Raw genomic sequence first — 288,358 nt, forward strand, 5'->3', positions numbered from 1 at the left:
CGGAGAAAGAAGATACAACCAAACCAGGAATATGAACCAAATGTCTTACCTGTTGGAGATCATGCCACCCTTGGGAGAGCACTGAGATATTCTTGAGTATCCTTTCAACCTTGTGAATATTCACTTTGTTTAAAACAATTTTTTTGAAAAATTTGATTGTTTAAAACAATGACGTTTTATCAATTTAAAACATGCAAAACATTTGTTGAATTGAAACAAATAAGAGTGTAAATAATTGGATAAAAGCTCAAATTCATTTGATGGAATGGTAGCCTGCAAATGGCAAGACTCCATAGATCTATACAAATTTGAAATCAGTGATATATATTGGAAGAGGGCTACATTGAACATAATGATCCTTTCTCTACCAATTTGAATCTCGATGCATTCGAAGCTTCAGTTTGACGACGAATCGAGAATCCTCTGACGAGATGAAAGCTGGTGAAACAGAAAGTCTTGTCAGGATGCAGTTACTTGCCAAATCCTTAATTTTTGCCTAGATTGCCCCAGGGTGAGGTACTCAATCTAGCGGGATGCAAATATTCTTTTTTTTCAAGTCTCTAATTTTTGCCTGGATTACCCTTGCGGGTCCTCCACCGAGACGCTCATTTTTGCCTAAGCCGCCCTTTCGGGTTTTCAACTTAGCGAGCTATTCTGTTTTTTCATTTGCATATACTTTTTTTTTTAGGCAAAGTATTTCTTGACTGCATCTGAATTCACAGGACGAGTGAAATCCTCCCCATCCATTGTTGTAAGCATCAAAGCACCGCCTGAAAAGGCTCTTTTAACAACATATGAACCCTCGTAGTTTGGAGTCCACTTGCCCCTGGAATCGGGCGCGAAAGACAAGACTTTCTTGAGAACGAGGTCACCTTCTCGGAACATACGAGGCTTGACCTTCTTATCGAATGCTTTCTTCATTCTCTGCTGATATAACTGTCCATGGCACATGGCAGTTAATCGCTTCTCTTCAATCAAATTCAATTGGTCGTAACGACTCTGAATCCATTCAGCATCAATCAACTTGGCTTCCATCAAGACTCTCATTGATGGGATCTCCACCTCTACTGGGAGAACAACTTCCATGCCGTAAACAAGAGAGAAAGGGGTTGCCCCTGTTGAAGTGCGTACAGACGTACGATATCCATGCAAAGCAAATGGCAGCATCTCATGCCAATCTTTGTACGTGACAGTCATCTTCTGGATAATCTTCTTGATATTCTTATTAGCAGCTTCAACAGCCCCATTCATCTTAGGTCTGTAGGGAGAGGAATTATGGTGTGCAATCTTGAATTCAGCGCACAACTCATCCATCATCTTATTGTTCAGATTAGATCCATTATCAGTAATGATCCTTTCTGGCACACCATAACGGCAAATCAGCTGGTTCTTGATAAACTTCACAACCACCTGCCTGGTTACATTCGCGTACGAAGCAGCTTCAACCCATTTGGTGAAGTAATCAATTGCTACGAGAATAAACCGGTGTCCGTTGGACGCTTTCGGCTCAATCATGTCGATCATGTCGATTCCCCACATAGAGAAAGGCCATGGTGATGAAATCACATTCAGAAGTGTCGGAGGAATATGAATCTTATCCGCATAAATTTGACACTTGTGACATTTCTTCACATACTTGCAACAGTCAGACTCCATTGTCAGCCAATAGTAGCCTGCTCTCAACATCTTCTTAGCCATGGCATATCCATTGGAATGAGTACCAAATGAACCCTCATGGACCTCAGTCATCAACAGGTTTGCTTCGTGTCTATCCACGCATCTGAGCAAAACCATATCAAAATTTCTCTTATACAGCACTTCACCACTGAGGTAGAAACTGCCTGACAACCTTCTCAAAGTTTTCCTATCTTTCACAGATGCCCCAGGCGGGTAGACCTGGTTCTGGAGGAAATTCTTGATATCAAAATACCAAGGCTTGTCATCTTTCACTTCTTCGATTGAAAATATGTGAGCTGGTCTGTCCAAACGCATCACAGTAATATTGGGGACATCATTCCACCATCTGACCACAATCATGGAAGCAAGCGTACCAAGAGCATCTGCCATCCGATTATCCTCTCGAGGAATGTGATAAAATTCAACTTCTGTGAAGAATGTTGAAATTCTTCTTGCGTAATCTCTATATGGGATGAGACCAGGTTGATTCGTCTCCCATTCTCCCTTGATCTGATTAACAACCAGGGCCGAATCACCATACACATCAAGATACTTGATTCTCAAATCAATGCATTCTTCAAGTCCCATGATATAGGCTTCATACTCTGCCATATTATTCGTGCATTTGAAAGTTAGCCTTGCTGTAAACGAAATGTGTGAACCTTGAGGAGTAATGATCACTGCCCCAATTCCATTCTCATATTGATTAACAGCGCCATAAAACACCATCGTCCATCTGGAACCAGGTTCCGGACCTTCATCAAGTGTAGGCTCATCGCAATCTTTCATCTTCAAATACAGAATTTCCTCATCAGGGAAGTCATACTGAACAGACTGATGATCTTCGATCGGCTGGTGTGCTAGATGGTCAGCCAAGATACTACCTTTGATAGCTTTCTGAGCTCGATACTCAATATCATACTCAGACAACAACATCTGCCAACGGGCAATCCTCCCAGTTAAAGCAGGCTTCTCGAAGATATACTTAATCGGATCCATTCTGGATATCAACCAAGTTGTATGATTTATCATGTACTGGCGCAAACGCTTAGCAGCCCAAGCCAAAGCACAGCACGTCTTCTCAAGCATAGAGTACCGAGACTCACAATCAGTAAACTTCTTACTGAGGTAGTATATAGCAAATTCTTTCTTCCCTGATTCATCTTGTTGACCGAGTACACAACCCATCGAGTCTTCAAGAACTGTCAAATACATAATCAGAGGTCTTCCTTCCACAGGCGGAGACAAGATCGGAGGTTCAGACAGATATTCTTTGATACTGTCGAAAGCTTTCTGGCAATCCTCGGTCCAATCATGAGACTGATCTTTCCGGAGGAGCTTGAATATCGGCGCACATGTGGCAGTCATGTGGGATATAAATCTGGAAATGTAATTCAAGCGGCCAAGAAAACCTCGGACTTGCTTCTCAGTTTTGGGTGCAGGCATCTCTTGTATTGCTTTGACCTTTGCAGGATCAACCTCAATACCTCTTTCACTTACCACAAAACCCAACAATTTGCCAGAACGGACTCCAAATGTACATTTGTTCGGATTCAGGCGAAGTTTAAATTTCCTCAAACGCTGAAAAAGCTTCAACAAATGCTCAACATGTTCAACTTCCGTTCGGGACTTAGCAATCATATCATCAACATAGACTTCTATCTCCTTGTGCATCATATCATGAAACAAGGTAGTCATAGCTCGTTGATACGTGGCTCCGGCGTTCTTCAAACCGAAGGGCATCACTCGATAACAGAATGTTCCCCAAGGTGTGATGAATGTTGTCTTCTCCATATCCTCTGGTGCCATTTTGATTTGATTATATCCGGAAAATCCGTCCATAAACGAAAAAACTTTGAATTTAGCTGTATTGTCTACCAACATGTCAATGTGTGGTAGAGGAAAATCATCTTTCGGACTAGCTTTGTTCAAATCTCTATAATCAACGCACATACGGACTTTTCCGTCCTTCTTAGGAACAGGCACAATATTGGCCACCCATTGAGGATATGTAGAAGTCACCAGAAACCCCGCATCAATTTGCTTCTGAACTTCCTCTTTGATCTTCACTGCCATATCTGGATGAGTTCTTCTGAGCTTCTGCTTCACGGGCACGCACTCAGGCTTCAAAGGCAGGAAATGTTGCACAATATCTGTATCTAAACCCGGCATGTCTTCATAGGACCAAGCAAAGATATCTGAATATTCTCGTAGCAAACTGATCAAATCTTCCTTGACAGACCCTTCAAGAAGTGCCCCAATCTTCACCAGACGAACACAATCCTCAGACCCCAAGTTGACTGTTTCCAAGTCTTCGAGATGTGGCTGAATGACCTTCTCTTCGTGCTCAAGGAGACGGGTAATCTCATCAGGAATCTCCTCAACGTCATCTTCCTCTGCCTCAAATACAGGGGATTCAAAATTGGGAGATGGCGTTGGATCATTATGTTCAATGAGTTTTAGGATCAACCTGCATAATGATTTTGGTTAATGAAAAACTTCAGAATTTAGACAAACAAACCATTATGCAGATGAAAAAAGATTGCTTTTATTCTTGTTTTTATGGTTTTTTGTGATCACTGATTTCATGCAAAAAAGCAAAAAGTGAAAACAAAGGAAAAACAAATGTTTAACAATGCATTAATTGAATGAAAACATCATTGTATATATGCTTTGCCAACAATGTCATCACTTCTCCTTTTGGCATGGGAGAAGGGTTTTAAACAAAGTGAACAATTACTCTGATCTATGGATGACCGTAGGAACATCTACAGCGACCCAATTGTGGCAGACACCACCAGGAATAACAAAGTTGTTCACGTCTTCTGCATCCTCTTCCAAGATAGCAGCAACTTCCTCTTCAGGTTGATCATCATGGATGAATCCTCCACTTGTGAACAAACCTTGCTCATTACATGCCCCAGAACAGTAGCCAATGCCAGCCCGGGATCTATTGTCTTCAAGTTCAATCACCTTCCCTAATCCAGCAACTGCACCACATTCAATGGCCAGCTTCGCATCACGGTAGGAAGTGAATGATGGAGACTTCTTCTCGATCGGTTCATCAATAGATAAAGCTTGGAACTGAGTTCCAACTTCGTCCTCTGCGTCAATGTACGAGAAAGAAGACAGATGGCTAACCAGGAGAGCCTTTTCTCCCCCTACTACAACCAGTTTCTTATTTTTCACAAATTTCAACTTCTGGTGTAGGGTGGATGTCACGGCGCCAGCCTCGTGAATCCATGGTCTGCCTAAGAGACAGCTATAAGATGGGTGGATATCCATTACCTGGAAGGTAACTTGGAAATCACTTGGTCCAATTTTGATTGGGAGATCAACTTCCCCAATCACTGTCTTACGCGACCCATCGAATGCTTTCACAACAACACCACTCTGCCTCATAGGAGGACCTTGATATGACAATCTGGAGAGTGTGGTCTTTGGCAATACATTTAGAGAAGATCCAGTGTCCACCAGCACATTGGACATTGCATCGGATTTGCAATTCATGGAGATATGTAAAGCCATGTTGTGGTCTCTTCCCTCCTCAGGGAGATCAGCGTCACAAAAGCTCAAAGTGTTGCAAGCGGTAATGTTTGCAACAATACTATCAAATTGCTCAATGGTGACATCGTGATCAACATACGCCAGATCCAAGACTTTCTGCAGAGCCTCCCTATGGGGTTCTGAATTCAGCAGCAGAGATAGAATGGAAATCTTGGATGGCGTTTGTAGAAGCTGGTCTACAATGTTGTACTCACTCTTTCTGATGAGCCTCAGCATCTCATCAGATTCTTCATCTACAATGCCACTCGGGCCAACTGAAGAAACAGGAGTTTTTTGTACAGAGGAGGATGGTTTGGCAACATCACGTGCCTGATTCTGAATATTCACAGCGGTCCCAACCGGACGCTCAGCAGTATCAGAAGTAACAGGAGCTTTGGCAGGCGCAGAAAACACACGACCACTTCGGGTCAACCCACTTACATCAGCGACGTTGGTCACAGAAGTTGAAGGCAAAGGCACTTCTACCCCATCTTGCACAGCAACAGGGTTGTATCTGAATGGTACGGCCTTATCAGATGAATAGGGCACAGGGCCTGCAGGTTTAATGACCAAGGAAGGGGAAACCTTCGGCTTACTGCTATTGTAACGAATAACAACAGGCTCAGGCAACTTGAACACTGGAGATATAACATTAATCTCAGGCTCGTCTTCATCAACATTGCGATTCTGCAGAATCTCAATGGTACCCTCATTCAACAACTTTTGGAGTTCTCTTCGTACTTGATCGCAACCCAAGCGGTTAACCGAGCAGACACGGCACTTGTCGTGGTTATGCTCCAAGTAGCTGTACTGACACAGCAAACGATGTAATTCAACCAACGACTGCCTAATGTGGCTTATATATCTGACCTTGTACTTCCCAAGGCATTCCTGAACCATATTAACTGATTTCACATGCGCAGGCAATGGGTTCTTGGTGACATTCGGGCCTGAATCTTCAAAACTCAAGATTCCACATCTCATAAGGTCTTGGACCTTAGTCTTTAGTGGGTAGCAATTCTCGATGTTATGACCCGGAGCACCGGAATGGTAAACACAGTGTTGATCTGGTTTATACCACCATTGTGGATTTGCAGGAATGGCAGGGGAATCCCTGGGGGAGACCAATTTCCTTTCCAACAAGGAAGGATAAAGCTCTGCATATGTCATAGGAATTGGATTGAAGCTGATCTTTTTCCTATCATAACCCAAGTTAGCTTGATTGGTTGTACTGCCACGAGGCTGGTAAGCCTGTTGCTGTGGACGATGTTGTTGCTGATACTGAGGCTGTTGATATTATTGTTGATGCTGATATTGCTGATGTTGCTGAGCATTGTCTTTGAATACAGGTGCTATATGAGCCACCTGGTGCTGATGACCGGCACGACGTGCAGGCTTCCTCTGAACAGAGGGTCTTCTGTGCTTGGGATGGGATTGCACAGCATGTGCTTCCTCATCTTTCCTCTTAAACGCCCCATATCGTTTAGAGGAAGAGCTCTCATCCTTCGCCAATCGTCCTTCACGGACACCTTCCTCAAGACGCATCCCCATGTTCACCATCTCGGTGAAATCAGAGGGAGCGCTTGCTACCATCCACTCATAGTAGAATGAGCCAAGAGTCTTCAAAAAGATCTTGGTCATTTCTTTCTCCTCCAGCGGTGGAGTAATCCGAGCTGCCAGCTCTCGCCACCTCTGGGCGTACTCCTTGAAAGTTTCCTTGTCCTTCTGCGACATGGACCTGAGTTGATCTCGGTCAGGCGCCATATCGACGTTATACTTGTACTGCTTGACGAAGGCTTCGCCAAGGTCGTTGAAGGATCTGATATTGGCACTGTCTAAGCTCATGTACCATCTGAGCGCCGCACCAGACAAACTGTCTTGGAAATAATGAATCAGAAGCTGATCATTATCAGTCTGGGTAGACATCTTCCTGGCATACATGACCAGGTGAGCGAGTGGACAGGTGTTCCCTTTATACTTTTCAAAGTCAGGTACTTTGAATTTAATCGGTATCTTCACACCGGGAACAAGGCACAACTCGGCAGCAGACTTGCCGAATAAATCTTTACCTCGAAGAGTCTTCAATTCCTTTCTCAGCTCGAGGAATTGGTCGTTCATGGCGTCCATCTTTTCATAAACGTCCGGGCCCTCAGACGGCTCGGAGTGATAGATGGTGTCGTCTACCCTTGGCATGGTATGCACGACAGGAGGAGCAGTAACAGGGACCAGGCTAGATGCCGGCATATGAACAAAAGTCGGAGCAGGCCGATCAGGCATAAAACCTGGAGGCATTCCCCAAGGGAACCCGGCTGGAATAGCATTGGGCACATGAGCACTGACTGGCTCAGTCGAAGTGGAGACCTCTGAAATCACCGTCCTCTGGACAGGAGTTGCAGGCGGTTGAGCAGGTTGATTTTGAGCAGCGAGGAGTTGCTCCATCAAAGCGCCAAGTCTGGCGACCTCTTCTTTCAGTTCTCTGTTCTCTTGTTCTAGCTGCTCCATGACTCTCGCAGAATTGACTCGAGTATAATACCGGTGAGTCAGCTTGTCTTCAAAATAAATGAAGAGCAAAGAGTTAGGACAAGAAGACCAGAAACAAAGGGTACCTGCTTATGCAAAAATGATGCATGAAATGCTCGTGCAGATGCTTTGTTTATTTTCAAGGAACCCTTAGGGTATTATTTGCAATATTTTGAATAGTTAAAGCATTTTAATTTCTCACGGAAAATATTTCATTCAATATATCGAGACAAAGAAGTACATCATTTTTGATCATTACAAAGAGAAAAGGGAAATAAACATCCTATGGATCCCTAGAAGCTCGGGATGCTGGAAGACGAGAAGTACACAGCTTCTTGATCTCTCTCTCATAGGCCGCTTCCATGTCTGCTTTCTCCTTTGCAAGTCGATCATACCTCCTCTTCCAGAATTTGGAAGACTGAGGAAGCAGAGAGGTCCAAGTGTCGTTCGGATCATCGATCACTCGATGCTCGAGGAACTCAATCATAGCGTCCTTCTCCTTAAGCTGCTGAAGCAATTCTTCTCTTTCACGGATCCAAGCACGTGAAAGGTCTTCTTCTCTCAACTCCTCTACACGTTGGGTAGGGAGGGTTGAAGGCCCAGCCACATCCAACGGTGTAGGTCTCAGATGATCATATGGCATTAAGTACACGGTAGCTCTCTGTCTGACCCAAGAGGTGTATGGCTCCAAAGCAATGCAGTTCTTTGAACCCAACTCGTTCCTACTCTTCTTGTGAATACTGCGCCAAGCACGGACAAATCTGGCTTTCAGGCCTTGAGGATCTTTACCCTCCTGGAAGAACACACCTTCTAGCAGAATGTTATGAGGTTTATCCTTCAAGGGGAACCGAAGCTGACGTCGTGCGAGAATGGGATTGTAGCTGATCCCACCACATGTGCCAAGAAGAGGTACATTAGGGAATTCACCATAATAGTCAATGATCTGGACGGTATCATACACGCGATCATACCAAGTGATATCATCATTGGTGAGAGACATAGGTCTCTGAGACCACCGTAGACATCCCTTGTTCTCCTTAAAAGCAACTGTCTGCGGCAAGTGCGAAATAAACCACTTGTATAGCAGAGGTAGACAGCAGACAATAACTCCTCCACCCTTTGCGTTCCTCAAATGCAAAGAGACATAGGCATCGCCCAACAAAGTCGGAACGGGATTAAGAACTGAGAAGATCCTAATGGCGTTCATGTCCACGAACTTGTCGAAGTTGGGAAACAACACCAATCCATAGATGAGCAGCACAAACAGAGCCTCAAAGGCATCCTCACTCATGGCCTTCCCATAAAAGGTAGCTTGAGCAATGAGGAACTCGGAAGGAAAACCCTGAATTCCGCCTTTGGTAGTCAGATTAGCCCTAATCAAATCTTCATCTATGTGCAACAAGTTGGCAATCTCTCGAGCAGTCGGAATACTCTCTAGGCCACTGAACGACACTTGATCCAGAATCGGGATCCCAATGAGATGAGAATACTCCTCCAAAGTTGGCAACATCTGGAAGTCCGGAAATAAGAAGCAATGATACAGCGGATCATAAAACTGAGCCAGAGTACTCATCAGCCCTTCGTCAACCTGAGTAGTGAGCAGAGGCAGAAGCTTCCCATAGCGAGCTTTGAAACCCAAGGGATCTAATACATAAGATGTCAGATTCCTTAACTCTTTTACATCGGGCTGTCTAAAGCTGTACTTCTTTGTATGCCTTTTTGGTCTTTCCATGTCTGAAAATTTTGCAAATAAACCCTTTTAAGTTCCTTGAAAATTTTCTTTTTTCGGATGACATGAAGTGCAGATGAATGCATGAATGCATGAATGCAACAATCACACTCAAGGATCAAACAAGTCACACCAAACAAAGGTCATGGGAAAGCTCATTGTATCCCTAATATCAATCATCCATTTTGGTGGATTTAGGTTTTCACCTTATCGACACCCAAGTTCCATTGATATTAACGGTACATGAACCGGCTCGAACATCCTTAATATCAACCATCCGTTTTGGGGGATTTAGTTTTTACACCTGATCAACACCCAGGTTCCATTGATATTAAGGTTGTCTGAACGACTCAACCACGAATCACGGGTTTGCTGGGAGTCACGAGCATGGAGTCTCGGTTAAGAACCACCCAAAGGGAGTGTACTAGGGTTTAAACCTGCCAGACATGTTCTACCAGAGGTTCCCATAATCATCGTTCCATCTTTCGAATATTATCGGAGGAACGAATACTCGTATTCCAAAAATATTCTCAAGAGAAACTCTTATGAGTGTAGTATCGCGTGACAATCGCATCAGAACTTACATCTGAACGACCTCCGCACTACATCCTAAAAAAAATAGGCCAAGATGGGCTTGGTAAACTAAGGTCCTTGGCTTCTGCGGCACATGATTGAAAGAATAATGCCTAACCACAAATAACTTGTGTGACATTATTAATCCAACATGACCTCCACCAAGTGAATGGACTCGCAAGTCAACTGGCTAAGGAATACTCCACACCAGTCAACAGGACTATGCCATTCTCCTATCCTAGAGTGCACTCGAGTTCGGGTATAGAACTCATCTCACAGATCACCAAAGCGAACAACAATTGTATATCAAGCAATTCAAACATTACAATCAATACAGTTATCCCAAATTGTACAAAAATATGTCATATAACAAATAACAATATATCACACAACAAGGGCGAAAAGTAGGCAATACCACCAAGGATTATTCAATCCCCAGCAGAGTCACCATTTTTCTGTAGCGGTGTATTCGTCGCTATATGATTTATCGATTAAACCATAAGCAAAGCATACAATGAATTCGAGTCGCCACCGCACTTTTATTTATCCAAAGGATTGGCTAAAAAGCGAACAAGAGCCTAAGAAGTTTTACACATAGAAAACTAATGAAAAGATCAGAGAGTCTGGGTAAGGGGTAAATTACGCAATGGGAAGGTGTTAGGCACCCACTACGTCCTAGGTACTCCTAGGGAGCCCTTTTCACACTTGTTGTATAAAATTGTTATTTGTTATGAAATATTTATTGTGCAAACATGATTGGGATGATGAGAAAAGAATATACAAGTTAATTATTTTTGTGTTCAAACGGATGAACCCGTTGCCTACGTACCTTCCATTAAAGGTAAGGATCAAAACGCCGTAGTTCGGCTAAAAGATTTCCAAAAGTTAGTGGATTCAATTTTAAACACAAGCCCTAAGGTCTTACGTTATCCACGGGAGAAAACTCAACCTTATAAAACAACGAGTCCACCATGTGAGAAAAGCTTCAACTTGCTAGTGAGGGGTTAACCCTATAATAAGCAAGGAAGACTTAAAATTCAATCAACTAAGGACAAATAGGTGAGATTAACATCAACCAACTAGGATAAATCAAACCTACGGCTAATGTATGAAAACTTAACAAGAATGGACAAAGCCACAAAACAATTGAATGGGTGAAGTTAATTGATTATGATTATTCACAAAAGGAGGGTCAAAGTATGATTAAGATTGATTCAAAAGAAGTATTATGAAATGGAGTTTGAAAAGTCAAGGACTTAGGGTCCAGGTTTCTAATTTGAAAGCATGAAGATGTTTGCACAATATTTATCTCAAGTTTTGAAAGTAATGTGTGAAAAGGTTTAGGACAAAGAGGGATGGATGGATGAAGATGGAGTGTAAAACTTCCTAGAAGGTTCACCTCTTGAGATCATATAGAAGATGATTCAAGTGTGTCCTTTGGAATAGGCAATGAGCAATGATAAACAAGCAAAACAAAGGAAGAAAGTCAACAAAAGCGGATACCGGATGCCAATTACTGGACTTATACCAATCTCCTAAAACAGAACTGGATATCAGAGGCCACTCTATGGACTTATACTAATCTCCTCAATAAAGAAATAAAAAGTGGATACCGGATGCCAATCTATCTGGACTTATACCAATCTCCAACAACAAAGCAAACACTCGGATGTCAGATGCCAATCTATGTGGGCTTACTCTAACCTCCAACATATGATCATAGGAAAACAAATGCCAAATTACACGGACTTACAATTGCATCCTCACATACAACAAACAAATGCATCAAGCAGAGAAAAGATGAGTGGCCAATGAAATGGTCTTATACTCACTTCCATATCATAGGAACAATGGCCAATGAATGGTCTTACAATTATCCTCAATGGGCAAACAACAAAGATATGTCACTAAGACAAATGAAATGATCATGCACTAATGAGCAATTAATGATGATAAATGCACAAAGCATGCAAGCAGACATGTATAACTGAACTAAGTAATCAATCAACCAAATTCATTCAGCACACACTATAACCAAACAATTAGGCTCATACAAAGGGTTAGGCATTGAAGCCAACTGGAATAGGGTTAATGGTGCTCTTAACCTTGACATTGAGAGCCAAGGTGAAGCAGATGAAAGGATATGAGGGGTGTGTCTCATGCTCTTATCCCTGGTCAGGGAGAGCTTTGAATGATAGAAGGTGTGGGAGTTCAGAAAGTAGGAACTCTCTCCACAAGTTAGACTCGATAGATCTTGGGTTTTTACTCACTATGCATCAACACATGTGGTGTGAGCAAGGTGAGTGACACACAGAATAGTAGGAGATAGGTTACATATCTCTTGGATTCTACCAATTGCCTTATTTAAAGGACTTTTCCTGCTTGGGACAAAAGTAAACAAGCACAAACATCGCCTCTTAAGGAGGACTTCAGACAGTTGCCTGGCCAAGTAACAGGCCAGGTCTTCCAGACTACATGAAGAAAAAGGATTCTACCTCAATGCTAATGCAATCAAGCAAAGCAATGCAAGTTCTCAAAGAACTATTAGCAACTAATGGTACCTGAAATCAATCAAGTAAAATCAGTATACAACTCAAATTCAAAACCAATATAAGATAAGGGTCAACACAATCAGTCAGATGTGCAATGCACAAAGCTCAAAGCATATGAGCTAAGCATCCTACAAAATAAACAAGTTAGTTCATGATAATCAATCAAACTCAAGCAACTTGCATAAATCTCCTTAAGGCATTTGCTTCTTAACCTGAAAAACCAAACTCAAACATGAGCAACAAGACCACTAGGACAAGCCTAGGGTCAAAAGGAGATAAAAAATCCAAAACAGCAAGTGAAAGCTATCCAAAATCAAGTTCAAACAATTAAGGAACAAACCCAAGTGGTTTCACATTCATATCATTCATCATTATCATTTCACAAACAAATTAGGTCAAGGCATGTCATATAGAACCTCAAAGAAGTCAACAGAAAGATTCAACTCAAATCAAATCACAAACATTTCAATAAATCCTCAAATAATTCATGCTCAAACATCATCCATAGTATGATAAGCATACCAAATTTCAGCTCATTTGGATCAAAGGAAGTAGGTCAATGAAATTCAGAAAGTCAAAGCAAGTTCAAGCAAACTCATACAAAGCATCAAAACATGTACCAACTTCAATTAATCATAAAACAGTGACAACACATGATAAATGAATGGGACCAAAACCATGACAAACTTTAAGATGTCTATAATTCACATGTCAAATTTCAAGTCCATCCAATTAAGCATTAGAATTTCACAAATCAAATACAAACATGTATCACAAGGGGTCAACAATTTGGTCAAACAGGGGAGAAAATTCCAATCAAATAGGAAAGGCCATCAATAATTCTAGAAACATTCACATGTATTCTCAACATCCACAAGTATGTTCATCCAAAAATCCAGACCAATTTGAGTTCAATAAGCATGGTAACAAAAATCAAGAAGTTGGACATGAATGGTGTGACACAAATTGTCACACCTCTATTCAAAAAATCATATCTCATCAACCAGCAATGATAAATTCACAAACTCTACACCAAAATCACCATGAACATGTCTAGTTTAAGCACAAAAAATTTCAGAGGCATTGGATTAAGTATCATCATTTCACAAGCAAAATGGCATGGCATACACAAAATGGACACACATGAACAAACCCTAGCACATTTAAAAATCCACACGTGCAAAAAATCTGAAAAAATAACCATAATAAACTAGAGATCATGAGGAGCATTTCACAAAAAATCCCATCAAATTTGGACAAATATTGAAGAACTTATGAATTTTTGAAGATTGAAGATCAAAATGAAATAAATATTGAAAATGAAAATGATTTAAATGAATAATAAAACCGGCCGTGGCATTTTCGTAAATATTTGATCCCTTAAGTGAAACGCTGCGTTACACTTAAGGATGTGTCATCCAGGGATTCGTACATGGCAATGAAACAGTGGAAAATGCATGCAGACGCGAGTTTGGAAGATCAAATGAGTTCTGGGTTTAAACAAATTAGGGTTTAATGCAACAGTGACGTGTTCATCAACACGATGAACAAACTTCCCAGATTTTTGCAATGAGTATACCATTCAAATCATCTAATCGCGTACATCACAAATCCAACCATGATTTTCATTAATTCAAGCTAACAAAGAAGAACTAAGCACAAACATATTTGACCAACAAACTTTAAATCGATGTTTCTCTCTCAATAATCAATGGTTTTTCATGATTCGAAGCTCATTGTAATCAGCATGGTAAGATCTTTCTAAAGCATAGCATGATTTTGAAAATAAAGAGGTTCGAAAGTTTACTTGTTTTGAAGAGCAGTGATGAAATGATGGTTTTCTGGCCGTGGAAAGCTAAAACAGATGCACAATGAGGTTTGTTTTGATGAATGGAAACAGGACTTGAAGCTCAGCTGGCACGATTCAGCTCCAAATTCGAACTGCCATGTGAGAAGCTCAATGGAACAGTGGTGCTTTGATGCTTTACAGTTGTGAAACAAAGCTTGCAAATGCTTCCAAGATGATGGTAGGTGATGGCACAATCAACAAAGGCTCGAGCTCTTTTGAGATTTTCAGAAAAAAAGCAAGATGAAAAAAATGAGAGAGTTTGAGAGAAAATGAATTTTTAGATCTGGTTTGGTGAATAGTGGCTAGGGCTTTTTCTGTCTGAAATGTGAAATATATACCCTGATTAATGAAGCTTAAGTTTGGTTAATGAAGTGGTAATCACATTAGCTCAAATAGAAATGTTTTGGTTAATTGGTGAAGTTACTCAAATGTTGCATGTGCATGTGCTACAGTGCGAAATGGGCCCAAACCAATCTTCAAATGTGATTTCTAATCATTTGCAATTGGTAGAATGTATTGGAAATGGTTAATTTGAAAGTCCATTTTTCACCCCTCTCTTTTTTAATTCAATGCACTTGAAAAAAGGCCATTTTGATTGGATGAATTTTGGTGAAATGTGATGAAGGATTTGGATAGAGCATATCAAATTTGACTTGTAGCAAAAAACCTCACTCAATTTGGCCAAATGGTTTGAAAGTTATCTCACTTTGAAGTTCAAAATTTTTTGAGAATGATTTGATCATAACTTGCCAACCATAAATGAGAAATGAGTGTTCTTGGACTTTTTGGAAATGGGAGAACAAGATCTTCAACTTTTATGTTGGACAAAAATTCATTCGAAGCTTGTATGATGAAGTAATTTTGAGGAGAAGAACTTTCCATTTTTGGCAAATTCCAATTACAGGTCAACTTACTATTTTGGGAAATTTTTTGTCTGACCTCAAATTCTTCACTGTGGATGTTTGACATGTTATATGAGGCTTATATGGACATGAATGAGACCTCTCAAACCAATTCCAACCATCAAATCACTGATTAAATGCACAGTTGACCACAGTTGACTTTGCTAGGGTTTTGGTTGACTGAACCATGTTCTGATGAATCCCAAGCCCCTACCACTTGATATCTTGATCCAAAATGATGTCACAACTCATATGAACTCTTGATGAATGATCATGGTGCCCAAATTCTTCAAGAATGGCCACCACCTATTGCTCAATGACTGTTTTGACTGATTTGACCTAATTGGCTTCATCTGCAAGTAACATGGTTAGATGACAATATTTTTGTACTTTTGGTTAATAAACAGATGAAAAGCAATGATATACAAATGCAATACATGCTTGGTGATCAAGAACCACACTCACAAGATAACCCACCCACTAGAAGGGAAGCAAAGGTGCACAAAGATCCTTGAGGCAATGATATGGTATGATATGATGCCATGAGGGATCTTAGGGACAAAATTGGGGTCTCACAGTTCATCACCATTAATCCTTCCATTTTCATATTTCTTTTTCTTATTTAAAATATTTTCTTCGTCCATAAAATTACCCAAAAATATTTTTCACTTTTCTTAACGTTTTATTTAATTTTATATAATTTTTAATTAATTTATGTTTTAATTAATTTATGTACCAATTTTCGTTATTTTTAAAATCTTTTTGGGGGATGATGATGTCCTGACCCCACCTTATTTAGTTTAATTTTTCATAATTTTATTGATTAATTTACTATTTATTCTTGATTTATTTCTAACCTAGTCTCCTTAATTGACTTTTGGTTTGACCTCGGTTTTATTTTAAATAATTTATGTACCAATTTTCGTTATTTTTAAAATCTTTTTGGGGCATGATGATGTCCTGACCCCACCTTATTTAGTTTAATTTTTCATGATTTTCTTGATTAATTTTCTATTTATTTGTTATTTTTTAAGTTGACTTGAATTTTCAGTTGACTTCTTTCTGATCGATGTTTGACTTAGGGATTGCTTATGGAAATTGAAAGATCTTTTGATCCTCCCTTATTCATCTCATATGTCATGTATTAGAGGCCTTTTACCTTGATTTTATTTGGTCCTTACCTCATTTCCTGATTAAATTATTTAGTGGACCCTTCGTCTGTATATTTTCATCTGTTTGATTCATCTGTTATCTTTTATACTTGTTTCTCTCATTCATGCTTTCTATTGCTTGATTATTTAACATGTTCATACTCCCATGCATTGTTTAAATGCTCCATTATTTGATTCTTTGGTTTGATTATATATTGTTTATTTATCCGATCTGATTGATAATTGTTGCCTACTTGTATGATGTATGAGGCATATATTCTTATTGTTCGTTTGCCATGAACAATCCCCATTCACAACAAATGTACCCCTCTCCCATAAAGTGTATAATATTTATTTCTTTAGTCACCTGTTAATACAAGAATTAAAACGAACATCCGATAACCATTTCAAAATAAGATCAAAAGCTCGATCCAACGTCGAGTAATCATTTTCAAAACTTAACAAAACCACCACGCATTCATCCATCCTCTTGTAAGTCGATTTCCTCAGGCATCGCCATCTACCTGTAAGTCTATTTCCTCTGGCATCGCCATCTACCCTTATCCGTAACTCCTCTCCGCGCTCCATCCATCGACTCTTGTTCCGTTTAGGTAGCACCCATTAAGTAGAACACTTTGTATGATAACATAGGTAGAATTCCCTTATTCTTTGCATGCTAACATTAGGTAAATGTTCCCGTTTGTAAATCCTAACACATATGTCCATATTGCATGACAACTCTAGAGCAGAGCTTCCCCACTTTTAGACCTTCCGTGCGTCTCCGATCTTGTGGCATGTCAGTTCGTTCTATTGCAAAGAGGTAACTGCCTAAGACTCGATTCAGCGAGCTGCGACACCTACTGCTAGGACGTTGAACACACTGCCCACCCTCCTTTGACACAACTGGTGTCCTCTTTTGTAAGTCCATGTTCAGATGGCAATTCTTAACCCCTAGTTAGCCGAACTACGTTTTGCTCTGATTCTCATTCCAGATGAGATACATAGGCATAAGACGTGACGTCTTACTGAGCACACTTCTCTTTAACCCATAGGTAGCCGAGCTACGAAGACTCTGATTCTCATACTCATATGAGATACGTAGGCAGTGGATGTGACATCCTTGCGAGTCATTTTCTTTTAACCTTCCTTTTAGTAAATAGTACTTTAGATATACCTACATCCTTTAGACTAGAACAACACTTATGAAAAGGGCTCCCTAGGAGTACCTAGGATGTTTTGGGTGCTTAAAACCTTCCCATTGCATAACCAACCCTCTTACCCAGATCTCTGACATTTTTACTAGTTTTTGATTCGATAAAACTTTTAGGTTTTTATTCGCTCTCTAACCATTCCTTTGGATAAATAGAAGTGCGGTGGCGACTCGACTTGTATGGTTTACCTTGGATTTAGTCAATATCTCCAATGGTAACGAATACCCCGCTACATCAAGGACTTGTTATCCATCAGGATGTTGTTGATATTTCTTTCAATTCCTTTGGAAAATTCTTGCTTTTATATGTTTTTAAGAAATAGAGATTTTGATTAAAAAATTTAAATTTTCAAAAATGATCATAATAAAATTTAAACTATTGGCTGAAATAAATAAGAGTAGAAACAATTGGATAAAAGCTCAACTTTATTTGGTAGAATGCTGGTCTGTAAATGACAAGACCCCATAGATTTTTACAAAGCTGAAAATTTTAATTTACATGGAAAAGGGCTACATTGAATACAAATGATCCTTAATCCTTCTACCAACTCTTGATATCCACTGTACTCTCGACCGCTGTCGGGGTGATGAATTGATGTCAGCCCTTGTGCTCAATCAAGTTTTCAAAACACTGAAGATCAGCAGAATGCAGTTACTTGCCATAATCCTTAATTTTTTTGCATAAGGTTCCCTAGGGTGGGGTACTCAACTTATCGGGAAATTCTTTCTATTTTTATGTCTCTAATTTTTTCCTGGATCGCCCTTTCGGGTTTTCAATCCACCGAGACACTCATTTTTGCCTAAGCCGCCCTTTCGGGTTTTCAACTTAGCGAGCTGTTCTTTTCTTTTTATGCGAAGTATTTCTTGACTGCATCTGCGTTCACAGTACGAGTGAACTCTTCACCATCCATAGTTGTGAGTATCAAAGCACCGCCTGAAAAGGCTCTCTTAACAACATATGGGACTTAATAATTAGGATTCCATTTTCCTCTAGAATATGGTTTAAACGATAAAATCTTCTTAAGCACAATGTCACCTTCTCTGAACACACGAGGCCTGACCTTCTTATCAAAAGCTTTCTTCATCACTTGCTGATACAACTGACCATGACACATGGCAGTTAATCTTTTCTCTTCAATCAAACTCAACAGATCAAACCTGGCATGGAACCATTCATCTTCAGTCAACTTGGCTTTAATAACCACACGTAATGAAGGAATCTCAACCTCTACGGGGAGCACTGCTTCCATACAATACACAAGAGAGAAAGAGGTTGCCCCTGTTGAAGTGCGGACGGACGTACGATACCCATGCAAAGCAAACGGGAGCATCTTATGCCAATCTTTGTATGTAACAACCATCTTCTGAATGATCTTCTTGATGTTCTTGTTTGCATCTTCAACAACCCCATTCATCTTAGGCCTATAGGAAGAAGAATTATGATGTGCAATCTTGAAGTCTTTGCAAAGAGCTTCCACCATATTGTTATTCAAGTTCGACCCATTGTCAGTAATGATCTTGCTTGGCACACCATAACGGTATATAATCCGATTCTTGATAAACCTTACAACAACTTGCTTGGTCACATTTGCATACGATGCCGCTTCAACCCATTTTGTGAAGTAGTCAATTGCTACCAAAATGAAATGATGTCCATTCGAAGCTCTGGGTTCAATCATCCCAATCATATCAATTCCCCACATGGAGAAGGGCCATGGGGAGGAGATAACATTCAATAGTGTCGGAGGAACATGAATCTTATCAGCATATATTTGATACTTGTGGCACTTCTCCACAAATTTGCAACAATCATATTCCATTGTCAGCCAATAGTAACCTACTCGTAACATCTTCTTCGCCATTGCATGTCCATTGGAATGAGTACCAAAGGAACCTTCGTGCACTTCAGTCATCAACAAGTCTGCTTCGTGTCTATCCACGCATCTGAGCAAAACCATGTCGAAGTTTCTCTTGTACAGTATATCACCATTCAAGTAGAAATTACTGGCTAATCTTCTCAAAGTCTTCTTATCTTTCAAAGATGCCCCAGGCGGGTAAATCTGACTTTGGAGGAAACATTTGATGTCGTAATACCATGGCTTCTCGTCTTTGATCTCCTCAACAACAAACACATGAGCTGGCCTATCAATACACGTCACAGACAAATTGGGAACTTTATTCCAATACTTCACTATAATCATTGATGCCAACGTTGCAAGAGCATCTGCCATCCGGTTTTCATCTCGAGGGATATGATGAAATTCAACTTTTGTAAAGAAAGTTAAAATCCTCCTCGCATAATCTCTATATGGTATTAAACCGGGTTGATTCGTCTCCCATTCACCTTTGATTTGATTCACAACCAAAGCGGAATCACCGAAGACATCCAAATACTTGATTCTGAGATTCATGGCCTCTTCAAGCCCCGTAATGCAAGCTTCATATTCTGCCATGTTGTTTGTACACTTGAAAGTCAATCTAGCTGTAAATGGTAGATGCGTGCCTTCAGGAGTAATAATCACTGCCCCAATGCCATTTCCATATTGATTAATAACTCCATCAAATACCATGCCCCAACGGGAACCAGGTTCTGGCCCTTCTTGAAGCAATGGTTCATCACAATCTTTCATTTTCAAGTACAAAATCTCTTCATCAGGGAAGTCGTATTGCAATAACTGATAATATTCAATCGGTTAGTGAGCCAAATGGTCAGCCAAGATATTACCTTTGATCGCTTTCTGATATCGGTATTCGATATCATACTCTGATAACAACATCTGCCAACGGGCAATCCTCCCCGTTAAAGCAAGCTTCTCAAAAATATACTTGATTGGATCCATTTTGGATATCAACCAAGTGGTATGATTCAACCTATACTGACGTAGATGCTTAGCAGCCCAAGCCAATGCACAACAAGTTTTCTCAAGCATAGAATATCGAGTCTCACAGTCGGTGAACTTTTTACTGAGGTACTAGATTGCAAATCCTTTCTCTCCAGTATCATCTTGCTAACCAAGAACACAACCCATACTATCTTCGAGCACATTCAAATACATGATCAACGGTCTTCCTTCAACAGGTGGAGACAAAATCGGAGGCTCAAGCAGATATTCCTTGATATTGTCAAAAGCTTTATGGCAATTTTCGGTCCAATCACAAGACTGATCTTTTTGAAGAAGCTTGAATATAGGTGCACACGTGGCAGTCATGTGGGAAATGAATCTGGAAATATAATTCAAGCGGCCGAGAAAACCTTTGACTTTCTTATCAGTTTTGGGCGCAGGCATTTCTTGTATTGCTTTGACCTAGGCAGGATCAACTTCAATACCCTTCTCGCTGACAATAAAGCCCAATAACTTACCAGAACGAACACCAAAAGTACACTTACTGGGATTCAAGCGGAGTTTATATTTCCTCAAACGCTGGAATAGCTTCAACAAATTCTCAACATGTTCCTCTTCTTCAATAAATTTAGCAATCATGTCATCGACATATACTTCAACCTCTTTATGCATCATATCATGAAAAAGAGTAGTCATTGCTCTCTGGTACGTTACACCAACATTCTTTAAACCGAAAGGCATCACTCTATAACAGAATGTTCCCCAAGGTGTAATGAATATGGTCTTCTCCATATCTTCGGGTGCCACCTTGATCTGATTATATCCGGAAAGTCCATCCATAAACGAAAAGACTTTCAATTTAGCAGTATTTTCTACCAACATATCAATGTGTGGCAGAGAGAACTCATCTTTCGGACTGGCTTTATTCAAATCTCTATAGTCAACACAATGCGGACTTTTTCATATTTCTTCGGCATAGGCACAATATTGGCCACCCATTGCGGATACTTAGCAGTTAGAAGGAAACCGATATCAATCTACTTCTGAACTTCCTCTTTGATCTTTACAGCCATATCAGGATGCGTTCTTCTCAACTTCTGCTTGACTGGCGGGCATTCTGGCTTCAATGGCAATCTATGCTCCACAATCTCATAATCCAACCCAGGCATGTCTTGATAGGACCAAGCAAACACGTCTGAATACTCTCGAAGAAGATCAATCAACCCCTTCTTAACATCTGAACACAATCGAGATCCAATCTTGACTTCCTTCACATCATCCTCGGAACCCAAATTGACTAACTCGACTTGCTCTTCGAACAGTTGAATGGTCTTTTCATCTTGCTCAAGAAGAAGGGATAATTCATCACTTACTTCTACATCACTTTCCTCCTCGGCTTCAAACACAGGGAATTCAAAATTTGGAGAAGGAGAAGGATCATTGTATTCAATGGGGTTAGGAACCAACCTGCATAATGATTTGATATTTTGATTTTAGAGAAGTGAATTTGTGACAAAATATTATGCAGATGGACAATTGTATTATTTATTTATGTTTTTTTTGTGATTACCATTTTCAGAATAATGCAAAAAGTAAAAACAAACATCATAGATGTGGATGAATAGAATTAATTTTATTGATGATCAATTTTGAAAATGCCCAAACAATGTTCACTTTTCCCTTAGGCATAGGAGAAGGATTTTAAAACATATAAAAGCAAATTACTTAGATCGATGCAAAATAATAGCAATATCAATAGCAGTCCAATTGTCGCAAGCCTTTCCATGCGTCACAAAATTGGTGCAGTCTTTTTCTTCGTTATCCTCTAGCACAACAACTAAGTGTTGTTCATTGCCATGAATGAACCCTCCTCTACGGAAGCTAAGTTGCATATCTTCAGTCCTTGCAGTTGATGAACCTTTTTAGAACCCCAAACCGATTCTGCCTTTGTTGTCGGAGACCTCTACCATGCGCCCCCGCTGATCGACATTGCCTTCTTCCACAATCTTTTGAGCATCTTTCAACAAGGACATAGGTGCCCCAACTCTCCTCTCAGCAGCAATAGATAAGGCTTGTAATGGAGTTCCAATCTCATCCTCAGCTTCCACATAAGAGAAAGATGACAAATGGCTAACCAACATCGCCTTCTCCCCACCAACAATCACTAGCTTGCCATTCTTCACAAATTTGAGCTTCTGGTGCAAAGTTGAAGTAACAACTCCTGCCTCATGGATCCATGGCCTTCCCAACAAGCAACTGTAGGCCAGGTGGATAACCATTACTTGAAAAGTAATTTGAAAATCACTCGGACCTATCTTCACTCGAAGGTCCACTTCACCAATAACCGTTTTGCGCGAACCATTAAAGGCTTTAACGATTACGCCGCTATACCTCATAGGCGCTCCTTGGTAGGATAACTTTGACAAAGTTGACTTCGGAAGCATATTTAGTGACGAACCAGTGTCAACAAGCACATTTGACAAAGCATCTTCTTTGCAATTCATCGAGATGTGCAAAGACAAATTATGATTCCTTCCCTCCCTAGGGAGTTCTTCATCATAGAAGTTAAGATTATTGCAAGAAGTGATATTAGCCACAATATGATCTTATTGATTCACTGCAACATCATGTTCTACAAACTCTTGCTCTAGAACTCTCTACAGTGCTTCTTTGTATGCTTCGGAATTCATGAGCAGAGACAACACTGAGATCTTTGAGCGGGTTTGGAGCAACTGCTCTACCACATTAAACCCGCTTCTTTTAATTAACCGAAGTACCTCATCATCATTATTGGGTTTCAAGTTGCTGGATTCACCAGACTTATCTTTTGAACAGCCAACTGGGTCTTCAACAGGCACTTCCACCTTCTTACTCACAACTGATTCTTCTTTATCTTTTGGGAACACCGACCAAAATACTCGTCCATTGCGGGTCACCTTAGTAACATCAACAATGCTCACCACTGAATTAGTCATAGTGTAAGACCCTAATTTTGACCCTAAGATCCCTCATGGCATTATGTTATTGCACAAGTGCATTGCCTCAAGGATCATAGCATGTTTGGCTCCTTAACCCTAGGGTTGGGACTTGTTTGAGTGTTTTGAGATCACCAAGCATGCTTGTATTATATATTATTTATTTTCTTATTTGATTACTAACCAAAAGCACAAAAATATGTCACTAACTCTTTTTGTTTTGAAGCTCAAGTGATCATGTGCTCCACAATGCTCCTAAGAGGCTCCTAAGCCCAATGCAATGGCTAGATGAAGATGAGAAAAAGAATGAAAATGGTCCACAAAGTTCCTAATCATCATATATGTCTCCCAAGTATCTCAATTTTCCAATTTGATCAAGATAATCCAAAGGGCTTGAAGATTGTTTCCCAAGGAAACCCTAATTTCACTGTGCTTTGACTGTGCCTTACCCATGAAGCAATCTCAACCTCTGATCAAATTTAACCAAGTTAAGTTCTTTCATTCATCATTTTATGCATATATGAGCCTATTTTAGGCCCCTCAATCATTTATTCATCAAGATTGGAAGTCTGGCCTTGAAAAGTCGACCAGTCAAGTCATCTGACTAAGCTGAGATTCAATGAGCTACAATTTTTGATGTGTTTTTCAAATTAAGATGACCCCAAAAAAGAAAAAATGTTCCTAATAACCATATCAACAACTTTCATGTTCATAAAAAATCCATTTGAAGTTGGAAGGTCATCATTCATTTCAAAATATTATAAGTGATTTTGACTGAAACCCTAATTTTGGGTCAACTTACCAAGGGCATAACTTCCTTAATTTTTATTATTTTGAGGTGAGACCAAAGGCATTTGAAATATTGAGATGTCTACTTCAAATGTTATTATGGAAAAAACTTCATAATCCTAAAAGAAATACATGTGATAATGCAAAACATTATAGGTTATCTTGGACCTAATTCATTGAATTTGAAAAAGTACCCAACTTCCAATGCCCATAACTTTGTCATAGAAAATCCAAATGATGCAAACTTTGAGTCTAGATTGACCATATTGAAAATGTATACAACTTTTATGTTGAAGAGTTTTTCATTTGAATCTTTTATCATGAGGACATAAGGGCTTGATTAAGCTTACTTTTGAGTGACTTTTTCAAAATGATTTGAATATGTTTTATACTTGAATTTTCCAAGCCAATTTTGATCAATTTACACATGCCAAATGATTTTTTTGCCCAAAATGACTTTTGTTCCTTATTTCAAGAGCTTTCCAACCATTACTCACAATATTCCTTGGGGTCTACCATTTTTGAGTTTCGAATTTCTTTTCATTTATGTGCATTTTTTATATTTCATGTTATAACTTGGTATGCAAGCATTTCCCATCCAATGTGCACGACCAAATGCCTTTCATGTGAACTCAACAAGCTTCTGCAGTTATTCATTGGCCTCTCACATGCCCACAAAGTCCCATGCATTCAAATTCCAATTTCCATGCACATGAGAAAAGTGTGATGAGCAGATACATCCAGCTATAAATAAACACCTCATGAGCTTCATTTCACAACCTTTTGGAGATTCCATATGCTGCTGCACTGAAACCATAGCCCTCACTAAAGAAATCAATCATTTTCTTCAATATTTTCGAGCTTGAAATTCAACAACATTAACTGAGTTTTAAAGCCAGATTCCTTAGCCAATCAGTTCCACTACACTCATAGATCAAGAAGAAAAGATCTTGAAGAATTCGTGGCCAAAAACTCATCAATTTGAAGGTATCAACTCAAACTGTTTGGATCTAAATCTCTTAATTCAATGTAGTTTTCTTGTGTTTTTGTGGTTCTCTGAAGTCCTCATACTTGAGGCAAGCTTTTGATGCATTCAATTTTCCATTTCATGAACAATCCGTGTGGACACCATGATTTTCTCCTTCATCTTTCTCTCAATATAGGAAGGTTGAAAGAAATCCATTGGTACAATGATGATCTACATCACACGAGCTTCATTTCCATGTCATTGTTTTCCATTTTTATTGAGATTTATTTTTCTGCAACTCTGGCCGGAGTTTGTGTGGTTGGCCGGAGAAGACGATGGTTTCCACCACCACCACCACGTGTGCATACTTATGGCCCTTGGATCTCCCTTCCATGATCTAATCATGTGCGTTCATTTTAATTACCTATTTTAATGAATCATGTGGCGCGTTTGACTCAAGCCTAGCGTGAGTCTTCAGATCCAGACCATACATCCTTGCCACGTCAATTAATGAATTGCATCAGGTGGCTGAGTATTTTTCGCTTATTTCATTTTCTTTTTATTTTCTGATTAATTCATTTTATTTTCAAAAATTCATTAAAAATTCATATGAAGTCAGAAAAACATGAGACCAACTTTGAAGTTTTTCTTGAAAAATCTAGTTTCATATTATGATTTTTAATTATTTTTGTGACTTCATTTGATATTTTTTTATGAATTACTTGGTTTTTATTGATTTTAATTCATTTTAAAATACAAAAATATTTTCATAGCATCTATGGATCATGATAAGTCAATGAAAAATAGTGTCAACAATTTCTTGTTTGTTTTGAGATTATTTGAGATTTTAATTCTTATTATGCTATTTTTGATTGTTTTTTAATTGATTTTAATTACTTTCTGACTTTAAAATTTTGTGGGAAAATTAGTCAAAGTTTGTTTGACTATGTTGAACTTATGAGAATTTAATAGGACTTTTTGAAGTTGCTTTGAATTGAATTTGAGGTTCAACCTTATTTGTTTATTTTTTATTTGTATTTTATTTTAATTCAAAAAAATACCAAAAAAATATCATTGATTTCTTGACTTGTTATATTCATTTCTCTTCTTTGGTGTTGATTGAGGTTGAATTGACTCAACTTTATTCAAATTCATTGGATCTTGTGGTTTGAAAATCCTTAAGGATCATCACCTAGAAAGATGAATGAACTTGATCAAGGATGAGTTATCCATTGATCAATTGGGATTGGTTGTTGACTTCTTACCCCATACCTTTCATCTTCATCCCTTTCTTTCCCTCAATTGGCCAATGAGTTAAAGTCTTGAGGATGGTCTTGACAAATAGGAGTTTAACCTTCTTTGATCTAAACCAAACTCAACTTGATCCATGATCAAGTGAGTTATTTCGTGTCAAAAATAGGTTACTTCTTGGTCAAGCAAATAACTAAAAGTCAATACAAGGTCCTTCCCCTTTTATTTGGCATGGCAAGGTTATGGAGCTTGGCTTACTAGTCATGACCTCTAACTTGTGTTCTTTGCCTATATTCTTATTGACCGGCCTCAGATAAGTGTGGCTACTACACTAGTCCACTTACGATTGCTTAACATAGCGCTACATTGTCTTATGACAAGCTAACATAATTCTACTAATTACTATCTTTAATTTGAGCTTTTAAATTCTTGTCATTTACTTTCAATGTCATTTATTTCTTGCTCATTATTCATCTTGATTTTCATCTTTGCTCACTTGAGCATATATTTTATGTTTATGTCATTTTTCTTTTGCTCATTTGAGCCCATTATTGTATATAAATATATTGCTATTTTGTGATGTGATTGTTTTGATTTGAACCAAAGTGAAAAATGAAAAAGGGCTTAGAATTAGGATTTACCCATGCTTAAAGGAGTTCAAGAGCAACTAGGCCTCATGCCTTTAGAATGCAAAATATGCTGAAGAGCAACTAGGCCTCATGCCTTTAGAATGCTAAAACTCAAAGTTGACCTCAAAGGACTTCTCCTCAAACTTATTTCTTTGTCCATTCCCTTTTTTATACTGTGAGCTTTTTGATGTGTGCTTTTGTGTGATAGGGATCCCATCTTAAGATTGTGAAAAGAGGACCATTGTCATGAGTAGCCAAGTTAAATGCCAAGCCAAATGGAGATCCTAGGAGCTTGAATTAAAATTATTGATTACTTGTTTGTGTGCTAAGTCCAAAGGAAAGGAGCATCTTGAGTCATCTCTTTGACTCCAAGAAAAGGAACTCCAAGGGTTATCTTTCCCCTCTTATCTTTGTATGCTTTAGGAATAACCCTTCTCTCTTCTCCGCACTTTAACCAAGCCAAAAATCATTTTCAAAACTTTGACTTTATTTCAAATTAGAAACCTAGGCCTTAGGCCTTTGACTTTTTCAAAACCATTTTCATAAATACTCATTGTAAATAAACTTTAATCCAATTTTGGCCTCTTTTTGTTAATAAATCTAACTTGAAAATATAACCCATTTCAAGTTGTTTTGTGGTTCCAATGACCACTTGTTAAAATCTTTTCAAAAACATTAGTCATAGGTTTGAGTTATCATAGTGGTTGATGTAAATCTCACCTCATCCTTAGTGTTGGATTATAAGCCTTCCATGCTTATTATAGGGTTAACCCCTCACTAGCATGTTGAAGCCTTCCTCACATGGTGGATTGTTGGTTTAGGTTGAGTTTTCTCCCCTTGATAACAAAAGACCTTAAGGCTTTTGATTAAAATCAATTCACCAATCTTTGAGATTTTTACCCCGAACTACGAGGTTTTGATCCTCCTTTGTGATGGTACGTATGCAATGGGTTCATCCATTCAAACAACAAAATTTGTAAATATAATCTATTCTTTTCTCATCCCTCCAATATTTTGCACAAATCTTTTCACAAATACCAACCTACAACACATGTTTGCAAAAATGGTTCCCTTAGAGTACTAAGGATGTTTTGGGTGCGTAAAACCTTCCCATCTCATAACCAACCCCCTTACCTAGATCTCTGACATTTTTATTAGTTTTTAATTTGAAAAACTTCTTACTTGGCTTTTGTTCTCTTTTTAGCCTTTCAATTGGACAAATAAAAGTGCGGTGGCGACTCGAATTGTATGTTGACTTTTGGTTTAGTCAATAAACCTAAAGGTTACGAAAACCCCGCTACAGAAAAGTGGTGACTCTGCTGGGGATAACTAAGCCCCGTGAGTTTAGCCTGTTTTTTGCTTGTATGTGTTGTATGTTTATATTTATTTGTGGCATTATTTTTGTGCAAATTTGGGATGAATGTATTATTTTTAATGTATGAATTGCTTGATATATTAATTGCTTGTATGCTTGGTGGTTTCTTGTGAGATGAGTTCTATACCCGAACTCGAGTGCGCTTATGGTAGGAGAATGGCATAGTCTTGTTGACTTGTGTGGAGTTATTCCTTCACAATTTAACTTGCAAGTCCATTCACTTGGTGGAGGTTTTATTGGGATCACTAATGTCACACGAGTAGTCGTGGTTAGGCATTACTCTTTCCAATATAAACCCTAGAAACCAAGGACCTTAGATACCTAGCCCATCTTGGCCTATTTTAGGACGTAGTGCGAAGGTCGTTCAAGTGTAAGACTTGATGCGATTGTTACGTGATACTACACTCATAAGAGTCCTTCTTGAGAATATTTTTGGAGGACGAGTAGTCGTTTTATCCGATAATATCCGAAAGATGGGACGATGACTATGGGAACCTTTTAGAACATGATTTTCAGGTTTAACCATAGTACACTCCCGTTGGGTGGTTCTTAACCGAGACTCCATGCTCGTGACTCACAATAAACCCCTGATTCGTGGTTGATCCGCTCTCGTATATCCTCAAAATCAATGGAACTTGGGTGTTGATAAGGTGTAAATCATAATCCACCAAAATGGATGATTGATATTGAAGATGACTTGAGCCATCCCATGACCTTTGTGTGGTGTGACTTGCTTGATACTTGAGTGTGTTTGTTGCATCTATGCATCCATGCATTCATCTGCATTCACGACATCGACAATAAGATTTTTGCAAGGAACTTAAAAGGTCTATTTGGAAATTTTCAGACATGGATAAGCAAAGAAGGAATACGAAGAAGTACAATTTCAGACAACCTGACTTGAGAGAGTTAAGGCGTCTGACATCTTATGTATTAGATCCCTTGGAGTTCAAAGCTTGCCATGGGAAACTTCTAACTATTCTCTCTACCAAGGTGGATGAGGGTCTGATGAGTGTGTTGGTGCAGTTCTACGATCCTCTGTATCGGTGCTTCACTTTTCCGGATTTCCAGCTTTTGCCTACATTAGAGGAGTACGCTTATCATGTCGGTATACCTATTCTTGACCGATTGCCATTCAGTGGTTTAGAGAAGATTCCGTCTTCTCAAGAGATTGTTGACATGCTTCACGTGGAGGTATCTGACATTGTTGCCAATATGACTACCAAGGGTGGAATTCAAGGTCTCCCGTCTGATTTTCTGATTGCCAAAGCTGCCTTGTTTGGGAAGGCCATGAGTAAGGAAGCTTTTGAAGCCATATTTGTACTCCTTATCTATGGGCTAGTGTTATTTCCCAACATCGACAACTTCGTGGATGTGAACGCTATTAGGATTTTCTCTTCTCTTAATCCCGTTCCGACTCTGTTGAGTGAAACTTATTTCTCTTTGCATATGAGGAATGCAAAAGGTGGTGGTTCCATTGTATGTTGTTTGCCTCTGTTGTAAAAGTGGTTTATTTTGCACTTGCCTCAGACGATTGCCTTCAAGGAGAACAAGGGATGTCTACGGTGATCGACGAGACTTATGTCTCTCACTAATGATGATATCTCTTGGTATAATCGTGTTTATGATGGCGTTGAGATTATTGATTATTGTGGTGAGTTCTCCAATGTACCTCTTCTTGGTACATGTGGTGGAATTAACTACAACCCTGCTTTGGCTCGCCGTCAGCTTGGGTTCCCCTTAAAGGATAAACCTAACAACATTTCGTTGGAAGGCTTATTCTTTCAAGAGGGTAAAGATCCCCAAAACCTTAAGGATAGGATGGTCCGCGCCTGGTGCAAGGTTCATAAGAAAGGGAGGAATGAGCTTGGTCCGAAGAACTGTGTTGCTTTGGAGCCTTATACCTCTTGGGTAAGGAAGAGAGCCCTCGAGTACCACATGTCGTACGAGTATCCAAGACCTACCCCTATGGTTATGGTTGGGCCTTCAACCCTCCTTAATAAAGGAGTAGAGGAGTTGAGAGACGAAGACTATTCGCGTGCTTGGGTTCGTGAGCGTGAGGAGCTTCTTCAGCAACTCAAGGATAATGATGCATTGATCGAGTTTCTAGAGCATCAGGTTGTTGATGAGCCCGGTGATGTGGTTACTTCTCTCGTGCCTCACTCGTCTAGGTTTTGGAAGAAGAGATACGATCAGCTCGCCAAGGAGAAGGCTGACATGGAAACAGCTTATGAGAGAGATATGAAGAGGCTTCGTGCGACGTATCTTCCGATCTGGAAGGCTTTAGACGAATGCTTCTAGGGCTCCATAGGATGTTTATTCTCCTTTTCTCTTGTATTGTATTTGGTTACCGAGACTGTACTACTTCTTTGGTGTAAAAAGTTTCCAAATATTATATTGCTATGAGTATTCCACATATGTCTCAAAAAGTTCAAAATTTTCAAAACATTTGCAAATAGATCTTTATAAAGTTCCTCCGATAAAAAACAAATCATATGCACGAGCATTGCATGCATCATATGCATAAGCAGGTTTTGGTTCCGAGCTCTTGATACAGTGGTCTAACTCTTTGCTCTTCATTTATTTTGAAGACAAGCTGACGCACCGGTACAACACCCGAGCCAATCATTCAAAGATCATGGAACATCTTGAGCAAGAGAACCGAGATTTGAAAGAGGAGATTGCCTAACTGACTTCCATGATGGAGTCAGTTCTTGCTGCTCATAATCAAGCTTCTCCAACTCCTGCAACTCCTCCCGCGAGGACTGTCATTTCCGAAGTGGTAACTTCTACGGTGCCTGCTGCCACCGCCCACTTCGCTTCGAATCTTCCTGCTGGATTCCCTTGGGGAATGCCACCCAATTTTGTGCCAGAGGGCTTCGCTTCCACTTTTTCTTCTATGCCGGCATCTAGCCCGGTCATGTCTGTGCCACCTCCCGTTGTGCACACTTTTCCGCGTGTTGAAGACACCATCTATCACTCCGAGCCATCTGAAGGCCCGAGCGTTTATGAGAAGATGGATGAGATGAAGGACCAATTCCTTGAGCTGCGCAAGGAACTAAAAACGCTGAGAGGTAAAGATCTCTTTGGGAAGAGTGTTGTTGAACTGTGCTTAGTGCCCAATGTGAAAATCCTAGTCAAATTCAAAGTGCCTGACTTTGAGAAGTGTAGCGGGGTATTCGTTACCATTAGAGATATTGACTAAATCCAAGGTAAGCCATACAAGTCGAGTCGCCACCACACTTCTATTTATCCAAAGGAATGGTTAGAAAGCGAACAAAAACCTAAAAGTTTTATCGAATCAAAAACTAGTAAAAATGTCAGAGATCTGGGTAAGGGGGTTGGTTATGCAATGGGAAGGTTTTAAGCACCCAAAACATCCTAGGTACTCCTAGGGAGCCCTTTTCACATTTGTTGTAAGGTTGGTATTTTGTGAAAATTTGTTTGTGCAAACATGATTGAAGAGATGAGAAGAGAGTATACAAGTTATTTACATTTTGTATTTGGATGGATAAACCCATTGCCTACGTACCATCTTAAAAAAAGATTAGGATCAAAACCTCGTAGTTCGGGGTAAAAATATCAAAATGAGTTGGTGAATTGATTGGTCTAAAAGCCTTAAGGTCTTTTGTTATCCAAGGGAGAAAAACTTAACCTAAAACCACAAATCCATCATGTGAGGATAGCTTCAACATGCTAGTGAGGGGTTAACCCTATAATAAACATGGAAGACTCATTGTCCATCACTAAGGATATAGGTGAGTATTACATCTACCTCAAGGATAACTCAAACCTAATAGCTAAAGGTTATGGAAAATTTTGATTAAGAAAGTGGCCATTGAAACCACAAAATTATTTGAATGAGTTATATTTACCAATGAAAAGTATTTACAAAATATGGTCAAAGTTGACTTAGAATTTCAATTCAAAATAAGTGTTATGAAAAGAAAGTTTGAAAATCAAAAGCATAAGGCTTAGGTTTCTAATGTTTTAAAAGAAGTGTTAAATGTTTGTACAAAAAGTTTTGGCTTGGGTTAGAGTGGAGGGAAGAAGAAGAATGGCTAAAGTCTTAATCATACAAGAGATGAGGGATAAGAAACAAGACCACAAATGAGGTTCCTCTCTTGAGATCATATTGATGATCGAAGTAGCTTCCATCCTTTGGAATAAGCAAACAAAATAAGTAAGCTCAAGCAATCAACATAATCAAACAAGCTCTTAGGAGATCCCCAATGTATCTTGTATCTTTCACTTTGGATGAACATGGCAATGGTTCTTCAAGTTGAGTTCTCATAGCATTCCCTAGCACAAAAGCACACACACATCAAAGAGTCTTATGAAGCAAATCAAGAATGGACAAGAGTGAGTTTAGAGGTTTGGTCCTTCTAATCAATCTTCAACATTAAGGTCATTTTACTCCAATTTGCATAAGGAATGTCCTAGAAACTAAGTCCATTTGTCCATTTCTTTGCATTTGGTCCACAACAATCAAAAAAAAACACAAGCACAATAATATATACACAATTATATGCTCAAGTGAGCAAAAGGCAAATTGTATTAACATAAACATGTGCTCAAGTGAGAAAAGGGGGAAAAGCAAATGAATAATATGAACAAGAATAGTAAATTGCATAAATGTAGAGAGCAAGAATTAAATGTTAATGGTTAATGGTTAGTGTTAGTAGTTAGTGTGCCATAAGGAAAATTTAGCGCTATGTTAAGCAATCATAATTGGACTTATGTAGAAGTCACAACTATTTGAGGCCGGTCAATAATAATGTAGGCAACAACACAAGTTAGAGGTCTTGATTAGTGAATCAAACTCCAATAACTTGCCATGCCAAAAAGAAGATGAGAAATGATCTTGTATTGATTTAGGTCCTTTGCATGATTTAGAAAGCAATCTATCCTTAATGCAAAGCCATTCACTCGATCCATGATCAAGATGAATTAGATTTGAATCAAGGAAGATTAAACTTCCATAATCAATGCTAACCACCAATCTTTAACTCATTGATAAAAAAAAGAAAAAAAAGAAGAAGAAAAAGAAGAAGATGAAGAATTAAAGTGCATTAAATGAAATGGATTGAGATAATCAACAAGCAATGACCAAAGATAGAGAGGATCAAGGTCAAACAATAGAAAACAGAAGCAAAATGAGAATTAGAAGTCAAGAAACAAATAAAATATTTTTGGCATTTTTTTAAAATTTAAAATAAAACTTGAATTAAAATAATAAAGAAAGGTCAAACTTCAAATTCACTTCAAATCAACTTTGAAAAGTCCAAGTGAATCATCCCAAGTTCAACAAGGTCAAACAAAGTTTGACAAAAAATTTCAGCATTTTTAAAAGTCAGAAACTAATTTTAATCAATTAAAAATACATAAAAATAACCTAATTGAACTAAAATCTCAAATAAATATCAAATCAATTAATAAATTGATGAGAATATTTTTCATAGATCTATCATCATTCAAAGAGGTTGAGAAAATATTTTTGTATTTTTTGGATCTCAAAAACTATTTAAAATGAATTAAAAATAACGTGAAAAGAGAAAATTCATAAAAAAATATCAAATGATAAAATAAAATAAAAAATAAAAATTATTTTTAGAGACTAGAAATTAAAAGAGAAATAATGCAATTGGTCCCATAATTTTTGGACCAATAATGAGAGAGATATGAATTTTAGAAATAAAATGGAATTAATAAAATAAAATGGATTAATTCAGAAATAACAAAAATCCTCACGTGTTGGATTGAACTTCATTAAATGACGTGGAGGATCTAATGGCAATGGAATGAGCGTGCACCATGAACCTCAGTCAAATGAATAACACAAACAATAAAAAAAAGTCATAACATCCAAATGCAACCTTATGAGTAATGGTTGGAAATCTTGTTGCATAAGGAACAAATGTAATGTTGATCAAAACTTCATTTGGGCCTTGGAAATTAATGAAAATTGAGCTTGAAGTGTAAGGTGCAAAACATGCATATGTGAAATTTCCAAAATTGGCCAATGTTCAAGCCCTTCTGTCTCAATGATGCAAGCTCCAAATGACAAAATCTTCAATATGAAAGTCGTAGATCTTTTCAAGGTAATCAATTTGGACTTAAATTTTACATCATTTGGATTTTGATGAAGAAGTTATGGGTACTTGAAGTTGGACTTTTTCACATTTCAATGCATTTGGTCCAAAGTGACCTATAATGTTTTGCATTATCACATGTATTTATTTTGAGATTTTGCAATTTTGCTCAACATAACATTTGAAGTAGACACATTAATATTTCCAATAAATTTGATCCCACCTCAAAATCATAAAAGATGAATGAGTTATGTCCTTGGGAGGTTGACCTAAAATTAGGGTTTTAGTTAAAATGACCTATAATGTCTTTGAATGGATGATGACCTTCCAAGCTTAAAATCAATTTTTGATGAATATGAAAGTTGTTCATATTGTCCTTAAGAACATTTTTTCTCTTGGGGTTATCTCCATTTGACCAAAACATAAAACGTTAGGCCTTAGTGCATTTCAAAATAGTCAGATGAATTGACTGATCAACTTCTCAAGTCCAAAACTCATATCTTGATGAATTGATGATTGAGGACACTCAAATAAGTTCAAATATGCATGAAATGATGAAATAAGAACTTCCCTTGATTGTATTTGACCATGGGTTGAGGTTGCTTCATGAGCAAGGCATTTTTGATGAACATATGAATTAGGGTTTCCTTGGGAAACAAGCCTCAAACCCTTTGATTTGCTTGATCAAAATGATGAATTGAGACACTTGAAAGGCATATTTGATGGATGAGAGCTTTGGGAACCATTACCATGGTTGCTTTCATCTTCTCTTGACCATATCAATGCACATAGGGTTTCCTAGAAGCCTTTAGACCTTGTGACTGCTCAAGCTACAAACAAGAGATGTTAGTGACATATTTTTGTGCTTTTGGTTAGTGAATAAAAATGAGAAAAGCAATAATATACAATTCAAGCATGCTCGGTGATCTCAAATCAAATCTCACAAGAGATCCCACCCAAAAGACAAAGGGAACCAAGATGCTTATGATCCTTGAGGCAATGCAAATGCAATGTAATGATGCCATGAGGGATCTTAGGGTCAAAATTAGGGTCTTACAAGAAGTATAAGGGAAACTCGTGTCCACTCAGTCATCTTGTGATGTATTTTCGCAAGATGTCGACCCAGACAAATAATGATCAACTACTGATTCACTATTTCCAAGATAGCCGGACAGGTGTTGCGCTCCGTTGGTATATGGGGCTAGATAGTGCAAGCATCCGCACTTTCAATGATCTAGGAGAGGCTTTTGTGAAACAGTACAAATACAACATGGACATGGCTCCGGACAAAGATCAACTGAGGGCGATGTCCCAAAAAGATAAAGAAACCTTCAAGGAATATTTACAGAGGTGGAGGGAATTAGCAACTCAGATAGTGCCACCCTTGGAGGAGAAGGAGATGACAAAGATCTTTTTGAAGACTTTGAGCTCTTTCTATTATGAGTGCATGATTGCTAGTGCTCCCTTGGACTTTACCGAAATGGTAAATATGGGGATGAGGATAGAAGAGGGAGTTCGTGAAGGACGTCTGTCCCGTGATGATTCTTCGGCAAAGAAGTATGGAGGATTTGCCAGGAAGAAGGAAGGGGAGACTCATGTTGTTTCTTCCCACAGTAAAAGAAGGCCCTCTGTGAGGAGGAAGGAAGTGCGACAAGTCGTCAACCAACACTAGGTGGCTCGCATAGCACCTGCTTTCAGAGAAGCTCAACAACCACAACAACAATCTCGTCAACAACAACAGGCTTACCAGCCTCGCAACAACAACAACAACAACATCACCAACAATTATGAGAGGAAGAGGGTGACTTTTGACCCGATTCCTATGACCTACGCTAAACTTTATCCTTCCTTGATTGATAGGAAGTTGATAACTCCACGTTATCCTCCTACTGTGCCAGCCAATCCTCAATGGTTGTATAAGCCTGAACATCATTGTGTGTATCATTCCGGTGCTCCCGGACATGACGTAGAGAATTGCTTTCCGTTGAAGACCAAGGTGCAAGACCTTGTGAGGAGTGGGATACTACTCTTTGAGGATGTAGGCCCGAATGTTAAGAAGAACCCATTGCCCGAGCATGGGAAGGCAGCTGTCAACATGGTCCAAGGTTGTCCTGGCAAGTATAAGGTCCTTTATGTGAATGACATAAGGCAGTCCCTAGTAGAGATGCATAGGCTGTTGTGTGAGCATAGTCACTATGAGCATGATCATGATAGGATGCCGCAATATAAGAAGGGACGTCCAAGAGATGCTAGAACAAGGGATGATTGAGATACTTCAAAATCGTAATGAGGATGAAGTCGATGTTATCACTCATGTGTTCAATATTCCTGATTCGATTGTCATTAAATATGATGGCAGCAAAAAGAAGGTGGTGCCAACTCTTGTGATCAAGCCAGTGGGCCCTGTCCCGCATGTGTCAGATAGAGTAGTCCCATACCGTTACTATGATGTTATGCTGGAAAATGGGAAGGAGGTGTTGTTGCCCTTAACCTCTGTTGTAAGCATATCCGATGTTAGTGGAGTAACCCATAGTGGTCGTGTTTTCTCGGCTCAGCCGAAATCCCATGAAGATGTCGTGGAGAGAGATGTTGTTAGTCCTGCCGATCCCGTGGGGACTTCTTCTTCAAATCATTATATTCCTGTTGTGAAGGGTGTTGACCATGTTGTTGTCAAAGCTGATAAAGCTCCTATCCTAGTTGGCCAGTCTGGTATATTGAGAGAGGATAGTGATGAGATGCTGAGGTTCATCAAGAGGAGCGAGTACAACGTTGTGGAGCAGTTGCTTCAAACTCCATCAAAGATATTTGTCTTATCTTTGTTGATGAATTCAGAGCCACACCGTGAAGCGTTGCAAAGGGTGCTGGACGTGGCATATGTGGATCACGATGTCACGATTGAACAGTTTGATAACATTGTTGCAAATATAACCGCCTGCAACAATTTGAGCTTCTGCGATGATGATCTTCCCAAGGAGGGAAAAGACCACAATTTGGCCTTACATATCTCTATGAACTGTAAAGATGATGCCCTGTCCAATGTATTGGTGGACACAGGGTCATCACTTAATGTATTGTCAAAGTCCACTCTAGCTAAACTTTCATATCAGGGGCCTCCCATGAGGCAGAGTGGAGTGGTAGTAAAAGATTTTGATGGATCGCGCAAGACTGTGATCGGCGAATTAGACCTCCCGATCAAAATTGGACCTAGTGATTTCCAAATCACTTTCCAAGTTATGGACATACATCCGTCATACAACTATTTACTTGGTAGACCATGGATTCACGAGGCAGGTGCCGTGACATCCACCCTGCACCAAAAGTTAAAGTTCGTCAAGAACAAGAAGTTGGTGGTGATAGGGGGAGAGAAGGCTCTCTTGGTCAGCCATTTATCTTCCTTTTCCTACATTGATGCTGAGGATGAGGTTGGAACTCCATTCCAAGCCTTATCTATTGCTGAGCCTTCTAGGAAAGGACTTTCTTCATTTGTCTCCTACAATGACGCGAAGTTGGCCATTGAGCATGGTGTAACTAATGGTTTGGGGAAAATGATAAAGATGGGAGATAATAAATCCCAGGCTGGTATAGGGTATTCTTCTGGTGTTTCTAATGATCTTGGGTTGTTTTAGAGTGGAGGTTTCATTCACACTGAGGAGAATCAGGAGGCTGCTGCCATCATTGAAGAAGATGAAGAGGAAGACCTCGGCAACTTTGTCATACCTGGCGGGATCTGCAATAATTGGGTCACTATTGATGTTCCAACAGTTATCCATAAGTCAACGTAATATGTTCATTCCTGTTTAAAACCCTTCTCCCATCCCAAAAGGAGAAGTGAAGACATTGTTGGCATAATTTGTTAATACAATGATATTCATTCAATAATCACATGTTAAATGTTTCTTTTTCAAATTATTTCATTTTTGCTTTTTGCATCAAATTGGTGATCACTATAAAACCCTAAAAAGAGAATAAAATCAATTTTTCATCTGCATAATGATTTGCCTTGTTTGAATTCTGAAATCTCTTTTATACTCAAAATCATTATGCAGGTTAACCAAACCCATTGAACATAATGATCCAACACCATTTCCCAACTTTGAGATCCCTGTATTTGAGGCAAAAGAAGATGATGTTGAAGAGATTCCTGATGAGATTACCCGTCTGCTTGAGTACGAGGAGAAGATCATTCAGCCACATCTTAAGAATCTGGAAACAATCAACTTGGGGTTTGAAGACTGCATTCGTGAAGTGAAGATCGGGGCACTCCTTGAAGAGTCTGTTAAGAAGAGGTTGATTGAATTACTACGAGAATATGTCAACGTCTTTTCCTGGTCGTATGAAGACATGCCTGGTCTAGATACTGATATCGTGCAACATTTCTTGCCGTTGAAGCATGAGTGTGTACATGTGAAGCAAAAGCTCAAAAGAACTCATCCCGATATAACAGTGAAGATTAAAGAAGAAGTTCAGAAGAAAATTGATATGGGGTTTTTGGTGACTTCTACATATCCTCAATGGATGGCCAATATTGTTCATGTACCTAAAAAAGATGGAAAAGTCCGAATGTGCATGGATTACCGTGACTTGAATAAAGCTAGTTCAAAAGATGATTTTCCTCTACCTCACATTGATATGTTGGTAGACAATACGACTAAATTTAATGTCTTTTCATTTATGGACGGATTTTCCAATTATAATTAGATTAAAGTGGCACTCGAGGATATGGAGAAGACAACATTCATCACACCTTGGGGAACATTCTGTTATCGAGTGATGCCCTTCGGTTTGAAGAACGCCAGAGCCACGTATCAACGTGCTATGACTACCTGTTCCATGACATGATGCACAAGGAGATCGAGGTGTATGTCGACGATATGATTTCAAAGTCAAAAACGGAAGTTGAACATGTAGAACACTTGTTGAATAAAAGGGTTTACACATATTTATGTGCCAGGAACCCCATGTTTGGATCATAATCACTAACAGGTCACTCTGCTATGAAGCATGTACGAATAACGAGCTTAACGTGATTGCGCCTTAATGAAAATGACACAAAAAGAGATGAAGAGGCAAGCGTAGGTATTGTGCGATGATATGGGTTGGTTAATATAAGAATGGAGTTTATGTATGTGTTTACGGATAAGTGTCATCATGATACTCTTAGTTCACTCAGTTAGTACCTATCACTGCATCCCGACTTGAACTTAGAAACCTTTCTAGCCCAAATCACTCGTTGACACCAGTTTTTCTTCTATGAACTTTTTAGTGTCTTGCTTGAGGACAAGCAAGGGTTTAAGTGTGGGAGAATTTGATGACACTGAAATTCACCGTATTTTCGACTCCGATTTCGCATGTATTTTAGTGGTTTTATTATTATTTTGTTATGTTATTACTATGTTTCTCTTTGTTTTCAGGTTTTCAGTCTAACAGAGTCCCGATCGAGAAAATGAGTGAAAATGAGCTAAAAAGACTAAAATTCAGCATTTTGCCCTTCTGGCTCCCACTATGGCTGGCGCCATGGGTCCAGCCATGACGTGTCACAACTCAATTTCCCTCAACTGCCACGTCTCCCACTATCTCCACTTGGGCGCCACAATTTGCCCTAGTGGAGGGAGCCATGGGGTTGTGGCGGACGCCACAAGAAGAAAACTTTTCCCTCCCAATTTCAAACTGAAGGGCGTCCTTGTCATTTCCATTAATTTTCTTGCCTATAAATACAGACTCGTTTTCATTTATTTAAGCATCCAAACTTAGAGCAAACTTAGTTTCACTTAGGCATATATTCAGTATTTTAAAAGTGCTAATCGCTTCGCATTCGGGTGTTGCCACAATTGTGTAATCAAGTCTGTAATCGAGTTTGGAGAACTTTGGAAGGAAGTTAATCCTGCCGCCATTTTCATTTCTGTTTCGCATTTTATTCAACCCTCCGATTGGAGCAGGTTTTTATTGCTTTACCCTTATCTAATTTATTTCCCGCACTGTCTTTACTTTATTTATTTCCTGCACTCGTACTACTTTCATTTATTTCTCGCACTCGCACTACTTTCATTTATTTCTCGCACTGTCCTTACTTTTATTTATTTCCCGCACTCGTACTACTTTCATTTATTTCTCGCACTCGCACTACTTTCATTTATTTCTCGCACTCGCACTACTTTTATTTATTTTACGCACTCACACTACTTTTATTTAAATTTACGCACTCGCACTACTTTTATTTAAATTAAAATGCACCTTTACTTTACCATGTCTAACTAAATCTATAAAGGTTAGAATGTAAGGATTGTAATTGAACCGATAATCCGTACATTTGTTCGTAGAAACACTTAAGGGCTATTTTGACTTTCAACTTAAGGTTTCCTGTACTTAATTTCCGTTGGGTAAGATCGAAAGCCGTCCAACGTCTTTTTAAACTTAGTTGTTTTTAACTATTTCAAATACAACGAACGCGCTTTGTTTAGTTCATTAGGAGTTTTTAACTTAAGAAGAAAAATGATTTTAAAATTATTTTGGAACGCGTTTATAAGTTTAGAGTCTGGTTCGTGAGAACCTCTTTTGGTTAAAAAATCCAGGTTAAAATACTTTTCAACTTAGTCAAGATACTATATTTCTTAAAAATAGGTTTACTACTCTAACGCAATGCACGCCTTTTTATAAGTGACAATAAGAGGGTTTGATTAGGGAGTACAACTCGGTTCTAAATACGCGAAAGCGACAGTTCCCGTTAAATTGGTTCTTTTCAAAGTAGGAAACACTGTCCATAAGTAGTTCTATTAGCAAGTACTTGGATTATTAATTGATTATGTGAATTACATTCGAGTCTGTCTTTATTAATTGAATTTAATTTAATACTTTACTCTTCACTGCACACTCTAAAAAACCCCTATTTTGATTACCTTATATAAACATCGTAGCAATAGATAACGATAGATTGACACTTGGTCTCTGTGGATTCGACAATCTTTTATATTGCTCTGACGCGTTCGTATACTTGCGAAAAGCACGCATCACTCAACTTTGATCAAATTCATTGGATCTTGTGGTTTGAAAATCCTTAAGGTTCATCACCTAGAAAGATGAATGAACTTGATCAAGGATGAGTTATCTCTTGATCAATTGGGATTGGTTGTTGACTTCTTACCCCCTCCCTTTCATCTTCATCCCTTTCTTTCCCTCAAATGGCCAATGAGTTTAAGTCTTGAGGTTGGTCTTGACAAATATGAGTTTAACCTTCTTTGATCCAAACCAAACTCAACTTGATCCATGATCAAGTGAGTTATTTTGTGTCAAAGATAGGTTACTTCTTGGTCAAGAAAATAACTAAAAGTCAATACAAGGTCCTTCCCCTTTTATTTGGCATGGCAAGTTTATGGAGCTTGGCTTACTAGTCATGACCTCTAACTTGTGTTTTTTGCCTATATTCTTATTGACCGGTCTCAGATAGGTGTAGCTACTACATTCGTCCACTTACGATTGTTTAACATAGCGCTACATTGTCTTATGACAAGCTAACATAATTCTACTAATTACTAACTTTAATTTGAGCTTTTAAATTCTTGTCATTTACTTTCAATGTCATTTATTTCTTGCTCATTATTCATCTTGATTTTCATCTTTGCTCACTTGAGCACATATTTTATGTTTATGTCATTTTTCTTTTGCTCATTTGAGACCATTATTGTATATAAATATATTTCTATTTTGTGATGTGATTGTTTTGATTTGAACCAAAGTGCAAAATGAGAAAGGACTTAGAATTAGGATTTACCCATGCTTAAAGGAGTTCAAGAGCAACTATGCCTCACGCCCTTAGAATGCAAAATATGTTGAAGAGCAACTAGGCCTCATGCCTTTAGAATGCTAAAATTCAAAGTTGACCTCAAAGGACTTCTCCTCAAACTTATTTCTTTGTCCATTCCCTTTATTATGCTGTGAGCTTTTTGATGTGTGCTTTTGTGTGATAGGGATCCCATCTTAAGATTGTGAAAAGAGGACCATTGTCATGAGTAGCCAAGTTAAGAGCCAAGCCAAATGGAGATCCTAGGAGCTTGAATTCAAATTATTAATTGCTTATTTGTGTGCTAAGTCCAAAGGAAAGGAGCGTCTTGAGTCATCTCTATGACTCCAAGAAAAGGAACTCCAAGGTTTATCTTTCCCCTTTTATCTTTGTATGCTTTAGGAATAACCCTTCTCTCTTCTCCCCACTCTAACCAAGCCAAAAATCATTTTCAAAACTTTGACTTTATTTCAAATTAGAAACCTAGGCCTTAGGCCTTTGGCTTTTTCAAAACGATTTTCATAAATACTCATTGTAAATAAACTTTATTCCAATTTTGAACTCTTTTTGTAAATAAATCTAACTTATAAATATAACCAATTTCAAGTTGTTTTGTGGTTCCAATGACCACTTGTTAAAATCTTTTCAAAAATATTAGTCATAGGTTTAGTTATCATAGTGGTTGATGTAAATCTCACCTCATCCTTAGTGTTGGATTATAAGCCTTCCATGCTTATTATAGGGTTAACCCCTCACTAGCATGTTGAAGCCTTCCTCACATGATGGATTGTTGGTTTAGGTTCAGTTTTCTCCCTTTGATAACAAAAGACCTTAAGGCTTTTGATTAAAATCAATTCACCAATCTTTGAAATTTTTACCCCGAACTACATGGTTTTGATCCTCCTTTGTGATGGTACGTAGGCAATTGGTTCATCCATTCAAACAAAAAAATTTGTAAATATAATTTATTTTTTCTCATCCCTCCAATCTTTTGCACAAATCTTTTCACAAATACCAACCTACAACACATGTTTGCAAAAAGGGTGCCCTTAGAGTACTAAGGATGTTTTGGGTGCGTAAAACCTTCCCATCTCATAACCAACCCCCTTACCTAGATCTCGGACATTTTTATTAGTTTTTGATTTGAAAAACTTCTTACTTGGATTTTGTTTGCTTTTTAGCCTTTCCTTTGGACAAATAAAAGTGTGGTGGCGACTCGAATTGTATGTTGACTTTTGGTTTAGTCAATAAACCTAAAGGTAACGAAAACCCCGCTACACGTAGGTAACGGGACCTCTTGACCATCCTTCATCATTGTAGCATTATACTGTTATGACACAACTTTATCAGATGAATACGGGACTGGGCCCGCTAACCGTATTACCAACGGCGATACTGATCTTTGATTGTTGCTGTTACTGGAGTCATACTGAATCACCAACTTCTTGGGCTGCTTGAAAACAGGCACTATGACATTAACATCGTCATCTACATGACGGGATTGAACAATTTGGATCATGCCTTCATCCATCAGTCGTTGAATGTCCTTTTTCACAACTTCACAACCCCTCGGGTTAACACTACAAACAGCACAACCATCATGGTCGTGCTCACATTTTCTTACCCAACAAACATCCTTATGCATCTGCATTAAGGACCTCTAGATAAAACCACATCAAAAACTTTAAACTCGCAAGGACAACCATCCACCATATTCACAGAAGAGTTCCCATGAGCGGGCAATGGGTTTGCTTTTACATTCGGCGCACGGTCCTCGAAGGACACCATACCATTCTTCATCAATTTCTAAACCTCATACTTGAGCAGATAACAATTTTCAATATCATGTTCGGGTGCTCCTTGATGAAAAGCACAACGGAGCTCAGGTTTATACCACCAAGGAAGTGTTTCTGGAATCTGTGGCGGGTTTCTTGGTTGGATCAGGTTCTTGAGAACCAAGGATGGATAAAGCTCTGCGTAAGACATAAGAATCGGTCAAAAGAGACCTTCTTCCTTTCAAAGTTTTGTTGTTGGTATTGTTGTTGTTGTAGGTGTTCGTTCGTTGTTGGGGTTGTTGTTGTTGTTGACGTTGTTGTTATTGGACTAGTGTTGTTTGTTGATTAGAAAATACCGGGATAACAGAAGATACTTGATGATGATGATGTTGACGGGATGTTGGATTCCTTCTGATCCGAGGCCTCCTCTGCCTCCCACTGCTTATTGCATTCGTCTCACTGTCTTTCTTCTTACCGAAATTACTACCATACCTCTTGCTTGTTGATGCCTCATCTCTTGACAAACGTCCCTCTCGGACTCCTTCCTCAAGCCTCATCCCCATATTTACCATTTCAGTAAAGTCACTGGGGGCACTAGCAATCTTTTGTTCATAGTAAAATGAACTCAGAGTTTTCAAGAAGATATTTGTCATTTCTTTTTCCTCCAAAGGAGGAGTGATCTGGGCAGCCAACTCTCTCCATCGTTGCACATACTCTTTGAATGTCTCTTTATCCTTCTGAGACATAGACCTCAGCTGGTCTCTATCTGGCGCCATGTCCACATTATATTTATATTGCTTGACAAAAGCCTCCCCCAAGTCATTTAAAGTGTGAATGCTGGCACTGCCCAATCCCATGTACCAACGAAGCGCAACGCCGGCCAGACTATCTTGGAAGTAGTGAATAAGCAATTGATCATTGTCGATCTGAGTAGACATCTTGCGAGCATACATCACAAGATGATTGAGTGGACATGAGTTCCCCTTATACTTTTCAAATTTAGGCACTTTGAACTTCACCGGGATCTTGACGTTGGGCACTAAACATAACTCGACAACACTCTTCCCAAACAAATATTTACCTCTCAGCGTCTTCAATTCCTTACGCAACTCAAGAAACTGATCTTTCATTTCATCCATTTTCTCATAGACATCCGGACCCTCGGACAGCTCGGAGTGATAAATGGTGTCCTCTATGCGAGGCAAAGTGTGCACAACGGGAGGTGGCACAGACATGACTGGGCTAGATGTCGGCATGGAAGCAAAGGTAGGCACAAAGCCTTTGGGCACAAAGTTGGACGAAATTCCCCACGGGAATCCGGCATGCATAGTTGGCGCAAAGTGGGTGGCAACAGCAGGCACGGTAGAGGTAGCTACCTCTGAAATAATAGTTCTCGCGGGAGGAGTTGCAGGCGTTGGAGAAGATTGACTCTGAGCGGCAAGAACTGACTCCATCATGGCAGTCAGGCAGACGATTTTGTCCTTCAGCTCTCTGTTCTCTTGCTCTAGGTGCTCCATAATTCTCAGATGATTGACTCGGGTATTATACCGGTAAGTCAGCTTGGCTAAAGCACAGAAGAAACACCAATCAGACATCTGGCAAAAACCTGCTTATGAAAATGATGCATGAGATGCAATGCTTGATTGTTTTTATTTTCCAGGAACTTACTATATCATTTACAAATATATATATATTTAAATAGCAATTGCAACAATTTGATATGACCAAAAATCTCTTTTTATTTATATAAGTTGGAAGGATTACACTAAGTACAATTTCAGAAACCAAAATAAAAATACAAGAGAAAAGGAGACTAGTTATCCTAAGGATCCCTAACAACAATGTCAAAAGATCTGGCTGTAGGCGCATACTTCCTTCAAATGCGACGGATCTCGATCTCGAAAGAAGCCTTCATTTGAGTCTTCTCGAGGACAAGCTGATCAACAATCTTCTTCCAAGCAACAGAAGGTTGAGGCATGCTAGAAGATTAGACCTTTGGCTCTCTCTGTCTCTTCGTCACTCAGTCTTCAAGTAGCTCAATAAGTGCATCTTTGTCCTTAGACTCCAATTGCAACTCTTCATGCTTCTTGCTCAAAGCACAGAAATGCTCTTCCCACATGTCCTTCTCTTACTTCATCTTGATGAGCGCGTCTTCCAACTCCTCTACATCTTGGTTAGGGAGAGTTAATGGCTCAACCACAACCATAGACATAGGTCTTTCACAAGGATAAGGTATCTTCAACTCCGAAGCTCTCTTCTTCACCCAAAGAGTGTAAGCTTCCAAAGCTACACAATTGCGCAGGCCAAGCTCAGATCTTCCTTTCCTATGCACATTATGCCAAGCATGCATAATCTTCTGCTTCAAATGTTGGGGATTGTAAGACCCCAATTTTGGCCATAAGATCCCTCATGGCCCATATCATATCATATCATGGCCTCAAGGATCATTGCATGCCCTAGCTTCCCTCCTAGTGGGTAGGTTGCCTTGTGAGTGTGGTTCTTGATCACCAAGCATGTATTGCATTTGTATATCTTTGCTTTTCATATGTTTACTAACCAAAAAGTACAAAAATATTGTCATTCTAACCTTGTTGCTTGCAGTTGAAGCAATCATCAGCAATTAGGTCAAAGACAGTCAACAGTCAGTCAGAGCAATGGATGGTGGCCATTCTTGCAGAATTTGGGCACCATGATCAATAATCAAGAGTTCATATAACTTGGGACATCATTTGAAATCAAGTTCTCAAGCAATTAGGGTTTGAAATTCATCAGAAGTGGTTCAATCATGCAAAACCCTAGAAAAGTCAACAGAAAGTCAAACTTGGTCAACTGTGGATTTAATCAGTGATTTGATGGATGGAATTGATTTGAAGGAGCTCATTCATGTCCATATAAGCCTCATATATCATGTCAAATACCATCATGGAAGAATTTGGAGCAAAATCAGAAATTTCCCAAAATAGAAAGTGGACCTGTAATTTCAACTGCCAAAAATGGAAACTTCTTGATCTTAAACCTACATCATGATACAAGCTTCAAATGAATTTTTTCCCAACATGAAAGTTGAAGATCTTGTTCTCCCATTTTCAAAAAGTCCAAGAACTCCCAATTCCCATGTATGGTTGGCAAGATATGATCAATTCATTTTCACAAAATCATGAACTTCAAAAGGCCATATCTCATGAACCATTAGGCCAATTTTAGTGGGGTTTTTTCCTACAAACCACATTTCATCTCCTCTTTCCAAAAATATAAATTTCATGTACCAAAAATCTATGGATCAAAATGGCATTTTTGGACTTGACTTCATTAAATTCAAGTGGTGGAAAAAGTTGACTTTTTGATTTAACAATTTTTACTCAATTTGGCCATTTGGGAATTGTTTGGAAGGATATTTAAGACATGTTTGAGGCCCAAACTCGGGCAGACCACACCTCCATGTGCATATTGGTTCAAAATTAGCAAAGTGAGCAAAATGGTTCATTTAAGCTAATGTTGTTTAGCATTCTTACTTAGCTCATTAAACAGAAGTATAAAACCTTATTTTCTGTCAATTAAACCCTAGCTGCAGCCATCAAACAGACAGAAAAACCATATTCTCTCAAACACTTCTTTTCTTCATTTTGCATTTTTTCTGAAAAACTCCAAAGAAACACGATTGTTACTTGTTTACTTCATCATTCATCCTCATTTTGGAGCTGTTGCAAACCTCAAATCTCCACTGTAAGCAAATTTTCCAGCACTGCTATTCAAGAACACATCAATGGTGATTTTCGATTTGAGCATTTCCAAGCATCACTGAGCTAAAGTTATTCAACCATACATCTTTGGGAAGCTTGCTGGACATCTGTTTCACTTCAACACATCCAAATAACACTGTTTCATCGATTTCTTTAAATCAAGTGAGTTTTTCGACTTCTTTGTTTTTCCAAATCATGCTATACATCATGTAGGTCTGCCTTTGCTGATTGTTTTGAGCCCTGAGTTTTTGAAAATGGTTGGATATTTATGAAGATATGTCGATTTGAAAGTTTCATGTTCATGGATGTTTTTGCTTGTTGCTTCTTATTTAGTTTGTTTTAATGATAATGGATGTTGGATATATAATGCTTGTTGCTTGCTGTTTCGGATGCCATGGTTAATTTTAATTTCTGGGAAAAATTTTGAATCGATCTGGTGGAGAAGATGATAGTACTGTAGCGAACCCTAGCATCTTCCAGATTTTCATTTTCTCGCGCGTTTGGCTGCTGTTGTCGTGATGTGCATGAAATTTCACTACCTTGCCCAATAACCGAGCGCCACGCAGGATAACTAATACTCACCGTTTCATTTAAATGTCCAAAGAATTACCACTTTGCCATCGGTCACATTTATTTAAATCAATCCATTTTAATTGTTCAATATTTATTTCATTTTGGTTACACATCTTACAAAAATCATAACTCGTGCATTTCAAATCCAAAATTCATGAAAATTTTTGCATCATGTTCACATGAATGTCTACTTTTTTATCATGATTTTTGCTGATTTTTTGGATGGCTGGATTTTTAATGGCATTAGGGTTCTTGACATGTATGCATATTTTGTACATCTTGCCAATTCAATTGTGAAATGATGAGGATATATCCAATGCCCCTGAAATTTTTTGTGGTTAATCTACACTCATTCATGTTTGTTTTGATGTAGAGTTCTTGAATTTATCATATGTGGTTTGTGAGATATGAATTTTGGAAGTAGGGTGTGACAATTTGTGTCACACCATTGATATGCAATTTCATGATTTTTGTTGACATGCTTCCTGACCTCCAATTGATGTGAAATTTTGCATGAACCTTCTCTTATATGTCTAGTTGACTTGTGAATTTTCCTGGAATTAATTATGCCATTTCCTAATTGTTTGAGATTTTATCCCCTGTTTGACCAAAATGTTGACTTGTGTGATACATGTTGCCATTTCCTTTGTGAAATTCTCATACCTTATTGGATGATCATGAAATTTTACATGTGCATACTAGACATCTCAAGCTTTGCATTGGTATTGATCCCATTCATTTCTCATCTGTTTTCATTGAGTTATGATTTTTTGAAGTTGATACATGTTTGTTTGACTTCTTTGAGCATGCTTGAAATTGTTTTGACTTCCTGATTTTCATTGACTGCCTTCCACTTGTCCAATTGTGATGAAATTTTACATGCTTACCATGCTAGGTGTTAGGATTGATCATGAACTATTTGGTGATTTTTGAAAATGTTTGAGTTGACTTTTGATGCAAGTCTTTCTGTTGACTTTTATGTGCTCTCATTTGCCATGCTTTGATTTCTTTTGTCTATAAAATGATGATGGTGCATGATATGAACTTGAGACCAATTGAGTTTGCTTCTTGATTGTTTAAACTTGATTTTGGTTGACTATCCCTTGCTGTTTTGACTTTCTCATCTCATTTTGACCCTAGGCTTGTCCTAGTGGTCCTGTTGCTTATGTTTGAGCTCATTGTTTCAGGTTAAGCACAAATGCTTCAAAGAGAACAATCCAATTTGTTTGAGCTTGATTGTTTATCATGTGCTAACCTCTTTGTTTTGTAGGTTGCTTGGCTCATAAGCCTTGTGCCTTGTGCTTTGCACATTTGTCTATCTGTTTGACTGTTGACTTCTGTTTCCTTTTGCTTTGACTGTTGAACTGTGTACTGATTTGTTTGACTATTTCAGGTACCACTTAGTTGCTTAGTTCTTTGAACTTGCTTTGCTTTGCTATTTAGCAATTTGCTTTGAGGTAATCCCTCTTTCTTCATGTAGTCTGGAGACCCGGCCTGTTATTTGGCCGGGCAAACTGTCTGAAGTCCTCCTTAAGAGGCAATGCTTGTATGTGTTTAATTTTGTCCCAAGCAGGAAAAGTCCTTCAAGAAAGGCAATTGGTAGATCAAAGGGATAAGTAACCTATCCCCTACTATTCAGTGAGTCTTATCCTTGCTCCCATTACATGGTTGTAGCATTGAGATCAAAACCCAAGATCAATCGAGTCAATAATATGTGGAGAGAGTTCCTACTTTCTGAACTCCCACACTTTCTGATATGCTCTCCCTGATCAGGGATAAGAGCAATGAGGCACACCCCTCATCTCCTTTCATCTGCTTCACCTTAGCCTCTCAATGGCAAGGTTAAGAGCAAATCTTTGACCCTATTCCAGTTGGCCTCAGTGCCTAACCCTCTTGTATGAGCCTCCTTGTATGGTTATAGAGTGTGCTGTTTGATTCTCATTGATTGCTTGATTGCTTCATATGCACATGCTTGCTTGTATGCTCTATACATTTATCATCATTTATTGCTCATCAATGCATAATCATCTCATTTGTCTTTGTGACTTATCATTGCTGTTTACCCATTGAGGACAATTGTAAGACCATTCATTGGCCATTGCTCCTATGATATGGAAGTGAGTATAAGACCATCACCTTGGCCACTCATCTCATCTTTGCTTGATGCTTTGTTTGATTGTATGTGAGGATACAATTATAAGTCCCTGTAAGTTGGCATTTGTATTCCTAGGACCATACTGTGGAGGTTAGAGTAAGCCCAGATAGATTGGCATCTGACATCCATGTTTTGCTTTTCTTTGTTTATGTGAGGATGCAACTGTAAGTCCCTGCAAGTTGGCATTTGCTTTCCTATGATCATATGTTGGATATTGGTATAAGTCCAGACAGATTGGCATCCGGTATCCAAGTTTCATTTTGTTCCAAGTTTCATTTTGTTTTAGGAGATTAGTGTAAGTCCATTGAGTGGCATCTGATATCCATTTCTGTTTTAGGAGACTGGTGTAAATCCATCTATTGGTATCCGGTATCCACCTTTTATTTCTTTGTTTGAGGAGATTAGTGTAAGACCATTGAGTGGCATCTGATATCCAGTTTTATTTTAGGAGATTGGTATAAGACCAGTGATTGGCAGCCGATATCCGCTTTTGTTGACTTTCTTCTTTGTTTGTTATTATCCATTGCCCATTCCAAAGGACACACTTGAATCATCCCCTATATGATTTCAAGAAGTGAACCTTCTAAGAAGTTTTACAATCCATCTCCATCCATTCATCCTCATTATGTCCTAAACCTTTTCACACTTTGATTTCAAACTTGACATAGATATTGTGCAAACTTCTTCATGTTTTCAAACTAAAAACCTGGACCCAAGTCCTTGACTTTTTTTCAAACTCCATTTCATAACACTTCTTTCAAATCAATCTTAATCATACTTTGACTTCATTTTCATAATCACAATCAATTAACTTCACTCATTCACTTGTTTTGGCTTTGTCCATTGTTAATCTTTTCATGCATTAGCCATAGGTTTCAATTATCATTGTGGTTGATGTAAATCTTGCCTATCCTTAGTGAGTCGACAGTAAGACTTCCGTACTGAAAACAGGGCTAACCCCTCTAGTACGTCGAAGCTATCCTCGCATGGTGGATGTTGTTCCTTGGTCGAGTTTTCTCCCATTGATAATGAAAAGCCTCAGTGCTATTGTTTAAAATTGAATCCACCAACTTTTGGAAATCTTTTAGCCGAACTACGGCGTTTTGATCCTTACCTTTGATGGAAGGTACGTAGGCAGCGGGTTCATCCGTTCAAACCCAACAATAAAATGTACATTCTTTTCTCATCATCCCAATCATGTTTGCACAATCTTTATGTCATAACAAATAACAATTTTTTACAACAAGTGTGAAAAGGGCTCCCTAGGAGTACCTAGGACGTAGTGGGTGCCTAACACCTTCCCATTGCGTAATTTACCCCTTACCCAGACTCTCTGATCTTTTTATTAGTTTTCTACGTGTAAAACTTCTTAGGCTTTTGTTCGCTTTTTAGCCAGTCCTTTGGATAAATAAAAGTGCGGTGGCGACTCGAAAATTCATTGTATCCCTTGCTTATGGTTTAATCGATAGATCCCTTGGGTTTCAAAGCTCGCTATGGGAAGCTTCTGCCTCTGCTCACCACTCAGGTTGACGAAGGGTTGATGAGTACCTTAGCTCAGTTCTACGATCCGTTGCATCATTGCTTCTTATTTCCGGACTTCCAGCTATTGCCGACTTTGGAAGAATACTCTCATCTTATTGGGATTCCGATTCTGGATCAAGTGCCGTTCAGTGGCCTAGAGAGTATTCCATCTGCTCGAGAGATTTCCAGCCTGTTGCACATAGATGAAGATCTGATTAGAGCTAATCTGACTACCAAAGGCGGAATTCAGGGTTTTCCTTCCGAGTTCCTCATTGCCCAAGCTACGTTCTATGGGAAGGCCATGAGTGAGGATGCCTTTGAGGCTCTATTTGTGCTGCTCATCTATGGATTGGTGCTATTTCCCAACTTCGACAAGTTCGTGGACATGAACGCCATTAGGATCTTTTCAGTCCTTAATCCAGTTCCGACTTTGTTGGGCGATGCTTATGTCTCCTTGCACCTGAGGAATATGAAGAATGGAGGAGTTATTGTCTGCTGTCTACCCCTGCTGTACAAGTGGTTTATTTCGCACTTGCCGTAGACAGTTGCTTTCAAGGAGAACAAGGGATGTCTACGGTGGTCTCAGAGACTCATGTCTCTCACCAATGATGATATCACCTGGTATGATCGCGTGTATGATACCGTTCAGATCATCGACTATTGTGGTGAATTCCCTAATGTGCCTCTTCTTGGCACATGTGGTGGGATTACCTACAATCCTATTCTCGCACGACGTCAGCTTGGGTTCCCCCTAAAGGATAAACCTAATAGCATTCTGTTAGAAGGTGTGTTCTTTCAGGAGGGTAAAGATCCCCAAGGCCTGAAAGCCAGTTTTGTCCGTGCATGGCGCAGTATTCACAAGAAGAGTAGGAACGAGTTGGGTCCAAAGAACTGCATTGCTTTGGAGCCATACACCTTTTGGGTCAGACAGAGAGCTGCCACCTACTTGGTGCCGTACGATCATCCAAGACCTACACCGTTGGATGTGGCTGGGCCTTCAACCCTCCCTACCCAACGTGTAGAGGAGTTGAGAGAAGAAGACCTTTCGCGTGCCTGGATCCGTGAAAGGGAGGAATTGCTGCAGCAGCTCAAGGAGAAGGATGCTATGATTGAATTTCTCGAGCACCGAGTGATCGACGATCCGAACGACACTTGGACTTCTCTGCTTCCTCAGTCATCCAAATTCTGGAAGAGGAGGTACGATCGACTTGCTAAGGAGAAAGCTGATATGGAGGCTGCCTATGAGAAAGAGATCAAGAAGTTGTGCACTTCTCGTCTTCCAGCATCCCGAGCTAATAGGGATCCATAGGATGTCATTTACCTTTTCTCTTTGTAATAATTAAAAAATGCTGTACTCCTTTGTCTCAATATATTGAATGAAATATCTTCCATGAGCAATTAAAATGTTTAAATATTCAAAATATTGCAAATAAAAAACCTAAGGGTTCCTTGAAAACAAAGCATCTGCACAAGCATTTCATGCATCATTCTTGCATAAACAGGTACTCCTTTTCTGGTCTTCTTGTCCTAACCTCTGTTCTTCATTTATTTTGAAGACAAGCTGACTCACCGGTATTATACGCGGGTCAATTCAGCAAGGGTCATGGATGAACTTGAACAAGAGAACAGAGAACTAAAGGAAGAGGTCGCCAGACTTGGCGCTTTGATGGAGCAACTCCTTGCTGCTCAGAACCAGCCTGCTCAACAGCCAGCAACTCCTGTTCAGAGGACGGTTATTTCTGAAGTCTCTACTTCAACGGTGCCAGTCAGTGCCCATCAACCTAATGCCATGCCTCCCGGTTTTCCTTGGGGGATGCCTCCAGGCTTTATGCCTGATCTGCCAGCTCCAACATTTGTTCAAATGCCGGCATCTAGCCCGGTCCCTGTTCCCGCTCCTCCTGTCGTGCATACCATGCCTAGGGTAGACGACACCATCTATCACTCTGAGGCTTCTGAGGGCTCAGATGTTCATGAAAAGATGGATGCAATGAACGATCAATTCCTTGAGCTGAGAAAGGAATTGAGGACTCTTAGAGGCAAAGATCTCTTCGGCAAGTCTGCAGCCGAACTCTGCCTGGTTCCTGGTGTCAAGATACCGATCAAATTCAAGGTCCCAGACTTTGAAAAATACAAGGGGAACACCTGTCCACTTGCTCACCTGGTCATGTACGCCAGGAACATGTTAACACAGACTGATAATGATCAACTCTTGATTCATTATTTTCAAGATAGTCTGTCCGGTGCCGCGCTCAGATGGTACATGAGCCTGGACAGTGTCAACATCCGATCTTTCAATGACCTTGGCGAAGCTTTCGTCAAGCAATACAAGTACAATGTCGATATGGCGCCTGACCGAGATCAACTCATGTCCATGTCACAGAAAGATAAAGAGTCGTTCAAGGAGTACGCCCAGAGATGGCGTGAACTGGCAGCTCAGATCACTCCACCGCTGGAAGAGAAGGAAATGACCAAGATCTTTCTAAAGACTCTTGGCTCATTTTATTATGAGCGGATGGTAGCAAGCGCTCCCTCTGATTTCACCGAGATGGTGAACATGGGGATGCGTCTTGAAGAAGGTGTCCGTGAAGGACGGTTGGCCAAAGATGATGGTTCTTCCTCTAAACGATATGGAGCGTTTAAGAGGAAAGAAGGCGAAGCGCATGCGGTGCAGTCTCAGCCAAAACATAGAAGACCCTCTGTTTAGAGGAAGCCTGCACGACATACCAGTCATCAGCACCAGGTGGCTCACGTAGCGCCTGTTTTCAAGGACAATACTCCTCAACGTCAGCAATATCAACCTCAACAGTATCAGCATCAGCAGCAATATCAACAACCGAAATACCAACAACAACAATCTCGTCCACAGCAACAGGCTTACCAGCCTCGTGGGAGTACGAGTAATCAAGCAAACATGGGTTATGAAAGGAAGAAGATCAGTTTTGATCCGATTCCTATGTCGTATGCGGAGTTATATCCCTCTCTAATAGAGCGGAAGTTGGTTTCTCCGAGAGATCCTCCGGCTATACCGGTCAACCCTCAGTGGTGGTATAAGCCTGATCTGCACTGTGTCTATCACTCTGGTGCTCCGGGCCATGACATTGAAAATTGCCTCCAGCTGAAGACTAAGGTTCAAGACCTTATGAGAAGTGGAATCCTGAGTTTTGAGGACTCGAGCCCGAACGTCACCAAGAACCCATTGCCGCCGCATGGGAAATCTGTGAATATGATTCAGGAGTGCCTTGGGAAATATAAGGTTAGATACGTCAGCCACATCAGGCAGTCGTTGGTTGATTTACATAAGATGCTGTGTCAGTACAGCTATTTGGAGCATAACCACGACAAGTGCCGCGTCTGCTCAGTTAACCGCTTGGGTTGCGACCAGGTCCGCAGAGAGCTTCAGAAGATGTTGAATGAGGGTACCATTGAGATTCTGCAGAATCGCAATGTTGATGAAGTCGAACCTGAAGTGAATGTCATCTCACCAGTGTTCAAGCTGCCAGAACCCGTTGTTATTCGTTACAATAGCAACAAACCGAAGGCTTCCCCTTCTTTGGTCATTAAACCGGCAGGCCCTGTGCCTTATACATCTGATCGAGCTGTGCCATTCCGGTACAATCCTGTTGCTGTCCAGGATGGGATCGAGGTGCCTTTGCCTTCAACTTCTGTAACCACTGTTGCTGATGTCAGTGGGTTGACCCGAAGCGGTCGTGTATTTTCTGCGCCTCCAAAGGCTGCTGCTTCTGACACTGTTGAGCGCCCTGTGGGGACCGCTGTGAATGTTCAGAATCCGGCACTTGATGTTGCCAAACCCTCCTCATCCGTACAAAAGACTCCTGTTTCTTCAGTTGGCCCAAGTGGCATTGTTGATGAAGAATCTGATGAGATGCTGAGGCTCATCAGAAAGAGTGAGTACAACATTGTAGACCAGCTTCTACACACGCCATCCAAGATTTCCATTCTTTCTCTGCTGCTGAATTCAGAACCCCATAGGGAGTCTCTGCAGAAGGTCTTGGATCTGGCGTACGTTGATCACGACGTCACCCTGGAACAGTTTGACAGTATAGTTGCAAACATTACCGCTTGCAACACCTTGAGCTTTTGTGACGCTGATCTCCCTGAGGAGGGAAGAGACCACAACATGGCTTTACACATATCCATGAATTGCAAATCTGATGCAATGTCCAATGTGTTGGTGGACACTGGGTCGTCTCTTAATGTATTGCCAAAATCCACACTCTCTCGATTGTCATATCAAGGTCCTCCTATGAGGCAGAGTGGGGTTGTTGTGAAAGCATTTGATGGGTCGCGCAAGACCGTGATTGGGGAAGTTGATCTCCCAATCAAAATAGGACCAAGTGATTTCCAGGTTACTTTTCAAGTAATGGATATCCACCCATCTTACAGCTGTCTCTTAGGCAGACCATGGATTCACGAGGCTGGCGCCGTGACATCCACCCTACACCAGAAGCTGAAGTTTGTGAAAAACAAGAAATTGGTTGTAGTGGGGGGAGAAAAGGCTCTCCTGGTTAGCCATCTGTCTTCTTTCTCGTACATTGACGCAGAGGATGAAGTTGGAACCCAGTTTCAAGCTTTATCTATTGATGAACCAATCGAGAAGAAGTCTCCTTCATTCACTTCCTACCGAGATGCGAAGCTGGCCATTGAATGTGGTGCAGTTGCTGGATTAGGGAAAGTGCTTGAACTCGAAGATAATCGATCCCGGGCTGGCATTGGCTATGGTTCTGGGGCATGCAATGAGCAGGATTTGTTCACAAGTGGAGGATTCATCCATGCCGATCAACCTGCAGAAGAGGAAGCTGCTGCTATCATTGAAGAAGAAGATGCAGAAGACTTGAACAATTTTGTTATTCCTGGTGGTGTCTGCCACAATTGGGTCGCTGTGGATGTTCCTACAGTTATCCATAGATCAGAGTAAATTGTTCACTTTGTTTAAAACCCTTCTCCCATGCCAAAAGGAGAAGTGATGACATTGTTGGCAAAGCATATATACAATGATGTTTTCATTCAATTTTCGCATTGTTAAACATTTGTTTTTCCTTTGTTTTCACTTTTTGCTTTTCTGCATGAAATCAGTGATCACAAAAAACCATAAAAACAAAAACAAAAATAAAAGCAAACATTTTTCATCTGCATAATGATTTGCTTGTCTAAATTCTGAAGTTTTTCTTAACTAAAATCATTATGCAGGTTGATCCTAAAACCCATTGAACATAATGATCCAACGCCATCTCCCAATTTTGAATTCCCTGTATTTGAGGCAGAGGAAGATGACGTTGAAGAGATTCCTGATGAGATCACCCGTCTCCTTGAGCACGAAGAGAAGATCATTCAGCCGCATCTCGAAGACCTGGAAACAGTCAACTTGGGGTCTGAGGATTGTGTTCGTCTGGTGAAGATTGGGGCACTTCTTGAAGAGTCTGTCAAGGAAGATTTGATCAGTTTGCTACGAGAATATTCGGACATCTTTGCTTGGTCCTATGAAGACATGCCGGGTTTAGATACAGATATTGTGCAACATTTCCTGCCTTTGAAGCCTGAGTGCGTGCCTGTGAAGCAGAAGCTCAGAAGAACTCATCCAGATATGGCAGTGAAGATCAAAGAGGAAGTTCAGAAGCAAATTGATGCGGGGTTTCTGGTGACTTCGACATATCCTCAATGGGTGGCCAATATTGTGCCTGTTCCTAAGAAGGACGGAAAAGTCCGTATGTGCGTTGATTATAGAGATTTGAACAAAGCTAGTCCAAAAGACGATTTTCCTCTACCACACATTGACATGTTGGTAGACAATACAGCCAAATTCAAAGTCTTTTCCTTTATGGACGGATTTTCCGGATATAATCAAATCAAGATGGCACCAGAGGATATGGAGAAGACAACATTCATCATACCTTGGGGAATATTCTGTTATCGAGTGATGCCCTTCGGTTTGAAGAACGCCGGAGCCACGTATCAACGAGCTATGACTACCTTGTTTCATGATATGATGCACAAGGAGATAGAAGTCTATGTTGATGATATGATTGCTAAGTCCCGAACGGAAGTTGAGCATATCGAGCATTTGTTGAAGCTTTTTCAGCGTTTGAGGAAGTTCAAACTTCGCCTGAATCCGAACAAATGTACTTTTGGAGTCCGTTCCGGCAAATTGTTGGGTTTTGTGGTAAGTGAAAGAGGTATTGAGGTTGATCCTGCAAAGGTCAAAGCAATACAAGAGATGCCCGCACCCAAAACTGAGAAGCAAGTTCGAGGTTTTCTTGGCCGCTTGAACTACATTTCCAGATTCATATCCCACATGACTGCCACATGTGCGCCGATATTCAAGCTCCTCCGGAAAGATCAGTCTCATGATTGGACCGAGGATTGCCAGAAAGCTTTCGACAGTATCAAGGATTATCTGTCCGAACCTCCGATTTTGTCTCCGCCTGTGGAAGGAAGACCTCTGATTATGTACTTGACAGTTCTTGAAGACTCGATGGGTTGTGTACTCGGTCAACAAGATGAATCAGGGAAGAAGGAGTTTTCTATATACTACCTCAGTAAGAAGTTTACTGATTGTGAGTCTCGGTACTCTACGCTTGAGAAGACGTGATGTGCTTTAGCTTGGGCTGCTAAGCGTTTGCGCCAGTACATGATTAATCATACAACTTGGTTGATATCCAGAATGGATCCAATTAAGTATATCTTCGAGAAGCCTGCTTTAACTGGGAGGATTGCCCGTTGGCAGATGTTGTTGTCTGAGTATGATATTGAGTATCGAGCTCAGAAAGCTATCAAAGGTAGTATCTTGGCTGACTATTTAGCGCACCAGCCAATTGAAGATCATCAGTCTGTTCAGTATGACTTCCCTGACGAGGAAATTCTGTATTTGAAGATGAAAGATTGCGATGAGCCTACACTTGATGAAGGTCCAGAACCTGGTTCCAGATGGACGATGGTGTTTGATGGCGCTGTTAATCAATATGGAAATGGAATTGGGGCAGTGATCATTACTCCTCAAGGTTCACACATTCCGTTTACAGCAAGGCTAACTTTCAAATGCACGAACAATATGGCGGAGTACGAAGCCTGTATTATGGGACTTGAAGAATGCATTGATTTGAGAATCAAGTATCTTGATGTCTATGGTGATTCGGCCCTAGTTGTCAATCAGATCAAGGGTGAATGGGAGACGAATCAGCCAAGTCTCATTCCGTACAGAGATTATGCAAGGAGAATTTCAACTTTCTTTACAGAAGTTGAATTTTATCACATTCCTCGAGAGGATAATCGGATGGCAGATGCTCTTGCTACGCTCGCTTCCATGATCGTTGTCAAATGGTGGAATGATGTTCCCAACATTACTGTGATGCGCTTGGACAGACCCGCTCACATATTTGCAATCGAAGACGTGAAAGATGACAAGCCTTGGTATTTTGATATCAAGAATTTCCTCCAGAACCAGGTCTACCCGCCTGGGGCATCTGTGAAAGATAGGAAAACTTTGAGAAGGTTGTCAGGCAGTTTCTACCTCAGTGGTGAAGTGTTGTACAAGAGAAATTTTGATATGGTTTTGCTCAGATGCGTGGATAGACACGAAGCAAACCTGTTGATGACTGAGGTCCATGAGGGTTCATTTGGTACTCATTCCAATGGACATGCCATGGCTAAGAAAATGTTGAGAGCAGGCTACTATTGGCTGACAATGGAGTCTGACTGTTGCAAGTATGCGAAGAAATGTCACAAGTGTCAAGTTTATGCGGATAAGATTCATATTCCTCCGACACTCCTGAATGTGATTTCATCACCATGGCCTTTCTCTATGTGGGGAATCGACATGATCGGCATGATTGAGCCGAAAGCATCCAACGGACATCGGTTTATTCTCGTAGCAATTGATTACTTCACCAAATGGGTTGAAGCCGCGTCATACGCGAATGTAACCAGACAGGTGGTTGTGAAGTTTATCAAGAACCAGCTGATTTGCCATTATGGTGTGCCAGAGAGGATCATTACTGATAATGGATCCAATCTGAATAATAAGATGATGGATGAGTTGTGCGCTGAATTCAAGATTGCACACCATAACTCCTCTCCTTACAGACCTAAGATGAATGGGGTTGTTGAAGCTGCTAACAAAAATATCAAGAAGATTATCCAGAAGATGACTGTCACGTACAAAGATTGGCACGAGATGCTGCCATTCGCTTTGCATGGATATCGTACGTCTGTACGCACTTCAACAGGGGCAACCCCTTTCTCTCTTGTTTATGGCATGGAAGCCGTTCTCCCAGTAGAGGTGGAGATCCCATCAATGCGAGTCTTGATGGAAGCCAAGTTGACTGATGCTGAATGGATTCAGAGTCGTTATGACCAGTTGAATTTGATTGAAGAGAAGCGTTTAACTGCCATGTGCCATGGTCAGTTATATCAGCAGAGAATGAAGAAATCATTCGATAAGAAGGTCAAGCCTCGTGTGTTCCGAGAAGGTGACCTCGTGCTCAAGAAAGTGTCGTCTTTCGCGCCCGATTCTAGGGGCAAGTGGACTCCAAACTACGAGGGTCCATATGTTGTTAAGAGAGCCTTTTCAGGCGGTGCTTTGATGCTTACAACAATGGATGGGGAGGATTTCACTCGTCCTGTGAATTCAGATGCAGTCAAGAGATACTTTACCTAAAAAAAAAAGTATATGCAAATGAAAAACAGAATAGCTCGCTAAGTTGAAAACCCGAAAGGGCGGCTTAGGCAAAAATGAGCGTCTCGGTGGAGAACCCGCAAGGGTAATCCAGGCAAAAATTAGAGACTTGAAAAAAAGAGAATATTTGCATCCCGCTAGATTGAGTACCTCACCCTGGGGCAATCTAGGCAAAAATTAGGGATTTGGCAAGTAATTGCATCCTGACAAGACTTTCTGTTCGCCAGTCGTCATTTCGTCAGAAGATTCTCGATTCGTCGTCAACTGAAGCTTCGGATACATCGAGATTCAAATTGGTAGAGAAAGGATCATTATGTTCAATGTAGCCCTCTTCCGATATATATCACTGATTTCAAATTTGTACAGATCTATGGAGTCTTGCCATTTGCAGGCTACCATTCCATCAAATCAATTTGGGCTTTTTATCCAATTATTTGCACTCTTATTTGTTTCAATTCAACAAATGTTTTGCATGTTTTAAATTGACAAAATGTCATTGTTTTAAACAAATCAAATTTTTCAAAATCTTTGTTTTAAACAAAGGGAACATTCACAAGATTGAAAGGATACTCAAGAATATCTCAGTGCTCTCCCGAGGGTGGCATGATCTCCAACAGGTAAGACATTGGTTCATATTCCTGGTTTGGTTGTATCTTCTTTCTTCAGATCTTTGTTGGGGTTATTCCTCAAACAGAGTCGTTGTTGGGGTTGTTCCCCAGTATAGCCGCAAGCAGAGTGTTGTGGAAGACTTCGTTTTTTCTCCAGCAGCAATCTTCCCTAGCATGGGTGTTTTTCTTGTGAAGTTTCGGCGGTTGATGGCTTGTCATCTTAGTGCCCCGTCCCTTTCTCCAGTGGGTCGTATGCCCTAGACTTTATTTGTCTCCTCAGCACAGTCATGAGTAGAGCTGTTATTGATATCCCCATCGGATTCGCGAGTAGAGTTGTTGTCACTCTTCCCAGTGCAGTTGCCAGCGGAATTGTTTGTTTCCTCAGCACGATCGCTTTCTTTTTGAAGACTCGGTAAGTCAGTGGTTTGATATCCGGTACTTTACCTTTTCCCCGGCGAAGTCGTCTGTGGAATTGTTGCTATCTCTCCATCAGAGTTTCTCTCCTCAGCAGAGTAGGATTTATTTTCCTATTCAGTGGTTGATTGGGTTGACATCCCAGTATTTCAACCATCTTTTCCTCAGCATAGTCTGCAGAATGTTTGTTGCGGCAGTTTTTGCCTGTTGAATACTCCTTCAATCCCTAGTATGGTCGGATGATGGCTCTAGCATCCCGAGAATGGATTGATTTCCTGACTGTTTGTGATCCCCAGTAGAGTGGCTTATATTGCAGAATCTACCTGTTGCGATCAGTTTGCTATGTATACTCTCCCCAAGTGGAGTGGTTCGTTGCAGAATCTACTTGTTTGATCTGTCCTCCCTCAGTGGTTTGTTCCCTAAGAGAGTAGCCGACAGTTTTCCCCAATAGAGTTGCTTATGCAGTTAGATTCTATTTGGATGATATCATTCTCCCTCAGTGGGTTGTCCCCCAGCGGAGTTGTGTGGTTTTGCTTCTACAGCAGTTCGTGCTTGTGCAATGCACCTTTTGTTTCTCAATTAACACTGGGATCCCCTGCAGATATCTTGGGTTTTCTCTTGTTCCCCTACAGATTCGTCTTGGTGGCCGCTTTGCCCGTTGTGACTTTCTGTACCCTGATTGGGCTGTTTCCTGATATCTCTGATCCTCTGCTTCTTCAGCAGTACCTGCAGATCTTTGCTTTACAGCATGTAGATCTCCGCAGATTGGCTCTCCAGCTGGTTTTTCCCCTGGAAGTATAATACCGGACGTTTGGTTCCTGAACCTGTTTGTGTTAGAACTGTCTGTTTTGTCAGCATTCATCAAACATAAATCACGCATATTCATGCATATTCATAAACATTCAGATATTCATGTTGCATTTCTTGCCATGTATCCTTTGTTCGTCGTGTCTCCTGCTATGGTGATATAGATCTCTTTACAGATCTCCCAAAGCAGATGTCGGGTGTTTAAAATCTCTCCATATAGAGTCAACCCCATAAGCAGAAAATGATGTTTTTCCTTCTGCAGTTCCCCACCGAGATATATCCTCGTGGATGACGGTTTCTTCCGTTTCCTCCCAACACATATATTGGGATGGATGTTCCTATTTGAGTTACATCCTCATTAGGACATGTCTTGATTCAGTCCGTCTTTTCGGATCATTCCCGAATTGGCTATTTGTCGAATGTCTTGTGCTTCCCAGTGGGTTGTTCCCCCAGCGGAGTAGTTTTTGGGCCTCTACCCTCATACCGGTAGTTATAAGTCCTATTTCTCCTGGCCTTCTTGACAGAATTTGTGGTTATACACCTTTTATTCTCCAGCCAGAGTTTTGGTTTTCTACCTACTACCCGGTAGTTGTAAATCCTATTTTCCTGCTCTTCAGCAGTGTGTGGTTTGTTATAAACCCTATTTTGGTTTCCCGTGCGGATTTGTGATTTATTCTATCCCCACGCGGAGTTTTTGGTCTTCTACCCCGTATTCGGTAGATGTAAACCCTAATTTTGTGGTTACCCCCACCATCTTTTTGGCCCTCTGCCTACAAACCAGCAGACGTAAGTCCTATCTTTGCGGTTTTTTCTACTTACAAACCGGTAGTTATAAACCCCGTTCTCTCACTTGCAGAGTTAACTTTGTTGTTCATCCCAACCGATGACAATTCCCCCCTTGTGGTTATCTTCATCTAATTCTTGATGTTGATTTTCCTTTGCTTGGATAAGTTGCTCAGATCAACACTTATATCCCCAGCAAGTCTTTTGTGGATAATTGCCGTATGCTAGCAATTTTATCCCCAGCGGGTCCTTTCACCTTTTGTCAGTGATTGTGTTCCCCGGATCATTGATTTTCATCAATGAATCCTCAGCAGATCGCCTTTCATTTACCCTTTTGTCGGTAATGTCTGTTGCTCCTTTTGATTGGTCATCATTATATACCTATTCTGGTATCCCGATGCCTTTCTTTTCGGATTTTATCCTATAAACAACCTACAACCCGGTTAAGGATAATCTTCCATGCGAGGTTATTATTCACGTTTTGACGGCTATGAATAATATATCTCATGCGCTCTTTAGTTGGAATCCTTTGTTGATTTTCCCCAGCTGAGCAAGATTCGTATTCTCTGTAGAATCGAATATCCATCCTTTAACCAGTTTGTGTTTTGGATGATGAGTGTTTTGGAACACACACCAATTCACGTTTTTTGTCCATCCTTAAACAAGTCTGCTGTTCTAGCTTTCTTCAGGGTGATGAGTGTTTTGGAACACACACCAATTCACGTTTTTTCGGCCATCCTATAAACAAGTCTGCTGTTCTAGCTTTCTTCAGGGTGATGAGTGTTTTGGAACACACACCAATTCACGTTTTTTTTGTCCATCCTCTAAACAAGTCTGCTGTTCTAGCTTTCTTCAGGGTGATGAGTGTTTTGGAACACACACCAATTCACGCTTTTTTGTCCATCCTTTAAACAAGTCTGCTGTTCTAGCTTTCTTCAGGGTGATGAGTGTTTTGGAACACACACCAATTCACGTTTTTTTGTCCATCCTATAAACAAGTCTGTTGTTCTAGCTTTCTTCAGGGTGATGAGTGTTTTGGAACACACACCAATTCACGTTTTTTTCGTCCATCCTATAAACAAGTCTACTGTTCTAGCTTTCTTCAGGGTGATGAGTGTCTTGGAACACAAACCAATTCACGATTTCGGATCTTATCCTATAAACAACCTACAACCCGGTTCAGGATAACTTTCCATGCGAGTACATTATCTACGTTTTGACGGCTATAGATAATATATCTCATGCACTCTTTTGTCGAACACTTTGTTTGTTTCCCCAACTGAGTAAGATTTGCATTCTTTACAGAATCAAATATCCATCCTATAAACAAGTTTGCTTTCGCTCTCTTCAGGATGATGAGTGTCTTGGAACACACACCAATTCACTTCTTTGGTCGGTCACCTGTTACATACCTACAACCCGGTATCCTTGGTGTTCCTTCCTGTTTTTTTTGTTACCCTTATACCCGGTAACATCTCATTTCTTTGTTGCTTCCTTAGTGAAGTCTTTCCTGTTGCTTCTCACCAGGAGTCAGCTTGTGTCTCTCCAATGGATTTATTTTCCTTTGGAATTCTTTTTCCCAGTGTGAGTCTTTCACTCCCCAGTGAGTTCTCCAGTCTTTTTTCTGTATTCCCTAATCAGAGTCGTGTCTTGTTCACGCTGTGTCAGTTTTGTTTATCCCCAACTAGAGTCTTGTCAGAGTCTCTGTTCCTGGTGAGTGTACTACTCCGATGGATCGTTCTTTTCTTCTGTGTGAATCATATTCCCCACAGAATTTGTGTCTTTTGCATGCATACATTTGCATCATGAGGTCTCTTAGGGACCAAAATTTGTCTCATTACTGTTATTTAAGCCCATTCTACCGCGTCGAGATGAAGATTTCTAAACTTCACTTCTCCGGCTAGAATGACCTTAAATAGGGGCATCTGTAAGACCCCAATTTTGGCCCTAAGATCCCTCATGGCCCATATCATATCATATCATGGCCTTAAGGATCATTGCATGCCCTAGCTTCCCTCCTAGTGGGTAGGTTGCCTTGTGTGTGGTTCTTGATCACCAAGCATGTATTGCATTTGTATATCTTTGCTTTTCATATGTTTACTAACCAAAAAGTACAAAAATATTGTCATTCTAACCTTGTTGCTTGCAGTTGAAGCAATCATCAGCAATTAGGTCAAAGACAGTCAACAGTCAGTCAGAGCAATGGATGGTGGCCATTCTTGCAGAATTTGGGCACCATGATCAATAATCAAGAGTTCATATAACTTGGGACATCATTTGAAATCAAGTTCTCAAGCAATTAGGGTTTGAAATTCATCAGAAGTGGTTCAATCATGCAAAACCCTAGAAAAGTCAACAGAAAGTCAAACTTGGTCAACTGTGGATTTAATCAGTGATTTGATGGATGGAATTGATTTGAAGGAGCTCATTCATGTCCATATAAGCCTCATATATCATGTCAAATACCATCATGGAAGAATTTGGAGCAAAATCAGAAATTTCCCAAAATAGAAAGTGGACCTGTAATTTCAACTGCCAAAAATGGAAACTTCTTGATCTTAAACCTACATCATGATACAAGCTTCAAATGAATTTTTTCCCAACATGAAAGTTGAAGATCTTGTTCTCCCATTTTCAAAAAGTCCAAGAACTCCCAATTCCCATGTATGGTTGGCAAGATATGATCAATTCATTTTCACAAAATCATGAACTTCAAAAGGCCATATCTCATGAACCATTAGGCCAATTTTAGTGGGGTTTTTTCCTACAAACCACATTTCATCTCCTCTTTCCAAAAATATAAATTTCATGTACCAAAAATCTATGGATCAAAATGGCATTTTTGGACTTGACTTCATTAAATTCAAGTGGTGGAAAAAGTTGACTTTTTGATTTAACAATTTTTACTCAATTTGGCCATTTGGGAATTGTTTGGAAGGATATTTAAGACATGTTTGAGGCCCAAACTCGGGCAGACCACACCTCCATGTGCATATTGGTTCAAAATTAGCAAAGTGAGCAAAATGGTTCATTTAAGCTAATGTTGTTTAGCATTCTTACTTAGCTCATTAAACAGAAGTATAAAACCTTATTTTCTGTCAATTAAACCCTAGCTGCAGCCATCAAACAGACAGAAAAACCATATTCTCTCAAACACTTCTTTTCTTCATTTTGCATTTTTTCTGAAAAACTCCAAAGAAACACGATTGTTACTTGTTTACTTCATCATTCATCCTCATTTTGGAGCTGTTGCAAACCTCAAATCTCCACTGTAAGCAAATTTTCCAGCACTGCTATTCAAGAACACATCAATGGTGATTTTCGATTTGAGCATTTCCAAGCCTCACTGAGCTAAAGTTATTCAACCATACATCTTTGGGAAGCTTGCTGGACATCTGTTTCACTTCAACACATCCAAATAACACTGTTTCATCGATTTCTTTAAATCAAGTGAGTTTTTCGACTTCTTTGTTTTTCCAAATCATGCTATACATCATGTAGGTCTGCCTTTGCTGATTGTTTTGAGCCCTGAGTTTTTGAAAATGGTTGGATATTTATGAAGATATGTCGATTTGAAAGTTTCATGTTCATGGATGTTTTTGCTTGTTGCTTCTTATTTAGTTTGTTTTAATGATAATGGATGCTGGATATATAATGCTTGTTGCTTGCTGTTTCGGATGCCATGGTTAATTTTAATTTCTGGGAAAAATTTTGAATCGATCTGGTGGAGAAGATGATAGTACTGTAGCGAACCCTAGCATCTTCCAGATTTTCATTTTCTCGCGCGTTTGGCTGCTGTTGTCGTGATGTGCATGAAATTTCACTACCTTGCCCAATAACCGAGCGCCACGCAGGATAACTAATACTCACCGTTTCATTTAAATGTCCAAAGAATTACCACTTTGCCATCGGTCACATTTATTTAAATCAATCCATTTTAATTGTTCAATATTTATTTCATTTTGGTTACACATCTTACAAAAATCATAACTCGTGCATTTCAAATCCAAAATTCATGAAAATTTTTGCATCATGTTCACATGAATGTCTACTTTTTTATCATGATTTTTGCTGATTTTTTGGATGGCTGGATTTTTAATGGCATTAGGGTTCTTGACATGTATGCATATTTTGTACATCTTGCCAATTCAATTGTGAAATGATGAGGATATATCCAATGCCCCTGAAATTTTTTGTGGTTAATCTACACTCATTCATGTTTGTTTTGATGTAGAGTTCTTGAATTTATCATATGTGGTTTGTGAGATATGAATTTTGGAAGTAGGGTGTGACAATTTGTGTCACACCATTGATATGCAATTTCATGATTTTTGTTGACATGCTTCCTGACCTCCAATTGATGTGAAATTTTGCATGAACCTTCTCTTATATGTCTAGTTGACTTGTGAATTTTCCTGGAATTAATTATGCCATTTCCTAATTGTTTGAGATTTTATCCCCTGTTTGACCAAAATGTTGACTTGTGTGATACATGTTGCCATTTCCTTTGTGAAATTCTCATACCTTATTGGATGATCATGAAATTTTACATGTGCATACTAGACATCTCAAGCTTTGCATTGGTATTGATCCCATTCATTTCTCATCTGTTTTCATTGAGTTATGATTTTTTGAAGTTGATACATGTTTGTTTGACTTCTTTGAGCATGCTTGAAATTGTTTTGACTTCCTGATTTTCATTGACTGCCTTCCACTTGTCCAATTGTGATGAAATTTTACATGCTTACCATGCTAGGTGTTAGGATTGATCATGAACTATTTGGTGATTTTTGAAAATGTTTGAGTTGACTTTTGATGCAAGTCTTTCTGTTGACTTTTATGTGCTCTCATTTGCCATGCTTTGATTTCTTTTGTCTATAAAATGATGATGGTGCATGATATGAACTTGAGACCAATTGAGTTTGCTTCTTGATTGTTTAAACTTGATTTTGGTTGACTATCCCTTGCTGTTTTGACTTTCTCATCTCATTTTGACCCTAGGCTTGTCCTAGTGGTCCTGTTGCTTATGTTTGAGCTCATTGTTTCAGGTTAAGCACAAATGCTTCAAAGAGAACAATCCAATTTGTTTGAGCTTGATTGTTTATCATGTGCTAACCTCTTTGTTTTGTAGGTTGCTTGGCTCATAAGCCTTGTGCCTTGTGCTTTGCACATTTGTCTATCTGTTTGACTGTTGACTTCTGTTTCCTTTCGCTTTGACTGTTGAACTGTGTACTGATTTGTTTGACTATTTCAGGTACCACTTAGTTGCTTAGTTCTTTGAACTTGCTTTGCTTTGCTATTTAGCAATTTGCTTTGAGGTAATCCCTCTTTCTTCATGTAGTCTGGAGACCCGGCCTGTTATTTGGCCGGGCAAACTGTCTGAAGTCCTCCTTAAGAGGCAATGCTTGTATGTGTTTAATTTTGTCCCAAGCAGGAAAAGTCCTTCAAGAAAGGCAATTGGTAGATCAAAGGGATAAGTAACCTATCCCCTACTATTCAGTGAGTCTTATCCTTGCTCCCATTACATGGTTGTAGCATTGAGATCAAAACCCAAGATCAATCGAGTCAATAATATGTGGAGAGAGTTCCTACTTTCTGAACTCCCACACTTTCTGATATGCTCTCCCTGATCAGGGATAAGAGCAATGAGGCACACCCCTCATCTCCTTTCATCTGCTTCACCTTAGCCTCTCAATGGCAAGGTTAAGAGCAAATCTTTGACCCTATTCCAGTTGGCCTCAGTGCCTAACCCTCTTGTATGAGCCTCCTTGTATGGTTATAGAGTGTGCTGTTTGATTCTCATTGATTGCTTGATTGCTTCATATGCACATGCTTGCTTGTATGCTCTATACATTTATCATCATTTATTGCTCATCAATGCATAATCATCTCATTTGTCTTTGTGACTTATCATTGCTGTTTACCCATTGAGGACAATTGTAAGACCATTCATTGGCCATTGCTCCTATGATATGGAAGTGAGTATAAGACCATCACCTTGGCCACTCATCTCATCTTTGCTTGATGCTTTGTTTGATTGTATGTGAGGATACAATTATAAGTCCCTGTAAGTTGGCATTTGTATTCCTAGGACCATACTGTGGAGGTTAGAGTAAGCCCAGATAGATTGGCATCTGACATCCATGTTTTGCTTTTCTTTGTTTATGTGAGGATGCAACTGTAAGTCCCTGCAAGTTGGCATTTGCTTTCCTATGATCATATGTTGGATATTGGTATAAGTCCAGACAGATTGGCATCCGGTATCCAAGTTTCATTTTGTTCCAAGTTTCATTTTGTTTTAGGAGATTAGTGTAAGTCCATTGAGTGGCATCTGATATCCATTTCTGTTTTAGGAGACTGGTGTAAATCCATCTATTGGTATCCGGTATCCACCTTTTATTTCTTTGTTTGAGGAGATTAGTGTAAGACCATTGAGTGGCATCTGATATCCAGTTTTATTTTAGGAGATTGGTATAAGACCAGTGATTGGCAGCCGATATCCGCTTTTGTTGACTTTCTTCTTTGTTTGTTATTATCCATTGCCCATTCCAAAGGACACACTTGAATCATCCCCTATATGATTTCAAGAAGTGAACCTTCTAAGAAGTTTTACAATCCATCTCCATCCATTCATCCTCATTATGTCCTAAACCTTTTCACACTTTGATTTCAAACTTGACATAGATATTGTGCAAACTTCTTCATGTTTTCAAACTAAAAACCTGGACCCAAGTCCTTGACTTTTTTTCAAACTCCATTTCATAACACTTCTTTCAAATCAATCTTAATCATACTTTGACTTCATTTTCATAATCACAATCAATTAACTTCACTCATTCACTTGTTTTGGCTTTGTCCATTGTTAATCTTTTCATGCATTAGCCATAGGTTTCAATTATCATTGTGGTTGATGTAAATCTTGCCTATCCTTAGTGAGTCGACAGTAAGACTTCCGTACTGAAAACAGGGCTAACCCCTCTAGTACGTCGAAGCTATCCTCGCATGGTGGATGTTGTTCCTTGGTCGAGTTTTCTCCCATTGATAATGAAAAGCCTCAGTGCTATTGTTTAAAATTGAATCCACCAACTTTTGGAAATCTTTTAGCCGAACTACGGCGTTTTGATCCTTACCTTTGATGGAAGGTACGTAGGCAGCGGGTTCATCCGTTCAAACCCAACAATAAAATGTACATTCTTTTCTCATCATCCCAATCATGTTTGCACAATCTTTATGTCATAACAAATAACAATTTTTTACAACAAGTGTGAAAAGGGCTCCCTAGGAGTACCTAGGACGTAGTGGGTGCCTAACACCTTCCCATTACGTAATTTACCCCTTACCCAGACTCTCTGATCTTTTTATTAGTTTTCTACGTGTAAAAATTCTTAGGCTTTTGTTCGCTTTTTAGCCAGTCCTTTGGATAAATAAAAGTGCGGTGGCGACTCAAAAATTCATTGTATCCCTTGCTTATGGTTTAATCGATAAATCATATAGCGACGAATACACCGCTACAGGGATCTTTACCCTCTTGATAGAAAAGACCTTCTAACAAAGTGTTATTAGGTTTGTCTCTCAAGGGGAACCCAAGTTGACGACGAGCCAAAACAGGATTGTAGTTAATTCCTCCTTGTGTACCAATGAGAGGCACATTAGAGAATTCACCACAACTATCAATAATCTCCAAACTGCTCAAAGACGGATCATACCAAACTATATCATCATTGGTGAGAGACGTAAGTCTCTGAGACCACCTTAGACATTGCTTGTTCTCCATAAAAGCAGGTGTCTGGGACAAGTGCGAAATAAACCACTTGTACAAAAGAGGAATGCAACAGACAATAGTCCCACCACCCTTAGAATTCCTTAGATGCAAAGAGAAATACATATCACCCAACAAAGTAGGCACAGGATTCCCAATCAAGAAAAGTCTAATGGCGTTAACATCAACAAAACCGTCAATGTTAGGGAACAAATCTAATCTATAAATGAGCAACACAAAAATAGCTTCAAAAGCGTCCATACTACCGGTTTGAGCAAAAGCAGTAGCTTCCTTGATGAGGAACTCATAAGTCAACCCAAATAACCCTCCTTTCTTCACCCAATGAGCCTTTATCTCAGACTTCTTCAAGTGAAGAGCTTCAGCAATAATACTAGATCGGGAAATCTCCTCCAATCCACTAAAAGGCACTATACTAGAAATAGGTATCCCCAAAAGATGAGAATACTCCTCCAAGGTAGGCACAAGCTGAAAATCTAGGAAAGTGAAACAATGGTAGAGAGGATCATAGAACTGCACCAATACACTCAAGAGTCCTTCAACCATATTAGCAGACAAGATAGACAGAAGCTTCCCATGACGTTGTTTGAAGTCCAAGGGATCTAATACAAAAGATGCTAGCTTCTTTAACTCTTTCAACTCTGGACATCTGAAACTGTACTTCTTAGTGTTCTTTCGTCCATAGTCCATGGTCTAAAAATATTTGCAAATAATACCTCAGTTCCTTGAGATTTTCGTGTGATGAATGTTATGATGCGCATGAATGCATGAATGCAACAATTACAAATAAGGGATCACACACAAGGCACACAAACAAAGGTCAAGGGATGAATCAAGTCATTGTCAAGATCAATCATCCATTTTGGTGGATTATGGTTTACACCTTATCAACACCCCAGTTCCATTGATATTGACAAGACTTGATTGGATCAACTAAGAATCAAGGGTTTGTTGTAAGTCACGAGCATGAAGTCTGGGTAAGAGTCATCCCAAAGGAGTGAACTAAGGATGAAGACCTGTAGATCATGTTCTAAAAAGTTCCCAGAGTCATAATTCCATCTATCGGATATTACAGGTTAAGATGACTGACTCATCGACCCATAATATTCTCAAGAGAAACTCGTCTGAGTGTAGTATCGCGTAACAACCGTTATCAAGTCTACACTTGAACAGTTTCCGCACTACGTCCTAAATAGGTCAAGAGGGGGTAAATATTCTACGGTCCTCAGCTTCTTAGACCCAAATTAGATATAGTAATGCCTAACCACAAATACTTGTGTGACATTTCCAAATCTAAAAGAATCTCCACTGAGCGGATGGATCTCAAGCCTACTTGTTAAGGACTACTCCACACAAGTCGAACATGACTATACCATCTTCCATTCTTAATTGCACTCAAGTTCGGGTTAGAACTTATCTCACCACTCGGAGATCACCAAGTACAACAAGCACATTATATCACACATACATATATACAAACATCACATATATACAAATATATAGACACAAAAAGTAGGATAAACCCACTGGAGACTACTCCCCAGCAGAGTCCCCACTTAATTTCTATAGCAGTAAATTCATGATCATTAAGCTACAGATAAGTTAGAGATTAGATAACAAGAGTCGCCACCGCGCTTTTATTGTTTCCAAGGGAAAAGGGAAAAAGTACGAACAAAACCCAAAAGAGTAAGAAGTTTTAAAATCAAAACTAATAAAATGTCAGAGATTACAAGTAAGGGGGTTGGTTACACAGAGGGAAGGTGTTAGCACCCGAAGTGTCCTAGGTACTCCTAGGGAGCCCTTTTTGTGTGCATATGTACTTGGTATAAAGTGATGTTTACAAACAAAGAGAATGGGAGAATGAGAAAAGAATTCATTAATTATATTTTTGTGTTTGGAAATACCTACAGTCTTGTGCCTACGTACCAACATAAAAATGAGGGATCAAAACCTCGTAGTTCGTGAAACAAATTTTAAAGTGGATGCATTGTTTTTAACAAAAATTAAGTTTGAAAGGCACAAAGTCCTAAAAATGGTTTGAATGAGTTAGTTCTTTTTGGCTTTTTTGAAAGTTTAAGTTAAGTATAGTTAAGTTTATTTACAAGTTTGATTTAAGAAGAGAAGTTTGAAAATACAATGGCATAAGCCAACGTTTCTAATTTGCAAAGGGTCTAAGTTTTAAAAAAAGGACAAGCACAAACAAGGAAGTTTTTTAAAAGGAGGGAGAGATTTTGAAATTAAAGAGATGGGGAGGAGATGAAGAGATTAATCCTATGTACAAAATTAAAAGTTAAGAGTTGAAAAGATATGACCAAATGGGTAGCAATCCAAAAGACAAAAATGTCAATAAAAACCCAAAATTCCTTTGGACTTTTAGAATCAAGCAACACTCAAATGCACAATTATATTATCTTGAAGAGCAAGACATCAAATAAAGATGGCAACATCCAAGCTTATCCATTCCATGATCTTCTTCAAATTAACCCGGGTAACAGATGAATTCCACAAGTCATAGGTTCAAAATAACAGCTTCACAATGATCATGTTGCAGATGAACTTAGAGAGATCTTGAATGATGTATCAGATGAAGTTTCAAATTCTAAGCACTTGGTTTCTCAATAAGTTAGCATTGACCAAGTCCTTTAGTATAGGAATGTTGCCTAAATTCTAAGTCCATTTTTCTAATGTCAAGTCAATAGTCCACACAAAAGTTTTTTAGGGTTTTTATTGTTATTATGTACATTAATGGTCAAAGACCACACAAACAAGTAAAGTATACACAAACAAAATATATCACACAATATGGTCCAAGTGGACAAAGTGAAAATTGCAGTAACATAAACAATTAGAATGATATGAACAATGGAAAATGTATAAAGACAAGAATTAAATGACATTAAAGTAAATGGCTTGAAATTAAAAGTTAGTAGTTAATAGGTTAGAAGTTAGTATTGTTTTGTTTTTGCTTTTCATTCTTAGACATTCTTTGGAGAACACTCAACCCACTTATCACAAGCATGAATCCTTGAACCAAGACATCTTCCAAAGGAAGGAAAAAAGGCCAAGTTTCCACACAATACCATGAAAGAGGGGAGACTGACAATCTCACTAACTAGAATGCTATGCCTTTTATGTCACAAATTTAGCGCTATGTTAAGCAATCATAATTGGACTTATGTAGAAGTCACAACTATTTGAGGTCAGGCAATAGAATTTTGGTGTTAATGCATGTTAGAGACATAGTATAATGAACTATGCTCATGAAACATACCACACACAAAAAGAATATGCAAAAGGTGTAGCCTAGTCTCATCCATACTCAAATTGGTCAAAGGAGGACTTTATCAAATTAATATCATTCATTCATTTTGGGAGATGGAATGTACATTCCATCAATCCCCTAAATCCAATGATATTAATTTGACAAAGTCAAATCAACCTTGACCAAGACCCAACAACAATAGTCAAACCCCAACAAGTCATCACAATTGGTCAACAAAATTATTTGGCATTTATTCCAATTAAAAATACTAAAATAATACATTTAAATTAAATATGGTTTGTCAAATTCCTAAAACCTCATCAAAACTCCAAATAAATGGCCATGAGATTTATCATAGGTCAAACAAGGTCAAAGGATCTTGGGGAATTTTTTTCCAGATTTTTTATAGACTTAAAAGTATTTTTAAACAATTAAAAACAAATGAAAAATCAATTAAATCATGAAAAATATTAATAATGATTCAAAAAATAAATTTAATTCAGAATATGAAAGAGGAAAATATTTGAATTTTTTTGGTGAAACTCTCATATTTTTTGGATCAGTATTAAAATTAATATGATTAATGAAAATAAAGTAATTAAAATTAAATTAAAATAATCAGAAAAAACGTAGACCACTTGATCTCCCTCATTAATTGAGGTGGTAGATCAAGTGGCCACTAACGCGCGTTCCATGGTGCGCCTGAGTCAAAAGTCCACACGCTTGGTAATTAAAACGTACGCTCATGATTAAAACAATTTGAACTCATCTAATGGTTCAGGACCACGCCACATCATTGCCGTAGCCAAGCGCCGGTCGTCTTCTCAGGCGACCTTGGCCGGATTGGTCCATTCATCACCACATCATAAATGAAAAAGGAGGACATGATCTGAAAGGAAAAATGGTGTAGATCACGAATATCACCTCAATTTTAACTAACTCCTCACATATAGAAAGATATGAGGAGTTGAATTTTGAGGTATGTCAACTGAGTTGCTTCGATTTGACCTTTAAGCAACTCAATCTTCTTGCCTACATTGGTAGGACTTCAGACAACCAAAGAAACAAGAGAATTGAGCAAGATTGAGAGAGAATCGAAGAGATGAAATTTTCTGGAAAATACCTTCAATGCAGGTCTGGATTCAACTGTTCTTGCCTTGGCTCGTGCTTGATCTCACTCAGAATGCTTGCAGAAGTAGAATGAAATGCACAAAAGGTCTTGGGTCCCTGGAGTTTTGAATCTCAAAACAGTGAGATTCAAACTCAATTTCAAGATGAAATTCTCAGGTTTATCCTCTCAAATGGAAGGGTTAGGGGTTTAGGATCAAAGCTGGCGCGAATGTGTGTTGAATTCTGATGCTAGAGGGCTCTATTTATAGTTGCAACTCATGATATTTGCACCTTCAAATTCACTTTCCAAAATTGGCAATTGATGATGCATGGGTGCATGGGCGTGTACAGGCCCATGAGATCATTGCTTAAGGTCCACAAATGAGTGTGAGAGGGTCTGAAATCAACTTGGATTGCAAGGCAAGTGTGTGTGAAGATTTGAAGTTTGACCTTTGCCAAATGATGATACCATGTTCATGCCACGTGCAGCCCTAGCAATTCTTGTCCAAAATAGATGAACTTTGACTTTTTGGAAAGGTTAGATCAAGAGGAACAACTTTCATGTTCAACACTTTTCCATTTGAAGCTTGTATCATGATGACTTTTGAGGTGGAAATTTGGAAATTTCAACATGTTGAAAATGTTTCTAAGTGTTAAGCCATGTATCTCAATATTCCACCTTACTTAACTTTTTATGCAAGCTTCAAATGAGAAAAACGTCTTCATCAAAGTTGTAGATCTTTCAAATACCTTCAAAAAGGTCCCCAATTTCATGTCATTTGGATTTTAAATGATAGAGTTGTGCATTTTTGAAGTTTGGAAAATCACTTGTTCAATGGTATAGGTCCAAAGTTACCTATAATGTAGCCTCATATCACATGCTCATAAAAGTTGAATTAGCTCTCACTCCCAACATCAAAGTTGAAGTAGACATCTTGAACTTGATTGTGTAACTTGTAAATATTTCATCTCATAAAAATTGAGCAAGTTATGGCCTTGGAAAGTTGACTTTCAAATTAGGGTTTAGACAAAATGACCTATAATGTTTCAGCATAGAAAATGATTTTCCAAGAAAAACTATCTCTAGGTCTCAACTTGAAAGTTGTTTGGAATGTCATTTAGAGTAAGTTTTCTCTTGGAATAATTTTCATATGGTTAAAATTGTAGGAGATAGGGTCTAGGGATACCCAGTTTTGATCAGATGAATTCATTTGGCCAACCACCATCAACCAACTCGCTAACCTTCAATTCTCTTGACTTTCTAGGCTCATGGTAGATCGTATATGCATAAGATGATTAATTTTGAAGTGTCCCTTAAGAAATTTGATAAATTGGTAATATAGCTTGTTGGAGAAGTTACTTAAGATACCCAGTCAAACTAGGGTTTCCAAGGCAAATCATCCTCAAACTCTTGAAGAAAACTTGATTAATATAACATATAGTAATCATTTGGGAATCATATATGATGCTCATAACCATTCTTGTATTAATTCATGGTTGTTCTCTTTGTCATGAGGGTCTCAAACCCAAGATATGAACTTGATAGATCAATGGAGATCATGCCCTACCTACAAAAGAGTTAGGAAAATGCAAAGACATATTTTGGTATTTTGGTTAGTAAAAATGATAAAATACAAGTATGATACAATCACAAAGTGCTTGGTGATCTCCCCCAAAACAAACCCAATGAAAGAAGGGTTAAGAGGATGCCAAGGTATGATCCCAATGCTAATGCTTATGAAGAAATGACATGAGGGATCTTAGGGTCAAAATTGGGGTCTTACAGTCTGTAGGGAGAAGAATTATGATGTGCAATCTTAAAGTCTTTGCAAAGAGCTTCCATCATATTATTATTCAAGTTAGATCCATTATCAGTATTGATCTTACTTGGCACATCATACCGGCATATAATCTGATTCTTGATAAACCTCACAACAACCTGCTTGGTTACGTTCGCATACAATGTCGATTCAACCCACTTTGTGAAGTAGTCAATAGCTACTAGAATGAAACGATGTTCGTTCGAAACTTTGGGCTCAATCATACCAATCATATCAGTTCCCCACATGGAGAAAGGCCATGGAGAGGAAATTACATTCAACAATGTCGGAGGAACATGAATCTTATCTGCATGAATTTGACACTTATGGCATTTCTTCACACACTTGCAACAATGTGATTCCATTCTCAACCAATAGTAACCTGCTCTTAATACCTTCTTAGCCATAGCGTGTCCATTGGAATGAGTACCAAAGGAACCTTCATGGACTTCAATCATCAATAAGTCTGCTTCGTGTCTATCCACGCATTTGAGCAAAACCATATTAAAGTTTATCTTGTAAAGCACATCACCATTCAGGTAGAAGTTGTCAACTAATCTTCTCAAAGTTTTCTTATCTTTCAAAGATGCCCCAGGAGGGTAAATCTGACTTTGGAGAAAACACTTGATATCAAAATACCATGGATTTTCATCTTTGATCTATTTAACAGCAAACACATGAGTTGGCCTATCAAGACGCATCACAGTCAAATTGGGAACTTCATTCCAAAATTTCACCATAATCATTGAAGCCAATGTTGCAAGAGCATATGCAATCCGATTTTCATCTCGAGGGATATGATGAAACTCAACTTTTGTAAATAAAGTTGAAATCCTCCTCGCATAATCTCTATATGGTATCAAACCGGGTTGATTCGTCTCCCATTCACCTTTGATATGATTCACAACCAAAGCCGAATCTCCATAAATGTTAAGATACTTGATTCTGAGATCAATGGCCTCTTCAATCCCCATAATGCAAGCTTCATACTCATCCATATCATTCGTACACTTGAAAGTCAATCTAGCTGTAAATGGAAAATGAGTGCCTTGAGGAGTAATAATCACTGCCCTAATGCCATTACCATACTGATTAATAGCTCCATCAAATATCATGCCCCAACGGGAACCAGGTTCTGGTCCTTCTTTAAGCAATGGTTTATCACAATCTTTCATTTTCAAGTACAAGATCTCTTCATCAAGAAAATCATATTGCACTGACTGATATTATTCAATTCATTGGTGAGCAAAATGGTCAGCCAAGATACTATCTTTAATCGCTTTTTGAGGTCGGTATTCAATATCATACTCGGAAAACAACATCCGCCAACAGGAAAGCCTCCCAGTTAAAGCAGGCTTCTTAAAAATATACTTGATTGGATTCATTTTGCATATCAACCAAGAGGTATGATTCAACATATACTGACGCAGACGCTTAGCAACCCAAGCCAATGCGCACCAAGTTTTTTCAAGCATAGAAAACTGAGTTTCGCAGTTGGTGAATTTCTTATTGAGGTAGTAAATTGCATATTCTTTCTTTCTAGTTTCATCTTGCTGACCGAGAACACAACCCATACTCTCATCAAGCATAGCCAAATACATGATCAAAGGTCTTCCTTCAACAGGTGGAGACAGAATCGAAGGTTCAAGCAGATATTCCTTGATATTGTCAAAAGCTTTCTGACAATCCTCTGTCCAATCACAAGGCTGATCTTTCTGAAAAAGATTGAATATTGGCGCACATGTGGCAGTCATATGCGATATGAATCTTGAGATGTAATTCAAGCGTCCGAGAAAACCTCTGACTTGCTTCTCAATCTTGGGCGGAGGAATCTCGAGTATTGCTTTGACCTTGGCAGGATCAACTTCAATACCCTTCTCGCTGACAATAGAGCCCAACAACTTACCAGAACGAACACCAAATATACATTTATTAGGATTAAAGTGGAGTTTGTACTTCCTCAAACGCTGGAATAACTTCAACAAATGCTCAACATGTTCTTCTTCATCACTTGATTTGGCAATCATGTCATCAACATAAACTTCAATCTCTTTATGCATCATATCATGAAAAAGAGTGGTCATCGCTCTCTGGCATATTGCACCAGCATTCTTTAAACCGAAAGGCATCACTCTATAACAGAATATTCCCCAGGGTGTAATGAATCTGGTCTTCTCCATATCTTCGAGTACCATCTTGATCTGATTATAACCAGAAAATCTGTCCATAAATGAAAAGACTTTGAATTTAGTTGTATTGTCTACCAACATATCAATGTGTGGTAGAGGGAAATCATCTTTTGGACTAGCTTTGTTTCAAATCTCTATAATCAACACACATGCGGACATTTCCATCTTTCTCTGGAACAGGCACAATATTGGCCACCCACTGCAGATATTCAGCGATAATAAGAAAACCAACATCAATATGTGTTTGCACTTCCTCTTTGATCTTCACTGTCATATCAGGATAGGTTTTCCTTAACTTCTGCTTGACTGGCGGGCATTCTGGCTTCAATGACAATCTATGCTCCACAATCTCAGAATCCGAACCAGGCATGTCTTGATAGGACCAAGAAAACACATCTGAATACTCTCGGAGAAAATCAATAAACCCCTTCTTAACCTCTGGACACAGTTGAGACCCAATCTTGACTTCCTTCACATCATCTTCGGAACCCAAGTTGAGTAGCTCAATATGCTCTTCAAACGACTGAATAACTTTATCCTCATGCTCAAGTAGACGAGGTAATTCATCAGACACTTCTTCATCAATCTCTCTCTCAGCCTCAAACACAGGGAACTCAAAGTTTGGAGAGGGAGTAGGATCATTGTATTCAATGGGTTTAGAAACCAACCTGCATAATGATTATTTTGATTTTAGAAAGGTGAATTGTGACAAAATATTATGCAAATGGACAATTATTATTTATTTATTCATGTTTTTTGTGATTACCATTTTCAGAAAAGAAAAAAGTAAAAATAAAACATCATAGATGTGGATGAATATAATTGCATTTTATTGATGATATTTAAAAATGCCGAACAATGCCGACTTCTCCCTTAGGCATATGAGGGGGATTTTTTCTAAAAATAATGAAAAAGCAAATTACTTAGAACGATGGACAATAACAGGAACATCAACAGCAACCCAGTTATTGCAAGCCTTTCCATGCGTCACAAAATTGGTCCAGTCTTCAGCTTCATCACCCTCGACCACAGCAGCTGAATGTTGTTCATTACCTTGGATGAACCCTCCTCTACGGAAACTCAGTTGCACTTCTTCAACTTTGGCATTAAACGGCCCTTGCTGGAATCCCAATTTGGCTCTATTCTTGTTCTCGGAGACCTCTACCATACGGCCCCACTAATCTGTACTACCATCTTCAATAATTTTCTGAGCGTCTTTGAAAGAGGACATGGGTGCCCCAGTCTTTTTCTCTTCAGCAATAGATAGAGCTTGAAACGGAGTTCCAACCTCCTCCTCAGCTTCCACATATGAAAAAGACGACAGATGGCTCACCAACAACACTTTCTCTCACCAACAATGACAAGCTTGCCATTCTTCACAAATTTCAATTTATGATGTAGAGTAGATGTTATAACTCCAGCCTCATGGATCCATGGTCTTCCCAACAAGTAGCTATAGGTCGGTTGGATATCCATTACTTGAAAAGGAATATGAAAATCACTCAGACCTATCTTCACTGGAAGGTCCATTACTTGCGAGAACCATCAAATGCTTTGACGATCACACCATTGTATCTCATCGGGGCGCCTTGGTAGGATAATCTGGACAAAGTTGATTTGGGGAGTACATTCAAAGAAGAGCCGGAATCAACCAACACATTTGACAATGCATCCTCCTTGTAATTCATCGATATATGCAGTGCCAGATTGTGATTTTTGGCTTCCTCGGGAAATTCTTCATCATAAAAGCTCAAGTTGTTGCAGGAAGTAATATTAGCCACAATATGGTCAAACTGATCCACAGTTACATCGTGCTCCACATAGGCTTGCTCCATCATCTTTTGCAATGCTTTTCTGTGCGCTTCAGAATTCATCAGCAGAGACAACACTGAAATCTTCGAAGGAGTTTGGAGCAACTGCTCCACCATATTAAATTCACTTTTGTTAATTAATCTCAGTACCTCATCATCATCGTTAGGCTTCAATCTGTTGGATTCACCAGACTGACACATTCGAGCACTAACTGGGTTTACTGCAGGTACATTAACCTTCTTACCAACAGACACATCCTCTATTACATGTTTCAGAAAGACAAGTCCAAAAACACGACCGTTACGGGCCACCTTCGCTATATTGGCTATGTTCACAATAGAATTGGTCATAGGAAACGAATCCTCTTGATCATTCTCCACCATGGTAGCATTATACTGATAAGGAACAACTCTATCATATGCATACGGGACTGGGCCCTCTAACCATATTACTAACGATGATACCGATCTGTTGATATTGTTGCTGCTGTTTCTATAAAATTGAATCACTACCCGCTCCGAGGTCTTGAACACTGGAACAATCACATTGACATCGTCACCCAAGTGACGGGACTGGAAAATCTGAATCATACCCTCATCCATCAGCCTTTGAATATCTCTCTTGACGATGACACACCCTCGAGGGTTTATACTGCAAATTGCACAACCATTATGGTCATGCTCGCACTCACTAACCAAACAAATATCTCTATGAATTATCACCAAAGATTGTCTGATATGGCGCACGTCATAAACCTTATATTCTCCAGGACAACCATCTACCATATTAACAGAGGAATTACCATGAGTGAGCAACAAGTTAGCTTTCACATTCGGCGCACTGTCCTTAAAGGACACCATCCCACTTTTTACAAGCTTATGCACCTCATACTTCAACGGGTAACAGTTCTCAATATCGTGGTCGGGAGCTCCTTGATGGAAGGCACAACCGAGTTCGGGCTTATACCACCATGGAAGTGGTTCTGGAATTTGAGGTGGGTTTCTTGGCTGGAGTAGGTTCTTGAGAACCAAAGACGGGTAGAGTTCGGCATATGACATAGGAATAGGGTCAAAAGATACCTTCTTCCTCTCGAAGTTTTGTTGTTGTTGATTATTGCTAGTGTTGTTATAGTTGTTTGTTCTTTGTTGCGGCTATTGTTGACGTTGTTGTTGAACTGGGATTGACTGATTGTTTGAATTGTTTGAAAACACTGGAATAACTGACGAAACTTTATATTGATGCTGACGCAGTTGCGGATTTCTTCTGACATGAGGCCTCCTCTGCCTCCCTACCGACACTGCATTGGTTTCCCCTTCCTTCTTTCTGGCGAAACCACTTCCATATTTCTTAGATGACACCTCTTCTTTAGACAGACATCCCTCTCGGGCTCCTTCCTCTAACCTTATCCCTATGTTTACCATCTCGGTAAAGTCACTGGGGGCACTGACAATCATGTGTTCGTAATAAAACGAACTCAGGGTCTTAAGGAAAATCTTGGTCATCTCATTCTCTTCCAATGGAGGATTGATCTGAGCAACAAGCTCTCTCTATCTCTGGACATACTCTTTGAATGTCTCTTTGTCCTTCTGAGACATAGACCTCATATGGTCTCTATCATGCGCCATGTCCATATTATACTTATACTGCTTCACAAAAGCTTCACCCAAATCAGTAAATGTGCAAACACTTGCATTATCTAGTCTCATGTACAATCTCAAAGCGACACCAGTCAGACTGTCTTGAAAATAATGAATCAATAACTAATCATTATCAGTTTGAGTTGACATTCTCCTAGAATACATAACAAGGTGGCTAAGTGGATAAGTATTTCCCTTATAGTTTTCAAAATCAGAGACTTTTAACTTCATCGGGATCTTGACGTTGGGTACCAAGCAAAGTTCAGCAACACTCTTACCGAACATATCATTTCCTCTCAATGTTTTCAACTCCATGTGCAGTTCAAGGAACTGATCCTTCATCTCATCCATCTTCTCGTAAATATCAGGGCCCTCAGACGGCTCATAATGGTAGATAGTGTCCTTAACATGAGGGCGAGTGTGAACAACTGGAGGCGGCACAAGCATGATCGAACTAGATGCCAGCATAGAAGCAAATGTGGGTGCAAACCCTTCAGGCACAAAGTTCGATGGCATCCCCCACGGGAATCCAGCAGGCATAGTTGGACCAAATTGAGTGGCAGCAACAGGGATATTTGAGGTAGCAACCTCTGAGATGACAATCCTCTGAGGAGGAGGAGTTGCAGGAGTTGGAGAGGACTGATTCTGAGCAGCTCAAACAGACTCCATCATAGAAGTTAGACGAGCAATCTCATCCTTCAGTGCTCGTTTCTCTTACTCTAAGTGATCCATGATTCTCGGTTGATTGGCGCGAGTGTTGTATCGGTGAGTCAGCTTGGCTGAAGCATAGAAGAACAATCGATAAGACATCTGGCGAAAGAAAACCTGATATGCAAATGATGCATGAAATGCAATGTTTTACTTATTTTTAATTTCAAGGAACCTACTATTTTATTTTCAAATATAATAACAATAATAACAATTTGATTGACCATAAAAATCTCTTTTATTCATATAATTTAGATGAATTACACTGAGTACAATTTAAGAAACCAAAATACAAATCAAGAGAAAAGGAAACTAATCATCCTAAGGATCCTAAGGATCCCCTAACAACAGTGTCAGACGATCTGGCTGTAGGCGCATACTTCCTTCGAATGCGTCGAATCTCGGACTCAAAAGAAATCTTCATCTGAGCCTTCAGGAAGACAAGCTGATCAACAATCTTCTTCCAAGCACCGGAAGGCTAAGGCATACTAGAGGAAGATGGACCCCCTGGCTCTCTCTGTCTCTTCACTGCTCGGTCTTCCAGAAGTTCAATAAGTGCATCTTTATCCTTAAACTCAAGATGTAACACCTCATGCTTTTGGCTCAAAGCATGGAACCACTTTTCCCACACATCCTTCTCTTGCTTCATCTTGGAGAGTGCGTCTTCAAACTCCTCTATATCTTGGTTAGGGAGAGTTAATGGCTCAACAATAACCATAGACATAGGTCTTTCACAGGCGTATGACATCTTCAATTCCAAGGCTCTCTTCTTCACCCAATTAGTGTAAGCTTCCAAAGCTACACAGTTGCATGGACCAAGTTCAAATCTTCCTTTCCTATGCACATTATGCCAAGCATCTATCATCTTCTGCTTCAAATGTTAGGAATCTTTACCCTATTGATAGAAAAGACCTTCTAACTAAGTGTTATTAGGTTTGTCTCTCAAGGGGAACCCAAGTTGACGACGAGCCAAAGCGGGGTTGTATTTGATTCCTCCTTGTGTACCAATGACAAGCATATTAGAGAATTCACCACAACTATCAATAATCTCCAAGCTACTCATCATAGAATCATACCAAACAATATCATCATTAGTGAGGGACATAAGTCTCTGAGACCACCGTAGACATTGTTATTTCTCCACAAAAGCAGGCGTCTGAGGCAAGTGCGAAATAAACCACTTGTACAGGAGAGGAACACAACACACAATAGTTCCACCACCTTTAGAATTCATTAGGTGCAAAGAGAATTACATATCAGCTAACTGAGTCAGCACATGATTCTCGATCAAGAAGATTCTAATCGCGTTAACATCAACAAAACCGTCAATGTTAGGGAACAAAGTTAAACCATAGATGAGCAACACAAAGATGGCTTCAAAAGCATCCACACTATCGGCTTGAGCAAATGCAGTAGCTTTCCCTATGAAAAACTCAGAAGTCAACCCAAATATTCCTCCTTTCTTCACCCAATGAGCATCAATCTCAGACTTTTTCAGATGAAGAGCTTCAACTATGATATGAGATCTGGGAATCTCCTTCAATCCACTAAAAGAAATGGGCATACTCCTTCACTATAGGCACAAGCTGATAATCAGTAAAAGTGAAACAACGATAGAGAGGGTCATAAAAGTAAACCAACACACTCAAGAGTCCTTCAACCACATCAGTAGATAACATAGATAGAAGCTTCCCATGACGTTGCTTGAAGTCCAAGGGATCTAATACAAAAGATGATAGCTTCCTTAGCTCTTTCAAGTCGGGGAATCTGAAATTGTACTTCTTAGTATTCCTTCGTCCACAATCCATGGTCTAAAAAGATTTGCAAATAAAACCTCAGTTCCTTGAAGTTATTTTTCGTGTGATGAATGTCATGATGCGTATGAATGCATGAATGCAACAACCACAAAAAGGGATCACACACAAGGCAAACAAACAAAGGTCAAGGGATGAATCAAGTCATTGTCAAGATCAATCATCCATTTTGGGGGATTATGGTTTTCACCTTATCAACACCCAAGTTCCATTGATATTGACAAGACTTGATTGGATCAACCAAGAATCAAAGGGTTTGTTGTGAGTCACGAGCATGGAGTCAGGTTAAGAACCATCCCAAAGGAGTGTACTACGGATAAAAACTTGTAAATCATGTTCTAAAAAGTTCCCAGAGTCTTAATTCCATCTATCGGATATTATAGGTTAGGATGACTGACTCATCAACCCATAATATTCTCAAGAGAAACTCATCTGAGTGTAGTATCGCGTAACAACTATTATCAAGTCTACACTTGAACAGTATCTGCAATACGTCCTAAATAGGCCAAGTTGGGTTAAATGTTCTACGGTCCTCAGCTTCTCGGACCCCAAATAAGAGAAAGTAATGCCTAACCACAAATAACTTGTGTGACATTCATAACTCCAAAAGGGTCTCCACTGAGTAGATGGGTCTCAAGCCAACTTGTTAAGGACTACTCCACACAAGTAGAACATGACTATACCATCCTTCTATCTTAATTGCACTCAAGTTCGGGTTAGAACTTATCTCACCACTCAGAGATTACCAAGCACAAGAAGCTGATTATATGATATAAACAAGTCTACAAACATTAAATATACAATTACATACACACAAAAGTAGGTTAAACCCACTGAGGGCTACTCCCCAGCAGAGTCCCCACTTAATTTCTGTAGCGGTAAATTCATGACCATTAAGCTTTGGATAAACTTAACGTCAATAAAACCAGAGTCGCCACCGCGATTTTATTGTTTCCAAAGGAAAAGGGAAAAGTACAAACAAAATCCAAAGATAAGAAGTTTTCAAATCAAAACTAATAAAATGTCAGAGATTACAGGTAAGAGGTTGGTTACACAAAGGGAAGGTGTTAGCAGCCAAAGTATCCTAGATACTCCTAGGAAACCCTTTTTTATGTGTGTATGTGTTTTTTGTATAAAAGAAGTTTGCAATAAATAGAGTGTGGGGATAAGAAAAGAATTCATTAATTATATTTGTGTTTGATAAGACCTTCGGGCTTGTGCCTACGTACCAACATAAAAATGAGGGATCAAAACCTCGTAGTTTGTGGTATCAATTTCAAAATGAGTGGATTGCTTTAAACAAAAGTTTAAATTTAAAAGAGGAACAAAGGGTCTAAAAGAGTTTGAATGAGTGTTAGTTCTTTTTGTCTTTTGAAATTTCAAGTCAATATGGTTAAGTTCATTTACAAGTTTGATTTAAGAAAAGAGTTTAAAAATGCAATGGCATAAGGCCAAAGTTTCTAATTTGCAATAAGGTCTAAGTTTAGAAATCATAAGCAAAGAAGATTTTTAAAAGGGGGAGAGATTTTGAAATTAAAGAAGAAGTGGGAGGAGATAAAAAGACTAATCCTAAGCAAAAATTTAAAAGTTAAGAGTTGAAAAGATCTGACCAATGGGATGCAATCCAATACACAAGAATGTCATATAGAAACCCACTTTTTCTTTGGACTTTAGGATCAAGCAATATCAATAAGCAAGTAGCAAAATGAAGAGCAAGACATCAAATAAAGATATCCACATCCAAGCAACTTCACATTCTTCTTCTTAATCTTCCATGTATCAGATGACATACTCCTTGATTGGCTCAGAATAAGGCATTAGACACAGGTTCAAAGTAACATTTGCATCAAGGCCATGTAGCATATGAACTCAAATGGATCTCAAAATTTACATCAGATGAAAGCTTATATCATAATAACTCGGTTTCAAAAATGTTGGCATTGACCAAGTCCTTTTGCATAGGGAATGTTGCCTAATTTCTAAGTCCAAAGCTTAAATCAAATCCAACAGTCCACACAAACATTTTTTTAGGGTTTTTATTGTTTATTAAGTATTTTAAAGTCCTAAGACCACAAATACAAAAAAAATATACAAATAAATATATATACAATCACAATATATGGCTCAAGTGAGCAAAGTGAAAATGATATAAACATAAACAAGTTAAATGATGTGTATAATAACAAATGAAATGGTAAATGGCCTGAATTTAAATGACATAAAGTAAATGACTCGAAAATAAATACTAGAATAATAAAAGTTAGTCAAATGTTAGTTGATTAGATGTTAGTGATGTTTTGCTTTTCAGTTGATTTAAGTCATTCTTTGGAGAACACTTAACCCTCTACTCACAAGCATGGATCCTTGAACCAAGACATCTTCCAAAGGAAGGAAAAAATGCCAAGTTTCCACACAATACCGTGAAAGGGAGGAGACTTATAATCTCACTTATTAGAATGCTTTGCTTTTGGGTCAAAATTTAGCGTTATGTAAAGAAATCGTAATTGGACTTATGTAGAAGTCACAACTATCTGAGGTCGGGCAATAGAAATTTTGGTGTTAATGCATGTTTGAGATATGGTATAATGAACCATACTCCTAAAACATACCACACACAAAAAGAAAATTATCAAAAGATGGATCTAATCTCATCCATACTTGTATTGGTTCATCTAACATAAAGTTATTGATAAACCAATTAGCCTTAGGATATGGAGACTTCATTGGTCAATGAAAGGAATGGGATAGAATGGGATTGAAGATGAAGAGGGAGGGGAGGTGAGACAACACAAATTGGTCATGGGAGTACTTTTATCAAATTAAAATCATTCATTCATTTTGGGAGATGAAATGTACATTTCATCAATCCCCTAAATCCAATGATTTTAATCTTACAAAAGTCAAATCAACCTTAACCAATGCCCAAACACATAGTCAAACTTCACAAGTAAAAAAAAATGGCTTAACATAATTTCTACACAATTAATCAATTAAAAATCAAATTAAAATGCATTTAAATTAAATTATGTTTGATCAAAAACCTAAAACCTCTTTAAAACACCAAATAAATGGCCAAGAGATTTATCATAGGTCAAACAAGGTCAAAGGACCTTAGAAAAAAATTTCATTATTTTTGAAAAGTCAGGAGTATTTTTAAACAAATAAAAATATGCACAAAAACAATTAAATCATAAAAAATATCAAAATTAATCCAAAAAGTAATTTTAATTCAGAAAATGAAAGAGGAAAATATTAGAAATTTTTTGGTGAAAGTCCCATATTTTTTGGATTAAAAATGAAATTAAAATGAATTAATAAAAAATAAGGGAAAAATGAAATAAACAGAAAATCAAAAAAATAAGAGCCATCTGATCTCCCTCATTAATTGAGATGGCAAATCGGATGGCCAGAAACGCGCGTTCCACATGCACATGAGTCAAACGCGCTGCAGGCATCGTAATCAGTTTGGACGCATGAGATTAAAACATTTCAAATGGATCAGATGGCCTGGATTGATCCAGCGCATCACCAGAGCCCTAGCTCCGGTCATCTTCTCCGGTGAGGACCACCGGACTGGTCCAACCAAAACTCAATGGAAAATGAAAAGTGAATACACTAATTTGAAGGAAAAATGCTCAGGAGCACGAATCTGATTTCTTTTTTCTCCAATTCCAAGTATATAAAAAGATACATGAATTTGAATTTTGAGGATCATGAATTGAGTTTCTTCGATTTGACCTTAAAGCAACTCAATCTTCTTGCCTACACTGATAGGACTTCAGACACCCAAAAATCACCAAGAATGGTGAAGAATTGAGAGAGAATCTAAGAGATGAAGTTTATGAAAAATCACTTTCGAGTTGATCCAAATTCTCTTGATCTTGATCTGGATTTGATTGCTTTCTCTTCCTCTTGCTTGCAGAGACCAATTGAGATGAAAAGGGAAGTGAATTTCTGGAGTTTGAACTTCCAAACAGAAGATGAAGTTCAAGCTTTATTTCAAGAGAAATATTTATAAATTCTAAACGTAATGGAGGTTTGAATTAGTCTAGCAAAGCTTAGGCAAGGTGTTGATGATGATTCTGAAGCCTTGAGCTTATTTAAATAGGCAATGCATTTGATTTTTGCACCACTTGAATTTTGGCCAAATTTGGAAACCTTCCTGCATGGGTGAATGGACAATGGTTTGGACCTAAGGAATGATGTAATCCACTTCCAATTCATGTGCAACGTGTACTGAATTCATCATGTGGAAGCATGCAAAGAAGAATTATCATTTGAGTTCAAAACTTGCCAAAACATTTCCCACAATGGAGCCATGCGCAAGTCCCTCAAATTTGATCCAAATGATATGATTTTGAACTTCTTATAAAGGTGAGATCAAGGGGAACAACTTTAATGTTGAACACTTTTCCATCTGAAGCTTGGATCATGATGAATTTTGAGGTGGAAGTTTGGGAAATCAAACATATTTGAAAATTTTATAAGTCCCAACTCAAATGTTCACTTCTGCCACCTTAAATAACTTTTTCTATAGACTTCAAATGAGAAAAGTTCCTTCATAAAAGTTGTATTTCTTTCAAACCTATTAAATTTGGTCACAAATTGGACCTAATTTGGATTAGGCATGAAGGAGTTATGCATTTTAGAAGTTGAGGAAAATCACTTGTTCAATGGTAATGACCCAAAGTGACCTATAATGTTTCCTCTTTATCATATGCATTTGAATGTTGAATTTGAACTTAATACAAACATAAAAGTCTAAGTAGACATATTTAATTTTATAATTAAATTTGAATGGATTTCATCTCATAAAAATTGAGCAAGTTATGGTCTTGGGAAGTTGACCTCCAAACTAGGGTTCAAACAAAATGACCTATAATATTTCACCATAAAAAATGACTTTCCAAGCAAAATTAGTTCTTTACTTAAAAATTAAAGTTGTTTGGAATGGCATTTTGAGTAATTTTTCTCTTGGAATCATTTTCATATGACAAATATTGTAGGAGATAGGGTCTAGGGAACTCCCGTTTTGACCAGTTGAATTTCTCTGGTCAACCACCAGGAACCATCTTGCTAGCTTGACATTCTATTGACTTTTAGAACTCATGGAGGATCATATATGAATAAGATGATGAAATATGAAGTATCCCTTGAAATGTTTGATCAATTGTTGAAGAAACTTGTTGAAGAAGTCACACAAGATACCTAGATGAATTAGGGTTTCCAAGGAAAACAAACTCCAAACTCTTGATGATTTCTTGATCAAAATGACATGTAAAGATCATGGGAATCCATATATAATGCTTAGAGTCAATGTGAACTGCTTCTTGATTGTGCTCCTTGCACTGAGGGTCTTAAACCCTAGATATGAGCTTGATAAAGAATAGGTGAGCATGCACACTACCTACGAAAGTAACAAACTATACATTGACATTTTTTTGGTATTTTGGTTAGTAAATCAAGAAAAATGAAGTATGATACAATCAAATGTGCTTGGTGATCTCTCCCAATGCAAACCCAATGAATAATAGGTAAGGATGATGCCAAGGTGTGATCCCAATGCTAATGCATATGATGAGATAGCATGAGGGATCTTAGGGTCAAAATTGGGGTCTTACCCCCTCCACTGCGGAAAAATTCTTGCATAGCCTTGACATTAGCGTTGAATGGCCCTTTTTGAAATCCCAGTCCTGCTCTATTCTTGTTTTCAACGACTTCCACGACGCGACCCCATCTGTCAGTGCTACCAATTTGAACAATCTCTTTTGCATCCTTTAGGGAGGACATGGGTGTCCCAACCTTCTTCAATTCATAAGCAATGGACAAAGCTTGGAATGGAGTTCCAACTTTCTCCTTAGCATCAACATAATTAAAGGATGACAAATGGCTTACCAGTTATGCTTTCTCTCCATCCACGACGACAAGCTTGCCGTTCTTCACAAATTTCAGCTTTTGGTGTAGTGTAGACGTCACAACGCCCACTTCATGGATCCAAGGTCTTTCCAATAAATAACTGTAGGACGGGTGAATATCTATTACCTGAAAAATAATTTGAAAATCACTCGGACCTATCTTAATTGGAACGTCCACTTCTCCAATGACGGTTTTCTAAGAACCATCAAACGCCTTAACAATCACGCCACTGTACCTCATCGGGGCGCCTTGATAGGAAAGTCTTGATAGAGTTGACTATGGCAACACATTCAATGATGACCCAATGTCAACCAACACATTGGACATAACGTCCTCCTCACAATTCATTGAAATGTGAAGCGCCAAATTGTGATTCCTACCTACCTCGGGAAGTTCTTTGTCACAAAAACTCATATTGTTACAGGTGGTAATGTTGGCAACAATATGGTCAAATTGATCCACGGTCACATCATGTTACACATAATCTTGTTCAATACCCTCTGCAAGGCTTCTTGGCGTGCTTATGAATTCCTCAACAATGATAACACGAAAAATATTTGACGGCGTTTGAAGCAACTGCTCCACAATGTTGAACTCTCTCCTCTTAATCATATGTAACACCTCATCATCATCATTAGTCTTCAACTTGCTGGACTCACCAGACTGACAAGTTGAAGCACTAACTGGATTAACTGCATCAATCTCTTCCTTCTTTCCTACGGAAATATCTTCCACAATCTTAGGAAAAACCAGACTGAATACACGACCACTACGGGTCACCTTCACTACATCCACAATATTCACCACTGAATCTACAACTGGGAGAGGAACCTGTTGACCCTTTTCAATCATGGTGGAATTATATTGATATGGCATAGCTTTATCGGATGCATAGGGGACAAGGCCCACTAACCGTATAACCAACGACGATACTGATCTGTTGACATTATTGATGTTGCTGCTATCGAATTGAATGACTACCCGCTCAGGGATCTTGAATAATGGCAGAATGACGTTCACATCATCTCCCATATATCTTGACTGTTGAACCTGGATAACATTCTCATCCATCAACCTTTGAATATCCCTTTTGACAATTACCCAACCATGAGGATTCACACTACAAATAACACAACCATCATGGTCATGTTTACAATGGCTCACCATGCAAAAATCTTTGTAGATCTCCACCAAAGACCTACAGATACAACATACATCAAATACTCTGAAATTCCCTGGACAACCGTCTACCATATTTACATAAGCGTTGCCATGAGCAGGCAACGGGTTGGCTTTCACATTCGGCGTTGTGTCCTCAAAGGACACCATACCACTTTTACAAGCTTCTGAACTTCATACTTCAGGGGATAATAGTTCTAAATATCATGATCAGGGCTCCCTGGTGAAAAGCACAGTGTAAGTATGGTTTGAACCACTATGGCAGTGGCTCAGGAATTTGAGGAGGTTTCCTTGGTTGGATAATATTCTTAACGACCAAAGACGGGTACAGCTCTGCGTACGTCATAGGAATAGGGTCAAAAGATACCTTCTTCCTTTCAAAGTTTTGATGATGATTGTTGTTGTTGCTGTAGTTGGTACGCTGTTGTGGTTGTTGTTGATGTTGTTGTTGCTGAATAGGAACTGATTGCTTTGTTGAGTTATTGGAAAATACTGGAATTACTGATGAGACTTGATGTTGATGTTGACGTGACTAAGAATTCTTCCTTACATGAGGCCTCCTCATCCTCCCATCTGATACTGCATTAGTTTCTCCTTCCTTGTTTTTAGAGAAACTCCCACTATACTTCTTTCTTGTTGACGTCTCATCTTTTGATAGACGTCCCTCATGGACTCCTTCTTCCAATCTCATCCCCATATTCACCATTTCGGTGAAATCATTGGGGGCAATAGCAATCATACATTCATAGTAAACTGAACTCAACGTCTTCAAGAAAATCATAGTCATCTCTTTTTCCTCCAAAGGCGGACTAATCTGAGCGGCCAACTCCCTCAATCTCTAGGCATATTCTTTGAATGTTTGTTTGTCCTTCTGAGACATAAACCTCAATTGATCTATATCCGGTGCCATATCAACATTATACTTGTACTGCTTAACAAAGGCCTCACCCAAGTCATTGAAAGTACGAATGCTAGCACTGTCTAGGCCCATATACCATCTGAGGGCAGCTCCTGTCAGACTATCTTGGAAATAGTGAGTAAGCAGCTGGTCGTTATTAGTTCGAGTAGACATCTTCCTGGCGTACATGACAAAATGACTCAATGGACAAGTATTCCCTGTAAGACCCCAATTTTGGCCCTAAGATCCCTCATGGTATCATAAATTGCATTTGCAAAGCCTCAAGGATCATAAGCATCTTGGTTCCCCTTGCCTTTGGGTGGGACGTCTTGTGAGTGGTTTGAGATCACCAAGCATGCTTGAATTGTATTATTGCTTTTCTCATTTTTTTTACTAACCAAAAGCACAAAAAATATGTCACTAACATATTTTGTTTGTAGCTTGAGCAATCATAAGATCTAAAAGCTTCTAGGTGATCCTTTGTGCAATGATATGGCCAAGAGAAGATGAAGGCAAGCATGTCAATGGTTCCCAAAGCTCTCATCCATCAAATATGCCTCCATAGTATCTCAATTCATCATGTTTGATCAAAGAAAGTCAAAGGATTTTAGTTTGTCTCTCAAAGAAAACCTAATTCATCTGTGTACCAAGTGTGCCTTGCCAATGAAGCAACCTCAGCCCATGGTCAAATACAATCAAGGGAAGTTCTTTAATTCATCATTTCATGCATATTTGAGCTTATTTGAGTGTCCTTAATCATCAATTCATCAAGATATGAGTTGTGGACTTGAGAAGTTGATCAGTCAATTCATCTGACTATTTTGAAATGTACTAAGACCTAACTTTTTATGTGTTGGTCAAATGGAGATGATCTCAAAAGAAACAATGTTCTTAAGGACAATATGAACAACTTTTATGTTCATCACAAATTAATTTGAAGCTTGGAAGATCATCATTCATCTCAAGACATTATAGGTCATTTTGACTGAAACCCTAATTTTAGGTCAACTTCCCAAGAACATAACTCATTCATTTTTTATGATTTTGAGGTGGTATCAAATGCATTGGAAAGCTTAAAATGTCTAATTCAAATGTTATGTTGAACAAAATTTCAAAATCTCAAAAGAAATACATATGATAATGCAAAACATTATAGGTCACTTTGGACCAAATGCATTGAAAGGCAAAAAAGTCCAACTTCAAGTGCCCATAACTTCTTCATAAAAAATCCAAATGATGCAAAATATAAGTCCATTTTGATTGAATTGAAAATATATACAACTTTGATGTTGGAGATTTTCCATTTGAGGCTGGCATCATCAAAACAGAAGGGCTTGAATTTGGTTCAATTTGACAAAATTCTCAAAGGCATGTTTTACACTATGAACTTCATGGCCTGTTTTCATAAATTTCCACACTTCAAATGAGTTTTTTCTCAATATAGCATTTGTTCCCTATGTCAAGACCTTTCCAACCATTACCCACATGCTTATGTTTGGATTTTCTAATTGGTATTTTCGAAGAGGTGAAGTTTTAGGCACAATTATGGAATTCATGATGAAGCTTCATGCACAAGCAAATACCATTCAAAATGCACGTCCATTTCACTTCAGAATAAGCTCAGCTTGCATTTGCATTTGATCTTGAGCCTCACATGCGCCTGTACAGGCCCATGCATGGAGGTCCCAACTTCATGCACACACATTTGATCACCCTTGCCTTGCCTTTCCATCTATAAATAGAAGCACCATCTCATTCAATTGGCATCCTGGAATCAATCTGAAATGCTACAGAAATAATTCCAAACCATACTCTAAAGGAACTTTTCTTTTTCACTCGAAATTTTCAGATCCAATTCTCAACTTCTTTGGTTGATTATTGGACTCTAATTCCTTAGCCTTGCCTCATTTCCATCTCCAGAACAAGCTGCAAACAAGTGTGTTGAAGGATCGTGCTCCACAGATCTGTATTTAGAAGGTTGATGTTCAAACTTATTTGCTTTGAAACTCTTCATTTATAGCTTGTTTCTTATGTCCTTTTGCTTGGCTGAAGTCCTCTCAACAGAGGCAACGTGTTGGTGCTTTTAATTTTACAAATCCATGAAGTTCAGCATGAACACCATATTTTTCTCCTTCTGATTTCTCTTACTATGGGGATCTAGAAGAGAAACTAGTGGTACAGGGGTGATGTACATCACCCCAGCTTTCCAATGATATGAGGATCGCTCGTTTTCATTAAGTTTTTATGACCTGCAACTCTGGCCGGAATCTCCATGCTCGCCGGAGAAGACGGTGGTGTACACCACCGTCCGTTTGCCAATTTGAATCCTAGCCGTTGATGATGATTTCCAGATTGAATCATGGCTCTTGGATCTTATGACTTTTTTAATTCCACATGTTACTTAGTTGACTAAGGCCTACCATGAGCGCCCGCATGTGGGGCGTCTGATCAGCCACGTCAATTAATGAGGCTTGATCAGACGCCTCTCCTTTTTTCTGATTTTCTTATTTTCCATTTTATTTCCTTTAATTCCATTTTATTTCAAAAAATTCATAACTCTCTCATTTTTAATCCAAAAAATATGGGACCAATTGCATTATTTCTCTTTTTAATTCTAGTTTCTAAAAATGATTTTTATGTTTTTTTATTTTATCATTTGATATTTTTTGTGATTTTTCTCTTTTCTGGTTATTTTTAATTCATTTTAAATAGTTTTTGATATTCAATAAATACAAAAAAAAATTCTCAACCTAGTTGAATGATGATGGATCTATGAAAAATACTCTCATCAATTTATAAATTGATTTGAGATTTATTTGAGATTTTAGTTCAATTAGGTTATTTTTATTCATTTTTAATTGTTTAAAAATATTTTTTGACTTTTAAAAATGCTAAAAAAAATTGTCAAACTTTGTTTGACCTTGTTGAACTTAGGATAAATCACTTAGACTTTTTAAAGTTGATTTGAAGTGATTTTGAAGTTTGACCTTTCTTTAATATTTTAATTCAAGTTTATTTTAAATATTAAAAATGCCCAAAAATATTTTGTTCATTTCTTGACTTCCAATCTTCATCTCACTTCTGTTTTTGATTTGTTTGACCATGATCCTCAATGTCATTGGTCAACACTTGTTGATTGGTACATTCCATTTCATTTAATGCACTTTATTCTTCTCATTTCCATTATCCATCTTCTTCTTCTTCTTCTTCTTCTTTTCTTTTTGATCAATGAGTTAAAGGTTGATAAGTTAGTATTGATTAGGGAGGCTTAATCTTCCTTGATTCAAATCTAATTCATCTTGATCAAATGATCAAGTGAATGGCTTTGCATTAAGGATAGGTTGCTTCCTAAATCATGCAAAGGACTTAAACCAATACAAGATCAATTTTCTTCTTCTTTTTGGCATGGCAAGTTGTTGGAACTTGGTTCACTAATCAAGACTTCTAACTTGTGTTATTGCCAACATTATTATTGACCGGCCTCAGATAGTTGTGACTTCTACATAAGTCCAATTACGATTGCTTAACATAGCGCTAAATTTGCCTTATGGCACATAACCACTAACCACTAACCATTAACCATTAACATTTACTTTTTGCACTTTACATTTATGCAATTTACTATTCTTGTACATATTACTCATTTGCTTTTTCCTTTGCTCACTTGAGCACATGTTTATGTTAATGCAATTTGCCTTTTGCTCACTTGAGCACATAATTGTGTATATACTATTGTGCTTGTGTGGTGTTTTGATTGTTGTGGACCAAATACAAAGAATTGGACAAAAATGGACTTAGACTTTAGGACTTTCCCTATGCTAATTTGGAGTCAAAGAGCAACTAGGCCTCATGCCTTTAGAATGCTTAAAATGTCAAAGAGCAACTAGGCCTCATGCCTTTAGAATGCTTAAAGCTTGAAGATGACCTTGAAAGGACCAACTCCTAAACTCTTCTTGTCCATTCCTTGTTTGTTTTGCTAGAATCTTTTGATGTGTGTGTTCTTATGCTAAGGATTCCACCTTGATTCAAATTGAGGAACCATTGCCATGAGATTCTAAGAGAGAGAGATCCAAGATACATTTGGGAGCTTTTCAAGAGTTCTTTTGATTGATGATTGCTTGAGTTTATGCTTATGTGATTGCTTATTCCAAAGGATGGGAGCTACTTGGATCATCAATATGATCTCAAGAGAGGAACTCCATTTGTGGTCTTGTTCTCTTATCCCTTACCTCTTGTATGTTTAGGACTTTAGCCATTCTTCTTCTTCTCTCCACTCTAACCCAAGCCAAAACCTTTGTGCAAACATTTAACACTTGTTTTCAACATTAGAAACCTAAGCCTTATGCTTTTGATTTTCAAACTTCCTTTTCATAATACTTATTTTGAATTGAATCTTAAATCAACTTTGACCATATTTTGTAAATACTTTTCATTTGTAAATACCATTCATTCAAATACTTTTGTGGTTTCAATGGCCACTTTCTTAATCAATTTTTTCACAATCTTTTGAGTTATCCTTGAGGTAGATGTAATACTCACCTATGTCCTTAGTGATGGACAATGATTCTTCCATGCTTATTATAGGGTTAACCCCTCACTAGCATGTTGAAGCTATCCTCACATGGTGGATTTGTGGTTTTAAGTTGAGTTTTATCCCTTGGATAACAAAAGACCTTAAGGCTTTTGGACCAATCAATTCACCAACTCATTTTTGAGATTTTTACCCCGAACTACGAGGTTTTGATCCTAATCTTTTTTAAGATGGTACGTAGGCAATGAGTTTATCCATCCAAACACAAAGTAAATAAACTTGTACATTCTCTTCTCATCTCTTCAATCATGTTTGCACAAATAAATTTTCACAAAGTACCAACCTTACAACAAATGTGAAAAGGGCTCCCTAGGAGTACCTAGGATGTTTTGGGTGCTTAAAACCTTCCCATTGCATAACCAACCCCCTTACCCAGATCTCTGACATTTTTACTAGTTTTTGATTCGATAAAACTCTTAGGTTTTTGTTCGCTTTCTAACCATTCCTTTGGATAAATAGAAGTGCAATGGCGACTCGACTTGTATGATTTACCTTGGATTTAGTCAATATCTCTAATGGTAACGAATACCCCGCTACCGAAAAGTGGCGACTCTGCTGGGGAGTACATTTGCCTAGTGGGTTTTACCTACTTTTCATATTTGTTGTATTGTATTGAATTTTGTTTCGTGACATGTTTTTGTGCAATTTGGGATTACTGTATTGTATGTGATGATTGAATTGCTTGAAATATTAATTCCTTGTGTGCTTGGTGATCTTTGTGAGATGAGTTCTATACCCGAACTCGAGTGCACTTAGGATATGAGAATGGCATAGTCTTGTTGACTTGTGTGGAGTTATTCCTTAGCAAGTTGACTTGCAAGTCCATTCACTTGGTGGAGGTCATGTTGGGATCAATAATGTCACACAAGTAGTTGTGGTTAGACATTACTCTTTCCAATATAGGCCTTAGAAGCCAAGGACCTTAATTTACCAAGCCCATCTTGGCCTATTCTTAGGATGTAGTGTGAAAGTCGTTCAAGTGTAAGATTTGATACGATTGTTACGCGATACTACACTCATAAGAGTTTCTCTTGAGAATATTTTTGGAATACGAGTAGTCGTTTCTCCGATAATATCCGAAAGATGGGATGATGACTATGGGAACCTCTTGTAGAACATGTTTGGCAGGTTAAACCCTAGTACACTCCCTTTGGGTGGTTCTTAACCGAAACTCCATGCTCGTGACTAGCAACAAACCCTTGATTCGTGGTTGATCCGTCCATGTATCCTTAATATCAATGGAACTTGGGTGTTGATAAGGTGTAAACCATAATCCACCAAAATGGATGATTGATATTAAGGACAATGTGATCCATCCCATGACCTTTGTTTGGTGTGCTTTGCTTGATCCTTGAGTGTGATTGTTGCATCTATGCATTCATGCACCCATTTGCATCCATATCATCAAAACAATAAGAAATTTTCAAGGAACTTAAGAGATCTATTTGCAAATTTTCAGACATGGAAAGAAAAAGAAGGAATACAAAGAAGTACAGCTTCAGACAACCAGACTTGAAAGAGCTAAGGAATTTGACATCCTATGTATTAGATCCCTTGGGTTTCAAGGCTCGTTTTGGGAAGCTTCTTCCTCTTCTGACTACTCAGGTGGATGAAGGATAGATGAGCGTATTGGTGCAGTTTTATGATCCTTTGTATCATTGCTTCACATTTCCGGATTTTCAGCTTTTGCCCACGCTTGAGGAGTATGCCTACCTTGTGGGTATACCTATTCTAGACCAGTTGTCGTTCAGTGGCTTAGAGAATATTCCTACTTCTCGAGAGATAGCTGACATGTTGCATATAGATGAATCTCTGGTTGGTGCTCATATGACTACCAAAGGTGGAATTCAAGGTCTCCCTTCTGAGTTCCTCATTGCTTAAGCTACATCATATGGGAAGGCCATGAGTGAGGACGCCTTTGAGGCCATATTTGTACTTCTCATCTATGGGTTAGTGTTATTCCCCAACATCGACAAGTTTGTGGATGTAAACGCTATTAGGATTTTCTCTACTCTTAATCTCGTTCCGACTCTGTTGGGTGACACTTATTTTTCTTTGCATATGAGGAATGCAAAGGGTGGTGGTGCCATTGTGTGCTGTTTGCCTCTATTGTATAAGTGGTTTATTTCTCACTTACCGCAGACGGTCGCCTTCAAGGAGAACAAGGGATGTCTACGGTGGTCCACGAGACTTATGTCTCTCACTAATGATGAGATCTCCTGGTACAACCGTGTGTATGATGGCGTGCATATTATCGACTCTTGTGGTGAATTCTCCAATGTACCTCTTCTTGGTACATGTGGGGGGATTAACTACAACCCTGTTTTGGCACGTCGTCAGCTTGGGTTCCCCCTAAAGGATAAACCCAATAACATTCTGTTAGAGGGTGTGTTCTTTCAGGAGGGTAAAGATCCCCAAGGCTTGAAGGGCAGGATGGTCCGTGCTTGGCGCAAGATTCATAGGAAAGGAAGGAAGGAGCTAGGTCCAAAGAATTGTGTCGCTGTGGAGCCTTACATTACTTGGGTTAGGAAGAGAGCTTCTGAGTATCTCATGCCTTACGAGTATCCGAGACCTACACCTTTGGTTATGGTTGGGCCTTCAACCCTCTCTGACCAAGGAGTAGAGGAGTTGAGAGACAAAGACTGTTCACGTGCTTGGAAACAGCGAACGAGAAGAGTTGCTTCAGCAGATCAAGGAGAAGGATGCTTTGGTAGAGTTTCTCGAGCATCAGGTTATTGATGATCCTAATGACGCATGGACTTCTCTACTTCCTCAGTCTTCTAGGTTCTGGAAGTGGAAGTACGATCGAATCGCCAAGGAAAAGGAAGATATGGAGGCAGCCTATGAAGAGGCAGTGAAGAGGCTTCGTGCATCCTATCTTCCCGTATCCCGAGCTTTAGATGATTGTTTCTAGGGATCCATAGGATGATCATTTTCCTTTTCTCTTATATTGTAATTGGTTACCAATGTTGTACTCCTTTGGTGTAAAAAAAATATTTTTCAGATGTTATTGATGAGATGTTCCCATATGTGATAAAAATATAATATTTCCTAAAATTTGCAAGTAGAACTCTGAAGTTCCTCTGAAATAAAAAACAAATCATACGCACAAGCATCGCATGCATCATGTGCATAAGCAGGTTTTGCTCCGGGCTTCTTGTCCTATGGTCTAACTCTGTGTTCTTTATTTATTTTGAAGACAAGTTGATTCACCGGTACTACACCAGAGCCAATTCTTCAAGACTGATGGATCATTTGGAACAAGAAAACCGCGAGCTAAAAGAGGAAGTAGCCAGATTGACTGCCCTGATGGAGTCATTCTTGGCCGCTTAGAGCCAGTCTTCTCCAACACCCTCAACTCCTCCCCAGAGGACCGTCATTTCTGAGGTCGTAACTTCTACTGTGCCTGCTGCAACAGCTCACTTTGCGCCATCTATGCCAGCGGGGTTCCCTTGGGGAATGCCCGCCAACATTGTACCAGAAGGTTTTGCTCCAACTCTTGCTTCTTTGCCGGCACCTAGCCCGGTCCTTTCAGTGCCACCTCCCGTCGTGCACACACTACCAAGGGTTGAAGATACCATCTATCATTCTGAGCCATCTGAGGGCCCAAACGTTTATGAGAAGATGGATGACATGAAAGACCAATTCCTTGAGCTTCGCAAGGAACTGAAGACTTTGAGGGGGAAAGACCTCTTTGGTAAGAGTGCTGCTGAGTTGTGCCTTGTGCCCAACATGAAGATCCCTATTAAATTCAAAGTGCCTAACTTTGAGAAGTATAAGGGAAACACATGCCCTCTCAGCCATCTTGTGATGTATGCTCGCAAGATATCGACGCAAACTAATAATGATCAACTGCTCATCCACTATTTCCAGGACAGTCTCTCTGGTGCCGCTCTCCGGTGGTACACGGGTTTGGAAAGTTTGAACATCCGCTGTTTCAACGATCTTGGCGAGGCCTTCGTCAAGCAATACAAATATAATGTGGATATGGCTCCTGATAGGGACCAGTTGAGAGCAATGTCGCAGAAGGATAAAGAGACCTTCAAAGAGTACAGCCAGAGGTGGCACGAGTTGGCAGCTCAGATAGTGCCTCCCCTTGAGGAGAAAGAGATGACCAAGATCTTCTTGAAGACCTTGAGCTTATTCTATTACAAGAAGATGATAGCCAGTTCTCCCTCAGACTTCACCGAGATGGTGAATATGGGGATGAGATTGGAAGAGGGGGTCCGTGAAGGACGCTTAACTCGAGATGAAGGCTCGTCGGCAAAGAGATATGGAAGCTTTGCGAAGACGAAGGAGGGAGAGGCACATGTTGTGTCTTCCCATATCAAGAGAAGACCCTCTGAGAAGAGGAAGATTGCTTGCCCAGTCAGTAATCAGCATCAGGTGGCTCATATAGCACCTGTTTTCAGGGAAGCCCAACATTATCAACAACCACAAACTCAATAATATCAGCAACAATAACAACGTCCACAACAGCAGGCCTACCAGCCTCGAAATAACAACAACAATGCCAGCACCAGCTATGAGAGGAAGAGGGTCACCTTTGATCCAATTCCGATGACTTATGCTGAACTCTATCCATCTCTGATCGATAGAAAGTTAATCACTCCGCAAGACCCTCCCGCTGTACCTTCTAACCCCTAGTGGTGGTACAAGCCTGAACTTCATTGCGTATATCATTCCGGTGCTCCCGGACACGATGTGGAGAATTGTTATCCCTTGAAGACCAAGGTGAAAGACCTTGTGAGAAGTGGGATTCTGTTTTTCGAGGTTGTAGGTCCGAACGTGAAGAAAAACCCATTGCCCGAGCATGGGAAGTCTGTTAATATGGTCCAGGGCTGTCCTGGAAAATACAAAGTCAAATACGTCATCCATATCCGACAATCGCTGGTTGAGATGCATCGCTTGCTGTGTGATTATAGCCATTATGACCATGACCACGATAGATGCAGAATCTGTTCTGTTAATCAGAGAGGATGTCGCCAGGTGCGCAAAGATGTTCAAGAGATGTTGGACGAAGGAGTCATTGAGATCCTTCAAAACAGAAACGTTGACGAAGATGCTCTCGAAGTCAACGTAATTTCTCCAATATTCCGGATACCTGAGCCTATTGTCATCAAGTATGATGGTAGTAAGCAGAAAGTTTCTCCAACTCTGACTATCAAGCCAGCCGGACCTGTACCGTACTCCTCCGAGAAGGCGGTTCCTTATTGCTACAATGCTGTAGCAGTGGAAAATGGAAAAGAGGTGTCCCTGCCCTCTGCATCTGTCGTAAACATTGCTGACGTCAGCGGTTTGACCCGCAGCGGTCGTGTATTTTCAGCTCCGTTGAAGCCTCAAGTTGATTCTCGAGGGAGTGTTGATGCTGATTTTGTTGAACGCCCGATTGGGAATGCTGTGAGCGCTCCGAATCCGGCACTTGTTTCTAAGCCCTCTTCTACGTTGAGAACTCCTGCTTCTGCTGACCCAAGTGGCAATATGAAAGAAGATTGTGATGAGATGCTAAGGCTCACCAAGAGAAGCGAGTACAACGTTGTAGACCAGCTTCTACAAACGCCATCCAAAATATTTGTGTTATCACTACTATTGAATTCAGAACCACACCGAGAGGCTCTGCAAACGGTGTTGGATATGGCGTACGTAGATCACGATGTCACGATAGAACAGTTTGATAGCATTGTTGCAAACATCACCGCTTGTAACAACCTGAGTTTTTGTGACGTTGATCTCCCCGAGGAGGAAAGAGACCACAACTTGGCATTACATATATCTATGAGCTGCAAAGATGATGCCATGTCCAATGTGTTGGTAGACACTGGCTCATCATTGAATGTATTTTCGAAGACCACTCTCGCGAAGTTGTCATATCAAGGGCCTCCCATGAGGTAGAGTGGAGTAGTTGTGAAGGCTTTCGATGGGTCTCGCAAAACTGTGATTGGTGAAGTTGATCTCCCAGTCAAAATCGGACCAAGTGATTTCCGGATTACCTTCCAGGTTATGGACCAAGTGATTTCCGGATTAACTCCGTTCCATGCTTTATCTATTGCTAAACCTGTTGAGAAGAGAACTCCTTCATTTGCTTCCTACAAAGACGCAAAGTTGGCCATTGAGCATGGTGCAACTGCCGGATTGGGGCAAATGATCAGGTTAGAAGACAATAAGTCCCGGGCTGGCATAAGCTATTCTTCTGGGGTCTTCAACAAACAAGGTTTGTTCAAGAGTGGAGGATTCATCCACACCGGTCAAGACGAAGAGGCTGCTGCCATTTTGGAAGAAGACGAAGAGGATTCTGGCAATTTCATTATCCCTGGAGGAATCTGCAATAATTGGGTCGCCGTGGATATTCCAACAGTTATCCATAAATCAAAGTAATGTTCATTGTGTTTGAAAACCCTTCTCCCATGCCAAAAGGAGAAGTGATGACATTGTTGGCGCATAAATACAATGATACTTTCATTCAATAAATTCATGTTAAATGTTTGTTTTTCCAATTATTTTCCCTTTTCGCTTTTTGCATGAAATTGGTGATCACATAAAACCCTTTAAAGATAAAATAAAATCAATCTTCTCATCTACATAATGATTTGCCTTGTTTGAATTCTAAAAGCTCTTTATATCCAAAATTATTATGCAGGTTAATCAAACCCATTGAACATAATGATTCAACACTATCTCCCAACTTTGAATTCCCTGTATTTGAGGCGAAAGAAGATGATGTTGAAGAAATTCCTGATGAGATTACCCGTCTACTTAAGCATGAGAAGAAGATCATTCAGCCGCATCTTGAGAATCTGGAAACAGTCAACTTGGGGTCTGAAGATTGTGTGCGAGAAGTGAAGAATGGGGCACTCCTGGAAGAGTTTGTTAAGAAGGGGTTGATTGAGTTGCTACAAGAATATGACAACGTCTTTGCCTGGTCATATGAAGACATGCCTGGTCTAGATACTGATATCGTGCAACATTTCCTACCTTTGAAGCCTGAGTGTGTGCCTATGAAGCAAAAGCTCAGAAGAACTCATCCCGATATGGCAGTAAAAATCAAGGAAGAAGTACATAAGCAAATTGATGCAGGGTTTCTGGTGACTTCTACATATCCTCAATGGGTGGCCAATATTGTACCCGTGCCTAAGAAGGATGGAAAAGTCCGGATGTGTGTGGACTATAGAGACTTGAATAAAGCTAGTCCGAAAGATGATTTTCCTCTACCACATATTGATATGTTGGTAGATAATACAGCTAAATTCAATGTCTTCTCATTCATGGACGGATTTTCCGGATATAATCAGATTAAAATGGCACCCGAGGATATGGAGAAGATAACATTCATCACACCTTGGGGAACATTCTGTTATCGAGTGATGCCCTTCGGTTTGAAGAACGCCGGAGCCACGTATCAACGAGCTATGACTACTTTGTTTCATGATATGATGCATAAGGAGATCGAGGTATATGTTGATGATATGATTGCTAAGTCAAGAATGGAAGTCGAACATGTAGAGCACCTGTTGAAGCTTTTTCAGCGCTTGAGGAAGTACAAGCTTCGTCTGAATCCCAACAAGTGTACATTTAGAGTCCGTTCCGGCAAGCTTTTGGGCTTTATCGTTAGCGAAAGGGGTATTGAGGTTGATCCTGCAAAGGTCAAAGCAATACAAGAGATGCCTGCTCCCAAAACTGAGAAGCAAGTCCGGCGTTTTCTTGGCCGCTTGAATTACATTTCTAGATTTATATCCCACATGACTGCCACATTTGCGTCGATATTCAAGCTCCTCCGGAAAAATTAGTCCCATGATTGGACCGAGGATTGCCAGAAAGTTTTTGACAGTATTAAAATGTATTTGTCTAAGCCTCCAATCTTGTCTCCGCCTGTGGAAGGAAGACCATTGATTATGTATTTGACGGTTCTTAAAGACTCAATGGGTTGTGTCCTTGGTCAGCGGGACGAATCAGGAAAGAAAGAGCATGCCATCTACTATTTGAGTAAGAAGTTTACTGATGGTGAGTCTCGATACTCAATGCTTGAAAAAACATGTTGTGCTTTGGCTTGGGCGGCTAAGCGCTTACGCTAGTATATGTTGAATCATACGACTTGGTTGATATTCAAAATGGATCCAATCAAGTATATCTTTGAGAAGCCTGCTTTAACAGGGAGAATTGCCCGTTGGCAGATGTTGTTATCTGAGTATGATATTGAGTATCGAGCTCAGAAGGGTATTAAAGGTAGTATCTTGGCTAACCACTTGGCACATCATCCGATTAAGGATTATCAGTCAGTTCAGTATGAATTCCCAGACGAGGAGATTCTGTATTTGAAAATGAAAGATTGTGATGAGCCTACGCTCGATGAAAGGCCAGAGCCTGGTTCCAGATGGAGTCTGGTATTTGATGGCGCTGTAAATCAATATGGAAATGGTATTGGGGCAGTGATTATTACCCCTCAGGGCACACATTTTCCTTTTACAGCAAGCCTAACTTTCAAATGCACGAATAATATGGCTGAGTATGAAGCTTGTATTATGAGGTTGGAAGAATGCATCGATCTTAGGATCAAGCATCTTGATGTTTATGGTGATTCGACCCTCGTTGTTAATCAGATTAAGGGTGAATGGGAAACGAATCAGCCTGGCTTCATTCCATATAGGGATTATGCGAGGAGGATTTCAACATTCTTTACTAAGGTTGACTTCCATCATATTCCTCGAAATGAGAATCGGATGGCAGACGCTCTCGCTACGCTCGCTTCAATGATGGTGGTAATACTCTGAAATGAAGTTCCCAATATCACTGAGATGCGCTTGGATAAAGCAGCTCATGTATTTGCAGTAGAAAAAGTAAAAGATGATAAGCCATGGTATTATGACATCAAGTGTTTCCTTCAGAGCCAAATTTACCCGCCTAGAGCATCTGTGAAAGATAGAAAAACTCTAAGGAGATTATCAGGAAGTTTCTACCTCAATGGTGATGTGCTTTATAAGAGAAATTTTGACATGGTGCTGCTCAGATGCGTGGATAGACACGAAGCAGACCTGTTGATGACTGAGGTCCATGAGGGTTCATTTGGTACTCATTCTAATGGACATGCCATGGCTAGAAAGATGTTGAAAGCAGGCTAGTATTGGCTGACAATGGAGTCTGACTGCTGCAAATTGTAGCACCTCAAATTTGCACCTCCCATTTGTATATACATTTCATTTTTAGGTCATTAACATTGCATTTAACATTGCATAGTATCTTGCATTTCATCAGTCAAAACTGATCAGGAGAATCCATCAGTGCAAGAGAACAAGGGTTTTCCATGAGATAGAGGCCCTATGGTTGTTCTAGAGGGTTTGTTTGAATCAAGGTTCATTTTGATGCAATTTGGCCAAGTGTTGAAGGCTCAAAGTCATCAGTTCTTGTCCAAGTCATTAGAGGCCTTAAAAAGTCAACAGAAAGTCAACTGAGGGCTAGAAGGTGGAGAAATGGATTGAGACACTTCATTCATGTCCCAAAGAAGGTTATTCAACATGTCAAACATCTACCTTGAAGATCTTGAAGCCAGATCAAAAGTTTCCAAAAATGGAAAATGACCTGTAATTTGAAAGTTTCCAAAAATGGCAAGTTTTGGACCAACTTCAACTCAACTTTCCAACATCAAAGAAGCTTCAAATGAAATTTTGTCCAAAATGCAAGTTGAATATTTTTCTCTCCCATTTCCAAAAAGTCCAAGATCATGAATTTATGATGAATGGTTAAGGAGTTATGATCAAATCATGGCAAAGTGTGCTTGGAATTTCAAATGGCCATATCTTTTGAACCAAGACTCCAAATTTGGTGGTTCTTTTTGCACAATTCTCCTCATGACATGAAGTTTCCAAATCAACAATCACATTGCATAAAATTTGGACATATGATCACTTGCTTATTCATGAAGTTTTTTAAAGGAAAATTGCTAAAATCATTTTGGTTAAGCACATGCATGAAATTCCAATTCTGATTCGTGCATGGGCTTATTTTGGATGAATTTGGGCCAGCTTTGGGCACTGTTCACGCATGCATCTCATGCATGAGGTGAAAACACCAATTTGTGCACACACCTTGTAACTTGTTAATCCCAATTTGTTTTGGCTTAAGCATGATTTCAAATTGATTAACCAAGCATATATAAGGATAATCACAACTGCATTGGTCATTAACAAGCTTTTCAGATCTAGATCTAGAAACTTTTCAAAAAAAATTCTCTCACCAAGAACTTTCAATTTTCTCACACAAAGACCATTTCTCTGGTTGGAATCATGATCATGAAGTGTTTCTGAGGAAGATTGGACGTGGATTTGGAGGAATTCGTGCCATACTTGACCATACATGAAGCTTGAAGCATTAATGGAATTTTCAAAATCAACTGGATTCATGCGTGTTTGAGCTTCAATCTCTCCATCAATCATCTCAACAAGCATTATAGAAGAGTTTTGGACCATTGCTGAGCCTTGTAGCACGAGTTTCCACTTGCTGTTCTTCAAGAGGTCAAGTTTCGATCTCACTTATTCTCAAATTCATGGTTATATTTGTGTAGATCTTTTGTTGGTGATCATTCTGGTGAAAAAATCAATTGAAATGGTGCATTATTCATGAAGATATGTGTGTTTGAAATTTTGATGTAAATTTTTATTTTCTTCGATTTGAACGATGCATGAGGTTTTAGCATGATTTGTTGTTTGATCTTTAATGTGCATGAAATGAGGATTTGAATGGTATAGGTTTTAGTGAATTCTGGAAACTTCTGGGATTTCTGGAAATTTGAAGATGAATCTTCATCTTCTTCGTGATGAAGATGATGAATCTTCATAGTTAGCTACTAAATCTGCAAGATTAGCTACGAATTCTGGGGAATTTGCTACGACCTTCATCATTTGCTACGAATTTCTGGAATTCTTTTCCAGGCTTAGGGTTTTATCCAAAACGGCGCCGTTTTGGAAGCGCGCTCACATTCAAATTTGGCCAAGGTTCGATTCTGGCCGAGCGCGTTTTATTTGAATTGGTCATTATTTTCACATGTTCCCTCCATTTTGCCATGCTAGTTCATGTTTTAACTTCAAATTTTTTCCCAACTTCATAAAATCATAACAAATTGAAAAATCATCCAAATCAATCCCAATTTTTTGCAAAATGCTCCTTAGAATGCCTAGTTTTTTATTATCATGAATTGGAAAGTTGTGCATGGCTGGAAAATTAATTTGCTCTAGGATGATTGAACACATGTGCATTTATGACCTTGCTTTAGTCTTTCCTTTGTGAAATGCTTGTTTTTAATCCAATGAACTTGAAATTTTACATGCTGATTCTAGACACATTGATGGACATTTTGGCTTTGGTTTGACATTTTTCCCATGCTCCATTTCTGTTTTATGCTTATGTTTGCGTGGTATGACAATTTGTGTCACACCTTTGGTTGTCTAACTTGTACAATGTGATTTCCATGCCAAATGATCTCCAATGTTTCTGATTTTTTGTGTGATGGATGTTGTGGATGTCTTGATTGCTCATGAATTTTTCCAGAATTATTTGAATCATTTCTGTTTTGATTGAGAATTTTCATTCATGATGATCATTTGGATGCCTTGAATTGGTCTTTGACTTATCTTGCACATGAAATGGACTTGCTTATTGATTATGATTTGGTCCTTTTTAGGATTTGTTCTTGAGTGAATAAAAATGCTTTGTGTTGAGTTTGAGGTTCTGTTTTGGATTTTTGATCCTCTTTTGACCCTAGGCTTTGACCTAGTGGTTTGTTACTCACCATCTGAGTTGTGATTTCAGGTTCAAGTGTGCATCTCCATGATTGATGTTGCTCCTTCATTTGAGCTTGATTATTGGTTGTTGTTGGCTAACATTTGCTTGTTTTGTAGGCTTTGAGAACAATTCACTTGTGCTTATGGTTTATGTGTTGTATATTGGGTTGTTTGTCGGATTCTGAATGTTGACTGTTGGTCTGAACTGTGTACTGATTGGTTTAGCTGTTTCCACAGGTACCTAAGTTGCTTTAAGTTCATTTGAACTTGCTTGGCATTGCTTGTGGTTTGCATACCACTGAGGTATAATTCCTTGATCTTCATGTAGTCTGGAAGACCTACTGTTATTGGTAGGCACCTGTCTGAAGCCCTCCTTAAGAGGCAATGCTTGTGGATGTTTAATTTTGTGCCAAGCAGGTAAAGTCCTCTTAAGAGGCAATTGGCAGATAAAAGGGATGTGCAATCCATCCCCTGCTATTCAGTTGTGTCACTCACTTTGGTCACACCATGTGTTGATGCATTGTGAGTAAGAACCCAAAATCTTGTCCATAGAGTCAGTCACTTGTGGAAAAGAGTTCCTTCATTCTGAACTCCCACACTTTCTATTTGATTCAAGCTCTCCCAGGCCAGGGATATGAGTTGTGAGGTCTTACCCTCACTTCCCATTTCATCTGCTTCACCCTAACTCTCAATGTTAGGGTTAAGAGCTAAAAACACCCCATTCCAGTTGGCTTGTTTCTGCAGCCTAGCCTTGTATGAGCCCAATTGTTTGCATATAGTGTGTGTGCTTGCTTTATTGTGCTTGTTTGTTTGATTGCGCTATTTAGGATAGCTTGCTTCCTATGCAAGTTAGGATAGAAACCTCAACATAGGGATCCTATGCATGACAACTTCTAGGCTCGAGTCGTAGTCTCCCTAGTAGATTGTTATCCTCCCTTTGTCTCTGGTTAGGATAGAAGTTCTTTCCCTGTTTAGGGGAACTACGTCGCCCTGATCCTCATACCAGATGAGGTACGTAGGCAGGAGATGAGTTGATCTCTCCGGGCGCCCTTTTTCTTTATCAACCCTTTGTGTGTGTTTGGAGTCTGACGTAAGTCCAGCGATTGGCAGTCGATTTCCTGTGTGGGTTTTGTTTGGCGTGTGTTAGCCGAGCTACGAGTGCTCTGATTCTTCTCCGGTCAGAGAAGATACGTATGCATAGGATGCGACATCCTAGCGAGCACGTTTCCCCTGTCCCGAACTACGTCGACTCTGATGTCTGTGCTTGACAGACTACGTAGGCCCAGGATGCGATACCCTGCCGAGTCCCGTTTCTTCCGTCCTTCATCTGTCTTTGTTTCCAGCGTGTCACTACGCCAAATAAGGGAAAAGATGGCGCTTTTTTGGCCTATAACAGCGCTTTAAAGCGCCCTCTAATCTGGCGCTGGCATAGGTAAAGACAGCGTTTTTTTTCCTGGTGAAAGCGCTCTCTAAAGTGGCTCTTTAAGCCCTTTAAGGGCCACTTTAGAGGGCGCATTTTAAAGAAAGCACCCTCTAAAGTGGAAACTTTTAAGGGTTTAGAGGGCGCTTTCACTGAAAAGCGCCCTCTAAAGTGGAAACTTTTAAGGGTTTAGAGGGCGCTTTTACTAGAAAGCGCCCTCTAAAGTGGAAATTTAAAGGGTTTAGAGGGCGCTTATTTTGGAAAGCGCCCTCTAAAGTGGGTGGTTATTTAATTTTTTTTTTAAAAAGCGCTATATTTATTTATTTATTTTAGACAACTTGTATATTGAAGCAGTACACCTAAAACTGTATAATTTGAAGCCCTTTTTCACACATTGCATTCAACAAGCCTTATATACAACAATCCATACATATACAACAATCCACTGATATATAATCGTTTAACTTCTAAAGATTCTAAATATACAACCAATTCATAACTTAAAAAGAAATAAAACTAAGTAGCAAAAGCATCTCTGAGATGTATGTTTTTTTTAGTTCTTTATTGTTAACTATGAATAAAACTAAGTAGCAAAAGCATCTCTGAGAATATGCATGTCAATAGCAGTACTCAAAAGATCTTTAAAAACCCTAAGGATATATGTTCAAAGACTCCAAAAAATTACTTTGAAGTATGAGTTCTCTACCAAATCCAAAAATGGAGTTGATAGCCAGTGCAACAGCTAAAACGATGTCAAACGGGGTGGCTTCTGCGTAGTCTCGCCTTGATACATCAATCTGCGCTTCTTTGAAGCACCTTGATACTGGTAGATGATGCTGTAGAGGCACTGCCTAAGATTTATGATGTCAAACATCTCTATAAATGTTAAATCCGTTGTCCTGGATTTAGCACCAGCATAGCGCTGGTACTCCTCAAACACAGAAGACAGACACCAGTTCTGCATCTTTCTGAAGCAACCAACTACACAACCTGTTCTATGCTGCATTACAGAAGAAAAATCATCATTAGAACAAACAATTAGGAATTCAAAACAGAAATTCAAAATTGAGAAGATAAAGTTGCAAGTGATCAATCTTATACCTTTCCTCGTTTGCAATGAATCAAAACAGGGTGATTTCTCACATCTGAAACCAGACAAAATTAAGGAATTAGATATCTAACAAACAAGAGAAACACCAACAAAGATATACAAAAAATCTGCATTTCAAAGTTGAATAAGCTTGCTTCAAATACTAAGTAAAATTTTCAAAGCCTCCATAATAGAATCACTGAGAATAGGTAAAGAAACTTCCTGCAGAAAAAATACAAAGATTTATTAACTCTAAAATAAAAAAAAAGAGAGATAAAACCAAAAATGAATCACCAATCCACATAGGTCAAATTTCATGATTATTAGCAGCTAACACCAACCCATATTTATGATAAACCCCAAACCCCCTTTTTCCCCTAATTATACAATTAAACCTAAAACCCTAATCTAATAATCTGCAAAAATAACACAATCACAGAAAAAATTCAAACTTTGAGTAATACACATACATTTCATGATTTCAATGAAATTTCATTAACAAAATTCAGAATGATTCAAATAATCACAGACTTTTTAACAACAATCAAAACCCAATTCAAAACATCATACATTGAAATAACATGATTAAACACATTTGAACACATATATGATGAATACGAATATAAAAAATTACCGTTTTCCCCTCAATTCCAAATTGAAATAGACGAATATTCTGTGATTTAAGAAACTCCAAGTTCTCCTCTGGATAGGGTTCAGGACACAAGTATCTGCATCAATTCGAAAAAAGTTTCACCCTAACCATATATATATATATATATATATATATATATATATATATATATATATATATATATATATATATATATATATATATATATATATATATATATATATATATATTATATATATATATATATATATATATATATATATATATATATATATATATAACATCAATAAATCAATAAATAAAGAGTCATTTTAATCATAGTTAACAATAAAGAACTAAAAAAAATGGAACAGTTGGTGAAATTTAACCCATAATGCCTAGTCTCCATTGCTAGCATTGCAACACAATAATTATTGTTGAGAATACTCAATAAATGTATGAACCAAGAAAAATGAAACCAAAAATGAACGATAGCGAACGTCAGAAGAGAAACCAAGTAATATGAAGATTAGAAAAATACCTATGGTGTCAAAATCGAACAGCTAACAACGAATAAATAGAAGGAGGAAACGTCGTAGATCTAACAGAGGTGGAAGGAGAACGCCTTAGAAGTAGCGAAAATCGTAGCAGTGAGAACCCTAACGTGAAAAAGAACGAAAATAACAGAGAGTGAAATAACAAAACGCGCAGTATGTTATAATTTTAATGTTTACTAAAGGGGACCTTAGAGGGCGCTTGTGGAAAAAAAGCGCCCTCTAAAGGGGGCCTAAGAGGGCGCTTATGAAAGCGCTCTCTAAGGCTTTCCAAAAGCGCTTTATAAACTGGAAATGCACATGGACTTATAGAGCGCTTTTTTAAAAGCGCCCTCTAAGGGTAACCTTAGAGGGCGCTTTCTAAAAAGCGCCCTGTATTGTTGTCCCTCTATCTCCTCCTTATTTTTTCGCTTCACCTTAGAGGGCGCTTTATTACAAAAGTGCCCTCTAAAGTGCGTTGTCTATTCCAGTTGTTCGCTCCTTATTTTTTCGCTTCACTTTAGAGTGCGCTTTTGTAATAAAGCGCCCTCTAAGGTGCGCTGTCTATTCCAGTTTTTGGCGTAGTGTGTGTGCAGTGTTTGAGCAGTCTTTAGCAACCTTCTTTCTATTCTTTCTGAGCGTGGATCCCGTCGAGTACGACGGATGCGTAGGGGTGCTAATACCTTCCCTTCGCATAACCGACTCCCGATCCCATCAATCTCTGGTCGCGAGACCATGTCTTTTCTAGGTTTACTTCGAGCGTTTCCTTTCCCTCTTTTGGGATAAATAACGCACGGTGGCGGCTCTGTTGTTTCTTTTTCCCGCCGGTTTTTCGCGTAATGCGACACAAATATGTGAAGAGATGCCATAAGTGTCAGATTTATGCGGATAAGATTCACATTCCTCCGACACTTCTGAATGTGATTTCGTCGCCATGGCCCTTCTCCATGTGGGGAATCGACATGATTGGCATGATAGAGCCGAAAGCGTCCAATGGACACAGATTCATTCTTGTAGCAATTGATTACTTCACCAAATGGGTTGAAGCAGCGTCATATGCAAACGTGACCAGGCAGGTAGTGGTGAAGTTTATCAAGAATCAACTCATATGCCGATATGGTGTGCCAGATAAGATCATTACTTATAATGGATCTAACTTGAATAACAAAATGATGAAAGAGCTGTGTAGCGAGTAAAAGATCCCACATCATAATTCTTCTCCTTACAGACCCAAGATGAATGGGGCTGTTGAAGCTGTTAATAAGAATATCAAGAAAATTATACAGAAGATGGTTGTCACGTATAAAGATTGGCATGAGATGCTGCCATTTGCTTTACATGGATATTGTACATCCGTCCGTACTTCAACAGGGGCAACCCCTTTCTCTCTCGTTTATGGCATGGAGGTTGTGCTCCCAGTAGAAGTGGAGATCCCATCAATGAGAGTCTTGATGGAAGCTAAATTGACTGATGCTGAATGGGTACAGAGTCGTTATGACCAGCTGAATTTAATTGAAGAGAAGAGATTGACTGCCATGTGCCATGGACAGTTATATCAACAAAGGATGAAGAAAGCCTTTGATAAGAAGGTCAAGCCTCGTGTGTTCCGAGAAGGTGACCTTGTGCTCAAGAAAGTCTTGTCTTTCGCGCCCGATTCCAGGGGCAAGTGGACTCCAAACTATGAAGGTCCATATGTTGTTAAGAGAGCCTTTTCAGGCGGTGCATTGATACTTACAACCATGGATGGAGAGGATTTCCCTTGGCCTGTGAATTCAGATGCAGTCAAGAAATACTTCGCCTAAAAATAAAAACAGAATAGCTCGCTAAGTTGAAAACCCGAAAGGGCGGCTTAGGCAAAAATGAGCGTCTCGGTGGATTGAAAACCCGAAAGGGCGATCCAGGCAAAAATTAGAGACATGAAAAAAATGAATATATGTAACCCGCTAGATTGAGCACCTCACCCTGGGGCAATATAGGAAAAATAGGGATTTGGCAAGTAACTGCATCCTGACAAGACTTTGTTCTACAACTGTCATTCATCAGAGATTCTCGCTCATTCATCATCAACCAAAGCTTCGAATACATCGGACTCAAAATTGGTGGAGAAACGATCATTATGTTCAATGTAGCCCTTTTCCAATATATATCACCAATTTCAAATTTATAAATATCTATGGAGGCTTGCCATTTGCAGACTACCATTCCATCAAATAAAAATTTGAGCCTTTACCCAATTATTTGCACTCTTATTTGTTTCTATTCAACAAATGTTTTGCATGTTCTAATTGAAAAAATATCATTGTTTTAAATAATCAAAATTTTCATAATTTGTTTTTAAACAAAGTGAACATTCACAATGGCATAGGGATACTGGGAATGCCTGCAGTGCTCTCCCAAGGATGGTAAGATCCTCGACAGGGTAAGGTGTTTGTTCATATTCCTGGAATGCTCATGACCTATTTCTCCGGAGCCTCTTGCGGTCCTTTCTCTCGAGCAGCGTGTTCGGCGAGATTATTCATCTCTCCCTCCTCAGCAGATATGATCTCATTGGCAGGACAGTATCTGGTGATCTTGGGAAGCTTCTGGTTTTTGGTTGTTCCCCCCTGAGATCCATCCTCCTCTTTGATAACTTCCCCGGTAGAATTGCTTCTATGTCGGAGTTCATCTGTGCAACGACTTTGCCCCCAATTGGAATGACTGATGCTCATTCCCCGGCAGAGATCTAGGTGGTCATGGCTTTCTCTCTTGTGATGTAGTACCGGATGTTTGATCCTCTATCGTTGGACTTGTTTGTGTTAAAAATGTCTGTTTGTCAGCATTCATCATACATAAACCACACATGTGTGCATATAATTTTCAAACATTCAGATATTCATGTTGCATTCTTTGCCATATATGTAGAGTCAACCCCTTAAGTAGAAAGTGTTTATCCTTCCTTCCATATTCCCCACTGAGTTATGTCCTCATGGATAACAGTTGTTTCTTCTTCCTCCCAACACATATATTGGGATGGAATTCCCCATTGAGTTATATCCTCATAGGGACAAGTCTTGTTCCGTCGTGCCTATCTAGTTTGATCCTAGATTAGCCTCTTATGACTGTTTCTTGCACTCCCCTATGGTATAGATGAATAGTTGCTCAGTAACCAGTGGTTACCCATCTTTGCCCAGGCGGAGTCTGTGGTTTTCTACCTTTATACCGGTAGTTGTAAACCCTATTTCATCCCCTGGTAGAGTTAACTTTTTGTTCATCCTAAATCGATGACGGTTACTTTTCTACCCAGTATCCGGTAGATGTAATCCCCTCCTTGGCGGTTATCTTTATCCAATATTCGGTATTGATATTCCTTCACCCCTTTCCTTTTTGAGCATATCTCTCAATAACCAGTGATATATCTCTTGGATAATTGCTCTGATAAAGCAATTTATCCCCAGCGAGTCATCTCTCATTTACCATTTGTTGGTAATGATTGTTTCTCCCCTGGATTTGTCATCATTGTGTACCTAGTTCTCGGTATCCCGATGACCTCTTTGTTCGGTCGATTTATCCTTTATTAACCCAGTAACCGATTGTGGATAATCTTCCATGCGGGTATATTATCTACCTTCTGACGGTAATAGATAATATATCTCATGCACTCCCTAGTCGAAGTTCTTTGCTCTTCCCCACTCGAGTAAGATTCGTATCCCTTTTATTGGAAACGAATGTCCATCCTATAATCGAGTTTGCTTTTAAGCCCTCTTTTGGATGATGAGTGTCTTGGGAATATTCCCCAATTCATGCTTTGGTTGGTCACCTATTATATGCCCAGTAACCAGTATCCCTGGTGTTCCTTCCTCCCTGCTCCCTATCATGACTTTTTGTTCCCTCCCGGAGTCAGATTTTCCTGAGCTGAAGTTTACCTTTTTAGGTCTTCCTCAGATGATTTTGGATGTTTGATATCTCTCACCCTTTATACCAGTCTTAGATATTCATTCTCCCGAGCATGTTGTTCCCTCACCCTTATATCGGTGTTCGGATCACATGTCTCTTTGAGCCTATTACCTAGTAACCGGTAATACCTCATCATGTTGCTTCCCCATAGGAGTTTTGTTTGGGTGTTTTCCCAGTGGATTCTCCCAGCCCGAGTCTGGATTTTTATCTGAAGTATCCGTTATGGATAAGTTTTTGCTGTATTGGCATATTCCCCAATACATGCATCTTTGAGTCAGCTCGAGTCTTTCCATTGATTTATTACATGGATTTCCTTCGTGTGTCTCAGCAAGTTTCAAGTCGTGACCTGCTCACGCATTTTTATCCCTTTACTCCCCAGTAAAGTCCCTAGAGTCTCTATCTCATTGTTTCTGTTTTCTTTCTTTCTTTGTGGATACATCCCCCCACAGAGTATTACCGTTTGCATACATACATTCACATCATGAGGTCTCTTAGGGACCAAAATTCCTCTCTTTGTTATTATTTAAGCCCATTCTACCTCGTCGAGACGAAGATTTTAACCTTCACTTCTCCGGATAGAATGACCATAAATAGGGGCATCTGTAAGACCCCAATTTTGGCCCTAAGATCCCTCATGGCATCATAACATTGCATTTGCAAAGCCTCAAGGATCATAAGCATCTTGGTTCCCCTTGCCTTTGGGTGGGACCTCTTGTGAGTGGTTTGAGATCACCAAGCATGCTTGAATTGTATTATTGCTTTTCTCATTTTGTTTACTAACCAAAAGCACAAAACATATGTCACTAACATCTTTTGTTTGTAGCTTGAGCAATCACAAGATCTAAAAGCTTCTAGGTGATCCTTTGTGCAATGATATGGCCAAGAGAAGATGAAGGCAAGCATGGCAATGGTTACCAAAGCTCTCATCCATCAAATATGCCTCCCTAGTATCTCAATTCATCATGTTTGATCAAAGCAAGTCAAAGGATTTGAGGTTTGTCTCTCAAAGAAAACCTAATTCATCTGTGTACCAAGTGTGCCTTGCCAATGAAGCAACCTCAGCCCATGGTCAAATACAATCAAGGGAAGTTCTTTAATTCATAATTTCATGCATATTTGAGCTTATTTGAGTGTCCTCAGTCATCAATTCATCAAGATATGAGTTGTGGACTTGAGAAGTTGATCAGTCAATTCATCTGACTATTTTGAAATGCACTAAGACCTAACGTTTTATGTGTTGGTCAAATGGAGATGATCCCAAAAGAAATAATGTTATTAAGGACAATATGAACAACTTTCATGTTCATCAAAAATTGATTTGAAGCTTGGAAGATCATCTTTCATCTCAAGACATTATAGGTCATTTTGACTGAAACCCTAATTTTGGGTCAACTTCCCAAGCACATAACTCATTCATTTTTTATGATTTTGAGGTGGGATCAAATGAATTGGAAAGATTAAAATGTCTACTTCAAATATTATGTTGAACAAAATTTCAAAATCTCAAAAGAAATACATGTGATAATGCAAAACATTATAGGTCACTTTGGTTCAAATGCATTGAAAGGCAAAAAAGTCCAACTTCAAGTGCCCATAACTTCTTCATCAAAAATCCAAATGATGCAAAATTTAAGTCAATTTTGATTGTCGTGAAAAGATATACAAATTTGGTGTTGGAGGTTTTTTCATTTGAGGCTGGCATCATCAAAACATAAGGGCTTGAAGTTGGTTCAATTTGACAAAATTCTCAAAGGCATGTTTTACACTATGAACTTCATGGCCTGTTTTCATAAATTTCCACACTTCAAATGAGTTTTTGCTCAACATGACATTTGTTCCCTATGTCAAGACCTTTCCAAACATTACCCACATGCCTATGTTTGGATTTTCTAATTGGCATTTTCGAAGAGGTGAAGTTTTAGGCACAATTATGGAATTCATGATGAAGCTTCATGCACAAGCAAATACCATTCAAAATGCATGTCCATTTCACTTCAGAATGAGCTCAACTTGCATTTTCATTTGATCTTGGGCCTCACATGCGCCTGTACAGGCCCATGCATGGAGGACCCAACTTCATGCACACGCATTTGATCACCCTTGCCTTGCCTTTCTATCTATAAATAGAAGCACCATCTCATTCAATTGGCATCCTGGAATCAATCTGAAATACTGCAGAAATCATTCCAAACCATACTCTAAAGGAACTTTTCTTTTTCACTTGAAATTTTCAGATCCAATTCTCAACTTCCTTGGTTGATTATTGGACTCTAATTCCTTAGCCTTGCCTCATTTCCATCTCCTGAACAAGCTGCAAGCAAGTGTGTTGAAGGATCGTGCTCCACAGATCTGTATTTAAAAGGTTGATGTTCAAACTTATTTGCTTCGAAACTCTTCATTTATAGCTTGTTTCTTATGTCCTTTTGCTTGGCTGAAGTCCTCTCAACAGAGGCAACGTGTTGGTGCTTTTAATTTTACAAATCCATGAAGTTCAACATGAACACCATATTTTTCTCCTTCTGATTTCTCTTACTATGGGGATCTAGAAGAGAAACTAGTGGTACAGGGGTGATGTACATCACCCCAGCTTTCCAATGATATGAGAATCGCTCGTTTTCATTAAGTTTTTATGACCTGCAACTCTGGCCGGAATCTCCATGCTCGCCGGAGAAGACGGTGGCCGTTTGCCAGTTTGAATCCCAGTCGTTGATGATGATTTCCAGATTGAATCATGGCTCTTGGATCTTATGACTTTTTTTAATTCCACATGTTACTCAGTTGACTAAGGCCTACCATGAGCGCGCGGATGTGGAGCGTCTGATCAGCCATGTCAATTAATGAGGCTTGATCAGACGCCTCTCCTTTTTTCTGATTTTCTTATTTTCCATTTTATTTCCTTTAATTCCATTTTATTTCAAAAAATTCATAACTCTCTCATTTTTAATCCAAAAAATATGGGACCAATTGCATTATTTCTCTTTTTAATTCTAGTTTCTAAAAATGATTTTTAATTTTTTTTATTTTATCATTAGATATTTTTTGTGATTTTTCTCTTTTCTGGTTATTTTTAATTCATTTTAAATAGTTTTTAATATTCAAAAAATACAAAAATATTTTCTCAACCTAGTTGAATGATGATGGATCTATGAAAAATACTCTCATCAATTTATTAATTTATTTGAGATTTATTTGAGATTTTAGTTCAATTAGGTTATTTTTATTCATTTTTAATTGTTTAAAAATATTTTCTGACTTTTAAAAATGCTAAAAAAAATTGTCAAACTTTGTTTGACCTTGTTGAACTTAGGATAAATCACTTGGACTTTTCAAAGTTGATTTGAAGTGATTTTGAAGTTTTACCTTTCTTTAATATTTTAATTCAAGTTTATTTTAAATATTAAAAATGCCCAAAAATATTTTGTTCATTTCTTGACTTCCAATCTTCATCTCACTTGTATTTTTGATTTGTTTGACCATGATCCTCAATGTCATTGGTCAACACTTGTTGATTGGTACATTCCATTTCATTTAATGCACTTTATTCTTCTCATTTCCATTATCCATCTTCTTCTTCTTCTTCTTCTTTTCTTTTTGATCAATGAGTTAAAGGTTGATAAGTTAGTATTGATTTGGGAGGCTTAATCTTCCTTGATTCAAATCTAATTCATCTTGATCAAATGATCAAGTGAATGGCTTTGCATTAAGGATAGGTTGCTTCCTAAATCATGCAAAGGACTTAAACCAATACAAGATCAATTCTCTTCTTCTTTTTGGCATGGCAAGTTGTTGGAACTTGGTTCACTAATCAAGACTTCTAACTTGTGTTGTTGCCTACATTATTATTGACCGGCCTCAGATAGTTGTGACTTCTACATAAGTCCAATTACGATTGCTTAACATAGCGCTAAATTTGCCTTATGGCACACTAACCACTAACCACTAACCATTAACCATTAACATTTACTTTTTGCACTTTACATTTATGCAATTTACTATTCTTGTACATATTATTCATTTGCTTTTTCCTTTGCTCACTTGAGCACATGTTTATGTTAATGCAATTTGCCTTTTGCTCACTTAAGCACATAATTGTGTATATACTATTGTGCTTGTGTGGTGTTTTGATTGTTATGGACCAAATACAAAGAATTGGACAAAAATGGACTTAGACTTTAGGACTTTCCCTATGCTAATTTGGAGTCAAAGAGAAACTAGGCCTCATGCCTTTAGAATGCTTAAAATGTCAAAGAGCAACTAGGCCTCATGCCTTTAGAATGCTTAAAACTTGAAGATGACCTTGAAAGGACCAACTCCTAAACTCTTCTTGTCCATTCCTTGTTTGTTTTGCTAGAATCTTTTGATCTGTGTGCTCTTGTGCTAGGGATTCCACCTTGATTCAAATTGAGGAACCATTTCCATGAGATTCTAAGAGAGAGAGAGATCCAAGATACATTTGGGAGCTTTTCAAGAGTTCTTTTGATTGATGATTGCTTGAGTTTATGCTTATGTGATTGCTTATTCCAAAGGATGGGAGCTACTTGGATCATCAATATGATCTCAAGAGAGGAACTCCATTTGTGGTCTTGTTCTCTTATCCCTCACCTCTTGTATGTTTAGGACTTTAGCCATTCTTCTTCTTCTCTCCACTCTAACCCAAGCCAAAACCTTTGTGCAAACATTTAACACTTGTTTTCAACATTAGAAACCTAAGCCTTATGCTTTTGATTTTCAAACTTCCTTTTCATAATAATTATTTTGAATTGAATCTTAAATTAACTTTGACCATATTTTGTAAATACTTTTCATTGGTAAATACCATTCATTCAAATACTTTTGTGGTTTCAACGGCCACTCTCTTAATCAATTTTTTCACAACCTTTAGCTATTAGGTTTGAGTTATCCTTGAGGTAGATGTAATACTCACCTATGTCCTTAGTGATGGACAATGAGTCTTCCATGCTTATTATAGGGTTAACCCCTCCCTAGCATGTTGAAGCTAACCTCACATGGTGGATTTGTGGTTTTAAGTTGAGTTTTCTCCCTTGGATAACAAAAGACCTTAAGGCTTTTGGACCAATCAATTCACCAACTCATTTTTGAGATTTTTACCCCGAACTACGAGGTTTTGATCCTAATCTTTTTTAAGATGGTACGTAGGCAATGGGTTTATCCATCCAAACACAAAAAATGTAAATAAACTTGTACATTCTCTTCTCATCTCTTTAATCATGTTTGCACAAATAAATTTTCACAAAGTACCAACCTTACAACAAATGTGAAAAGGGCTCCCTAGGAGTACCTAAGATGTTTTGGGTGCTTAAAACCTTCCCATTGCATAACCAACCCCCTTACCCAGATCTCTGACATTTTTACTAGTTTTTGATTCGATAAAACTCTTAGGTTTTTGTTCGCTTTCTAACCATTCCTTTGGATAAATAGAAGTGTGGTGGCGGCTCAACTTGTATGATTTACCTTGGATTTAGTCAATATCTCTAATGGTAACGAATACCCCGCTACATTCCCCTTGTATTTTTCAAAGTCTAGGACCTTGAATTCCACCGGAATCTTGACATTGGGAACTAAACACAACTCGACATCACTCTTACCAAATAAATCCTTTCCTCTTAGAGTCTTAAATTCCTTGCGCAGCTCAAGGAACTGATCTTTCATTTCATCCATCTTCTCATAAACATTTGGACCTTTAGATGACTCAGAATGGTAAATGGTGTCCTCGACATTAGGCAGAGTATGAATAATAGGAGGAGGCACAATCAAGACCAAGCTAGATGTCGGCACATAAGCAAAAGTAGGCGCACACCCTTCAGGAATAAAATTTTGTGGATTCCCCATGGGAATCCAGCTGGCATGTCAAGAATAGACTGGCTAGCAACTGTAGCGGTAAATTCATGACCATTAAGCTATGGATAAACTTAACGTCAATAAAACCAGAGTCATCACCGCGCTTTTATTGTTTCCAAAGGGAAAGGGAAAAGTACAAACAAAACCCAAAGATAAGAAGTTTTCAAATCAAAACTAATAAAATGCCAGAGATTACAAGTAAGGGGGTTGGTTGCACAGAGGGAAGGTGTTAGCACCCAAAGTGTGCTAGGTACTCCTAGGGAGCCCTTTTTTATGTGTGTGTATGTTTTGGTATAAAAGATGTTTGCAATAAATAGAGTGTTGGGATGAGAAAAGAATTCATTAATTATATTTGTGTGTTTGACAAGACCTTCGGACTTGTGCCTACGTACCAACATAAAATGAGGGATCAAAACCTCGTAGTTCGTGGTATCAATTTCAAAGTGAGTGAATTGCTTTTAACAAAAATTGAAGTTTAAAAGAGGCACAAAGGGCCTAAAAGAGTTTGAATGAGTGTTAGTTCTTTTTGTCTTTTGAAATTTAAAGTCAAATATGGTTAAATTCATTTACAAGTTTGATTAAGAAAAGAATGTAAAAAATGCAATGACATAAGGCCAAAGTTACAAACTTGTAATAAAGTCTAAGTTTAGAAATCACAAGCAAAGAAAGTTTTTGAAAAGGGGGAGAGATTTGAAATTTAAGAAGTGGGAGGAGATGAAGAGACTAATCCTAAGCAAAAATTTAAAAGTTAAGAGTTGAAAAGATCTGACCAATGGGATGCAATCCAATAGACAAGAATGTCATATAGAAATTGACTTTTCCTTTGGACTTTAGAATCAAGTAAATACCAATAAACAATCAAGATAAAGAGTAAGGCATCAAATAAAGATAGCCACATCCAAGTGTAGCGGTGTATTCGTCGCTATATGATTTATTGATTAAACCATAAGCAAAGCATACAATGAAATTTTCGAGTCGCCACCGCACTTTTATTTATCCAAAGGACTGGCTAAAAAGCGAACAAAAGCCTAAGAAGTTTTACACGTAGAAAACTAATAAAAAGATCAGAGAGTCTGGGTAAGGGGTAAATTACGCAATGGGAAGGTGTTAGGCACCCACTACGTCCTAGGTACTCCTAGGGAGCCCTTTTCACACTTGTTGTAAAAAAATTGTTATTTGTTATGACATAAAGATTGTGCAAACATGATTGGGATGATGAGAAAAGAATATACATTTTTTTATTATTGGGTTATTGGGTTCGAACGGATGAACCCGTTGCCTACGTACCTTCCATCAAAGGTAAGGATCAGAACGCCGTAGTTCGGCTAAAAGATTTCCAAAAGTGGGTTAGGTTCAATTTTAAACACAAACCCTAGGTCTTACGTTATCCACGGGAGAAAACTCAACCTTATACAAACAACAACGTCCACCATGTGAGAAAAGCTTCAACTGGCCAGAGAGGGGTTAACCCTATAATAGGCGAGGAAGACTTACAATTCAATCACTAAAGACAGAAGGTGAGATTAACATCAACCACTAAGATAAATCAAACCTATAGCTCATGTATGAAAAGATTAATGGACAAAGCCAAAACAAGTGAATGAGTGGAGTTACTGATTATGATTATGAAAATGAAGTCAAAATATGATTAAGATCAATTCAAATAAGTATTATGAAATGAAGTTTGGAAAAAGGTCAAGGACTTGAGTCCAGGTTTTTAGTTAGAAAAACATGAAGATGTTTGCACAACACTTATGTCAAAGTTTAAAAGGTATAGTGTGAAAAGGTTCTAAGACGTAGTGAATGATGAATGGATGAGGGATGGATAGTAAAACTTCTTAGAAGGTTCACTTCTTGAGATCATATGGGAGATGATTCAAGTGTGTCCTTTGGAATAGCAATTAATAATAACAAACAAACAAAGCAAAGGCGGATATCGGATGCCAATCAATGGTCTTATACCAATCTCCTAAAACAAAATGGGATATCAGAAGCCACTCAATGGACTTACACCGATCTCCACAGGCAAAGAAATAAAAGCGGATACCGGATACCAATAGATGGATTTACACCAGTCTCCTAAAACAGAACAGGATATCAGATGCCACTCAATGGACTTACACCGATCTCCTCAAAAGAAAACAAAAATGAAACAGGGAAGTCAACTGCCAATCTATCTGGACTTAGGTTAACTCCACAGTATGCTCACAGGAAATCCAATGCCACATCACTGGGACTTATAATGGATCCTCACATACAAGAACAAAAGAAACAATATGATCACAGGTATGCAAATGCCAACTTACAGGGACTTATAATTGCAACCTCACATCAACAAAGAAAACAAACTTATGATCACAGGAAAGCAGATGCCAACTTACAGGGACTTATAACTGCAACCTCACATACAACATCAAACAGATCAAATTATGATCACAGGATAACAGATGCCAACTTACAGGGACTTATAACTGCAACCTCACATACAACATCAAACAGATCAAATTATGATCACAGGATAACAGATGCCAACTTACAGGGACTTATAACTGTATCCTCACATACACACAAATAAACAGAAGATATGAGTGACCAATGAGGTCTTACACTCTATCCTTCCATATCACAGGAACAAATGCCAAAGCAATGGACTTACAATTGTTCTCAATGGGTAAACAACCAAAGATAGCATCACAAAACAAATGAGATGATCATGCATTAATGGCAATTGATGATGATAAATGCATAGCATACAGGCAAGCAAGTGCACATGAAGCAATCAATCAATCAATGAATATCAACCAGCACACTCTATAGCCAAACAATGGGGGCTCACACAAGAGGGTTTGACTTTAAAAGTCCACTGTAATGGGTAAAAGTTGCTCTTAACCTGGCCATTGAGGGGGCTCAGGTGAAGCAGATGAATAGGAGATGAGGAGTATGCCTCATTGCTTCTATCTCATATCAGAGAGAGCATCAAAGAAAGTGTGGGAGTTCAGAAAGTAGGAACTCTCTCCACATTATTGACTCGATTAGATCTTGGGTTTTTATCTCATTGCTTCAACCAGGTACTGGGAGCAAAGAGAGGACACACTGAATAGTGGGGGATAGATTACTTATCCCTACCTTCCACCAATTGCCTTACTTGAAGGACTTTTCCTGCTTAGGACAAATATAAACAAACACAGGCATTGCCTCTTAAGGAGGGCTTCAGACAGTTTGCCCGGTCAAATAACAGACCGGGTCTCCAGACTACATGAAGAAGAAGTAATTATACCTCAAAGCAAATGCTAAAAAGCAAAGCAAGCAATCAAGTTCAAAGAACTTAGGCAACTAAAGTACCAATGATGAAGCAAGTTGATGATGCAGTGTTGTTTTGGATCCTTTAGCTCGAAACAGGTGCTCTTTTGGCCTTGGAATGGTAGATAGTGAAGTATGTGAGCTCAGCAAGGCATGAAAGTATTCCAACCACAAATTGCCATTGTTATTTGCTTGAAAATGCAGAATGAAAAAGAGTGGTTACAGCAGGGGAATGGAAGCTGAAAACTCTTCCAAATGTTGCTCAGATGAAGGATTAATGATGGAGGCTTAGGGTGTTTTGAGAGTTTTTGGCAAAAAGGTTGCTCGAGCCAAATTGCAATTGAGAGAGAGGAGAGTGTTCTGCTTGGTAGGCTGCAGTCTAGGGTTGTGGAATGAGCTGAGCAAATGCTTTTATGTGACTATTTAGAGTTAGTTAATCAAATGGTAATCTGGTTTTGACTTAATGAACCTATTTGCAAAAATTGCTAAGTGGAGCAAATGGAAATGGAGGTGTGTATTCTGCACAATTTTGGGCCTCAAACAGACTGCTAGTGACCTTTAACCCATCTGCTTTTGGTCTGCTCAAAGGATGGTTAACTTGTGTTCACTTAATGAAGCCAAATGCATTTTGCCAAGTTTTGTGCCTAAGTGGAAATGGAGGTGTATGCTTGGTCGAATTGGGCTTGGAATGAGCTGTATACAGACTTTGCCAATGCTGTTTGTTGTTGTACAAAAGCTGCTGTACCTTGCTTTTACTTAATGCTACCAATTGTACAATTTGCCAACATTGCTCTTTGGTCCAAAATGGTAGTAACATGGTGATATGATGATGGTTTTAAGCTTTGAGCAAGTTTCAAATATGGTTTAAAACATTTCCCAATTGGCAAAATGATGAAAAAGTCCATAAATCAAAAAGTCAACTTTGAGTCAAACTTTGATTTTAAATGCAAAAGGTCCAAAAATGCCATTTTGAATGGTAAGGTTTTAGGTCATGAAATTTATATTTTTGGAAAGAGGATGAAAAATGTGGTTTGTAGGAAAAAACCCCACCAAATTTGGCCTTATGGTTTGAGAGATATGGCCCTTTGAAGTTCAAAAATTGATGAAAATGATTTGATCATATCTTGACAACCACACATGGGATTTTGATGTTCTTGGACTTTTTGAAAATGGGAAGACAAGATCTTCAACTTTCATGTTGGACAAAAATTCATTTGAAGCTTGTATCATGATGTAAGTTTAAGATCAAGAAGTTTCCATTTTTGGCAGTTGAAATTACAGGTCCACTTGCTATTTCTGGAAAATTTCTGATTGGCTTGATTTTCTTCCATGATGAGGCTTGACATGATAGATGAGGCTTATACAAGCATGAATGAGCTTCTTCAAATCAATTCTATCCATCAAATCTTGATTAAATCCACAGTTGACCAAGTTTGACTGTCTGTTGACTTTTCTAGGGTTTTGAATGATTGAACCTCTTCTGATGAATTCCAAACCCTAATTCCTTGAGAACTTGATTTCAAATGATGTCTCAAGATGTATGAACCTTTGATTATTGATCATGATGCCCAAATTCCACAAGAATGACCATCATCCATTGCTTTGACTGATCAATGACTGAGTTTGACCTAATTGCTGATGATTGCTTCCACTGCAAGCAACAAGGTTAAACAGACAATATTTTTGTACTTTTTGAATGATAAACATATGAAAGCAAAGATATACAAATGCAAGGATGCTTGGTGATCAAGAAACAAACCTACAAGGCCAACTATCCACTAGGAGGGGACAAAGGCATGCAATGATCCTTGAGGTTATGATATGAATGATATGGGCCATGAGGGATCTTAGGGCCCAAAATTGGGGTCTTACAGATGCCCCTATTTAAGGTCATTCTAGCCGGAGAAGTGAAGTTTAGAAATCTTCATCTCGACGCGGTAGAATGGACTTAAATAACAGTAATGAGACAAATTTTGGTCCCTAAGAGACCTCATGATGCAAATGTATGTATGCAACAGACACAAATTCTGTGGGGAATATGATTCACACAGAAGAAAAGACGATCCATCAGAGTAGTACACTCACCAGGAACAGAGACTCCAACAAGACTCTATGGGGATAATAAAAGAAATGAGATGTGTACAATACACGACTCTAAACTGGGGGAGATAAAACTGACATAACGTGAACAAGACACGACTCTGATTAGAAAACAGAAAACAGACTGGAGAACCCATTAGGGAGTGAAGGACTCACACTGGGAAAAGAATTCCAAATGGAAAATAAATCCATTGGAGAGACACAAGCTGACTCCTGAGGAGAAGCAAAAGGAAAATTCCACTGGGGAAGTAACAAAGAAACGAGATGTTACCAGGCATACGGGTAACGAATTCAGGAAAAATCTGACTCCACAGGGGGACCGAGGTCATAATAGGGAGCAGAAAGGAGGGAACACCAAGGATACCGGTTACTGGGTATATAATAGGTGACCGACCAAAGCGTGAATTGGATTTCACTTCCAAAACACTCATCATCCTGAAGAGAGCTAGAAAAGCAAACTTGTTTATAGGATGGACATTCAATTCTACAAAGAAAATGAATCTTACTCTGAGGGGAAAACAATCAAAAGATTGACTCAAGAGCGCACGAGATATAATATCCATTACCGTCAGAACGTGGATAGAATACTCAGATGAGACATATTATTCATTACCGGCAGACCGTGAATAACATACTCGCGTGAGATATATTATCTATTACTGTCAGAACGTAGATAATAAACTCGCATGGTAAGAAAACACCAGAGATACCGGTTACTGGGTATATAATAGGTGACTACCGAAAACGTGAATTGGTTTTCACTTCCAAAACACTCATCATCCAAAACACAAACTGGTTAAAGGATGGCTATTCGATTCTACAAAGAATACGAATCTTGCTCAGTTGGGGAAAATCAACAAAGGATTCCAACTAAAGAGCGCATGAGAAATATTATTCATTACCGGCAGACCGTGAATAATACACTCGAAAGGAAAAGACACCAGAGATACCGGTTACTGGGTATATAATAGGTGACTAACCGAAAAAAAGAGAAACAATCGATACCAAGCATACGGGTAAACGAAAGACAACTCAAAGGGATAAATTGCAAGCATCCGGCAATTATCCAACAACAAGAAAATATTCGACTCCACAAAAGGGAAATAACGAATCTTACTCGACTGGGGAAACACAAAAGGCTTCGACTGAAGAGTGCATGAGATATATTATTCATTACCGGCAGACCGTGAATAATACCCTCGAACGGAAAAGACACCAGAGATACCGGTTACTGGGTATATAATAGGTGACTAACCAAAAAGAGAGACAATCGATACCAAGCATACGGGTAAACGAAAGACAACTCAAAGGGATAAATTGCAAGCATCCGGCAATTATCCAACAACAAGAAAATATTCGACTCCGCAAAGGGAAAAACGAATCTTACTCGACTGGGGAAACACAAAAGGTTTCGACTGAAGAGTGCATGAGATATACTATTCATTACCGGCAGACCGTGAATAATATACTCGCATGGAAGATTATCCACAACCGGTTACTGGGTTAAAAAAAAGGGATAAATCAACCGAACAGAAAGGCATCGGGGTACCAAATTAGGTATATAATGATGACCAATCAAAAAGGAGCAACAGACATTACCGAAAAAAGGGTAAATGAAAGGTGAACTGCTGAGGATAAATTGCAAGCATCCGGCAATTATCGACAGAAGACTAGCTGGGGATGCACTGGTAAACAACCAATGATCCCGGGAACAAATCACTAGCATACGGTGAAAAGACCCACTGGGGATAAAATTGCTAGCATACGGCAATTATCCACAAAAAAAAACTTGCTGAGGATATAAGTGCTAATCTGAGCAACTTATATAAGCAAAGGAAAATCATCATTAAATATTGAATGAAGATAACCACAAAATTAGGGTTTACATCTACCGAATACGGGGTAGAAGACCAACAACTCCGCGTGGGGATAGAACAAATCATAAATCCGCACGGGAAACAAAATAGGGTTTATAACAAACCACAAACTGCTGAAGAGCAGGAAAATAGGATTTACAACTACCGGTATACGGGTAGAAACCCAAAAACTCTGGCTGGAGAATAAAAGGTGTATAACCACAAATTCTGTTAAGAAAGCCAGGAAAGATAGGACTTACAAATACCGGTTACTGGGTAGAGGCCCAAAAACATTCCGCTGGGGAACGACCCACTGGGAAGCACAAGATATCTGACATATAGCCAATTCGGGAATGATCCGAAAAGCAGACTAAATAAGGACACGTCCTAATGAGGATATAACTCAAATAGGAAAATCCATCCCAATATATGTGTTGGGAGGAAACGGAAGAAACCGTCATCCACGAGGGTATATCTCAGTGGGGAACTGCAGAAGGAAAGACAACATATTCTGCTTATGGGGTTGACTCTATATGGAGAGATTTTAAACACCCGACATCTGCTTGGGGAGATCTGTAAAGAGATCTATATCACCATAGCAGGAGACATGACAAACAAAGGATATATGGCAAGAAATGCGACATGAATATCTGAATGTTTATGAATATGCATGAATATGCGTGATTTATGTTTGATGAATGCTGACAAAACAGACAATTCTAACACAAACAGGTTCAGGAACCGAAACGTCCGGTATTATACTTCCAGGGGAATAAACCAACTGGAGAGCCAATCTGCGGAGATCTACATGCTGTAAAGCAAAGATCTGCAGGTACTGCTGAAGAAGCAGAGAATCAGAGATATCGGGAAACAACCCAATCAGGGTACAGAAAGTCACAACGGGCAAAACAGCCACCAAGACAAATCTGTAGGGAACAAGAGAAGTCCCAAAGTATATCTGCAGGGGATCCCAGTGTCAACTGAGAAACAAAGGATGCATAAGCACGAACTGCTGTAGAAGCAAATTCACACAACTCCACTGGGGAACAACCCACTGAGGGAGAAAGATATCATCCAGGTAGAATCTAACTGCGTAAGCAACTCTACCGGGGAAAACTGTCGGCTACTCTCTTGGGAACAAACCACTGAGGGAGGACAGATCAAACAAGTATATCTGCAACAAACCAATCCACTTGGGGAGAATACACAGCAAATTGATCACAACAAGTAGATTCTGCGATATAAGCCACTCTACTGGGGATCACAAACGGTCAGGAAATAAATCCGTTCACTGGAGGCAAAAGCCATCATCCGACCATATCGGGATTGAAGGAGTATTCAACAGGCGAAACTGCCACAACAAACACTCTGCAGGCTAAGCTGAGGAAAAGATGGTTGCAATACGGGGATATCAACCCAAACCAACCACTGAGTAGGAAAATAAATCCTGCTCTGCTGAAGAGAAAAACTCTGATGGAGAGATAGCAACAAATCCACAGACGACTTTGCCGGGGAGAAGGTAAAGTACTGGGTATCAAACCGCTGACTTACCGAGTCTTCGAAAAGACAGCGATCATGCTGAGGAAACAGACAGTTCCGCTGGCACACTGCATGGGGAAAAGAGGTAACAAACTATACTTTCAACCCTGGTGGGGATATCAATAACAGCTCTACTCGCGACTCCGAGGGGAGTATCAGACAATCAGTTACACTTATGACTGTGCTGAGGAGACAAATAAAGTCTGGGGCAGATGACCCACTGGAGAAAGTGACGGGGCACCAAGGTGACAAACCATCAACCGCCGAAACTTCTACAAGAAAAACACCCATGCTAGGGGAAAACTGCTGCTGGAGAAAACAAAGTCTTCAACAACAAACCACTTGCGACTGTACTGGAGAACAACCCCAACAACAACTCTGTCTGAGGAACAACCTCAACAAAGATCTGAAGAAAGGAGATACCACCAAACCAGGAATATGAACAAATGTCTTACCTGTTGGGAATCATGCCACCCTCGGGAGAGCATTGAGACATTCTTGAGTATCCTTTCAATCTTGTGAATGTTCACTTTGTATAAAACAACAAATTTTGAAAAATTTGATTTGTTTAAAACAATGACATTTTATCAATTTAAAACATGCAAAACATTTGTTGAATTGAAACAAATAAGAGTGCAAATAATTGGATAAAAAGCTCAAATTGGTTTGATAGAATGGTAGTCTGCAAATGGCAAGACTCCATAGATCTGTACAAATTTGAAATCAGTGATATATATTGGAGAAGGGCTACATTGAACATAATGATCCTTTCTCCACCAATTTGAATCTCGATGTATCCGAAGCTTTAGTTGACGACGAATCGAGAATCTTCTGACGAAATGACGACTGATGAACAGAAAGTCTTGTCAGGATGCAGTTACTTGCCAAATCCCTAATTTTTGCCTAGATTGCCCCAGAGTGAGGTACTCAATCTAGCGGGATGCAAATATATCTCTTTTTTTTCAAGTCTCTAATTTTTGCCTGAATTACCCTTGCGGGTTCTCCACCGAGACGCTCATTTTTGCCTAAGCCGCCCTATCGGGTTTTCAACTTAGCGAGCTATTCTGTTTTTTTCATTTCATTTTTTTTCATTTTTTTTCATTTGCATATACTTTTTTTTTTTAGGCAAAGTATCTCTTAACTGCATCTGAATTCACAGGACGAGTGAAATCCTCCCCATCCATTGTTGTAAGCATCAAAGCTCCGCCTGAAAAGGCTCTCTTAACAACATATGGACCCTCGTAGTTTGGAGTCCACTTGCCCCTGGAATCGGGCGCGAAAGACAAAACTTTCTTGAGCACAAGGTCACCTTCTCGGAACACACGAGGCTTGACCTTCTTGTCGAATGCTTTCTTCATTCTCTGTTGATACAACTGACCATGGCACATGGCAGTTAATCTCTTCTCTTCAATCAAATTCAACTGGTCATAACGACTCTGAATCCATTCAGCATCAGTCAACTTGGCTTCCATCAAGACTCGCATTGATGGGATCTCCACCTCTACTGGGAGAACGGCTTCCATGCCATAAACAAGAGAGAAAGGGGTTGCCCCTGTTGAAGTGCGTACAGATGTACGATATCCATGCAAAGCAAATGGCAGCATCTCATGCCAATCTTTGTACGTGACAGTCATCTTCTGGATAATCCTCTTGATATTTTTGTTAGCAGCTTCAACAGCCCCATTCATCTTAGGTCTGTAAGGAGAGGAATTATGGTGTGCAATCTTAAATTCAGCGCACAACTCGTCCATCATCTTGTTATTCAGATTGGATCCATTATCAGTAATGATCCTCTCTGGCACACCATAACGGCAAATCAGCTGATTCTTGATAAACTTCACAACCACCTGCCTGGTTACATTCGCGTACGAAGCGGCTTCAACCCACTTGGTGAAGTAATCAATTGCTACGAGAATAAACCGATGTCCGTTGGACGCTTTCGGCTCAATCATGCCGATCATGTCGATTCCCCACATAGAGAAAGGCCACGGTGATGAAATCACATTCAGGAGTGTCGGAGGAATATGAATCTTATCCGCATAAATTTGACACTTGTGACATTTCTTCACATACTTGCAACAGTCAGACTCCATTGTCAGCCAATAGTAGCCTGCTCTCAACATTTTCTTAGCCATGGCATGTCCATTGGAATGAGTACCAAATGAACCCTCATGGACCTCAGTCATCAACAGGTTTGCTTCGTGTCTATCCACGCATCTGAGCAAAACCATATCAAAATTTCTCTTGTACAGCACTTCACCACTGAGGTAGAAACTGCCTGACAACCTTCTCAAAGTTTTCCTATCTTTCACAGATGCCCCAGGTGGGTAGACCTGGTTCTGGAGGAAATTCTTGATATCAAAATACCAAGGCTTGTCATCTTTCACGTCTTCAATTGCAAATATGTGAGCGGGTCTATCCAAGCGCATCACAGTAATATTGGGGACATCATTCCACCATCTGACAACAATCATAGAAGCAAGCGTTGCAAGGGCATCCGCCATCCGATTATCCTCTCGAGGAATATGATAAAATTCGACTTCTGTGAAGAAAGTTGAAATTCTCCTTGCATAATCTCTGTATGGGATGAGACCTGGTTGATTTGTCTCCCATTCACCTTTGATTTGATTGACAACCAAAGCTGAATCACCATAGACATCAAGATATTTGATCCTTAAGTCAATGCATTCTTCAAGTCCCATAATACAGGCTTCATACTCCGCCATGTTATTCGTGCATTTGAAGGTTAGCCTTGCTGTAAACGGAATGTGCGATCCCTGGGGATTAACAATTACTGCCCCAATTCCATTTCCATATTGATTAACAGCGCCATCAAACACCATCGTCCATCTGGAACCAGGTTCTGGACCTTCATCAAGTGTAGGCTCATCACAATCTTTCATCTTCAAATACAGAATCTCCTCGTCAGGGAAGTCATACTGAACAGACTGATGATCTTCAATTGGCTGGTGCGCTAGGTGGTCAGCCAAGATACTACCTTTGATAGCTTTCTGAGCTCGATACTCGATATCATACTCAGACAACAGCATCTGCCAACGGGCAATCCTCCCAGTTAAAGCAGGCTTCTCGAAGATATACTTGATCGGATCCATTCTGGATATCAACCAAGTTGTATGATTTATCATGTACTGGCGCAAACGCTTAGCTGCCCAAGCTAAAGCACAGCACGTCTTCTCAAGCATAGAGTACCGAGACTCACAATCAGTAAACTTCTTACTGAGGTAGTAGATAGCAAACTCCTTCTTCCCTGATTCGTCTTGTTGACCGAGTACACAACCCATTGAGTCTTCAAGAACTGTTAAGTACATAATCAGAGGTCTTCCTTCTACAGGCGGAGACAAAATCGGAGGTTCAGACAGATAATCTTTGATACTGTCGAAAGCTTTCTGGCAATCCTCGGTCCAATCATGAGACTGATCTTTCCGGAGGAGCTTGAATATCGGCGCACATGTGGCAGTCATGTGGGATATAAATCTGGAAATGTAGTTCAAGCGGCCAAGAAAACCTCGGACTTGCTTCTCAGTCTTGGGTGCGGGCATCTCTTGTATTGCTTTGACCTTTGCAGGATCAACCTCAATACCTCTTTCACTTACCACAAAACCCAACAACTTGCCGGAACGGACTCCAAAAGTACATTTGTTCGGATTCAGACGAAGCTGGAACTTCCTCAAACGCTGAAAAAGCTTCAACAAATGCTCAATATGTTCAACTTCCGTTCGGGACTTAGCAATCATATCATCAACATAGACTTCTATCTCCTTGTGCATCATATCATGAAACAAGGTAGTCATAGCTCGTTGATACGTGGCTCCGGCGTTCTTCAAACCGAAGGGCATCACTCGATAACAGAATGTTCCCCAAGGTGTGATGAATGTTGTCTTCTCCATATCCTCTGGTGCCATCTTGATTTGATTATATCCGGAAAATCCGTCCATAAAGGAAAAGACTTTGAATTTAGCTGTATTGTCTACCAACATGTCAATGTGTGGTAGAGGAAAATCATCTTTTGGGCTAGCTTTATTCAAATCTCTGTAGTCAACGCACATACGGACTTTTCCGTCCTTCTTAGGAACAGGCACAATATTGGCCACCCATAGAGGATATGTCGAAGTCACCAGAAACCCCGCATCAATTTGCTTCTGAACTTCCTCTTTGATCTTCACTGCCATATCTGGATGAGTTCTTCTGAGCTTCTGCTTTACAGGCACGCACTCAGGCTTCAAAGGCAGGAAATGTTGCACAATATCTGTATCTAAACCCGGCATGTCTTCATAGGACCAAGCAAAGATATCTGAATATTCTCGTAGCAAGCTGATCAAATCTTCTTTAACAGACCCTTCAAGAAGTGCCCCAATCTTCACCAGGCGCTCACAATCTTCAGATCCCAAGTTGACTGTTTCCAAGTCTTCGAGATGCGGCTGAATGATCTTCTCTTCGTGCTCAAGGAGACGGGTGATCTCATCAGGAATCTCTTCAACGTCATCTTCTTCTGCCTCAAATACAGGGAATTCAAAATTGGGAGATGGCGTTGGATCATTATGTTCAATGGGTTTTAGGATCAACCTGCATAATGATTTTGGTTAAGAAAAACTTCAGAATTTAAGCAAGCAAATCATTATGCAGATGAAAGAATGTTGCTTTTACAGCTTTTATTTTTGTTTTTATGGTTTTTTGTGATCACTGATTTCATAAAGAAAAGCAAAAAGTGAAAACAAAGGAAAAACAAATGTTTTGACAATGCAAAAATTGAATGAAAATATCATTGTATATATGCTTTGCCAACAATGTCATCACTTCTCCTTTTGGCATGGGAGAAGGGTTTTAAACAAAATGAACAATTACTCTGATCTATGGATAACTGTAGGAACATCCACAGCGACCCAATTGTGGCAGACACCACCAGGAATAACAAAATTGTCCAAGTCTTCTGCATCTTCTTCTTCAATGATAGCAGCAGCTTCCTCTTCTGCAGGTTGATCAGCATGGATGAATCCTCCACTGGTGAACAGACCTTGCTCATTGCATGCCCCAGAACCAAAGCCAATGCCAGCCCGGGATCGATTATCTTCGAGTTCAAGCACTTTCCCTAATCCAGCGACTGCACCACATTCAATGGCCAGCTTTGCATCACGGTAGGAAGTGAATGAAGGAGACTTCTTCTCGATTGGTTTATCAATAGATAAAGCTTGGAACTGAGTTCCAACTTCATCCTCTGCATCAATGTACGAGAAAGAAGACAGATTACTGACCAGGAGAGCCTTTTCTCCCCCTACTACAACCAATTTCTTGTTTTTCACAAACTTCAACTTTTGGTGTAGGGTGGATGTCACGGCGCCAGCCTCGTGAATCCATGGTCTGCCTAAGAGACAGCTGTATGATGGGTGAATATCCATTACTTGAAAAGTGATCTGGAAATCACTTGGTCCAATCTTAATTGGGAGGTCAACTTCCCCAATCACGGTCTTACGCGACCCATCAAAAGCTTTAACAACAACTCCACTCTGCCTCATAGGAGGACCTTGATATGACAAACGAGAGAGTGTGGATTTTGGCAATACGTTCAGAGATGATCCAGTGTCCACCAGTACATTGGACATTGCATCAGATTTGCAGTTCATAGATATGTGTAAAGCCATGTTGTGGTCTCTTCCCTCCTCAGGGAGATCAGCGTCACAAAAGCTCAGAGTGTTGCAAGCGGTGATGTTTGCAACAATGCTATCAAATTGTTCCAAGGTGACGTCGTGATCGACATATGCCAGGTCCAAGACTTTCTGCAGAGATTCCCGATGGGGCTCTGAATTCAGCAATAGAGAAAGAATGGAGATCTTGGAGGGCGTGTGTAGAAGCTGGTCTACAATGTTGTACTCGCTCTTTCTGATGAGCCTCAGCATCTCATCAGATTCTTCATCAACAATGCCACTCGGGCCATCTGAAGAAACAGGAGTCTTTTGTACAGACGAGGAGGGTTGGGCAACAGCAAGTGCCGGATTCTGAACATTCACAGCATTCCCTACGGGATGCACAACAGTGTCAGAAGGAACAGCCTTAGCAGGCGCAGAAAATACACGACCGCTTCGGGTCAACCCACTAACATCAGCGACAGTGGTCACGGAAGTAGACGGCAAAGGTACTTCAACCCCATCCTGGACAGCGACAGGATTGTACCGGAACGGTACAGCTCGATCAGATGAATACGGCACAGGGCCGGCTGGTTTGATAATCAAAGCAGGTGAAGCCTTAGGCTTGTTGCTATTATAACGAATAACAACGGGCTCTGGCAACTTGAACACCGGGGAGATGACACTCACTTCGGGCTCAACAATATCAACATTGCGATTCTGGAGAATCTCAATGGTACCTTCATTCAACATCATCTGCAGTTCCTTGCGAACTTGGTCACAACCCAAGCGGTTAACAGAACAGACACGGCACTTATCGTGGTTATGCTCCAAATAACTGTGCTGACACAGCATTTTATGTAAATCAACCAACGATTGCCGGATATGACTGATGTACTTAACCTTGTACTTCCCAAGGTCTTCCTGGATCATATTGACAGACTTCCCATGCGAAGGCAATGGGTTCCTGGTAACATTCGGGTTTGAGTCTTCAAAACTCAGAATTCCACTTCTCATAAGGTCTTGAACCTTATTCTTCAGCGGGAAACAGTTCTCTACATTGTGGCCCGGAGCACCGGAATGGTAGACACAATGCTGGTCTGGTTTGTACCACCATTGCGGATTGGCAGGAATTGCAGGAGGATCCCTGGGTGAAACCAACTTCCTCTCCAACAAGGAGGGATAAAGCTCTGTATATGTCATCGGAATCGGGTCGAAGCTGACCTTCTTCCTATCATAGTTCACATTTGCTTGGTTGGTTGTACTTCCACGAGGCTGGTAAGCCTGTTGCTGTGGACGCTGCTGTTGCTGTTGATATTGCGGTTGTGGATATTGCTGCTGATGCTGATACTGCTGAGCATTATCCTTGAATACAGGTGCTACATGAGCCACCTGATGCTGATGTCCGGCACGATGTGCAGGCTTCCTCTGAACAGAGGGTCTTCGATGTTTGGGCTGAGACTGCACAGCATGCGCTTCACCTTCTTTCCTCTTAAACGCTCCATATCGTTTAGAGGAAGAACCATCATCTTTTGTTAATCGTCCTTCGCGGACGCCTTCTTCAAGACGCATCCCCATGTTCACCATCTCGGTGAAATCAGAGGGAGCGCTGGCCACCATTCTCTCATAATAGAATGACCCAAGAGTCTTCAGAAAGATCTTGGTCATCTCCTTCTCTTCTAATGGTGGAGTGATTTGAGCTGCCAGCTCACGCCATCTCTGGGCGTACTCCTTGAACGTCTCTTTGTCCTTTTGTGACATAGACCTGAGTTGATCTCTGTCAGGTGCCATGTCAACGTTGTATTTATATTGCTTGACGAAAGCTTCGCCAAGATCATTGAAAGAGCGGATGTTGGCACTGTCCAGACTCATGTACCAACGGAGAGCAGCACCAGACAAACTGTCTTGAAAGTAGTGGATCAAGAGTTGATCGTTGTCTGTCTGCGTGGACATCTTTCTGGCATACATGACTAAGTGTGCCAAAGGACAAGTGTTCCCCTTATACTTCTCAAAGTCTGGGACTTTGAACTTAACAGGTATTTTAACACCGGGAACTAGACAAAGTTCGGCTGCTGACTTGCCGAAGAGATCTTTGCCTCTGAGAGTTCTCAATTCCTTCCTCAGCTCAAGGAATTGATCGTTCATTGCATCCATTTTCTCATGCACATCTGAGCCCTCAGACGCTTCAGAGTGATAGATGGTGTCGTCTACCCTCGGCATGGTATGCACGACAGGAGGAACGGGAATAGGGACCGGGCTAGATGCCGGCATTTGAGCAAATGTAGGAGCTGGCAGATCAGGCATGAAGCCAGGAGGCATCCCCCAAGGAAAACCGGGAGGCATGGCATTTGGCTGATGGGCACTAACAGGCACCGATGAAGTAGCTATCTCAGATATAACCGTCCGCTGAACGGGAGTTGCTGGTTGTTGGGGAGCAGGCTGATTCTGGGCAGCAAGAAGTTGTTCCATCAGAGCGCCAAGTCTGGCGACTTCATCCCTCAAACTCTGGTTCTCTTGTTCCAACTGCTCCATAATTCTCGCAGAGTTGACCCTTGTATAATACCGGTGAGTCAGCTTGTCTTCAAAATAAATGAAGAGCAGATGGTTAGAACCAGAAGACCAGAAAAAGGTACCTGTTTATGCAGGAATGATGCATGAAATGCTTGTGCAAATGCTTTGATTTTCAAGGAACCCTTAGGGTATTCATTTGCAATATTTCGAATTTTAAACCATTTTGATTGCTCATGGAAGATATTTCATTCAAAATATTAAGACAAAGAAATACAGCATTCTTTTAAATATTACAAAGAGAAAAGGTAAATAACATCCTATGGATCCCTATCAGCTCGGGACGCTGGAAGACGAGAAGTATACAACTTCTTGATCTCTCTCTCATAGGCAGCCTCCATATCGGCTTTCTCCTTTGCAAGTTGATCATACTTCCTTTTCCAGAATTTGGATGACTGAGGAAGCAGAGAAGTCCAAGCGTCGTTCGGATCGTCGATCACTCGGTGCTCGAGAAATTCAATCATATCATCCTTCTCCTTGAGCTGCTGCAGCAATTCCTCTCTCTCGCGGATCCAGGCACGCGAAAGGTCTTCTTCTCTCAACTCCTCTACACGTTGGGTAGGGAGGGTTGAAGGCCCAGCCACATCCAACAGTGTAGGTCTTGGATGATCATATGGCATCAGGTAGGTAGCAGCCCTCTGTCTGACCCAAGAGGTGTATGGTTCCAAAGCAATGCAGTTCTTTGGACCCAATTCATTCCTACTCTTCATGCGAATATTGCGCCAAGCGCGGACAAATCTGGCTTTCAGGCCTTGGGGATCTTTACCCTCCTGAAAGAACACACCTTCTAACAGAATGTTATGGGGTTTATCCTTTAGGGGGAACCCAAGCTGACGACGTGCAAGCGTAGGGTTGTAGGTAATCCCACCACATGTACCAAGAAGAGGCACATTAGGGAATTCACCACAAGAATTGATGATCTGGACGGTATCATACATACGATCATACCAGGTGATATCATCATTGGTGAGAGACATGAGTCTCTGAGACCACCGTAGACATCCCTTGTTCTCCTTGAAAGCAACTGTCTGCGGCAAGTGCGAAATAAACCACTTGTACAACAGGGGTAAACAGCAGACAATGACTCCTCCATTCTTCATATTCCTCAGATGCATGGAGACATACGCATCACCCAACAGGGTCGGAACCGGATTAAGAACTGAAAAGATCCTAATGGCATTCATGTCGACGAACTTGTCAAAGTTGGGAAACAACACCAATCCATAGATAAGCAATACAAATAGAGCCTCAAAGGCATCCTCACTCATGGCCTTCCCATAGAAAATGGCTTGAGCAATAAGGAACTCGGAGGGAAAACCCTGAATTCCGCCTTTGATAGTCAGATTAGCTCTAATCAGATCTTCATCTATGTGCAACAAGCTGGAAATCTCTCGAGCAGATAGAATACTCTCTAAGCCACTGAACGGCACTTGATCCAGAATAGGAATCCCAATAAGGTGAGAGTATTCTTCCAAAGTCGGCAGCAACTGGAAGTCCGGAAATAAGAAGCAATGATAGAGCGGATCATAGAACTGAGCAAGAGTGCTCATCAATCCCTCATCCACTTGAGTAGTCAGCAACGGCAGAAGCTTCCCATAGCGAGCTTTGAAACCCAAGGGATCTAATACATATGATGTCAGATTCCTTAACTCTTTTACATCAGGCTGCTTAAAGCTGTACTTCTTTGTATGCCTTTTTGGTCTTTCCATGTCTGAAAATTTTGCAAATAACCCTTTAAGTTCCTTGAAAATTTTCTCTTTCGATGACATGAATGCGGATGAATGCGTGAATGCATGAATGCAACAAACACACTCAAGGATCAAGCAAAGCACACCAAACAAAGGTCGTGGGAAAGCTCTATGTATCCCTAATATCAACCATCCATTTTGGTGGATTTAGGTTTTCACCTTATCGACACCCAAGTTCCATTGATATTAACGGTACATGAACCGGTTCAAACATTCCTAATATCAACCAGCCGCTTTGATGGATTTTAGGTTTTACACCTGATCCGGGATCCATTGATATTAACAATGCTTGAACGACTCAACCACGAATCACGGGTTTGTTGAGAGTCACGAGCATGGAGTCTCGGTTAAGAACCACCCAAAGGGAGTGTACTAGGGTTTAAACCTGCCAGACATGTTCTATCAGAGGTTCCCATAATCATCGTTCCATCTTTCGAATATTATCGGAGGAACGAATACTCGTATTCCAAGAATATTCTCAAGAGAAACTCTTATGAGTGTAGTATCGCGTAACAATCGTGTCAGAACTGACATCTGAACGACCTTCGCACTACGGTCCTAAAAATAGGCCAAGATGGGTTTGGTAAACTAAGGTCCTTGGCTTCTGCGGAACATGATCGAAAGAATAATGCCTAACCACAAATAACTTGTGTGACATTATTAGTTCAACATGACCTCCACCAAGTGAATGGTCTCGCAAGTCAACTGGCTAAGGACTACTCCACACCAGTCGACAAGACTATGCCATTCTCCTATCCTAGAGTGCACTCGAGTTCGGGTATAGAACTCATCTCACAGATCACCAAAGCACACAGCAAATGTATATCAAGCAATTCACACATTACAATCAATACATTCATCCCAAATTGTACAAAAATATGTCAGATAAAGAATAATAACATATCACAACAAGGGTGAAAAGTAGGCAATACAACCAGGGATTCTGGTGAGGTTTCCCCAGCAGAGTCGCCACTTTTCTGTAGCGGTGTATTCGTCGCTATATGATTTATTGATTAAACCATAAGCAAAGCATACAATGAAATTTTCGAGTCGCCACCGCACTTTTATTTATCCAAAGGACTGGCTAAAAAGCGAACAAAAGCCTAAGAAGTTTTACACGTAGAAAACTAATAAAAAGATCAGAGAGTCTGGGTAAGGGGTAAATTACGCAATGGGAAGGTGTTAGGCACCCACTACGTCCTAGGTACTCCTAGGGAGCCCTTTTCACACTTGTTGTAAAAAAATTGTTATTTGTTATGACATAAAGATTGTGCAAACATGATTGGGATGATGAGAAAAGAATATACATTTTTTATTATTGGGTTATTGGGTTCGAACGGATGAACCCGTTGCCTACGTACCTTCCATCAAAGGTAAGGATCAGAACGCCGTAGTTCGGCTAAAAGATTTCCAAAAGTGGGTTAGGTTCAATTTTAAACACAAACCCTAGGTCTTACGTTATCCACGGGAGAAAACTCAACCTTATACAAACAACAACGTCCACCATGTGAGAAAAGCTTCAACTGGCCAGAGAGGGGTTAACCCTATAATAGGCGAGGAAGACTTACAATTCAATCACTAAAGACAGAAGGTGAGATTAACATCAACCACTAAGATAAATCAAACCTATAGCTCATGTATGAAAAGATTAATGGACAAAGCCAAAACAAGTGAATGAGTGGAGTTACTGATTATGATTATGAAAATGAAGTCAAAATATGATTAAGATCAATTCAAATAAGTATTATGAAATGAAGTTTGGAAAAAGGTCAAGGACTTGAGTCCAGGTTTTTAGTTAGAAAAACATGAAGATGTTTGCACAACACTTATGTCAAAGTTTAAAAGGTATAGTGTGAAAAGGTTCTAAGACGTAGTGAATGATGAATGGATGAGGGATGGATAGTAAAACTTCTTAGAAGGTTCACTTCTTGAGATCATATGGGAGATGATTCAAGTGTGTCCTTTGGAATAGCAATTAATAATAACAAACAAACAAAGCAAAGGCGGATATCGGATGCCAATCAATGGTCTTATACCAATCTCCTAAAACAAAATGGGATATCAGAAGCCACTCAATGGACTTACACCGATCTCCACAGGCAAAGAAATAAAAGCGGATACCGGATACCAATAGATGGATTTACACCAGTCTCCTAAAACAGAACAGGATATCAGATGCCACTCAATGGACTTACACCGATCTCCTCAAAAGAAAACAAAAATGAAACAGGGAAGTCAACTGCCAATCTATCTGGACTTAGGTTAACTCCACAGTATGCTCACAGGAAATCCAATGCCACATCACTGGGACTTATAATGGATCCTCACATACAAGAACAAAAGAAACAATATGATCACAGGTATGCAAATGCCAACTTACAGGGACTTATAATTGCAACCTCACATCAACAAAGAAAACAAACTTATGATCACAGGAAAGCAGATGCCAACTTACAGGGACTTATAACTGCAACCTCACATACAACATCAAACAGATCAAATTATGATCACAGGATAACAGATGCCAACTTACAGGGACTTATAACTGCAACCTCACATACAACATCAAACAGATCAAATTATGATCACAGGATAACAGATGCCAACTTACAGGGACTTATAACTGTATCCTCACATACACACAAATAAACAGAAGATATGAGTGACCAATGAGGTCTTACACTCTATCCTTCCATATCACAGGAACAAATGCCAAAGCAATGGACTTACAATTGTTCTCAATGGGTAAACAACCAAAGATAGCATCACAAAACAAATGAGATGATCATGCATTAATGGCAATTGATGATGATAAATGCATAGCATACAGGCAAGCAAGTGCACATGAAGCAATCAATCAATCAATGAATATCAACCAGCACACTCTATAGCCAAACAATGGGGGCTCACACAAGAGGGTTTGACTTTAAAAGTCCACTGTAATGGGTAAAAGTTGCTCTTAACCTGGCCATTGAGGGGGCTCAGGTGAAGCAGATGAATAGGAGATGAGGAGTATGCCTCATTGCTTCTATCTCATATCAGAGAGAGCATCAAAGAAAGTGTGGGAGTTCAGAAAGTAGGAACTCTCTCCACATTATTGACTCGATTAGATCTTGGGTTTTTATCTCATTGCTTCAACCAGGTACTGGGAGCAAAGAGAGGACACACTGAATAGTGGGGGATAGATTACTTATCCCTACCTTCCACCAATTGCCTTACTTGAAGGACTTTTCCTGCTTAGGACAAATATAAACAAACACAGGCATTGCCTCTTAAGGAGGGCTTCAGACAGTTTGCCCGGTCAAATAACAGACCGGGTCTCCAGACTACATGAAGAAGAAGTAATTATACCTCAAAGCAAATGCTAAAAAGCAAAGCAAGCAATCAAGTTCAAAGAACTTAGGCAACTAAAGTACCAATGATGAAGCAAGTTGATGATGCAGTGTTGTTTTGGATCCTTTAGCTCGAAACAGGTGCTCTTTTGGCCTTGGAATGGTAGATAGTGAAGTATGTGAGCTCAGCAAGGCATGAAAGTATTCCAACCACAAATTGCCATTGTTATTTGCTTGAAAATGCAGAATGAAAAAGAGTGGTTACAGCAGGGGAATGGAAGCTGAAAACTCTTCCAAATGTTGCTCAGATGAAGGATTAATGATGGAGGCTTAGGGTGTTTTGAGAGTTTTTGGCAAAAAGGTTGCTCGAGCCAAATTGCAATTGAGAGAGAGGAGAGTGTTCTGCTTGGTAGGCTGCAGTCTAGGGTTGTGGAATGAGCTGAGCAAATGCTTTTATGTGACTATTTAGAGTTAGTTAATCAAATGGTAATCTGGTTTTGACTTAATGAACCTATTTGCAAAAATTGCTAAGTGGAGCAAATGGAAATGGAGGTGTGTATTCTGCACAATTTTGGGCCTCAAACAGACTGCTAGTGACCTTTAACCCATCTGCTTTTGGTCTGCTCAAAGGATGGTTAACTTGTGTTCACTTAATGAAGCCAAATGCATTTTGCCAAGTTTTGTGCCTAAGTGGAAATGGAGGTGTATGCTTGGTCGAATTGGGCTTGGAATGAGCTGTATACAGACTTTGCCAATGCTGTTTGTTGTTGTACAAAAGCTGCTGTACCTTGCTTTTACTTAATGCTACCAATTGTACAATTTGCCAACATTGCTCTTTGGTCCAAAATGGTAGTAACATGGTGATATGATGATGGTTTTAAGCTTTGAGCAAGTTTCAAATATGGTTTAAAACATTTCCCAATTGGCAAAATGATGAAAAAGTCCATAAATCAAAAAGTCAACTTTGAGTCAAACTTTGATTTTAAATGCAAAAGGTCCAAAAATGCCATTTTGAATGGTAAGGTTTTAGGTCATGAAATTTATATTTTTGGAAAGAGGATGAAAAATGTGGTTTGTAGGAAAAAACCCCACCAAATTTGGCCTTATGGTTTGAGAGATATGGCCCTTTGAAGTTCAAAAATTGATGAAAATGATTTGATCATATCTTGACAACCACACATGGGATTTTGATGTTCTTGGACTTTTTGAAAATGGGAAGACAAGATCTTCAACTTTCATGTTGGACAAAAATTCATTTGAAGCTTGTATCATGATGTAAGTTTAAGATCAAGAAGTTTCCATTTTTGGCAGTTGAAATTACAGGTCCACTTGCTATTTCTGGAAAATTTCTGATTGGCTTGATTTTCTTCCATGATGAGGCTTGACATGATAGATGAGGCTTATACAAGCATGAATGAGCTTCTTCAAATCAATTCTATCCATCAAATCTTGATTAAATCCACAGTTGACCAAGTTTGACTGTCTGTTGACTTTTCTAGGGTTTTGAATGATTGAACCTCTTCTGATGAATTCCAAACCCTAATTCCTTGAGAACTTGATTTCAAATGATGTCTCAAGATGTATGAACCTTTGATTATTGATCATGATGCCCAAATTCCACAAGAATGGCCATCATCCATTGCTTTGACTGATCAATGACTGAGTTTGACCTAATTGCTGATGATTGCTTCCACTGCAAGCAACAAGGTTAAACAGACAATATTTTTGTACTTTTTGAATGATAAACATATGAAAGCAAAGATATACAAATGCAAGGATGCTTGGTGATCAAGAAACAAACCTACAAGGCCAACTATCCACTAGGAGGGGACAAAGGCATGCAATGATCCTTGAGGTTATGATATGAATGATATGGGCCATGAGGGATCTTAGGGCCCAAAATTGGGGTCTTACACCAAGCTAGAAACTTCATAGTCTTCTTCATAAACTCCCATGTATCAGATGACATGCTCCTTGAATGGCTCAGAATAAGGCATTAGACACAAGTTCAAAGTAACATTTACATCAAGACTATGTAGCAGATGAACTGAAGTGGATCCAAATACTTGCATCAAATGAAAGTTCAATTTACAATGACTTGGTTTCAGAAATGTTGGCATTGGCCAAGTCCTTTTGCATAGGGAATGTTGCCTAATTCTAAGTCCAATGCTCAGATCAAATCCAACAGTCCACACAAACATTTTTAAGAGTTTTTGTTGTTTATTAAGTATTTTAAGGTCCTAAGACCACAGACATAAACAAGGTACACAAACAAATATATACAATCACAATATAGGGCTCAAGTGAGCAATGTAAAAATGGCATTAAAATAAACAAGTAAAATGATATGTATAATGACAAATGATAAATGGATTGAATTTAAAGTGCATAAAGGTAAATGACTTTGAAATTAAAAGTTAGTCAAATGTTAGTTGATTAGAAGTTAGTGGAATTTTGCTTTTCAATTATTTAAGTCATTCTTTGGAGAACACTCAACCCTCTATTCACAAGCATGGATCCTTGAACCAAGACTTCTTCCAAAGGAAGGAAAAAAGACCAAGTTTCCATACAATACCATGAAAGGGGGGAGACTTACAATCTCACTTACTAGAATGCTATGGTTTTGGGTCAAAATTTAGCGTTATGTTAAGCAATCGTAATTGGACTTATGTAGAAGTCACAACTATTGGAGGTCGGGCAATAGAAATTTTGGTGTTAATGCATGTTAGAGATATGGTATGATGAACCACACTCAAAAAGAAAGTGATCAAAGGATGGACCTAATCTCATCCATACTTGTATTGGTTCATCTAACACAAAGTTATTGATGAACCAATTAGCCTTATGACATTGAGATGTCATTGGTCAATAAAGGGATGGGATAGAAAGGGATTGAAGATGAAGAGGGAGGGAAAATGAGACAAACACAAATTGGTCATGGGAGGAGTTTTATCAAATTAAAATCATTCATTAATTTTGGGAGATGAAACGTACATTTCATCAATCCCCTAAATCCAATGATTTTAATCCAACAAAAGTCAAATCAATCCTGATCAAGGCCCAAGCACATAGTCAAACTTCACAAGTCAATAAAAATGGCTCAACATAATTTATTCACAATTAAACAATTAAAATGCATTTAAATTAAATTATGTTTGATCAAAAACCTAAAACCTCTTCAAAACACCAAATAAATGGCCAAGAGATTTATCATAGGTCAAACAAGGTCAAAGGACCTTGGAGAGAAAATTTCATTCTTTTTGAAAAGTCAGAAGTATTTTTAAGCAATTAAAAATATGCACAAAAACAATTATATCATGAAAAATATCAACATTAATCCAAAAAATAATTTTAATTCATAAAATGAAAGAGAAAAATATTTGAAATTTTTTGGTGAAAGTTCCATATTTTTTGGATCAATAATGAAATTAATATAAATTAATGAAAAATAAAGCAATTAAAAGGAATTTCAGAAATTCAAAAATACGTGGACCATCTGATCTCCCTCATTAATTGAGGTGGCAGATCAGATGGATCATAGTGCGTTATCTATGTGCTCCCTAGTCAATTGAAACACACGCCTGGTAATTACAGCCAAGGCTCAAGATTAAAACAATTTAAATGGATCCTATGGTTGATATGCTTCCAACACATCGCCGGAACCAGAGCTCCGGTCTTCTTCTTCGGTGGACCTCATCGGACTGGTCCACTTTCAACCATCACCAAAATGAAAAAGCAAGACATGGATTTAAAGAAAAAATGCTCAGGAGCTTGAATCTGGCCTCAATTTTGTCCAATTCCAAGTATATGAAAAGATACAGGGAGTTGAATTTTGAGGATCATGAATTGAGTTGCTTCGATTTGACCTCAAAGCAACTCAATCTTGTCGCCTACATTGATAGGACTTTAGGAAACCAAAAATCAACAAGAATAATGGAGAATTGAGAGAGAATCGAAGAGGAGAAGTTTCTGAAAAATCACCTTCGAGTTAATCCAATTTCACTTGATTTTGATTTGGACTTGATTTCTTTCTCCTCCTCTTGCTTGCAGAAACCAAATGGAATGGAAATGGAAGTGAATTTCTGGAGTTTGAACTTCCAAATAGAAGGTGAAGTTCAAGCTCGATTTCAAGAGAAATCTCAGAAAATTTTATGGCAGTGAGGGTTTGCAATGGTGTAGCAAAGCTTGGGTAGGGTGTTTATGATGAATCTGAAGCCTTAAGCTTGTTTAAATAGGCAATGCACTTGATATTAGCACCACTTGAAATTTGGATAAAATTGGAAACCTCCTTGCATGGGTGCATGGGCAATGATTTGGGCCTTGAGGATGATGCAATCCACTTCAAATTCGTGTACAAAGTATGCTGAAATCATCATGTGGAAGCATGCAAAAGGAAATGATCATGTGAAGTTCAATCTTGCCAAAACACTTCCCATAATGAAGCCATGCGCAAGTCCCTCAATTTTAATCCAAATGAGATGATCTTGGTTGTTTTGGAAAGGTGAGATCAAGGGGAACAACTTTCATGTTGAACACTTTTTCATTTGAAGCTTGGATCATGATGAATTTTGAGGTGGAAGTTTGGGAAATCAAACATATTTGAGAATTTTCTAAGTCCCAAGTCAAATGTTCACTTCTTCCACCTTGAATAACTTTTTCTATAGACGTCAAATGAGAAACTTTTCTGTAAGACCCCAATTTTAACCCTAAGATCCCTCATGCCATCTCCTCATACGCATTAGCATTGGGATCACACCTTGGCATCCTCCTTACCCCTCATCCATTGGGTTTGCATTGGGAGAGATCACCAAGCATCATGTGATTGTATCATACTTTGTATTTTTATCATTTTACTAACCAAAATACCAAAAATATGTTTTTTTATAAACTAACTCTTTTGTACGTAGGGCATGCGCTCACCTTTAATCTATCAAGCTCATATCTAGGGTTTAAGACCCTCAGTGCAAAAAGCTCAATCAAGATTGGTTTACTATGACTCTAAGAAACATATATGAATCCCTATGGTTTTCACATGTTATTTTGATCAAGAATTCATTAAGAGTTTGGAGTTGGTTTGCCTTGGAAACCCTAATTCATCTGGGTATCTTGTGTAACTTCTTCAACAAGCTTCTTCACCAATTGATCAGAGGAATTCATCTAATCAAAACTGGGGTTCCCTAGACCCTATCTCCTACAATTTGTATCATATGAAAATGATTCCAAGATGAAAGTTACTCTAAATGACATTCCAAACATCTTTCATGTTCAGGTCTAGATCTAGTTTTGCTTGGAAAGGAATTTTTTATAATGAAATATTATAGGTCATTTTGTCTAAACCCTAATTTGGAGGCCAACTTCCCAAGGCCATAACTTGCTCAATTTTTATGAGATGAAATATTTTAGAAGCTTCACAATCAAATTAAAGATGTCTACTTCAACGTTTACGTTTGGAGGAAGAGCTAATTCAACTTTTATGAGCATGTGATATGAGGATACATTGTAGGTCATTTTGGACCAATGCCATTGAATAAGTGAGTTTCCTCAAGTTCAAAAATGAATAACTCCTTCATATTAAATCCAAATGAGGTCAAATTTGTGATCATTTTTAAGTAATTTGAGAGGTTTACAACTTTGATGAAGATACTTTTCTCATTTGAAGCTCACATAAAAAGTTAGCCAAGGTGGAATAAGTGAACATATGGCTTGACACTTAGATTTTTTTTTGACATATTTGATTTTCCCAACTTCCGCCTCAAAATTCATCATGATCCAATCCTCAAATGAAAAAGTCTCCGAGATGAAAGTTGTTCTTCTTGATCTAACCTTTCCAAAAAGTCCAATTTCATCCATTTTGGACAAGATTTGAATGGGCTGCGCATGGCTTGAACATTGCATCATCATTTGGTAAGATTGAACTTAAAACTCCCACACACTAATGCATGGCATTCCAACATGATCTCAAACTTGTTTGTATTAATTTATGGACCAAATGACATGATTTAATGGGCCTGTACACGCACATGCACCCATGCATCACTCATTGCTATTTTTGGATTCCATGTTCAAGTGTGAAAATTTCAAATCAATTGGCTATAAATAGAGACCTCTAGGCTCAGAATTGAGGACCCTGCGCGCCAGCTTTGATCCCAAGCATTCAAACCCTCCCATTCCAAAGGATAATCTTGAGAATTTCCATTTGGAAATTGAGTTTGAATCTCACTGTTTTGAGATTCAAATCTCCAAGGATCCAAAGCCTTTTGATCATTCTATTCTACTCCTTCAAGCATCCTGAGCAAGATCAAGCACAAGCAAGAGCAAGAGCAATCGAATTCAGACAATTCAGACCTACATTGAAGGTATTTTCTAGAAATTTTCATCTCTTAGATTCTCACTCAATTCTTATAATTCTCTTGGATCTTTGGTTGTCTGAAGTCCTACCAATGTAGGCGACAAGATTAAGTTGCTTTGAGGTCAAATCGAAGCAACTCAGATGGTGCACCTCAAATTTCAACTCCTTGTATCTCTCAATATACTTTTAGTTAGGATAAATATAGGCCAGATTCGAGCTCAGTACCATTTTTACTTTAAAATCATGTCCTTCTTTTTAATTTTGGTGATGGTTGTGACTGAACCAGTCCGGTGAGGCTCTCTGGAGAAGGAGACCGGAGCTTTGGCTCCGGTGGTGAGTTGGCAGTCATCAGAACCACAAGATCCATTTGATTTAATCTAACCTCACGCGTTGGTTTGGATTACCACTTGTGTGCCGCGCTGACTCAAGACCATGGTGGAAAACGCCCTGATTGCCACTTGATCTGCCACCTCAATTAATGAGGGAGATCAAGTGGTCCACGTTTTTTCTCATTTTCTGATTTTCATTTTATTTGTTATATATTCATTAATTCATATTAATTTTAATATTGATCCAAAAAATATGAGAGTTTCACCAAAAAAATTTAAATAAATTCCTTTTTCATTTTCTGAATTAAAATTATTTTTTGGATCATTATTAATATCTTTTATGATTTAATTGATTTTGTAAATATTTTTAATTGTTTAAAAATAATTTTAAGTTACCAAAAATTATGAAATTTTTTCTCCAAGGTCCTTTGACCTTGTTTGACCTATGATAAATCTCATGGCTATTTATTTGGTGTTTTGATGAGCTTTTAGGAATTTGACCAACCATAATTTAATTTAATGCATTATTTAATTGATTTTAATTGTTTAATTGCAAAATAAATTGTGTTGAGCATTTGATATTGACTTGTTGAGTTTGACTTGTGTTGTTGGGCCTTGGTCAAGGTTGATTTGACTTTGTTGAGTTAAAATCATTGGATTTAGGGGATTGATGAAATGTACATTTCATCTCCCAAAATGAATGAATGATTTTAATTTGATAAAAGTCCTCCTTTGACCGATTTGTGTTGATTCCATTTCCCCTCCCTCTTCATCTCAATCCCATACTTTTCTCATTCATTTCATGGACCTATGATATCTCCATATCCTAAGGCTAGTTGATTGAAAAATCAACATAAGTGTGGATGAGATTAGGTCCACCCCTTTTGCATATTCTTTTTAAGAGTGGTATGTTTTAGGAGCATGGTTCATAATACCATGTCTCTAACATGTATTAACACTAAAATTCTTATTGCCCGACCTCAAATAGTTGTGACTTCTACATAAGTCCAATTACGATTGCTTAACATAACGCTAAATTGTTGACACAAAAGGCATAGCATTCTAGTAAGTGAGATTGTAAGTCTCCCATCTTTCATGGTATTGTGTGGAAACTTGGTCTTTTTTCCTTCCTTTGGAAGATGTCTTGGTTCAAGGATTCATGCTTGTGATAAGTGGGTTGAGTGTTCTCCAAAGAATGACTTAAACAAAACAAAAACAAAAGCAATACTAACTTCTAATCAATTAACAACTAACATTTATTTTCAAGCCATTTACATTTATGCACTTTAATTTTAAGTCTTTATTCATTTGCCATTATTCATACCATTCAATTTTTTTACTTTAATGCCATTTTTACTTTTCTCATTTGAGCCATATCTTGTGAATATATTGTGTTTTTTTATACTTGTTTATGTTGTAGTCTTTTGACCTTAATGTACATAATAACAACAAAAACCCTAAAAAACATTTTGTGTGGACTGTTGGATTTGATCTGAAACATTGGACTTAGAATTAGGCAACACTCCCTATGCAAAGGACTTGGCCAATGCCAACTTTCAAAGAAACCAAGTGCTTGTGAAGTGAACTTTCATCTGAAACAATATTGAAGATCCATTCGAGTTCATCTGCAACATGATCATATTGAAGCTGTTACTTTGAACTTGTGTCTAATGCCTATCTTTGAAGTCATCTGATACATGGAGAATTATGAAGAAGATCGTGGAATTGCTAATCTTGGATGTGGCTATCTTTATTTGATGCCTTGATCTTCATCTTTCTATTTGTGTATTGATATTGCTTGATTCTAAAGTCCAAGGGAAAATTGGGTTTCTATATGACATTCTTGTCTATTGGATTGCATCCCATTGGTCAGATCTTTTCAACTCTCAACTTTTAAATTTGTGCTTAAGATTAGTCTCTTCATCTCCTCCCCATTTCTTAAATTTCAAAATCTCTCCCTCCTTTTAAAATATTCTTTGCTTGTGTTTGTTTTTCTAAACTTAGACCATATTGCAAATTAGAAACTTTGGCCTTATGCCATTGCATTTTCAAACTCACTTTCTTAATCAAACTTGTAAATGAATTTAACTATACTTGACTTAAAATTTCAAAATCCAAAAATAACTAACACTCGTTCAAACCTTTTTAGGCCTCTTGTGCCTTTGTTAAATTCAAAATTTTGTTAAAGGCATCTCATTCACTTTGAAATTTATACCACGAACTACGAGGTTTTGATCCCTCATTTTTATGTTGGTACGTAGGCACGAGTCTGAAGGTCTTGTCAAACACAAAAAATAATTAATGAATTCTTTTCTCATCCCTCCATTCTATTTTATTGCAAACATCATCTTTTACAAAAACACATATGCACACAAAAAAAGGGCTCCCTAGGAGTACCTATGACACTTTGGATGCTAACACCTTCCCTCTGTACAACCAACCCCCTTACCTGTAATCTCTTGAATTTTATTAGTTTTGATTTGAAAACTTCTTATTTTTGGATTTTGTTCTTACTTTTCCCTTTTCCCTTGGAAACAATAAAAGTGCGGTGGCGACTCTGGTTTAATTGACGTCTAGCTTATCCATAGCTTGATGATCATGAATTTACCGCTACAGAAATTAAGTGGCGACTCTGTTGGGGAATAGTCTCCAGTGGGTTTAGCCTACTTTTTGTGTGTGTATAATTATATATTTGATGTATGTATATTTGTTTGTGTGATATAATCTGCTTGTTGTGCTTGGTGATCTCTGAGTGGTGAGATAAGTTCTAACCCAAACTTAAGTGCATTTAAGATAGGAGGATGGTATAGTCATGTTCGACTTGTGTGGAGTAGTCCTTAACAAGTTGGCTTGAGACCCATCTACTCATTGGAGACCCTTTTGGAGTTATGAATGTCACACAAGTCATTTTTGGTTAGGCATTACTATCTCTGATTTGGGGTCCAAGAAGCTGAGGACCGTAGAACATTTAACCCATCTTGGCCTATTTAGGACGTAGTGCGGAGGCTGTTCAAGTGTAGACTTGATAACAGTTGTTACGCGATACTACACTTAGAGGAAATTCTATTGAGAATATTATGGGTTGATGAGTCAGTCATCCTAACCTGTAATATCTGATAGATGGAATTATGACTCTGGGAACTTTTTAGAACATGATTTACAGGTTTTTTATCCTTAGTTCACTCCTTTGGGATGGTTCTTACCCAGACTCCATGCTCGTGACTCACAACAAACCCCTTGATTCTTGGTTGATCCAATCAAGTCTTGTCAATATCAATGGAACTTGGGTGTTGATAAGGTGTAAACCATAATCCACCAAAATGGATGATTGATCTTGACAATGACTTGATTCATCCCTTGACCTTTGTTTGTTTGCCTTGTGTATGATCCCTTATTTGTGATTGTTGCATTCATGAATTCATGTGCATCATAACATTCATCACATGAAAATTTCAAGGAACTAAGGTCTTATTTGCAAATATTTTCAGACAATGGATTATGGACGAAGGAACACTAAGAAGTACAGTTTCAGATGTCAAAACTTGAAAGAGTTAAGGAAGCTATCATCTTTTGTATTAGATCCCTTGGACTTCTAATAATATTATGGGAAGCTTTTGTCTATTCTGTCTGCTGATGTGGTTGAAGGACTCTTAAGTGTGTTGGTTCAGTTTTATGACCCTCTCTATCATTGTTTCACTTTTCCTGATTATCAGCTTGTGCCTACGTTGGAGGAGTATGCCCATCTCTTGTGAATACCTGTTTCTAGCAAAGTGCCCTTTAGTGGATTGGAAGAGATTCATAGATCTCATATTATAGCTGAATCCCTTCACTCGAAGAAGTCTGAGATTGAGGCTCATTGGGTGAAGAAAGGAGGATTGTTTGGATTGACTTCTGAGTTCCTCATCAAGGAAGCTACTCCATTGCTCAAGTCGGTAGTGTGGTTGCTTTTGAAGCTATCTTTGTATTGCTCATCTATGGTTTAGCCTTGTTCCCTAACATTGACGGTTTTGTTGATGTTAACGCCATTAGAATTTTCTTGATTGGGAATCATGTGTCTACTTTGTTAGGTGATATGTATTTCTCTTTGCATCTAAGGAATTCTAAAGGTAGTGGGATGATCATCTGTTGCGTTCCTCTTCTGTACAAGTGGTTTATTTTGCACTTGCCTTAGACGTCTGCTTTTGTAGAGAACAAACAATGTCTAAGGTGGTCTCACAGGCTCATGTCTCTCACTAATGATGATATAGTTTGGTATGACTCTTCATTGAGTAGCTTGGAGATTACTTATTGTTATGGTGAATTCTCTAATGTGCCCCTCATTGGTACACAAGGAGGAATCAACTACAACCCTGATTTGGCTCGTCGTCAACTTGGGTTCCCCTTGAGAGACAAACCTAATAACACTCAGTTAGAAGGTCTTTTCTATCAAGAGGGTAAAGATCCCCAACTTTTGAAGCGGAAGATGATTTACGCTTGGCATAATGTGCATAGGAAAGGAAGATGCAAGGTTGGTCCGTGCAATTGTGTAGCTTTGGAAGCTTGCACTCTTTGGGTGAAGAAGAGAGCTTTGGAATTGAAGTTGCCTTATGCTTGTGAGAGACTTATGTTTATGGTTGTGGTTGAGCCATTAACTCTCCCTAACCAAGATGTAGAGGAGTTGGAAGACGCACTCGCCAAGATGAAACAAGAGAAGGATATGTGGGAAGAGCGTTTCCATGCTTTAAGCAGAAAGCATGAGGAGTTGCAGCTTGAGTCTAAAGACAAAGATGCACTTATTGAGCTTCTTGAAGACCGAGTAATGAAGAGACAGAGAGAACCAGAGGTTTCATCTTCCTCTAGTATGCCTCAGCCTTCCATTGCTTGGAAGAAGATTGTTGATCAGCTTGTCCTCGAGAAGACTTAGATGAAGACTTCTTTTGAGTCTGAGATTCGACGCATCCGAAGGAAGTATGCGCCTGCGGTCAGATCTTCTGATATTATTGTTAGGGATTCTTAGGATGATTAGTCCCCTTTTCTCTTGTATTTTGTATTTTGGTTTCTGAAATTGTACTCAGTGTAATCCTTCCAATTATATATACAAAAGAGATTCTTTATGGTCATATCAAATTGTTACAATTATTATTATATATATTTGCAAATAAAATAGTAAGTTCATTGAATATAAAAGCAATCAAGAATTGCATTTCATGCATCATTTTCATCTAGGTTTCACTTTCGCCAGATGTCTTATTGGTATTTCTTTTGTGCTTCAGCCAAGCTGACTCATCGGTACAATACCCGCGCCAATCACTCAAGAATCATGGAACATCTAGAGCAAGAGAACATAGATTTGAAGGACGAGATTACCCATCTGACTGCCATGAAGGAGTCAGTATTAGCTGCTCAGAGCCAATCTTCTCTAATGCCTACAACTCCTCCTCCTCAGAGGACTATCATTTCAGAGGTTGTTACCTCTACCATTCCTGCCACTGCTGCTCACTTTACGCCTGCCATGCCTGCTGGATTCCTGTGGCGAATGCCACCCAACTTTGTGCCTGAGGGTGTCGCACCTACCTTTGCTTCCATGCCGGAATCTAGCGCGATCATGTCTGTGCCACCACCGGTTGTTCACACTTTACCCCGTGTTGAGCACACCATCTATCATTCTGAGCAGTCTGAGGGCCCTGATGTGTATGCGAAGATGGATGGAATGAAAGACCAATTCCTTGAGCTGCGAAAGGAGTTGAAGACTTTGAGGGGAAAGGATTTGTTTGGTAAGAGTGCTGCGAAACTTTTCTTAGTTACTAATGTGAAAATCTTGATGAAGTTCAAAGACCCTGACTTTGAAAAGTATAAGGGGAATACGTGTCCACTCAGTCATCTTGTCATGTATGCTAGAAAGATGTCGACCCAAACTGATAATGATCAGTTACTGATTCATTATTTCCAAGATAGTCTGACTGGTGCCGCTCTGAGGTGGTACATTGGTTTGTATGGTGCGAGTGTCCTCACATTCAATGATTTGGGTGAAGCATTTATGAAGCAGTACAAGTATAATGTGTATATGGCGCTGGATAGGGACCAGTTGAGATCATTGTCTCAGAAGGATAAGGAGACATTCAAAGAAAATGCTCAGCGATGGAGAGAGCTTGCCGCTCAGATTACCCCTCCTTTGGAAGAAAAGGAGATGACCAAGATTTTCCTCAAGACCCTTAGCTTATTTTACTATGAGCGCATGATTGCCAGTGCCCCTAGTGATTTTACCGAGATGGTAAACATGGGGATGAGACTAGAGGAAGGTGTCCGAGAGGGACGGTTATCTAGAGAGGAAGTTTCATCCAACTTTTCTATAATTCCGGTATTTTCTAACAATCGATCAACACCAATTCGACAACAACGTCAACAACCGCCACCACAATGAACAAACACCTACAACAATAACAATATCAACAATCATTAACAACCATAAAATTTTGAGAGGAAGAAGGTGTCTTTCGACCCGATTTCTATGACTTATGCTGAACTGTATCCATCATTGGTTCTCAAGAACCTTTTACAACCAAGAAATCTGCCTCAGATTCCTGAACCACTTTCATGGTGGTATAAACCGGAACTTCATTGTGCCTTTCACCAAGGAGCTTCCGGTCATGATATAGAGAATTGTTACCCCCTGAAGTATCAATTCCAAAAGCTGGTAAAGAGTGGAATGATGTCCTTTGAGGACCATGCGCCGAATGTCAAAGTTAATCCACTACCTGCTCATGGTAACCCTTCTTTCAATATGGTAGATGGCTGTCTTGGGGAGTTCAAGGTATTTGATGTCCGCTTTATTAGAAGGTCCTTGGTGACGATGCACAAGGATACCTATTTGGTAAGCGATTGTGAGCATGACCATAATGATTGTGCAATTTGCAGTTTCAATCCTCGAGGTTATGTGGTTTTGAAGAGAGACATCCAGAGGTTAATGGATGAAGGTATGATTCAGATTCTCCAGTCTCGTCACGTGGATGACGATGTGAATGTTATTGTTCCAGTATTCAAGACACCAGAGAGAGCGGTAATCCAATTTGATAGCAGCAAAAGTAGTAACAGTGTCAGCAAAAAATTGGTATCACTGTTGGTTATACGGTTAGCAGGCCCCATCCCGTATGCATCCAAAAAAACTATCCTGTATCAGTACAATGCGACTATGTTAGAGAATGGTCAAGACGTTCCTTTACCTACAACCAGTTCTGTCGTGAGCATTGCTGATGTTACGAAGGTGACCTGTAGCGGTCGTGTTTTTGGGTCGGTGTTCCCAAAAAGTGTAGAAGATATATTTGTCAGTAAGAAAGTTAAAGTGTTTGCAGTTGATCCAACTAGCACTCCAAAGTGTCAGTCTGGTGAATCCAGCGGTCTGAAGCCTAGTGATGATGATGAGGTACTCCGGTTGATTAAGAAGAGTGAGTTTAATGTGGTGGAGCAGTTGCTCCAGACTCCTTCCAAGATTTCAGTGTTGTCTCTGCTTATGAACTCTGAAGCGCACAGAGAAGCACTGTAGAAGGTATTAGAACAAGCTTATGTGGAGCATGATGTTACGGTGGATCATTTTGATTATATTGTGGCTAACATCACTTCCTACAACAATTTGAGATTCTGTGATGAGGAACTTCCTGAGGAGGGAAGAAATCACAATTTAGCGTTGCACATTTCAATAAGTTGCAAGGAGGATGCTCTGTCAAATGTATTGGTTGACACAGGTTCTTCTTTGAATGTACTCCCGAAATCAACCTTGTCAAGATTGTCGTATCAAGGAGCTCCGATGAGATATATTGGTGTGATCGTTAAAGTATTTGACGGTTCTTGCAAAACTGTGATTGGAGAGGTGGACCTTCTAGTGAAGTTAGGTCCGAGTGATTTCCAAATTACTTTCTAAGTGATGGTTATCCACCCGGCCTATAGCTGATTGCTAGGAAGGCCATGGATACATGAGGCAGGAGCCGTTACGTCCATATTACATCAGAAATTGAAGTTTGTCAAAAATGGAAAGTTGGTTATTATCGGTGGAGAGAAGGCTTTGTTGGTAAGCCACCTGTCGTCTTTCTCTTATGTAGAAGTCGGGGATGAGGTTGGAACTCCGTTCCAAGCCTTATCTATTGTTGAGGAAAAGAGAGTTGGGGCACCTATATCCTCCTTCAAAGATGCGCAGAAGATTGTTGAAGATGGTAATTCTAATCAGTGGGGCCAGATGGTAGAGGTCGCCGACAACAAGAACAAACTTGGTTTGGGTTTCCAATAAGGTTCGTCTATGATTAGAGCTGAAGATGTGCAACTCAGTTTCCGTAGCGGAGGGTTCATTCATGGTAATGAACAACACTTAGCTACTGTGATCGAGAGTGATGAAGATGAAGACTACACCAATTTTGTGACGCATGGAAAAGCTTGCAACAATTAGACTGCTGTTGATATTCCTATTATTGTGCATCGATCTAAGTAATTGCTTTTATCTGTTTTTGAAAATCCTTCTCCTATGCCTAAGGGAGAAGTGAACATTGTTTGGGCATTTTCAAATTTGATCATCAATAAAATATAATTCTATTCATCCACATCTATGATGTTTTCTTTTTACTTTTTATTTTATTCGGAAAAATGGTAATCACATAAAAACATAAATCAATAAATAATAATTGTCCATCTGCATAATATTTGGTCATAATTCACTTCCCTAAAATCAAAATATCAAATCATTATGCAGGTTGGTTTCTAAACCCATTGAATACAATGATCCTACTCCTTCTCCAAATTTTTAATTCCCCGTGTTTGAGACCGAGGACAAAAGTGATGATGAAGTGTCTGATGAATTATCTTGTCTACTTGAGCACGAGGAAAATGCCATTCAGCCATTCAAAGAGCAAATTGAGTTAGTCAACTTGGGTTCCGAGGATGATGTGAAGGAAGTCCATGTTGTGTCTCGACTGTGTCCAGAAGTGAAGAAGAGGTTGATTGATCTTCTCTGAGAGTATTCAGATGTGTTTGATTGGTCTTATCAAGACATGCCTGGTTTGGATTCTAAGATTTTAGAGCATAGATTACCGTTGAAGCCAGAATGCCCACCAGTCAAGCAGAAGTTGAGGAGAACTCATCCTGACATGGCAGTGAAGATCAAAGAAGAAGTGCAAAAGCAGATTGACGTCGGTTTCCTTGTTACTGATGAATATCCGCAGTGGGTGGACAACATTGTGCATGTTCCGAAGAAGGATGGAAAAGTCTGTATGTGTGTTGATTATAGAGATTTGATAAAGCCAGTCCAAAAGATTATTTTCCTTTGCCACACATTGATATGTTGGTAGACAACACAACTAAATTCAAAGTCTTTTCATTTATAGACGGATTTTCCAGATATAATCAAATCAAGATGGCACCTAAGGATATGGAGAAGACCACATTCATTACACCCTGGGGAACATTCTGTTATAGAGTGATGCCTTTCAGTCTAAAGAATGTTGGTGCAACTTACCAGAGAGCAATGACTACTCTTTTTCATGAAATATGATGCATAAAGAGATCGAAGTCTATGTTGATGATATGATTGCTAAATCCATTGATGAAGAGGAACATGTTGAGCATTTGTGGAAGCTATTCCAGTGTTTGAGAAAGTACAAACTCCGCTTGAATCCCAATAAGTGTACATTTGGTGTTCGTTCTGGTAAGTTGTTGGGCTTTATTGTCGGTGAGAAGGGTATTGAAGTTGATCCTGCCAAGGTGAAAGAAATACAAGATATGCATGCGCCCAAAACTGAGAAGCAAGTCAGAGGTTTTCTCGGTCGTTTGAATTATATCTCAAGATTCATTTCACAAATGACTGCCACATGTGCGCCTATATTCAAGCTTCTTCGGAAAGATCAGTCTTGTGATTGGACCGAAGATTTCCAAAAAGCTTTTGATAGTATCAAAGAGTATCTGATTGAGCCTCCGATTTTGTCTCCGCCTGTTGAAGGAAGACCCTTGATCAGTATTTGACTGTGCTTGAAGAGAGTATGCATTATGTTCTTGGTCAGCAAGATGAGACTGGAAAGAAAGAATATGCTATTTACTACCTCAGTAAGAAATTCACCGACTGTGAGACTCGGTATTCTATGCTTGAGAAGACTTGTTATGCATTGGCTTGGGCTGCTAAGCGTCTGCATCAGTATATGTTGAATCATACCACTTGGTTGATATCCAAAATGTATCTAATCAAGTATATTTTTGGGAAGCCTGATTTAACTGGGAGGATTGCTCGTTGGTAGATGTTGTTATCAGAGTATGATATTGAATACCGATCTCAGAAAGAAATTAAGGGTAGTATCTTGGCTGACCATTTGGCTCACCAACCGATTGAAGATTACTAATCAGTACAGTATGATTTTCCTGATTAAGAGATCTAGTACTTAAAAATGAAAGATTGTGGTGAACCATTGCTTGAAGAAGGGCCAGAACCTGGTTCCCATTGGGGCATGGTACTTGATGGAGCTTTTAATGAGTATGGTAATGGCATTGGGGGCAGTGATTATTACTCCTCAAGGCACGCATTTTCCATTTGTAGCTAGATTGACTTTCAAGTGTACAAACAATATGGCTGAGTATGAAGCTTGCATTATGGGGCTTAAAGAGGCCATTGATCTCAGAATCAAGTATTTGGACGTCTATGGAGATTTAGCTTTGGTTGTGAATCAAATCAAAGGTGAATGGGAGACGAATAAACCCGGTTTGATACCATATAAAGATTATGCGATGAGGATTTAAACTTTCTTTACGAAGGTTGAGTTTCATCATATCCCTTAAGACGAAAACCGGATGACAAATGCTCTTGCAACGTTGGCTTCAATGATTGTGGTGAAGTATTTGAATGAAGTTCCAAATCTGATGTGATGCGTCTTGATAGGCCAACTCATGTATTTACTGTTGAAGAAGTCCAAGATGAGAAGCCATGGTATTTTGATATTAAATGTTTCCTCCAAAGTCATAATTACCCGCCTAGGATATCTTTGAAAGATAAGAAGACTTTGAGAAGATTAACCGAATATTTCTACCTGAATGGTGATGTGCTTTACAAGATAAACTTCGATATGGTTTTGCTCAGATGCGTGGATAGACACGAAGAAGACCTATTGATGACTGAAGTCCATGAAGGTTCCTTTGGTACTCATTCCAATGGACATGCTATGGCTAAGAAGATGTTGCGAGCAGGTTACTATTGGCTGACAATGGAATCTGACTGTTGCAAGTTTGTGAAGAAATGCCACAAGTGTCAAATATATGCAGATAAGATTCACGTTCCTCCGACACCGTTGAACATCATTTCCTCCTCATGGCCCTTCTCCATGTGGGGAATCGATATGATTGGCATGATTGAGCCCAAAGCGTCGAATGGACATCGTTTCATTTTGGTGGCTATTGACTACTTCACAAAGTGGGTTGAAGCGGCATCGTATGCGAATGTAACAAAGCAATTTATTGTGAGGTTTATCAAGAATCAAATCATATGCCGTTATGGTGTGCCAAGTAAGACCATTATTGATAATGGTTCGAACTTGAATAACAATATGGTGGAAGCTCTTTGCAAAGACTTCAAGATTGCACATCATAATTCTTCTCCCTACAGGCCTAAGATGAATGAGGTTGTTGAAGCTGCAAACAAGAACATCAAGAAGATCATCTAGAAGATGGTTATAACATACAAGAATTGGCATGAGATGCTCCCATTTGCTTTGCATGGGCATCGAACATCCATCCGCACTTCAACAGGGGCAACCCCTTTCTCACTTGTTTATGGCATGGAAGTTGTGCTCCCGGTAGAGGTGGAGATCCCATTATTGCGTGTCTTGATGGAAGCCGAGTTGATTGAGGCTGAGTGGTGTCAGACCAGATTTGGTCAGCTGAATTTGATTGAAGAGAATAGGTTGACTGCCATGTGTCATGGTTAGTTGTACCGTCAGAGAATGAAGAAAGCTTTTGATAAGAAGGTTAGACCTCGTGTGTTCAGAGAAGGTGACCTTGTGCTCAAGAAGATTCTATCTTTCAAACCAGATTCTAGGGGAAAATGGACTCCTAATTATGAAGGACCGTGTGTTGTCAAGAGAGCCTTTTCAGGCGGTGATTTGATTCTTACAACTATGAATGGTGAAGAGTTCACTCGTCCTGTGAATGCAGATGCAGTCAAGAAATACTCTGTCGAAAAAAGAAAAGACTAACTCGCTAAGTCGAAAACCTGAAAGGGAGGCTTAGGCAAAAATGAGCGTCTCGGCGGATTCAACCCGAAAGGGCGATCCAGAAAAAAGTTAGAGACATAAAACAGAAAGAGTTATCGCGATAAATTGAGTACCCCACCTTGGGGAAATTTATGTAAAAATTAGGGATTATGGCAAGTAACTGCATCCTGCTGATCTCCAGTTTTGAAGACTTATCTTGAGCACATTGTCAGATTTTGGTTCATTATCTCCAGCAGTCGCCAAAAGCATAGTGGATATCGAGAGTTGGTAGAAGGATTAGTGATCATTGTATTCAATGTAGCCCTTTTCCATGTAAATTACCATTTTTCAACTTTTGTAAAGATCTATGGAGTCTTGTCATTTACAGACTACCATTCTATTAAATAAAGTTGAGCTTTTATCCAATTGTTTATACTCTTGTTTAATTCAGCCAAATAGATTTAAATTTTATTATGATCATTTTTTAAATTAAAAATTTTAAAACAAAAATCATGTTTTCTTAAATATATAAAAGCAATTATTTTAAGCAATCGATTTCATTCAAGAGGAATGTCAACATCGGTTTGAAAGCAGTAAGCCCTAAATGTGGAGCATTATTGGTTCTCCCCAGGCGGTTGGTGTGATCCCTGTTTCATTCCCAACATCTTTTTAGTATTCGATGTTTGTTGGTTTCCCCATCCGAGTTCCTCGTCATCCCCAGTTGTGTTTGTTGTCCTCCCTCGGGTTATAGGCATTTTATTGCAGCATGTTGCATGGTTTTGGCAGAATTTTGTTCCCCCCACAAGTTGCCATCAGATTCGTCCCCAGTCAAAGTTTCTGAGCAGCTATTTGTGTTAATCCCCTGCAGGGTTGTCCCCATGTGATATGGTGTTGACCTAAAATTCCCCGCAGAGTTGATAGTAGTTTCCTCAGCAGATCTTCCCTTTTCTTCCCTAGCCAGGGTCAAGCCTTCGAGGTGTTCGAGCTCTTCTCCATCAGTTGTTTCCCTCTTGTGTGGATTGGCCGAGAATTGTATTGATGATTCAAAACAGGGACAATTGTATCCTTTGTGATTGTTTTGTCAGCATAATCATCACATATACATATACATATACATATACATATACATATACATATACATATACATATACATATACATATACATATACATATACATGTGCACGATATAACTTCATTATTGCATTATTACACCTTGTGATTCATTGTTATTTTGACTCTCTACCATGGTGGTACTTTATCCCCATGCAGATTCGGTGTGTCTATCCTCCTTTAATTGTAGAGTGTCATCCCCTTAAGCAGAAATACTTTAACCTTTATCCTATTCCCCACTGAGTTATTTCCTCGTGGATGATTATTATTTCAGTTTCCTCCCTAGTCAATTACCTTGATGGAACCACTCCCCTTGAGTTATATCCTCATTGAGTTGAGTCTTAATTGACCTTTTCTTTCTAGATCTTCCCTAGAGATATGCCTTTGGACCTCTAAGAGTCTATTACCCAGTAACTGGTAATATTCTTCTTAGTTTGCAGTTTGTTACCTCTGTCAATACCTGGCAAGAGTAACCCCTTTTCACCCAAGCGGATTCGTTTTTTACGTTTCCCAGGAAGTATATACTTGATATGTTCATCTTAACTGATGACAGATATTTTCTTCCCCTGCTTCGAGTTTATCCTTGATATGATCATCTTAACCAATTGTAGCGGTAAATTCATGACCATCAAGCAATGGATAAGCTAGACGTCAATAAAACCAGAGTCGCCGCCGCACTTTTATTGTTTCCAAGGGAAAAAGGGAAAAGTACGAACAAAACCCAAAAGATAAGAAGTTTTCAAATCAAAACTAATAAAATGCCAAAGATTACAGGTAAGGGGGTTGGTTACACAGAGGGAAGGTGTTAGCACCCAAAGTGTCCTAGGTACTCCTAGGGAGCCCTTTCTTGTGTGCATATGTGGTTTTGTACAAAAGATGTTTGCAATAAATAGAGTGGAGGGATGATAAAAGAATTCATTAGTTATATTTTTGTGTTTGACAAGACCTTCAGACTTGTGCCTACGTACCAACATCAAAATGAGGGATCAAAACCTCGTAGTTCGTGGTAACAATTTTAAAGTGGATGCATTGCTTTTAACAAAAGTTTAAGTTTAACACAGGCACAAAAGGCCTAAAAAGGTTTGGATGAGTATTAGTTCTTTTTGTCTTTTAAAATTTTAAGTCAAGTGTAGTTAAGTTCATTTACAAATTTGATTAAGAAAAGGAGTTTAAAAATGCAATGACATAAGGCCAAAGTTTCTAATTTGCAATATGGTCAAAGTTTAGAAAAAAAGACACAAACAAAGAAGATTTGAAAAGGGGTGGGGGGGATTTTGAAATTAAAGAAGTGGGGATGAGATGAAGAGACTAATCCTAAACACAAATTTAAAAGTTAAGAGTTAAAAAGATCTGACCAATGAGCGCCAATCCACTAGACAAGAATGTCATGTAGAAACCCAAATTTCCCTTGGACTTTAGAATCAAGCAATATCAATACACAAATAGCAAGATGAAGAGCAAGGCATCAAATAAAGATACCCACATCCAAGCTTAGCAAATCCATGATCTTCTTCAAAATTCCCATGTTTCAGATGACTTCAAAGATGGCATTAAACACGTGTTCAGAATAACAACTTCAATGTGATCATGTTGCAGATGAACTCAAATGGATCTCCAATATTGTATCAGATGAAAGTTCACTTCACAAGCACTTGGTTTCATGAAAGTTGGCATTGGCCAAGTCCTTTGCATATGGAGTGTTGCCTAATTCTAAGTCCAAAGTCTCAGATCAATCCAACAGTCCACACAAAATGGTTTTTTAGGGTTTTTGTTCTTATTATGTTCATTAAGGTCAAAAGACCACAGATATAAACAAGTATATACAAACACAATATAATCACAAGATAAGGCTCAAATGAGCAAAGTGAAAATGACATTAAGTAAACAAATTGAATGGTATGAATAATGGAAAATGAATAAAGGCTTGAAATTAAATGTTAGTTGTTAGTTGATCAGAAGTTAGTATTGCTTTTGCTTTGTTTTTGTTTAAGTCATTCTTTGGAGAACACTCAACCCACGTATCACAAGCATGGATCCTTGAACCAAGACATCTTCCAAATGAAGGAAAAAAGGTCAAGTTTCCACACAAGACCATGAAAGAGGGGAGACTTACAATCTCACTTACTAGAATGTTATGCCTTTTGTGTCATAAATTTAACTCTATGTTAAGCAATCGTAATTGGACTTATGTAGAAGTCACAACTATTTGAGGCTGAACAATAGAATTTTGGTGTTAATGCATGTTAGAGACATAGTATGATGGACTATGCTCATGAAACATACCACACACAAAAAGAAGGTGCAAAATGGTGGACCTAATCTCATCCATACTCATGTTGATTTTTGCAATCAACTAACCTTAGGATATAGAGATATCATAGATCCATGACATGAAAGAATAAAGAAGGGGAATGAGATGAAGAGGGAGGGGGAATAGAATCAACACAAATTGGTCAAAGGAGGAATTTTACCAAATTAAGATCATTCATTCATTTTGGGAGATGAAATGTACATTTCATCAATCCCCTAAATCCAATGATCTTAACCTAACAAAGTCAAATCAACCTTGACCAAGGCCCAACAACACAAGTCAAAGTCAACAAGTCAATAAAACTGGCTCAACACAATTTATTTGGCATTTAATCAATTAAAAACAATTAAAATATGCATTAAATTAAATTATGGTTGGTAAAATTCCTAAAACCTCATAAAAACACCAAAGAAATAGCCATGAGATTTATCATAGGTCAATCAAGGTCAAAGGACCTTAGAGAAAAAATTTCATTATTTTTGGAAACTTAAAACTATTTTTAAACAATTAAAAATATTCACAAAATCGATTAAATCATGAAAAATATTAATAATGATCCAAAAAATAATTTTAATTCAGAATATGAAAGAGGAATTATTTAAATTTTTTTGGTGAAACTCTCACATTTTTTGGATCAATATTAAAATTAATATGAATTAATGAAAATAACACAAATAAAATGAAAATCAAATAATCAGAAAAAACGTGGCCGACTTGATCTCCCTCATTAATTGAGGTGGCAGATCAAGTGGCCACAAGCGCGCGTTCCATGGTGGACTTGAGTCAGCGCGCCACAAACCAGGTAATCAAAACCAACACTCGAGATTAAAACATTTTGAATAGATCATGTGGCTCTGGACCTCTTTAACTCACCACCCAAGCAAATCTCCGGTCACCTTCTCAGGCGAGCCTCGCTGGACTGGTCCAATCATAACCATCACTAAAATAAAAAAGAAGGACATGATTTTAAAGTAAAAATGGCAGTGAGCATGAATATGACCTCAATTTATCCTAACTCCAAATATATTGAGAGATACATGGAGTTGAAATTTGAGGTGCATGATCTGAGTTGCTTCAATTTGACCTCAAAGCAACTCAATCTTGTTGCCTATATTGGTAGGACTTCAGACAACCAAGTATCCAAGAGAATTATGGAGAATTGAGTGAGAATCAAAGAGATGAAAATTTCTGGAAAATTCCTTCAATGCAGGTCAAAATTCACTTGCTCTTGCTTTGGTTCGTGCTTTATCTCACTTAGGAAGCTTGCAGAAGTAGATTAGAATCAACCAAAGGTCTTGGATCCCTGGAGTTTTGAATCTCAAAACAGTGAGATTCAAACTCAATTTTCAAAGAAAATTCTCAGGATTATCCTCTCAAATGGAAGGGTTTGGGGTTTTGGATCAAAGCTGGCGTGAAGGGGTCCTCAATTCTGAACCTAGAGGCTTCTATTTATAGCTGTAGCAAGTGTTATTTGCACCTTCCAAGTATGTTTCCAAAATTGGCAATGAGTGATGCATGATTGCATGGGCGTGTACAGGCCCATGAGAAGATTCCTTTAGGTCCAAAATCAAGTGAGAACACGTCTGAAATCAACTTGAAGTGCAAGGAAAATGTGCATGGAAGCTTGAAGTTTGATCTTTGCCAAATGATGATGCCATGTTCAAGCCATGCGCAAATCATTTAAATCTTGTCCAAAATGGATAAAATTAGACTTTTTGGAAAGTTTAGATCAAGAGGAATAACTTTCATGTTGAACACTTTTGCATTTGAAGCTTGTATCATGACGAATTTTGAAGTGGAAGTTTGGAAATTTTTACATATAAATTTTTTTCCTAAGTGTTAAGCCATATGTTCACTTCTTCCACCTTGACTAACTTTTTGTGTGAGTTTCAAATGAGAAAAGTGTATTCATCAAAGTTGTAGATATTTCATAGTCCTTCAAAAGGGTCACAAAGTTTAACTCATTTGGATTTAATATGAATGAGTTATGCATTTTTGAAGTTAAGGAAAATCACTTGTTCAATGGTATTGGTCCAAAATGACCTATAATGTATCCTCATATCACATGATCATAAAAGTAGAATTAGCTCTTCCTCCAAACATAAAAGTTGAAGTAGACACCTTTAATTTGATTTTTCAACTTGTAAATATTTAATATCATAAAAATGGAGCAAGTTATTGCCTTGGGAAGTTGACCTCTAAATTAGGGTTTAGACAAAATGACCTACAATCTTTCACCATAAAAAATGACTTTCAAAGCAACACTAGCTCTAGACATCAACATGAAAGTTGTTTAGAATGTTATTTAGAGTAACTTTTATCTTGGAATAATTTTCATATGATAAAAATTGTAGGAGATATGGTCTAGGGGACCCCACTTTTGATTTGATGAATTCCTCTGGTCAACCACCACGAACCAACTTGGTAGCTTGAAAATGTCTTGACTTTTGGGACTCATGGGAGATCATATATGCATAAGATGATGAAATTTGAAGTATCCCTTGAAATATTTTATCAATTTTTGAAGAAGCTTGGTGAAGAAGTTACATAAGATACCTAGATGAACTAGGGTTTCCACTGCAAACCAATTCCAAACTCTTGATGAATTCTTGATCAAAATAACATGTGAAGTTCATGGGGATCCATATATGATGCCTAAATACATTATAGACCAATCTTGATTGTGCTCTTAGCATTAAGGGTTTTAAACCCTAGATATGAACTTGATAGATCAAAGGTGATCATGTGCCCTTCCTACAAAAGAGTTAGACAAATGCAAAGACATATTTTTGGTATTTTGGTTAGTAGATGATAAAGTACAAGATATGATACAATCACATGGTGCTTGGTAATCTCTCCCAATATAAACCCAATGAATGAAGGGTTAAGGAGGATGCCAAGGTATGATCCCAATGCTAATGCATATGATGAGGTAGCATGAGGAATCTTAGGGTCAAAATTGGGGTCTTATAGTTGCCCCTATTTAAGGATGTTCTGACTGAGGAGATGAAGATTAAAATCTTCGTATCGACTCAGTAGAATGGGCTTAAATAACAACATATAGAAACAAATTTTGGTCCCTCAGAGACCTCATGATGCATATGTTATGAATGTTAAAATAATTCTCTGTGGGGAAATGTTGCCACAAAGAAAAAGAATTCAGAGAGATTGAAAGTCCGCAGGAGCGTAATGCATTCTGTAAGGAAAGTTCACTGGGGAGATAGAGACTCTGGGGGGATAAAAGATTATGCGTAGGCCAGGCTACGACTTAAAACTGCTGGGGGACATGAGGGGTTTCCATGAAAAATAATGGAAAGACTCAGCTGAGGAGGTACAAATATCATCTGCAAGGGGATACGACTAGATCAAAGCAAAATTGAAATACTCGAACCAAGCAGGAACAGTGATTCCACTAAGGAAATACGCACTCAAAATCAACCGGGGAAGAAAAGATCTTCAACACAGGAGGAGCAGAAACTTATTATCTACTACTGGTTACTGGGTACGGAGATAACAAAATCTGACAGGGAGGACATCCGTTACCGGTTAGGGTAAACATATCAAGGATGACTCACTGAGGGCCACCAGGAGGTGTATTCATTACCGGTTACTGGGTAAGAATAGACTTGCTGGGGAAAAGCTGAAAATAGGATTTACAACTACCGTTTACTGGGCAGAAGACCACAAAGGAAGAGAATATCCGTCACTAATTAAAGTGAACATATTAAGGATAGACTCAAAGGAAAGTTAAATTCGTCTTCGGTTAAGATGAACATATCAAGGATAGACTTGCTTGGGGATGCTAAGGAGGATATTTGTCACCTGTTAGGATGGACATATCAAGGATAAACCATCTGAGCAAAAAGTAGGAATTACATCTATCGAATGCTGGATAGAATACCAAAAAGAGAATATTCGTCACTGGTTAGGATGAACATATCAAGGATAGACTCCGGGGGAATAATAAGGATTACATCTATCAGTTACTGGATAGAAAACCACAAAGAGAATATCCGTCACTGATTAAAGTGAACATATCAAGGATAAACTCTGCGAAGGGGAGAAAAGCAGGATTTACAACTACTGGTTACTGGGCAGAAGACCGCAAAGAGAAGGAAACTCGTCATCGGTTAGGATGAACATATCAAGGATTAACTCTCTTGGGAATAACAATAGGGATTACAACTACCTTTTTACTGGGTAGAATACCAAGAATAGAATATCTGTCACCGGTTAAGATGAACATATCAAGGATATTCTTCCTGGGAGACATGAAAACGAATCCGATGAGGATAAAAGGGGTTACTTTTGCCGGGTATTAGGCACGAAGTAACAAACTGCAGACTAAGAAGAATACTACCAGTTACTGGGTAATAAACTCTCAGGGGACCAAAAGCATCTATCTAGGTAAGATCTGGAAAGAAGCGGTCAATCAAGACTCAACCCAATGAGGATATAACTCAAGGGGAATGGTTCCATCCAGATAATCAACTGGGGAGGAAGCTGAAATAATAATGATCCACAAGGAAATAGCTCAGTGGGAAAAGGAGAAAGGTTAAAGTCTTTTTGCTTAGGGGGCTGACACTCTATAATTTAAGGAGGACAAACACACCGAACTTGTATAAAGTACCACCATATAAGGGGACAAAAATCACAAGAATGAATCACTAGGTGCAATGATGCAATAATGAAGTTATATGAGTGTATATGTATGTGTATATGTAATGATTATGCTGACAAAACGATCACAAAGGATACAAAAATGTCGCTGATTCGAATCATCGATATAATTCTCGGCTAATACACTAAAGAGGGAAACATCTGCTGGAGAAAAGATCATCATCTCAAAGGCTCCACCCTGGCTTTGGAAGGAAGGAGGAGATCTGCTGAGGAAACTGTTGCCAACTTGGCGGGGAATTTTATGTCAACACCATATCAAATGGGAGACAACCCTGCAGGGGATCATACACAAATAGTTGCTCAGAAACCAGGAGGAAACTTTGACTGGAAGCAAATCTGATGGCGCCTAGTGGGGAAACAAAGTTCTGCCAAAACCATGAAAATTGTTGTGATGAAATGCCTACAACCCGAGGGAGGATGATCACAAACTCAGCTGGTGAAGACGAACAACTCGGATGGGGAAATCAACAAACACCGGGTGCTAACACTGTTGGGGATGAAAGACAGGAAACATGCCAACTGCTCGGGGGGAACCAACAATGCTCCACATTTAGGGCTTACCTCTTTTCAAACCGCTGTTGATATTCCTTTTAATGAAATCGATTGCTTAAAATTAATGCTTTTATATGTTTAAGAAAATATGATTTTGATTAAAATTTAATTTCAAAAGAATCATCATATTAAAATTTAAATCTATTTGACTGAATTAAACAAGAGTAGAAACAATTGGATAAAAGCTCAACTTCATTTGATAGAATGATAGTCTGTAAATGACAAGACTCCATAGATCTTTACAAAATTTGAACAATGGTAATTTACATGGAAAAGGGTTACATTGAAAAGAATGATCACTAATACTTCTACCAACTCTTGATATCCACTGTGCTCTTGGCTGCTATTGGGGATCAGAATCCGATAATATGCTCAAGAAAGTTTTCAAGACTGAAGATCAGCAGGATGCAGTTACTTTCCATAATCCCTAATTTCTGCATAAATTGCCCCGAGGTGGGGTACTCAATTTATCGGGATAAATTTTTCTGTTTTAAGTCTCTAACATTTGCCTGGATCGCCCTTTCAGGTTTTCAATCCATCGAGACGCTCATTTTTGCCTAAGCCGCCCTTTCGGGTTTTCAACTTAGCAAGATGTTCTTTTCCTTTTAGGCAAAGTATCTCTTGACTGCATCTGCATTCACCAGACGCGTGAACTCTTCACCATCCATAGTTGTAAGAATCAAAGCACCGCCTGAAAAGGATCTCTTAACAATGTATGGGCCTTCATAATTAGGAGTCCATTTTCCCCTAGAATCTGGTTTGAAAGATAGAATCTTCTTGAGCACAAGGTCACCTTCTCCAAACACACAAGGCTTGACCTTCTTATCAAAAGATTTCTTCATTCTCTGCTGATATAATTGTCCATGACACATGGCAGTTAACCTCTTCTCTTCAATCAAATTCAGTTGGTCATACCTGGTTTGACACCATTCAGCCTCAGTCAACTTTGCTTCCATCAAGACACACAATGATGGGATCTCGACCTCTAGGGGAGCACAACTTCCATACCATAAACAAGTGAGAAAGGGGTTGCCCCTGTTGAAGTTCAGGTGGATGTTCAGTACCCATTCAAAGCAAATGGAAGCATCTCATGCCAATCCTTATATGTCACAACCATCTTCTGGATGATCCTCTTGATGTTCTTGTTTGCAGCTTCAACAACCCTGTAGCGGTAAATTCATGATCATCAAGCTATGGATAAGCAAGACATCAAATAACAAGAGTCGCCACCGCGCTTTTATTGTTTCCAAGGGAAAAGGGAAAAGTACGAACAAAACCCAAAAATAAGAAGTTTTCAAATCAAAACTAATAAAATGCCAGAGATTACAGGTAAGGGGGTTGGTTACACAGAGGAAAGGTGTTAGCACCCAAAATGTCCTAGGTACTCCTAGGGAGCCCTTTCTTGTGTGCATATGTATTTTGTACAAATGATGTTTGCAAGTAAGTAGAATGGGGGGATGAGAAAAGAATTCATTAATTATATTTTTGCGTTTGACAAGACCTTCGGACTTGTGCCTAGGTACCAACATAAAAATGAGGGATCAAAACCTCAAGTTCGTGATACAAATTTCAAAGTGGATGCTTTGCTTTTTAACAAAAATTAGGTTTGAAAGGAACAAAGGCCTAAAAAATGTTTATTTAAGAAAAGAAGTTTGAAATGCAATAGCATAAGGCCAAAGTTTCTAGTTTGCAAAATGGTCTAAGCTTAGAAAAACAAGTACAAACAAAGAAGTTTTTAAAAGGAGGGAGAGATTTTGAAATTAAAGAAGTGGGGAGGATATGAAGAGACTAATCCTAAGCATAAATTTAAAATTTAGGAGTTAAAAAGATCTGACCAATGGCCTGCAATCAAATAGACAAGAATGACATATAGAAACCCAAATTCCCTTGGACATTTGAATCAAGCAACAAACAATGCACACAATATTAACTTGAAGAGCAACGCATCAAATAAATATAGCCACATCCAAGCTTAGCAACTCTATGATCTTTTTCAAATTTGCCCATGTAGTAGATGAATTCTATAATGCCATAACTCACAGGTTCAAAATAACAGCTTCACAATGATCATGTTGCAGATGAACTCAAATGGATCTTCAATGATGTATCAGATGAAGTTTCAGATTACAAGCACTTGGTTACATGAAAGTTGGCATTGGCCAAATCCTTTGCATAGGGAGTGTTGCCTAAATTCTAAGTCCAATTGTCTCATATCAAACGAACAGTCCACACAAGATGTTTTTTATGGTTTTGGTTTTTATTATGTACATTAATGGTCAAAGACCACACAAACAAACACAATATACACAAGCAAAATATATCACAAAATATGGTCCAAATGGACAAAGTGAAAATGACATTAACATAAACAATTATAATGGTATGAATAATGGAAAATGAATAAAGACTTGAAATTAAATTGAATTAAAAGTAAATGACTTGAAATTAAATGTTAGTTGTTAATGAGTTAGAAGTTAGTATTGCTTTTTCCTTTTTGTTTAAGTCATTCTTTGGAGAACACTCAACCCACTTATCATAAACATGGATCCTTGAACCCAGACATCTTCCAAAGGAAGGAAAAAAGGCCAAGTTTCCACACAATACCATGAAAGAGGGGAGACTTACAATCTCACTAACTAGAATGTTATGCCTTTTTGTGTCCAAATTTAACGCTATGTTAAGTAATCGTAATTTGAGTTATGTAGAAGTCACAACTATTTGAGGTCGGGCAATAGAATTTTGGTGTTAATGCATGTTAGAGACATATTATAATGGACTATGCTCATGAAACATACCACACACAAAAAGAATATGCAAAAGTGGTGGCCTAATCTCATCCATACTTATGTTGATTTTGCAATCAACTAGCCTTAGGATGTAGAGATATCATAGGTGTAGCGGTGTATTCGTCACCATTAGAAATATTAATTAGATCCAAGGTAAATCATACAAAATCGAGTCGCCACCGCACTTCTATTTATCCAAAGGAAAGGTTAGAAAGCGAACAAAAACCTAAAAGTTTTACAAACGAAACTAGTAAAAGAAGGTCAGAGATCTGGGTAAGGGGGTTTGTTATGTCATGTGAAGGTGTTAGGCACCCACAACATCCTAGGTACTCCTAGGGAGCCCTTTTCACAACTTGTTGCAAAGGTTATTGTTTATGAAATTATTTATGTGCAAACATGATTGAAGAGATGAGAAAAGAATGTACAAGTTATTTACATTTTTGTGTTTGGATGGATGAACCCATTGCCTACGTACCTTCTCATGAAAGATAAGGATCAAAACCCCGTAGTTCGGGTAAAAGATTTCGAAAACAAATGAGTGGATTGATTTTAAACAAAATCCTTAAGGTCTTTCATTATCAAAGGGAGAAAACTCAACCTGAACAACCACAAGTCCACAATGTGAGAACAGCTTCAACATGCTAGTGAGGGGTTAACCCTATAATAAGCAGGGAAGTCTTACAATTCAATCACTAAGTACAAAGGTGAGATTCACATCAACCACTAAGATAATTCAGATCTATGGCTAATGCATGAAAATTTGATTAAGAAGTGGACAAGGGCCACAAAAGCAATTGAGTGGGTTGAATTAACCAATTAGAAGTATTCACAAAACGAGGTCAAAGTATGAATTAGAGTTCATTTACAATGAGTATTAGTGAAAAGAGAGTCTGAAAATCAAAAGCCTAAGGCTTAGGTTTCTAATGTTGAAAACAAGGTCAAATGTTTGCACAAAAGTTTTTCTGGTTTGGGTTAGGGATGAGAAAATATGGATCAAGGTTAAGCATGCAAGAGGTGGGTGATGAAGGATAAAGCCACAATAGGAATTCATTTCTCAAGATCATAGAGATGATCCAATTAAGTTCCTTTGGAATCAGGCAACATAAGGCAAAAGCAATAAGCAAGTTCAAGAGAAACAACAAAAACTGGAAACGGAATGACAATCAATGGTCTTACATCCAACTCCAAGAACAAATGGGAAACAGAAAGCCAATAGCTGGACTTACATCTAACTCCATAAAACAAAATAGGAAACAGATAGCCAATCAATGGTCTTACATCTAACTCCATCAAAAGAAAAAGGAAACAGATAGCCAATCAATGGTCTTACATCTGACTCCACAAAACAAACAAACATGCATGAAAAGCAAACATATGAAAGATGCACAATTAAGCAAACAAGCAATCAAGTATCACACTCTATACACAAACAAGAGGCTTCACACAAGGGTGGGCTTTAGTCAAGGGGTCATGTCAACCTCGACAAACAAGCCAGCTGTATAAGTGTAAACAGAAGTTCTTAACCACTAACATTGAGAGTTAGGGTGAAGCTGAAGAAAGGAAATGAGGATAAGACCTCATGCTCTTAACCCTGGCCTGGGTGAGCTTATGATAAAGAAGGTGTGGGGAACCAGAATGAGGGACCCTATTCCACATGACTGACTCTATACAAGATCTTGGGTGTTTATTCAAAAGCATCAGCACGTAGTGCGAGCATAATGAAAGACTCAACTGAATAGCAGGGGATTGATTGCAAATCCCTTCTATCTGCCAATTGCCTCTTCACTTAAGAGGTCTTAACATATAGCATGCCTCATTTAGAGGTCTTTAGCACAAAATTAAACAATCAAGAACATGGCCTCTTAAGGAGGGCTTCAGACAGGTGTCTGCCAAAAGGATGGCAGGACTTCCAGACTACATGGAGAAAAGAATGGTTACCTAGGTGGTATACCAACCACAAACCAAAGCAAAGCTCAAGCAAGAGATAAAAGCAACTAAAGTACCTGTACAAAAGGCTAGTCAATTAGTAACTCAGACAAACAATCAGAAAAACAGACAAAACCAATCAACAGTGTTACACAAAGCAAGGCATGAGTGCAAGCACTCAAATTGTTTCACCATATCAAATGACCTACAAAACAGCAAGGGTTAGTGATCAAAGCAATTGGCATCTCAAGTAATGAGGCCAAACCAACCATTAGTGCTAAATACCTGAAACATAAACACAATTGGTGAGAACAAACCACTAGTACAAAGACTAGGGTCAAAGGCAAGTCAAATAGTGAAAACAGCAATTGATCTCTTGCATAATGCACATTTAAACCATCAAGAAGATGTCCTAAAAAGGACCAAGTTCAACTCATGAAGCAAAGGCATCAAGTGATTCAAGTCATGTAGAGGCAAACAAAATACATACAATTGGATATTCACATGAGAAAAAATCAAAACAAAACAGAAAAGAATCAAATGATCATGAAATTTTTTATGCATATTTGACATGTTATGAACAAGCATCATACCAAAAATCAAGTCCAGAGGAGTTTAATTGATGCATGAATAGAATTGCACAAAAGCATGGTTCAAAATGTTACACCAAATGTCACAACATATGATCATGTACACAAAACAGTGACAACAAATGGTAAAAATGCCAAACTAATTCTCAAAAATCAAGCAACATGTTAGGATCAAGCATGTTAAATTTCAAGGCAATTGGAGAATCAATGAGCATTTCACAATCAATTGAATGAAGCATGGTAGATTTGCATACATGTTCAAACAAGCAAGCACATTTAAAATTCCAGAACCAATCAAATCACACAAATGACATCTAAAAATAAAAGACATTAATAGAATTAAGTGAAAAAAAATTGGAAGTAATTTGGATTAACATGCTATTTTTTATGATTTTTGGAATTTGATGAAAATAAAATGAATTAATATGAATAATGCATGAGAAAATATGGAGGGAAAAAAGAAATGGTGAATCAAATTTGAAAACATGCTGGAGGTGGGATTTGAACCCAGGACATGTAGGTCACCAAAGGCGCATGAAAATAAAATTCAGAAGTGCCAAATCCAAGTATTGAACACAGGTTTATGAGGTTAAATGAGCGCTGGCAAAAAATAATTCACAAGTGCTGTGGCAAGGATTCGAACCAGGGACCATGAAGTTGGAAGCACGCTTGGAAAAATAATATTCAAAAGTATTTTGGCCAAGGATCGAACCAAAGCACTCAAGGTTCAGGGCGCGTTTTGTACAAAACGCAGCCGTTTCATTAAATGAGTTGGCAAGCCAACTCACGATCAAGGTACATGTGGAACAGGTCAAAGAAGCGTGGCCAATCATTTTGCCATGAGGAAGCCACGCAAGCAGCCAGCTAGGAGCAAACCCTAGCGCCACACCATTAAAGGATGGACATTCGATTCCGAAAAAGGAATATGAATCTTACTCTGCTGGAGAAAAAATCAAAAGATTTTGACCAAAGAGTGCATGAGATATATTATCTATTACCGTCAGAACGTAGATAATACACTCGAAAGGAAGAATCACCAGGGATACCGGTTACTGGGTATATAATAGGTGACCAACCGAGGCGTGAATTGGTGTGTGTTCCAAAACACTCATCATCCTAGAAGAGAGCAAAACGCAAACTTGTTAAAGGATGGACATTCGATTCCGAAAAAAGGAATACGAATCTTACTCACTTGGGGAAGGACAGAAGGTTTCGACCAAAGAGCGCATGAGATATATTATCTATTACCGTCAGAACGCAGATAATATACTCGCATGGAAGGAACACCAGGGATACCGGTTACTAGGTATATAATAGGTGACCGACCGAGGCGTGAATTGGTTTTTACTTCCAAAACACTCATCATCCAAAAAGGAGGGTTGAAAAAGCAAACTCGATTTTTAGGATGGACATTCGATTCCACAAGGAATACGAATCTTACTCGACTGAAGAAGGACAAAACTTTGACTGAAGAGTGCATGAGATATATTATCTATTACCGTCAGAACGTAGATAATACACTTTCATGGAAGATTATCCACAACCGGTTACTGGGTTAATAAAGGATAAATCAACCGAAAAGAGAAACAATTGTTACCAACAACAACAGGGTAGACGAAAGATGACTCGCTGGGGATAAATTGCAAGGATACGGCAATTATCCAAGAGACATATCACCGGTTACTGGGAGATATGCTCAAAAAGGGGTAGAAATGAATATTCGATTCCGCAAGGGAACACGAATCTTACTCAACTGGGGAAACACAACAGGCTTCGACTGAAGAGTGCATGAGATATATTATCTATTACCGTCAGAACGTAGATAATATACTTGCACGAAAGATTATCCACAACTGGTTACTGGGTTAATAAAGGATAAATCATCTGAAAAGAAAGGCATCGGGATACCAAAACTAGGTATATAATGATGACCGATCAAAAGGAGCAACAGACATCACCTGGCAAACGGCAAATGAAAGAGGACCCGCTGAGGATAAAATTGCTAGCATACGGAAATTATCCACAAGAAGGAGGGAATATCAACATCGAATACTGGATGAAGATAACCACAAAGAGGGGATTACATCTACCGAATACTGGGTAGAAAACCACGGACGAGTAACCGCCATCGGTTAGGATGAACAACAAGGTTAACTCTGCAAAGGGAGAAAATAGGATTTACAACTACTGAATACTGGGTAGAAGACCAAAGACTCGGCTGAGGATAAGGCGAATGATTGCCGATTACTGAGCAATTATCCATCTATTCCACAGGGAAGCACAAACTCTGATGGGGAGAAGAAACAACAACATAGGATTTACAACTACCGAATACTGGGTAGAAAACCACAAAATCCGCCATCAACCAGGATGAACCACAAAGGTTACCTCTTCTAGGGGATGAAAATAGGATTTATAACTACCGGTTACTGGGTAGAAAACCACAAAGATAGGACTTACAACTACCAGTTACTGGGTAGAAGCCAAAAAAGTCCATCGGGGATAATATGAATGAATTATTCATTTATACCACGGGGAAGCACGAGAGACAGTTGCAAAAAAGAACCTATTTAGGATCAAACCAAAAAGGCAAACTGAATCAAGAATCATCCTAATGAGGATATAACTCAATAGGGAAATCCATCCCAATATGTGTGTTGGGAGGAAACGGAAACAACCGTCGTCCACGAGGATGTATCTCAGTGGGGAAATGGCAGGAAAGAACAGATACTTTCTGCTTATGGGGCTAACTCTAAATGGAGAGATCAGACACACACATCTGCTTGGGGAAAAGTGTATCACCAAAAGCAAGAGACAATAAACAAAAGATATATGGCAAAGAATGCAACGTGAATATCTGAATGTTTACGATTATGCATGAATATGCGTGATTTATGTTTGATGAATGCTGACAAACAAACATTTCTAACACAAACAGGCCCAGGGAACAAACGCCCGGTACTACACCACAGGAGAGAAAGCCAGGATCACCGGAGAATAGATCAATTCTAACGGGATCAAGGAACAGCAAGAATCTCTGCAAAGGATGAATCATCATAGATAAAAATCCACCACCAACAAATCTACTGGGGATTTATCTGAGGAAGAGAAGGAGAACTGGGGATCAACCACCAAATACCGAACCTTCCAAGAAACCACATATGCTGAGGAGGAAAGAATCACTGCTCTACTGAAGGGAGGGGAGGTGAAAACCTCAACAAGCACTCTGATGGGGAGGAGTCATAACAAAGACTCTGCTCAGGAGAAGTCCCAACAAACACCCTGCTTGGGGGAAATCTCAACAGAAGCTCTGCTTGGGGAGAAATCCCAACAACAATCTGGAGAAAGAGGATACAACCATGCCAGGAACATGAACAAAAGTCTTACCCCGTCGGAAATCATGCCACCCTTGGGAGAGCACTGTGGATTTCTTAAGTATCCTTTCATCATTGTGAATGTTCACTTTGTTTAAAACAATTTTATGAAAAATTTGTTTGTTTAAAAACAATGATATTTTATCAATTAAAACATGTAAAACATTTGTTGAATTGAAACAAATAAGAGTGCAAATAATTGGATAAAAGCTCAAATTGATTTGATGGAATGGTAGTCTGCAAATGGCAAGACTCCACAGATCTGTACAATTTTTGAAATCGGTGATATATATTGGAAGAGGGCTACATTGAACATAATGACCATTTCTCTACCAATTCGAATCCGATGTATTTGAAGCTTCAGTTGACGATGACTGAGCGAGAATTTCTGACGAAAAGACGGTTGTAAAACAGAAAGTCTTGTCAGGATGCAGTTACTTGCCAAATCCCTAATTTTTGCCTAGATTGCCCCAGGGTGAGGTACTCAATCTAGCGGGATGTAAAATTTCATTTTTTATGTCTCTAATTTTTGCCTGGATCGCCCTTTAGGGTTTTCAATCCACCGAGACGCTCATTTTTTCCTAAGCCTCCCTTTCGGGTTTTCAACTTAGCGAGTCATTCTGTTTTTATTTTTGTAGGCAAAGTATTTCTTGACTGCATCTGAATTCACAGGACGAGTGAAATCCTCCCCATCCATAGTTGTGAGCATCAAAGCTCCGCCTGAAAAGGCTCTCTTGACAACATATGGACCTTCATAGTTTGGAGTCCACTTGCCCCTGGAATCGGTCGCGAAAGACAAGACTTTCTTGAGCACAAGGTCACCTTCTTGGAACACTCGAGGCTTGACCTTCTTGTCGAAAGCTTTTTTCATTCTCTGTTGATATAACTGACCATGACACATGGCAGTTAGTCGCTTTTCTTCAATGAGATTCAACTGGTCATAACGACTCTGAATCCATTCAGCATCAGTCAACTTGGTCTGAGGGCACCATTTTTTCTTTCATTTTTTTTATTTTATTTTATTTTGATTTTATTTTTCGCCCCCTTTTTTTTTCTTTGTTTTTTTATTACATCTATAAGACCTCAATTTGACTGTTTGTTGATTCTCAAGATGCGGCTGAATGATCTTCTTTTCATGCTCAAGGAGACGAATAATCTCATCAGGAATCTCTTCAACATCATCTTCCTCCGCCTCAAATATAGGGAATTCAAGATTGGGAGATGGCGTTGGATCATTATGTTCAATGGGTTTAAAAATCAACCTGCATAATGATTTTGGATAATGAAAAGCTTTAGAATTTAAACAAACAAATCATTATGCAGATGAAAAGATTGTTTTTATTCTTGTTTTTAGGATTTTTTGTGATCACCAATTTCATACAAAAAGCAAAAAGGGAAAACAAATGGAAAAACAAACATTTAACATGAATTTATTGAATGAAAATATCATTGTATTTATGCTTTCCAACAATGTCATCACTTCTCCTTTTGGCATGGGAGAAGGGTTTTCAAACAAAGTGATTATTACTTTGACTTATGGATGACTGTAGGAACATCCACAGCGACCCAATTGTTGCAAATCCCGCCAAGGATGACAAAATTGTCAGAGTCCTCTGCATCCTCTTCCAAGACAGCAGCAGCTTCGTCACTCTGAGCAGTGTGGATGAAACCTCCACTCTTGAACATCCCTTTCTCATTGAAGACCCCAGAAGAAAAGCCAATGCCAGCCCGGGACTTGTTGTCTTCAAGCTCGATCATCTTTCCTAGACCAGCAACTGCACCACATTCGATGGCCAGTTTTGCATCTCGATAGGAAGCAAATGAAGGAGTTCTCTTCTCAACAGGCTCGGCTATAGATAAAGCTTGGAAAGGCGTTCCAACTTCATCCTCAGCATCTATGTATGAGAAGGAAGACAAGTGGCTAACCAGGAATAAATCCATCAAAAGCACGTAATCTGGCAAATTCCTCTTTGAGCTCACGGTTCTCTTGCTCTAGATGATCCATCAATCTGGAAGAGTTGGCTCTGGTGTAGCACCGGTGAGTTAGCTTGTCTTCAAAATAAATGAAGAGCAACAGAGTTAGACCACAGGACCAGAGGCTGAGAACAACACCTGCTTATGCAAATGATGCATGAAATGTTTGTGCATATGATTTGTTTTTATTTCAAAGGAACTCTAGGGTTTTATTTGCAAACTTTGAAATATTAAGCATTTTATCGCATATGGAAAATATCTCGTCGAATAATTCTTTGTCTTTCCATGTCTGAAAATTTTTGCAAAGAAACCCCATAAGTTCCTTAAAAAAATTTCTCATTTTTTGATGATATGGATGCAGATGAATGCATGAATGTATGAATGCAACAATCACACTCAAGGATCAAGCAAAGCACACCAGACAAAGGTCATGGGATGGCTCATATTATCCTTAATATCAATCATCCATTTTGGTGGATTATGGTTTTCACCTTATCGACACCCAAGTTCCATTGATATTAACGATATATGAGCGGTTCAACCCTCCTTAATATCAATCATCCATTTTGGTGGATTATGGTTTACACCTTATCAACACCCAAGTTCCATTGATATTAAGGATACCTGAACGGATCAACCATGAATCACGGGTTTGTTGTGAGTCACGAGCATGGAGTCTCGGTTAAGAACCACCCAAAGGGAGTGTACTAGGGTTTAAACCTGCCGAACATGTTCTACCAGAGGTTCCCATAGTCATCATCCCATCTTTCGAATATTATCATAGGAACGAATACTCGTATTCCAAAAATATTCTCAAGAGAGACTCTTATGAGTGTAGTATCGCGTAACAATCGCATCAAATTTTACATTTGAACGACCTCCGCACTACGTCCTAAAAATAGGCCAAGATGGGCTTGGTAAACTAAGGTCCTTGGCTTCTATGGTCTATATTGAAAGAATGATGTCTAACCACAAATGACTTGTGTGACATCATCGATCCAACATGACCTCCACCAAGTGAATGGACTCGTAGTCAACTTGCTAAGGAATAACTCCACACAAGTCGACGAGACAATGCCATTCTCCTATCATAAGTGCACTCGAGTTCGGGTATAGAACTCATCTCACAGAGATCACCAAGTAAGCAAGCAATTGATATATCAAACAATTCAAGCATTACAATCAATACAGTAATCTCAAATAGCACCAAAAATATGTCATAAACAATATAACACAACAAGTGTGAAAAGTTGGCAAAACCCACCAGGAAGACCTTATCCCCAGCATAGTTGCCACTTTTCTGTAGCGGTGTATTCGTCACCATTGGAAATATTAATTAGATCCAAGGTAAATCATACAAAGTCAAGTCGCCACCGCACTTCTATTTATCCAAAGGAAAGGTTAGAAAGCGAAGAAAAACCTAAAAGTTTTACAAACAAAACTAGTAAAAGAAGGTCAGAGATCTGGGTAAGGGGGTTGGTTATGTCATGGGAAGGTGTTAGGCACCCACAACATCCTAGGTACTTCTAGGGAGCCCTTTTCACAACTTGTTGCAAAGGTTATTGTTTATGAAATTATTTATGTGCAAACATGATTGAAGAGATGAGAAAAGAATGTACAAGTTATTTACATTTTTGTGTTTGGATGGATGAACCCATTGCCTACGTACCTTCTCATGAAAGATAAGGATCAAAACCCCGTAGTTCGGGTAAAAGATTTCGAAAACAAATGAGTGGATTGATTTTAAACAAAAGCCTTAAGGTCTTTCATTATCAAAGGGAGAAAACTCAACCTGAACAACCACAAGTCCACCATGTGAGAACAGCTTCAACGTGCTAGTGAGGGGTTAACCCTATAATAAGCAGGGAAGTCTTACAATTCAATCACTAAGGACAAAGGTGAGATTCACATCAACCACTAAGATAATTCAGATCTATGGCTAATGCATGAAAATTTGATTAAGAAGTGGACAAGGGCCACAAAAGCAATTGAGTGGGTTGAATTAACCAATTAGAAGTATTCACAAAATGAGGTCAAAGTATGAATTAGAGTTCATTTACAATGAGTATTAGTGAAAAGAGAGTCTGAAAATCAAAAGCCTAAGGCTTAGGTTTCTAATGTTGAAAACAAGGTCAAATGTTTGCACAAAAGTTTTTCTGGTTTGGGTTAGGGATGAGAAAATATGGATCAAGGTTAAGCATGCAAGAGGTGAGTGATAAAGGATAAAGCCACAATAGGAATTCCTTTCTCAAGATCATAGAGATGATCCAATTAAGTTCCTTTGGAATCAGGCAACATAAGGCAAAAGCAATAAGCAAGTTCAAGAGAAACAACAAAAACTGGAAATGGAGTGCCAATCAATGGTCTTACATCCAACTCCAAGAACAAATGGGAAACAGAAAGCCAATAGTTGGACTTACATCTAACTCCACAAAACAAAATAGGAAACAGATAGCCAATCAATGGTCTTACATCTAACTCCATCAAAAGAAAAAGGAAACAGATAGCCAATCAATGGTCTTACATCTGACTCCACAAAACAAACAAACATGCATGAAAAGCAAACATATGAAAGATGCACAATTAAGCAAACAAGCAATCAAGTATCACACTCTATACACCAACAAGAGGCTTCACACAAGGGTGGGCTTTAGTCAAGGGGTCATGTCAACCTCGACAAACAAGCCAGCTGTATAAGTGTAAACAAAAGCTCTTAACCACTAACATTGAGAGTTAGGGTGAAGCTGATGAAAGGAAATGAGGATAAGACCTCATGCTCTTAACCTTGGCCTGGGTGAGCTTATGATAAAGGTTGGGGATCCAGAATGAGGGACCCTATTCTACATGACTGACTCTATACAAGATCTTGGGTGTTTATTCAAAAGCATCAGCACGTAGTGCGAGCATAATGAAAGACTCAACTGAATAGCAGGGGATTGATTGCAAATCCCTTCTATCTGCCAATTGCCTCTTCACTTAGGAGGTCTTAACATATAACCATGCCTCATTTAGAGGTCTTTAGCACAAAATTAAACAATCAAGAACATGGCCTCTTAAAGAGGGCTTCAGACAGGTGCCTGCCAAAAGGATGGCAGGACTTCCAGACTACATGGAGAAAAGAATGGTTACCTAGGTGGTATACCAACCACAAACCAAAGCAAAGCTCAAGCAAGAGCTAAAAGCGACTAAAGTACCTGTACAAAAGGCTAGTCAATTAGTAACTCAGACAAACAATCAGAAAAACAGACAAAACCAATCAACAGTGTTACACAAAGCAAGGCATGAGTGCAAGCACTCAAATTGTTTCACCATATCAAATGACCTACAAAACAGCAAGGGTTAGTGATCAAAGCAATTGGCATCTCAAGTAATGAGGCCAAACCAACCATTAGTGCTAAATACCTGAAACATAAACACAATTGGTGAGAATAAACCACTAGTACAAAGACTAGGGTCAAAGGCAAGTCAAATGTTCAAAACAGCAATTGATCTCTTGCATAATGCACATTTAAACCATCAAGAAGATGTCCTAAAAAGGACCAAGTTCAACTCATGAAGCAAAGGCATCAAGTGATTCAAGTCATGTAGAGGCAAACAAAATGCATACAATTGGATATTCACATGAGAAAAAATCAAAACAAAACAGAAAAGAATCAAATGATCATGAAATTTTTTATGCATATTTGACATGTTATGAACAAGCATCATACCAAAAATCAAGTCCAGAGGAGTTTAATTGATGCATGAATAGAATTGCACAAAAGCATGGTTCAAAATGTTACACCAAATGTCATAACATATGATCATGTACACAAAACAGTGACAACAAATGGTAAAAATGCCAAACTAATTCTCAAAAATCAAGCAACATGTTAGGATCAAGCATGTTAAATTTCAAGGCAATTGGAGAATCAATGAGCATTTCACAATCAATTGAATGAAGCATGGTAGATTTGCATACATGTTCAAACAAGCAAGCACATTTAAAATTCCAGAACCAATCAAATCACACAAATGACATCTAAAAATAAAAGACATCAATACTACTAAGTGAAAAAAAATTGGAAGTAATTTGGATTAACATGCTATTTTTTATAATTTTTGGAATTTGATGAAAATAAAATGAATTAATATGAATAATGCATGAGAAAATATGGAGGGAAAAAAGAAATGGTGAATCAAATTTGAAAACATGCTGGAGGTGGGATTTGAACCCAGGACATGTAGGTCACCAAAGGCGCATGAAAATAAAATTCATAAGTGCCAAATCCAAGTATTGAACACAGGTTTATGAGGTTAAATGAGCGCTGGCAAAAAATAATTCACAAGTGATGTGGCAAGGTTTCGAACCAGGGACCATGAAGTTGGAAGCACGCTTGGAAAAATAATATTCAAAAGTGTTTTGGCCAAGGATCGAACCAAAGCACTCAAGGTTCAGGACGCGTTTTGTACAAAACGCAGCCGTTTCATTAAATGAATTGGCAAGCCAACTCACGGTCAAGGTACATGTGGAACAGGTCAAAGAAGCGTGGCCAATCATTTTGCCATGAGGAAGCCACGCAAGCAGCCAGCTAGGAGCAAAACCTAGCGCCACACCAGACGGTGGCTGGTGGATGTTTCCATCGTCTTCTCCGGCCAGCCAGGCGGAGAAGACCTAAAAAAATTTTCAGAAATTACAACCACGCATATCAAATGAAAGCTCTCATCATGTAGAATGCAAATATCATATTATCTAGGTCTAGATCATCATGTATTCATCAAATCGAAGCAAAACATATTTCATGCTCAAGAATTCAAATCCACATATCTCATTCAATATTCAGCCAAATTCAAAAATATTTACATCAGAATTATCAGCATCAAATGATCTATCTAATCATGGCAATGAATTGGAGAAATGTGAGATTCGAATTTTCACCAACCTGAACTTGCAGTGACCAAATCCTTGTGGTTAAGCCTTTTCCAGCTCCAGATCTCCTTCTTTACTCTTGTTATGAAGCTTTGGATATGAATTGACACTTGAATTGATCTGGACCTAGCTGAAATTCAAACTTCCATGTTCATGTTCATGTGTTGAAGGTGCACGAATCTTGATCAACTTCTTCAATCTAAGCCTTGATTCTTCATCAATCACACAAGATAAACCAGAATATGCAATAATATTGATGAGTTATGTGAAGAAAATTCAAGTTTCAATTGAGAGAATTTTTGGAGGGAAGTGAAATTTCTAGATCTAGAATGTGAAAACCTCCTCCAATTCTGTTATGGTTTAGGCTTTATACCACCTCCTAGTCACTCTGAAAATTTGATTAAGCTTGTGCTAATTAAGATTAAGAGAAAATGAGGTGCATGGCAAAATTGGTAAATGCACCCTTGCATGGCAAAAGTACACATGAACAGTGCCATGTGAGGGTTCAAAACCACTTAAAATCAACTCATGATCAAGATTGGATTGGAATTTAGCTCATGTGATCAACCAAATTTGAATTATGCATTTTCCCTCCAAAATGTACTTGAATGGACAAATGGTCATATGAGTAAATTTCATGCAATGCAATGTTTGATTTGGAAAATATTGGTCATAACAAGCATTTTGCAAAAAGAGTGACTCAATTTGGAGTTTTGGATCAAAAGTTATGCTATGTTGAACTTCCATGTCCACTTGGCAATCATTTGATCATAATTCTTCAACCATTCATCAGATGCTCATGATCTTGGACTTTTTGGAAATGGGAGAGAAAGATCTTCAACTTTCATGTTCAACAAAATTTCATTTGAAGCTTCCTTGATGTTTTAAAGTTAAGTTGAATGTGAACCAAAAACTTGCCATTTTTGGAAACTTGAAATTATAGGTCACTTTCCATTTTGGGAAACTTTTGATATGACCTCAAAAATCTTCAAGATAGATGTTTGACATGATGAATAGGCCTTGTTTGAACATGAATGAGGATGTTAAGATCAATTCCCCAACCTCAAAGCCTTCACTTGACTGTACAGTTATTTGTATTGGGCCTCAGATGACCTTGACATGCTTTGATGAATTTGAGCCTTTACCACTTGGGGAATTTGCTTCCAAATGGAACCATTGCTCATGTAAGCTCAACAAAATGATCATATGGTCTTCATCTCAAGAAAATACCATCTGCTCTTATACAAGGGATGCTCTTGAATTGCTTGACATGTGCTTGCTTAGACTGCAAAACAAGTGTTAGATGGCATATTTTTGGTGCTTTTGGTTAATGATTAAAACAAGAAAAGCAATGATATATAATGCAAACAGTGCCTGGTGATCTCAAACCACTCACAAGGAGATCCCACCCAAAGGGAAAGGAAGCAAGATGCTCAAAGATCCTTGAGGCTATGCAATGCAATGATATGATGCCATGAGGGATCTTAGGGACAAAATTGGGGTCTTACAATAGGTCCATGACATGAATGCATAAATAAGGGGAATGAGATGAAGAGGTAAGGGAGATAGATCAAACTCAAATTGGACAAAGGAGGACTTTTACCAAATTAAGATCATTCATTCATTTTGGGAGATGAAATGTATATTCCATCAATCCCCTAAATTCAATGATCTTATTCTAACAAAGTCAAATCAACCTTGACCAAGGCCCAAAAACACAAGTCAAACTTACGTAAATCAATCCAAATGGCTCAACACAATTTTTTGGAATTTATTCAATTTAAAAATACTAAAAATAATGCATTAAATTAAATATGGTTTATCAAATTCCTAAAACCTCATCAAAACACCAAAGAAATGGCCATGATATTTATCATAGGCCAAACAAGGTCAAAGGACCTTGGAGAAAAAAATTCAGAATTTTTAGAGACTTAAAAGTATATTTAAACAATTAAAAATAATCAAAAAATCAATTAAATCAGGAAAAATATTAATAATGATCTAAAAAATAATTTTAATTCAAAATATGAAAGATGATTTTATTTAAAAAAATTTGGTGAAACTCTCATATTTTTTGGATCAATATTAAAATTAATATGAATTAATGAAAATCAAAGGAATAAAATGAAAATCGGAAAATACAAAGAAATGTGAAATACTTGATCTCCCTCATTAATTGAGTTGGCAGATCAAGCGGTCACAAGCGCGCTTTCCACTATAGTCACTAGTTAACGCGTAACACAAGTGGTATTTACAAGCAACGCACGAGATTAAAACAATTTGAAAAGGATCAATGGCTCTGAACTATGCCAACACATCACCGACGTTAAAATTTTGGTCACCTTCTCAGGCGAACCTCGCCTGACTGGTTCAATCATCACCATCACATAAATGAAAAAGAAGGACATGATTTGAAAGAAAAAATGGCGTAGAGCACGAATCTGACCTCAATTTTAACTAACTCCAAATTATAAAAAGATATGAGGAGTTGAATGTTGAGGTGTGTCAACTGAGTTGCTTCGATTTGACCTCAAAGCAACTGAATCTTCTTGCCTACATTGTTAGTACTTCAGACAACCAAAGATCTAAGAGAATTGATGAGAATTGAGTGAGAATCGAGGAGAAGAAAATTTCTGGAAAATACCTTCAATATCGTGCAGAACTTGCTCTTCCTTGCTTCAATTCTTGTTTGATCTGGCTCCAATGATTTGCATAAGTGGATTAGGAATGAAAAGAAGCTTTGGATCCTGGAGTTTTTTAATCTCCAAACAGTGAGATTAAAACTCATTTTTCAAGTGAAAATTAATAGTTTTTCCTTTGAATTGTGAGGGTTTGAAGAGAGGGGGAAAAGCTGGCGCGCAAGGATCCTTTCAAAGGAGCTTAGAGGGTCCATATTTATAGCATTTGGAAGTGTTATTTGCACACTTGAATTTTCTTCCAAATTTGGCAATGTATGCACAAGCTTGCATGGGCATGTACAGGCCCATGAAGCAATCCAATTAGGTCCAAATGCATCTGAAATGAGGTTGGAATTAAGCTTGAATGGCAATGCAAAATTATGTGATCATTTGAACTTTGATTTCTACCAATGATGCAGGCCTGTTAAAACCATGTGCAGCCCTAGCAAACTTGATCCAAAATGAAAGAATTAGGACTCTTTGTAAATCTTAGGTCAAGAGGAAGAACTCTTATGTTGAACACTTTTCCATTTGGAACTTTGATCAAGGAAAATTTTGAGGTGGAAGTTTGGAAATTTCAACATGTTGAAAAATTTTCTAAGTGTCAAGCCATATACCTCAATGTTCCACCTTACTAAACTTTTTATGTGAGGTCAAAATGAGAAAAGTGTCTTCATCAAAGTTGTATCTATTTCAAATACCTTAAAAGTGGTCACCAATTTGACATCATTTGGATTTAGAATGAGAGAGTTATGCATTTTTGAAGTTGAGGAAAATCACTTGTTCAATGGCATTGGTCCAAAATGACCTATAATGCACCCTTATATCACATGCTCATAAAAGTTGATTTAGCTCTCACTCCAAACATCAAAGTTGAAGTAGACATATTGAATTTGATTTTTCAACTTATAAATCTTTCATCTCATAAAAATTGAGCAAGTTATGGCCTTGGGAAATTGACTTTCAAATTAGGGTTTAGACAAAATGACCTATAATGTTTCAGCATAGAAAATGACTTTCCAAGCAAAATTAGATCTAGACTTAAACATGAATGTTGTTTGGAATGTCATTTAGAGTATTGTTTCTCTTGGAATCATTTTCATATGATGAAAATTGTAGGAGATAGGGTCTAGGGAGACCCAGTTTTGATCAGATGAATTCATCTGGCCAACCACCATCAACCAACTTGGTAACTTGCAATTCTCTTGACTTTTTAGGCTCATGGTAGATCATATATGCATAATATGATGAATTTTGGAGTGTCCCTTGAGAAATTTGATCAATTGGTGAGGAAGCTTGTTGAAGAAGTTACTCAGGATACCTAGAAAAACTAGGGTTTCCAAGGCAAATCAACTCCAAACTCTTGAATAAAAATTGATCAAAATAACATGTAGAGATCATGGGGACTCATATATGATGCTTATAGAATTTTTGGATCAATCCTTGGTTGTTCTCTTAAATATGAGGGTCTTAAACCCTATATATGAACTTGATAGACCAATGAGGACCATGCCCTACCTACAAAAGAGTTAGGCAAATACAAAGACATATTTTTAGTATTTTTATTTGTAAAATGATAAATATACAAGTGTGATACAATCACATGGTGCTTGGTGATCTCTCCCAACAAACCCAATGAAAGAGGGGTAAGGAGGATGCCAAGGTATGATCCCAATGCTAATGCATATGATGAGATTGCATGAGGGATCTTAGGGTCAAAATTAGGGTCTTACAGCTGCCCCTATTTAAGAACATTCTAACTGAGGAGGTGAAAGTTAAAATCTTCGTATCGACTCAGTAGAATGGGCTTAAATAACAACATATAGAAACAAATTTTAGTCCCTAAGAGACCTCATGATGCGTATGATATGAATGTAAAAGAAAATTCTCTGTGGGGAAATGTTACCACAAAGAAAAAGAAATCAGGGAGACTGAATATCCACAGAAGTATAATGCATTCCGTAAGGAAAACTCACTAGGGAGACAGAGACTCTGGGGGATAAAAAGGGTTATGCGTAGGCCAAGCTACGACTTAAAAACTGTTGGGGGAATAGAGGAATTCCATAAAAAATGGAAAGACTCAGCTGGGAGGACAAAAACATCTACAGGGGAAACGAGTAGATCAGGATAAAATCGACATACTTGAATCATGTAGGAAAAGCGATTTCACTAAGGAAATACGCACTCAACTCAACTGGGGAAGAAATAAATTTCAACACAGGAGGAGCAGAAATCTATTATCCACTACCTGTTACTAGGTAAGGAGATAATAAAAATCTGACAAGGAGTTCATCCGTCACCGATTAGGATGAACATATCAAGGATGACTCGCTGGGAAATGCCAGGAGGGAATATTCATTACTGGTTACTGGGTAGGAATAACCTTGTTGAGGAGAACTACAGAAATAGGATTGACAACTACCAGTTATTGGGCAGAAGACCAAAGATGAGAATATCCGTCACTGATTAAAGTGAACATATCAAGGATAAACTCAAAGGAAAGAAAATCTGTCATCGGTGAAGATGAACATATCAAGGATAGACTTGCCTGGGGATGTTAAGGAGGATATCCGTCATCGATTAGGATGAACCTATCAAGGATATACTCACTAAACAAAAAGTAGGAATTACATCTATCGAATGCTGGATAAAATACCATCAAGGAGAAAATCCGTCATCGGTTAGGATGAACATATCAAGGACAGACTCTGCAAGGAAGAAATAGGAATTACTTCTATCAGTTACTGGATAGAATACCGAACAAGAGAGTATCTGTCATCGGTTAAAGTGAACATATCAAGGATAAACTCTACAAGGAGAAAGAAAAACAGGATTTACAACTACCGGTTACTGGGTAGAAGACCACAAAGAGAAGGAACATGTCATCGGTTAGGATGAACATATTAAGGAATAACTCTCTGGGGAACCAAAATAGGGATTACAACTACTTTTTTACTAAGGATGAGAATATCCGCCATCGGTTAGGATGAACATATCAAGGATAAACTCAAAACAGGGGAAGAAAATACCCGTCATCGGTTAGGATGAACATATCAAGGATATACTTCTTAGGGAATCATAAAAAATGAATCCATTGGGAACTCCACTGCAGAGAAAATAGGGGTACTTTTGTCGGGTATTGGGCATGAAGTAGCAAACTGCAAACTAAGAAGAATATTACCAATTACAGGGTAATAAACTCTTAGGGGACCTAAAGTATCTATTTAGGTAAGATCTAGAAAGAAAATGTCAATTAAGACTCAACCCAATTGGGGTATAACTCAAGGGGAGTGATTCCATCCAGATAATCAACTGGGGAGGAAATTGAAATAATAATTATCCACGAGGAAGTAACTCAGTGGGGAGAGGAGAAAGGTTAAAGTCTTTTTGCTTAAGGGGCTGACACTCTACAATGGAGGGAGGATAGACATCAAACTTGCATGGGGATAAAGTACCACCATAATGGAGAATAAGAATCTCATTAGTGAATCAACAAAATAGATGATGAAATATATGAGTATATATGTACATGTATATGTATATGTATATGTATATGTGATGATCATGCTGTCAAAATGATCGCAAAAGATACAAAGGTGATGCAAATTTGAATCATCGATACAATTTTCGGTCAATCCACAAAAGAGGGAGACATCTTGCTGGAGAAAAGAGAGATCATCATCCCAAAGGCTTAAACCTATCCGGGGAAAGAAGAGATCTGTTGAGAAAAACTGTTATCGAGTTTGCGGGGAATTTTAGGTTTACACCATATCAAATGGGAGACAACCACACGGAGGCTAAACATAAATAGCTGCTCAAAAACCAGGAGGAAACTCTGACTAGTAGCGAATCGGATGGCGATTGGTGAGGAAACCAAAGTTCTACCGCAACCATGCAAACTGTTGAGGAAACCGGTTTTCAGCTGGGGAATAAACACAAATTTTGCTGAGGAACAAACATTCCGCAGGGGACTGAATCAACCAACCCTGCTGGCTACCTTACTAGGGAATAGCGGACAACGATTTTTGAATGCTAAAAATGTTGTTCAGGATGAAAGAGAAATTGCGCCTACTGCTCGGGGATACCAATAATGCTCCATACTTAGGGCTTACTGCTTTCGAACCACTGATGATACTCCTTTTAAATGAAATTGATTGCTTAAAATTCATGCTTTTATATGTTTTAAAAAAATGATTTTGATTAAAAAATTTAATTTCAAAAATGATCATAATAAAATTTAAAACTATTTGCTGAAATAAACAAGAGTCGAAACAATTTGATAAAAGTTCAACTTTATTTAATAGAATGGTAGTCCATAAATGACAAGACTCCATAGATTTTTACAAAGTTGAAATGGTAATTTTCATGGAAAAGGATTACATTGAATATAATGATCACTAATCCTTCCACCAACTCTTGACGTCCACTGTAATTTTAGCCGCTACTGGGATGATGAATCATCGTCGACCGTTATGCTCAACAAAGTCTTCAAAATCTGAAGATTAGCAGGATGCAATTACTTGCCATAATCCTTAATTTTTGCATAAATTGCCCCAAGGCGGGGTATTCAATTTATCGGGATAATTTTTCTGTTTTATGTCTCTAACTTTTGCCTGGGTCGCCCTTTCGGCTTTTCAATCCATCGAGACGCTCAATTTTTCCTAAGCCGCCCTTTAAGGTTTTCAACTTAGCGAGCTGTTCTTTTCTTTTTAAGCAAATTATTTATTGACTGCATCTGCGTTCATAGGACGAGTGAACTCTTCACCATCCATAGTTGTAAGAATCAAAGCACTGCCTGAAAAGGCTCTCTTAACAACATATGGGCCTTCATAATTGGGAGTCCATTTGCCCCTAGAGTCTGGTTTGAACGATAAAATCTTCTTGAGCACAAGGTCACCTTCTCGGAACACACGAGGTCTGACCTTCTTATCAAAAGCTTTCTTCATTCTCTGTTGATATAACTGACCATGACACATGGCAGTCAATCTCTTCTCTTCGATCAAACTCAGCTGGTCAAACCTGGTCTGACACCATTCAGCCTCAGTCAACTTGGCTTCCATGAGCACACGCAATGAAGGAATCTCAACCTCTATGGGGAGCACTGCTTCCATACCATATACAAGAGAGAAAGGGGTTTCCTCTGTTGAAGTGCGGATGGATGTTCGATACCTGTGCAAAGCAAATGGGAGCATCTCATGCCAATCCTTATATGTCACAACCATCTTCTGGATAATCTTCTTAATGTTCTTGTTTGCAGCTTCAACAACCCCATTCATCTTGGGTCTGTAGGGGGAAGAATTATGGTATGCAATCTTGAAGTCTGTACAAAGAGCTTCCACCATATTATTATTCAAGTTCGATCCATTATCAGTAATGATCTTGCTTGGCACACCATAACGGCATATAATCTGATTCTTGATAAACCGCATAACAACTTGCTTGGTTACATTCGCGTACGATGCCGCTTCAACCCATTTTGTGAAGTAGTCAAATGCCACCAAAATGAAACGATGTACGTTCGAAGCTTTGGGCTCAATCATGCCAATCATATCAATTCCCCACATGGAGAAGGGCCATGGGGAGGAAATGACGTTCAACAATGTTGGAGGAACATGAATCTTATCCGCATATATTTGATATTTGTGGCACTTCTTCACAAACTTGCAACAGTCAGATTCCATTGTCAGCCAATAGTGACGTGCTCGCAACATCTTCTTCGCCATAGCATGTCCATTGGAATGGGTACCAAAGGAACCTTCATGGACTTCAGTCATCAACAGGTCTGCTTCGTGTCTATCCACGCATCTGAGCAAAACCATATCAAAGTTCCTCTTCTACAATACCTCACCATTCAGGTAGAAATTGCCGGATAATCTTCTCAAAGTCTTCTTATCTTTCAAAGATGCCCCATGCGGGTAAATCTGACTTTGGAGGAAACACTTAATATCATAATACCACGACTTTTCATCTTTGACCTCTATAACAGCAAACACATGAGCTAGCCTATCAAGACGGATCACTGTCAAATTGGGAACTTCATTCCAATACTTCACTACAATCATTGATTCCAACGTTGCAAGAGCATCTGCCATCCGGTTTTCATCTCGAGGGATATGATGAAACTCAACCTTTGTAAAGAAAGTTGAAATCATCCTCGCATAGTCTCTATATGGTATCAAACCGGGTTGATTCGTCTCCCATTTGTAACACCCTTCTAAAATACCCCAAATATATAATTAAAATAACACATATCAATCAGAGTAAATATGCAATCAAGGGTGTCACACAACATTTCACACCATAATAACTGTCATGCTCTTTATTTAATCAAAATAACATTTTCTTGCATAATTCGCAGCGGATAGAAATCAACTAACCATTCAAAACATATAACGTATTACAGGTAAAAAGGTTCAACAATCATCAACAACAATATTAAAAATGTTCCCTCCCGATGTTACATCTATCAGAGCATGACCCACTTAGGAGACTACACTAGACTCCAAGCATTAGCTTCCACTCAACTCATTTGTTCGTTACCTGAAAAATAGTTGTAAGGGTGAGTTCCTCAATCGATATAATAAGCATTATAAATCATCATGTAATGCTAAGTAAATTCACACATTTCATCACCCTAATCGTAACATACATCCAGTAACGGCACATCAACTCAAATATCATACTCAATAACAACGTAAAATGCAACTCAATAACAACATAAAATGCAACTCAAATGAGACTCGACTCGTCATGCATGTGGTACCAATCGGAGTAAAACTCCCAACTTAAAATCATTGCCATTTTATTGGGCATCAAGGCATAAGCCTTCAACTTTCAACTTAAAATTTGCCAATCCAGGCCAACGTGGTGTGAGCAAAGCTCCGACTTAATGCATATGAATGTACATGGCATACACGACTTTAAACTGTCGACAACATAATAATAATAGCAATACAACAATGTTTTCAACAACATCAACTTATAATCAACTTTGGCTCACCAAGCCTACAACTCAGTATTTTCAACAACTTTCCGTACACGGAACAACTCAGCAACATACTTGTACCAGCACTTCATAACATAAATCCAACAAAATTACTCATCACAATTAACTATAATAGGCCAATCACCAATTAGGTTCACAACATTAAAAATATCAATTTTTCAAATTTCCAACAGTGTTAACCGGTTAACGCCCTGGGTTAACCGGTTAACGCAGGACAAAACACACTTTCTGGCAAAACGCAACAATGTTAACCGGTTAACGCCCTGGGTTAACCGGTTAACGCAGGAAAAACAGCACCTTTTCACAAAATATAACAGTGTTAACCGGTTAACGCCCTGGGTTAACCGGTTAACGCAGATAAAACAGCAGTTCCTGCGCTAACACAAGGCAGAATGCAGAGTTCTCCGCATTTTCCGCCGTTGGAGGACTTCCGGACCTCCGATTCAATTTCCGTAAAAAACTATACGTTCGGGGGAACACGACTCACACAATTACGGACTCAATTTCAGCTTTAATACAACTTATTCATCACAATATTTCAGCATTCAACATCCCAATTAGGGTCACTTCAACGGTTTATCACTACCCATGACATGTTAATCTATAATACCCATTAAACGACGATAAACCCCCTTTACCTGAGATAATCCGGCAATCTCTAAGCTTCAAGCTTTTCCGTTCTTCAACCTTTGCTCTCTAGCTCTTCCTCTTTGCCCTTTCTCCACTTTCCACTTTTCAGCCGCTTCTCTGTTTCACGTGAAAACTCTTTACCAACAATGAAACCCTTTTCTCTTATTCCAACTTATATATTTTCCACTAATTATTATTCCAAATAATAATAATAATAAAAATAATCCAATAATTCAATTTATTTAATTAAATTAATAAATATATTATTAACTTAATTTAAATAATTCTCTTATTTTATTCGGGGTGTTACAACTCTCCCCCACTAAAAGAGTTTTCGCCCTCGAAAACATACCTCAAGCAAATAACTCTGGATAAGACTCTTTCATCTGACTCTCCAGTTCCCAAGTCACATTGCCACCTGCTGGTCCTCCCCAAGCTACTTTCACTAAGGCAATCTCTTTACCCCGCAACTGCTTCAACTCTCGATCCTCAATCCTCATAGGCGATATTTCAACAGTCAGGTTATCTCTCACCTGTACATCATCTACTTGGATCACATGCGACGGATCATGAATGTACCTCCTCAACTGAGACACATGAAAAACCTCATGCAAATTCGCAAGTGACGGCGGTAAAGCGATACGATAGGCTACCTCTCCTATCCTCTCCAAAATCTGATAAGGACCAATAAATCGAGGTGTCAACTTCTTTGACTTCAAAGCTCGACCAACCCCAGTTATCGGAGTAACACGAAGAAACACGTGATCTCCCTCTCGGAACTCAAGTGATTTCCTCCTCTTGTCATGATAACTCTTCTGACGACTCTGAGCAATTCTCATCTTCTCCTGAATCATCTTAATCTTTTCTGTAGTCTGTTGAACAATCTCCGGTCCAACCACAACACTCTCACCGGACTCATACCAACATAACGGTGTCCGACATCTCCTACCATACAAAGCTTCAAACGGCGCCATACCAATGCTCGAATGAAAACTATTGTTGTAGGTAAACTCAATCAAAGGTAAATAACAATCCCAAGCACCTCCCTTTTCCAAAACACAAGCCCTCAACAGATCCTCTAGTGACTGAATCGTCCTCTCAGTCTGACCATCAGTCTGCGGGTGATATGCAGAGCTCAATCTCAGCTTAGTTCCCAAAGCCCTCTACAAACCTTCCCAGAACTTCGATGTAAATCTAGGATCTCTGTCCGAAACAATGCTCGACGGAATACCATGCAAACTTACAATTTTCTCAATATACAGCTCAGCTAATTTCTCTAACGGATAGTCCATTCTGATCGGAATGAAATGAGCCGACTTTGTCAATCTGTCAACAATCACCCAAATAGCTTCAAAATTCTTACTTGTTCTCGGTAACCCAGAAACAAAATCCATACTGATACTATCCCACTTCCACTCTGGAATAGCCAACGGTTGCATTAGCCCAGACGGCTTCTGATGCTCAATCTTTGACTTCTGACAAGTCAAACAGGAATAAACAAAACTCGCAATTTCTCTTTTCATTCCCGGCCACCAAAATAACTTTTTCAAATCGTGATACATCTTCGTAGCTCCAGGATGAATACTCAACCCACTACGATGTCCTTCTTCAAGAATACTCTTCTTAAGTTCGGCAACATCCGGAATACACACCCGATTACCAAATTTCAGAATACCATTTTCATCAACTCTGAATTCACCACCTTGACCCTGATTCACCAGAGTCAACTTATCAACCAAAAGCACATCGGATTTCTGACCCTCTCTGATCTCATCCAGAATACCACTTGTTAACTTCAACATCCCCAATTTAACACTATTGTGAGTACTCTCACACACCAAACTCAAGTCTCTAAACTGCTCAATTAAATCCAATTCCTTAACCATTAGCATAGACATATGTAATGATTTCCGACTCAATGCATCAGCCACTACGTTTGCTTTACCCGGATGGTAATTCAAACCAAAGTCATAATCCTTCAGAAACTCTAACCACCTTCTCTGTCTCATATTCAGCTCTTTCTGATCAAACAAATACTTTAAACTTTTATGGTCACTGAAAACCTCAAATCTTGACCCGTACAAGTAATGCCTCCATAACTTCAGAACAAACACCACAGCCGCCAACTCTAAATCGTGCGTCGGATAGTTCCTCTCATGAACTCTCAGCTGTCTTGAAGCATAAGCTATAACCTGCTTATTCTGCATCAACACGCCACCCAAGCCCAACAATGAAGCATCACAGTAAACTTCAAATGATTCCGACGAACTCGGTAATATCAGAATAGGAGCAGTAGTTAACCTTCTCTTTAACTCTTGGAAACCTTCTTCACATTTTGAGTCCCAAACAAACGCTTGCCCCTTTCTAGTCAACATCGTCAATGGTAACGCCAACTTAGAAAATCCCTCAATGAACTTCCTATAATAACCAGCCAAACCAAGGAAACTTCGAATCTCAGCAATAGACTTCGGAGCTTCCCACTTAGATACCGCTTCTATCTTAGAAGGATCAACAGCAACGCCACCTCTTGAAATCACATGACCAAGAAAACTAACCTCTTCTAACCAAAATTCACACTTGGACAATTTAGCAAATAACTTCTTTTCTCGTAGAACTCCCAAAACCACTCTCAAATGTTCAGCATGCTCTTCTTCAGATTTCGAATACACCAAAATATCATCAATAAACACCACAACAAACTTGTCTAGGTACGGATGGAAAATCCTATTCATGTACTTCATAAATACTCCAGGCGCATTAGTCACACCAAAAGGCATTACAGAATACTCATAATGTCCATACCTTGTTCTGAAAGCAGTCTTCTGAATATCCTCAGTTTTCACACGGATCTGATGATACCCAGATCTCAAATCTATCTTACTGAACACACTTGCACCAACCAACTGATCCATCAAATCATCAATCCTCGGCAAAGGATACCGATTCTTTATCGTCACTTTATTCAGTTGCCTGTAGTCCACACACAACCTCATAGTACCTTCTTTCTTCTTAACTAATAGCACTGGTGCACCCCACGGTGACACACTCGGACGAATAAATTTCTTATCCAACAGATCTTCCAACTGACTCTTCAATTCAGTTAACTCAACAGCAGACATACGATACGGAGCCATCGATATCGGCCTAGTACCAGGTACCAAATCAATCGAGAACTCCACTTCCCGCTCTGGCGGTAATTCATTCACCTCTTCCGGAAACACATCAGGAAAATCACACACCACGGCTAGATCGCCAATCACCAGTTTATCTTTAGCCTCCAAAGTTGCTAACAACATAAACAACTCTGCCCCATCAGCTACTTCTTCATTCATTTGCCTTGCTGATAGAAACAAACTCTTTCCTTCCTCAATATCAGGAAAGACCACAGTCTTATCAAAACAATTGATAGAAACTCGGTTAAACACCAACCAGTTCATACCCAGAATAACATCAATCTGCACTAGTGGAAGACACACTAGGTCCATCCCAAAGTCTCTACCAAAAATACTCAAAGGACAATTTAAACAAACCGAAGTAGTAGTCACTGAACCCTTCGCAGGAGTATCAATTACCATACTACCAAACATCTCAGATATCTCTAACTTAAGTTTCACAGCACAATCCAAAGATATAAAGGAATGAGTCGCACCTGTGTCAATAATAGCTACAAGAGGAAAGCCATTAATATAACACGTACCTCGGATAAGTCTGTCCTCACTGGAGGTTTGAGTTCCGGTCAATGCGAACACCTTCCCAGTCTGAGATTTCTTTGGCTTCTGACACTGACTTCCAATATGCCCTTCTTCGCCACAATTAAAACAAATCATTTCCCTGTGCTTGCAATCAGCTATTGCATGACCAGTCTTACCACAACGAAAACATCTCTTTACTTCAGCAGTGCATACATTACTCTTATGACCAGCCTGACCACATTTGAAGCAAACTATACCAGCAGGAGCACCTCCCCTACTAGTCCTCTGAGCCGGAGCAGCTCCTTGTTTCCCTTTTCCCACTGGGGCATCATACGGCTTGCCACGATTTTGATGTTGCTTGCCCCTGCGGTCACTAACAATCTTGTAATGAGCATTATTGTCTTCTTCAAATATCCTGCAGCTATCAACCAATTCAGTAAAAATGCGTATCTTCTGATACCCAACAACCTTCTTAATTTCAGAGCGCAGTCCATTTTCAAACTTGATGCACTTTGAAAATTCAGCACCAGCACCAGTGTAATGAGGATAAAATTTGGACAGCTCCACAAATTTCGCAGCATAATCAGTGACAGACATGTTTCCTTGCTTCAGCTCAAGGAACTCAATTTCCTTCTTACCACGGACATCTTCCGGATAATACTTTCTCATGAATTCCCTACGGAATACATCCCAAGTAATGACTTCACCTGCTACGGTCAACCTCTCGTGAGTCTCTAGCCACCAGTCATCAGCTTCGACTGCTAGCATGTGAGTACCATACCGAACCTTCTGAGCTGGAGTGCAATCCATAACACGGAAGATTCTCTCAATCTCTTTCAACCATCCCAAGGCTGCATCTGGATCATGCTTCCCTTTAAACACCGGCGGATTCTCTCTCTGAAAAGTCGCCAAGCTACGTGATCCAGCATCACCACCAGCATTTGGCAAGTTCTGCACAGCTTGTGCCATCGCTTGCATTGCGGCAGCCATTGCAGCGTCATTCCTTCCAGCCATTTCAACTTATCAATACAACACAACTTAAAAGTTAGACTAGTAACAATACACAATTGTTAGACAGTAACGACACGACAACTGGCCGGACAGACCGACCTGCTCTGATACCACTAATGTAACACCCTTCTAAAATACCCCAAATATATAATTAAAATAACACATATCAATCAGAGTAAATATGCAATCAAGGGTGTCACACAACATTTCACACCATAATAACTGTCATGCTCTTTATTTAATCAAAATAACATTTTCTTGCATAATTCGCAGCGGATAGAAATCAACTAACCATTCAAAACATATAACGTATTACAGGTAAAAAGGTTCAACAATCATCAACAACAATATTAAAAATGTTCCCTCCCGATGTTACATCTATCAGAGCATGACCCACTTAGGAGACTACACTAGACTCCAAGCATTAGCTTCCACTCAACTCATTTGTTCGTTACCTGAAAAATAGTTGTAAGGGTGAGTTCCTCAATCGATATAATAAGCATTATAAATCATCATGTAATGCTAAGTAAATTCACACATTTCATCACCCTAATCGTAACATACATCCAGTAACGGCACATCAACTCAAATATCATACTCAATAACAACGTAAAATGCAACTCAATAACAACATAAAATGCAACTCAAATGAGACTCGACTCGTCATGCATGTGGTACCAATCGGAGTAAAACTCCCAACTTAAAATCATTGCCATTTTATTGGGCATCAAGGCATAAGCCTTCAACTTTCAACTTAAAATTTGCCAATCCAGGCCAACGTGGTGTGAGCAAAGCTCCGACTTAATGCATATGAATGTACATGGCATACACGACTTTAAACTGTCGACAACATAATAATAATAGCAATACAATAATGTTTTCAACAACATCAACTTATAATCAACTTTGGCTCACCAAGCCTACAACTCAGTATTTTCAACAACTTTCCGTACACGGAACAACTCAGCAACATACTTGTACCAGCACTTCATAACATAAATCCAACAAAATTACTCATCACAATTAACTATAATAGGCCAATCACCAATTAGGTTCACAACATTAAAAATATCAATTTTTCAAATTTCCAACAGTGTTAACCGGTTAACGCCCTGGGTTAACCGGTTAACGCAGGACAAAACACACTTTCTGGCAAAACGCAACAGTGTTAACCGGTTAACGCCCTGGGTTAACCGGTTAACGCAGGAAAAACAGCACCTTTTCACAAAATATAACAGTGTTAACCGGTTAACGCCCTGGGTTAACCGGTTAACGCAGATAAAACAGCAGTTCCTGCGCTAACACAAGGCAGAATGCAGAGTTCTCCGCATTTTCCGCCGTTGGAGGACTTCCGGACCTCCGATTCAATTTCCGTAAAAAACTATACGTTCGGGGGAACACGACTCACACAATTATGGACTCAATTTCAGCTTTAATACAACTTATTCATCACAATATTTCAGCATTCAACATCCCAATTAGGGTCACTTCAACGGTTTATCACTACCCATGACATGTTAATCTATAATACCCATTAAACGACGATAAACCCCCTTTACCTGAGATAATCCGGCAATCTCTAAGCTTCAAGCTTTTCCGTTCTTCAACCTTTGCTCTCTAGCTCTTCCTCTTTGCCCTTTCTCCACTTTCCACTTTTCAGCCGCTTCTCTGTTTCACGTGAAAACTCTTTACCAACAATGAAACCCTTTTCTCTTATTCCAACTTATATATTTTCCACTAATTATTATTCCAAATAATAATAATAATAAAAATAATCCAATAATTCAATTTATTTAATTAAATTAATAAATATATTATTAACTTAATTTAAATAATTCTCTTATTTTATTCGGGGTGTTACACCATTCACCTTTGATCTAATTCACAACCAAAGCTGAATCTCCAAAGACATCTAAATGCTTAGTTATGAGATCAATGGCCTCTTCGAGCCCCATAATGCAAGCTTCATATTCTGCCATATTGTTTGTACACTTGAAAGTCAATCTAGCTGTAAATTGAAAATGCGTGTCTTGAGGAGTAATAATCACTGCCCCAATGCCACTACCATACTGATTAACAGCTCCATCAAATACCATGCCCCAACGCGAACTAGGTTCTGGCCCTTCCTCAAGCAATGGTTCATCACAATCTTTCATTTTCAAGTATAAGATCTCTTCATCAGGAAAGTCATATTGTACTGACTGGTAATCTTCAATCGGTTGGTGAGCTAAATGGTCATCCAAGACACTACCTTTGACTGCTTTCTAAGATCGGTATTTAATATCATACTCTGATAACAACATCTGCCAACGGGAAATCCTCCCAATTAAAGTACGCTTCTCAAATATATACTTGATTGGATCCATTTTGGATATCAACTAAGTGGTATGATTCAACATATATTGACGCAGACGCTTAGCAGCCCAAGTCAATGCGCAACAAGTTTTCTCAAGCATAGAATACTGAGTCTCACAGTCGGTGAACTTCTTACTGAGGTAGTAAATTGCAAATTCTTTCTTTCCAGTCTCATGTTGCTGACCAAGAACACAACCCATACTATCTTCAAGCACGGTCAAATACATGATCAATGGTCTTCCTTCAACAGGTGGAGACAAAATCGGAGGTTCAAGCAGATATTCTTTGATACTATCAAATGCTTTCTGGCAGTCTTCGGCCCAATCACAAGACTGATCTTTCCGAAGAAGCTTGAATATATGCGCACATGTGGCACTCATGTGTGAAATGAATCTTGAGATATAATTCAAGCGGCCGAGAAAACCTATGACTTGCTTCTCAGTTTTGGGCGCATGCATCTCTTATATTGCTTTAACCTGGGCTGGATCAACTTCAATACCCTTCTCGCTGACAATAAATCCCAATAACTTACCAGAACGAACACCAAAAGTACACTTATTGGGATTCAGGCGGAGTTTATACTTCCTCAAACGCTGGAAAGGCTTCAACAAATGCTCAACATGTTCCTCTTCATCAATTGATTTAGCAATCAAGTCATCGACATAAACTTCAATCTCTTTATGCAGCATATCATGAAAAAGAGTAGTCATTGCTCTTTGGTAAGTTGCACCAGCATTCTTCAAACCAAAAGGCATCACTCTATAACAGAATGTTCCCCAAGGTGTAATGAATGTGGTCTTCTCCATATCTTTGGGTGCCATCTTGATCTGATTATATTCGGAAAATCCGTCCTTAAATGAAAAGACTTTGAATTTAGCAGTATTATCTACCAACATATCAATGTATGGTAGAGGGAAATCATCTTTCGGGCTGACATTATTCAAATCTCTATAATCAACGCACATGCGGACTTTTCCGTCTTTCTTCGGAACAGGCACAATATTGGTCACCCATTGCGGATACTCGACGGTAACAAGGAAACCATCATCAATTTGCTTTTGCACTTCTTCTTTGATCTTCACTTCCATATCAGGATGTGTTCTTCTCAACTTCTGTTTGACTGGCGGGCCCTCTGGCTTCAACGATAATTTATGCTCTACAATCTCAGAATCCAAACCAGACATATCTTGATAGGACCAAGCAAACACATCTGAATACTCTCGAAGAAGATCAATCAACCCCTTCTTAACATCTGGACACAATCGAGACCTAATCTTGACTCCCTTCACATCATCTTTGGACCCCAAGTTGACTAACTCAATCTGCTCTTCGAACGGCTGAATGGCTTTTCCTTCATGCTCAAGAAGACGAGATAATTCATCACTCACTTCTTCATCACTTTCCTCCTCGGACTCAAACACAGGGATTCAAAATTTGGAGAAGGAGAAGGATCATTGTATTCAATGGGGTTAGAAACCAACCTGCATAATGATTTGATATTTTGATTTTAGAGAAGTGAATTATGACCAAATATTATGCAAATGGACAAGTTTATTTATTTATTTATGTTTTTTGTGATTACCATTTTCAGAATAAAGCAAAAAACAAAAACAAAAACATCATAGATATGGATGAATAAAATTATATTTTACTGATGATCAAATTTGAAAATGCCCCACAATGTTCACTTCTCCCTTAGGCATAGGAGAAGGATTTTCAAAAAATAGAGAAAAGCAATTACTTAGATCGATGCATAATAACAGGAATATCAACAGTAGTGCAATTGTTGCAAGCTTTTCCATGCGTCACAAAATTGGTGCAGTCTTCCTCTTCGTCATCCTCTAGCACAACAGCTAAGTGTTCTTTATTGCCATGAATGAACCCTCCGCTATGGAAGCTAAGTTGCACATCCTCTGATCTAGCAGTTGACGAACCTTGCTGAAAACCCAAACCGGTTCTATTCTTGTTATCGGCGACCTCTACCATTTGCCTCCACTGGTTGACATTTCCTTCTTCAACAATCTTCTTTGCATATTTCAATGAGGACATAGGTGCCCCAACTCTCTTTTCAATAGAAATAGACAAGGCTTGGAACGGAGTTCCAACCTCATCCTCAGCTTCAACATAAGAGAAAGATGACAGGTGGCTAACCAACAACGCCTTCTCCCCACCAACAATGACAAGCTTGCCATTCTTCACAAATTTGAGCTTCCGATGCAATGTGGAGGTAACAGCTCCCGCCTCATGGATTCATGGCCTTCCAAACAGACAATTGTAGGCCGGATGGATATCCATTACTTGGAAAGTAATCTGGAAGCCACTCGGACCTATCATTACTGGAAGGTCCACTTCACCTATCACTGTTTTGCGTGAACCATCAAAAGCTTTGACGATTACACTACTGTACCTCATAGGCGCTCCATGATATGACAACTTTGATAATGTTGACTTTGGCAGCACATTCAATGAAGATCCGATGTCAACAAGCACATTGGATAAAGCGTCATCTTTGCAATTCATCGAGATATGCAAAGCCAAGTTATGATTCCTACCCTCCTCGAGGAGTTCCTCATCACAGAAACCGAGATTGTTACAGGAAGTGATATTAGCCACAATATGATCAAACTGATCCACTGTAACATCATATTCCACAAACGCTTTCTCTAGAACTCTTTGCAGTGCTTCTCTGTGCGCTTCTGAATTCATAAGCAGAGACAGTACTGAAATCTTCGAGGGGGTTTAGAGTAGCTGCTCCACCATATTAAACTCACTTTTATTTATTAACCTAAGTACCTCATTGTAAGACCCCAATTTTTACCCTAAGATCCCTCCTGCAACTTTATCATATGCATTAGCATTGGGATCATACCTTGCCATCCTCATCACCCCTCTTTCATTGGGTTTGTTTTGGGAGAGATAACCAAGCACCATTTGGTTGTATCATACTTGTATATTATCATTTTTACTAACCCAAATACCAAAAATATGTCTTTGTATTTGCCTAACTCTTTTATAGGTAGGGCATGATCCCAAGTGATCTAGCAAGCTCATATCTAGGGTTTAAGACCCTCATGGCTAAAAGCACAACCAAGGATGGATCCACAATGTCTCAAACTATCATATATGAGTCCCCATGATCTTCATATGTCACTTTAATCAAGTTTTCTTCAAGAATTTGGAGTTAGTTTGCCTTGGAAACCCTAATTTGTCTGGGTATCTTGAGTAACTTATTCAACAAGCTACCTCACCAATTGATCAAATTTTCTCAAGGGAACTTAAAATTTCATCATATTATGCATATATGATCTATCATGAGCCAAAAAAGTCAAGATAATTGGAGGTTAGCAAGATGGTTGATGGTGGTTGGCCAGATGAATTCATCTGATCAAAACTAGGTCTCCCTAGACCCTATCTCCTATAATTTTCACCATATGAAAATGATTCCAAGATCAAAGTTACTCTAAATGACATTCAAAACAACGTTCATGTTGAGACCTAGAGCTAGTTTTGCTTGAAAAATCATTTTCTATGTGGAAACATTATAGGTCATGTTGTCTAAACCCTAATTTGAAAGTCAACTTCCCAAGGCCATAACTTGCTCAATGTTTATGATATGAAAGATTTACAAGTTGCAAAATCAAATTCAAGGAGTCTAATTCAACTTTGATGTTTGTAGTGAGAGCTAATTCAACTTTTATGAGCATTTGATATGAGGATACATTATAGGTCATTTTGGACAAATACCATTGAACAAGTGATTTTCATCAACTTCAAAAATGCATAACTCTACCATTCTAAATCCAAATGACATGAAATTGGTGACCATTTTGACGGTATTTGAAAGGGCTACAACTTTTATGAAGAAATTGTTTTCATTTGGAGCTCACATGAAATGTTTAGTAAGGTGGAACATTGAGGTATATGACTTGACACTTAGAAAAAATTTCAACATGTTGAAATTTCCAAACTTCCACCTCAAATTTCACCATGATCCAAGTTCCAAATGAAAAAGTTTCAAACAACAAAGTTGATCCCCTTTATCTAAGCTTTCCAAAGAGTCCTATTTCATGTATTCTGGATGAGGTTTGTTAGGGTTGCGCATGGTCTTAACAGGTCTGCATCAAGTGGAAAGACCAAATGTCCAAAACACCATTTCACATTGCCTTGCTATTCAGGCTTCTTTGAGACTTCATAATAGTTGAATTTGGACCTAAATGGATTACTTCATGGGCCTGTACACGCCCATGCAAGCTTGTGTCATGCAATTGCCAAAATTGGAAACATCTTCAAGTGTGCAAATATCATTCCCAATTGCTATAAATATAAGGCCTCTGAGCTCATTTGAAAGATCCCTTGCGCGCCAGCTTTGCCCCCTCTTCTTAAACCCTCATAATTCAAAGGAAAAGCTGAGAGTTTTCAATCTGAAAATTGAGTTTGAATCTCACTGTTTGGAGATTCAAAAACTCTAGGATCCAAAGCTTTGTTCCATAGCCAAGCCACTTCTACAAGCTTCCTGAAGGTGATCAAGCAAAGTTTGAAGCAAGCAAGATCCAGTTTTGCACAACATTGAAGGTATTTTCTAGAAATTTTCTTCTCTTCGATTCTCACTCAATTCTCATCAATTCTCTTGGATCTTTGGTTGTCTGAAGTCCTACCAATGTAGGCAAGAAGATTAAGTTGCTTTGAAGTCAAGTCGAAGCAACTTAGTTGACACACCTCATAATTCAACTCCTCATATCTTTCTATATATGTGGAGTTAGTTAAAATTGAGGTCAGATTCGTGCTCTACACCAGGTTTTCTTTCAGATCATGTCCTCCTTTTTCATTTATGTGATGGTGATGACTGAACCATTCCGATGAACCTCTCTTGAGAAGGTGACCAGAGTTTCAGCGCCGGTGGTGTGCTGGATAGGTTCTGAGCCACACGATCAGTTCAAATCGTTTTAATCCTGAGTGTTGCTTTGGAATACCATTGGTGTGGCGCGCTGACTCGTGTGTTTGGAGGAACGCGTGTTTTAGACCACTTGATCTGCCACCTCAGTTAATGAGGGAGATCAAGTGGTCCACATTTTTTCTGATTATTTGACTTTCATTTAATTTGTTTTATTTTCATTAATTCATATTAATTTTAATATTGATCCAAAAAATATGAGAGTTTCACCAAAATTTTATAAATAAAATCCTCTTTCATATTTTGAATTAAAATTATTTTTTGGATCATTATTAATATTTTTCATGATTTAATTGATTTTGTGAATATTTTTAATTTTTTTTAAAATACTATTAAGTCTCCAAAAATTCTGAAAATTTTTCTCCAAGGTCCTTTGACCTTGTTTGACCTATGATAAATCTCATGGCCATTTCTTTGGTGTTTTGATGAGATTTTAGGAATTTGACAAACCATATTTAATTTAATGCATTATTTTTAGTATTTTTAAATTGAATAAATCCCAAATAATTGTGTTGGGCCATTTTGATTGTTTGTATAAGTTTGACTTGTGTTGTTAGGCCTTGGTCAATGTTGATTTGAATTTGTTAGGTTAAGATCATTGGATTTAGGGGATTGATGGAATGTACATTCCATCTCCCAAAATGAATGAATGATCTTAATTTGGTAAAAGTCCTCCTTTGTCCAATTTGAGTTTTGATCTATTCCCCTCCCTCTTCATCTTATTCCCCTTCTTTGTGCATTCATGTCATGGTCCTATGATATCTCAAGGTCCTAAGTCTAGTTGATTGAAAAATCAACATAAGTATGGATGAGATTAGGCCACCTCTTTTGCATATTCTTTTTGTGTGTGGTATGTTTCATGAGCATAGTCCATTATACTATGTCTCAAACACACATTAACACCAAAATTCTATTGCCCGACCTCAAATAGTTGTAACTTCTACATAAGTCCAATTACGATTGCTTAACATAGCGCTAAATTTTTGACAGAAAAGACATAGCATTCTAGTTAGTGAGATTGTAAGTCTCCCCTCTTTCATGGTATTGTGTGGAAACTTGACCTTTTTTCCTTCCTTTGGAAGATGTCTTGGTTCAAGGATCCATGCTTGTGATAAGTGGGTTGAGTGTTCTCCAAAGAATGACTTAAACAAAAAAGCAATAGCAATACTAACTTCTAACTCATTAACAACTAACATTTAATTTAAAGTATTTTACTTTTAATGCACTTTATCTTTAAGCTTTATTCATTTTGCCATTATTCATACCATTCTAGTTGTTTATGTTAATGTCATTTTCATTTTGTCCACTTGGACCATATTTTGTGATATATTTTGCTTGTGTATATTGTGTTTGTTTGTGTGGTCTTTGACCATTAATGTACATAATAAGAACAAAAAACCCTAAAAAAACTTCTTGTGTGGACTGTTGGTTTGATCTGAGATAATTGGATTTAGAATTTAGGCAACACTCCCTACGCAAAGGACTTGGCCAATGCCAACTTTCATGTAACCAAGTGCTTGTAATTTTAAACTTCATCTGATACATCATTGAAGATACCTTTGAGCTCATCTGCAATATGATCATTGTGAAGCTGTTATTTTGAACCTGTGACTTGTGGAATTCATCTGTTACATGGGCAAATTTAAAGAAGATCATAGAGTGGCTAAAGCTTGGATGTGGCTATCTTTATTTGATGCCTTGCTCTTCAAGTTAATATTGTGTGCATTGTATGTTGCTTGATTCTAATGTCCAAGGGAATTTGGGGTTTCTATATGACATTCTTGTCTATTGGATTGCAGCCCATTGGTCAGATCTTTTCAACTCTTAACTTTTAAATTTATGCTTAGGATTAGTCTCTTCATCTCCTCCCCATCTCTTTAATTTCAAAATCTCTCCCTCCTTTTAAAGACTTCTTTGCTTGTACTTGTCTTTTTTTAAACTTAGACCCTTTGCAAATTAGAAACTTTGGCCTTATGCCATTGAATTTTCAAGTTTTTTTTCTTAAATCAAACTTGTAAATAAACTTAATTATACTTGACTTAAAATTTTCAAAAGCCAAAAAGAACCAACTCATTCAAACCATTTTCTAGGGCCTTGTGCCTTTCAAACTTAATTTTTTATTAAAATTAATGCATCCACTTTGAAATTTGTATCACGAACTACGAGGTTTTGATCCCTCATTTTTATATTGGTACGTAGGCACAAGTCCTAAGGTCTTGTCAAACACAAAAATATAATTAATGAATTCTTTTCTCATCCCCCCATTCTATTTTTTTGTAAACATCATTTTGTACAAAATACATATGCACACAAGAAAGGGCTCCCTAGGAGTACCTATGACACTTCGGGTGCTAACACCTTCCCTCTGTGTAACCAACCCCCTTACCTGTAATCTCTGGCATTTTATTAGTTTTGATTTGAAAACTTCTTATTTTTTGGGTTTTGTTCGTACTTTTCCCTTTTCCCTTGGAAACAGTAAAAGCGCGGTGGCGACTCTTGTTATTTGATGTCTTTCTTATCCATAGCTTGATGATCATGAATTTACCGCTACACTCATCATCATCATTAGTCTTTAAACTGCTAGATTCACCAGATTGATGCTTTGAAGCACTAGCTGGATCTGCTGCAGGCACTTCCACTTTCTTACTGACTGTTGAATCTTCCATATATTTTAGGAACACCGGCACAAACACTCGGCCACTGCGGGTCACCTTGGTAACATCAGCAATGTTCCCGACAGAATTGGTTGTAGGTAATGGAATCTCTTGACCATCATTCACCATAGTTGCATTATAATAATAAGGAACGGCCTTATCGGACACGTACAGGACTAGACCCGCCAACCGTATGACCAACCGCGATACCGCTTTGGCTGATACTGTTATTGTTGCTGCTATCATATTGAATCACCACTTTCTCGGGATTCTTAAACACAAGAACAATCACATTCACATTGTCATCTACATGACAAGATTGTACAATCTGGATCATACCCTTATCCATTAACCGTTGGATGTCCTTTTACACAATCTCACAACCTCTTGGGTTAACACTGCAGATAGCACAACCATCATGGTCATGCTCACAATCGCTCACCAAACAAATGTCCTTATGCATCGTCACCAAGGAACTTCAAATAAAATGGACATCGAACACTTTGAACTCCCCAGGGAAGCCATCTACCATGTTGACAGATGAATTTCCATGAGCGGGCAGTGGGTTAGCTTTCACGTTGAACTGGTGCTGATTGACAAGCTGAAAATATAGGAATTACCGAAGATACTTGATGATGATGTTGACAGGGTGATTGACTTCTTCTGATTTGAGGCCTTCTTTGCCCCCCACTGGAAATTGCATTGGTCTCATTATCCTTCTTCTTACCAAAACTGCTGCCATATCTCTTGCTAGACGATACCTCCTCCTTAGACAATCGTCCTTCTCGGACACCTTCTTCTAGCCTCATCCCCATATTTACCATTTCCGTAAAATCACTGGGGGCACTGGCGATCATCCTCTCATAATAAAATGAGCTAAGGGTCTTCAGAAAAATCTTGGTCATCTCCTTTTCCTCTAAAGGAGGTTTGATCTGAGCACCTAGCTCTCTCCACCTCTGAGCATACTCTTTGAATGTTTCCTTGTCCTTCTGAGATAGTGATCTCAACTGATCTCGGTCGGGAGCCATATCAACGTTGTACTTGTACTTCTTTATAAATGCTTCTCCCAATTCGTTGAAAGTGTGAATAGTTGCACTATCCAACCCCATATACCATCTTAGCGCGGCGTCGGTCAGGTTGTCTTGAAAGTAGTGGATCAACAGATGATCATTGTCTGTTTGGGTAGAGATCTTGCGAGCATACATCACCATATGACTGAGCGGACATGTGTTTCCTTTGTATTTTTCAAAGTCAGGCACTTTGAACTTCACTAGAATCTTCACATTAGGCACCAGACATAATTCAGCAGCGCTCTTCCCAAATAGATCCTTACCTCTCAATGTTTTCAACTCCTTGCGAAGCTCAAGAAATTGATCTTTCATTTCATCCATTTTCTCATAAATGTCTGGGCCCTCATATGGCTCAGAATGATAGATGGTGTCTTCTATACGAGGTAAGATATGTATGACAGGCGACGGTACAGACATGACCGCGCTAGATGTTGGCGTAGAAGCAAATGTAGGCACAAAGCCTTCAGGAACGAAGTTTGGTGGCATTCCCAATGGGAATCCGGCAGACATGGTAGGCGCGAAATGAGCGGCGGTTGCGGGAACAGTAGAGGTAGCCACCTCCGAAATGACATTCCTCTGAGGAGGAGGAGTTACAGGTGTAGGAGAGGACTGGCTCTGTGCAACTAACACTAACTCCATCATGGCAGTCAGGCAGGCGATCTCCTCTTTCAAATCTCTATTCTCTTGCTCAAGATGTTCCATGATTTTGGAGTGATTGGCGCGAGTATTATACCGATGAGTCAGCTTGGCTGAAGCATAGAAAAAACACCAATGAGACATCTGGAAAAAGAGGAACCTGCTTATGCGAATGATGCATGAAATGCAATGTTTGATTGTTTTTATTTTCAAGGAACTTACCATATTATTTGCAAATATATACATTTAACAATAATTGCAATAATTTGATATGACCATAAAAATCTCTTTTATTTATATAATTGGAAGGATTACATTGAGTACAATTCCAGAAACCAAATGAAAAATACAAGAGAAAAGGAGACTAGTCATCATAAGGAGCCCTAACAACAACGTCAGAAGATCTGGTTGTAGGCGCGTACTTCCTTCAAATGCGTCGAATCTCAGTCTCAAAAGAATCCTTCATCTGAGTCTTCTCGAGGACAAGATGATCAACAATCTTCTTCCAAGCAACGGAAGGCTGAGGCATGCTAGAGGAAGATGAAACCTTCGGCTCTCTATGTCTCTTCGTCACTCGGTCTTCAAGTAGCTCAATAAGTGGGTCTTTGTCCTTAGACTCAAGTTGCAAATCCTCATGCTTTTTGCTCAAAGCATGGAAACGCTCTTCCCACGTATCCTTCTCTCTCTTCGTCTTGGCGAGTGCGTCTTCCAACTCCTCTACATCTTGGTTAGGGAGAGTTAATGGCTCAACCACAACCATAGACATAGGTCTCTCATAAGGATAAGGCATCTTCAATTCCAAAGCTCTCTTTTTCAACCAAAGAGTGTAAGCTTCCAAAGCTACACAGTTGCGCGGTCCCAGCTCGGATCTTCCTTTCCTATGCACATTATGCCAAGCATGCACAATCTTCTGCATCAAATGTTAAGGATCTTTACCCTCTTGATAGAAAACACCATCTAACAAAATTTTATTAGGTTTGACTCTCAAGGGGAACCCAAGTTGACGACGAGCCAAAGCAGGGATGTAGTTAATTCCTCCTTGTGTACCAATGAGAGGCACATTAGAGAATTCACCACAACTATCAATAATCTACACACTACTCAATGAAGTATGATACCAAACTATATCATCATTAGTCAGAGACATAAGTCTCTGAGACCACCGTAGACATTGTTTGTTCTCTACAAATGCAGGTGTCTGAGGCAAGTGTGAAATAAACCACTTGTACAGAAGGGGAATGCAACAGACAATAGTTCCACCACTCTTAGAATTCCTTAGATGCAAAGAGAAGTACATATCACCCAACAAAGTAGGCACATGATTCCCAATCAAGAAGATTCTAATGGCGTTAACATCAACAAAATCGTCAATGTTAGGGAACAAAGTTAATCCATAGATGAACAACACAAAGATAGCTTCAAAAGCGTCCATACTACCGGCTTGAGCAAAGGCAATAGCTTTCTTGATGAGGAAATTAGATGGCAACCCAAACTATCCTCCTTTCTTCACCCAATGAGCCTCAGTCTCAGACTTATTCAAGTGAAGGGCTTTAGCTATAAGATGAGATCTGGGAATCTCTTCCAATCCACTAAAAGGCACTTTGTTAGAAACAGGTATTCCCAAAAGATGGGCATACTCCTCCAACATAGACACAAGCTAATAATCAGGAAAAGTGAAGCAACGGTAGAGAGGATCATAGAACTGGACCAATAAACTCAAAAGTACTTCAACCACATCAGCAGACAGAATAGAAAAAAGCTTCCCATGGTGTCGTTTGAAGTCCAAGGGATCTAATACAAAAGATGCTAGCTTCCTTAACTCTTTCAAGTCGAGACATCTGAAACTGTACTTCTTAGTATTCCTTCGTCCATAATCCATGGTCTGAAAGTATTTGTAAATAACACCTCAGTTCCTTTAAATTTTCGTGTGATGAATGTTATGATACGCATGAATGCATGAATGCAACAATCACAAATAAGGGATCACACACAAGGCAAACAAACAAAGGTCAAGGGATGAACAAGTCATTGTCAAGATCAATCATCCATTTTGGTGAATTATGGTTTTCACCTTATCAACACCCAAGTTCCATTGGTATTGACAAGATTTCATTGGATCAACCAAGAATCAAGGGTTTGTTGTGAATCACGAGCATGGAGTCTGGGTAAGAACCATCCCAAAGGAGTGAACTAAGGATAAAACATGTAGATCATGTTCTAAAAAGTTCCCAGAGTCTTAATTCCATCTATCGGATATTACAGGTTAGGATGACTGACTTATCAACCCATAATATTCTCAAGAGAAACTCGTCTGAGTGTAGTATCGTGTAACAACTGTTATCAAGTCTACACTTGAACAGTCTCCGCACTACGTCCTAAATAGGCCAAGAGGGGTTAAATGTTCTACGGTCCTCAGCTTCTCGGACCCCAAATCAGAGATAGTAATGCCTAACCATAAATACTTGTGTGACATTTCCAAATCCAAAAGGGTCTTCACTGAGCAGATGGATCTCAAGTCAACTTGTTAAGGACTACTCCACACAAGTCGAACATGACTATACCATCCTCCTATCTTAATTGCACTTAAGTTCGGGTTAGAACTTATCTCACCACTCAGAGATCACCAAGCACAACAAGCAGATTATATCACACAAACAAATATACATACATCAAAAATACAATTATATACACACAAAAAAGTAGGCTAAACCCACTGGAGACTACTCCCCGGCAGAGTCGCCACTTAATTTCTGTAGCGGTAAATCCATGATCATCAAGCTATGGATAAGCAACACATCAAATAACAAGAGTCGCCACCGCACTTTTATTGTTTACAAGGGAAAAGGGAAAATTACGAACAAAACTCAAAAATAAGAAGTTTTCAAATCAAAACTAATAAAATGCCAGAGATTACAGGTAATGGGGTTGGTTACACAGAGGGAAGGTGTTAGCACCCAAAGTGTCCTAGGTACTCCTAGGGAGCCCTTTCTTGTGTGCATATGTATTTTGTACAATAATGTTTGCAAGTAAGTAGAATTGGGAGATGAGAAAAAATTCATTAATTATATTTTTGCGTTTGACAAGACCTTCGGACTTGTGCCTATGTACCAACATAAAAATGAGGGATCAAAACCTCGTAGTTCGTGATACAAATTTCAAAGTGGATGCTTTGCTTTTTAACAAAAATTTGGTTTGAAAGGCACAAAGGCCTAAAAAATGGTTTGAATGAGTTAGTTCTTTTTGGCTTTTGAAATCTTTAAGTCAAGTATAGTTAAGTTTATTTACATGTTTATTTAAGAAAATAAGTTTGAAATGCAATAGCATAAGGCCGAAGTTTCTAGTTTGCAAAATGGTCTAAGTTTAGAAAACTAAATACAAACAAAGAAGTTTTTAAAAGGAGGGAGAGATTTTGAAATTAAAGAAGTGGGGAGGAGGTGAAGAGACTAATCCTAAGCATAAATTTAAAAGTTAAGAGTTGAAAAGATCTGACCAATGGGCTGCAATCCAATAGACAAGAATGTCATATAGAAACCCCCCTGGACATTAGAATCAAGCAACAAACAATGCATACAATATTAACTTGAAGAGCAAGGCATCAAATAAAGATAGCCACATCCAAGCTTAGCAACTCCATGATCTTCTTCAAATTTGCCCATGTAGCAAATGAATTCCATATTGCCACAAGTCATAGGTTCAAAATAACAGCTTCACAATGATCATGTTGCAGATAAACTGAAATGGATCTTCAATGATGTATCAGATGAAGTTTCAGATTACAAGCAATTGGTTACATGAAAGCTGGCATTGGCCTAGTCCTTTGCATAGGGAGTATTGCCTAAATTCTAAGTTTAATTGTCTCATATCAAACCAACAGTCCACACGAGATGTTTTTTATGGTTTTGGTTTTTATTATGTACATTAATGGTCAAAGAACAAACAAACAAACACAATATACACAAGCAAAATATATCACAAAATATGGTCCAAATGGACAAAGTGAAAATGACATTAACATAAACAATTAGAATGGTATGAATAATGGCAAATGAATAAAGACTTGAAATTAAATTGCATTAAAAGTAAATGACTTGAAATTAAATGTTAGTTGTTAATGACTTAGAAGTTAGTATTGCTTTTGCTTTTTTGTTTAAGTCATTCTTTGGAGAACACTCAACCCACTTATCACAAGCATGGATCCTTGAACCATGACATCTTCCAAAGGAAGGAAAAAAGGCCAAGTTTCCACGTAATACCATGAAAGAGGGGAGACTTACAATCTCACTAACTAGAATGTTATGCCTTTTGTGTCAAAATTTAGCACTATGTTAAGCAATCGTAATTTGACTTATGTAGAAGTCACAACTATTTAAGGTCGGGCAATAGAATTTTGGTGTTAATGCATGTTAGAGACATAGTATAATGGACTATGCTCATGAAAAATACCACACACAAAAAGAATATGCAAAAGTGGTGGCTTAATCTCATCCATACTTATGTTGATTTTGCAATCAACTAGTCTTAGGATGTAGAGATATCGTAGGTCCATGACATGAATGCATAAAGAAGGGGAATGAGATGAAGAGGGATGGGAGATAGATCAAACTCAAATTGGACAAAGGAGGACTTTTACGAAATTAAGATCATTCATTCATTTTGGGAGATGAAATGTACATTCCATCAATCCCCTAAATCCAGTGATCTTAATCTAACAAAGTCAAATCAACCTTCATCAAGGCCCAACAACATAACTCAAACTTACACAAATCAATCCAAATGGATCAACATAATTATTTGGCATTTATTCAATTTAAAAATACTAAAAATAATGCATTAAATTAAATATGGTTTGTCAAATTCCTAAAACCTTATCAAAACACCAAAGAAATGGCCATGAGATTTATCATAGGTCAAACAAGGTCAAAGGACCTTGGAGAAAAAATTTCAGAATTTTTAGAGACTTAAAAGTATTTTTAAACAATTAAAAATAATCACAAAATCAATTAAATCATGAAAAATATTAATAATGATCCTAAAAATAATTTTAATTCAAAATATGAAAGAGGATTTTATTTAAATTTTTTTGGTGAAACTCTCATATTTTTTGGATCAATATTAAAATTTATATGAATTAATGAAAATCAGAAAATACAAAAAAAACGTGGACCACTTGATCTCCCTCATTAATTGAGGTGTTAGATCAAGCGGTCACAAGCGCACTTTCCACCATAGTCACTAGTCAACGCGTAACACAAGTGGTATCTACAAGCAACGTACGAGATTAAAACAATTTGAAAAGGATCAATGGCTCTAACCATACCAACAAGTTATCGGTGTTAAACCTATGGTCACCTTCTCAGGAGAACCTCGCCTGACTTGTTCAGTCATCACTATCACATAAATGAAAAAGAACATGATCTGAAAGAAATATAGCGTAGAGCACGAATCTGACCTCAATTTTAACTAACTCCAAATATATAGAAAGATATGAGGAGTTGAATTTTGAAGTGTGTCAACTGAGTTGCTTCGATTTGACCTCAAAGCAACTCAATCTTCTTTCCTACATTGGTAGGACTTCAGACAACCAAAGATCCAAGAGAATTGATAAGAATTGAGTGATAATCAAAGAGAAGAAAATTTCTGGAAAATACCTTCAATGATGTGCAAAACTTGCTCTTCCTTGCTTCTATTCTTGTTTGATCTTGCTCCAATGACTTGCAGAAGTGGATTAGGAATGGAAAGAAGCTTTGAATCCTGGAGTTTTTGAATCTCCAAACAGTGAGTTTCAAACTCAATTTTCAAGTGAAAATTATCAGGTTTTCCTTTGAATTGTGAGGGTTTGAAGAGAGGGGGCAAAGCTGGCGCGCAAGGATCCTTTCAAATGAGCTCAGAGGGTCCATATTTATAGCATTTGGAAGTGTTATTTGCACACTTGAATTTTCTTCCAAATTTGGCAATGTCATACACAAGCTTGCATGGGCGTGTACAGGCCCATGAAGCAATCCAATTAGGTCCAAATGCATCTGAAATGAGGTTAGAATGAAGCTTGCATGGCAAGGCAATGTTATGTGATCATTTGAACTTTGATTTCTACCAATGATGCAGGCCTGTTGAAACCATGCGTAGCCCTACCAAACTTGGTCCAAAATGAATGAATTAGGATTCTTTGGAAAGCTTGGATCAAGAGGAACAACTCTTATGTTGAACACTTTTCCATTTGGAACTTGGATCAAGGTGAATTGTGAGGTGGAAGTTTGTAAATTTCAACATGTAGAAATTTTTTCTAAGTGTCAAGCCATATACCTCAATGTTCCTCCTTACTAAACTTTTTATGTGAGCTCCAAATAAGAAGCGTGTCTTCATCAAAGTTGTATATCTTTCAAAGACATTCAAAATGGTCATCAACTTGATATCATTTGGATTTAGAATGAGAGAGTTATGGATTTTTGAAGTTGAGGAAAATCACTTGTTCAATGGTATTGGTCCAAAATAACCTATAATGTATCCTTATATCACATGCTCATAAAAGTTGATTTAGCTCTCACTGAAAACATCAAAGTTGAATTAGATATCTTGAATTTGATTGTGCAACTTGGAAATCTTTTATCTCATAAAAATTGAGCAAGTTATGGCATTGGGAAGTTGACTTTCAAATTAGGGTTTAGATAAAATGACCTATAATGTTTCAACATAGAAAATGACTTTCCAAGCAAAATTAGCTCTAGACTTCAACATTAAAGTTGTTTGGAATGTCATTTAGAGTAACCTTTCTCTTGGAATCATTTTCATATGATGAAACTTGTAGGAGATAGGGTCTGGGGAGACCCAGTTTTGATCAGATGAATTCATCTGGCCAACCACCATCAACCAACTTGATAACTTGAAATTCTCTTGACTTTTTAGGCTCATGGTAGATCATATATGTATAGGATGATGAATTTTGGAGTGTCCCTTGACAAATTTGATCAATTGGTGAGGAGGCTTGTGAAGGTAGAGAAAAACAAGAAAGGGGGGTTTGAATTGTTTGGAAAATAAAACTTTTTCAATAACTTAGACACACGCAGAATAAAAAGTTTGACACAGAATTTTATATTGGTTCTCTTGAAATTCAAAGCTACTCCAGTCCACCCGGCCAATGTGATTTCGCCTTCAAAAAGGTCTTAATCCACTAGTCTTGAAAGATTACACAAACAACCGTCTAAGAGAATTAATCCCTTAGCCCTCTCAAGTATTCAGACTTCCCATAGTCACTTTAGGAAATATCTTAGTAATAAGATGATTGGTAATGCACAGTGCTTCTAACAATAAGCAAATATTACAAAAATAATAACCAGAGTTTTTCACGTAAGAGCAGCAGCTCGTGAGAGAGTGAAAGAAGATGATGGAGAATTTTGTATTCTTGTGTGTCTCAGGTGTGTTTTTCTTGAGCGGCATTCCATCCTTTATATAGGAGTTTGGGAGGACCGTTGGGTGATGACAGAATATTGAACATTGAAGAATGATTATTGTCATTACTCTCCTTGTTTCTTTCTAAAACAGTTTTGGGTGCGTCATAACTTCCTTGTAGAAATAGTTTCTTTCTAAATGCATATTTCTTCACGGTTACACTTTCTGAATCAGCGAATCTTATATCCAGAGTCTTGTTTAGCAATGTTCGTCTTCATAGGGTACTTCTATCTGATTGAATTAGAGTTTCTCTTTAATCTTGACTTCTTCAAATTGTGCGTCTTCAGAGTCTGGATTCATTCTTCTCTATCAGAGTTTCTGACTTCTTTCGTTTTGCTAGTGCCTGCGTTTGATCAGAGTCAGAACCTTCTGATCGTGTATCCTCTAAGTAGTGTCTAACGCTGGATTCTATATCTTATGATTTATCTATCTGATTGTTCGATCAGAGTCCTGCATACTTAGGAAAAATTTCGTTAGGGTACCATTTTTTATTCATCCTTTGTTATCATCAAAATATTAGAGATACATTGTAGAACCAACTTTGTTCTTACAGCTTGTTGAAGAAGTTACTCAGGATACCCAGACAAACTAGGGTTTCCAAGGCAAATCAACTCCAAACTCTTGAAGAAAACTTGATCAAAATAACATGTAGAGATCATGGGGACTCATATATGATACTTAGAGACTTTGTGGATCAATCCTTGGTTGTTCTCTTAAACACGAGGGTCTTAAACCCTAGATATGAAATTGATAGACCAATGGGGATCATGCCCTACCTACAAAAGAGTTAGGCAAATACAAAGACATATTTTTGGTATTTTGGTTAGTAAAATGATAAATATACAAGTATGATACAATCACATGGCGCTTGGTGATCTCTCCCAAAACAAACCCAATGAAAGAGGGGTAAGGAGGATGCCAAGGTATGATCCCAATGCTAATGCATATGATGAGATTGCATGAGGGATCTTAGGGTCAAAATTGGGGTCTTACAAGCTGAAATTCTGGTATCATATATGAGATGTCGAAGGTAATGTCACGACACTAATATCTGAATAATACAAACAGGATAAAGATAAAGAACAGTAATGCAAGAGACAAAAGAAATTATTAACCCAGTTCGGTGCAACTCACCTACGTCTGGGGGCTACCAAGCCAGGAAGGAAATCCACTAAATAGAATCAGTTCAAAGACTCTCAGTAAACTACACAAGTTACAGTCTTTTTCACCTAATCTCTACCCGTATGACTTCTACCTAAGAACTCTTAGATATGAGATCCCATCTCACTCCCCCTCAATCACACCAGTGATATTAAACAAGAATTACTTATGAAAAGAAGACACTCTTCAAAGACACACACTTGATTTTACTTAACAGCTTCAATCAAGTAGACACACACTCATGCTTAAAAGCTTTGAGTGATAAATTACAACTCAAAAAACAGACCAATTCAATCATCTATGGATGGATTGAATGGCTTACAATTCACACGACCACACAAGACTTAAACCCTTATTCTCTCTCAATATTTCGCTCTGTATTTCTTGTATATCAAATCAGGTTTTCCATGTCCTTTTTATAGAAGCATTCAGCTGGGCTTGGACATCATAAAACCCTAAAACTATTTTCCATTCAAATCTTCTTATGACAGTTGGTTAGATCTCTTTGGAAAATAAGTTAAATCACGTTGTAATCATTGATTGATAGAGTTTGCAATTAACTCATCAATCAAACATAGATTGCCATTAAAAGCGCAATCACATAACACATAACATTCAGACTGAATGTTCTGTGTACAGATGTCATGACATCGGGTCTGACATCCTGGAACAATCCTGCATAATTCCATTTTAAATATCCAGCAGGTACATTATATCAGATGTCATGACATCGGGTATGACATCCTGAAACAATTCTGCATAATTATATTTTAAACCTCCAGCAGGTATAAGATATCTTATATTAAGACATCATATGTAATATCTTGTGAACACTCTTTGTTTTACCAAAATTGTTGCCAACACTTAGAACCAACAAACTCCCCCTTTGGCAAATTTTGGCTAAAACATATATTTGTCCATTTTGTTCACAAGAATAAAAACACATCAGCAGTTAAACAGCATAACAGCGTTTAAGCAACAGCAAAAGCAAACAGAATTACTAACTATAATAGCAACTAGTAAAACACACATACAAAACATGGGTACTTCTTCTCCCCCTAAGTCTGTTCAATACAGACATCTCCTTCAGCACCTGTAATATTCAGAATATCCTTCTAACATCTCCTTCAACATCTGTAACATTCAGAATCACATTCTGACATCTCCTTCAACATCACAGAACAGAATATCATAGAGCATTCATTCTGTTCAACATCATCAGCTGTCATCATCAGCACATAATAATTGCAGCTCTCCACAACTCCACACAACTGTAGTTCTCCACATAATTAATTCTCCCCCTTTTTAGTCAAAATAGACCAAAGTGGTCAATTAGACAAAATAAATGGCAATCAGTCCTGCAGAGAATGTCACAAGAGATGTTATAACATATAAAATGTTAAAACATAAATGTCAGGTGGTACAAACCATAATTATACATAGCTGCAATAGCTGAGATAATCAGAAATCCAGGGAACTCATAAAGAGCCCAAATATTACATCATGGCATCAGAAAGGACAACCAAAAATTACAAACATTAACCAGAAAAACAACAAAACATCCAAGCTTCAAAACATCCAAAACAGCATCCAGAACACACAGTCTTCATAACAGGGGGACTATCACAACTTAGTCTGAGGAAGTAGCATCTTCTTCACCTTCAAATTCAGAACTGCCACTAAATTGATCTTGAGAATTTGACCTCTCACTTGAGGTATGGGCATCTGACTCCTTGGCTTCACCAACCTTATTCATCTCTTCCTGCTCCAAGCTACTAATGAGAACCTCTAAAGCCTCTTTCCTAGCCTTGGCAACCCTAATCCCAGTTTCCAGCTCCTTATAAGTTTCCTTCAATTGAGCAATCAAGCCACCTTGAGAGGCTGGCTCCTTCCTTGCAGATGTCATGACAATATCATTGACATGGCTTCCTTCAAATTACTTGTAGTGAATGGACAATGGAGGCTTCCTTCTGCTGGGAATATCACTTGTGTTTAGAATACCAGGTTGTTGGCTTAAAATAATTCCACAAATGATAGAGGGAAAGGCAATAGGCAGCTTTACTGCATTAGTGGAGGCATGTCTAACAATTTGTTCAAACATGAACCTTCCAAAATCAAAGTTGAGCCTAGTTCCAATAGCATAGATTATTCTTCCAAGACCATTAGAGATAGTTGAGATATGGTTTGTTGGCACCAAGTTGGTTGAACCAATCTTATGCAAGATGGCATATTTAACAGTTATTTTGCCAGCTGATAGATGCTTTTTGCTTGGCCATTCCTTGACTTGGCCAGCAGTGATTGTCCTACAGACTTCATTGTCTGTAACCTCTAACTCCACACCTCCTTCAGTTCCTCTTCCTAGGAACGTATTGATAACAGCAGGGGAGAACCTTACACACCTTCCTCTCACAAAGACCTTGCAGAATTCTTTGCTACTCTTGTCAGAAATATCCTCTGGGATATTCACCACAAACTCCTTCGCTAACCCTTCAAAACATTGGGGAAAAGCAACAACTGTTTTCATCAAACCAGCAGTCTTGATCAATTCTATAACCTCCTTCACTTCTACAGCATCCTTCCCTAGCTCTCTCTCCACAGCAACTCTCCTTTGAATAACAAACTTCCACTTGGCAGCACCATCTTCCATATGGAAAGAAATGTTGTCCAAATGCACAGCGGCAACCTTAGCTGGAGACTTTTTAACAGTCTGTCGTTTAGAAGGAGAGATGTATGGGACATCGTGTTGGTGTAAGCCCTAGAGGCCAATACATTTTGGTACTTGTATCGAATAATAAAAGGCATTCTCTTTATTATGGTTGATTAATAAAGTCCCTGGAATAGATAGTCCGTTTAATGTATTAAGTGTGACTTAATCATGAGAACACATTAAACATAAGGACATTATTCCTAAAGTATCCGTAGTCGAGCTTTAGTGTGAAGTGGGATAACATTAAAGCATTAAGACTATTATGTTTGTAGACTGATGATCACATCTCATGGATCATGGATAAAGAGTTATCAAGTCTTAAACATAGGTATGAATATTAGGAGTAATATTTATACCGGATTGACCCGCTATGAGAATACTATATAGAAAGTTATGCAAAGTGTCATAAGTTATTCTCATGGTGATAATAGTGTATTCCACTCTTCGACCTGAAACCACTATGGATCCTAGATGTAGAGTCGAGTGCTTTATTGCTAATCCAACGTTGTCCGTAACTGGATAACCATAAAGACAGTTGATGGGTACTCCACAAAGCATGCTGAGGGACATGAGTGACCTAGATGGAATTTGCCCATCCTGCATAACAGGATAAATGTCTATGGGCCCAATATTGAACTGGACAAGGATGACACGGTCTATGCCTTGTGTTCAATATAGACATAAGGGCAAAAGGGTAATTATACACATAAGTATTATCACAGAAGGAATTGTCAGATCACATGACATTTTCGTGTCTTGGGTAGCAGTGATGTGTTGCTAGATACCGCTCACTGTTTATTATGTTAAATACATGATTTAATATAATTGCCAACGCCGCGAAAACCTACAGGGTCACACACAAAGGACGGATTGATGAGAGATAGAGTAACTAAGGAATACCGTAAGGTACGGTGCCCTTAAGTGAGTTATGGAACATCGTAAGGTACGGTGTACTTGAGTAGAATACGAAATATGGTACGGTACCATGGGCTTAAGTGACTTTGGGCATATTATAAGATATGGGCCAAAATACACTTAAGTGGGCTTTTAGCTTGAAGCCCACACAAGTGGTTCTATAAATAGAACCCTTGTGCAGAAGCAAAAATTTGCGGTTGCATTATTTTCGTTTTCTCTCTTTCTCTTTCTCTCACTCAAAGCCTTCATTCGTACCAGCTAGCACTGAGATTGAAGGAACCCGTTCGTGTGGACTGAGTAGAGACGTTGTCATCGTTCAACGTTCGTGATCGCTTCGTGGATTTGCATCAAAGGTTTTGATCGTCACAAGAGATCTGCACCAAAGGTTTCAACCGTCACAAGAGGTAAATATTCTATCACTGATCATGACCATTCGTAAGGATCTCTAAAGGAGAAAATTTTAATTTCCGCTGCGCTTTGGGTCGCAATTCTCCTTCAGTGGTATCAAAGCCTGGTTACGAAACCATGAATCGGATAGCTGTTTAATTTCTGTATTAATATGATTAAAAGACAGAATGAATCGATTAATTAAAAGGGTAATTAAATTTGGCATCATGAGTGTACGAGTTGGATGATTGATGTTGACTATGCTTCGGAATCCGACATTAGTATGGTGAAGCAGCGATACATCGATCGTCCATAGGTTACGCAATTGAGACCGATCAACTTATATATGATATAAGTAATCCTAATGCAAAATACGGTATATGTGATATACTGTTTCTGTTTCGTTCATTCGAACACTAAATGATTGTTTTCCTTTGAGCGATCAATGGTCATTTGCTTCGGAATCCGACATTAGTATGGTGAAGCAATGACCTGTTGATCAATCATACTGAATCAACAATCGAGGTGTGTTTGACGGTCTGAAATTGGCGCATTAGGGTTGGTGACGGCGCAAGGGTTGTGCCGTCAAGGAGTTGTCAATTTAGGGTTTTTTGGAACACGTGTGTTGACTGTTTCAAAATTTGTTAATTGGCCGCGTGAAGCTCGTGTGACGAGCATAACAAGCGTAACAAACTGGATGCGTAACGGTCATAACAAGACGCGTGACGTTCGTAACAGACCCATAGATTGACCTGTGACGGTCGTAACAGACTCATAGAATTTTAGGCATTTCTGTTTTGATCTGTGACGGTCGTAACAACCCTGTGACGCTCGTCACACTCACATTGCCTGTGACGGTCGTCACACGCCTGTGACGGTCGTCACACTCCCAGAGTCAAAATTTTGGGGTTTCTGTTTTGTGCCTGCGCAAGAGTTGTGTGGATGCAAAAACAATGTCCATTTCAAATGAATTGTTCATTAAAATTTTGGACAAGGGCGCTGCCCCTCCAACCCCGCAAGGGCGCTGCCCCTTGACCCCGTCCGCTGATCGGTCAGCGGAACCACCGTCCGCTGACCGGGCAGCGGAACCCCCGGCTAACTCTGCGTAGTGTGATCGGTCGCCGAAATTTAATTTGCTTTTAATTAATTAAAGGAATTAAAATTTAATAATAACAATGTGTTTATTATTATTGCCTTGTGGTGATCAGTTATGGCCTTAGTTGTCCTTTGTTTTGTTTTGGGTTTTTAAATACGACCTGCGTGTCGTGCCTCTACTTTTGATCTCTTAATGTAACTTCTTTTCTCATCTCAAACCCTCGTATGTAAAACGAGTTTCTTCTGGAATGTAATGTTATGAATAAAGAGAAGAAGACAATGTTATGAAGAAAGAGAAGATTTCAATATCAAAGGAGGACAATCTTGAAGATCTTGCTTGGAGAAGCTTAGAGAAGAATTCAATATTAAAGGAGGACAACCTTGAAGATCTTGCTTGGAGAAGCTTAGATCGTTGTAGGTTAGCTTAGGTTCTCTCATTGGCTTGGGAGAACAATTGCGCTAGGGACCATAACTGTTTCATTTTGTTTGTATGTATGTTGATGCATGTGAATGTATGTTGATGCATGTGAGAGACGATTTATATGATAAACAAGCCGGTGAGATCATAACAATTGCAATTCCCTCAAATTAAATATTAAGTTTATGCTTTCCAAGTTTTAACACTCATCAAGACTAGTAATGGATAATGTAGGTTTCGCCTACGCGAGGTGCATGATCTATATATTAGTAAGGTGCGATGGGATAATTGTAATATCCAACTGTTAAAACAATGGGTCAAACTTAACTAAACAAATTATAATAAGATTATATGTGTTTGCTTTCCAAGTTTTAGCACTCATCAAGACTGGTATCGGATATGTAGGTTTCGCCTACGCGAGGTGCATGTTTTGTATTAGTTAAGGTGCGATGGGATAATTGTAATATCCAACTGCTAAAACGATGAGTCAAACTTGATTATAATTTTCTTATATATGTTTAGAAGCAAGAGTTGGGAATAATCCATATGAAGGATTGGAATAAGGAGTTATTCACCCAACTGAAATTTTCGAGAGTTGTATGAGATACAACTGGAAGGAGTTCCTACCTAAATAACCTAGTTTTGTGTAATCCGCCTACGCGGACTTAGAACGAAGTGAAATATGGATCTCGACCCACTAGAAAATCTTCCAATGGGATTTTCCGAATCAAATGATGAGGGTCATTTGTTTTGAGTAAAATAGTGGGAGCATATTTGATTAAAGGCCTAATTAAATATGTCAATGATACTTATATTTTCTTAATCCTTATGTAGATAACCATGACAGCAAACACCTCTAACAACATCTTGCGATCAATCCTTGACAAGGAAAAATTGTCTGGGACAAATTTTCTGGATTGGCACCGAAACCTGAGGATTGTCCTCAAACATGATAAAAAGCTGTATGTCTTGGAGACACCTGTTCCTGAAGAGGAACCTCCTAGTTCTGCACCTAAGGCAGAAAGAGATGCTTATAAGAAGCATGTCGATGATGCCAATGAAACTGCTTGTCTCATGCTGGCTACCATGAACTCAGAATTGCAAAAGCAACATGAGAACATGTCAGCGTTCGATATGATCGAACACCTGAAGCTGCTCTATCAAGAGCAAGCAAGGCATGAGAGGTTTGAAGTTTCAAAAGCCTTTTTCCAAAGCAAGTTAGCTGAGGGAGCCCCTGTAGGTCCCCATGTACTCAAGATGATTGGGTATGTGGAAAACCTTGAGAGATTGGGTTTTCCCCTCGAAAAGGAACTTGCGACTGATTTGATCTTGCAATCGTTGCCAGATAGTTTCAGTCAATTTGTCCTAAATTTCAATATGATTGATATGGACAAATCTCTTCCTGAACTGCTCGCCATGTTAAGAACTGCCGAGCAGAATATGAAGTCAAAAGGGAAGTCCATTCTGATGATCGGAAATGGAAAGAGACAGAACAAAAGGCCCACCAAGCAGGGTGATAAAGGGAAAGGCAAGGAAGTTGCCAAACCCAAACCCACCGTTGCTGCTTTGAAGCCTAATGGAGGCATAGCAAAAGAAGGCACCTGCTTCCATTGCGGTAAGACCGGACACTGGAAGAGAAACTGCCCAAAGTACCTGGAAGATAAGAAGAATGGAGTAGAGACTTCAACTTCAGGTATTTTTGTTATTAATTCATCTACTTCTGCATCATGGGTATTAGATACTGGATGCGGTTCTCACACTTGTACAAATGTGCAGGGGCTGAAAGGGAGTAGAGATTTGGCAAAAGGTGAAGTTAACCTACGAGTTGGCAATGGAGCAAAGGTTGCTACTTTAGCCGTAGGATCTATGTATTGACTTTACCTAGTGGTTTTATAATTCAGTTAGAGAACTGTTATTATGTACCTGCAATTAGCAGGAATATTATTTCCATTTCTTGTTTGGACAAGTTTGGTTTTTCATTTATAATAAAGAACAATTGTTGCTCAATTTATTTGAATGATATATTCTATGCTACTGCACAAATGAGCAATGGACTGTATGTCCTTGATCTCGAAATGCCTATTAATAACATTAATACTAAAAGGGTGAAACCTAACGAGTTAAAACCAACTAGGTAAGAATATTAAAAACTCTTCGATCAGATCGAAGTGATGAGTATTTAATCCTAGAGTTTTATGACCATCTGAAAGAGTGTGGTATCCTATCCCAACTTACTCCTCCTGGAACACCCCAATGGAAGGGTGTATCTGAGAGAAGAAATCGAACCCTGTTAGACATGGTCCGATCCATGATGAGTCACGCCGATCTTCCAAACTCCTTTTGGGGACATGCACTATTGACAGCAGCTTACACACTTAACCGTGTTCCATCCAAAAAGGTTGAGAAGACACCATATGAGATATGGAGTGGTAAGAAACCACATATGTCTTACATGAAGATTTGGGGTTGCGAAGTTTATGTGAAATGACAAGTTTCAACTAAGTTTGAGCCCAAATCTGACAAATGCTTATTTGTGGGGTATCCTAAAGAAACAAGAGGGTATTACTTCTACAATCCTTCTGAGGGCAAAGTGTTTGTCGCTCGAACTGGAGTTTTCCTAGAAAATAATTTTATTTCCAAAGGAACCAGTGGGAGGAAAGTAGAGCTTGAAGAAATTCAAGAATCACAAAGCATCGACACACTTATGGAGGAATTGGAGCAAGAAACACAAGTAGTTGTGTAAGAGCAACCTATTCAAGTAGAACAAGACCAGCGTAGGTCAGGCAGGATACGTCACCTACCTGAGATATATGGATCAAGGTGATGTATTACTCATGGATCAAGATGAGCCTGTGACCTACTCATGGAATCTTCGTTTTGATGAAACAGTGAAACTGTATGGATTTGTTAAGAACGAAGATGAGTCTTGTGTCTACAAGAAGGTTAGTGGGAGCATGATCGTATTCCTGGTATTATATGTAGATGACATATTATTTATTGGAAACGATATCCCTACCCTGCAACAAGCAAAGTCTTGGGTGGGGAAATGCTTATCTATGAAGGACCTAGGTGAAGCAGCCTATATATTAGGAATCAGAATCTATAGAGATAGATCATAAAATGCTTGGCCTGAGTCAGAGTACATAGACAAGGTGCTGAGACGCTTTAATATGAATGATTCCAATGGTTATGTGTTTTGCTTAAATGGTGGCGATGTGAGCTTGAAAAGTTCAAAGCAAGATACAGTTGCTGATTCTACAATCGAGGCCGAGTATATTGCTGCCTCAAGTGCAGCAAAGGAAGTTGTTTGAATCAAAAAGTTCATTAGTGAACTTGGCATAGTTCCTAGCAATGTGGATCCCATTGGTCTCTACTGTGATAACAATGGTGCTATCGCACAAGCCAAGGAACCTAGATCTCACCGACGATCCAAACACATACTCAGGCGTTATCATCTCATTCGAGAGATAATAGATAAAGGAGATGTGAAAATATGTAAAGTACCTACACTTGACAATATAGCTGACCCACTGACAAAGCCTCTTGCGCAGCAGAAGCATGATGGCCATACTAGTTCAATGGGCATACGGGGTATGCCTGATTGGCTCTAGTGCTAGTGGGAGATTGTTGGTGTAAGCCCTAGAGGCCAATACATTTTGGTACTTGTATCGAATAATAAAAGGCATTCTCTTTATTATGGTTGTTTAATAAAGTCCCTGGAATAGATAGACCGTTTAATGTATTAAGTGTGACTTAATCATGAGAACACATTAAACATAAGGACACTATTCCTAAAGTATCCGTAGTCGAGCTTTAGTGTGAAGTGGGATAACATTAAAGCATTAAGACTATTATGTTTGTAGACTGATGATCACATCTCATGGATCATGGATAAAGAGTTATCAAGTCTTAAACATAGGTATGAATATTAGGAGTAATATTTATACCGGATTGACCCGCTATGAGAATACTATATAGAAAGTTATGCAAAGTGTCATAAGTTATTCTCATGGTGATAATAGTGTATTCCACTCTTCGACCTGAAACCACTATGGATCCTAGATGTAGAGTCGAGTGCTTTATTGCTGATCCAACATTGTCCGTAACTGGATAACCATAAAGACAGTTGATGGGTACTCCACAAAGCATGCTGAGGGACATGAGTGACCTAGATGGAATTTGCCCATCCTGCATAACAGGATAAATGTCTATGGGCCCAATATTGAACTGGACAAGGATGACACGGTCTATGCCTTGTGTTCAATATAGACATAAGGGCAAAAGGGTAATTATACACATAAGTATTATCACAGAAGGAATTGTCAGATCACATGACATTTTCGTGTCTTGGGTAGCAGTGATGTGTTGCTAGATACCGCTCACTGTTTATTATGTTAAATACATGATTTAATATAATTGCCAACGCCGCGAAAACCTACAGGGTCACACACAAAGGACGGATTGATGAGAGATAGAGTAACTAAGGAATACCGTAAGGTACGGTGCCCTTAAGTGAGTTATGGAACATCGTAAGGTACGGTGTACTTGAGTAGAATACGAAATATGGTACGGTACCATGGGCTTAAGTGACTTTGGGCATATTATAAGATATGGGCCAAAATACACTTAAGTGGGCTTTTAGCTTGAAGCCCACACAAGTGGTTCTATAAATAGAACCCTTGTGCAGAAGCAAAAATTTGCGGTTGCATTATTTTCGTTTTCTCTCTTTCTCTTTCTCTCACTCAAAGCCTTCATTCGTACCAGCTAGCACTGAGATTGAAGGAACCCGTTCATGTGGACTGAGTAGAGACGTTGTCATCGTTCAACGTTCGTGATCGCTTCGTGGATTTGCATCAAAGGTTTTGATCGTCACAAGAGATCTGCACCAAAGGTTTCAACTGTCACAAGAGGTAAATATTCTATCACTGATCATGACCATTCGTAAGGATCTCTAAAGGAGAAAATTTTAATTTCCGCTGCACTTTGGGTCGCAATTCTCCTTCACATCGTCTTCGACATCATCTTCAGAATCACAGCTTTCTATGATCTTCCTCTTCTTGACCTCTACTTTACTCCATGACTTAGAGGGTCCTACAGCAACAGTCTTCTTCCTAGTTCTAGTTGTCAACATCTCAGCCACAGTCCTGCCTTTCCTGGTCTGCATTTTCCTTGCAACACTTGGTTTCAAGTGATGAACCAAGGTGTCATCTTCTTCTTTTGAACTCTCTTCCTCTAAATCAATTACTCTCTCAGCAGTGTCAGGCTTCTTAGAATGAGAAGCATCTATAGGATCTTTGCTAGGCATGGTTTTTCTTAGAGAGCATAGTCCCTCAGCAGCAATGTCTTTTTCTGATCTAGATGAATCATCATCTTTCTCAGTTTGAGGTTCCACCTCAGGTGAGGGGTCTCTTCTAGACAAAGGAGTCGAAACTCCCTTGACTGCATGTCCTTCGTTTAGAATCCTAGTTACCAGGTTCCTAATGACACGATCTGTATAGTGCATGTCATCCTTAGGAGGATGGTTTTTAGAGTTGTTACCTTGATTGTTTCCAACCGTGGAAGAAGTGTTGGTGTAAGCCCTAGAGGCCAATACTTTTGGTACTTGTATCGAATTATTTATTAATAATAAAAGGCTTTTTCTTTATTATGTTTGTTTAATAAAGTCCCTAGGATAGCTAGTCCGTTTAATGTATCAAGTGTGACTTGATCGTGAGATCACATTAAACATAAGGACACTATTCTTAAAGTATCCGTAGTTGAGCTTTATTGTGAAGTGGGATAACATTAAAGCATTAAGACTATTATGTGTATAGACTGATGATCACATCTCATGGATCATGGATAAGGAGTTATCAAGTCTTAAACATAGGTATGAATGTTAAGAGTAATATTTATACTGGATTGACCCGCTATGAGAATACTATATAGAATGTTATGCAAAGTGTCATAAGTTATTCTCATGGTGATAGTGGTGTATACCACCCTTCGACCTAAAACCACTATGGACCCTAGATGTAGAGTTGAGTGCTTTATTGTTGATCAAACATTGTCCGTAACTGGATAACAATAAAGACAGTTGATGGGTACTCCACGAAGCATGCTGAGGGACATGAGTGACCTAGATGGAATTTGCCCATCCTGCATAACAGGATAAATGTCTATGGGCCCAATATTGAACTGGACAAGGATGACACGGTCTATGCCTTGTGTTCAATATAGACATAAGGGCAAAAGGGTAATTATGCACATAAGTATTATCACAGAAGGAATTGTCAGATCACATGACATTTTCGTGTCTTGGGTAGCAGTGATGTATTGCTAGATACCGCTCACTGTTTATTATGTTAAATACGTGATTTAATATAATTGCCAACGCCGCGAAAACCTACAGGGTCACACACAAAGGACAGATTGATGAGAGATAGAGTAACTAAGGAACACCGTAAGGTACGGTGCACTTAAGTGAATTATAGAACATCGTAAGGTACGGTGTACTTAAGTAGAATACGAAATATGGTAAGGTACCACACGCTTAAGTGATTTTGGGCATATTATAAGATATGGGCCAAAATACACTTAAGTGGGTTTTTTAGCTTGAAGCCCACACAAGTGGTTCTATAAATAGAACCCTTGTGCAGAAGCATTGATTGCGGTTGCATTATTTTCGTTTTCTCTCTCTCTCTCTCTCTCTCTCTCTCTCTCTCTCTCTCTCTCACACACACACACACACACACACACACACACACACACTCAAAGCCTTCATTCGTGCCAGTTAGCACTGAGATTGAAGGAATCCGTTCGTGTGGACTGAGTAGAGACGTTGTCATCGTTAAACGTTCGTGATCGCTCTGTGGATCTGCATCAAAGGTTTTAATCATCACAAGAGATCTGCACCAAAGGTTCCAATCATCACAAGAGGTAAATATTCTATCACTGATCATGACCATTCGTAAGGATCTTTAAAGGAGAAAATTTTAATTTCCGCTGCGCTTTGGATCGCAATTCTCCTTCAGTGGTATCAGAGCCACTTACGAAACCATGAATCGGATAGTTGTTTATTTTCTGTATTAATATGATTAAAAGACAGAATGAATCAAAGAATAAACGAGTAATGAAATTTGGCATCATGTGTGTACGATTTGGATGATTGATGTTGACTATGCTTCGGAACCGACCTTAGTATGGTGAAGCAGCGATACATCGGTCGTCCATAGGTTACGCAATTAAGACCGATAAACTTATATATGATATAAGTAATCCTAATGCAAAGTACGGTATATATGATATATTGTTTCTGTTTCGTTCATTCAAACACTAAATGGTTGTTTTCCTTTGAGGGATCAATGGTCATTTGCTTCGGAATTCGACAATAGTATGGTGAAGCAATGACCTGTTGATCAATCATACTGAATCAACAATCGAGGTGTGTTTGACGGTCTGAAATTTGTGCATTAGGGTTAGTGACGGCACAAGGATTGTGCCGTCAAGGAGTTGTGAATTGAGGGCTTGTTGGAACACGTCTGCTGACTGTTTCAAAGCGCTGGTTTTTGGCCGTGTGACGATCGTCATGGACCTGTGACGATCGTAACAAGCTAGACGTGACGGTCGTCACATGCTTTGTGACGGTCGTCACATTCACAGATCCAGAATTCTAGGCGTTTCTATTATTTGGCCGCGTGACGTTTGTCATGGGCCTATGACGGTCGTAACAAGCTGAACGTGACGATCGTAACATGCTTGTGACGGTCGTCACATTCACAGAGTCAGAATTCTCGGGGTTTTCCGTTTTGTGACTGCGCAAGAGTTGTGTTGATGCAAAATGATGCCGATTTCAAATGAATTGTTCATTAAAATTTCGGACAGGGGCGCTGCCCCTACGACCCCGCAAGGGGAGCTGCCCCCTTGACCCCCATCCGCTGATCGGTCAGTGGAACCACCGTCATCTGACCGGGCAGCGGACCCCCGGCTAACTCTGTGTAGTGTGATCGGTCGCCGAAATTTAATTTGGTTTTAATTAATTAAAGGAATTAAAATTAATAATAATAATGTGTTTATTATTATTGCCTTGTGGTGATCGGTTATGTCCTTAGTTATCCTTTATTTTGTTTTGGGTTTTTTTTTAATACGACCTGCGTGTCGTGCCTCTCCTTTTAATCTCTTAATATAACTTCTTTTCTCATCTCAATCCCTCGTATGTAAAATGAGTTTCTTCTGTAATGTAATGATATGAAGAAATAGAAGAATTCAATATCAAAGGAGGATAATGATATGAAGAAAGAGAAGAATTCAATATCAAAGGAGGACAAAGTTATGAAGAAAGAGAAGAATTCAATATCAAAGGAGGACAACCTTGAATATCTTGCTTGGAGAAGCTTAGATCGTTATTAGGTTAGCTTAGGTTCTCTCATTGGCTTGGGAGAACAATTGAGCTAGGGGCCATAACTGTTTCATTATGTATGTTGATGCATGTGTATGTATGTTGATGCATGTGAATATATGTTGATGCATGTGAATATATGTTGATGCATGTGAGAGACGATTTATATGATAAATAAGCCGGTGAGATCAGAACAATTACAATTCCCTCAAATTAAATATTAAGTTTAAGCTTTCCAAGTTTTAGCACTCATCAAGACTGGTATCGGTAATGTAGGTTTCGCCTACGCGAGGTGCATGTTCTATATTAGTAAGGTACGATGGGATAATTGTAATATCCAACAGCTAAGACAATAGGTCAAACTTAACTAAACAAATTATAATAATATTATATATGTTTGCTTTCCAAGTTTTAGCACTCATCAAGACTAGTATCGGATAATGTAGGTATCGCCTACGCGAGGTGCATGTTCTATATTAGTAAGGTGCGATGGGATAATTGTAATATCCAACTGCTAAAACGATGGGTCAAACTTAACTAAACAAATTATAATAATATTATATATGTTTAGAAGCAAGAGTTGGAGATGATCCATATGATGGATTGGAATAAGGAGTTATTCACCCAACTGAAATTTTCGAGAGTTGTATGAGATACAATTGGAAGGAGTTCCTACCTAAATAACCTAGTTTTGTGTAATCCGCCTACGCGGACTTAGAACAAAGTGAAATATGGATCTCGACCCACTAGAAAATCTTCCAACGGGATTTTCCGAATCAAATGATAAGGGTCATTTGTTTTGAGTAAAATAGTGGGAGCATATTTAATTAAAGGCCAACGCCGTGAAAACCTACAGGGTCACACACAAAGGACGGATTGATGAGAGATAGAGTAACTAAGGAACACCGTAAGGTACGGTGCACTTAAGTGAATTATAGAACATCGTAAGGTACGGTGTACTTAAGTAGAATACGAAATATGGTAAGGTACCACACGCTTAAGTGATTTTGGGCATATTATAAGATATGGGCCAAAATACACTTAAGTGGGCTTTTTAGCTTGAAGCCCACACAAGTGGTTCTATAAATAGAACCCTTGTGCAGAAGCATTGGTTGCGGTTGCATTATTTTCATTTTCTCTCTCTCTCTCTCTCACTCACTCAAAGCCTTCATTCGTACTAGTTAGCATTGAGATTGAAGGAATTCGTTCGTGTGGACTGAGTAGAGACGTTGTCATCGTTCAACATTCGTGATCGCTCCGTGGATCTGCATCAAAGGTTTTGATCGTCACAAGAGATCTGCACCAAAGGTTCCAATTGTCACTAGAGGTAAATATTCTATCACTGATCATGACCATTCGTAAGGATCTCTAAAGGAGAAAATTTTAATTTCCGCTGCGCTTTGGATCGCAATTCTCCTTCAAGAAGGCCCAGGGGCGTCGCCTGGGATTACAGACAGAGGAATAACCTCCAAAATATCTTCATCCAGAAACTCCATGGAGGGAGTCCTTGCTTTGTGAGTGGGTTTTGATCCAGAGGATGAGGGATGTTGTGACATTTTGTTGAACTTTTGAGAGAAATGTTGTTGCCCTAGCAGAGGTTATCTGAGAAGTTGGATAAAGATGGAAATGGTTGTGTAGAGGTAGCGTGTGGAAATGAGATAGACACTAGTTCCAATACTAGGTAATGATTTACCATAAATGAGGCACTTTCTTTTAACTGGCAGATAATATTTTTATTACCTTTTCCACTCCACTTTAATTGCTACAAATTCTCTTGAATACAAATCCCCAATTTCCCTCTTAAACATTCAAACTGATTAGCATCCAAAGCTTTTGTAAATATGTCAGCTAATTGCATTTCAGTAGTAACATGCTCCAGTGCTATGATTTTTTCTTCCACAAGTTCTCTAATAAAGTGATGATGAATATCAATGTGTTTTGTCCTGCTGTGCTGAATAGGATTTTTGGAAATATTTATAGCACTCAGGTTGTCACAGTTCAATGTAATGACATCTTGTGTGACATTGTATTCAGTCAACGTTTGTTTCATCCAAACCAGTTGAGAACAACTACTCCCAGCTTCTATGTACTCAACTTCAGCAGTGGATAGGGACACACAATTTTGTTTCTTGCTAAACCATGATATCAAATTGTTCCCCAAGAAGAAACATCCTCCTGATGTGCTTTTCCTATCATCAGCACTTCCATCCCAGTCATTATCATAGTAACCAGTCAGCATAGATCCAGATCCATGAGTATATAACATCCCATAGTCACTGGTGCCATTGACATATTTCAGTATTCTCTTCACTTGGTTTATATGACTGACTTTTGGTTCAGCTTGATATCTAGCATAAACACCTACAGCAAATGCAATGTCAGGTCTGCTTACTGTGAGATATAGCAGACTACCTATCATGCTTCTGTATAGACTTTGATCTACAATGACACCATTTTCATCTTTGGAGATTTTCACATGTGTAGGAGCAGGTGTCCTTTTATGACTTGCATTCTCCATGCCAACCTTCTTAACAATGTTCTTGGCATATTTTCTTTGAGATAGAAAGATAGAATCTTCCATCTGCTTGACTTGTAGCCCAAGAAAGTAGGTCAGCTCTCCAACAAGGCTCATCTCAAACTCAGACTGCATTTGTATAACAAAATGTTCAACCATCTGATCCGACATCCCACCAAACACAATGCCATCTACATATATTTGTGCCACCATGAGCTTCCCTCCTTTATTCTTCACAAATAGGGTCTTGTCAATACCTCCTTTCCTGTATCCATTGTTAGTGAGGAACACTGTGAGTCTCTCATACCAAGCCCTAGGAGCTTGCTTCAACCCATAGAGGGATTTCTTCAATTTGTACACATGCTTTGGAAGATTTGGATATGTGAATCCTTTAGGTTGTTCAACATATACTTCCTCATTTAAGTAGCCATTCAAGAAAACACTTTTTACATCCATTTGGAACAGTTTGAATTTCATAATACATGTCACTCCAAGCAATAATCTAATGGACTCAAGGCGAGCTACAGGAGCAAATGTTTCATCAAAGTCCACTCCTTCAATTTGAGTATATCCTTGTGCTACTAATCTTGCTTTGTTTTTAGTAAAAACCCCTTGTTCATCAAATTTATTCTTATACACCCACTTTGTAATTATGACATTTACTCCTTCAGGTCTAGGAACCAGTTCCCATACTTCATTCCTCTTGAATTTACCTAACTCCTCCTGCATAGCATTGATCCAGAACTCATAGGTCAAGGCTTCCTTGACATTCCTAGGTTCAATCTTGGACACAAAGCAGCCATGTGAGATCACTTCCCTTGATCTAGTAGTGACCCCTTTATTTGGATCTCCTATAATGAGATCTTTGGGATGATTCTTCTGAACTCTGATGGAGGGTCCCTTGTTGATCTTGTCATCTTCAGGTTCAGCTTGAGGAGGTTCGCTCTCCTTATTTTTGTCAGAGAAGTCAGCTCGGGAATCATTCTGAGATGTCTCGACATCGTCTGTGACATCAGTTTGTTGGTCATCAACCACAACATTGATAGATTCCATCATTATATTCGTTTTGGAATTAAAGACTATGTATGCTCTACTGTTTGTTGAGTAGCCCAGATATATTCCCTCATCACTTTTGGGACCCATCTTCCTTCTTTGTTCATGATCAGTCAAGATATAGCATTTACTACCAAATACATGGAAGTATTTGACTGTAGGTCTTCTTCCTTTCCAGACTTCATATAGGGTTGTAGGAGTCCCTTTCTTCAATGTCACTTTGTTATGAACATAGAAGGCTGTGTTCATGGCTTCAGCCCAAAAATGGTAGGGCAATTTCTTAGCATGAATCATAGCTCGGGCTGATTCTTGAAGAGTTCTATTTTTTCTTTCCACCACACCATTTTGTTGGGGAGTAATGGGAGATGAGAACTTGTGATGAATTCCTTCTGAAGAAAAAAATTCAGCAAATTTGATGTTCTCAAATTCCTTCCCATGATCACTTCTAATTTTGATAACTGGACTTTCCTTTTCTCTTTGAAGTTTTAGACAAAGATCCTTGAAGACTTCAAAAACATCAGATTTTCTCTTATAAAATTGATCCAGGTGTATCTAGAGAAGTCATCCACTACTACATATGCATACTTCTTCCCACCAAGGCTTTCCACCTGCATGGGTCCCATCAAATCCATATGGAGGAGTTCCAAAACTTTGGTAGTGGTGTCATGTCTGAGCTTCTGGTGTGACATCCTTGTCTGTTTTCCAATCTGACATTCTCCACAGACTTTTCCTTCATCAATCTTCAAGTTGGGAATTCCTCTAACAGCTTCAACAGATATAATCCTCTTCATACCTTTAAGATGCAGATGGCCCAATCTTTGATGCCATATCTTCACTTCTTCTTCTTTGGCCAAAGTATACATTGAAGAGTAACCAGTTTCTTGAGAACTCCACATGTAGCAGTTGTCTTTAGACCTAACTCCTTTCATGATCACTTCATTTTCTGTGTTAGTAATCAGACATTCGGTTCTAGTGAAGTTTACATTTAGACCTTGGTCACACAATTGACTGATGCTTATTAGATTAGCAGTTAATCCCTTAACAAGTAGGACATTGTCAAGGTCAGGAACTCCGGGGCAATCAAGCTTACCAATCCCCTTGATTTCACCCTTTGCTCCATCACCAAAGGTTACATAACTTGTGGCATGAGGATGAAGGCCAGTTAGCAGGTTTTTGTTTCCAGTCATGTGTCTGGAGCACCCACTGTGAAAATACCAATCTTCTTTGGCTGAAACTCTGAAGGAAGTATGAGCTATTAAACTTGTAACATTAGTCCTAGGAACCCATTACTTTTTATTGACAGGTCTGTGATGTTTGGGTCTAGGTTGATAATGAGCAGGTTGAGGGTAACCATACAGCTTATAGCAGAAGGGTTTTATATGGCCAAACTTCCCACAGTAATGACATCTCCATTTTTGATGTTTCCCTTTCTGTTGTCTTCCTTTATGATGTTGTGACACGTGATGTGACATCGCGGGTTTTCTATCAATATGGCTGCACTTATGTTTGGATTTAGGTTTGCCACCAGTGTAACTGCACTCAGCCTTAGATTCATTGAACCCAATGCCAGATTTGTCTCCTGTTATTTGACCAGTCTGGAGAATCTTGTCTAAGGTGCCAGATCCATTGTTAAGCATTCTTACATACTTGGTCATCTCATCCAGTTTAGAATTCAAGAGTACAGCTCCAGTCTTCAACTTGGAGATGGTTTCCACATGTTCTGCCTTCTCATTCTCCAGCTGAGCTATAACTTTCTTCTGGCTTTCCACTTGTCTGCACACTTCTGCACTTCTATGACACAACTCTCTGTAGGTAGTGGCCAGCTCTTCAAAGGCTACTTCATCATCACTTGAATCTTCATCAGAACCCCATCTTCCAGTCAAGGCAGTCATAAGATTTGCAGCCTCTTCTGTTTCACTTTCACAGACCAAGTGGCAGCAAGACTCCTCCTCTGTTTCTTGAGGTAGGTCCCACATTCAGTTCTAATGTGACCATACCCATCACATTCATGGCACTGAACTCCTTTTCCTTCTTTGGGATTTTTATCTGACCTTGTTCTTCTTCCACTATTGTTGGATTTACTGATGTCAGATGCGATGTTCTTGACATTGGCCCTAGATCTCACATCTATCTTTTTCACAAGTTTGTTGAACTGTCTTCCCAGCATTGCTACATCATTTTCCAGATCTTCATCAATATCTTGACCACTTTCCTCATTTTTCCCTTCAGTGTTTGACATGAAGGCTATGCTCTTGGATTTCTTTTCATATCCATCACACATTCCCATCTCAAATGTTTGGAGGGATCCAATTAGCTCATCAACTCTCATATTTGAGATGTCTTGAGATTCTTCTATGGTTGTCACCTTCATAGAAAATCTCTTAGGGAGTGACCTGAGTATTTTCCTTACTAACTTTTCATCTGACATCTTCTCTCCCAGAGCTCCTGAGGCATTAGAAATTTCAAGGATATTCATGTGAAATTCATGAATATTTTCATCTTCTTTCATCCTTAAATTTTCAAACTTGGTAGTGAGCAGCTGCAATCTAGACATCTTTACTCTAGAGGTGCCTTCATGAGTGGTCTTGAGGATGTCCCAAGCATATTTAGCCACCTCAATCTGAAGATATTCTTGTCTACTCCATTGAATATAGCATTCAATGCTTTAGAATTTCCAAGGTCTAGATCATCTTCCTCCTTGGACCATTGTTCTTCAGGCTTCTTATCAGTAGTGGCTTCTCCTTCCTTAGTAACTACTGGATGTTCCCAGCCTGTTAACACAACCTTCCAAGCCTTATTACCAAGAGATTTTAGGAACGCTACCATTCGAGGTTTCCAATAGTCATAGTTAGATCCATCCAAGATTGGTGGCCTGTGAACAGATCCTCCATCTCTCTCCATAGTACCAGAAGTATTGTCCCTAGATCTCACCCAGAACCAGAGTAGGATGCCTGCTCTGATACCAATTGAAATTCTGGTATCATATATGATATGTCGAAGGTAATGTCACGACACTAATATCTGAATAATACAAACAGGATAAAGATAAAGAACAGTAATGCAAGAGACACAAGCAATTGTTAACCCAGTTCGGTGCAACTCACCTACGTCTAGGGGCTACCAAGCCAGGAAGGAAATCCATTAAATAGAATCAGTTCAAAGACTCTCAGTAAACTACACAAGTTACAGTCTTTTTCACCTAATCTTTACCCGTATGACTTCTACCTAAGAACTCTTAGATATCAGATCCCATCTCACTCCCCCTCAATCACACCAGTGATATTAAACAAGAATTACTTATGAAAAGAAGACACTCTTCAAAGACACGCACTGGATCTTACTTAGCAGCTTCAATCAAGTAGACACACACTCATGCTTAAAAGCTTTGAGTGACAAATTACAACTCAAAAATCAGACCAATTCAATCATCTATGGATGAATTAAATGGCTTACAATTCACACGACCACACAAGACCTAAACCCTTATTCTCTCTCAATATTTCGCTATGTATTTCTTGTGTATCAAATCAGGTTTTCCATGTCCTTTTTATAGAAGCATTCAGCTGGGCTTGGACATCATAAAACCCTAAAACTATTTTCCATTCAAATCTTCTTATGACAGTTGGTTAGGTCTCTTTGGAAAATAAGTTAAATCACGTTGTAATCATTGATTGGTAGCGTTTGCAATTAACTCATCAATCAAACATAGATTGCCATTAAAAGCGCAATCACATAACACATAACATTCAGACTGAATGTTCTGTGTACAGATGTCATGACATCGGGTCTGACATCCTAGAACAATCCTGCATAGTTCCATTTTAAATATCCAGCAGGTACATTATATCAGATGTCATGACATCGGGTATGACATCCTGAAAGAATCCTGCATAATTATATTTTAAACCTCCAACAGGTACAAGATATCTTATGTTAAGACATCATATGTAACATCTTGTGAACACTCTTTGCTTTACCAAAATTGTTGCCAACACTTAGAACCAACACAAGCCCCATTCATCTTAGGCCTGTATGGAGAAGAATTATGATGTGCAATCTTGAAGTCTTTGCCAAGAGCTTCCACCATATTATTGTTCAAGTTAGATCCATTATCAGTAATGATCTTACTTGGCACACCATATCGGCATATGATCTGATTCTTGATAAACCTCACAATAACTTGCTTGGTTACATTTGCATACGATGTCGCTTCAACCCACTTTGTGAAGTAGTCAATAGCCACCAAAATAAACGATGTCCATTCGAAGCTTTGGGCTCAATCATATCAATTCCCCACATGAAGAAGGGCCATGGGGAGGAAATGACATTCAATAGTGTCGGAGGAACATGAATTTTATCTGCATAAATTTGACACTTGTGACATTTCTTCATAAACTTGCAATAGTCAGATTCCATTGTCCGTCAATAGTAACCTGCTCGCAACATCTTCTTCGCCATTGCATATCCATTGGAATGAGTACCAAAGGAACCTTCATGGACTTCAATTATCAATAGGCCTGCTTCATGTCTATCCACTCAACTGAGCAAAACCATATCGAAATTTCTCTTATAAAGCACTTCACCATTCAGGTAGAAATTGTCGGCTAATCTTCTCAAAGTCTTCTTATCTTTCAAAGATGTCCTAGATGGGTAAATCTGACTTTGGAGGAAACATTTGATATCATAATACCATGGCTTCTCATCTTTGACTTCTTCAACAACAAATACATGAGTTGGCCTATCAAGATGCATCACAGTCAAATTGGGAACCTCGTTCCAATATTTCACTATAATCATTGAAGCCAAAGTTGCAAGAGCATCTGCCATCCGGTTTTCATCTCGAGGGATATGATGAAACTCAACCTTTGTAAAGAAAGTTGAAATCCTCCTCGCATAATCTCTATATGGTATCAAACCAGGTTGATTCGTCTCCCATTCACCTTTGATCTGATTCACGACCAAAGCTGAACCTCCAAAGACATCTAAATGCTTAATTCTAAGATCAATGGCCTCTTCGAGCCCTTTAATGCAGGCTTCATACTCAGCCATATTATTTGTGCACTTGAAAGTCAATCTAGCTGTAAACGGGAAATGCGTGCCTTGAGGAGTAATGATTACTGCCCCAATGCCATTACCATATTGATTAATAGCTCCATCAATTACCATTCCCCAACGGGAACCAGGTTCTGGTCCTTCTTCAAGCAATGGTTCATCATAATCTTTCATTTTCAAGTACAAGATCTCTTCATCAGGGAAATCAAACTGCACTGACTGATAATTTTCAATCGATTGGTGAGCCAAATGGTCAGCCAAGACACTACCTTTGGTAGCTTTCTGAGATCGGTATTCAATATCATACTCTGATAACAACATCTGCCAACGGGCAATCCTCCCAGTTAAGGCAGGCTTCTCAAAAATATACTTGATTGGATCCATTTTTGATATCAACCAAGTTGTATGATTCAACATATATTGACGCAGACGCTTAGCAGCCCAAGCTAATGCGCAACAAGTCTTCTCAAGCGTAGAATACTGTGTCTCACAATCAGTGAATTTCTTACTAAGGTAGTAAATAGCATACTATTTCTTTCCAGTCTCAACTTGCTGACCAAGAACACAACCCATACTCTCTTCAAGGACAGTCAAATACATGATCAATGGTCTTCCTTCAACAGGTGGAGACAAAATCGGAGGCTCAAGCAGATACTCTTTGATACTGTCAAAAGCTTTTTGGAAGTCTTCGGTCCAATCACAAAACTGATCTTTTCGAAGAAGCTTGGATATAGGCGCACATGTGGCAGTCATGTGTGAAATGAATCTTGAGATGTAATTCAAACAGCCAAGAAAACCTCTGACTTGCTTCTCAATTTTGGGCGCAAGCATCTCTTGTATTGCTTTGACCTTGGTAGGATCAACTTCAATACCCTTCTCGCTGACAATAAAGCCCAACAAATTACCAGAACGAACACCAAACGTACATTTATTGGGATTCAAGCGGAGTTTATACTTCTCAAACATTGGAATAGCTTCAACGATTGCTCAACATGTTCCTCTTCATCAATGGATTTAGCAATCATGTCATCAACATATACTTCGATCTCTTTATGCATCATATCATGAAAAAGAGTAGTCATTTCCCTTTTGTAAGTTGCACCAGTATTCTTTAAACCAAAAGGCATCACTCTATAATAAAATGTTCCTCAGGATGTAATGAGTGTGGTATTCTCCATATCTTCGGGTGCCATCTTGATTTGATTATAACCGGAAAATACGTCCATAAACGAAAAGACTTTGAACTTAGTTGTATTGTCTACCAACATATCAATGTGTGGTAGAGGGAAATCATCTTTCAGACTGGATTTATTCAAATCTCTATAATCAACACACCTACAGACTTTTCCATCCTTCTTCGGAACAGGCACAATATTGGCCACCCACTGTGGATTCTCAGTAGTCACAAGGAAACTGGCATCAATCTGCTTTTGCACTTCTTCTTTGATCTTTACTGCCATATCAGGATGAGTTATCCTCAACTTCTACTTGACTAGCAGGCATTCTGGCTTCAACGGCAACCTATGCTCCACAATCTCAGAATCCAAACCAGGCATGTCTTGATATGACCAAGCAAACACATCTGAATACTCTCGGAGAAGAGCAATCAACCCCTTCTTAACATCTGGACACAGTTGAGACCCAACCTTGACTTCCTTCACATCATCCTCGGAACCCAAGTTGACTAGTTCAATCTTCTCTTTGAACGGCTGAATGGCTCTTTCCTTGTTCTCAAGAAGACGAAACAATTCATCAGATACTTCTTCATCACTTTCCTCCTCAGCCTCAAACACAGGGAATTCAAAATTTGGAGAAGGAGTAGGATCATGGTATTCAATGGTTTTAGAAACCAACCTGCATAATGATTTGATATTTTGATTTTAGAGAAGTGATTTGTGACCAAATATTATGCAGATGGACAAATTTATTTATTTATGTTTTTTGTGATTACCATTTTCAGAATAAAGCAAAAAGCAAAAATAAAACATCATAGATGTGGATGAATAGAATTATATTTTATTGATGATCAAAATTTGAAAATGCCCAAACAACGTTCACTTCTCCCTTAGGCATAGGAGAAGGATTTTCAAAAACAAATAAAAGCAATTACTTAGATCGATGCACAATAATAGGGACACCAACATCAGTCCAATTGTTGCAAGCTTTTCCATGTGTTACAAAATTGGTGCAGTCTTCATCTTCATCACCCTCGATCACGGTAGCTAAGTGTTGTTCATTACGAAGAATGAACCCTCCGCTACTGAAACTGGGTTGCACATCTTCAGCTCTAGCCACTGATGAACCTTGTTGGAAACCCAAACCGGCTCTGCTCTTGTTGTCGGAGACCTTTACCATTTATCCCCATTGATCAGACTTACCATCCTCAATAATTCTCTGCGCATCTTTATATGAGGACATGGGTTCCCCAACTCTCTTTTCCTCAGCAATAGACAAAGCTTAGAACGGAGTTCCAACCTCATTCTCAGCTTCTACATAAGAGAAAGATGACAGGTGGCTTACCAAAAAAGCCTTCTCCCCACCAACAATAACAAGTTTCCATTCTTGACAAACTTTAATTTCTAATGCAACGTTGAAGTAACAGCTCCTGCCCCATGTATCCATGGCCTTCCTAATAAGCAGCTATAGGTCGGGTGGATATCCATCACTTGGAAAGTAATCTGGAAATCACTCTGACCTATCTTCACAGGAAGGTCCACTTCACCGATCACAGTTTTGCGAGAACCGTCAAAAGCTTTAACGATCACCCTAATATATCTCATAGGAGCTTCTTGGTACGACATCCTTGATAGAGTTGACTTCGGAAGTACGTTCAATGAAAAACCGGTGTCAACCAACACATTTGACAGAGCGTCCTCCTTGCAATTCATTGAAATGTGTAGAGCCAAATTATGATTTCTACCCTCCTCGGGGCGTTCTTCATCACAAAAGTTGAGGTTGTTGCAGGAAGTGATGTTAGCTACAATATGATCAAACTGATCCACCGTAACATCATGTTCCATATACGCTTGCTCTAAAACCTTCTACGATGCTTCTCTGTGAGCTTCTGAGTTCATTAGCAGAGACAACACCGAAATTTTGGAGGGAGTTTGGAGCAACTGTTCCACCACATTGAACTCGCTCTTCTTAATCAATCTGAGCACCTCATCATCATCGCTAGGCTTCAAACTGCTGGATTCACCAGACTGGCACTTTGGAGCGCTAATAGAATCTACCATAGGCACATCAACTTTCTTGCTAACAGATATATCTTCCACATCCTTTAGGAACACCGGCCCAAAGACCCGGCCACTGCGGGTCACCTTAGTAACATTAATTATACTCACAACAGAACTGGTCGTAGGCAAAGGAACCTCTTGACCATTATCGGATGCATATGGGACGGGGCTCGCTAACCGTATTACCAACGGCGATACCGATATGTTGCTGACACTGCTACTGCTATTGTTATCGTATTGGATCACTACTCTTTCAGGAGTTCTAAAAACGGGAACAATAACATTCACATCGTCATCCACATGACGGGACTGGAGAATTTGAATCATACCTTCATCCATCAACCTCTGGATGTCTCTCTTCACAATCATACAACCTCTAGGATTGACACTGCAAATAGCACAACCATCATGGTCATGCTCACACTCGTTTACCAAACAAATATCCTTGTGCATCCTCACCAAGGACCTTCTAATGAAGCGTACGTCATATACTATGAATTCCCCGGGACAATCGTCCACCATATTAACAGATGAATTTCAATGGGCGGATAGTGGGTTAGCTTTGACGTTCGGTGCACGGTCCTCAAAGGACACCATTCCACTCTTAACCAGCTTCTGGACTTCATACTTCAGGGGGTAGCAATTCTCAATATCATGACTGGGAGCTCCTTGGTGAAAGGCACAGCGGATTTCCAGTTTGTACCACCATGGAAGTGGTTCAGGGATTTGAGGTGGGTTCCTTGGTTGCAAAAGGTTCTTGAGAACCAATGATGGATACAATTCAACATATGTCATAGGAATCAGGTCAAAAGAAACCTTTTTCCTCTCAAAGTTTTGTTGTTGTTGATGATTGTTGGTGTTGTTGTTGTAGGTGTTTGTTCGTTGCGGCGGCGGTTGTTGACGTTGTTGTTGAATTGGTGTTGACTGATTATTCGAAAATACTAGAATCACAGACGATACTTGATGATGATGTTGACGGGGTGGTTGACTTCTCCTTACATGAGGCCTCCTCTGCCTCTCCATAGATACTGCATTAGCATCATTCTCTTTCTTCTTAGCAAAACTGTTACCATACCTCTTGTTGGACGAAGCTTCCTTCTTAGATAATCGTCCCTCTAGGAAACCTTCTTCTAGCCTCATCCCCATGTTTACCATCTCGGTAAAATCACTGGGGGTACTGGCAATCATCCGCTCATAGTAAAATGAGCTCATGGTTTTGAGGAAAATCTTGGTCATCTCCTTTTTTTCCAAAGGAGTGGTAATCTGAGCAGCAAACTCTCTCCATCTTTGAGCATACTCCTTGAATGTCTCTTTATCCTTATGAGACAATGATATTAACTGATCTCTATTCGGCGCCATATCAACATTATACTTGTACTGTTTCACGAATGCTTCACCCAAATCATTGAATTTGCGGATGCTCGCACTATCCAAACCCATGTACCACCTCAAAGCGGCACCAGTCAGACTATCTTGAAAATAATGGATCAATAACTGATCATTATCATTTTGCGTCGACATCTTTCTAGCATACATGATGAGATGGCTGAGTGGACAGGTATTCCCCTTGTACTTTTCAAAGTCAGGAACTTTGAACTTCATCGGGATTTTAACATTTGGAACCAAACAAAGCTCCGCAACATTATTACCAAACAAATATTTACCCCTCAAATTCTTCAACTCCTTTCGCAGCTCAAGGAATTGGTCTTTCATTTCGTCCATCTTCTCATAAACATCCGGACCCTCAGACGGCTCGGAATGATAGATGGTGTCTTCAACACGGGGTAGCGTATGCACAACTAGAGGTGGCACAAATATGACCGGGCTAGATGTCGGTATGGAAGCAAATGTGGGTGCAAAACCCTCAGGCATAAAGTTGGGCGGCATTCCCCACGGGAATCTGGCAGGCATGGCAGGCGCAAAGTGAGCGGCGGTAGCAGGAATGGTAGAGGTAGCAACCTCGGAAACAACAATCCTCTAAGGAGGAGGAGTTGCAGGCGTTGGAGAATATTGGCTTTAAGCAGCTATCACTGACTCCATCATGGCAGTCAGGCGGGCGATCTCATCCTTCAAATCTCTGTTCTCTTGCTCTAGATGTTCCATGATTCTTGAGTGATTGGTGCGGGTATTGTATTGATGAGTCAGCTTGGCTGAAGCACAAAAGAAATACCAATAAGACATCTGGCGAAAGAGAAACCTGCTATGCAAATGATGCATGAAATGCAATGCTAGATTGTTTTTATTTTCAAGGAACTTACTATATTATTTGCAAATATATATATATATATATATATATATATATATATATATATATATATATATATATATATATATATATATATATATATATATATATATATATATATATATATATATATATATATATATATATATATATATATATATATAAGCAATTACAACAATTTGATATGACCATAAAATTTCTTTTAATTATATAATTGGAAGGATTACACTGAGTACTATTTCAGAAACCTAAATACAAAATACAAGATTAAAGGAGACTAGTCATCCTAAGGATCCCTAATAACAACATCAGAAGGCCTAGATGCGGGCGTGTACTTCCTTCGAATGCGTCGGATCTAGGACTCAAAAGAAGTCTTCGTCTGAGCTTTCTTAAGGACAAACTGATCAATAATCTTCTTCCAAGCGACAGAAGGCTGAGGTATACTAGAGGAAGATGAAACCTCTGGCTCTCTCTGTCTCTTCGTTACTCGGTCTTCAAGAAGCTCAATAAGTGCATCTTTGTCCTTTAGACTCAAGCTGTAACTCCTCGTGGTTTCTACTCAAAGCATGGAAACGCTCTTCCCACATGTCCTTCTCTTGCTTCATCTTGGCGAGCGCGTCTTCCAACTCCTCTACATCTTTGTTAGGGAGAGTTAATGGCTCAACCACAACCATAGACATAATCTCTCACAAGCACAAGGCATATTCAATTTCGAAGCTCTCTTCTTCACCCAAAGAGTGTAAGCTTCCAAAGCTACACAAATGCATGGACCAAGCTCGGATCTTCCTTTCCTATGCATATTACGCCAAGCATGCACAATCTTCTGCTTCAAATGTTAGGGATCTTTACCCTCTTGATAGAAAAGACCTTCTAACAAAGTGTTATTAGGTTTGTCTCTCTAGGGGAACCCAAGTTGACAACGAGCCAAAGCAGGGTTGTAGTTAATTCCTCCTTGTGTACCAATGAGAGGCACATTAGAGAATTCACCACAACAATCAATAATCTCCAAACTGCTCAAAGAAGGATCTTACCAAACTATATCATCATTAGTGAGAGACATAAGTCTCTGAGACCACCGTAGACATTGTTTGTTCTCCATAAAAGCAGGCGTCTGAGGCAAGTGCAAAATAAACCACTTGTATAGAAGAGGAATGCAACAGACAATCGTCCCACCACCCTTAGAATTCCTTAGATGCAAAGAGAAATACATATCACCCAACAGAGTAAGCACAGGATTCCTAATCAAGAAAAGTCTAAAGGCGTTAACATCAACAAAACTGTCAATGTTAGGGAACAAAGATAATCCATAAATGAGCAACACAAAGATAGCTTCAAAAGCATCCACACTACTAGCTTGAGCAAAGGCGTTAGCTTCCTTGATGAGGAAATCATATGGCAACCCATTAAATGGCACTCTACTAGAAACGGGTATCCCCAAGAGATGGGCATACTCCTCCAATGTAGGCACAATCTGATAATCTAGAAAAGTGAAGCAACGGTAGAGAGGATCATAGAACTGCACTAACACACTCAAGAGTCCTTCAACCACATCAGCAGACAAGATAGATAAAAGCTTCCCATTACATTGTTTGAAGTCCAAGGGATCTAATACAACAGATGCCATCTTCCTTAACTCTTTCAAGTCGGGACATCTGAAATTGTACTTCTTAGTGTTCCTTCATCCATAATCCATGGTCTGAAAATATTTGCAAATAATACCTCAGTTCCTTGAAATTTTCGTGTGATGAATGTTATGATGCGCATGAATGCATGAATGCAACAATCACAAATAACGGATCACACACAAGGAAAACAAACAAAGGTCAAGGGATGAATCAAGTCATTGTCAAGATCAATCATCCATTTTTGTGGATTATGGTTTTCACCTTATCAACACCCAAGTTCCATTGATATTGACAAGACTTGATTGGATCAACCAAGAATCAAGGGTTTGTTGTAAGTCAAGAGCATGGAGTCTGGGTAAGAACCATCCCAAAGGAGTGAACTAAAGATAAAAACCTGTAGATCATGTTCTAAAAAGTTCCCAAAGTCTTAATTCCATCTATCGGATATTACAGGTTAAGATGACTGACTCATCGACCCATAATATTCACAAGAGAAACTCGTCTGAGTGTAGTATCGTGTAACAACTGTTATCTAGTCTACACCTGAACAGTCTCTGCACTACATCCTAAATAAGCCAAGAGGGGGTAAATGTTCTACGGTCCTCAGCTTCTCGGACCCAAATTATAGGTAGCAATTCCTAACCACAAATACTTGTGTGACATTTCCAAATCCAAAAGAGTCTCCACTGAGTAGATGGATCTCAAGCCAACTTGTTAAGGACTACTCCACACAAGTCGAACATGACTATACCATCCTCATATCTTAATTGCACTCAAGTTCGAGTTAGAACTTATCTCACCAATCAGAGATCACCAAGCACAACAAGCAGATTATATCACACAAACAAATATACATACATCACATACATACAATTATATACACACACAAAAAAGTAGGCTAAACCCACTAGAGACTACTCCCCATCAGAGTCACCACTTAATTTCTATAGTGGTAAATTCTTGATCATCAAGCTATGGATAAGCAAGACATCAAATAACAAGAGTCGCCACCGCGCTTTTATTATTTCCAACGGAAAAGGGAAAAAGTACGAGCAAAACCCAAAAGTAAGAAGTTTTCAAATCAAAACTAATAAAATGTCAAAGATTACAGGTAAGGGGGTTGGTTACACAGAGGGAAGGTGTTAGCACCCAAAGTGTCCTAGGTACTCCTAGGGAGCCCTTTTTTGTGTGCATATGTATTTTGGTACAAAATGATTTTTGCAAGAAATGGAGTGGAAGGATGAGAAAAGAATTTATTAATTATATTTTTGTGTTTGACAAGACCTTCGGACTTGTGCCTACGTACCAACATAAAAATGAGGGATCAAAACCTCGTAGTTCGTGATACAAATTTCAAAGTGGATGCATTGTTTTTAACAAAAATTAAATTTGAAAGGCACAAAGGCCTAGAAATTGGTTTGAGTGAGTTAGTTCTTTTTGGCTTTTGAAAGTTTTAAGTCAAGTATAGTTAAGTTTATTTACAAGTTTGGTCAAGAAAAGAAGTTTGAAAATGCAATGGCATAAGGCCAAAGTTTCTAGTTTGCAAAGTGGTCAAAGTTTAGAAAATAACAAGTTCAAACAAAGAAGTTTTTGAAAGGAGAGAGAGATTTTGAAATTAAAGAAATGGGGAGGAGATGAAGAGACTAATCCTATGCATAAAATTAAAAGTTAAGAGTTGAAAAGATCTGACCGATGGGTAGCAATCCAATAGGCAAGAATGCCATAAAGAAATCCCAAATTCCCTTGTATATTAGAATCAAGCAACACACAATGCATACAATATTAACTTGAAGAGCAAGGTATTAAATAAAGATATCCCCTTCCAAGCTTTAACCACTCCATAATCTTCTTCAAATTGGCCTATGTAGCAGATGAATTCCATAAGTCACAGGTTCAAAATAACAACTTCATAGTGCTCATGTTGCAGATGAACTCAAAGGGATCTTCAAATATGTATCAGATGAAGTTTCAAATTGCAAGCACTTGGTTTCACAAAAGTTGGCATTGGCCAAGTCCTTTAGCATAGGAATGTTGCCTAAATTTTAAGTCCAATTGTCTAAGATCAAGTCAACAGTCCACACAATAGTCTTTTAGGATTTTTGTTCTTATTATGTGCATTAATGGTCCAAGACCACACAAACAAACAAAATATACACAAGTAAGATATATCACACAATATGGTCCAAGTGGACAAAGTGAAAAGGCATTAATATAAACAATTAGAATGGTATGAATAATGGCAAATGAATAGCGCTTAAAAATTAAAGTGCATTAAAATAAAAGACTTGAAATTAAATGTTAGTTGTTAATGAGTTAGAAGTTATTATTGTTTTGCTTTTGCTTTTTAAGTCATTCTTTGGAGAACACTCAACCCACTTATCACAAGCATAGATCCTTGAGCCAAGACATCTTCCAAAGGAAGGAAAAAAGGCCAAGTTTCCATACAATACCATGAAAGAGGGGAGACTTACAATCTCACTAACTAGAATTTTATGCCTTTTTGTGTCAAAAATTTAGCGCTATGTTAAGCAATCGTAATTGGACTTATGTAGAAGTCACAACTATTTGAGGTCGGGCAATACAATTTTGGTGTTAATGCATGTTAGAGACATAGTATAATGGACTATACTCATGAAAAATACCACACACAAAAAGAATATGCAAAAAAGGTGGCCTAATCTCATCCATACTTATGTTGACTTTTCAATCGACTAGCCTTAGGGCTTTAAGATATCATAGGCCAAATGAGATGAATGCATAAAGAAGGGGAATTATATGAATAGGGGGGGATGAATTAAAACTTAAATTGGTCAAAGGAGGACTTTTACTAAATTAATATCATTCATTCATTTTGAGAGATGGAATGTAAATTCCATCAATCCCCTAATCCAATTATATTAACCTAGAAAAGTCAAATCAACCTTGACCAAGGCCCAACAACAAAAGTCAAACTTACACAAACCATCACAAGAGGTCAACACAATTATTTGGCATTTATTCAATTTAAAAATAATAAAATAATGCATTTCAATTAAATATGGTTTGTCAAATTCCTATAACCTCATCAAAACACCAAAGAAATGTCCATGAGATTTATCATAGTTCAAACAAGATCAAAGGATCTTGGAGAAAAAATTTCAGAATGTTTAAAGACTTAAAAGTATTTTTAAACAATTAAAAATAATCACAAAAATCAATTAAATCATGAAAAATATTAATAATGATCCAAAAAATAATTCTAATTCAAAATATGAAAGAGGAATTTATTTAAATTTTTTTGGTGAAACTCTCATATTTTTTGGATCAATATTAAAATTAATATGAATTAATGAAAATCAAATGAATTAAAACAAATATCAAAAAATCAAAAAAACGTGAGCCACTTGATCTCCCTCATTAATTGAGGTGGCAGATCAAGTGGACCAGCACGCGCGTTCCATGATGCACTGCAGTCAACGCATGAGATTAAAACATTTTAAAAGAGATCAATGACTCAGAACCTGTCCAGCACACCACCAGTGCTGGACCTCCGGTCACCTTCTCAGGCGAGGTCCACCGGACTGGTTCACTCATCACCATCAAGAAAATGAAAAAGGAGGACATGATCTGAAAGAAAAAATGGTGTAGAGCACGAATCTGACCTCAATTTCAACTAACTCCAAATATATAAAAAGTTATGAGGAGTTAAATTTTGAGGTGTGTCAACTGAGTTGCTTCGATTTGACCTCAAAGCAACTCAATCTTCTTGCCTACATTGGTAGGACTTCAGACAACCAAAAATCCAAGAGAATTGATGAGAATTGAGTGAGAATCGAAGAGAAGAAGTTTTCTGAAATTTACCTTCAATGTTGTGCAGAAATGGATCTTGCTTGCTTCAACCTTGATTTGATCACACTTGAGAAGCTTGTAGGAGAGGTTTGGCAATGGTACAAAGCTTTGGATCCTGGAGTTCTTGAATTTCCAAACAGTGAGATTCAAACTCAATTTTCAAGTTGAAAATTCTCAGGTTTTCCTTTGAAATGTGAGGATTTCAATTGGGGGGCAAAGCTGGCGCGCAAGGTGTATTTGAATTGAGCTCCAAGGGCCTGTACTTATAGCAATTGGGACTGATATTTGCACACTTGAAAAATTGCTAAATTTCGACATTTCATGCACAAGCTTGCATAGGCGTGTACAGGCCCATGAAGCAATCCAATTTGATCCACTTGCAATAGTTCTGAAGTTCAAACCATGCTTGGATGTCAAGGCAATATGAAATGTGATTTTTGGCATTTGATTTCTTCAAATCATGCAACTCTGTTAAAGCCATGCGCAGACCTAGCAAACTTTGTCCAAAATGCATGAACTTGGGTTCTTTGGAAAGCTTAGATCAAGGGGAACAAGTTTTATGTTGAACACTTTTCCATTTGAAGCTTGGATCATGGTGAATTTTGAGGTGGAAGTTTGGAAATTTCAACATGTTGAAAATTTTTCTAAGTGTCAAGTCATATATCTCAATATTTCATCTTGCTTAACTTTTTATGTGATATTCAAATGAGAAAAGTGTCTTTATCAAAGTTGTATCTCTTTCAAAGACCTTCAAAATGGTCACAAATTTCATGTCATTTGGATTTATAATGATAGAGTTATGCATTTTTTAAGTTTGGAAAAATCACTTATTCAATGGTATAGGTCAAAAATTACCTATAATGTATCCTTATATCACATGCTCATAAAAGTTGAATTAGCTCTCACTCCAAACATCAAAGTTGAAGTAGACATCTCGAATTTGATTTTTCAACTTGGAAATCTTCCATCTTATAAAAATTGAGCAAGTTATGGCCTTGGGAAGTTGACTTTCAAATTAGGGTTTAGACAAAATGACCTATAATGTTTCAACATAGAAAATGACTTTACAAGAAATAATAGCTCTAGGTCTCAACATGAAAGTTGTTTGGAATGTCATTTAGAGTAACTTTTCTCTTGGAATCATTTTCATATGTGAAATTCTGGTATCATATATGAGATGTCGAAGGTAATGTCACGACACTAATATCTAAATAATACAAACAGGATAAAGATAAAGAACAGTAATGCAAGAGACACAAGCAATTGTTAACCCAGTTCGGTGCAACTCACCTATGTCTGGGGGGCTACCAAGCCAAGAAGGAAATCCACTAAAATAGAATCAGTTCAATGACTCTCAGTAAACTACACAAGTTACAGTCTTTTTCACCTAATCTCTACCCGTGTGACTTCTACCTAAGAACTCTTAGATATGAGATCCCACTCACTCCCCCTCAATCACACCAGTGATATTAAACAAGAATTACTATGAAAAGAAGACACTCTTCAAAGACACACACTTGATCTTACTTAGCAGCTTCAATCAAGTAGACACACACTCATGCTTAAAAGCTTTGAGTGACAAATTACAACTTAAAAATCAGACCAATTCACTCATCTATGGATGAATTGAATGGCTTACAAGTCACACGACCACACAAGACTTGAACCCTTATTCTCTCTCAATATTTCGCTCTATATTTCTTGTGTATCAAATCAGGTTTTCCATGTCCTTTTTATAGAAGCATTCAGCTGGGTTGGACATCATAAAACCCTAAAACTATTTTCCATTCAAATCTTCTTATGACAGTTGATTAGATTTCCTTGGAAAATAAGTTAATCACATTGTAATTACTGATTAATAGCGTGTTCAATCAACTCATCAATCAGACACAGATTGCCATTAAAAACGCAATCACATAATACATAACATTCAGACTGAATGTTCTGTATACAGATGTCATGACATCGGGTCTGACATCCTGGAACAATCCTGCATAATTATATTGTAAACATCCAGCAGGTACATAATATCAGATGTCATGACATCAGGTATGACATCCTGAAACAATCATGCATAATTATATTTTCAACATCCAGCAGGTACAGGATATCTTATGTTAAGGCATCTCATGTGACATCTTGTGAACACTCTTGGTTTTACCAAAATTGCTGCCAACACCTAGAACCAACAAACTCCCCCTTTGGCAAATTTTGGCTAAAACATATATCAGTCCATTTTGTTCACAAGAAAAAAAACACATTAGCAGTTAAACAGCATAACAATAGTTTAAGCAGCAGCAGAAGCAAACACAATTACTAGCTATAATAGCAACTAGTAAAACACACATGCACATGGGTACTTCTTCTCCCCCTAAGTCTGTACAACATAGACATCCCCTTCAACAACAACAGCACCTGTAATAACTGCACCTGTAACATTCAGAGTCACCCTCTGACATCTCCTTCAACATCACCTGTGCAACACATTATTATGTTCACCATCAGACATCTCCTTCAACATCACAGAACAGAACATCATAGAACATCATTCTGTTCAACATCATCAGCTATCATCTGTTTAGCCTAGCTAGCTACATCAGCACATAATAACTACAGCTCTCCACATATTAACTGCAGTTCTCCACATAATAATAACTTCTCCCCCTTTTTAGTCAAAATAGACCAAGGTGACCAATTAGACAAAATAAATGTCAATCAGTCCAGCAGAGAATGTCATAAAGGATGTTATAACATATAAAATGTTAAACATAAATGTCAGGTGGTACAAACCATAATTATACACAACTGCAATAGCTGAGATAATTAGAAATCCAGGGAACTCATAAAGAGCCCAAATATTACATCATGGCATCAGAAAGACTGCCAAAAATTACAAACATCAAACAGAAAAACAACAGATCATTCAAGCATCCAAAACAGCATCCAAAACACACATCATTAACAGGGGGACCATCAACACCACAACTTAGTCTGAGGAAGTAGCATCCTCTTCACCTTCAGATCCAGAACTGCCACTAGATTGATCTTTAGAGTTAGACCTCTCACTTGAGGTATGGGCATCTGACTCCTTGGCTTCACCAACCTTATTCATCTCTTCCTGCTCCAAGCTACTAATGAGAACCTCTAAAGCCTCTTTCCTAGCCTTGGTAACCCTAATCCCAGTTTCCAGCTCCTTACAAGTTTCTTTCAATTGAGCAATCAGGCCACCTTGTGAGGTTGGCTCCTTCCTTGCAGATGTCATGACAATGTCATTGACATGACTGCCTTCAAATAACTTGTAGTGAATGGACAATGGAGGCTTCCTTCTGCTGGGAATATCACTTGTGTTTAGAATACCAGGTTGCATGCTTAAAATAATTCCACAAATGATCAAGGGAAAGGCAATTGGCAGCTTTACTGCATTAGTGGAGGCATGTCTAACAATTTGTTCAAACATGCACCTTCCAAAATCAAAGTTGAGCATGGTTCCAATAGCATAGATTATCCTTCCAAGACCATTAAAGATAGTTGAGATATGGCTTGTTGGCACCCAGTTGGCTGAACCTATCTTATGCAAGATGGCATATTTTAAAGTTAATTTTCCAGCTGATAGATTCTTTTTGCTTGGCCATTCCTTGACTTGACCAGCAGTGATTGTCCTACATACCTCATTGTCTGTGGCTTCTAACTCACCAGCTCCTTCAGTTCCTCTCCCTAGGAATTTATTGATGATAGTTGGGGAGAACCTTACACACCTTCCTCTCACAAAGACCTTGCAGAATTCTTTGCTATTCTTGTTAGAAATATCCTCTGGGATATTCACCACAAACTCCTTCACTAAACCTTCAAAACATTAGGGCAATGCACTAACTGTTTTCATCAAACCAGCAGTCTTGATTAATTCCATAACCTCCTTCACTTCTACAGCCTCCTTCCCTAGCTCCCTCTCAACAGAAACTCTCCTCTGTATAACAAATTTCCACTTGCCAGCCCCATCTTCCAGATGGAAGGAAATGTTGTCCAAATGCACAGCTGCAACCTTGGCAGGAGATTTTCTAACTATTTGCTTTTTGGCCGGAGAGATGTCTGGGACATCGTCTTCGACATCATCTCCAGAGTCAGAACTTTCTCTGACCTTTCTCTTCTTGACCTCTACTTTACTCCATGATTTAGAAGGTCCTACACCAGCAGCCTTCTTACTAGTTCTAGCTGTCAACAACTCAGCCACAGACTTGCCTTTCCTTGTCTTCATTTTCTTGCAACACTTGGCTTTAAGTGATGAACCAAGGTGTCATCTTCCTCTTCTGAACTCTCTTCCTCCAAATCAATAACCTTCTCAGCAGTTTCATGAGAAACACCTACTGGTTTCTTACTAGACAAGGTTTTACCTAGAGAGCATAGTCCCTTAGCATCCATGTCTTTCTCTGATCTAGATGAATCATCATCTTTCTCAGTTTGAGGTTCCACCTCAGGTGAGGGGTCCCTTCTAGATAGAGGAGTCGAAACTCCCTTGACTGAGTGTCCTTCATTTAGGATCCTAGTTACTAGGTTCCTAATGACACGACCTGTATAGTGCATGTCATCCTTAGGTGGAGGGTTATCAGAAAAGTTACCTTGATTGTTTCCTGCCTTGGAAGAAGGACCAGGGGCGTTGCCTGGGATTACAAAAAGAGGAATAACCTCCAAAATATCTTCATCCAGAAACTCCATGGAGGGAGTCCTTGCTTTGTGAGTGGGTTTTGATCCAGAGGATGAGGGATGTTGTGACATTTTGTTGAACTTTTGAGAAAAATCTTGTTGCCCTAGCAGAGGTTGTCTGAGAAGTTGGATGAAGATGGAAATGGTTGTGTTGAGGTAGCGTGTGGAAATGGTATAGATACTAGTTCCAATACTAGGTAATGATTTACCATAAATGAGGCACTTTCTTTTAAGTGGGCAGACAATATTTTTATTACCTTTTCCACTCCACTTTAATTGCTATAAATTCTCATGAATACAAATCCCCAATTTCCCTCTTAAACATTCAAACTGATTAGCATCCAAAGCTTTTCTAAATATGTCAGCTAATTGCATTTCAGTAGTAACATGCTCCAGTGCTATGATTTTCTCTTCCACAAGTTCTCTAATGAAGTGATGACGAATATCAATGTGCTTTGTCTTGCTATGCTGAATAAGATTTTTGGAAATATTTATAGCACTCAGGTTGTCACAGTACAATGTCATGACATCTTATGTGCCATTGTATTCAGTCAACATTTATTTCATCCAAACTAGTTGAGAACAACTACTCCCAGCTGCTATGTATTCAGCTTCAGCAGTGGATAGGGACACACAATTTTGTTTCTTGCTAAACCATGATATCAAATTGTTCCCCAAGAAGAAACATCCTCCTGATGTGCTTTTCCTATCATCAGCACTTCCAGCCCAGTCAGCATCACAGTAACCAGTCAGCATAGATCCAGATCCATGAGTATATAACATCCCATAGTCACTGGTGCCATTGACATATTTCAGTATTCTCGTCACTTGGTTTATGTGACTGACTTTTCGTTCAGCTTGATATCTAGCACAAACACCTACAGGAAATGCAATGTCAGGTCTTCTTGCTGTGAGATATAGCAGACTTCCTATCATGCTTCTGTATAGACTTTGATCTACACTGACACCATTTTCATCTTTGGATATTTTCACATGTGTAGGAGCAGGTGTCCTTTTATGACTTGCATTCTCCATGCCAAACTTCTTAACAATGTTCTTGGCATATTTGCTTTGAGATAGAAAGATAGAATCTTCCATCTGTTTGACTTGTAGCCCAAGAAAGTAGGTCAGCTCTCCAACAAGGCTCATCTCAAACTCAGACTGCATTTGTCTAACAAAATGTTCAACCATCTGATCTGACATCCCACCAAACACAATATCATCCACATATATCTGTGCCACAATGAGTTTTCCTCCTTCATTCTTCACAAATAGGGTCTTGTTAATACCTCTTTTCCTGTATCCATTGTTAGTGAGGAACACTGTGAGTCTCTCGTACCAAGCCCTAGGAGCTTGCTCCAACCCATAGAGCGCTTTCTTCAATCTGTGCACATGCTTTGGAAGATTTGGATCTGTGAATCCTTTAGGTTGTTCAACATATACTTCCTTATTTAAGTAGCCATTCAAGAAGGCACTTTTTACATCCATTTGGAACAGTTTGAATTTTAGAATACATGCCACTCCAAGCAATAGTCTAATGGACTCAAGGCGAGCTACAGGAGCAAATGTTTCATCAAAATACACTCCTTCAACTTGAGTATATCCTTGTGCTACTAATCTTGCTTTGTTTTTAGTAACCACCCCTTGTTCATCAGATTTATTTTTATACACCCACTTTGTACCAATGACATTTACTCCTTCAGGTCTAGGAACCAGTTACCATACTTTATTCCTCTTGAATTGACCTAACTCCTCCTGCATGGCATTGATCCAGAACTCATCAGTCAAGGCTTCCTTGACATTCCTAGGCTCAATCTTGGACACAAAGCAGCCATGTGAGATCACTTCCCTTGATCTAGTTGTGACCCCTTTATTTGGATCTTCTATAATGAGATATTTGGGATGATCCTTCTGAACCCTGATGGAGGGTCCCTTGTTGATTTTGTCATCTTTAAGTTCAGCTTGAGAAGGTTCACTCTCCTTATTTTTGTCTGAGAAGTTAGCTGGGGGATCATTCAGAGATGTCTTGACATCGTATGTGACATCAGTCTGTTGGTCATCAACCACAACATTGATAGATTCCATCATTACTTTAGTTCTGGAATTAAAGACTTCGTATGCTCTGCTGTTTGTTGAGTAGCCCAGAAATATTCCCTCATCGCTTTTGGGATCCATCTTCCTTCTTTGTTCACGATCAGTCAAGATATATCATTTACTACCAAATACATGGAAGTATTTGACTGTAGGTCTTCTTCCTTTCCATACTTCATATAATGTTGTAGGAGTCCCTTTCTTCAATGTCACTCTGTTATGAACATAGAAGGTTGTGTTCATGGCTTCAGCCCAAAAATGGTAGGGCAATTTCTTAGCATGAATCATAGCTCTGGTTGATTCTTGAAAGGTTCTGTTTTTTCTTTCCACCACACCATTTTGCTGGGGAGTAATGGGAGATGAGAACTCATGATGAATTCCTTTTGAAGAACAAAATTAAGCAAATTTTCTATTCTCAAATTCCTTCCCATGATCACTTCTAATTTTGATAACTGGACTTTCCTTTTCTCTTTGAAGTTTTAGACAAAGATGCTTGAATACTTCAAAAACATCAGATTTTTCTCTTATAAAATTGATCCAGGTGTATCTGGAGAAGTCATCCACCACTACATATGCATACTTCTTCCCACCAAGGCTTTCCACCTGCATGGGCCCCATTAAATCCATATGGAGGAGTTCCAAGACTTTGGTAGTGGTGTCATGTCTGAGCTTCTTGTGTGACATCCTTGTCTATTTTCCAATCTGACATTCTCCACAGACTTTTCCTTCATCAATCTTCAAGTTGGGAATTCCTCTAATAGCTTCAACAGATATAATCCTCTTCATACCTTTAAGATGCAGATGGCCCAATCTTTGATGCCATATCTTCACTTCTTCTTATTTGGCCAAGGTATACATTGAAGAATAACAAGTTTCTTGAGAACTTCACATGTAGCAGTTGTCTTTAGACCCAACTCCTTTCATGATCACTTCATTTTCTTTGTTAGTAATCAGACATTCAGTTCTAGTGAAGTTTACATTTAGACCTTGGTCACACAGTTGACTGATGCTTATTAGATTTGCAGTCAATCCCTTAACAAGTAGGACATTTTCAAGGTCAGGAACTCCAGGGCAATCAATCTTACCAATCCCCTTGATTTCACCCTTTGCTCCATCACCAAAGGTTACATAACTTGTGGCATGAGGATGAAGGCCAGTTAGCAGGTTTTTGTTTCCAGTCATGTGTCTGGAGCACCCACTGTCAAAATACCAATCTTCTTTGGCAGAAACTCTGAAGGAAGTGTGAGCTATCCAACTTGTAACATTAGTCCTAGGAACCCATTGCTTTTTATTGACAGGTCTGTGATTGTTTGGGTCTAGGTTAATAATGAGCAGGCTGAGGGTAACCATACAGCTTATAGCAGAAAGGTTTAATGTGGCCAAACTTTCCACAGTAATGACATCTCCATTTTTGGTGTTTCCCTTTCTGCTGTCTTCCTTTATGATGTTGTGACATATGATGTGACATCGCAGGTTTGCTATCAATATGGTTGCACTTAGGTTTGGATTTAGGTTTACCACCAGTGTAACTGCACTCAGCCTTAGATTCATTGAACCTAATGCCAGATTTGTCTCCTGTTATTTGACCAGTCTGGAGAATCTTGTCTAAGGTGTCAGATCCATTGTTTAGCATTCTTACATACTTGGTCATCTCATCCAGTTTAGAATTCAAGGGTACAGTTTCAGTCTTCAACTTGGAGATGGTTTCCACATGTTTTTCCTTCTCATTCTCCAGTTGTGTTATCACTTTCTTCTGGCTTTCAACTTGTCTACACACCTCTGCACTTCTGTGACACAACTCTCTGTAGGTAGTGGCCAATTCTTCAAAGGTTACTTCATCATAACTTGAATCTTCATCAGAACCCTATCTTCCAGTCAAGGCAGTCACAAGATTTGCAGACTCTTCTGTTTCACTTTCTTCAGACCAAGTGGCAGCAAGACTCCTCTTCTGTTTCACTTTCTTTAGACCAAGTGGTAGCAAGACTCCTCTTCTGTTTCTTGAGGTAGGTCCCACATTCAGTTCTAATGTGACCATACCCATCACATTCATGGCACTAAACTCCTTTTCCTTCTCTGGGCTTTTCATCTGACCTTGTTCTTCTTCCAATATTGTTGGATTTACTAATGTCAGATGCGATGTTCTTGACATTTGCCTTAGATCTTACATCCATCTTTTTCATAAGTATGTTGGACTGTCTTCCCAGCATTGCTACATCATTTGCCAGATCTTTATCAATATCTTGACCACCTTCCTCCTCTTCCCCTTCAGTGTTTGACATGAAGGCTATGCTTTTGGCTTTCTTTTCAGATTCATCACACATTCCCATTTCAAATGTTTGGAGGGATCCAATTAACTCATCAACTCTCATATTTGATATGTCTTGAGACTCTTATATGGGTGTCACCTTCATAGTAAATCTCTTAGGGAGTGACCTGAATATTTTCCTTACTAATTTTTCATCTGACATCTTTTCTCCCAGAGCTCCTGAGGCATTGGCAATTTCAAGGATATTCATATGAAATTCAGGAATATTTTCATCTTCTTTCATCCATAAATTTTCAAACTTGGTAGTGAGCAGCTGCAATCTAAACATCTTCACTCTAGAGGTGCCTTCATGAGTAGTCTTGAGAAAGTCCCAAGCATCTTTAGCCACGTCACAGTTATTTACCAATCTGAAGATATTCTTGTCTACTCCATTGAATATAGCATTCAATGCTTTAGAATTTCCAAGGGCTAGATCATCCTCCTCCTTTGACCATTGTTCTTCAGGCTTCTTATCAGTTGTAGCTTCTCCTTCCTTAGTAACTACTGGATGTTCCCAGCCTGTTAACACAGCCTTCCAAGCCTTACTATCCAGAGATTTTAGGAAGGCTACCATTCTAGGTTTCCAATAGTCATAGTTAGATCCATCCAAAATAGGTGGCCTGTGAACAGATCCTCCATCTCTCTCCATAGTACCAGAAAGTATCGTCCCTAGATCTCACCCATAACTAGAGCAGGATGCCTGCTTTGATACCAATTGAAATTCTGGTATCAGATATGAGATGTCGAAGGTAATGTCACGACACTAATATCTGAATAATACAAACAGGATAAAGATAAAGAAGAGTAATGCAAGAGACACAAGTAATTGTTAACCCCGTGTGACTTCTACCTAAGAACACTTAGATATGAGATCTCACTCACTCCCCCTCAATCACACCAGTGATATTAAACAATAATTACTATGAAAAGAAGACACTCTTCAAAGACACACACTTGATCTTACTTAGCAGCTTCAATCAAGTAGACACACACTCATGCTTAAAAGCTTTGAGTGACAAATTACAACTCAAAAATCAGACCAATTCAATCATCTATGGATGAATTGAATGGCTTACAAGTCACATGACCATACAAGACTTGAACCCTTATTCTCTCTCAATATTTCGCTCTGTATTTCTTGTGTATCAAATCAGGTTTTCCATGTCCTTTTTATAGAAGCATTCAGCTGGGCTTGGACATCATAAAACCCTAAAACTATTTTCCATTCAAATCTTCTTATGACAGTTTATTAGATCTCCTTGGAAAATAAGTTAATCACGTTGTAATTACTGATTGATAGCGTGTTCCATCAACTCATCAATCAGACACAGATTGCCATTAAAAACGCAATCACATAATACATAACATTCAGACTGAATGTTCTATATACAGATGTCATGACATCGGGTCTGACATCCTTGAATAATCCTACATAATTATATTTTAAACATCCAGCAGATACATAATATCAGATGTCATGACATTGGGTATGACATCCTGAAACAATCCTGCATAATTATATTTTCAACATCCAGCAGGTACAAGATATCTTATGTTAAGACATCTCATGTGACATCTTGTGAACACTCTTGGTTTTACCAAAATTGTTGCCAACACCTAGAACCAACAATATGGTGTAAATTTTGTAGGAGATAGGGTCTAGAGAGACCCAGTTTTGATCAGATGAATTCATCTGGCCAACCACCATCAACCAATTTGCTAACCTTCAATTATCTTGACTTTCTTGGCTCATGGTAGATCATATATGCATAAGATGATTAATTTTTAAGTGTCCCTTGATAAATTTGATCAATTGGTGAGATAGCTTGTTGGAGAAGTTACTCAAGATACCCAGTCAAACTAGGGTTTCCAAGGCAAATCACCTCCAAACTCTTGAAGAAAAACTTGATCAATATGACATGTAGAGATCATTGGGACTCATATATGATGCTTTGAGACATTGTGAATCAATCCTTGGTTGTGTTCTTATCCTTGAGAGTCTCAAACCCTAGATGTGAACTTGATGAATTTTGATGATCATGCCCTACCTATAAAAGAGTTAGGCAAATACAAAGACATATTTTTGGTATTTTGGTTAGTAAAAAGATAATATACAAGTATGATACAATCACATGGTGCTTGGTGATCTCTCCTAAAACAAACCCAATGAACAAGGGGTAAGGAGGATGCCAAAGTGTGATCCCAATGCTAATGCATATGATGAAATTGCATGAGGGATCTTAGGGTCGAAATTGGGGTCTTACAGGTCTCTCACAAGGATAAGGCATCTTCAACTCCAAAGCTCTCTTCTTCACCCAAAGAGTGTAAGCTTTCAAAGCTACACAATTGCAGGGACCAAGCTCGGATCTTCCTTTCCTATGCATATTATGCCAAGCATGCACAATCTTCTGCTTCAAATGTTGGGGATATTTACCCTCTTGATAGAAAAGACCTTCTAACAACATGTTATTAGGTTTGTCTCTCAAGGGGAACCCAAGTTGACGACGAGCCAAAACATGGTTATAGTTGATTCCTCCTTGTGTACCAATGAGAGGCACATTAGAGAATTCACCACAACTATCAATAATCTCCAAACTGCTCAAATAAGGATCATGCCAAACAATATCATCATTAGTGAGGGACATAAGTCTCTGAGACCACCGTAGACATTGTTTGTTCTCTATAAAGTAGGCGTCTGAGGCAAGTGCGAAATAAACCACTTGTACAGAAGAGGAATGCAACAGACAATAGTTCCACCACCCTTAGAATTCCTTAGATGCAAAGAGAAGTACATATCCCCTAACAGAGTAGGCACAAGATTCACAATCATGAAAATTCTAATGGCGTTAACATCAACAAAACCGTCAATGTTAGGGAATAAAGCTAATCCATAGATGAGCAACACAAAGATAGCTTCAAAATTATCCACACTACCGGCTTGAGCAAAGGCAGTAGCTTCCTTGATGAGGAAATCAGATGGTAGCCCGAACAATCCTCTTTTCTTCACCCAATGAGCCTAAATCTCATACTTCTTCAAGTGAAGAGCTTCAGCAATAAGATGAGATCTGGGAATCTCTTCCAATCCATTAAAAGGTACCTTGCTAGAAACAGGTATTCCCAAGAGATGGGCATACTCCTCCAACGTAGGCACAACAAGCAGATAGATAGAAGCAACGATAGAGAGGATCATAGAACTGCAACAATACACTCAAAAGTCCTTCAACCACATCAGCAAACAAGATAGATAGAAGCTTCCCATGGAGTTGTTTGAAGTCCAAGGAATCTAATACAAAAGATGCTAGTTTCCTTAACTCTTTCAAGTCGGGACATCTGAAACTGTACTTCTTAGTGTTCCTTCGCCCACAATCCATGGTCTGAAAATATTTGCAAATAACACATCAGTTCCTTGAAATTTTCGTGTGATGAATGTTATGATGCGCATGAATGCATGAATGCAACAATCACAGATAAGGGATCACACACAAGGCAAACAAACAAAGGTCAAGGGATGAATCAAGTCATTGTCAAGATCAATCATCCATTTTGGTGGATTATGGTCTTCACCTTATCAACACCCAAGTTCCATTGATATTGACAAGACTTGATTGGATCAACCAAGAATCAAGGGTTTGTTGTGAATCACGAGGATGGAGTCTGGGTAAGAACCATCCTGAAGGAGTCAACTAAGGATAAAACCTGTAGATCATGTTCTAAAAAGTTCCCCAGAGTCTTAATTCCATCTATCAGATATTACAGGTTAAGATGACTGACTCACCGACCCATAATATTATCAAGAGAAACTTGTCTGAGTGTAGTATCACGTAACAACTGTTATCAAGTCTACACTTGAACAGTCTCCGCACTACGTCCTAAATAGGCCAAGAGGGGTTAAATGTTCTACGGTCCTCAGCTTCCGGGACCCTAAATTAGAGATAGTAATGCCTAACCATAAATACTTATGTGACATTTCCAAATCCAAAAGGGTCTCCACTGAGCAGATGGATCTCAAGCCAACTTGTTAAGGACAACTCCACACAAGTCGAACGTGATTATACCATCCTCCTATCTTAATTGCACTCAAGTTCGGGTTAGAACTTATCTCACCACTCAGAAATCACCAAGCACAACAAGCAGATTATATCACACAAACAAATATACATACATCAAATATACAATTATATACACACAAAAAAGTAGGCTAAACCCACTGAAGACTACTCCTCAGCAGAGTCGCCACTTAATTTCTGTAGCGGTAAATTCATGATTATCAAGCTATGGATACGCAAGACATCAAATAAGAAGAGTCGCCACCGCGCTTTTATTGTTTCCAAGGGAAAAGGGAAAAGTATGAACAAAATCCAAAAATAAGAAGTTTTCAAATCAAAACTAATAAAATGCCAGAGATTACAGGTAAGGGGGTTGGTTACACAGAGGGAAGGTGTTAGCCCCCAAAGTGTCCTAGGTACTCCTAGGGAGCCCTTTCTTGTGTGCATATGTATTTTGTACAAATGATGTTTGCAAGAAAATAGAATGGGGGGATGAGAAAAGAATTCATTAATTATATTTTTGTGTTTGACAAGACCTTCGGACTTGTGCCTACGTACCAACATAATAATGAGGGATCAAAACCTCGTAGTTCGTGATACAAATTTCAAAGTGGATGCTTTCATTTTAACAAAAATTATGTTTGAAAGGCACAAAGGCCTAAAAATGGTTTAAATGAGTTAGTTCTTTTTGGCTTTTGAAGTCTTTAAGTTAAGTATAGTTAAGTTTATTTACATGTTTATTTAAGAAAAGAAGTTTAAAAATGCAATGGCATAAGGCCAAAGTTTATAGTTTGCAAAATGGTCTAAGTTTAGAAAAAAAACAAGTACAAACAAAGAAGTTTTTTAAAAGGAGGGAGATATTTTTAAATTAAAGAAGTGGGGGAGGAGATGAAGAGACTAATCCTAAGCATAAATTTAAAAGTTAAGGATTGAAAAGATCTGATCAATGGGTTGCAATCCAATAGACAAGAATGTCATATATAAACCCCAAATTCCCTTGGACATTAGAATCAAGCAACAAACAATTCACATAATATTAACTTGAAGAGCAAGGCATCAAATAAAGATAGCCACATCCAAGCTTAGAAACTCCATGACCTTCTTCAAATTTGCCCATGTAGCAGATGAATTCCACAATGCCATAAGTCACAGGTTCAAAATAACAGCTTCACAATGATCATGTTGCAGATGAACTCAAATGGATCTTCAATGATGTATCAGATGAAATTTCAGATAACAAGCACTTGGTTACATGAAATTTGGCATTGTCCAAGTCCTTTGCATAGGGAGTGTTGCCTAAATTCTAAGTCCAATTGTCTCATATCAAACCAACAGTCCACACAAGATGTTTTTTATGGTTTTGGTTTTTATTATTTACATTAATGGTCAAAGACCACACAAACAAACACAATATACACAAGCAAAATATATCACAAAATATGGTCCAAATGGACAAAGTTAAAATTACATTAACATAAATAATTAGAATGGTATGAATAATGGCAAATGAATAAGGCTTTAAAAATAAAGTGCATTAAAGTAAATGACTTGAAATTAAATGTTAGTTGTTAATGAGTTAGTAGTCGGTATTGCTTTTGCCTTTTATTTTAAGTCATTCTTTGGAGAACACTCAACCCACTTATCACAAGCATGGATCCTTGAACCAAGATATCTTCCAATGGAAGAAAAAAAGGTCAAGTTTCCACACAATACCATGAAAGAGGGGAGACTTACAATCTCACTAACTAGAATGATATGCCTTTTGTATCAAAAATTTAGCGTTATGTTAAGCAATCGTAATTGGACTTATGTAGAAGTCACAACTATTTGAGGTTGGTCAATAGAATTTTGGTGTTAATGCATGTTAGAGACATAGTATAATGGACTATGCTCATGAAACATACCACACACAAAAAGAATATGCAAAAGTGGTGGCCTAATCTCATCCATACTTATGTTGATTTTACAATCAACTAGCCTTAGGATATGGAGATATCATAGGTCCATGATATGAATGCATAAAGAAGGGGAATGAGATGAAGAGAGAGGGGAATGGATCAAAACTCAAATTGGACAAAGGAGGACTTTTACCAAATTAAGATCATTCATTCATTTTGGGAGATGGAATGTAGATTCCATCAATCACCTAAATCCAATGATCTTAACTTAACAAAGTCAAATCAACCTTGACCAAGGCCCAACAACACAAGTCAAACTTATACAAACAATCAAAATGGCTCAACACAATTTTTTGGCATTTATTCAATTTAAAAATATTAAAAATAATGCATTAAATTAAATATGGTTTGTCAAATTCCTAAAATCTCATCAAAACACCAAATAAATTGCCATGAGATTTATCATAGGTCAAACAAGGTCAAAGGACCTTGGAGAAAAAATTTCAAATTTTTTGGAAACTTAAGTATTTTTAAACAATTAAAAATAATCACAAAATCAATTAAATCATGAAAAATATTAATAATGATCCAAAAAATAATTTTAATTCAAAATATGAAAGAGGATTTTATTTTTAAAAATTTCGTGAAACTCTCATACTTTTTGGATCAATATTAAAATTATTATGAATTAATGAAAATCAAAAGAATAAAATGAAAATAAGAAAATACAAAAAAAATGTGGACCACTTGATCTCCCTCATTAATTGAGGTGGAAGATCAAGTGGTCAGCAGCGTGCTTTCCACCATAGTCACTAGTCAACGTGTAACACATGTGGTATTTACATGTAACGCACGAGATTAAAACATTTTGAATTGATCATTTGGCTCAGAACCTGTCCAACACATCATTAGCGCTAAACCTCCGATCACCTTCTCAGGCGAACCTCGTCGGACTGGTTCAGTCATCACCATCACATAAATGAAAAGGGAGGACATAATCTGAAAGAAAAAATGGCGTAGAGCATGAATCTGGCCTCAATTTCAACTAACTCCAAATATATAGAAAGATATGAGGAGTTGAATTTTGAGGTGTGTCAACTGAGTTGCTTCGATTTGACCTCAAAGCAACTCAATCTTCTTGCCTACATTGGTAGGACTTCAGACAACTAAAGATCCAAGAGAATTGATGAGAATTGAGTGAGAATCGAAGAGAAGAAAATTTCTGGAAAATACCTTCAATGATGTGTAGAACTTGCTCTTCCTTGCTTCAATTCTTGTTTGATCTTGCTCCACTGACTTGCAGAAGTTGATTAGGAATGGAAAGAAGCTTTGGATCCTGGAGTTTTTGAATCTCCAAATTGTGAGATTCAAACTCAATTTTCAAGTGAAAATTATCAGGTTTTCCTTTTAATTGTGAGGGTTTGAAGAAAGGGGGAAAAGCTGGTGCGCAAGGATCCTTTGAAATGAGCTCAGAGGGTCCATATTTATAGCATTTGGAAGTGTTATTTGCACACTTGAGTTTTCTTCCAAATTTGGCAATGTCATGCACAAGCTTGCATGGGCATGTACAGACCCATGAAGCAATCCAATAAGATCCAAATGCATCTTAAATAAGGTTGGGATGAAGCTTGAATGGCAAGGCAATGTTATGTGATCATTTGAACTTTGATTTCCACCAATGATGTAGGCCTGTTAAAACCATGTGCAACCCTAGCAAACTTGGTCCAAAATGAAAGAATTAGGACTCTTTAGAAAGCTTAGATCAAGAGGAACAACTCTTATGTTGAACACTTTTCCATTTGGAACATGGATCAAGGTGAATTTTGAGGTGGAAGTTTGGAAATTTCAATATATTGAAAAAAATTCTAAGTGTCAAGCCATATACCTCAATGTTCCACCTTACTAAACTTTTTATGTGAGCTCCAAATGAGAAACCTGTCTTTATCAAAGTTGTATCTCTTTAAAATACCTTCAAAATGGTTACCAATTTGACATCATTTGGATTTAGAATGAGAGCGTTATGCATTTTTGAAGTTGAGGAAAATCACTTGTTCAATAGTATTGGTTCAAAATGACCTATAATGTATCCTCACATCACATGCTCATAAATGTTGATGTAGATTTCATTCCAAACATAAAAGTTGAAGTAGACATCTTGAATTTGATTGTGCAACTTGGAAATATTTCATCTCATTAAAATTGAGCAAGTTATGGCCTTCGAAAGTTAACTTTAAAATTAAGGTTTAGACAAAATGACCTATAATGTTTCAACGTGGAAAATGACTTTCCAAGCATATTTAGCTCTATACTTCAATATGAAAGTTGTTTGGAATGTCATTTAGAGTAAAGTTTCTCTTATAATAATTTTCATATGGTGCAAATTGTAGGAGATAGGGTCTAGGGAGACCCAATTTTGATCAGATGAATTCATCTGGCCAACCACCATCAACCAACTTGGTAACTTGCAATTCTCTTGACTTTTCAGGCTCATGGTAGATCACATATGCATAAGATGATGAATTTTGAAGTGTACCTTGAGAAAAATTATCAATTTGTGAGGAAGATTGTTGAAGAAGTTACTCAGGATACCCAAACAAACTAGGGTTTCCAAGGCAAATCAACTTCAAACTCTTGAAGAAAACTTGATCAAAATAACATGTAGAGATCATGGGGACTCATATATTATGCTTAGAGACTTTGTGGATCAATCCTTGGTTGTGATTTTAAACATGAGGGTCTTAAACCCTATATATGAACTTGATAGACCAATGGGGACCATGCCCTACCTACAAAAGAGTTAGACAAACACAAAGACATATTTTTGGTATTTCGGTTAGTAAAATGATAAATATACAAGTATGATACAATCACAGGTGCTTGGTGATCTCTTCCAAAACTAACCCAATGAAATAGGGGTAAGTAGGATGTCAAGGTATGATCCTAATACTAATGCATATGATGAGATTGCATGAGGGATTTTAGGGTCAAATTTTGGGGTATTACACCCACAGAGATTCTTTTTAACATTCATGTCATATGCATCATGAGGTCTCTTAGGGACCAAAATTTGTTTCTATATGTTGTTATTTAAGTCCATTCTACTGGGTCGATACGGAGATTTTAACCTTCACCTCCTCAGTTAGAATGTCCTTAAATAAGGAAGCTGTAAGACCCTAATTTTGACCCTAAGACCCCTCATGTTATCTCATCATATGCATTAGCTTTGGGATCACACCTTGGCATCCTCCTTACCCCTCATTCATTGGGTTTGCATTGGTAGAGATCACCAAGCACTTTTGATTTGTATCATACTTTGTTTTTCATTATTTACTAACCAAAATACCAAAAATATGTCAATATATAGTTTGTTCCTTTTGTAGATAGTGTGTGTGTCCACCCATGCTTTATCAAGCTCATATCTAGGGTTTGAGACCCTTAATGCAAGAAGTTCAATCAAGAAATGGTTCACATTGGTTATAGGCATCATATATGGATCCCCATGATCTCCACATATCATTTTGATCAAGAAAACAGCAAAATTTTGAAGCTAGTTTGCCTGGGAAACCCTAATTCATATGGGTATCTTGTGTGACTTCATCAACAAGTTTCTTCATCAATTGATCAAATATTTCAAAGGACACTTAATATTACATCATTCTATACATATATTATCCTCCATGAGTCCCAATAGTCAAGAGAATATCAAGCTAGCAAGATGGTTCATGGTGGTTGACCAGAGAAAGTCAACTGGTCAAAGCTGGGGTTCCCTAGACCCTATCTCCTACAGGTTTTTTCATATGAAAATGATTACAAGAGTAAAGTTACTCAAAATTACATTCCAAACAACTTTCATGTTGAAGTCAAGATCTAGTTTTTCTTGGAAAAGCATTTTTTATGGTGAAATATTATAGGTCATTTTGTATGAACCCTAGTTAGGAGGTCAACTTCCCAAGACCATAACTTGCTCATTTTTATAAGATGAAAGCCATTAAAATTCCATGATCAAATTCAATATGTCTAATTCAACTTTTATGTTAGGAATAAGTTCAAAATCAACTTGCAAATGCATGTGCTAAGAGGAAACATTATGGGTCATTTTAGGCCACTACCATTGAACAAGTGATTTTCCTCAACTTCTAAAATGCATAACTCCTTCATGCAAAATCTAAATAGGGTTAAGTGTGTGACCAAATTTAATAGGTTTGAAATAGCTACAACTTTGATGAAGGAACTTTTTTCATTTGAAGTCCATAGAAAAAGTTATTCAAGATGGAAGAAGTGAACATTTGACTTGGTACTTAGAAAAGTTTCAAATATGTTTGGTTTTCCAAACTTCCACCTCAAAATTCATCATGATCCAAGCTTCAAATGGAAATTCGTCAAACATCAAAGTTGTTCCCCTTGATCTCACATTTCTAAAAAGTCCAAGATCATCCTATTTGGATCAAAATTGAAGGACTTGTGCATGGGTGCAATATGAGGTACCATTTGGAATAATGTCATGATCCAATTCAATTCAACAATGCATGGCTTAATGCAACACTTTCAGCATGACATGTGCACACTTTTGGACCTTTTCCAATCATTCTTTAGGCTTTGTACACGCCCATGCAAACTCATAAAGGAAGTTGCTAACTTTGGACATTTGAAAGAAAGTGTGTGGAAATCAATTGCATTGGATATAAATAGAGAAGCAATGTGATCAGAACTGAAAAAAACACCTTGCCCAAGCTTTTCCAGACCAATCCATATCCTCCATTGCATAGAACTTCTGAAGATTTATTTTGAAATCGAGCTTGAACTTCATCTTCTGTTTGGAAGTTCAAACTCCAGAAATTCACTTCCCTTTTTATCTCAATTGGTTTCTGCAAGCAAGAGGAAGAGAAAGCAAGCAAATCCAGATCAAGATCAAGTGAATTTGAATCAACTCGAAGGTGATTTTTCAGAAACTTCATCTCTTCGATTCTCTCACAATTATTCATCATTCTTTGTGATTTTTGGTTGGCTAAAGTCCTACTAATGTAGGCAAGAAGATTGAGTTGCTTCGTGGTCAAATCGAAACAATTCAGTTAATGATCCTAAAAATTCAAATCCCTGTATCTTTTTATATACTTGGAATTGGAGAAAATTGAGGTCAAATTTGTGCTCCTGGGCATTTTTCCTTCAAATTAGTGTATTCACTTTTCATTTTTCATGAAGCTGAGCTTAAACCAGACTGGTGGTGATCACCGGAGAAGATGATCGGAGCTAGGGCTCCGGTGGGGCGTTGGCAAAGTCCAAGCCATCTGATCTGATTCAAATGTTTTAATCTTAAGCATTCATTGTGATTACCACGTGTACAACGCATTGACCAAGGCGTATGGTGGATCGCGCGCGTGTGGCCATAAGATCTGCCACCTCAATTAATGAGGGGGATCTGATGGCCCTTGTTTTTTTTTATTTTCTGATTTTTCATTTAATCCACTTATTTTGATTAATTCATATTAATATCATTTTTAATCCAAAAAATAGGGGACTTCCACAAAAAAATATTTAAATATTTTCCTCTTTCATTTTCTGAATTAAAATTATTTTTTGGACTAATTTTGATATTTTTTATGAATTAATTGTTTTTGTGCATATTTTTAATTGTTTAAAAATACTTCTGACTTTTCAAATATCTTGAAATTTTTGTCTAAGGTCCTTTGACCTTGTTTGACCTAGGATAAATCTCTTGGCCATTTACTTGGTGTTTTGAAGAGGTTTTAGGTTTTGACCAAACTAAATTTAATTTAAATACATTTTTAATTTGATTTTTAATTGATTAATTGTATAGAAATTGTGTTCAGTCATTTTTATTGACTTGTGATGTTTGAATATGTGTTTGAGCCTTGGTCAAGGTTGATTTGACTTTTTTTAAGTTAAAATCATTGGATTTAGGGGATTATTGAAATGTACATTTCATCTCCCAAAATGAATGAATGACTTTAATTTGATAAAATTCCTCCCATGACCAATTTGTGTTTCTCTCATCCCCCCTTCCTTTTCATCTTCAATCACATTCTCTCCCATCCCTTTCATTGACCAATGAAATCTCAACATCATAAGGCTAACTGGTTCATCAATAACCTTGTGTTAGATGAACCAATACAAGTATGGATGAGATAAGTCCATCCTTTAATCTTTTCTTTTAGCGTGTGGTATGTTTTAGGAGCTTGGTTCATTATACCAAATCTCTAACATGCATTAACACCTAAATTTTTATTGCCCAGTCTCAGATAGTTGTGACTTCTACATAATTCCAATTATGATTGCTTAACATAGAGCTAAATTTGACTCTAAAGGCATATCATTCTAGTAAGTGAGATTGTAAGTCTCCCATCTTTCATGGTATTATGTGAAAACTTGGCCTTTTTTCCTTCCTTTGGAAGATGTCTTGGTTCAAGGATCCATACTTGTTAATAGACGGTTGAATGTTCTCCGAAGAATGACTTAATCAATTGAAAAGCAAAACATAACTAACATTTAATCAACTAACATTTGACTGACTTTTATTAATATTGCTTTTACTTTTAAGTCATTTACCTTATGCAATTTAATTTCAAGTCATTTACCATTTATTTGTCATTTACATATCATTTAACTTATTTATGCTTATGTCATTTTCACTTTGCTCATTTCAGCCATACTATGTGATTGTATATATTTGTTTGTGTATTTTATTTGTGTTTGTGGTCTTAGGACCTTAAAATACTTAATAAACAACAAAAACCCTTAAAAAATGTTTGTGTGAACTGTTGGGTTTGATCTGAACTTTTGGACTAAGGATTAGGCAACATTCCATATGCAAAAGGGACTTGGCCAATGCCAACATTTATGAGACCAAGTTATTGTGATTTGAGTTTTCATCTGATGCAAGTAATGGGATCCACTTGAATTCATCTGCTACATGGTCTTGATGCAACTGTTATTTTAATCTCATGCCTAATGCTTTATTCTAAGTTAAACAAGGAGTATTTCATCTGATACATGAGAAGATAAAGAAGACTGCTAGTTGTGGAATTTGCTTGCTTGGATGTGGACATCTTTATTTGATGCCTCTCTCTTCATATTGCTAATTGCTTGCTGATCATTGCTTGATTCAAAGTCCAAAGGGAAAGTGGGTTTTCTATATGACATTCTTGTTTGTTGGATTGCATCCCATTGGTCAGATCTTTTCAACTCTTAAATTTTAATTTTATGCTTAGGAAAAGTCTTTTCATCTTCTCCCACTTCTTAAATTTCAAAATCTCACCCCCCTTTTTAAAATCTTCTTTGCTTGTGATTTCAAAACTTAGACTTTATTGCAAATTAGAAACTTTGGCCTTATGCCATTGCATTTTTAAACTATTTTCTTAAATCAAACTTGTAAATAAATCTAATCATATTGACTTAAAATTTCAAAAGACAAAAAGAACTAACACTCATTCAAACTTTTAGACCCTTTATGCCTCTTTTTAATTTTAAACTTTTGTTAAAAGCAATACACTCATTTTGAAATTGATACCACGAACTACGAGGTTTTGATCCCTCATTTTTATGTTGGTACGTAGGTACAATTCCGAAGGTCTTGTCAAACACAAAAATATAATCAATGAATTATTTTCTCATCCCCGCACTCTATTTGTTGCAAACATCTTTTTATACCAAAAACACATACACACATAAAAAAAGGGCTCCCTAGGAGTACCTAGGACACTTTGGGTGCTAACACCTTCCCTCTATGTAACCAACCCCATTACCTGTAATCTCTAGCATTTTATTAGTTTTGATTTGAAAACTTCTTATCTTTGGGTTTTGTTCGTACTTTTTTCCAATGAAAATAATAAAAGTGTGGTGGCGACTCTGGTTTTATTGACGTTAAGTTTATCCATAGCTTAATGGTCATGAATTTACCGCTATAGTGTTAATTGTCATTTTGATCTTGTGTCTGATGCTTTGTTCTGAGTTGATCAAGGAGTATTTCATCTGGTACATGAGAAGACAAAGAAGACTGCTAGATATGGGATTTTCTTGCTTGGATATGGCTATCTTTATTTGATGCCTTGATCTTCATGATGTCTGGATATTGCTAATTGCTTGTTAATTATTTCTTGACTCAAAGTCCAAAGGGAAAGTGGTTTTTCTATATGAAATTCTTGTCTTTTGGATTGCATCCCATTGGTCAAATCTTTTCAACTCTTAACTTTTAATTTTATGCTTAAGGTAGCCTATTCATCTTCTCCACTTCTTAAATTTCAAAATCTCTCCCCCTTTTCAAAAAAAAAAACCTTTCTTTGCTTGTGATTTCCAACTTAGACCTTATTTCAAAAATAGAAACTTTGGCCCTATGCCAATGGATTTTTAAACTTTTTTTCTTAAATCAAATTTGTAAATAAAATTATTAATCATATTAACTTAAAATTTCAAAAGACAAAAAGAACTAACAACTTCATTCAAAACTTTTGCCCTTTGTGCCCTTTTCACTTTAAATTTTTGTTAAAAGCAATTCACCAACTTTGAAATTGTTACCACGAACTATGAGGTTTTGATCCCTCATTTTTATGTTGGTACATAGGCACAAGTCCAAAGGTCTTGTCAAACACAAAAATATAATTAATAAATTATTTTCTCATCCCCACACTCTATTTTTTCTCAAACGTCTTTTATACCGAAAACACATACACACATAAAAAGGGCTCCCTAGGAGTACCTATGACACTTTGGGTGCTAACACCTTCCCTCTGTGTAACCAACCCCTTTACATGTAATCTCTAACATTTTATTAGTTTTGATTTTAAAACTTCTTATCCTTGGGTTTTGTTTGTACTTTTCCCTTTTCTTTTAGAAACAATAAAAGTGTGGTGGAAACTCTGGTTTTATTGATGTTAAGCTTATCCATAGCTTGATGGTCATGAATTTACCGCTATAGAAATGAAGTGGCGACTCTGTTGGGGAGTAGTCCTCAGTGGGTTTAGCCTACTTTTTATGTGTATATATTTGTATACTTGAAGTTTGTATATTTGTTTGTATGATATAACTTGTCTGTTGTGCTTGGTGATCTCTGAGTGGTGAGATAAGTTCTAACCCGAACTTGAGTGCAATTAAGATAGGAGGATGGTATAGTCATGTTCAACTTGTGTGGAGTAGTCCTTAATAAGTTGGCTTGATACCCATCTACTCAGTGGAGACCCTTTTGGAGTTAGTAATGTCACCCAAGTCATTTATGGTTAGGAATTACTTTCTCTTATTTGGGGTCCGAGAAGCTGAGGATCATAGAACATTTAACCTAACTTGGCCTATTTAAGACGTAGTGCAGAGACTGTTCAGGTGTAGACCTGATAATAGTTGTTACGCGATACTACACTCAGACGAGTTTCTCTTGAGAATATTGTGGGTTGATGAGTCAGTCATCCTAACCTGTAATATCCGATAGATGGGATTAAGACTCTGGGAACCTTTTAGAACATGATCTACAGGTTATTATCCTTAGTACACTCCTTTGTGATGGTTCCTAACCTTACTCCATGCTCGTGACTCACAACAAACCCTTTGATTCTTGGTTGATCCGATTAAGTCTCCTCAATATCAATGGAACTTCGGTGTTGATAAGGTGAAAACCATAATCCATAAAAATGGATGATTGATCTTGATGATGACTTGATCCATCCCTTGACCTTTATTTATGTTTTCCTTGTGTGTGATCCCTTATTTGTGGTTGTTGCATTCATGCATACATGCGCATCATAACATCCATCACAGAAAAATAAATTTCAAGGAACTGAGGTCTTATTTACAAATATTTTCAGACCATGGATTATGGAAGAAGGAACAATCAGAAGTACAGTTTTAGATGTCCTGATTTTAAAGAGATAAGGAAGTTATCATCTTTTGTATTAGATCCCTTGTACTTCAAGCAACATCATGGGAAGATCTTGTCTGTGTTATCTGCTGATGTGGTTGAAGGACTTCTGAGTGTTCTGGTTCAGTTCTACGATCCTCTCTACCGGTGCTTCACTTTTCCTGATTATCATCTTGTTCCTACATTAGAGGAGTATTCCCATCTCTTGGGAATACCAGTATCTGGCAAAGTATCGTTTAGTGGATTGGAGGAGATTCCCAGATCTCATATCATAGCTAAAGGTCTTCATCTGAAGAAATTTGAGATTGATGCTCATTTAGTGAAGAAAGAAGGTATTCTTGGGTTGACTTATGAGTTCCTCATTGGTAAAGCTATTGTCTTTTCTCAAGTCGGTAGTATGGATTCTTTCTAAGCCATCTTTGTGTTGCTCATCTACAGTTTAGCTTTGTTCCCTAACATTGATGGTTTTGTTGATGCTAACGCCATTAGAATCTTCTTTATTGGGAATCTCATTCCTACTCTGTTGGGTGACATGTATTTCTCCTTGTATTTGAGGAATTGTAAAGGTGGTGGGACTATTGTGTGTTGTGTTCCTCTTCTGTACAAGTGGTTTATTTTACACTTGCCTCAGACGCCTGCTTTCCTGGAGAACAAATAATGTCTACGATGGTCCCAGAGACTCATGTCCCTCACTAATGATGATATTGTTTAGTATGATTTTGTATTGAATAATGTGGATATTATTGATATGTGCGGTGAATTCTCTAATGTGCCTCTCATTGGTACACAAGGAGGAATCAACTACAACCCTGTTTTGGCTCGTCGCCAACTTGGGTTCCCCTTGAGAGATAAACCTAATAACACTCAGTTAGAAGGTTTGTTTTATCAAGAGGGTAAAGATGCCTAACGTTTGAAGCAGAGGATGATACATGTGTGGCATAATATGCATAGGAAAGGAAGATCCGAGTTTGGCCCATGCAACTGTGTAGCTTTAGAAGCTTACACTATTTGGGTGAAGAAGAGAGCTTTGGAGCTGAAGATGTCGTACGCTTGTGAAAGACCTATGTCTTTAGTTGTGGATGAGCCATCAACTCTCCCTAACTAAGATGTAGAGGAGTTGGAAGACACACTCACCAATATGAAGCAAGAGAAAGATATGTGGGAAGATCGGTTCCATGCTTTGAGTCGAAGGCATAAAGAGTTGTAGCTTGAGTCGAAAGACAAAGATGCGCTTATTGAGATTCTTGAAAACTGAGCAGTAAAGAGACAGAGAGAGCCAGAGGGTCTCTCTTTCTATAGTATGCCTCGGTCTTCCGGTGCTTAGAAGAAGATTTTTGATCAGCTTGTCCTTGAGAAGACTCAGATGAAGACATCTTTTGAGTCCGAGATTAGACGCATCCAAAGGAAGCACGCGCCCGTAGCCAGATCATCTGATACCGTTGCTAAGGGATCCTTAGGATTATTAGTTTCCTTTTCTCTTGTATTTGTATTTTGGTTTCTGAAATTATACTCAGTGTAATCCTTCCAAATTTTATGAATAAAAAGAGATTTTAATGGTCAATCAAATTGTTACTATTGTTATTATTTAAATATGTATATTTGCAAATAGGATTTCATATGTTCCTTGAAATTAAAAATAAAACAAAAACATTGCATTTCATGCATCATTTGCATAACAGATTTTCTTCAGCCAAATGTCTTATCGGTTATTCTTATATGCTTCAGCCAAGCTGACTCACCGATAAAACACTCGCGCTAATCAACCAAGGATAATGGAGCATCTAGAGCAAGAGAACAGAGAGCTTAAGGACAAAATTCCCAGGTTAACAACATTGATGGAATCTATTATTGTTACGCTGAACCAATCTTCACCAACTCTTGCAACTCCTCCCTAGAGGACTGTTATTTCTGAGGTTGCTACCTCAACCGTTCCTGTTACTGCCAGCCAATCCGGTCCTTCTATGCCTGTTGGGTTCCCTTGGGGAATGCCATCCAACTTTATGCCTGAAGGGTGCACGCACTTTTGTTTCTATGTCGGCATCTAGCCTGGTCATGTCATTGCCTCCTCCAGTTGTTCACACTCTGCCTCGTGTTGAGGACACTATTTACCATTTTGAGCCATCTGAAGGCCCAAACATATATGAGAAAATGGACGAGATGAAGGATCAGTTCCTCGAGCTACGTAAAGAGTTTAAGACTTTAAGAGGAAAGGACTTGTTTGGGAAGAGTGTTGTTGAGCTCTACCTGGTACCCAATGTGAAAATCTCAATGAAGTTCAAAGTCCCTGACTTTGAAAAATATAAAGGGAACACTTTTCCGCTAAGTCACCTTGTGATGTACGCCAGAAAGATGTCTACTCAGACTGATAATGACCAGTTGTTGATTCACTATTTCCAAGACAGTTTAACTGGTGTCGCTTTGAGATGATATATGGGTTTAGACAGTGCAAGAATTTGTACTTTCAGTGACTTGGGTGAGGCCTTTGTCAAGTAGTACAAGTACAACATGGATATGGCGCCCGATAGAGACCAGCTGAGGTCTATGTCTCAGAAAGATAAAGATACGTTCAAAGAGTATGCCCAGAGATAGAGGGAGTTGGCTGCCCAGATAAGTCCACCATTGGAAGAGAAAGAGATGACGAAGATCTTCTTGAAAACACTGAGTTCATTTTACTATGAACTTATGATCGCAAGTGCCCTCAATAACTTTACCGAAATGGTAAATATGGGGATGAGGCTAGAAGAATGAGTCCGTGAAGGACGTATGTCTAAAGAAGAAGCATCGTCTAGCAAGAAATATGGTGGGAGTTTCTCCAAAAGGAAGGAGGGAGAAACTAATTCATTATCAGTAGGCAGGCAGAGGAGGCCTCATGTCAGAAAGAGTTCTCAACCTTGTCAACATCAACATCAAGTTTCATCAGTGATTCCTGTATTTTCCAACAATTCCAACAATCAATTAGTTCTGATTCAGCAACAACAACATCAATAACAACCGCAACAAAGAACCAAGTACAACAACAACAATAATAACCAGCAAAGCTTTGAGAGGAAGAAGGTCTCCTTTGACCCTATTCCTATGTCGTATGCAAAATTATACCCATCCTTGGTTCTCAAGAACCTCATTCAACCCAGAAATCCTCCATAAATTCCTGAGCCACTTCCATGGTGGTTCAAACCTGAACTTCGTTGTGCTTTTCACCAAGGAGCCCCTGGCCATGACATAGAGAATTATTATTCGTTGAAGTATGAAGTGCAAAAGCTTATAAAGAGTGGGATGGTGTCCTTTGAGGACAGAGCGCCTAATGTGAAAGCTAATTTGTTGCCTGCTCATGGTAATGTTTATGTGAATATGGTAAATGGTTGTCCTGGTGAGTACAAGGTTTATGATGTTCGCCATATCAGACAATCTTTGGTGGAAATTCATAAAGATATTTGTTTGGTAAGTGACTGTGAGCATGACCATGATGGTTGTGTGATATGCAGTGTGAACCCTCGTGGATATGTTATTGTCAAGTGGGATATTTAGAGGTTGATGGATGAAGGACTTATTCAAATTTGCCAGTCAAGAGATATAGATGATGTGAATGTAATCATGCCTGTGTTCAAGAAGGCCATGGATTCCACCCGGCATACAGTTGTCTATTAAGAAGGCCATGGATTCATGAAGTTGGAGCAGTGACGTCTACTCTACACCAGAAGTTGAAATTCGTGAAGAACGACAAGCTTGTCGTTGTTGGTGGAGAAAAGGTGTTATTAGTGAGCCATTTGTCATCTTTTACACATGTTGAAGCTGAGAAGGAGGTTGGAACACCGTTCTAAGCCTTATCTATTGCTGAAGAAAAGAAAACTGGGGCACCCATGTCTTCTTTAAAAGATGCACAAAAGGCTATTGAGGTTGGCATCATCGATCAGTGGGTCCATATGATAGAGATTGCTGAGAACAAGAACAGGGCTAAATTAGGATTTCAATCAGGGTCGTTCAACTTCAAAACTAAAGATGTGCAACCGAGTTCCACAATGGAGAGTTCAGTCATGGGAATGATCAACAGTCAGTTATTGTGATTGAAGATAATGATGATGAAGACGAAGCTTGCGCCAACTTTGTGACACATGGATAGATTTGCAACATTTGGGTTGCTATTGATGTTCCTACTGTTATTCATCGATTTAAGTAATTTGTTTTTCATTTTAAGAAAAATCTTTCTCTTATGCCTAAGAGAGAAGTGAAAATTGTTGGGAAATTTCATTATTATCATCAATAAAAGACAATTTTATTCATCCATATTTATGATGTTTAATTTTTACTTTTTGCATTTCTGAACATGGTAATCATAAAAAAAATGAATACATAATAATCTTCCATCTGCATAATATTTGGTCACAATTCACTTCTCTAAAATCAAAATATCAAATCATTATGCAGGTTGGTTCTCAAACCCATTGAATACAATGATCTTACTCCCTCTCCAAACATTGATTTCCCTGTGTTTGAAGTTGAGGAAGTGACTGATGATGAAGAAGTATCTGATGAATTATCTCGTTTACTTGAGCATAAAGAAAAATCCATTCAGCCGTTTGAAGAGCAGATTGAACTAGTCAACTTGGGTTCCGAAGATGATGTGAAGGAAGTCAAGATTGGGTCTCAACTGTGTCCTGAGGCTAAGAAGGGGTTGATTGATCTTCTTCGAGAATATTCATATGTGGTTGCTTGGTCCATTCAAGACATGCCTGGTTTGGATTCTGAGATTGTGGAGCATATATTTCCATTGAAGCCAGAATGCCCGCCGGTCAAGCAGAAGTTGAGGAGAACTCATCCTAATATTGCAGCAAAAATCAAAGAGGAAGTGCAGAAGCATATTGATGTTGGTTTCCTTGTTACCTCTGAGTATCCGCAATGGGTGGCCAATATTGTGCTTGTTCCTAAGAAAGATGGAAAAGTCCTCATGTGTGTTGATTATAGAGGTTTAAACAAAGCTAGTCTGAAAGATGATTTTCCTCTACCACACATTGACATGTTGGTAGACAATACAACTAAATTCAAAGTCTTTTCATTTATGGACGGGTTTTCCAGTTATAATCAGATCAAGATGGAACCTGAAGATATGGAGAAGACCATATTTATTACACCCCAGGGAACATTCTGTTATAGAGCGATGCCTTTCGGTTTAAAGAATGCTGGTGCAACGTACCAGAGAGCTATGACCACTCTTTTTCATGGTATGATGCATAAAGATATTGAAGTTTATGTTGATGATATGATTGTCAAATTAAGTTATGAAGAAGAACATGTTGAGCATTTGTTGAAGTTATCCCAGCGTTTGAGAAAATACAAACTCCGCTTGAATCCCAATAAGTGTACTTTTGGTGTTCGTTCTGGTAAGTTGTTAGGCTTTATTGTTAATGAGAAAGGTATTGAGGTTGACCCTGTCAAGGTTAAAGCAATACAAGAAATGCTTACGCCCAAAACTGAGAAGTAAGTCAGAGGTTTTCTCAGTCGCTTGAATTATATCTCAAGATTTATATCACATATGACTACCACATGTGCACCTATGTTCAAGCTTCTTCGGAAATATCAGTCTTGTGATTGGACCGAAGATTTCCAGAAAGCTTTTGACAGTATCAAAGAGTATCTACTTGAGCCTCTGATTCTGTCTCTGCCTGTTGAAGAAAGATCGTTGATCATTATTTGATTGTGTTTGATGAGAGTATAGGTTGTGTTCTTGGTCAACAAGATGAATCTGGAAAGAAAGAATATGCAATTTACTACCTCAATAAGAAGTTCACTGACTATAAGACTCGGTATTCTATGCTTAAAGAGACTTGTTGATTGGCTTGGGCTACTAAGCGTCTGCGCCAGTATATCTGGAATCATACTACTTGGTTGATATCCAAAATGGATCCAATCAAGTACATCTTTGAGAAGCCTCCTTTAACTGGGAGAATTTCCCGTTGGCAGATGTTGTTATCCGAGTATGATATTGAATACCGATCTCAAAAGGCAATTAAAGGTAGTGTCTTGGTTGACCATTTGGCTCACCAACTTATTGAAGATTATTAGTCAATGCAGTATGATTTCCCTGACGAAGAGATTTTGTACTTGAAGATGAAAGATTATGATAAATCATCACTGGAAGAAGGGCCAGAACATGGTTCCCGTTGGGGCATGG

The 288,358-nt window shown here is 38.6% G+C and overlaps 1 protein-coding gene across 1 annotated transcript; it reads right to left on the reverse strand.

Moving 5' to 3' along the window:
* Window positions 1-111,989: 111,989 nt before the first annotated feature.
* Window positions 111,990-234,669, reverse strand: LOC127130757 (tyrosine-protein phosphatase DSP3). The gene is made up of 6 exons (XM_051059722.1): window positions 234,427-234,669; window positions 122,234-122,256; window positions 113,095-113,188; window positions 112,625-112,682; window positions 112,472-112,515; window positions 111,990-112,370 (listed from the first exon to the last, which is right to left on the reverse strand). The coding sequence occupies exons 1-6, from the start codon at window positions 234,667-234,669 to the stop codon at window positions 112,113-112,115; spliced, it is 720 nt and encodes a 239-aa protein (XP_050915679.1). The 3' UTR covers window positions 111,990-112,112.
* Between the last annotated feature and the right edge of the window lie 53,689 nt (window positions 234,670-288,358).

The sequence above is a fragment of the Lathyrus oleraceus genome, chromosome 3 (genome assembly GCF_024323335.1).
Source record: "Lathyrus oleraceus cultivar Zhongwan6 chromosome 3, CAAS_Psat_ZW6_1.0, whole genome shotgun sequence".
NCBI lineage: Eukaryota > Viridiplantae > Streptophyta > Magnoliopsida > Fabales > Fabaceae > Lathyrus > Lathyrus oleraceus.

What these genes read in the sequence shown, in the direction of transcription:
- LOC127130757 (XM_051059722.1), bottom strand. Translation starts at nt 234,669, where the DNA reads ATGCCTAGCAAAGATCCTATAGATGCTTCTCATTCTAAGAAGCCTGAC. An exon ending in TTGGAATTGAGGGGAAAACG is followed by an intron (nt 112,683 to 113,094) that starts GTAATTTTTTAT and finishes TTTTTTCTGCAG; the next exon opens with GAAGTTTCTTTACCTATTCT. An exon ending in GGCTTTGAAAATTTTACTTA is followed by an intron (nt 112,516 to 112,624) that starts GTATTTGAAGCA and finishes GTCTGGTTTCAG; the next exon opens with ATGTGAGAAATCACCCTGTT.